Raw genomic sequence first — 230,281 nt, 5'->3', positions numbered from 1 at the left:
AATAAATGATGACACACAATTTCCTCAAACACAAGATGACATTCAAAATCTGGGAAAATGTCATTTTATGATAACATAAGACAAAGAAACGACTGATTTCTCATTTTATCTCAACAGCAGGAGGTCGTGATTTGTGATGTGCGGGATATGTGGACTCAGAACACTATCTGAATTGGTCGATGTGTCTAACCTAAATTTATGTGGAACCCACTGATGAGTCTGAAAATCACTGTTGATATGATGTGACGTTCGACTCCACTTCCTACTGCAACATCACCTGTAATGAAACAACATGTTCTCGTCACCGTTTTAAAAGTAGGACACTTTAGTATACCAGTGACGACCTTCGAGACTGCAGTTGTACGCTGAAGCCCACTGTACGCCGTTCCTCCTGTAGAAGGCAACTAAAGCTTTGTCTTGCTCTTCCCTGTCTTGTGTGATATCCATTCTCAAATTTAGACTCTTTGAATATCTGTGCCTGTAGATAAGACGTTGAGAAAATAGCCATCGAGCTTGCTTCGTATCTGAGACTGTTCTCCAATCTGAGCACCAAAAAGAGCAAAGCGATTAAAATACGAACAGTTTGAAAGGCGTATTCTACAAATGAAAGACGAATGCAACGTGTACCAGCTGTGGTAATTGTTTCTTCTTCTTCTTCAGTTTCAGGAAGTGACTTTATCATAATGGGTACTTTGTTCCAACAACCTAGGGGAAAAAGGTTTATGGAAAGGTGTATTATGAGAAGTATGTACATTCCTGTTTACTAGGAATGTGGAATTATAGGGCTGCTGCTTGACAAGTATGCTGTTTTACTGTGTTTCTTGTGAATGACCCTCAGGTGTCAGACACAATACGTCACCCGCCTCAAATGTTTCGCTCTTTTGTTGCTTTTATACATGAAAACCTTGTCAAAGCAAAAGCAAATTGAAGGACTTGTGTGCTTGCTTAAATTGTCCTGTGACTGGGCAAGAAGAAGAAGAGTGGGGAGGCAAGTTAAAAGCTTTGGTGGCTCTGATGGGACAGACTGTGACAAACTGTGTCAGACTGTGTCATTTCTGGAAAAAGCTCATAAGAAATCTTTCCTAGAATTCACCTGAAGGCATGTTGGAGACTCCAATGTCAATTGGAAAATTCTTTGGTCTGATGACAAAAATTGTGATTTTTGTCCATCAGACTAGATGCTATGATTGGGAAATGGCAAATAATTAAATAAATACACAAATAAACACCATCTTCACCGTGAAGCATGACGGCATCCAATCTAATCTGGGACTGAGCCGTCCTGATGGAGACATACCCACAAAGTGACTGCTGTCACTGCAGCCACAGGTGCATCTGCTAAGCACTGACCTGAAAGTAGTGAATACTCATGCAATCACAATTACATTGACCTATATCTTTTTAATTGACATTAATTTGTAAATGTCAATTGAAAAAAGTCTGTTTTTGCTTCGATATAAATAAAATATTTTTTTCTTTTGACAAATTGTCATCAAAACAAGATAAATTATATTGACCAAGATTTCACATATTAAAGCAACAAAAGGGTGAAACATCCAAAGATGGTCAGGACATTTTGCAGGCTTTGTAGTATGCTACTCTTGAGATCTATGTTTTTAAAACAAATTGTAATACAAATCTTATAACTCTGCTTTGTAAAAGTTTCTCAGTAAAATCTTATGGTAAAATAATCCGGATCACTGCAGCGAATTTCACACAAAACTATTTGGAAACTATCTTTTTTTTTCTTTTTCTTTTTCTATGCAAATTCTTTCGTTATGCACTGAAGTATCAGCACAATGAAGTCACACCTAATGATTAAAATAGTGTCTCTTCACCAGGGACATATTTTTGAAATCACCTGAAAAACCAAAAATATATGCTGGCTTTTTAGGATATCACCAGTTTATTGTAAGATAAACAAAAAGCAAAATTATCATACGTTTTGTTACATAGAATTTTTGATACCCGCCTCAAACACATTGTTAAGTTCATCTAACAACACAAAAAAAATTCTGTCAAGCAGGTTTCATGCTTGACAGAAAAACAAAGACTCAAAGTACGTTTGAGAAGGAGGCTGTTGTTGTGCTCACCCGTGAAGATCTGTGACGGTCTGGTGTCTTCTTGTGTGTTTGCTGTCAGTAGTGTTTTTGGGTGTGGGTGGGAATTGAAATTGCCACTCATCAGAGCAGGTTTAACTTGTCAGTACAGGTATTGAAAAAGCAGAAAATGTCTGACATAGCCCCAGGCAAGAAGATCATATGCATGGTATGTTCTGAAGGTCCCAATTGGCTCTCTGTGCATGTAACAGTCCACAGTTGTGTCTGGTTCAAGTGTTTCAAATCAATATTTCAAAACAGATCAAACTAAGCTTTGAATCATGAATTGATCATATTCATTTATCCACCTGCATTAATCAAAAACATTTTATCCTCCATGTTAAACATATTTTACAGCTGGTTAATCATTCATGTGACCAGATTTTTTTTTTTTTTACTAGTTCATTGAATGCTATTTCTTTCATATCAAAATCAAGAATTTCCCATCAACAATTTGTTGATCACATGTATTCAGCTGCTCGGGGAGGGACAGAGAACTTGCTTTTCTTTTTCTTCTTGAATTTTTAGATTTTTAGAAATGTTTCTACAATTTGCAGCTGAGGCGGTGAGAAATAAAGGATGTACAGAAAAGATGGAGAATGAAATACAGAAAAGATGGAATGGAAATTCAGGGAAAAAATGACATCTGGGTGCAAAGTGCAAAGAAGAGGAAAGAAAAATGAAACTACTAGAAAAAAAATATATGGAGGATGCTGACATTATGCAACTTGAAATTCACATTTTATCAGGTGAGAGAGGAACCCAGTCCATCCTCTTTTTCAGGTGTTGACCTGACCTTTGTCGTGACCTGACCTTGAGTGTTTCAAGCTTCAAGCTCCAAAGCACTCCTGTTTGGACAGATTCAAATGCGTACTTCAAATTTCTTGGGCACTGAATGTTAAAAGCTTTAGTAAAAATACCATTGACAGATCAGGCAGATCCTGGAGGGTGATTCCTTCATCTAAAATGACAGCTACGTTATGTTTTTGAGTCTAGAATGATCTGATCTGGAATAATAATCCACTACAGAGTGTTGGTCTTCTCCTCTTAGGAGAGGAAAAACTAGGTTAAATTATTGTAACAGCCTTTTGACCCACTAAAACAAAGAAATCCTCATATATTGGTACTATAACCACTGGCAAAATTTATGGAAATCCAACCTCAGCAGATGTTCGTTCATTATAGTCATTTCAAATTAACTTTCTGGCTTTAAGAAACACTAAGGGAAATCAAGACACAGAATTGTGATAGTAACAGAATGACCCTGTTCATTGAAATGAAATTAATTTAAATTAATTTAGTTTTGTGTCACGTATGTGATCTGTTGCTTCTGTTTTCTGTTTTTCACAAATTCAAACAACTGCATGAACATCCTCTGAGAGTGGTGATTCCATCATTTTTGCCAGCGGTTGTATAAGCGCCTGTGTGTCCTGAGGTCCTCAAGCAGAGGCCCTCTGTGTGCAGTCGGGGCCCCGAGGCTCTGGAATCTGCCTGGGGAGGTCAGTTCAAGTGCCTTTAGAGTGACAGTTACGTAATATAGTCGTTCTAGCATCATACCTTGCGTGCCGATAGTGCAAAGCAGCTTACTCCATATGCATTGAGCCTTCAAAGACGAAAGGTATCTATGAAATGAAAAAGAATAACTCTCAATGGAAGAGAAAACTTTTTATCACCTCCGAATGTAATGACCTCTAGAGAATATGTCATATTTCCTCCACGTAAGGCAATTTTTTGCTTCCTTTGGACACATTGTCTATTTCATATTTTTTGCAAAGGTTTTATCCATCGTCTAAGTTTATTCATAAAATCTGTAAATGGATGAAATGAATGTGAAAATGCATTTTTTAAAAATAAATTTGAGCCAAAAAGCAAAATTAGAAAAAACCTGATAAGTTATGTTTATATTAATGACTTGTGCTTCTTCAACATTTCACGATGAATTTTTACGACAACATGGACACGACACCCTAAGGATCGTGGGTCCATCTCATTAGCATGATCAGCTAGCATTAGCTGATTAACCCAGTTACAGCCATGACAACAGTTGCAGTCAGGCGGGTTCGGGGAAGTTGAAGACCCACACATTTTATTTTATTTTTTGTACATATTTTTGTATATATTTAGTGTATATGTTCTTCTTAATTTAACTACTGCTTAATTTTTATTCTTTTCTATTTATTCTTGTTTTTTTTTAATTTTATTCTTCTTAACTTTATTTTTATGTCGGTCGATCTGTCTTTCTGGGTTTCTCCTCTTGCCTTTTTCATGCACTAATAAATACATTTCTCTCCAGAATTTAAACTTTCTCGACACCAGAGAGCAGCATTATCCATCAACGTCTCTGAGATCGAGACGTGGAGCTTCTTTGTGTTCGATCACACCTTTAACAATCTGGCTCCATCGCGTGTTAACAGCATTTTCACTTCAGATGCACTGTGACACAGAAACACACTGAGCAGCAGTGAGGTTTCACAAACCTGAATGTCACAGGAAATGAGTTGTTTAATTCAGCTACATTAACGTGTTTGTGTTTATTCTGTCTTTTGTGGGGGGGTTTTTTGCATCTTTGAGGCCCCATCATCCAGACTGCCAGCGTGTTATCCTCCCTCATCTCTGGGGATGCCCCCTCGGGGAGGTGGTGACACAAGTGTCCCATTGTCTCATACAAGAGCGTCTGGGGATGGGGGGAGGGGGGGCATGCCCTGGGGTAAATCAGAAGATTAGCGGTGACATCAACCCCCATAACACAACTGACCCACACACACACACACACACACACGATTGCTCTTTTCACAGATGCTTGAACACTCCTACCCATAATCCCTCTGTTGTATGTCACTTCCCATTTCATGAGCGACTGAGACAAAGCAGCGCATCGATCATGTGAGTGTTACTTGTGTTACTTTGTGTTACTTTGTGTTACTCTGTGTTACTTTGTGTTACTTTGTGCTTCTGGTTGACTTTGGAACGACTGTCTTTCATTTCTGTCTTTGGACTTGAGCCATGCAGTGACGGATCTGCAGCAGGAAGTGCAGACTGTACTGTTATGTACATGTGGACCGAAGAGGGAGGGGGGGGATCCATGTGTACAGTGTGCATGTGTTCTGGATCCGTGGGGGAGGGGCCGTACTTGTTAGACCATGTGCTGTTTCCTGATAGTATTTATCCATGTTTCATGGTGAGTAGAACTGTTTGGGTATTGTATTGTGTTTGTATGTTGTGTTGCCACCTGACATGTTTTCCTTTATTTATGTATCTCTTCAGCGCAAACTTATCGGCAATGCCTGATCAATTTGTGGTCAGAAAGCCCCCCTCCGGCTGCAAGAACTATAAAGGCCTTCACAGGCCATGTGGTCTAATGAATTATTAATGGAAAAATAGTAAATAATCCCACAAATACAACTTCAACTAATATTTAAACTGTCAAATCTAGCAAAAAAGGGATGATTACAGACATGTTTTGCAGGTCTATTCTGTCTTCATGAATTATTCACCGTTGTCCTTTATGTCAGTTAGTCAAACTGTAAGCCAGCACAGCAGAAATGTGAGAACTCCAAGTGAGAAAAGAGGGAGAAATGAAGCGGGTGAGACCTGGAGTCACAAAGAAGGGGTGAGAACTAGGTTTGAAAAGTGAAAAAAGCAAAAATAAATCAGAGTTATCATCTCCTTTTCTGTTAAACATCAAATAAACTCGGGAAAATCTGTTGTCCAGTAATCAGATTACTAAATATAAAAAACATCTCTGGAGCCTTGTCACTCGGCTTTTATGGCACGAATGATGAAATCAGACACTTCTGTTTGGGGAGATGAACCTTCTCTTCTGTTTTGTAAATTGGATCAGATGTTTCAAGCTTTCTGGTTTCATGTGGTGGGATTTGTAACGTCTTTGGTAAATGAAGGTAGATAGATAGATTGGAGAAATCGAGTTCAAGGTCAGATCCAAGGCGGACCGGTATCTCATTACTCTACCGGGAAAAAGACGTCAATAAAGGGTTTACGCTGCTCATTTTGATTCCCTCATCCCTCCCTCCTGGTTCCAGACTCTCTCCTCTTTTCTATCTCCTTTCTTTTCTATTTGTCACTCCTCTTTTGTTAGAGATGTGGAATGAATGAGACGAGTGATGGATGCATGTGGCATGTGCACTGAGTGGACATCAGGTGTGTGTGTGTGTGTGTGTGTGTGTGTGTGTGTGTGTGTGTGTGTGTGTGTGTGTGTGTGTGTGTGTGTGTGTGTGTGTGTGTGTGTGTGTGTGTGTGTGTGTGTGTGTGTGTGTGTGTGATTGTGTGTCTTTTTCAATCTGCTGTCCTTGACCCCATTTAAGATTTCTGGATTTGTAATTTTCTCAATTGTTGTTTTGTCGTCCATTTATCTTTTAATTGTTATTAATCACAGTGTACAGACCAACTCTCCCCCCCCCCCTCACACACACACACACACACACACACAGACACACACACACACACATACACACATTCATCCAGCTAATGGACCAGCCCATCTCTGCTGCTGCTGGACTTATATTTCATCTTAAAGAGGGAGGGAGCACAGCCAACAAGTCAATTACTGAGAGAGAGAGAGAGAAAGAGGGGGAGTCTGTGGCGAGGGGCGGGCGTATGGCTGCAGGCGTACTGCGGCAGCAGCAGAGCGGCATGACGTTATAGAGGGAGTGAAATGACTGACGCGAACACAAATGCACATGTTTTCAGCTCGGAGGCCTGCCAGGCAAAAGTAGAGAGGAGCAAAGGCAGAGACTGAACCAGATCCACTCAGCAGCTCCCGATAGGACACAAACCTGCTGATGCTTTCTCAGGGTGAGTGTGTCCTCACGGTCATCCTTTTAACGTTTTAACATTTTGCATTTTCAGTGTGTTTTGTTAATGTCAGTCTTTTTCCTCTATCTTCCATGTTTGTGTGAGTCCATGTTTTCTTCTGTTCGTGTGAGTGTCGATGAATGGAAAGAGCGTTTTTTAAATGATGACATCGGTGATCACAGTGATGTCACAGATAACACTCTAACAGAAGGCTGTTGATACAGTGGAGGAGAGAGGTTAACAGAACGAGAGGCAGAGCTCTAGTGGGATGGATGGGACACAGGTGCGGGTGTAACGTAAGAGCTGACTTGATGTGATGAGCTTTTGTCAGCTTCACACAGGCTGTATCACTCAGAGCAGATGGAAAAGTGTGTGTGTGTGTGTGTGTGTGTGTGTGTGTGTGTGTGTGTGTGTGTGTGTGTGTGTGTGTGTGTGTGTGTGTGTGATCTAAGGCCGAGACTTCTTTTTTTTTCTTTTTTTTTTTGTAAAGTTTATTGTTTTTTAGTCCTGTTGTTGTCCACAATGGATGCAACACTTCACGTCTTTTTCAACATTAAAAGCACACTGTGATGAGTTTCTATAACATTATAGTAGCATATTGTGTTATGTTACAGTGTTTTGTTACAGCACTGCTTATCTTCGTCATCCATCTGTGTCATGAAGATGACGTAGTCATGATGGGTCCAAATGGGGTTCTGACTCATGACAGCATAAAAATATTTCCAGTTCATTGCTCAGTGTGTGTGTGTGTGTGTGTGTGTGTGTGTGTGTGTGTGTGTGTGTGTGTGTGTGTAGGTTTGCATGAAATGATGATGATTTCATTGCAAAGAAAAAGAAAAAGCGACTTTGAAAATGAGTCACTTTGGAATGTCACCCCCTGATTGGCCGCTTTGTTTTGTCACAGCTTCCTGTCCGAATGAATGGTGAGGCGCTGCCGACCAATGGGAGGGCAGTGGTAAGGATGCAACGGTGATCCAGGAAAAAACATTCCATTGTTCTGGGATGTCGGAGAAGTGTGACCTCCCACTAGCCGGCTGTCTTCTCGGCCTAACGGCGCATTGAAGGACCGAACATCCAACTGACAGGTAGGACATTCACAGGAGACCTGCCATGTGACGTTTAATGACAAGAAGTTTATCTGGTTCAGATGTCATTGGTTTCATTCTGTTGTGCGTTTCCAGGCATCATAACAGCGCGATCAAGAGCTTTGCTGCACGTTATTATATATTTGTACGTTGTGTGTTTGCTGTTTGTATCATAAAACTGTTCAGACTCGGTGACACCCTGAAACCCACAGACGCCCACTAATGTCCTTCACTTCACAGAGTGAGGCCTGTGAAGCCACCACGTTTATTGATTTTGTGATGAGTCAGAGGGATTTCATCATGGGAGAGGGAGCTTTGTCTGTGAGAACAAGTGTGGAAGTTTCTGCTGTCCAAAGTGCAGTAATTCAACATCACGTTGTTTCTCATGGGGCAGAAGAGCTAAAATGTTGTTAGGAGAAATTGAAGTTGGATGCTAACATCTCACAGCTGCTTCGCTTCTGTTTGTCTCTTTTTTAAAAGGACTGATCTGATCTGATTTTATGACTGTGGTTAAAGTATTTAAAATCAATTCATGTAGCTGATTCCTGACTTTTATGACGATACACAGGAAATTAGAGTGAAATGTTTGATGACAGAAATCCATGCTGCTGCTGTTACTTGTTTTATCCAGCAGAGGGCAGCATCACTCTTGTAAAATTGATTCAGAGAGTCGGCTTATGATGACAATTTTTGCATTCACTTTGGATAAAATAGGGATAGGTACGAAATCTATCACCTATAACCAATTCATAATATATGATTAACCAAAGAGGCTCAAATACATTAATAAATGAGAGCAACTATAATCATTAGTTAAAGATTTTACTAATTTATCAATAAATAAATTTGAGGATTTCCTGCTTTATTTTCTAAAAATCTTACTGGTAATTTAAAAAAAAATCAATTTAAAGTCATCAGAATCCAAATTATTATTGCGATTTTCTAATTATGTAGACTTAACAGTCATTTCATCCACATATAATTGACCGATCAAATGATATAACTTAAGTGCATCACTAACTACTGACTAATTCTAACATCTATTTTTGCCTTATGACCAAAAACCTTCAAGCCTCCAGATTACAGGTATAGAAATCAAACTTCTTTCTTGCACGCTAATTTGTTCTGTATAAGTTTAATACAGAGCATTCAAACAGTAATTTTACTTACACATACTTACAATATTTGAAAGCAGTCTTTGTAATGATGCAAATCACAAACAACTAGCCCTACCCGTGAACACTGACAAACCAAATATCCCACTATTACACTTGGTACAGAAGTCTTTGAAACGTGTATAAGGTGTGATCACAGACAAAAGAGAACAGATACTACTCACTTAACAAACATCACCATATGTGTGAGAAAACCAGACCCTTAAATGACTTACCAGAGTTCCCCTTGTTTACAGCTGTTGGTGTCAATAAGAAAATTATGATCTCTTTTTTTTCTATTAAAACTTTCTGCATATTTATACACACAGATTCCACCAGCTGTCTTCATTTGGCTGCAGTGAGACCAGAATGACCCCATAGTATCTCTAGGGAATAGCCAATTTACATACAAATAGACTATAGCCAGAGAACACCTGTGCTCCTGGAAATCCAAGGTGAAATTCTACCAGACAGACAAAAATTCTGATGGCTATTAGTGACTCAGTCTCCCAAGAGGCAGAGTGAGAGGAGAAACACATAGAGGATACGGAGAGGAGGAAAGGGGGGAAGAAATAAGGTGGAAGCAGGATGGATGATAACATCCGTCTCTGTTTACCGACTGCTTCATCACTGCTGCTGTGTGGCTGTGCAGGTATTCATCAGAGCTGAGTCACCCATGAGAGAGAACCGGTCTTTGACCAACATGTTAAAATGTCAGTCAAACAATCTGTCAGTTTGGTGGTATCAGACACAGGAGAGAAACAGACAATTCCCTATTGGAAAATAAAAGTTTTTAATGTGTTAATTTTTGGGGTGGGGGGTGGGATTTGAGCCTCAATCCCCTGCAGGATTTTTGAATTTCACAGAACATTTTCTCAAAATTCAGGGAAAATATGTCCATGTAATCCACATTACTGTGTGTGCAATTCTGCAATGTGATGTACTGTCAAATGATAAAACTTTTTATTGTCCTATTTAAATGACTGTCCTTTGCTAACTCTGACTGGTCTGTGAATTGCTAGAATTTTGTTGTATTTACAAAAGCTCAAAAAGGACTCGCTGTGTCTAATTCTAATAATGACATGTTTTAGTGATGTTGTGTTCAATGGGCCGGACCCAAAAGCAGGACTCAGACAAAGAGAGCTTTGTAGCAGTTCAGTGTGGCTTTATTGGAAAGATGTGAGGTGAGGTCATGATTTGAAAAGTTGACCCAGGATTTTAGTGAAACTGGGCAGTTTGTTGAAGAACAGACTGACCCGATGCAGAGTGAGGACAGAGACCTGCTAATGGAGGGAAAAAACTGACGAGAAGAATCCTGAACATTAATAAGAGTATAACAAAACTGATCGCCCAGGAGGGCAGCACAGTGGAGAAATGGGTAGCAGGGCTTTGAACCAGAGTTTTGCCAGTTGGTACATTCCGAACAAAAACAGGATTATGTTTTTGGTTTTATGTTCCACCCAAGAATTGACGTTCCTGAACCGGTTAGAACAAAAAAAAAATATAGTTCCCAAACCGATTAATAACGATTCTTGTAAATATAAATAGGTAGGTATCTTTTTGACAATTAAGGAAATTAGTTTACATGCAAATCATTATATAAATAAAAGTTGAATGATTGATTGATTGATACAGTAGATATGTCCCTACAGTAAACAGGACAACAGCACTGATCCAGTTGCAGAACAGAGGATGGAGAATGAGAGGCAGAACAAGAAGTTGTGGCAGCTTCTGATGCAACAAAGCATCAAAGTTTCAGAGCAGAGTCCGGGGAACTCAGCATTGGGTGAATGACAGGAAGTGAAACAACAGATCAGATTGTTTTTTTCAAGAAAGAAAAACAAAACATTATTAACCAGTTACTATTATATTGAATAACCAAATCTTTTCCAGAAATGTAAAAAAAATATAAAGTTTTTGTTTTTGTTTTTGTTCCTGGCAAAATACAAAAAATTTCTGGTTTTCGTTTTGGTTCCAAGAACCGGTTCAAAGCCCTGATGGGGGTAGCGCTGTTGCCTCAAACCAAGATGGTTCTTGATTTGATAAAACCTGGAGCTTTTCTGTGCAGAGTTAGAAAGTTCTCCCCATATCTGTGTGGATTCTCTTCAGGTTCTTTCCACCTCCAAAAACATACAGTTTAGGTGATGAGGTTGCTCTGCAATTATCCGTAAATGTTCATGTGAGTGAGAATGGTTGTCTGTCTATGTAATGAGCTGGCGTGTCATCTGGAGTGTACCCTACCTCTCACTCATAGCCGGCTGTGATAGGCTCCATCAGAACCCGTGACCCCGTAACTTTGGGTAAGTGGCTGAAGACGAGACGATCACATCATCTCGTCTTCAAGAAGATGAATAGTCAGGATGTCCAGAGTGCAGGACCTTGATGAATGGACATCATTATTCACTGTAGGTGGAGATATTTTCACAAACTTTGAAATACAACTGTGAATTTTTTAATTTTATTTTTCACATTCAACTGAATAAAACTGATGTTCTTGAAAAACATCATGTGAAATTCTCACATTTTTTGAAGCGATAGCATCGTCTTTGGTACAGAGCAAGATGTCATCAAATTACACAACATTATATAATGTCTTACTCAACTAAAAATCACGAAGATTTGTGTAACAATCGTGGCTTTTAGAGAGTTCTTGGCACGATTGTGTGAAAATATGTGGAATCCAATGAAATCAGGTGAGAAGGACCCCCCCCCCAAATCCTCCTGCAGTGTTATTCAGACAGCCGTGTGTGTCCATGAGACTTTACGCCAGAGTGTATCCGAATCCATTAAGTGGAGAAAATCGGTTACTTGAGACCACTCCGCTGTAAAGGCAGCTGCTGGACGTCGCTGGGAGGATGTGTCTGTCTCTGGAGCTGTGTAGCTGTTTTTGTGTTTTGAACTCCCAGCAGGCAAATTTGATTGCGCAGATGCTCCGTGTCCCAACTCGTGGTCCGCCGTGACTCAGTTTGTCATGTGTGTTTCATTCACATGCTCACATACCAAGGATGTTTAATTTCCTCAGTGTTGAGAACAGCAAATTCTGGTTTAATTATTAGATTAGCTTTGAACACAATGGAGAGACCTTTATAACACATAACCCAACTTTTCATAGAGGTTATGTTGTTAAATTGGAGGCGCTAGCATCAGGGTTCTGACTTGATTTCCCTCTTTGTAGGTCAATATGAGTGGGGGAGTCAATGTGAAGTCAGCCCCCCAGGCTTCTCCATCATCTGGAATCCCCCTCCCACACAGCCTGTTACCTTCTCCATCCAAAGCAGGAACCCGTCGCCATGTTAGCGACCTACCCAGGCCCTCTAAACGCACTCCCACGCAAACACCCACACACTCACCGTCACCTTGCCGGCGGGACTCTAACCTCCCCACATCTTCCTCAAATGACCCAGCAAGAGAGCCCAGCCTGAAGAGCCAGCTCTTCAAGCGAAGGGCAGGTCTACCTGCCCCCCAGGTATCACGGTCTGCCTACAGCAGTCCGTTAAACCAACGTAGGGCGCTGCCACTGCACTCCAAAGACACGCTGGACCTGAGAAAACCAGCTCCTCCTCACACACGCTCACCGTTTCAACATGACGGTAACCACAACAGAAGCACCATCAGCAATAATAACCAGACATGGAGAACCAGCAACCAGCATCCGACACCCCGATTCGGTAGAGTCCACAACCCCAGGACTGGATCACATAAAACCAGGGAGGAAGAGCCTCCAAGAACCCCCCCGGCCCATTCGGACATGGTGACCAACAGGAACCTCCGCCCCTGTTTCACTCAGATGAGCCACAAGCGTTCCATCGGGAGCCGCAGTGGCTCCACCAGTCAATCAGATGAGGAGATGGGGACTCCGGAAGATAGTCCGGCCCCTTCTCCTGGTCCCCCGCCGCTACCGCTAATCACGTTCACCATGCCGGTAATGTCCAACATGGCCGTCCAAAGGCGGGATCAGGTCCGAGACAAGGAGTCTGCATCCGCAGAGACGCACACACACACAGTCAACATGGCAACTGTGGCTCCCTTCAGCTATAAGTAAGTCGTCTGTACACACACACACACACACACACACACACACACACCCGTAGGTAACTCATAATGTAAGACTTTGATTATGACCCCACCATTGTATTGGTGTCCACTGTAAAACCATTCTTCTGTCAGTTATTGCTTGACTGGTCTCTTTCCCTTCTTCCCCTTGCACTTTATGTTCCCTTCCCTAATTACATAGACACACACACACACACACACACACACACACACACACACACACACACACACACACACACACACACACACACACACACACACACACACACACACACACACACACACACACACACACACACTGTTTGAGTGCCACTCCACTAAAGAAAAGCCCCGGAGGCATGCTCTTGCCATTTTAGTCCAATTCCTCCACATCCTTTCCTGCAATACACTCGATGTTTTCTGGAGCAGAGTTGATTGTTTAAGTGTCCTTTGAGTTGATTCAATTTATTGCTTTCTCTCTCTCCCTCACACACACACACACACACACACACACACACACACACACACACACACACACACACACAAACACACTTAGTTTTGGATGATGTGAGATTAAAAACACAAGGAGAGTGAATCTAATGAAAGGGGAAAAAAATGGTGTGTTACTGCGTCTGATGTGTGGTGTCGTGTATTTCAGTTCATCCACGAAGAAGAATCTGTGAAAGCGAGAGAAACAATCATCGGCGCCGTGATGTACGAGAATTACAAAAAGCATCGACAAGAAATTAAATTCTTCCCGTCAATTTCACTATGATTACATTACCAACGCTGTTTATGCAAATCACTGTAACACGCACCGCGGGGAATGTCATTGCTTTACTCTGCTGTCATGCTTAGTAGCTTCTGTGTTTGAGTGCAATCAATGACTCTGGATTGATTTGCATGCTCAGTAACAGGTGCTGCTTCTTCTTTTTTCTTTTTTATGTATTTATTTAATTTCAGACAGCAAGTGCAGGAGAACGATCTTTCGCTGGATGAACTGAGTGACTGCTCGTCTGGATCCATAGAAATCTGCTGCGATGACCTCACACCAGGTTAGACACACACACACACACACACACACACACACACACACACGGCAAACACATATGCAACATGATTTTACTGTCTTTCCATCTCTTCTGCTAACAAAACTTCAGACAGGTAGGATCAGGGTATAAAGAGGCCCAGAGCCCTGTTGGATGGTATGGATGTCTATTTTATGGCAACCGTATATATTTAATGCAATACATTAATAAATGATGCCAGATATGACATGTCAGCACCCAAACTTAAAGTCTCCTGCAGAACCCTAATTGACTCACAGACTGACAACAGTTTATCTGTCTAAATATAATGTATGTCTATCATTCTTGTAATCACCAAACCACTAGAGCTATGCCTGAAATTAGGTGGTGGTGTTTTCTGAGTGTGTCAGCCCAGGCTTCTGCTGACTACAGTTGTTCCTGGATAAAGAGATGGGAAAGAGTGATGTGCTCAGAAGGTTAGGATGAAGGGAGATGGCAGAGGGATGTGAGTCGATCATGGGTTGAAATGGGACTCTCACAGCCAGGGAATATTTTATGCACAGTGATTTCAGCTCATCTCAGCATTGTTGGGAAGTTTGAACCCTCTCACTTCTTCCTTTACAGTTCATTGACCTAAAAAGCTGCAGCCCCAGCAAGACCCTCCCCACCACCCCGCCACCCCCTTATCCTTCTGAATAATGGCAGCACCCACAGTATAGTCATGCATTGTTGTGGTCAGTCTGAGTTGAGGGATGGTGTGACTTCATCAGTGGCTTAGTGATTTAGTCTTTTTTGATGTGGTGTCAGCTGGACAGCAGGGGATCAACTGCGTGGCTTTGAAATGTGCAGCGCAGAGTTAGCTTGGATTAAACTAATGCCTATCTATTCAGTACATGTTTGACAGATTACGTTCAGTGTCATCAGCATACGTCAGAACATTTTTTTTTTATTGTAATAATAATTTTATTGCAGTAATAATGCACATGAATAAATCAACAACGTTGTGGTGCACATTTCTGCTCATCCAGACTGGAAATCATGCTCCTTTTTATAAACAGTCCCTCATTTTGTGACATATAAACAACTGTATTCCAGAACAGGCTTGCCAATAAAATATTCCATAAATAAATCTTTAAAACTATAAAATATATAGAATTTTATTTATTTTAATTCCTACGCTGTGAATCTATTGTGGATGTACATTTTTGGTCATGCTGAGGGGTTTGGTATAAATAAGCAGTTTATAGGTATTTGGTGGTTATTAACATATGAATCTGAATTAAAATCCCTCCTTTACCGTCACATGAAACATTAAATATACAAATTAATCCAATACAGTTACCGTAAAAAATAAAATTACTTCTTCCCGCAGTAAGATTATGTATTTAACAATTTACCGTCACCCATTAACTTGTTTTTCTAATTTTTATGCATTTTTATTGAATCGGATGAGAGGGTGTGCTCAAAGTGTCTTGGCCTTTAATGTCAGACTCTCAGCTTGGACAGAAGAAAGGATGGGGAGTCACAGAAACAAATATCGATGCGGACAATAAAAATTGTGACACGGCGTATTTGAGATTCATGATGTTGACATCAGTTTTTCTCCACAGCCAGCTGAAGAGACTTTAAGAAAAGAAAAATTCAGCCATCTAAGCTATTAGTTTAGCTATTAGATTTTCTCTTATATTAAGTTGGCCTGTCTGACACTGAGCCCAAATAGAGCTGTCTGCATATTAAACTTTTAAAGCCTTTTTGTGGGGGGGTTTCAACCCGCTGGTGGTGGAAAAAGGGGGTTGGCATCTCATGGTCGACTAGTCCCGGTCTTTTCAGGGTGCTGGTTGTCTTGGGACTGTGATTGTGGCCTTTTAATTGGTCCCTAGAAAGCGTTAAAAACAGAACCAATGTGTCTTAGACTCCCGTGAAGCTGCATTTACATGGGGGGGGGAGGCTGACACTATAATAACTGTAATTTAGGGAGCAGAGGAAGGGAGGAGAACTAGCAGGAAGGCAAAGTTTGAAGGCAAGGATGTGAGCGAGTGGGGTTAGTAGGAAAAGAGGAGCCCCGGTGTGTCAATGGATTTAAATGAAAGAGAACAGAAAGTAAATGTGTTCAGTCTGATATGATGACAGTGTTTAACATTTCCAACCTGGGGCTGTGGTGGAATCGCAACACCAGAATCACGACTCGGTGATAGTTATCTAGTGATTACGGTAAAAAGCGAATTGAATGTCTTCCATATGCTTGCATTCACTTAGCATCAGTAGTAACGTAATCAGCTCTTACGTCTAGACCGTAATGAAGACCTGAGCCCTTAATGTGAGTGGAGCACCAGGTGGTTTCTCAATCACGCCGCAGACCTCCTGACCTCGCCGCTCTCAGGAGAGGTGCATTTGATCGTGCCCTCGTGTTAGTGTACGCCTGCGTGTGTGCTGATGTACGCGTGTGTGTGTGTGTGTGTGTGTGTGTGTGTGTGTGTGTGTGTGTGTGTGTGTGTGTGTGTGTGTGTGTGTGTGTGTGTGTGACAGCGTGCAGATGGAGTTTGAAAGATAATGTGATGCGGGCGGCATATCGGGTTTCATCTCTGAGGAAGAGTACGGCCTGGTACTCCCCACGGACACGCAAAGTCCATCAGCTGCACCCCATCCCCCCTTACACACACACACACACACACACACACACACACACACATACACACACACAAACATGCACACACCGGAGAGTTCATGTTTTTCTTGAGGTGAAAAATCAAATTCAGTGGCCATGCACCATTGTGTGCACTACTTTATAGCATTATGGCCTCATTTCTCTAAATTTATTTTTACTGTATATACTGACGACACTTTCCCAAGCAGACTTCAGTTTAATATGAAATCCTCCTTTTGAGTGTATGATGTTTAAGATTTGTTAAAACTATTTACAGGAATTAATCTTTAAAGCCATTATAGAGGCTGTATCAAAGCAACACAGACATCTTTCTGTATAATGTTTTAAATTCAACCAACAACCTACCTCATAAAACATTTGCGTACTTTACCCCCCTTTACTTCCTGTGCTGTAATAAGAGTCAGATGCACTTCTTATTTATTTAAGTTGACTATAAAAAACTGATGCGATCGATCTCGAAATTACTGAAAGCTTAATTGTTTACTTTGCTCGTATTGACAGAATAATCTGAATTCATGTATTATTTATTCGCAACGGCCGTATTCTTAGTCCAATTGTTTGTCCTGTTGTCAGTTAGATCGCATTATAAGTACATCAGAATGCCTTTAAATAGGACTGTGAATTTCATAGGCGGCTATCGATCGGTCACTGATGGCACCGATATGAGGGGAAAGGCAGCGGAAATTGCTGTGCTGTGAAAATTTAAAAAAAATAATCAATTAGTTGACAGTTGCAGACAGTACTTTGGAGAGCCCTAAAATAGAGAATTACATTTTGAAATCTTAATTAATGCTAAAATCAGCTCAGTTTTTTAGCTTTCCGTTCACTCTTCCTTGGTTGTCTCTGGATCAGCGATCAGAACGGCGTTCTGATCGCTCAGGTTACACATGCTACTAGACAGTGTGTAATCCTCTTTGGCCAATCTAATCAGAGAGACTTATCCCGAGTTGGCTTTGGACAATCATGAGTGGTTTAGTAGATTTGGAAAGATGATCAGACATATGCCTGAACCAGATTATGTCTTGGCTCAAGAGTAAAGCAGTAATCACTATTTAGAGTTCAAGTCATGTCCTGCTATAGATCTGACCCTACCTTTGACCTGTAAAGGGGTTTGTGGCCCACTGCCAGGAAGACTGATGGGACGGCGGATTTAATATGTTTGAGTCACGTTATGGTGACTTTTTTTTTTTTTTTTTTTAACACCCTTACAATTTATGAAGCGCGCACAATAATTTTCTAATTAGGGAGAGCAGAAGATATGGAGGAAGGAGAATGAACACACGTGCTTAAGATGCTTTTTGACCTCTGGGGTGACTCCCAGCCGCGGGAGGCGAATTGTGGAGTCAATCATGTGAGAAACCTCCCCGTGTCTCTGTGGGACCACACAAACACAAAGACATCAACCTATCATCTAGACCTCCCAGAGAAATCATGTGACCTGCTGACGTTCACTGCATTCATGACGTCCTCATTAATTTGTCTTTATATTTTAAATTAGTATTCACATAGCTGACTTAAAGCGGAGCAGCTCTTGAAGCACGATCACACACTGATGATACGTGTCGCTGCTGCTTGTAACGCCACGCTGTAACTAGGCAACCAGCCTCCGTCGCACAGCATTGTGGGATACCCCTGGGAAGTGTGCTGAGAATGTCAACAGCGAGGTGAGCTTGAGGGACCGTCTACCAGGAGCAATACATTTTTAAAACACACAAATTAATTCCTTTCACGTACTTAAGTCAACCCCCCCTACCCCCCCCCCCCCCCCAGGATGGAAATGGTGTTTTTTCAGCTCTCAGCTGGGGGTGGCATGATTCACAATGAGAGAATGATGTTTTTTGTTAGCTTAACATTTGTGTCTCCAGATTGTGGCGTTATTAAAAGCGATACACTCACACTATCATCACTGATAGCCTTTCAGCATCTAAATGCCCAAATGCCCAAGTGAGTGACTCATGCTATTCATCATGAGCACAGAGAAAGACCACCATATAGTCAGTGTGAAAAGACTTCACTCATACTGACTCATACTAGGAAGTGACACATTCTATGTATCAGCTTGAAGTCTGATTATTTTGGGGGTAAACAGGACATATGTGGCTGTGTGTATTATACTGCTGCAGCACCAGTGTACATATGTGTGACTGTACATTGGTGTGTCACGGTCTGCTATTCATGGCCGCGTCCTGTGGACCCGCTGCATTAGCGTGTTAGCGGACATTAGTGAGCGTAGAAGGATTGTCGAGGCAGCGGTGCAGGATATCCCCTCTCTTTCTTGCAGGCTTCCTCTGATGCTCTGACACACATACAGAGACCCTTCCTCACCCCATCCTCTTCCTCTCACTTTCCTCATTACTTTGTTTTCTGTCTTATAATTTCTCTAATAGTTATTTTTCTCTTTTAATCCGGTGGGATTTCTTTCACGGCGCTGGATCTTTCCTTTTCTGATTCACTCGTTCTCCGTTTATTGTCATTCACACTCACTCTTGTCACTTTCATCTCACTTCTCTGCCCCGTTTATGCTCATCTAATCTTTTATAGATCTTCTATTTTGATATAAAACAAGAGGAACTAAGTGAATGTGGGTGAAAGTGAGAAAGCGTGCCATCTGCTTATTTGACTGGGATCCGTTTTTCTTTATTTTAGCTTCAGTTTTAGGCGCAATAATTTTAATTTGGTTACAACCAAAGCAGTAAAGTTTCCCCTCTCCTCTCTCTTTTCATTTCCATATATAATCTCAAAAGCATGCATATAATGCACCACACAGTGTCTCTATGTGTGTGTCCTACGTTCCACTTCACATGACACATGCCCCCTAGAAATACAGTGGTGAATCTGTTCATAACTCTTCAGAGGCGCGAGGGCAAATATACTCAGGCAAAGTACAGAGAAACACTGCTTCGCTCTTGCCGTCTGTCCGTCTCTACTTCTCTTTCAGTCTAACCATTCATTCCCGTATTTCCCTCAAACTGTCTCTCCTTCACTGACCTTTTCCTATCTTTAGGTGTGTGTGGAACTGTTTTCCCCCGTCATCGTTGCAAATTTCCCATGGCTCTGGCCTCTGTGGTCATCCCAGAAACGTGTTGACATACACAGAAGAAAGAAGGTGACAGAATATATGTTTACATCAGCCATATATTAAAGTGATTAGAGTGTGGAGCCAGAGAGACGAGTATTGGAACAAACAAGCGGTTGTGTGCTGCCAACACACACTTTACCTGTGTGCATACGTGCTTTTAAGAGCACTGACGCGTGTCTTCGCCCCACATGCGTTTGTGCACCACACAGACCTGCCTTGTGCGTGGTCACTCTCGTTTGACTAACCCTAAGCCCTCATCAGGGAGGTATAAGAGCTGACATACAGCACCCATTAGCCTTAAATTACATCTCTCACCCCCCTGCTGGTTTGCTACCAGCCCCAAAGCCCCCATAACTGTCACCAAAAAAGCTCTGGCCCCAATATAGCATAGCCTTTTCAAAAGTGGCCTTTTGTTAAAGCTTTTTTTTTTTTCTAATCAAAGAATAAAACAGTCAATGCAAGATTATGGGGTTTTTTTGTCTGCTGCTAAATTCCCATATTACACACACTCCAGCAAAGCCAGACATGTGATCGTTTGTTGACTAGCTGTGCGTCTACCTTAATACATGATATTGTGTTTGTTGGATTCAACTGGTGCCAACTTGAATACTGTTGAAAAATTAGTCAACGTATTTACGCACCTCTAAAATTGAGCGTGGAATGTGAGCAAACAGGACTTTTGTTTGTTTTTGAGCCAGTTTAGCATAAACCAATTTATGCAAATGTAACGGAAAACTGGCTTTAACCCCATTGGCTCCCTGTTTTTAACCCTTCGTCCTAACGGAAACCTGATTATATCACAGCTCCAGGCATTGCTGCACGCATGCAAGAGAAAGTGAAGTGCACTAACGGTAATATACCCAGAGGATAAATACTGCACCGGTTAAACTTGAAGACAAAATGCATTAATGCACAAAAAGAAGTTTAACTGTAATATTGATTGCTAATGAACAATGATGGACTTAAAGCTGGTTTTTAAGCCTCCTCCTTATTAGTAGCTGTAATGGAAACACAGATGGAAAATGATGACATCGTACTCTGTCTCTGTTAATGTCCTTCTCTTATCCACGCTGCTCTGAGTGTGAGCAGGGATCACAGATTCTGAAGTAAAGGATACGGGTCAAACGGGGACATTATAATAGAGTGATACAAGGAAATAATAAAAGATGATGCTGAAGAAAGAGTTACTCCTGTAGCCGGTGTTGATCGACAGAAATCTAATGACGTAGTTGAACGTTTCAGAGTTAACCGAGTCCCTGGACGGTAGCTTTGGCTTCTCTGAGCCTGTCTCATCAATGTGACACTCTGTCACAGATAGATACACACACACACACACACACACACACACACATGCAAGAGACTAAAATACAGGCACTCACTTCCGCGCTCACTCGTCCACATGTGTGCTTGTTAATCTGAGGCATCACGACGTTTGATCTGAGGGGGGGGGGGGGTGATGAATCTATCTCTGCCCTACAGACTTAATGGCCTGTGTCTCTGTAGTAACCGCAAGGGAGGATGGGTGACAGACTCCTGGTCTGGAGCATGTAAAGAAAGGAAAAGAGGAAAGAACAATAGGCGTGAGCGGAGAGGTCGTTTGGAGCATGTGGGCGGGGCGTGCGGATGATCATTTGAGGTCTGTCGGCTGCTAATTGAAACCTAATTGGTGACTGACCTGTCTCATTGTGCAGCGGAGATGGTGAATGTGTATCCTGTTGGCTAATCGCGCTGTCACGGCGCATGGTTTGAATCCGTTTAATCACGGGTGGGCCTCTCTGATTAGGACGCATAAGAAAATGTGGACGTGAATGGATGAATGGAGCAGCTAATGTGATTATGACTGATTGGATGAGCAGTGGTGTGCTCAGGGGCTCTTAATTCTAACTCCAATATTTGATGTCTAGGATCTTCGCATTTCTTTGTCTGTTTTTTTGTTTTTAGTTTTTTTGTCTCCCTTCCTTTTTTCTATCTACGCTGATGTGCCACATAACACACACACACACACACACACACACACACACACACACACACACACACACACACACACACACACACACACACACACACACAGAGTGTGTAAGAGAGAGGGATGGAGATGGAGGGGGTGAGCTGGTGAATCAGCTAGTGGGAGGAGAGAGAGACAACAAGGAGGGATGAAAGGATAGAGGAAGAAAGAGAGGGAGCCGGGGAGGGTAGAGCGAGCAAACCAGTGAGTAAGAGGGAGTTAGAGGGGAGGAGAGAAAGACCAGTGGGGGGGGGGCGTGGGATGTTGCTGCTGCTGCTGCCTCTGCGACTGTTTCTCCTGTCAGTCGGCTGCTGCTTGTCCGGCGAGCGGGAGGGAATACAGAGACAGAGAGGAGACAGAGAAAGCAGCTCATCAGAGATATTGTACCACAGGGAGCCGGAGATATATTGGATTCAGATCTGCTCTATGGATTACCAATAGCAAGTGAGGGGGGAACTGCTACCGCCACTCTACTAATACACTTCTTTTCAGTGGAAGGGACAAATCCACAATCTCCCCCAGTGGGGAGTCTGGCTCATTCTGGATCCACTGGAGAGACAGAGGCAGACAGGAAGAAAGCAGACACAGTCTTTGGCATTTTTACACCTTTCCGTCTCCCATTTTCGCCTTGTGTTTCTGCCTCTCTGCTCGTGTGTGTGTCGGTGTGTGTCAATGATGCTGTTGCTTGGTTCTCTGCAGGAGGGATGTTGGAGGCTAGTGTTGCTAACATTAGCATGACAGCTAATCGCAGAGAGCTGGACCTCAGGTCTGCTGTCTCCTGCCAGGAATCTTCAGTCCAGGCCATGGCTTCCAGGACCCCCACGGCGGCCAAGCCCTCCGCTCTCCCCCAAGGACCTCCTCGTCCCTCTGGGTCGGAGCTCAAGGTCTACCGACCCTCGTCTGGATCCATCCCAATCCCCAATCCATCAAGTCTACGCAAGCAGCGATCTCTCAACAACTTGTCTGTCCTCACGGATGCAGAGAAGAAGTTGCACCTTTACCAGTCGCCACGCTGGAATGATGATATAAGCAGACACAACACCGGTACCAACAAATCAGGCCAGGCTAAAACTGGCCAGGCTGGTGGTGGCAAACCTCCACTTTCCCGGATCCTTTCAAAGTCTGAGCAGTCTCTTTTTCAAGGGAAGCCCAAACCTTTCTGCTCTCCATCTGTGACTTCTAACATGAGCAAGCCAAGTCGGATTCCTGGCCCTGGTAAACCACGGGGACCTTATGCTGAGGTCAAACCCATCAGCAAGAGTCCGGAGACCAGCCAGAAAGCCGACACAGACCCTGTAGACCACACAACTAAGGCTAACTCTAACGTAACCGGGACTACAGGCACTAATGGCAAGAAACTAGTGGAGAAAGGGAGATCATCATCGTTGTCAACGGAGGAGAAGAAAGAGAGGAAGGATTTAGAGGGAGAAGATAATAAGGGCTTTCTGAAGGTGGACCCAGAGTTAGTGGTGACGGTTCTGGGAGACCTGGAGCAGCTTCTCTTCAGCCAAATACTTGGTGAGTCTGCTGTTTTATCCCTGCTTCGCAAGCGTGACACCTAAATCACAGAGGACAGGCTCCATTCATGTCGACACGTTAACGGTTACTTATTGACTCAGTGGATAATAAATAACTCCTCTCTCCTCTCCTCTCCTCTCCTCTCCTCTCCTCTCCTCTCCTCTCCTCTCCTCTCCTCTCCTCTCCACACCCAAACATTTCCCTCCATCTCCTGGCTTTAGCTCCAGCATCAATTGTGAATTTTAAATGAGTTCAGTCTCTGTTGCAGCAGACCATAATGTCAGCTTGTTTTTTTACAATACAATGGGGAGCGGTGGCTCTCTGTAGCTGATGACATTCCCTGTTTACATCGCTATAGCGGTCAAATATGGTATGTTTACTTCTATAGAATTGACATATCTTGTGTGTTTCTGTCTGGATGCATGCATTATGCGCTGAAGTAAGCAGTTCCGTAGCGCTGGCGTGGTTTTGTTGTTGATTCATTAGCTAGCTCAGTGTTTTGTCCTCATCTCATCTGACCCACTGCCACAGTGAGCTATATACAAATATTCCCTGACACCCCCCCCCTGCTTCTCTCAGCTTATTTCTCAGTTATGTCACACCTCATATTCTACAACTGTGTTTTTATGGCAGCATGTTATAACATGCATAAAATTCCAAATTATATAGGCATGTGTGTGTGTGTGTGTGTGTGTGTGTGTAGTTAAATCGTGGACTACATGTTCCATGTCGCCCCAGTGTGTCCTGGCTCACATTGGAATCAGCCATTCGTGAATAAAAGGCGTGTGAGTAGAGGGACCAGCAGAGTGTGTGTCGTCAGGTGGTAAATAAAACATGTGCATATTGAGTCAGGCTCTGGTCACACTGGGCCACGTATTTGGCCTTGCACCACTCCCTCCTCCTTCCCTTCTTCCCCTCCGGCTCCATTGATCTCTGGGCCACTGACAGATGGTCACCCTCCATCCATCCCCTGCCCCCATACCCGTCTTCCCCCTCCCAGTTACCGGGGGCAACGTGTGGGAGGAGACAGGTAGTAGTGTGCATACATACCAGGACATAAACTTCTGAAGTTTGAGCCACAATAAATATGATTGTTACTCAAAGGTCAAACCGGGGTCCAAATCCACACATATCATTTATTATTCATTCATATTCCCATACATTGTCCCTTTTTCCGGTAGTGGTAAGGTGGACTGGGAGAAAACAATGGACTGATTTAACACACCACTTTGCTTTTTATCACAATATATTGAAGGAGAATTCAGTTCACTTGTGAGTTCACGTCCCTTCTCTCTTTATTTCCTCTTCATCTCTTCACCAGCTTGACTCTTCTAGCCCAGCCAGAAATCACAGCCTGTGTGACCTTGCCCCTGCAGCCGGGCGCATGTGTTGCGTGTGTATGTGTGTGTTTGTGTGTGTGTGTGTGTGTGTGTGTGTGACGTGCATCCGTCTGACCTTGTTCCTCCTGTCGGCCTTTGTTGTTATGTTGCTAACCACACCTAAGCCAAGCAGCCAGGTAGGGAGGAGGGAGATGGAAAGGGAATAAGAAGGGATGGAGGCCGGAATGGAGATTTATGGGAGAGGAGCATCAGACTAAACACACACTCTGGAGTTAAATGATGGTAAATGATGATGAAGTAAATTTCTGACCAACATTCCAAGTGTCTGAGTGTTGTTCTGGGTTATTATAGTTTACCACAACCTGCCTGAAGTACGTGTGCATGTGTGTGTATGCATGTGTGTGTGTGTGATAGACAGAGGTTAATTGTAACCCACAGCTTGCGGCTGTTGGCTCATCTTTTATCGTATCTGCTCCTCCATTTCCGATGGGACATCCAGCTAATTGGTTTCTGCTCTGTGTGCTCTGTCATAGGAAGACGGATTATGGATGTTCAATAGATCTTTCCTTGTTATCACTCTTTCTCTCACCATATACAACCCTGCGTTCTTTTCGCACAGCTGTTGTACACGACAAAAGTGATGTATGCTTCTAATATATGATATTGTAATCACGCTAACTTGACCCATAGTCATAAGGAAAAGATTAGAGACACCTTCCCTCAAAAGCACACGCACACACACACACACACACACACACACACACACACACACACACACACACACACACACACACACACAGTCATACATAAACATTAGATTTAGAGAATGACTTGTGTGTCAAGTGGCAGCATCTTTTGGAATTGTTGTTGTAATAGTCCCTTTTATTAGATTTCCTGTCAAAAATATTACCGGCCCTTATAGAGACGTACAAGAGCAGTAAATTCTTAAAAGTCATTTTGAATTGCAACTTGTCAAGCTAATGCTGCATAGTCGGTAAGGGTCATGTGAAGCACTGAACCTCAGATGTGTGCTCCTAATGACAGCCTCCCATCCCGCTTACATTCAGCGCCCATAATGAGGTGTATGTGAGAGGGTAAACCCCCTAAAGCAAAGGCCTTTCCCAGCATGGGGTAGGCATGATTTGGGAAGGATCTGGTGTAAAGACACCAGCAAAGCATCCAGATTAGGCTTTGTATAAAGATAATGACAAGATTCCATTCCACTAATCGCAAATCTATCACTCTAGAAAAGGCCAGCAATCAAAACCAGAATAAATTACAGATTACAGACCAGAGGACATCTGTTTAGAAAGAGATTTTGGTATTTGGTGGAATTTTACTTCATGAAGGACTTGGATTGAGAAAACAGATTTAGGTTGGATATTGGAGATGCTGATCAGAGAAACTAGAGGGTTGCGTCTTTTTAGATGTCACAGCAAAGGATGAGCTTTGCTGATCCTTAACCGCACATGAATGCTCATAGCAGCGAGACGCATTTTAGAATATCATCACTTGGTGTGTGTGTGAGGGCATATTTTTGCGAGCGATGGTTTATCCTGCATCCTTGACAGCTGTCGGTGGAACGACACACACCCTTCAGAGGAATGGCGAAAAAGGAATATGCTCACATGGGTTCAAAACACACCGTCCTGTTCCAGAGAACTGAACAGGAAGAAACAAAGCAGCGCAGCTTTTGTCACTACAAAGCTCGAATAAGCTCACACACATTCAGCATGTGCCAAATCCTCTCCAGTCTATATTCTATATTCATCACTGTAGCCATGACAGGGTGTTTTTCATTGTGATCACAGCGCTGAGTCTCTAACATGATGCAGGTGTAGTCAGACCGGCTGGCCCCACCCCGGTCCTCGATGACTGAGGGATTTAGGTTAGTCTTCCTCCCTTTTATGAGGTAGTGACAAACCAAACTTTTGAGAAACATGTAGAAGGAAGCATCCCTCTGATTCCCCCCTCTCCCTGTCTTCCTCTTCCTCTCTTTCAACTCTGATATGAGTTGATGGGTAGCAGCATTTTTGTCGCCAGGCAGACAGTTAGTGAGGATATTTCTGGTTGGAGTTTTGTAGGAGGACAGAGGACATCTTTTTGCTGTGACAGAGATTTTTGTCTCTCCGGGAGAATTCAAAGAGATTTTCTACATATAGGTGTCAGTTTTTGTCTCTATTGCTGTATGTCTGTGTTCACCATGCTTTGTGATCAGTCTCCAAGGATTTAAAGCAGGGAGCCATCACATTAGTGACGTCTACTTCCTGCCATCTTTCTGCGAAATTGTATTAGCTCACTCTGTGTTTTTGTCTCTCAAGCTCTTATGCAGCAACCAAACACGCAAAAGATGCTTGTCACTAAAAAAGGATTTTTTCTTTTTTTAAATGTAAAAGATTCAAGTGATTCTTGATGCTAATGGCTCATGCCTTTATACAGATGAAAACACACACTGCTAGTTTACACTTCCACACATGTGCTTTGCTAAGATGCCACAATAATATCCTGTAGATAAGGTGAATAAAAAATAACCCTAACCCGTTTTAACCTGCTTTTCTCCTTAATACATGAATTCATTTTCCCCTTAATACACGTCTCCTTTTTTTAAGTTGAAAACAAAAACCTGGTTCATAATTTATTCATTAAAAATTGTCATTTACAAGCTGTAGAATATCAAGCTGAGTGACAGATATGTTTAGTTTTTTAGTACATAATGCTTCCCACTGTTTTCATGTTTGTTAGAGAGGGAGAAGACGACAGAAGGAGAGTTGTGCTGCCTGCCTTGTGATCAGGAATATTTAGCATTCATACATTTCTGTTGTAGTTGTGCATCTCAGATGAACGTGTTCATTGTTGGTGATGTAGCTTTCTGTAGCTGATTAGGTTTTTTTTCCCCCAGTGCATTGTGGTTAGTTTCACCTGTGACAGCGCGACTGTAAAATAAGTTGTGTAGAATGAAAATCTATGGCATGGGCCATCTCCAAGTACATGGTTTCATTTTTTTTTTTTTTTAATTCTGGATTTTATCACCTAATTATAATTAATATTAACTCACATAAATGCAGGTATAAAATGTGCATTATGCATAGAGTTTAGTCTTAACTGGATTATAGCTGTGTAGATGCAATGCATAAATAAAACTAACTGAATAAGAAAGTGAGAATTGAAAACTTGCCGGTACAGATGTTGGTGTCAATTCTTATTCAGCTACAGATGTTCCGTAGACAAACATGTTATTCTTAAATTTTCACGTGTGACAAATTCACCAGAGTACAGTAGCTGTGGAGACATGTATGCATAGACATTTATCAGTGTTAAGAGGAGAGTATAGAGGAGGTCAAGAACCTTAAATGATAGTGAACTAAACATCTTTAGGTTTGAAGTGGATAAAATGATGTAACATTGAGATGATTTTTCTCTGAATTTTAGGAATTAACTGAGTAAATGCTGCATTTTTGTAAAATATTAATGGAAATAATTGCTGACTTTGTGACATTTCCAGCATCTCAACCATCAGTTTATTAACAGTGCGAGCGCTTCACTCAAAGGCTGGCCGTCTGTCTAACATGTGCAGCAGTTACATTTAAGCACATCGTAAAAAACATACAGTTCCCCTGGAAACAACTCTCTGGAACAAAAAATCGACACCAACATTGCCACACGTTACGGTCTGCTTTGGCTGGCCGTTGGTCTTATTTAAGATGTTTGTGAATGTCTGTGTGCTTGCATGACTTTTTGTTCTGATAAGTCAGTATTTAGACGACTTCTAGTTTAGAAACCAGCTGCAAGATCTTGAAGTATTTTTGAAAACTAATTGTTTGACATTTCTTGCAACACACATGCAAACACATCTGGATGAATATTTTCCTAACAGTGACAACCTCATGCTGAGCATGTTTTTGTGTGATTTAAACTGTGCTTTACTTAAAACACTCCACACACATCCTCCTCTGGTGCATGCCACATCTAAACACAGACATGTACACAATCGATCCCTCTTTGTGTTCAAACGTGTAATCTAGAGGGCCAGACGTAGGATTTCCTTTTGGTGTCACCTCAAGGAAATCCCACGTGTCACTTTAATAGAGTAGATTTCTCTCGTGTCACCTAAAGCTTCCTTATCTTCCCTTATAAGCAGATGCACTTCAACCTATTCTGTGTTTATCTGTGTATGTTAGTGTAAAGGTCAACGTCCAGAGAACTGAGATCTGGACTGAGAGGACAAAAGAGTGAGGTTTGAAAATCTGATTTCTGACCTAGACGTTCCACAGAAGATTCAATTGTTTCCATCTGTCTTTCCACATGTGGGCATTGGTGTTTCAGCGTGTTGTTTGTCTCATTCTCTTTCATAGAACCTAGTCTTTCCTAATTTTAAGTGGCTTCCATCACATTTAGTTGCCCCACACCCCAAATCTCAATATGTGGTTTCTCACACATGAACACTGACACGCCAGTGGAAAGATTGCTGCAGTATATTCGGCGCACAAAGATCCAAAATTTCATCTGACTGGCTTTTTGACAATTCATGTCTGGTATCGGTTCAAGATCTTCAACTGCTGAAATATCCTGTTGCAACATCCTGGTGAAGCGGTACATTGATGCATGTGTGTTTGTGTTTGTGTGCATTTGTGTTAATGTGCATTTGGGTGCATTAGCGTGTGTTTGTTGGCTCTGTCCAGATGTGCAGGAATGGATGCGTGTTGTAATGCTTCCTGTTTTGCAAACTGTCGGAGGTCAGCAGAGGGCCGCGATGCTGAGCTGAGTGAATAGAGGGAGGAAGGAGAGAGATGACAAATAATAACTGAGTTGTCATTTCAAAGAAAATACAAGAAAAGGAACAATATTACTAGCTTAGCAGGTTCATAAACACGTCACAACTGCTTCTACCTAGGCCTCACTGAAAAACTTTTTTTTTAAAATACCATGGCATGTAAACATAAATAATAATAAAATGTGCAGATGTTTTACTAGCATCTTGACATCCTTGGTTGTCACTTGTCAGGAATGCTTTAATGACTATCTTTGTTGTAGAAAAACAACATATTACTGTTAGTCATAGTGGTTAGTTTGTAGTGTTAGTTTTGTCACCTTTTTTTTTTTTTTCTTCAAATGTCCCTATTAACTTTCATGACATTGGCCTGTTTTGTTTAGAGGATTTTTTGTCTTTTGACAACTTTAGTCAACTTTCATTGATTGTGCTCTTTAAGACCATCAGTATTTAACTTTTTTTTAGTCAATAAAAAGTATTGACATATTAGTCTTTTAATAAACACAAGGTCATTATTATATTGTAGATATTCTTGATCTTGCTGCCCTTATTACTCTTTTGTTAAAGTGTTCTCACCCCTTTATGAAATAAAAACTGGTTGGATGATGAGACTGCTGCTGTACAGAAGGTGTCTTGTCTGACGATATCAGCAGAGGGATTTTGAACAAAGTTCGGCTCAAAGCCAGCAAGCTGGGAATATTGTCCATTTAAAACTTCAGAACAGATGATCTCGTTTCAACCACGTGACTGCTAATGACTCACTTTATTTTACAACTGAGACTCATGGGCCAGATATCCTGTGGGAAACAGGTTACAAGATAATTTCATCATCTTTACCACCTAAACCTGAGTCAGGTGTAATTAGATAATACATAAGAAATTAAATAATGTTTGGGGGACTTTTGGAATGAATATTTCTGAAGCACAATCAAACCACTAATGTTGGACCCTTAGAGCTTTCAATAATACTGGAGCCATAATACTCAGGCCTACACATCAGTTATATGATAATCGAATTGTAGCCTGAGGAGTAGTGCAAAGACACTAACATATGTGCACACACGTGGACCAGACAGGGACAAATGTAGTCCGGAAGGCAGGAAGGAAAGAATAGAACCAGGAGCCATTACTCAAACCTTCATTCATATTCTGCAGCACTGAAGCTCTTGCTAATAAAAGCACACTCATGTGTGGGCAGATGAATAAGTACGCATTTATAGTCACCATACAGACACATGGTCAAAGAAGGATGCACAAGCACACACAAACCCATACATACATAGTAGAGAATTAATCCTGCAAGAACAAACTCATTTGATTTTTTTAGAGAGTGTTTTGTTTCTATGTTTTTGTTGTATTTGGTGTGTTTTTTAATGTCTAGACGAAGAGTCACGTGACTGAAAGAGAAAACTAATGTCTGTTATTCCCGTAGCTGTAATCCATCCACACCGTTCTTCTTCTGCCCCTCAATTTGTAAGAGACAAGGCTGAAACTATATTTTACATGTTTCCTGTTGTCAACAAATCCCATCAAAAGACAATTACAAAGCTGCAAACAACTTTGAAAGCACCAGTGTACCTCTATGACCATCAATCAATTTGCCAACCATTGACACTGCTATGAATTTATTATAGACACAGTCATGTCTCTTTTGGATTTGTGACATTACTTCCTTCCTGTTACCACCAGGTAATGCTATCACTGGCTGCATTCGTGGCAGCCGCTTTTTTTTTTGTTTTTTTGTTTTTTTGTTTTTTAGATGAATGGATGGATGGACTTTCTTTTTATTTTGCTAGTGTTTATGCAGATATCCATTGTTGTAGAATTATTAAAAATGCATGAATTAATCCATTTTGATTTTGGATGGATTTAGTCATTGGATGGATTTAGTCATTTTACCATACATACATACATGCCATCTGGAAACTTGAGACCCAATAATGAGGCGAAGTGTGAAAGAATTGAGATCCTGATTATTTTTTTACTGGTTTTAAAATTGTCAAATAATTCATATTCATAAAGAAAATATTTGTGAAATGCAGTAGATTTCAGAAGACAATTCTAAATATATGAAAGAATTTTTAGCTTTTCTTATATGTGTGTAAGCCTCAGCCTTGAGCACCATGTGAACATCTGCTTAAGCTTAAATCTTTTTACAATTCAAAGACAAACCCTGAAAGGAAGCTGCTAATTCTGTTTAATGGTCTTGTGACGTGACCACATATACAAGAGAGTCTTTCTTGCTATTGTTCGTTTATGTTATACTCTTTTTCTGTGGTATAGTCGGCAGGATATGCCAAAACAAAAATAAAATGCCCTGTTTTTCACCATTTACTCTTCCAAACTCCCATTTCTTGTGTTACTTTGTTGGATTGTCTCTGTTGTCTGAGACCAGACCCGCATTAGGATGCAGACGTTATCCTGCATTCATGCACTTACAATAACACTCACTCCAACTTGCTGACTCTCATTTTAAGAGTCTATGTGGGCAATTATGAAAGGTTCCTCCGCTGCTTTCATTGCCTCTTCAGAGCTGGAGTGTCTTTTCACGAGTGTGTAGAGAGGACGCAGGTGGGGTGTATCATCCCACCATAGACGTTCACACAAGCACTTCTACACAAACACACACGACACACACACACACTCAGTTTATACTAATAGATCAGTGTAATTCATCTGCACCCCTTGGGATCTGACAGAGCTGACAACGATATTTGCATCTCTAAATCCCCCACCACCCCTGCTCCCGCTCCCTCTTCTCATGCCAGCTGGGACCACCGGGACCAGGGCAGCAGAGGGACTGGAAGTCTTTTCACACAAGCTCTCTCTCTCTCACACACACACACACACACACACACACACACACACACACACACACACACACACACACACACACACACACACACACACAGGGCATACACAATCATGCAGACCGTATCTAATCAATTTGACACCGATGTTAAACAAAGCTTACATTTAGTGTAATAAAATCTCCCAATTAACGTTTGCATGTGGTTTAAGTGTGCCCGAGTATGTGTCACACTTTGTCTGTGTTTGCACATTCATGGAGTTCTTTGTTCCCCACCAAAAAATTTCCATGAAAAATCACAAAAACTGGGAAAAAAAATCTAAAAACCTTGAATCTCTATACTCTACTTTGCTTCCTTTGTGTGTGTGTGCTTGTGTGTGTGTGTGTGTGTGTGCGTGTGCGTGTGTGTGTGTGTGTGTGTGTGTGTGTGTGTGTGTGTGTGTGTGTGTGTGTGTTAGAGAGTGACAGAAGGTAGAATCACAATAATTTTCTCATCGCTCCCTGGAGCTGCCTGTCTCCAGGGCCACCTAATCAATTGACTATGTGGCTTTTCTCCGAGAAAAATCAATCCTTCTTCATATCTGGTTTAAGCATTTATTCAGTGTGCTACTGACCGATGTGCATATGATTCAACCCCCTGTGCATATACACAGCTACATACTGTTTAGCTGATTTTGACATTGACACCCTGGCACAAATGATGCACCACCCTCAGCTTTCACAATGAGATCTCCTCCTCCACCTCCTCACCTGCCAGCTGGAGTCACAGCAGCAGTGGCTTTGGGTGGCTTGAGTTTGTGTGTTTAATGGGGATACTATATGTTATTTGTAATTATTTTGAATATGATCTACATCAAGTCTTTCTAGCACAGAATAAACACTGATTGTTCTCAGGTATAATGTTTATCATAAACTAATCAAGATTTAGCATTTTAGGATTTACAATGTGAACCTTATAGACAAATCTAGAGATTGCCAAAGTCATTTGCAATTATTGAACCATGAATGTAATAAAGAATAACTAAGCGTTAGGTTATGGTTAGGTTGGGATTAGGGTTAAGGGTTACAGTTGGGGTTAGGATTAAGGTTAAGGGTTACAGTCAGGGTTAGGGTTAAGGGTAAGGATTAGTTTTAGGGTTTGGATACCAAGCAAAGACATATTGACGAGGTTATTAGGTCTGGAGTTAGGTTAGGGTTAAGGGTTAAAGTTAGGATTCAGGTTCTGTTAAATTAGGGTTAGAATGAAGTTTGGTTTGGATAAAGGGTTGAGGTTGGGTTTGTCTGAGTAGGACAGCGTTAATCTTTGTGGATTCATCTGATCAGATTTTATCATATATGAAAAAAAATATCAGACCTCATGTTTCACTCTGTTCTGAAACTTTGAATCTTTGATACTTTGAAACTTTGTTGTATCAGAAGCTGCCGTAACCTATCCGTCTCCTTCTGATTCTCCATCCTCTGTTCTGTAACTGGATCAGTGCTGTTGTCCTGTTAACTGTAGGGACAAATCTACAGTATGTAAACTAATTGCCTTAATTCCCAATTTAAAAGTCCTAAAGCTACATACCTTTTTATATTTACAAGGAACGTTATTAACCAGTTCAGAAACTATATTTTTTTTTGTTCAGGAACAGTTCAGGAACGTCAATTCTTGGGTGGAAAGTAAAACCGGAAACGTTGTAATACTGTTTCTGTTCGGAACCAACCAATTGGCAAAATAAATTCTGGTTCAAAGCCCTGGTCTAACATGTTAGCCTGTTTCCCGGTTGAATATTTCTGTTTCATTCTTTGTTAGAATGACTAATGCTGAATGTTGTCAGTCAGCAAACGAAGACTCAACAGAAGAAACAAAAAGGGAGATTCAACTTGTTTTTGGTTGTGCTGTATGTTTCCATCATTGTTGACTTGGATAAATATTTATCAGTGTTTGAACAAGCCGTCAGTGATTATTTCTTCATATTTACTTTAGACGCAATATAACATTTAATTTCTAACAGTAGTCCATTGTGTCTTTTCTGTTTCTGCCTGCATGTGGGCACCTCCGGCAGACCCAGAGTCCCAGAGGAAGAGGACGGTGCAAAATGTCCTGGACCTTCGACAGAACCTAGAAGAAACCATGACCAGCCTCAGAGGAGTGCAGCTCAGCCACAGGTCAGCTACACACACGCACACACACACACACATGCATACACACACACACCCGACATATAGGACTGAAGTCTAGACACAGAAAAAGAAAGAAAAACAAACAAGTTAGAAAGAGCGGTTGAGATTAACAAATGCTTATTGACACTGCTAACAGTATGTTGGGGTGTGGTGGTGAAATTCCTTGAGGGCATTCAAATCGATGAATGAATGCATGAATGAAGAATAATTAACTACTTTAATATGCCCAAAGGGAAATTATCCAGCTCTGTTAAGTACGCATACAGTCATAAAACATATGTTACACAAGAATACATTTACCTCAGACGACACAGGATTCACCGCCTAACAGCATAAATAGAGGTTAGAAACTGCCCAACAGGTCCCAGATCCCAATGGATCCCAAGTTTGATGCATGTCTATCATAACATAAGATAACATAAGACGCAAGAAATAGGTGCCCACTGGTAGAAGAAGAGTATTCCTCATAGACCAGTATCCATCAATGTCTTCACACGCGCTGCTCTCCCGCTGCTTGTGTTAATATGGAGCTGAAGGAGGATTAGCTCGAGGCTGACTTCAAAGAAGACCCAGTCGATGCGCACTCATGACTCTCATTCATTCACACAACAATCCATGTAATAATGCTATGATGGAATGCATGCATGTGTGTTCAAGTGTTTCCCTTCCTCTACTTCCTGCCTTTCATTGGCCGATTTTGATTGCATTCTGTGCGTCTTTAGGTTTTGTCCTTGAGAGCTTCCTGATTTTCCACACGTCTCCCACCAAGTATCCTCTCCCTCTGTCCCTCACTAGATGCAAATCAACAGATGAGCCACTGCTGGAATAAATTTCCTTTGCGGTTCATACTTTTATCACGTTGTAATAACCTTCAATTGCTTCGCTGCAATTCCTGAAGACACAACCAGCTCTGTGTGTGGAAGACTCTTGTACAAACAACATGTCATATTTCCTGTGAAAAATTGGTGTTTAGAATTTGAGGTTTGCTGAATTAAACAAATGGATTGTGAGGACGCAAAATGTTTGGTATACGCATATTTTATGCATGGAGACTGTGAAACATGGCAGCATCTTCTCTTATCCGCTTGGTTTCCTGCCTGTTTTCTCTCAGTTCTCATGTATTCACGGTGAAATATCCCCATTGATGAGTTTTTTTTGGTTATGGTTCTTTATTCTGCAGGCAGGATTCACTTCAGTGTAGCAGGCAAAGACACATATTGTCAAGCACTGTAAGAGCCGCTAACTTTAATATGCTAATACTCATCATTTCCACTGTCAGCGTTAAGCAGAGATGTGCTGCGCTGCTTTAGCACAGTGAATGCATGATATTGTGATGTCAGCTGAGCTGATATACGGTATATGGACTAGGCCATGTAGTTCTGAGTAGAGCACAGAGGAACATACGTGTTGTCAGGAAAAAAAACGTGCACACTTACTGCTGGTGCATGTGTTGAAATATACAAGGGCACACTACATATTCAGACACCTGGAACTAATCCCTAAGCTCTTGTAAAATCAGTATAGAGCTTTTTTATACTGATGTCCCTCTGAGAGACGAAGAGTCTGGTTAGGGAGAGGAGGAAAGATAATTACATGGTGGAAACATCCAGAGATCTTTTAAGGAAAACAGAGGAAATGACAAAGATACTCACTTCCTGTCTGTTTAAACAAACTCTATTTAAATATTTCTCATGGAACTTCTAAAACATACTCCTTTTTTTTTTACCTCCTTCCATAGCTGTGTGGAGGGGAACGTGTGCTATGACAGCGATGAAGCTGCTGCATTCTCAATTTCCAGCCTATCAAATCGATCCTCTCCGTTGTCGTGGCACCAGGGTCAAGCCAGCCCGCGTCTGCAGGCTGGTGAAGCTCCGTCCACGGGTAACGCCCACTCCGAAGTGCCCCTCCGGATCAATCACACCTCCCGCATCCAACTCATCGAATCGCTGGATGACGCGGATCCTTCCCTCCTGAAAGGAGATTACCTTAAAAGCAGCAACCTCGGCGGAAAGAGCCCAGATGAGGTTGAGGATGAGGATGAGGATGAAGATGACGATATTGATGATCTGGGGAATGGGTGAGTTTATGAATACTTTATTAACTTGAGTGGCTTAAAAGATATTCTTTGCCCAAATGGTGTCTGCATGGACTACACGTGTGTCATTAATGATAAACATTGCTTGCGAAGTGAATTTTGCCACCTGCCAACTATTACAGCCCTCCAGCTGCAGCCAGGCCTGTAGTTAGTGGTTTAGCAGCACACCAAAGCCTTGGATCAGCCCTTCTGCAATGTATCCAAGCCCCTCTAGTGCCCCCCCACCCACCCACCCTTTTGCAGCTGGTTCTACCCTGGCAGAACTGGTGTATGACGTCACAATTCTCAAGGCCCCTAGCAGAGGTCGTCCTGTCAAATTAAGCTACAAGGACCCCCAAGGAGAACTAACATACATGTCTTTAAAAATGCGGCCTCTCTTTCTTTCTCACCTAATCTTTAGAGATTAGAATGAAGTTAGTTTGAAAGCAGCCTTTGATTCCTCGGATCAAAAAGATTAAATGCTGACATCACATCGGAAACCCAAGTGTGAATTATTCCAGCTCGGTTTTCCCAGCACCGTCGTCTGTGATGTTTAGTGGTTATTACCCAGGTGGTGAATGTGTTCGGAACTTTGTTCTCTTTAATAATTGAGACGTCTAAGACTTTATTTCTCACATCACACATGTACACCTATCTGTTCAGCTGGTTGTGGCAGCAGGATGGAAAGACTCACAGGCAAACACTGTTTATTATCAGTGAGAAAAGAATAACGCCAGTCATGTTAATTATCGTGTTTGTGTGTCTGGGTTTCATCAGTGTTAATAACCCAATGACAAAAACAGAGCATATGTGTTGTCGTTGTGAACACTGTTTTTGTTGGACAACTGAATCAGACAGGTGGGTCATAAGGCAATAGTCAAGTGTCTGCAATTATTTTCCAAATTGTTATTTAGATGCCTGAGTTTCAGCAAGACAACACATCCTGTGACCTCAGGACCAGTCAACAATAGCATAAGGTTTCATTGTTGTTGTTAATGATGATATTTTGAGGTATTTCGTGGCTGTTCTGACTAATCAAAGGGAGGTATGACACAACGAATTTAAGTCACTGCACACCGAACAAAACCACATTATCTCATTCTGTGTGTGTGTGTATGTGTGTGTGTGTGTGTGTGTGTGTGTGTGTGTGTGTGTGTGTGTGTGTGTGTGTGTGTGTGTGTGTGTGTGTGTGTGTGTGTGTGTGTGTGTGTGTGTGTGTGTGTGTAAAGCTTTAGAGCTCATCCCACCAGACTAAAAAAAGACATCCATGGCAACTAAAAAAAATGCACCCCCCCCCCCACCAGTCATTATTTGGAAATAAGTTGAATCACAGTGGAGGTCCCTGCTGTGTTCCTGTTTATCTGGTCTCATTAGTGGTCATACAGGTTTGTATTGTGGATTATTTGTTTCTATGATAAAACAGAAACATTGAGAAAGAAATGAAAGATGTGTGCAATAATGTAAGGAAAACATTTTGTCTCCATTTTTGTCTCCATTGCTTTAAATCAAATATATTATCTGAAATATTTGGGTGAATGCTCAAACCTGTTTCAAAAGATGATAACATTACGTTTCAATGATGCTGTGCTTACTGACAACAGATCAGCCAAGTGTTACAGAGCTGATGCAGTAAAATCCTTTATATGGTCACACACGGGGCAGCAGTTGTGCAGTGGGTAGCAAGAAGTAATACCTTCAACTTATTTGTTTTATCTTACCTATTCTCCAAAGCCTAATATTTTTTTATATTAAAATACAAAGCAGCAAATCCGCACTTTAGAGAAACATGAATGTTTAGTACTTTTCCATGACAACTGATAAGCGATTAATTTATTACAAAAACTGATTAAAGTTCTTATTTCTTTCATTTTTTCAATCCTTTATATGGTCATTTATGCAGAGGTTATGGGTCGGTGTCTGCTGCATCACCAGGCTGATATGTTTTTACCACTTGGGGGCAGACTAGTGCTGCTGTCCCCTCTTTCTTTGCCACCTCCCCCATTAAAAAAAAAAACCAAGACATACTGGATTATTTTCCTTCGTGTCATAATTTATTAGCTCATCCATCAAATACAGAGGCACCACCAATGAGATTATAATGACATTACAGTGCCCTACCGTATAACCCCAACATATAATATAATAATAGGATTTCCCCCACATGCATTATGCATCACAGACTCACACACACATGTTCTTTGTGTGTCTGTGACATTGACCTGGTCTGTTTGTTCTGTTTAACTGTGAGGAAAACGAGTCAGAGTGAGCCCGTAAACATAGGTGGGTGAGCATGACTTGACTCATCCTATGTCTCGTGACTCACTTCAGTTATGCATGACTCACATTCACATACATACATGGTGACTGCACTGTGACCTGTCTGACCCCACCGCACACACACACACACACACACACACACACACACACACACACACACACACACACACACACACACACACACACACACACACACACACACACACTCATACATATACAAGACCTTTTATGCCAGTAATCCATTTCCTGTCCTTTTTAGGGGCCATGTCTAATCTGTTGAGTACAATTTACATCTGGAAACGGGCCCCTGCCCAACCACCCCCCCCCCCACTCCAACACTTTCACTCACGCATGTAATTCTTGCCGTGAAGCAGCGGGATGAGGGACACGACAAGGGCATTCCCTGGGTGTGTGTGCATTTAAGCCGTAATGAGGTGTGGTCCGATTGAAGTTTCACACTTTTAGAAGTTTGGAACTCTATATTAACCCTTTGGGGTCAGAAGTCACGCCTGCACAGAACCCAGTCCTGAAACATACAGAGTTAGGGGTTCCCTCTAACGCTATAAGTCCCTTTCAAACCTTTGGTGGGTTTTTTTTATGACTTAGAATACAGACCAGTTTGTCTCATTAATCCTGACCCCAGCAAGCAAACTGATTATGTTATTTGCCTAGAATTTGTTTTAGAATTTGAAATCTAGCAATCTTACGGTAACTTCAGAGACACAACTCGGACATGTAATACTGTTACTTCATACCTGTTAGATGCAGTGGAACACAGGTGAGAAGTGTATACAGGTTAATGGTAGGCCCTATGAGCCTAAATTCTGAATAGTTGAACCCAAAGAAAAAAATAATTTAGTAAACTAGACAACACTCGGAGAGCTCAACCCTCTGCAATTCAGTTTCCACATTATGTCACTGCCCTTAAAACATCAGTCCCATGATATTTTGATGATCTGAATGTGACTCAGTGATCCCACACTCAGATATTGCTAAGTATAGAGCTAAGGAGGAAAATATACATGGGTAAAATTCTACTGAGAGCACAACATCTTCATATGTTATCTATCTGAGCCTCATCTGGGCTTAATAGGCGGTATTGATCTCTTTTGTTGTCTTTCAATCAGTGATAATGGCTTTTACATGCTCACACACACACACGTGTCGATGAAGAGATGAGCACGCGGCTTGTTTTCTGCCCCAGTGAGCACAGACGCTTTTGTTTGTCAATGTAGGAGCTCTTCAACTACCTCCCTTTAGTAAATGCACAGTCTCCATGGTTACGCCGCCAGACAAGCTGGTTCACTGCACTAAATGTCTGAATTATGGAGTCGTGTATTTGAAGCAGGACAAACACGCGAGAGGTCCCCGAAGCTTTTCACTGTCTGCTGGTTTCAGTCTTTTTTTTTCTTGTTTTATTTTTTTTGCCGTCTGCTTTCTAGAAAAGCAGAAGTGGACTTTTTGTTGTTGTTGTTATTTTCAATCCAACACAGGAACTAAAACCAGGAAGTGGAACATTTAAACCGAGAAGTAACCTTTTTAGATCCTCAAATACACCTGGAACCTTTGGTATAATCACGCCCTCACTTCAGCTTCACATCAGACACTAAGTTATTGTTGTTATATTAACGCTGGAGGTTACTGTCTGACCTTGAACTTTGGGCTATTTGACCTTGTCAGTGGGTGGCCACTTACTCACTGCAACTCCTAAACCCTGTCATTCCCTATAAACTCCATCTCCAGTGGGGTTTCCTCTCAGGTCTATGTTATGACCCCATCTACTGGCAGAATGCTAGAACCTTTCTCTAACACACGCACACACACACACACACACACACACACACACACACACACACGCACACACACACACACACACACACACACACATGCACACACACAGAACTTAATGCAGCCTGACAACTCCTCTTCCCACATCTGGATTTGATTTACGTTACAGGTGATGGATCTGCTCTCTCTCTCTCTCCCTTTCATACCCGGGGCTTCCCTCATGCTACGAGCCAGATCTTTTCAGAGTCTTTACATTATGATTCATCCTGTGCTCCAGTTACAGACCACTCCCCAAAAACAGCCCCCCCCCCCCCCCGCCACCTTTCGACTAGACTCCGGGGTAGTGGGCTGTGACGAGATGGTCTCTTGTGAAATACAGTGAGAGAAAGGGAGAGAAAACTGCAATCGTCACCCTTCGGAGTGTGAGATACAAGCACGGACGACACACATTTACTTTGCTCCCTCACATTTTGAATATACTCTTCCATGCTTTTATTCTCCTCTAGAGTACAGTATTACTATTGCGATAGTAAGGATCTGAGAAACGCGTTAGAGCCAAATTAAAGCCAATTGTAAAGAACTCAAGTTATGTGCTTTAAGAGTCGCCCCATTATTTTTTATCATATATATTTGATCATATACGAAAACGAGAAAAAAACAAGTTCAGGATCCAAGCTTTGACAGAAATGCTCAGTGGTTTGTTGTAACTCCAACACTAAAACATAAAGTGAATTTTTTTTTTAAAAAAAGCAATAATATAGCTGAGGTCTAAGATTTATGGATTAAAAGTATAAATAATTTTTTTTTTTAAAAAGCATATATTATCCATTAAAAGCTTCTCTTTGTCTGTGTAACATACGGTGTGACATGAATAGTTGATGAGAGTATTGAGGTGGGGCTCAGGAGGTTGATGGGGTGTGTGTGTGTGTGTGTGTGTGTGTGTGTGTTATCCCAATCCACTACCTGCCCTGTACTGTAATGATGTGCAGCACTCGATTAGCTCTGTCTGCTCAGCGAGGCGTGTAATCAATTACTTTTTCTGTCATTATGACGGGAACTTGACTGAACAGAGGAGTGTGCTCTCTTCCTTTGTTTCTGCACATGTGTGCAAAACAATAGAGGGAACACCCACGGTGAACGCCGTCACAAACAGGCAGCCGTTCACTATGATTACACGAGCTTTATGCAGATTAGCTTGTCACTCTGCATCAAGAGGCTTTTTCCAGTTTTGCTTTGGGCTAACAAAATGTGTGAAGCTCCACTTTTTTTTAACGACAGAATGATTACATTTCATTCACACCTAGTTTCTAAACTTTCATTATGTCGTCCAGCAGCCTGCCTGGTTTTTTTTTGTTATTTTTCTCAGCGATGATGTAACTGGCTCCAGCTGTAACAGCAGGACGCCGCTGACAAACAATATACCACATTAATCTCGTTTATCTGCTAAAACGTGGAACAAATACACACTTGCTCACACGTGCTGCTCATTTACACACACACACGGAAGGCATGTGCACACGGATACACATTAAACACATTAAAAGATTTAACAGAGAATAGCATATGGGGCTGCGAGGGGATTTGCAGTCTTTGAAAGCCCCTGACACCTCCTGTTTGAGAGAGAACAATGGTCTTGTGTATACCTTCTTCTTTTTTTTAATTCTTGTGTGTTTGCTCAGTCATGTGGTTTCATTATTAACCTTCTTCATTCATCATTACAATAGTTTTGGCCAGACAAACTTGGAAAAGTGAATGAGGCTGAATGAGGCCGTAATTGTCAGTTAATCTCTGGTGACTTTCACTGTTGCTAGAGAAAACATTATCTGTACTCCATTATTCATCAATCTTTTCTTTTCTGTCTGTGCCTGTCTGTTCTCACACACACACACACACACACACACACACACACACACACACGTGTTAATCTCTGAACTGACTGCAGTTGTTAGACGAACGCTTGATTTATGTCAAGAATATGTTTAGGTTGACTAGAGGCCATTCCATTATTGTGAAACACATCGATATTGAGCAACAAACACATGTTTTGGATCGGAGCTTGGGAACTATGCTGACTTCCTTCAGACAGATTTTCCATCATCCTGCTTTGGAATGACAAGAAAGTTTGGGAAAAGTCTGAAAAGTTTCCTTCATTTTTTCTTTTTTTTTTGCTGTCTTTTCTTTTTACATAATATATTTTAAGCATATAGCCTAAAAAAGACTACTTCATTAAATTTAATGCATCCAAATGCAAAGCCAGCCCAGCTCGTGAGGTCTGGTAAATCTCTATGGAGACGCTATGGCACAATCCCCGCTAATCCCTGGCTCTTATGGTTGAAACAGAATAAGAGAACATAGGGACTTAGTCAGCAGTGTGTGTGGGTGTGTGTGTGGGTGTGTGTGTGGGTGTGTGTGTGTGTCTGTGTGTGCGTGTGCGTGTGTGTGTGTGTGTGGAAGACCCCCACAAAGATCAGAGGGATGTGTTACCATGTCAACAATATAGACGTGCAAAAGAAATAAATTTTGCGTGTGTGTGAAGGGACTCGGCTTCTTAATTTAACAAAGGTCAAAATGTCATAACTTCTGCCAGATGACCAATTTCTGCCCATTTCCTTTAAGGAAAGAGACAGATCCCGCTCTTCCTGGAGATGTTTAGAGAATCCAGTTTATTTTTTTTCTGATGATATAATCACACCTGACCTGTGGGTGGGATAAAAAAGAAGGAAATGACCCGAAAACAACAACTGATGGTGAACATGATGCTAAAGCAACAAGCGCTGATCTAAACCATATAGACTGACATCACTGGGTCGACAAACACTCAAGTAAGACTCTGGATCAAGGGTTTCAATTCAGTTTCTGAATTTATATTAAAGACTGAAATTAAGAAAAATGGATACATGAAGAATATGAATTAATATAAACAAATGTGTTACAATTGATGTTACAATCAAAAAATATTGCCTCAGCTATCAGATAGAAAAAAGGATGAAGGAAGAAAAGAATCCTCTGATGACCTTTTTCCACCGGCAGGTCAAGTGAAGTATCTGACTGACTTTAAAATACACAGTGATTTCTTTTCAGACGATGATGATGATCATGATCATTTACTGATCTTTGCATTCAAGTCCCAATTAGAGGAGGCTGTCATGCAAAGATCCTCAACTTAGCACCTAAGATCTAAACAGCATGAAAGGATTAAAGCAACAATGACATTAGCATTTACCTCAGGTCACATAGAGTCACTAGTTTAGTGACATTATAAAAGCATCCATCCCTCTGCAGTCGGGGATAAGAGGAGACGAGACAATTGCGGTTTTTTGAGAGGTGGGGTACACCCCGGATGAGATACCAGGTCATCGCTGGGCCAAATGAAAGACAAACATCCACTCATGCTCACAATCACACACCAATGCATGCATTCGGAGGTGGGAGGTTGGCAGAGAATCCCCTTAGACACAAGGAGAACATACATTCCACACAGACAGAAATTGAACTCGAAATTTTCTTGCTGTCAGGCAACACCATGAAATATATATATGCCCCACATAGCTAGATACCAAAAATGATTCATAAAAAATGTTCTTGTTTATCTGAAATTAAGATGAACAAATCATATGTGTTTTGCAAAACATTTTTGTGGTTTTGTAATTCTATGCAAAACTGATATTGTGAGGTGTGTGTATATGCAGAACATAGCAAAGGTATTCAAAATATCTAATTATGACCAGGATCATGGTGTGATTCTTTTTCTTGGCATTAAAAAAGAGTTTGAGGACATAATCGGGTTCATTCCTGAAGGTTAGTTCCCACACACACACACACACACACACACACACACGGAACGAATAACCTCACTTCCACTCATTCATATCCTCCCTCTACATACGGGCTTTAGAGTACATCCTTAGTCCCTCTGCAGGGGGTAAATGAAACTGCACGGCTAAGGACGAGCTTTTGGGGGAACTTTGGAAGGAATCCATAGACATGCACGCAAATTCACTCACAACTCACACTCACACACACACACACACACACACACACACACACAATATGAACAGTAGAGCTGAGACTTGGTGAGTTAACAGTGGGGTGTGATGGGGGTTTGGTAATACGCATAAGAATGAACCTTTCTTCCCTTTTACCGACACCCACCGTGTCATTATCTGAGGTTATTTTGACATTAGTCACACACTTCTCTTTGTAGCCTCCCTCCATCATTGTCCCTTCCTGTTCACCATTACCACATCTCTTAATCTCACCCTCTCCAGTATTTCCCTAGTGCTCCCAATAATGAACATACTGTCATTATTTTCCCATGAGATTTGAGTTACACTGGCTGCAAAAACCTTAAAAACCTATCGAGCTGTACTTTAATTCCCTGAAGCAGTTTCCATCCTGGTCCTGCTGTGTCTCTTTAAATCCTTCTTTGAAGTAAAGAATCATTTCCACTTAACATTGTCCTCGGCAGAATGAACCTCAAGAACAGCATCCTGTCCAGGCAAGAGCCCAATTAGATGCTTATGACGGTCATCGCTTCGAGAAGTCCCTCAATTAACCACAAGAGCAAACTTGGACAAACCCCTTTAGATGACTGAACACGCATTTGTCTCTGTGAGGTCATGCTTTCAGCATTTAATTAAAAGAAGAGGAATTAAAAGTTAATAAAGTTAATATACATCAGTCTGATACCCGTGTGTGTGTGTGCGTGTGTGTGGGGGGGGCGTGTGTTCCTACAGTAAGTGGTTTAGTCGCTGCTGTGCCTCAGAGCTGTGTGTGTCTCTGTGATCCTGCTCTGATAAGGGGGATGAGCTTTCCCAGGTCACTCGACTCTTTCATCAGCAGAGGAGTGACAGGTTCCCAGGGTCATACGGGTGACCCTGCCTGTATGGTGTCATTACACAGTTGCATCACTACCTAATTATACTGGTACACACAGACACACACACACACACACATTGAAAACAAACAGTGCGGTCTTGATACTGAGTGAAAAGGAGGGTGGGAAGGGAAAAAGATGGAGTAAATAGAGAGAGGACAGAGGGCCTGTCTGGACACGAGTCAGTGGTCAAAGTAAGAGCGGTCAGGAAAACCTTACACAGAAAGTCTGACAAAGAAATAAAGAGAGGTTCAAGGTGATTTAAGGATGCTTGCAAGTGTGTGTGTTTTCATGTTGGTGAGGGGAGTGTGTGTGTGTATGTGTGGAGATAGAAACTGTTTGCTTTCTCTTTATTAGTAATGCTAGGCAACAATGGCAGCAACTCCACACACCTGCAGTTCAGCATACCAATGTGCCAATCAGACGTCCCAACAAAAACACACACAAATACACACACACACACACACACACACACGCTTCATGTGCCCACATCGGCCTCCATGGTACGGGTGATCAGTGTCCCGAAGAATTCTGTTTTTGTTCCCCTCAGAACTGAAACAGTTTTTTTTCTTGCTCCAAGACTGTATTTTAAAACTCTATCCATTGTTGTTTTCTACCACATAAAGACAGCAGTGATTATTTCTGACCCCCCACCCCCCGCTCGCCCGCTGTCTGTCTGTCTGTCTGTCTGTCTGTCTGTCTTTCACTCTGTCTCTTCCTCGCTCTTAATCTATTTATTAAATGATCCCAACAAACAGGCATATCTATTCACTGGGGTCCACTCAGTATTGAAAGTGTTGAAACACCACTGGATGTTGCATTGAGGCAGATTTTTTTTTTTTATTATTATTGGGGGGGAGGGATACATGATACCCACTCTATTCTCCTGCAAATCCCCAATAGATGATACATACTCTGCTGAGATAGAAACACTGGAGTCATTTACCCTCACTGATTCATTGCAGCTCGATTAAGGTGTAGTTATACCCCACTGGTTTGGCTGCTGGCCAGACCTACTTTAAACAGGAAGTCACTGTTGAAACAGATTTTTATGCACGATAAATAATAAGTTCACTTCCTTATTTGAGAGATAAAGCTCTGTGTTTTAGGATCTTGGTGAAAAAATATTCATTTACATAAATATCGCGTAGAAATTTCAACCTACTTTACTCACCTATTACTCATTGCCAGTATACCGGTAACTATACCTAAATTTCAAAGTAAAACCATATTGTGTTCAAATCTGACAAAAACCAGCTAAAAAAGTTTGTATTACAGCCAAACCTCTCACACCTCGACAACCCAAAATGTGTCAGTAATAATGTTGTAACAATATTAAGTATTTGTAATGTACAGTAGATGCCAGTTATGTTCAATATATCTGGCTGGCATGTGTTTCATATATAGTACTTTCAGTACTATAAGGCGCACTGGATTATAAGGCGCACTTTCAATGAATGGCCTATCTATTAAAAAAAAATTCTGACATAAGGCGCACTGGATTATCAAGCGCATCTGAGAACTCATCTTCAATGAATGGTGTATTTTTTCATTTGAAAGGCACATTGGATTACAAGAAATCGTGAAAATCTAAGGCTTTTAGGTGCACCTTATAGTGCGTAATATATATATATATATATATATATATATATATATATATATATGTGTGTGTGTGTGTGTGTGTGTGTGTGTGTGTACATACACATCCATATGTATATACATATATACCTGTACATATGGATGTGTGTGTACACACAGACACACACGCACAACGCTGACGCAGCTGATCCTGAATAATGAGAGCAGCAGTTTAAAGATCACCTACATTTTGCAGTTCTGTCAAATGTGATATAAAATGAATTCACTTCCATTGTGGTAATTTAATGGACATCGTTTGTCATGATCTAATTGATTCATTTAGTGCCAGCGTCCACTTCCCATCGGAGGGTTGAATCCGGGGTGAATCTTTGTGTGTGTGTGTGTGTGTGTGTGTGTGTGTGTGTGTGTGTGTGTGTGTGTGTGTGTGTGTGTGTGTGTGTGTGTGTGTGTGTGTGTGTGTGTGTGTGTGTGTGTGTGTGTGTGTGTGTGTGTGTGTGTGTGTTGATTGCTGATAGCTGAAAAAAATGCCTCGGACGCGTCGCTTTGGCCTGACTGCGGTTTTATCATGCGGATGAATGCGCGTTAAAGCCTCTTTAGAAAAAAAAAGCACAGCTGGTCGCGATCAGGGGGCCGGAGGAGAAGGAATTCGGGGTGTTGCCTTGCTATCCATGCCTCCCTTTCTTGCTCATCGCCTCCCACCCTCACCAGAGTGTCTGAGAGAGAGAGAGAGGGTGTGCGCTTCAGAGGGAAAGCACTGCGGGAGTGGGTCAGTCGGTTAACGCTGCTGACTCTTACAGGCGGTTCTCCGGTCATCAGTGGCGGAAAGCAACGGGTGGATCGGTTTAAGCTGACTTCCAAGCCGTAGCAGCGGGATATGCCCAACAGGAACAAAGACGCGTAAAAGCTGGACGGTTGAAGAATGAGCGGACGCGTCCTGAACGGGAAAATGCTGCAGCTCCCGGCGCCGCGGCGCACGGGGAGGACAATGCACTTTCTGTCAAGGTAACGGATGAAACCGGAGATGCAAGTGACTGAGAATATCAGATGCGGATCTCGTTAACGTACTGGTGAACTTGCTTTGAATTGAAGTGAGGATATCTGATAGTGGTGGACGGGGTTTGTATGGCCGAGCCAGTGCGTAAAACGCAGCAGCGTGTCTCATTGATAAAACTCCCAACAGCTGCAGTCTGGCAGGTTTCAGGGCTGTAACTGTCATTCTAGCGGATCCGGCTGTTCTAGGATATTGCAACAATATCGTTCTTGTCTAGACAATGAGAAAAATGTGGGCTTTAGGTGAATGTAAAGATGGAGCCATAGCGTGTGGGGCTCAGATCTCAATGCGGAAAGTCATATGTTGAATCAGCATTGTTCATAAAAAAAATTAAAAATTTAAAAAAAAAGGCACATGCAGTCTCTGCATGAAAGGAATCATATTTCCACAAATCATTTCATGCGAGTTATTAGTGACAATGGTTGGGATTAAAATGTGCGCGCGTAACGTGCGTGCGCACGGTGCGCCCATTGTTTCAAGCTGCGTCCTATGACAGCTGATTCCGCTGGTCAGTCAGCAGAGGCAGGTATGCGCTGGTGGGGAGTGGGTGTGTTCGCATCGATCTGCTGCGGGGGACCGTATTCCGTTAAACTGGATGACCTACATTTTGAACGACGCCTTCGCCCGGTAAATCTGCTGTGATTGGTTGAACTGCAGCAAGCCTCCTTGCGTATCATCTCCATGCCCACCCTCGTGAAAATTATCTAACTGTATGTCTTAATGATAATAAGTAGGGCTAATGTAGGCCCGCTGGTGTGAGTAGGATGGAAGAGAATGCATATAAGACAAGAGGCGCGTTATGTTCAAGAATAAGTCGCTTGCTGTTCTAGATGCATTAAGGCAATATGGATAGCTATGCTCTTATTGTGTGTGTGTGTGTGTGTGTGTGTGTGTGTGTGTGTGTGTGTGTGTGTGTGTGTGTGTGTGTGTGTGTGTGTGTGTGTGTGTGTGTGTGTGTGTGTGTGTGTGTGTGTGTGTAAGGGGCGTTGCGGGATATTTTTTTTTGCTCTGTGCAGCCCCCTGTTGCATCCCTTGTGCCTTTATGTGAAAATATGAACCCATTAGAGCAGACTGCCCTGAAAATTAATGCATTATAGACACACATTCAGCAGACATCTAACCAGTTTTTATTTAAGACCCCCCCACACACACACACAGTCCCTGTGGATCAGCTCTTGTCTTTTTAGGTGTTTTACTTACACATGTTTGCTTGTGAAATCCATCTGATAAAGGAGATGATCAAAACCAGAGACCTTCTTAGTAGGAGTGTGAGCACATTATGGAACATTAAACATGCATCACTGCCCAGCCAACATAAAGATCTGATCACCTCTGTTAGTCATATTGAAAGCATTCCAACATCAACTAAGTGTCTCCCCCTGTGTGTGTGTGAGTGTTGTCATCTGTACAATCTACAGAAAGCCTGCTTTGCGTGACCTGCCTCAATATCATAGATCCACTCCTGGTTAAGAGCACAACTTTGTCCAAATATCTGACTTGCGAGCTGGTGATGTTTAACATTAATGTGTGTTGCAACCAAATCCTCTCTAGTTCCTGTTAATGAAATAAAAACAGAGCTTTTGTGATGCAGACCAGGCTCGTATGAGGTCATTTAGCTGTTCGTGGGAAGTGTTGGTCAGCAGCTCTTATTGGTTGTTTGCTTTGCTTCCTGCCGTTAGCTTCGTCATGAAACCCCGTTTTTTAACTGATGCTGAAATCCCGAGTGAAGTCACAATTATCCCAATTAGAATGGTGGAGAACAGCAAAAGTGTGCTCTCACCTTTCGTGTCAGGTGGCACCAGTCAATCACCTTTCAGTGTGAACATCCCCCAGTAGCCAAAGTGTTATTCTTCTCAGCAGGGGAGCTGAATTTTACTGCAAACCAATGCATTCTTAAATGGAACAGCACCTTAACTGTAGTCTGTTAATGTGGACAGCTCAAGATTACAAACACACAAATGTTATATACTGTGTGGAGGGATCCGGCATACATAAAGCTGCTTTGGAAACACATTTTGCTGACTTAGGCACAGGGTGAGTTAGAGAGGTCAGCGACCTGTTGACTATGTAATCACACCCTCATGATTCACTAATGATCTTCTGTGAACAAACATGTCAACACGAGAGCAGATAAACTTGGAGGAAAAAGAAATCAAATCGGGTACTGATAGCTTTTATTGATCTCTAAATGTTTTAGAAAGATTACTTTCAGAACCCAAATGTTCATTTCAGTCAGCTGATCCTTTTTAATAATTAAAGCGTCATGAAATTTCACAAGAGCATGTGTCACGGAAATTGAGATGACACTGCAGAAAGATGAACAAGATGGAGCTGCAGTGTTGAGGCTGTCCGAGGGTTCATCTGGGTTTTGATTTTTATCTTGAGTAACTCTTCCACTGTATTTGTAATGAACAGACATATTTACTGATATTACCAATGCTACTATTACTGCTATTCTATTACTAGGCAAAGAATTTGATAAGAAAATTAACTTCTGATTTATTCAAAAGTTTTTTTCAGTGTCGAAATGTCACCAAGTCATATTTGTCCAATTACGTGAACAAACTCATTAGAGAGACCTGAGAGTGAAACAACAGATGCTTGTAACCTGTGCTTGTAGGACACATGCACGTTTTTATTATACACACAGGAGCCTGCTTTCACAAACAAGGCTTATATTTTCACGAGGTGGGGCGTCCTGTGGTTTAGTGAGTTTTTCTGTTGCATCAAAGAGAAATAACACACAAGCTGGACAACAGTCCACTTCAACAGGCTCACCGGGGTCAAGAAGGGAAGCTTTAAACCTGCCCTCAATGGCTGCAGGGAACGTAAACTCATGTCATTTTCACCTGACGTGCATAAAAATATCAAGAATTTGCGACGCAATTCCTCCAGTTTATGTTTAAATGAACTCGAGGAATGAGGATTCTATATTTGCTAACTCTGTGTCTGTCATTTTATTTTTGTGCATCCATCGTCTCGTACGATGGCATGCATATATGTGTCTGCATATGTTGGAGGATCAGGGAGTGGAACCCCAGAATACACTCACTGGCATGTGAAATGTGTGTTTGGAGCAGTCCGAGGCTGAGGAATGTCTCCCAAACCCACGATAACGACTTTCAGTAGCACGACCAGAATGTGTGTGTATTATAAGTGACAGCAGGTGATGGTGAATGCTCACGCAGGGTGCGCCTCCAGGCCTTTTGGTCATCACCACATGTGTTCACATATATAATGGTCCCACGAAAACATACATCCAGCGACCTGTCTGTCCCATCCATCGCATGGGAGTTAGGTATGTTTTAATAGGTGTCTGCTTTATCTCAGCCAGGAGAAGTGAAAGAGAATCTCTGCTGCGGTCAATGGGCCTTTCATTCTTTTTTTGTTGAGGTGGTGTTTGGACAACCCTTGGCAGGTGCTCGGTGGTGTTCAGCTCAGATCTGTAGCCTCTTTGTGGAGCTTGATTTGATTTAAACAAAAAGTATGGAAACACGTAATTCACATGTTCTCATCTAGCACTTTTTCTTTCATCGTTTTGTGTCTGTCTAAATATATCTGGACTTTACTCGCCTCCCGAAATGACTTAAGAGTTGTTGTTTTTTCTGTTGGCTTCTTAAGTACCATCAGCCCTCAATCCACTGATCCGCTCCAGTCAGCACATTGATTATCTCCCAGCAATGTGGAACCAACTGTATTAATCTAGAAGATTAACACATAATTAAGTAGAAGCTCTCCTCATCAAAAAAAAGTGACCACAAGACGAGTTCCGTGTATTGGGAGATGATGTTGTTATTCACTGTCTTGAAACCGCGACTGTTCTCCAGACGAGCGGTGTCTCACTTCCTGCTGACTCCGTAGTTCCTCGGATACTGTATGTGTGTATGAGTGTGTGTGTGTGTGTGTGTGTGTGTGTGGGTGGGTGGGTGGGTGGGTGGGTGGGTGGGTGATGCATTTAATGCTGCTGCAAGATACAGACAATGTGAATAATATCGTGTCACTGTTAGATTTTTTCGGTTGATGTCGCTGGTTTAACCTGATTTTCCAGTTCATAAACTCAACAGTTCTTACTCTGTTTTGTTGTCACTGACGTATCTGAAGGGAGGCCAGAGGAAATTCTACTCCAGGACCCCACCCTTGTCGTGGGCCCCCGTGTTTTGGGGTTCCCCCTTGTGAACTCCTCCCCAGTTCTTAGCCCTTGATTTGGGGCTGGAAAGCACTCCACATTGCGCAGTGTGCAGCAGACTGAACTACTTATGGAGGTGATTTAACTGGCCGTTCCACCTTGTCCCATGAGTGCTGTCCCTCTTCTGCTTCCTGGTCTCTTGTAGAGAAGAAAGACACTTAAGAAGAAACTCGAGTTTGTGTGTGTGTGTGTGTGTGTGTGTGTGTGTGTGTTTGGGGGGGGTTAAGGGTTATTGGGTCATACTAAAACTCTGCTGGTGGCCACCTAACTCACTGAGGCATTTTAACATCCTTAGAAATGTAACACTCTTCGACCCAATTTGTTGTGCTCTTTTGAGCTCTTTGAGAATGAAAACATCACTTCATGGACAAATTGTTGAACAATTTTTTTTACATTCTGATTTATTCCAAAGAAGTGCCTTTGAGCCTGCATTTAAAACCTTACATTGGCCTTATTTATACAGGAGCAGTGACCTTAAAACCTTTTCTCTGTCCAACTTATGATGAGAGGAGCATAAACTCAGGGAGGAGGAACAAGAGTTTGAGTAATTGCGCGCCTCTCCCAGCTTCTTTTCCGTTCCTTTTATGAGAAGATCAAAATGACCCCGTTGGTATCGGAGAGTATTTCACCAGTCAGAGTTTCTTACATGAAGACCTGAACCTTCTGCTGTTTTGAATGTCCTGCTTAATTTTATGGGGATGAAGTATTGTCAGAGATAAGTTGTCTCTGTGTTGAACTCGGAACAAAACCTCATCTGTCCACCCTGGGGAGGTCAAGAGGAATGAGATTCGGAGATACATTTTCTACCTGGGGAGTATTTTTTAAAGCAAAAACTGTCCACCACCTGTCCACCACCTCCTCTACCCAGGAAAAGACATTTTCATGATCAGGAATCTTAATACACATTAGTGCTATTTATGTGATTTAAATTTCCACCCAGGAAGCCCAGAGCATTTGTTCCCATCTTTACGGGAAAAAGTCTGGAAGAATGATATACCTTAAAATCTCTACAGCTTAGAGCCAGGATTACTCACCCATGCATGGCTTAGTATAACCATTCTCACCACATCACTGACAACTGATTAAAGTTACACTCTTGGGGACAATTGAGCAATTGAGTACACTTGATGTGTATGTTTGTGTGTGTGTTAGTGGGTTTTTGTGTCTTAAACCCTCAGGCTATTGCTGTCAGGGATATTCCTGTCAAAGGCACAACAGGATCTCGCCATTATGATGTCCATTTAGGGACGTGACCTCCTAGTTCCTCTGTGGAGTCCCGCAGACACACATGAAGAGCATCTCTAGCTGATGGTCCAGGCTCTAATCCCAGTGGCAGATGGAATTAGCAGTAATTATGAGCTCATTAACTCCGGCCTGTCCTGTAATCCCCTGTAATGCCCAAATACGGCTGTTCCTGGAGTGTGTGTGTGTGTGTGTGTGTGTGTGTGTGTGTGTGTGTGCATGTATGTACAGAGGAGTGTCCGAGCAGCTACAGCGCATTAATATAAATGCCACTGAAGAGGAAATTAATTTCTTTGTGTTTACCCAAAGGCCGCTTTCACAGGCAGTTTATTTGGGTCTTGTTAATGATTCACTGTAAGTGGACAATAAAATACAGCAACACAGGACCCCTGGATTGGGTAGCTAATTAAAAGCTGGTTTTAGGGATGGATTTGTTTGTCAAGTCAGCGACACGATCAGCCAGACAAACAACACAACGCCTTTAAAAAGGGGTTGAAAAAGTCATTTTGAAACTAGAAAGATCCCTTTAGTGTTTATATCTTTACAGTTTGCAGTGTTTCGTCTTATCTGCACCTTGTGTGTCAGAGTTTGAGGCTTTCAAGGTATAATAAGGACTAGGTCTTCCCAGGGCATTCTTTCATGGCCCTATATGGTGCTGCAGTGATGCGTAATCCTACACAGAAGCTTCTTAAAAATCAATGTGACCTACCGAATATGTTAAATGATCATCCACCCAGAAAGTTTCATTGAGAGCTCCCTTTTTCTACCCTCCAGTGGATTGGAAAATATTCTGGTGGAAGCCACAGTCTCTCTCTCTTTCTCTCTCTCTCACCCCCCCCCCCCCCCATCTCTCTCTGCGTGAGTTTGTTTCCTGGTGATAAAATCCTGAAGTGGTCCAGAGAACCATATTGTCAGCCATCTGTACACACAGATTCCTCTCCTCTTTTGAACTGACCAGGTGAATGCCCATCCTCACATGTTCTGATGTATCTGACGTGAGCTCATGCACATGGTCAGCATCATTATTATTAGAACATTTCTAATGCGTAAATCAACTGTACCACGTTTTTTAAAACTGTCTCCCAGATGGTCAGTCCAGCCACAACTGTGTCGAAGAGAAAAAAAAGCTGACGCTGGGGTGTGGCTGGTCCCCTGTGTGTGTGTGTGTGTGTGTGTGTGTGTGTGTGTGTGTGTGTGTGTGTGTGTGTGTGTGTGTGTGTGTGTGTGTGTGTGTGTGTGTGTGTGTGTGAGTGTGTGTGTGTATTTGTGATCTCAGAAAGTTATCCCTGTTGGTTTTACATCCTGTTTGATGTGACCAGACACAAACCAGTAGAGGACGTTGAACCAGAGAGCGAATCATGAAATTGCTGCTGTATTTCCTTTTTCTCTTTGTCATTCCATTTTCATACTGGACAGACTAAATATCATTATCTAAGCATCCTCACTTCTGCTCTATGGTGACACGTCTGCGCTGGGATGGCTGAGTCTGTTTTTTTTTTTAGTGTGTCCCTCACTCATGATTTAAAGGCCACAACTCTTACTGTTTTTCCTCTTGAAGCAGATCGGAGATCTGTCCTTAAATGCTTGAGAGTAGAAGCAGATGAGCAGCCAACCTTATTATCTTTAGCACCAGTCAAAGTATTTAGTCAAAGACAGATTTAGACTTTAAAGAATCTAATGACTTCAGCAGCCCTTTAACGTTTGCCCCCACTGTTTTTCGAGCTGACTGTCCACTGCCAGTCTGACACTGCCCTACTTTCCATTTGCCTAAAAGGCATCTCTACAACCAGTAACTGGTCTGATTTATCCATTTTGGGTCCTGTCATGTGACAGTGTGTATTTTAATAGTAATGGAAAGTTCATCTAGGACTGCCAAAACACTTTCCATGCTTTTACACAAATGGGAGAGACGGTGTCAAAATGTCACCTCGACTAAAGGGCGTTTGATCCCATGAGGTACGAAGAATTTAACTATATAGTGACATAGACAGATTTTCACATCATTACGAGACCCACAGCTTTTGACAGCTCTTATCTTTTATCAGTGCATGCATTCTACATGCGTGTCTTCCATTCTCTCTTATTTGCCGCAACTGTAGTCCGACAGGTTTAACGGTATTTCCACCTTAGCTCCTGCCTGATTAGCTGCTATGACTGTTTGCATCCTTAAGACCTAACAAGTGCATTTTTGTGCTTCACAAAACATTTGCACATTTATTTTTTACATTTATTGGTTTACATGGTTTTGCAAGGTCTTAATTTTTGTGGCCTTTTGGAGTTTATCTTTTGTTGTTACCCATAACTGTTACCCCTAACTGGCTGTTAGGGGTAACAGTCCGGTATACAAGCCTGACATACTGTATACTAGACAGAGGTTAACTCATATTAACAATGCCACATCACTGGGATGACTCACTTTGCCTTTGCAGCATCACAAACTTTTAGAATCATTTCACATTTTCACTCCGGTGTAGTCTTCTTATGTTGCTGCAAAGTCATTTACAATTAGATGACTAGACTTTGCTAAAGTGCACCAACATTCTCAATAATATACATTCATTATTGATCAGCTAATTACCAGGTATTATTAATTTTTTATGTGTTGACGGTAAGATTATCTCATCCACAATCCTTCGCCATCTTCTCGCAATGCAGCAAATACATGTTTCACTGGCTCTATAAGGTAAGTTCGACTTCCTTCGACACAGACGAGGTTCATCATCAAATGGCTTTCATGCAATTTGAAACTTTTCTATTTTTTTGGGATAACTTATCAACCATTACTTTTAAGTCTTCTGTCTGAGGCTGCCAAGACTTCAACTCCCAGCAAAACTGCTTCACAGGTAAGGAGAGGAGAGTGGAGTGGAGTGATCTCATAATGAGCAGCAATAAAGACCATCCACAATGAGATCAGAGCAATTAGGTCCAAAGTCTGAATAGGGGAAGATTACAGAAGCCTGATAATAACGACTGTCTGTTAAGCTCAGCGGCAGCCATTCAACAATTCTCTCTACAGTTTGTGAGGATCGTGTTCGTGTGGGCGTGAAGGGCTTCACCGCAGACCACGAAAAGCAAAGAAATCATGTCTCTGTAAAAGACGGATGTGTTTATTCAGACTCTTCATGACCTTTATAAGACTAGAGAATAATAATGAAATATTCAAACCATTTGAAATATTCCGATGCTCAGACAAAACAATTTCAATCATGACGGATGCTGAATTTCGCTCTGACGGAAACCGGTTGTGTGGTGCCGGCTCAGGTCGAGTGCAGTGTTGTCTGGATGTTGCATTTTGCACATGATGTGTAGAATAAAAAAAGACATCAGGGAGCTGGAGGTGAAGAATGAGTTTAATCAAGCGCATCCCAGATTAATTGACATTTATTGCATCCTAAATTGAATCAACATAGATTTTCATTTTGTTTATGGAATTACAGTCACAGGGCGCCATTTTTTCCTCCAGCTGTTTTCCCTTGAGTTTTGAAGTAAGGGGTGATGGAGAATTTCAGGCCATGCAGGTAGTAAATGAAAAAAAGCAAACGGAGAGAGATTATAACAGCAGATTTTAGAAACCTCTTTTAAAGGGAGGAAGGACTCAGTAGTTAGAGATGGAGGATGCAATTGCAACTTATCTCTCTCTCGAAAGTGCATCATGTCCTCGGATGTTTTTCTATGCATCATAAAGAACTCTTCTTTCCCCAGCAGAGCTCTCTCTTTCTCATGCTTGCCACTTCGTTTCCTTCCTCTCGGCCCACGCGCTGCTTCACCCTCGTCTCTTGAGTATCCTCACCCACTTCTCTTGCATTTTTTTGCCCTCTTTTTATTCTCAAACTTCCTTTCATCTCAGCCAATGGAGTTAACAGAGAACTATGGGGGGGCAAAGATGAACTGGGTGTGTTGGCAGTGGATGCGGTATTGTTTTTTTATCAGACAGTAAAGTTACATGGACTGTGATTTTAAAAAAATCCCACATGGAGCCTGAAGCCTTATGTTGGTTCTTTTTTGCAGATCAAGATTTCCTGCTCACAGAACTGAGAAAGTGGTCACCAGGTCTGATCAAATGTGATTTCTTTATATTAAAGCTGAAGGAAGTCAAATTTATTGCGTAGAGAAGCACAGTTAAATTCACAAATGGGACTGCAGCATTCTTCCTCTTCCTCTTCCTCTGTTCCTCTTGCCACCCCCATTGTCTCCACATTGCAATTACTTTCTGAATCTCTGAGGCTTCTTCAGGTCTTATGTAAGCAGGCTTTAATGAAATTTCTCAACTGAATTATATTTAATAGTTTGAGAGTTTTATTTTATAGAGTTCACTCTTCAGAAGAAGGAAAAAACCATTTAAATAATGATTTAAAATGCTGAGCTTTGTTTTTCCCCCAATAACTACTATAGAAATAAAACACTGATAAATCGTTTTACATCTTATTCACACACTAAGCTGCTGATATCAGTGATCTCTGACCCCCAGCCTCTCCTCTGTGGGTTCCTGTGTTCACGTCAGTGAGCAGAGTAACCTCACATCCAACAGAAACGTTTGATCTGTTTTATACAAGGTCTGAATTATTGATCAGAGCGAGTGTTATGTCTCAGAAAAGCTTCAGTCTGGTGGATACCCAGACGGCTGCGAAGTGAACAACAGGATACAGAGGGAAGGTGTTGCTTCAGAGACGCTAATGACAAAACACAGCTGTGTATCCTGAGAGGAAGTTTATTTCCCTAGTTTGTTGAATGAAAATAAATGGCACACCAACACCCACACAAACACACACACATATACACACACCTTTATTGTATACATATAAATCTGCTCTCAATGAGTTCAAATGTATAATTCTTCTTCTTTTATCACGCATGCATCAGTACATATAATATTTAAATTTGTAAAAAATGTAACTGAAATTTGTGAAATATTGTGGATGATAGATTATATTTTGAAATGTAGGTTAAAGAACACATTTAAGTGAATTGTGTTGAATCCTACGATATGATTTTACAAATTTTTATTTTATTTTTTTTAGTGTTTTGCATGAACACAGGAAGTGTACACATTCAACTCTCCGGACGGGTCTGGTCCGATCTTAAAGCTGTCCTTTAATACGACTTTGGCATTCGAGGCCACATGACGACCGCTTCAGATGTAAAATCTGTCTGCTCTTTTTGTGTCAATATATCCACAGGCGAGACAGGGAGGGCTTTCCCTTCGCCACTCTCCCCCTGATCCCCACCATCGAGTCCCTCAGGGTAGAGCGTGACCCACACAGGCACCCAACTGGAAGGCCCGCAACGCCATCCTCCCCCCATCACACAGTATTCATGACCTCATTAGGCTAACCACACCCTCTTTATGGTATAGTACGATATCAATGCAACCTATTGACCCCAATAAGCTAACATTTACACCCCCAACTTCCTAAACATGACCTACTTTATGTTTACAAGCACATGTGGATGTAGACCGACATGCCCAAACACGCCTCTGAGAACGCGCCACCCCAACCTCATTCAGGTCATCTGTTGAGCAGATGTCATTCATTTCAAACTCATTTGTAATATATACAGTACATGTCTAATTGAAGAGTAAAACAAGTACAATTGAACGAACAAAATGAAAGGGCACAAAATAATCATAAATATAAATGTAAAAATGACAAATGGAGAGAGAGGGGTAACAGAAAAAAGTTATATTTAACAATGTGTCTGAACAAATTCTTGTTAAAAGCCACAAGTGTATAAATAGCTTTAAGCCTGAGAGAATTCAACATATGACCCCGAAACAGACCAGTTTGTTAGAATGATTAGAAAATACTGACAGAGCAAAAGATTGGGAAGTACAGCCACTGAAGGTGGAATGATACAGTCTGTCCTGGTTTGTGTTATGGCATTAAACAATGTAATGTAGTCAACAGGGTTCCTGCATGGACTGTTATCCAGTCGAGTTAACACATGTACGCGTTTGTGGCTCTCAAATATCAGCTATAAATAATGGTGACACAACCTGATAACACAGCTTAGGGTAAAGAGGTAAGAATACGTTTTTGGATAAACAGTGGTAACCAATATTGAAGGGCCCCCACCCTGTTTACCTGTGGGCAGCACGATGGCGCAGTGGGTAACGCTGTCGCCTCACAGCCAGGAGGTCCTGGTGCCCAGTGCACCTCCCACATGATGCCAACTGAGATAAGATAGTTCTTGGGAAAAAAGAGGGTTTGAATCCGATTGGAGAAAGCCTTGGCACAGATCCCCCTCCTACACTCGTGGGCGTGAGCTTCGCTGTATGTGTTCTTAGGGTGCTATTTTTACGTGTGGGCTGAGATGATGTTGAGAGAGCTCCAATTTTCAGTTTGCCAAGTGAGAAAGTTGGGAATGTAGAGCAGCTTGACTGATGTCTGTGTGTAGATATGTAATAAAATCCAAAGTGGACGACATGGAGACACGCAAGCCAACCTGTGTTGTACTTAAGACTTGATACGTAATGCAGTGAATTAGAACAACGTCAGTTATTCCCAGGGATGAGAGCACATGTTTGAAGATGATATTCAATCAATCTTTGTAGAGAAACGGGAATTAGTGTCTCAATCTAGGACAGATGTATTCGGGTTCAATAGTTCAAGCTGCTCAAACGTTCTCGATTCACCAAAAATCGTCACAGACCTCTACCTCCAGTGTGGATTCAACCTGATTACTCCAATGTTCTACAGCTTCAGCACAAACAAGCTGACTGAAGTCTGATGAAACACTCTTACTCAGAGGAGAGCACATGTGTTCCAGAGAAGACGTGACTCTTGAAGCGCTGGTTCCCAGGCTTTTTTTTTTTTTTTTTTGTGGCACACCCACAGACTAAGTCAAGCATCCTTTCACTGAAATCATCATCCAACTTGAAATGTGTAATGATTGAATTATACTAAACTTGAAGTAGTGAAGTGGATATTGTTAAATCTGATGATGTGTGGTTGGGTCTGTTTTAGTGTACATTTCTAATATTTGTGACATAAATCATACTTATTAACATGTTTAGACTTTTCATCTTGCTTCCTGATTATCATATACACTCACTATATTACGACTTAATATGACTGGATTTATTTAGTAATCAAAATCCATATATTACGGCTATTTTAATTAGCTGAGCACTGCAGTTTCATCCCCACGACGTGTACCTCTAGTGATGAATCGCTGCTTTATGCGTGAATATCATCTGATGCCTCTGGTTTGTCCTTGTTTCCTGCAGTTGGGATGAGAGCAGCTCCATCAGCAGCGGTTTGAGCGATGGCTCAGATAACCTCAGCTCTGAAGAGTTCAACACGAGTCCCACTCTCACCTCCCTTCCTACCACTCCCATCAGCTCCAGGAGAAACTCCACCGTCGTGGTAAGCAATGCGCACATCGGAATTCACTGACATGCACAAACAAAGCCGTCTGATACACAGTTGATGGATTAACGCTTTATGTTGGTTACAGTGATATCGATTCCGATGTTAATCCTGTGAGGTATTAATGAGGTTTGAGTGATGTATCACTTGCAACAGGCAGCAGGACACTGCTGTCAGAGACAAAGGCTCATTACGTATTCTGTGCACACTCATGTTTATCACATCTGCAGCGATCGATGCTCACCACAACTCACACACTGCATGCACTACAGATGGGTTGGTCCGTAACACTTCCTGTGGATCTTTTATGGAGTTTTATCGAGCCATGTTAAGAGAAAGAACATAGACACAAATTGTGTTGTTACAAAAATCTTGACAGGTACCTGTATGTCATTGTTGCTGTAGAAGTTTGAATGAAATTATTAAGATTATAATTATATCTTTAGGTTTGGCCCGGGTTATAGAAATATCTTGATTGACAAGCCACAGTCCTAATTATATTTGGTCAGCACAGGAAGACAGATATTTATTTAGTTTTTATTTAACCAGGTTACATAAAGGTTAGCTCTTACAAAAAAAGAGATCTGACTGAGCAGAGCACGTAAAATCACCCAGATTAAAAATAACAATGACAAAAGCACATAAAACACTCATACTCGTCTTAAAATATGCTGTGAGGATGTGAGGATTTGGGATTTGTGAGCTCAGTGCTTCTGAAATCCTTTCCACAGCTCTGCTTGAGGTTCTTTCAGATCCGTCTGTAGCTGCTTGGTTTCAGCAGTGTGTGTGTGTGTGTGTGTGTGTGTGTGTGTGTGTGTGTGTGTGTGTGTGTGTGTGTGTGTGTGTGTGTGTGTGTGTGTGTGTGTGTGTGTGTGTGTGTGTGTGTGTGTGTGTGTGTGTGTGTGTGTGTGTGTGTGTGTGTGTGTGTGTGTGTGTGTGTGTGTGTGATGTACTGTAGGTCACACCTCCATAATGTGGTTTATATGATGGATGCATTGGGATTTTAGATACAGTATAACCATAGCAACCAAAGTGCAGGGATGTTGGGTCTTTGTGTTTTCCTCTATATTACAGGACAGGTCTGCAGGACGGCCATCTGCACACACACCCACGCCCACACACACACCCACACCCACACACACACACCCACGTACACACACTGGGCCATCTGTAGTCCTGCACACAGTCCAGTGAGCTACAAGGGCGCTTCCCTCTATTCCTGCTTGGTTGTGGGAGTCATGGTAACCATTACCCCCCCCATGGCATAATTACCATGGTAACCAACCATCACATCACTGTACACTCCAAATTGCCTGATACACATGGATCCCTCTTGCCATGTGCCGCTGATGTTCTTCGTATCAGCTACTCCTTTCACCCTCAACCCGTTTCTTAGTCACTACGTCACACAAACCTACAAACATTTGTTTTAATTTCCTGAAAATACTTTTCACTCCACAACCTTTCCCTTTTGCTTGTTAAATAATTTATTCATCAAGGATAAAGAGTGCAGGAAAGGTGTTGCAAAGAAGACGTGATTAATAGAGACTAAAAAACAAATCTGTGCCTGTAATACTTTTCAAAAATTCTCACCATTAATTAGTGTTTTATTATCCCAAACCTTTTGTGTGTGTCCTTGTTTATATAAGCCCTCTATGTGTGTGTGTGTGTGTGTGTGTGTGTGTGTGTGTGTGTGTGTGTGTGTACATTTTTTGTTAGTAATGTGTTGCAATAACAACATGGATAGATAAATATCATACCACTCCCTGGTTCAATAATAAAGGAATGTGTATGAAGAAATGTTGATGTTTTATCAACAAGGTCTGGGTAAGGAACACACACACACACACACACACACACACACACACACACACACACACACACACACACACACACACACACACACTACCGCCTCATGTGATGTTAACCTGCCCATGGGGTCTATTGCTTTTAATAAAAAAGGAATTCATCATATGAGTCCTCTTTGGAAACACGAGGTGCAATGTCGTGAAGTGAGGCACACACAGACACACACACACACACACACACACACACACACACACGCACACACACACACACACACACACGCACCTTTGCTGCATTTTTTTTAACTGTCGGTCTCCTACAGAGGGAAGAGTAACCTTCATGTCCCAAACACAGACAGGGATTGTGTGTTGCATTTATCCATCATCTCGGGGGCCCTTTGTATGGGTTAATGTAAAAAGTCTCTCAAATGGAGGATGTATCTTCTCAAACAAACCTAATAGTTGATTGTATTTATTTGTAGACCCTTATTAATTATTATTGGGTCTATATTCATCCTGTCTTATCAGGTTAATCAGAAATGTGCCTCTTTCTCTTTATCTAGATGCGTACAGATGCAGAGAAGCGATCCCTCGTGGAGAGCGGTCTTTCTTGGGACAATGAAGAAGCCAAACCCAACCGCAAGAGTCAGGGCAGCAACATCTACGACACAGGAAGTCTCAAGTCTGAATCAGCCAATAAATGGAAAAAGACTCATGTCCACCGTGAGGAAGGAGGGAAAGGTGAACTGAGGAAACCTCACACTCTGGGTCACGGAAATATGTTGAAGAAAGGACGAAACCCACCTGTGGGAGTCACCTCCCCGATCACACACACCTCTCAGAGCGGGCTCAAAGTGGCAGGTGAGTGTAGGAATACACACTGTGGGGTTTGTTATATATAGTCGCATTGGAAATGGTTGCATAAGCAGAGCAGACAGACACATTTCTGTGGCTGTCTTTTAATATTCTCTTCTTTCTGGCAGTCTCACACCCACTGGCAGTCACAGACACACTCCGTCTTTGTCCCACACATTCATCCACAGCTGCAGCCCACCCTCTGGGCCTATAGAAAGTGGTGCCATGTATCAAACACCCATCACCACCCACTCCCTTCCTGCCAGCCAACCACACACACACACACACACACACACACACACAAGGACACAGAAACACACACTGACCAACAGTGTGTTTTTTTTTCTTCCTATTAGTTCAGCCTTTCCAATCCAATCTTTACTTTTGAGACAGAGACAATTTGTAGCAGTTACTAAAGGCCTTGTCCAGAGACACTCGACTGCACGGGAGGCCATGCATGTATGTGTATGTGTGTGTGCGTGTATATGTGTGTGTGTGTGTGTGTGTGTGTATGCCTGAGCAGCCATCACACATCTAACACTAGCACTACACAATAGTGGTGACTGTGCAGCTGCCTTTAAACACACCATCTGTGCACACACACACACACACACACACACACACACACACACACACACACACACACACACACACACACACACACACACACACACACACACACACACACATAACAGGATACTGCTGGATGTGTTGTGTTCCAGTCTAGATAGGTTGCGTCTGTGTCAATAGTCCTCTTTCTGTGGGACCGTCCTGTGTTTGCATTGCCAGCTGTTGTAATGACAGATACACCAAACAAGTGTGTCGAGCCAATCTGTGATGTGTGTGCCAGGCGGTTATTGTTGTTGATGTTAACGGATGAATTTTTTCGATCAAGGCCGCTCAGAATTGGAGACTAATGAGTGAGATGATGAAGTCAAGTGAAATCCGAATGGAAGAGGTTCATCAGTGTGGAGGAGCTTTGGAATTTAGTTCTAATGAGGATCAGACATTCAGAGATAATTACAGACATCTTTGCTTCTTTAGTTGAGCTCATCGTTGAGCTTTGGCAACATTTTGCATGTGTGTGTGTGTGTGTGTGTCATTTGTCATCAGGAAACACGTAGAGTGTGAGGGACCAATGTAGCCAGAGATGAGCCCTTCCATCTTGTATTCATTAGTATATGTGCAGTTTTCTGTATACTGTAGTACCAACAGGGAAAAGGGTTTTTGTAGCTACTGTTTAAGATGAATTTGTTTGATTAAAAGACGCAGCACCAATTATTTCCATGATCATTAAATCAGTATGACTGTTAAAAATAAATATGTAAGAAAATTCTGACTCAGCTCATGAAACCTAGAAGACGAATGTCAAGTTTCTTGTTTTTTATGGCAAAAAAAATCAAGAAATTAAATATATTCCATTTATGATTATGCAAAACCAAAAAGAGCAGCCAGACATCATATTTGAAAATGAGGAACACTAACAATTTTTTTTTTCCTGAACCACAATGAGTACAATTAACAACGATTAAAACATATTTTTGTTCTTCAAATGGGGGTTATGATGTTTCAGGATATTTCTGAATTTGATTTGAATACCAACAGTTCAAATAACAAAGGAATTTAAATATTTAATGGAGAATTAATACTTTATTTGTTTGTTCACTGAGATTTTCATGAGTCTTGGAGCCGATGTCTTTAATTTATTTGATTTTTTTTTTTTCCAAGTGTGAGCATTGCTTCTCCTTCCACTTTAAGAAAACTGATTTTTTTTTTTTGTCGCTTTTTGTCAGCAAATGTTGATATTCCCTCACAATCACATGTCTCCACTGTCCGTTCACACTCCAAACTTTTTGGTCCACATGGGCCTTGAACCGGCCACCCTCCGGTCCCCCAGCCGAAGACCTAGTGGACTGAGCTGCTGCCAATTAGCCATAGGTTCACAGCATTCAGACATTGTACAGCATGCAAAGAATCTTTCTGACTACATACATTTTCAGATCTTCTCTTAGACTTTATGTGTGGAGACATGTTTTGCTCACACCCCAGCTGTGTCTCTGCAGGCATTGTCAATACATCATTCATTCCGGCCCAATTCAACATGTACACCTGGATTTTGTCAGCATGGTTTTGCTTCTTGACTACACGTGTTGTTAAAACACTGTTGGAATGTACAATATCACATTTATATGATGAATCGAGTTTACGACTTTATATGAAAACACAATTTTCACATTTACAAAACACGGAGTGTGATGTTCTATCAATGTCACATTCCTGTAAGATCAGATCACGGAGAACTGTGTGTGTGGTATATATAAGCTTGTGCGTGTGTGTGTGTCCCCTGTATGTGCCTTTCGTGGGTTTATAAATTTCCATAAGTGACTCCAGATGTCCCAAGGCAGCATGCCGGTGGGTCTCATTTAACAGCAGCTCTTTGACTCTATTAATGTCTTGTATATAAACCTCCCATAACAACTCCCATTAGAAACAAATTAAGAGGGTGAGTGGTGTTGGCTCGCACCCGTAAGAGTGCTTCACATACCACACATGTGTCAGTGCACTGTTGTTACTCATAATAACTTTCAAACAAGTCAAATTAATTTGCCACTGGGAAATATACCGATTTAGACAAAGTTGTTTGATTTTCCTTCAGCCTTTGTTCCACCAGGTTATCCTTCACTCTGACCTATTTCCCAAAAGAGTGGAGAAACCCAGCTAAACTGGGTGTTTCATACAGTTTTGTGCCCGCAGACACGCGTTGTGAATGCGAACACCAGGTTTCCACAGACACACCGCACAAGTTATTGTCAGCACTCTCCAGCTGTGACACACAGACCGGCACTAAATGGAAAGTTGGAGAAAACTGTTTTAGTTCTTCCGGATGGAAAAGAGGAGTAACTGTGTGATAATAGTGTGTGTGTGAGGGTGATTATGGGTGAGACTCTGGTCTTACACACTGTCTGCTCAGACAGGGATTTCTTTTTTATCAGCAGACAGCCAGACCCTGTAGGTGTTCAGATAAGATATCATGTCCTAATATGGCATGGTTAGTCTCACTCACCACCAGAGATTGTTCAGCCTTAAGCGTTTGAGCTACTCATCACTGTTTTTTTTCCCCCCTCCTCTTCCTCTAGGTACAGTTAAGTCAGATGGGAAACCAATGGATAAGTCTCGGTTAGCAGTGAAGACATCCGGTCTTCAACGCTCCTCTTCTGATGCTGGTAAAGACCACAGAAATGGCACCAGTGTTGGGGAGCAACGAAAACCTCCATCTGGCCTGGTCAGACCATCAACAGGTGGAAACTTTGGCTTCAAAAAGCCCACCACCACTACCAGTAATGGCACAGGCAATTCCAGCATGTCCACTGTGATGAGTACGGGTGTCAGCGCCATACCCTGTGGCTCTGCACCAGTGGGGAAGATTACCAAAACATCCGGTATTCCTGTCAAACCAGGGGCTGGAGGAAGTGGAGGACGTAAGACAAGTCTAGATGTTTCAAACAGCGACCAAAGTGGCTTTCTAGCTCCAAATGCCAGAACGTCTCTCCAGTACCGCTCTCTGCCTCGCCCAGCAAAGACAAGCACCTTGACTCTAACCCGGCCGAGCTCGGCTCGCCCAGTGAGTACTACAATGGACACAGCCTCTGGGCTGATGAAACCTTCCACCACAGCGCCCCAGAGCTCAAGGCTCAAAGAACCCGTCTCAGGGATTGGTTCTGTAACAGGTGTGAGTAAAGCCGGAGGTCGGGGGATCCCAAGTCCCGGTCCTGTCAATCAGACTGACAGAGAAAAAGAGAAAGAGAGAGCCAAAGCTAAAGCTGTGGTATCTGATTCAGAGTGCGGGGGTGGATCTTTAAAGGGTAGTTCTGCTCAGACCCCCTCAGAAAATGGAGGGAAGCTGCAGGGTCTGAGACCTCCTTGTAGTGGCAAGGGTTTGGAAATGCCTTCAGCCAATGCGCCAAGGTAAGGCAGCTCATACACTACCAGTATGTTTTCAAAATCCAGTCTTTCACATGCAAATTGAAGTAGGAATTTAATATTTTTTCAAACGCTTGCCTTTGTCTTCAGATTATCTGGGGTTCCCAGTCTGGCAAAACCCCCATCAATGACTCAGCTTGACAAGTTGACCACCAGTAGCTTAGACGTACGAGTTCATGCCTCACTGCCACCTAAAATCCCTCCCTACTCCAAACTCCAGGACCTGACCAACTCAGGCTCAGGAGGAGGCAGCTCTACTGGGTCCTGCCTGACACCAAGCCTTGCCCCATCACTCAATGTGAACTCTTCTTCCCGCTTCTCAAGCTCAGGGACTGGGTTGGGGCCCAGGCAAGTCTCTTCACTTGGGGTTGAAAGGAGTGGAGGAAGTACCTCTCCTCTGCTACAACCTCGTATGTCTGGGCTTCATCGCAGCATGGAGTCACTGCCACTCCAGATGAGTCTGGCGCCAGAGCTCCTGGAGAGAGAGAGGAGGAATATAGCGAGAGGCTACACCACTATGGAGTCCCAAGCCAAAGATAGACCAGACGACAGAGTTCCTCCTGCCAGCTGGAGCTCTGGAAGTAAAATCTCCTTGTCTCACATAGACAGGTAAGACTGAATTCTGGGAAAAAATTATTTTACCCTATGCATAAATACAGTGCTCATTCTCCTCATACTTGTCAGGACTAGACATTTGTGGTGCACAGGTACACATGTAATCAAAATAGACGATGCGTGCATGTATTAGAAGAAGTGCCTTTGTGTACCATCATTTGGTCCATTGTGGCTAGCACGACAGGAGATAATGAAAAAGGTTCTTCAAATATTCAACCATACTAAACCGTTACGTACAGAAAAGGGTGCAAAAATAGCACCAACAATTCGTTAAATATGGATGTTTCATAATATCAGGTGGTCTGCATGGAGACAAGAGACTTGAAAATATCAATATATTCAATATCAAGTGGCTCCATTTTATAAAGATCAAAAACATTTCTTCTTCATTCAGTCAAATAGATAGGCACAGACCAACCTGGTCAGGTACTTTTTTGAAAACCAGACTAAAAACGTTGTCTACCCCTGGTTAATAGTCGTTTAGTCTAATTATTTGTGATGCTGCTGTATGTCACCACTCACTGGTCACCCAAGGAACTACACCAATATTACTCATTCAGGACAAATACTGTGGGTCTCTGATAGCTTTTCCACTTAGCTTTACTCCATGATCCTGCATCCTGGAGAGTCGATAGCAGAATGCTGCATTTACTGGAAAGGCATGGAACCATATTGTGACAGCAGCAGTAACATTTATAAAAAGCTAGAATCAACGTCTTCTGTACCAAAGACAAGATCTTCTTCTTCTTCGTACCAAAATCAAGATCATAACCCCCCCCAAAAAATCCAAATACACAGTTTGACAAATACGTTTATGTTCTGCAGGATAAAAATAATTATCACAATATGCTTTTGTTTCAAAAGTGCTGATGCTCATAAATATGTTAAATTAAACCTTTTTGGATATGTTAGTTGCAGCTGTTACTAAAATTTAAGGTGAAGGAAAGATCATTATCATATTGTTATAAAAAATCTATAGCATATTTACATTATGAGCGCAAACAACGCGTGAAGTCAACCAGAGCCGAGCTCATCCATCCACACACCCAGAGGTTTTTAAGTTAATATTACCACAGCTTTATTATCAGGGTCGCACCAGCTCCCGTGACTGAAGTCATAATTACTGGCTGACACCAGCTGTCTGCCATTTTCTCTGTGCTTCTTTGTATCTGCTGTCTGTTCACAAGACTTTAATAACTGCCTGCACCAGTGGTTTAATAATGACATTGTTTAATCTCTGCAGTTCTCAGAGAGACAGAAACACGCTGCCAAAGAAAGGTTTAAGGTAAGTGGACACACATCCAGCTGGATTCACATGGCATCAGTCTGTCAAACACTGACAGCCGTACACAGTTTAATCACAGTTTTCACTGCACACACACACACACACACACACACACACACTGATCCCATTGATAAGATCATCAGTGAATGACAGACTTTTCTTAGTCATCATCCTTCCTGTCATTGTGAGAAGAATTCTGCTTTTAGTTGTAGATTATTGTATTTCATTGTGTGGGTTTACTCATTAATAACCCACCTCCTTTAGTATATAAATATTTATCATTTAAAATGTATATAAACTGATATTAAAAAAAACACACTAAAATAAAATACAATGTCGGCTACATTGCAAATCCAAAAATTATAATCATTAGATGAAATAAAGTCCAGATACTGTAGTTTGCACTGTGTTACACAGTGTGTTAAACAATTCTGCTTTTTGTGTGTGTTTGTGTTTGTGCGTGTCTGTGTGTGTGTATGTGGTGTGTAGTTTCAGTGGTGCCTCCCAGGTTGAGGAGGAATCGAAGGAGAAAGGAGAAAGGAGGCACTCCCATACTATTTTGAATATGAGTGATTCACTCACTCTTCCACTGCTGTCCTCACCCACGTCCCTGCCTCGTACCTCTAAGACCAGTATGGATCAATGCATATGTATTATTATTATTGTAGTATGTATTTTATGTAGTATTATTGTCCAGTTTTATGTGTACAGTCAGTGACTCTTCCTTCAATCTCCCACCAGTACCCAGTCCTGTCAGCGGGCCTCCGAGGATGACTCGATCCAACAGCATTCAAACGCATGAAGCCTCCCTGGAGCTCTATGGATCATCGACACTGGGCAGCACGCTGTCACTGTCTGAACGCCCCCGCAGCATGGGAATGGTTCGCTCCGGGTCCTTCAGGGAGAAGGATTCTGACGAGGGTGAGCCCTTTGATTTTAATTTAAAATTCTGTCGCAAGAATTTTACAAACCCGCTGTGATGTTGTACAATAAGCGGGTTTGTAAGTGAGTTATTTTGCTACTCTTCTCAGTTCATGGGTCTGTGCTGTCCCTGGCATCCAACGCTTCATCAAGCTACTCATCGGTGAGTGTGAATGTGCAGCCTCAGGTAGCAGTGTGTGATGCGGTGGTTGGTGCACGTACATGTGAGTGTGTGTGGATGTTTGTGCTTATAAGAACGCTTTCCTCTCATACACAAACAATGCACACCAAGAAACAAGTTTTCCCCTCCACTTTGTAAGTCTCCTCTCCTCTTGTCTCATCTAACATCTTTGACTTTATTCCTCTTCCTTCCGAAGGCTGAGGAAAGGATTCAAGGAGAGGTAAGTGTGCTCTCGTCTCCCCTTTCTCCTCCTCTGCTTCATCGCTGTCTTTTCACCCATCGCTTTTCTCCCTCTTGTCCGTTAGAGAATGACCCTGTAGATCCTTACATGACCAAACATCCACTCAACTTATCGTTTGTGCAGTACTATTTCTTTTTATCATTGTTCTTTTGTATAGAGAACAACAAATCTGCTTTTCCTCACAGCAAATCCGTAAGCTGAGGAGGGAGTTGGAATCTTCTCAGGAGAAAGTGTCGAGTCTGACAACACAGCTCACGGCAAACGTATGTACTGTAAGGACTTTCATTCTTTAAAAAAAAATCTCTTAAAGTTCATTTTCTAATTTCCGTGAGTGCAACTATTGTCAGCTTTGACTTTTTTTACAAAACCAAAAAAGTAAAGGTCAGTGCTTTGACATTGGCAGGAATCCGATACATATTCATACGTGAGTTAATACCACGTATGGAAGGGCTGAAATCAGATTTGAAAAGACCAGATTCCACTGCTCACAGTACCGTCAATAAAAACACATGTGAGCAAAAACATCATATTGAGGCCTGATCTAATCAAATAATTTGTTCAAAATATATTTGCATATCAGCAAGATGTTTAGTCAGACTCTATCTGAAATATATTAATATTTCATGAACTGTATCCATTAGAAGGATAAAAGGAACAATCTATACATCTGACTGACAGATATGTAATGTGTGTGTTGTGTATGTGTGCATAAATATAGGAGCTAATGAGCCTTTACTGCCAGCCACACACAGGGCAGCAAGGGTGATATATATTGAGTGACAGACTAATTGCTGGTGTTGCTCTTGCCCGTTTGATTTCTTCACAATGACAAAAAAAGAAATGCCAACCAATCCAATCCTCTCTTTGTTCTCCTTCATCCCCTGGAGAGAGATTTATAAAAGCTGTGATGTGGCGTGTCAGGCAGAGATCATTTCTGTTCAGTCTCGTCATATTTCTCATCCACGCGAGGCCTCGATAATTCTAATTCCCCTCCCAGAAATTTAGCTTCATCACACATGTAGTACATCCATATGTACATATATATGGTGCCTCCCTCCTCTTTGAAAGGTCATTTCTCTGTGACCACCATGTCAGCATATTCTTTAGCCCAAGTGCAGTAATAGAGCAAAGACATAAAATGTGGCTTCCTGCAGCACACATCAATCAGCTGCTGGTGTATGTTATACTGTTTGACCTTATTATGCAAATGCAGCACTGGCTAGGAAAAACGAGATGCACAATCACAACATGATGTGCTGGATTAATGACTGGGCTGCAGCCATTATTTTACTGTATTAATGCCTGCTTTGAATCAGAAGGAAAAGTAATTTTCTCCTGCTGCTCAGGGCTAAAGATGAAATCAAAAGATTAAGGTAGAGGTGAACTTTTCCTCAGGAGACATCCTGTTCATCCTTTGTGTGTTCTTCATCTCTCTAGCGCCTTGTGCACGAGCAGAAAAAAAAAGGACAGAGGGAAATCTTTGGAATCTGATTCTGTATTAGTGTGATTTTATAGTTTTGTAACCCCATGCTATGAACTATTTTAATTAAGGGGAAAAAAAATATTGTTGTTTTTGTTTTCCATACAGGCAAATCTGGTGGCCGCCTTTGAGCAAAGTTTGGAAATGATGACAACTCGGCTACAAAGTCTGTCAGTATCCCAGGAACAGAAGGTAACATCACAACAAGCACAAACACACACAAGGCTGAATACCAGCCACATTCCACCATTGAGCCTGTCTTATGAGCAGCCAGCTAAGAGCGGGCAACCTTGTGCTAACACGGAGCGAGACGACTTTGATCACAGCCTGAGGCGAGGAACAAAATGTAGGTTAGAAGCCGAGGATGTAGACGCACGGGGTGACATGAACAGCAGACATCGCATTCCTGCATTCTTCAGCCTTTGTATATGCTTTAGCAGGAATGGATTGATTAGCGCTCGAGGCAGTATCCTCTGTGTGTGTATTCGTGTGTGCCTGTGTGTGTGTGTGCCTGTGTGTGTGTTTCAGTGTCAGGAGTCTCACTTAAGGCTTCACGCCTTGCTGCACCCACCAAAAGGCCTTTCTAGGCTGCTCCAGAAGGGTTCTTTGTTGTTGGAGCCAACGCACCGACCTGTGCAGCTCCGCCCGGAGCACACACTCTGCAACCTTGAAGAACCAGGCAGCTTTATTTCAATTGGAGTTGGATCAAATTTAGTGCACAATAAGCAGTACTGAGAGGCTCTCTTGTTCGACTTGTTCTTTCAAACTGTTAAACATTGTGAGACAGATCAACTCCAGCAGGTGTATCTGCTCATTCTGCTTAGTTTGCAGTGTTTGACTAAAACATTAGATAACCCCTCCATAAAAAAATGTGAAAATAAAAAAATAAAAAAATATATATATATATATATATATATATATATATATATATATATATATATATATATAAAAATGTTTATTTGAATTTACAATAAGGGAAATCGACGTTTGAGATTCACATACCTGAAAAACCATTTTGATTTCTACCATATTAAGTGGAAATTTGTCATGGAAAAATGACATCAGAGCCTTGAATTAGTTATTTACGTCGTAAAATACTTTGATACTAACTCTGTGTTTCTTAAATCTCATTTTGGGTGTCTACTTGTAATGTGTTTTCATTGGGATGTTCGGAATTTACAAAAAAAATATTGTTTAATACATAATGTATATATTGGATTTATGTCATTTTAAATTAATAAAAATACAAATAAAGATTCAAATATTAACAGGAGTGAAACAAAAAATATATTTTTTATGCGGTGATAGCTGTTGAGCAATAATCAGTGAATCATTTGCTCCACATTGTTTCTTTTATTTCCTGTCATACAAATCCTAAGCCTCCATAGTTTTATGTATGTAAAGACTTTGGAGTTTTGCAAGTAATCTAAATCTCTAACATCCATTCATGTTTCTTAAGGACTCAGAGCTGAATGATCTGAGGGAGACTATCGAGGTGCTGAGAACCAGGAATGAAGAAGCCCAGGCTGAAATTCAGGGAGCTCTGAACAACCCAGAAAACATGAAAGGTCTGGAGATCCTTCTGCTATTCTTCAGTCTCTTCTCCACACGTCTGCTCGCACCCCTGCGTTTTTGTCTCAATTCACCTTTTCCTCTTCGCCAGACATTCAAATTCGACGTCAGAACTCGTGTGAGAGCATTTCCAGTCTCAACAGCCTGACAAGTATGTCCAGCATGGGCAGCCTGAAAGACCAAGACGCGAAGAAGAAGAAGAAAAAGAGCTGGGTGAGAAAACATCTGTTATAATTTGCTCAATTCAGCCTCTGCAACGATAATGACACGGTAGCGTGAACGTGTTGACAGCAAGTGTGTCCGGTCTCTCCCTCCTCTGTGTGTTATTATTCCTCTGGTTTAGGTATTTGAGGTGAGTGCAGTCATTGTGTCCCTAAAGACTCAGCATGATGGTCCATCCAGAACTGCTGCACAAATACCCCTCAACACATCTCTGCTCATTGACATCCTAGACCACTGATTGGCTGCCTGTTCTGTGACTATTAAATATGAATGAATTGGCTGTAACTCAGTGTCAATCAGCAGATATGATATTTCATGAAGTTTACTTATAAAAGTTTATTAGAAGTGTCTTCTTGCCATTTTATACCATGCTTATTATGTGTATTGTTTATCGCTAAAATATTCTGCTGCTTTGTTAATTTACTTATTAGATTTGGGATAGTTACTGTTACTGACGCTACAGCTGGGTGGTAAAAGATGCACCAACTTTGACCTCTTTGTGAAAAGTGACGTAGTTGAATGGAATTGTTTGTCCCTTTGGGAAAAAAGACTCTCTTATTTCTGGCTTTTAAATATGAAGAAATTATCAAAAGTCAGAGAGGTTAGCCCAGCAGAGAAACACCTGGTTTTTAATGAAAATAAAGTTAGTAAAAAAATGTCTCCAAAAATCTCAACATCACATGATATTTAAATTTATCAGACAAATATGAGATGAGTATCAAGCTTCTCATCTCTCTCATGTTCAGGAGCTGAATAAATGCTTTCCTAGATAGTCAAACAATTCCTTTCTTGTTTGTCATAATCAAACTATCAGTCTTCACACTTTGTTCTGTTTTACATATAATAAATACAGTAAAAACAATTTGTTTCCTTCCTCCTTGTAGCTGAGGAGTTCTTTCAACAAGGCTTTCAGCATAAAGAAAGGCTCCAAAACTTATTCAGACATTGAGGAAATTGCCACCCCTGACTCCTCAGCGCCAAACTCCCCCAAAATGCTGCACGAGGGTGTAGACGGAGGAGAAAACCAGTCCTCGACCCTCACGGCCTCAGCCTCGGCCACCTCCTCTGTGTGAGTATCCACAGCCCTGATCCTGGTCTCGGCTCGTGAAGGAGATCGACGTCCACTTAAGCCTCTGTGAATCGTGTCCGCTTCAGGATCATGGAGACGACAGAAGAGGGAGACAGTGAGGAAACGACGGTGTCGGAGCTACGATCAGAGCTCTGGCTAAAAGAGAGAGAACTGACAGAAATCCGATTGGAGGCCTTAAGCTCCGCACATCAGCTGGAGCAGCTCAGAGAGGCTATGAACAACATGCAGGTGTGTTTTCCATCTCTCTGCATGTCCAGTCAGGCACATCCCCGTCAGGTATAAGTACTACTGATATTGCATTTGTGTGTTGACAGTCAACAGTAGAAAACCTGAAAGAGGAGAACGACCATTTGAAAACAGGAAGTCAGACCAATCTCCCCGTCCCCGGCCCCACCTCCTCCACATCGCAGCCGTCAGGCCTTGGCTCCATGCTGGGGCCCTCACTGAGGCAGCCAATGAGCATGTCCCTCACCAAGTCCTTCAGTCTCAGTCTGAATGACTGCAAACATCCAGGTCAGAGAAAAAGCTTTTTATCATTTTTACAACCATACAATTTATAAAAGTGTTTGTTTTTTTTTCATTAATCCTGTCTTTCCCCTCACCATTCCAGACACGTCCACACTCGATACCGTCAGCGCATCGTCCCAACAGGATGAGGTGTGTGCACGAGTGCTGGTACGCATCGGAGACCAGGCAGAGGTAAACACACTACGCCAGTAGACATAATATCCGCTGATATCAGCTGATTTATTGTGCAGCTGTGACATTGTGCACTATTGCCCTGTTTGCCTCTGTAGGACAGGAAGCAGGAGTATTACCTGGGCTCGGTGACGGTCAGTGTGAGAACAGACTGGGCCTGTCTAGACTCTCTCATAGAGAAGACCTTCAAGGTAAAACACATCCTGTCGTCCTTCATCGTCCACAGAGGTCCAAACAAATAATAAAACTGATTTGACGCGTTGGTCCTTATTTATATTCTTTGTGCTCATCAGGATTACCTTGCAAAAGTGGACCCGACCGCCAGCCTGGGTTTATCTAGTGATTCGCTGCTCCTGTACCAGCTGCCCCAGGGGGGCCAGAGATTAATAGGAGGGGACAAACCAAAAGCCCCTCCTTATCGTTTTCTGAGCAATGGCGCAGCTCAAATACTCGTCACTTTGAAAGGTCAGTGAACGTCCTCAGGTGATTGTAGAAAAACCACATTAGTGGCTCCCAAAAAGGTAAAAATCAGTTTTACTTGCAGGCAGCATTTTGTCGCAGTTTGTTATTAGACTGTAAAATACAAATTTCTTGTTCCTTATTTATAAATGAATTAAAGATGCTCTGAATGTTTCTGTATGAGGAACATGATTCAACATAAGAATATTTTAAATGTCTTTTCCACGTGTTCTATTTACAAATCTCCAATCATAATCGTGGCCTCTCGTCTGTTTTTCCTTCGTCTGCCTTGATCTAGGTCTTCGGGAAAAAAGCGTTGACTCGCTGGTATTCGAAACTATGATTCCGAAGCCGATGTCACTGCACTACATCGGCTTGCTGCTGAAGCACAGACGACTGGTTCTGTCTGGCCCCAGCGGGACAGGAAAGACTTACCTGGCTCAGCACCTGGCCCACTACCTCCTGGAGCGCAGCCGGACCGACTCATCCGAGGACAACCATGACGCTTCCATTGCGGGTCACAGTGCTGCAGTCACCTTCAATATGCATCGCCAGTCACAGAAGGTAACACCAACCTCGAGATTTCTTTTTTTCTTTGTTCTTCATCAAATATTAATATCTAAACACACAGACAATATTTAAATTCACTTTTTTTTCCTCTCTCAGGAGCTGCAGTTGTATCTGTCTGATCTAGCAAACCAGATTGACAGGGAAAATGGAAGACAGGCGCCTTTGGTTGTTATTATAGATGACATTAGCGACCCGGCAGCCATCTCTGAACTTGTTAACGGAGCGCTGACCTGCAAGTATCACAAATGGTGAGTCATTTCAAACAGACGCTGCTTCTTCACTGAAGAGCTTTAATATTATTCCGTTTATTAAAATATGCCAAATCTTGCGTTTATGTTTCAGTCCTTACATAATTGGAACAACCAACCAGCCTATGAAGATGACATCGAACCATGGGCTGCACCTCAGCTTCAGGTCAATACCTCCTCTTACTTTGACACACTATATAACTGGATTTTTTTAAGTGCACTGAATAAAACTAATAATTTTCGAATATCATCTCAGAATGGTGACATTCTCCAACAATGTGGAACCAGCCAATGGGTTCCTGCTGAGGTACCTGCATCGCAAAGCTGTGGAAGCGTACCAGGAAAGGGAGCAGGACTTGCAACGCCACCAGGCGCTCCTTCGGGTACTAGATTGGGTCCCTCAGCTGTGGTACCACCTCCACGCGTTCCTGGAAAAGCACAGTACTTCAGACTTCCTCATAGGTAAGACACGGTTCACACAAGGTGAGTAAATAGTGACGATAACCGGCGCATGAGCAGTAAACCAGTTCTGCCTCCATCAGGTCCCTGCTTCTTCCTGTCATGTCCGGTGTCAGTAGCAGAGTTCAGACAGTGGTTCATTGACTTGTGGAACCATTCCATCATTCCGTACCTGCAGGAGGGGGCCAAAGATGGCATCAAGGTGTGTTCGCTGAAACCGACTTAGACGTTTGTGCCTTTATGTCTTCATGCGTTGTGTGACAAAATATTCCCCTTTGTTCTCTCAGGTGCACGGGCAGAAGGCAGTATGGGAGGACCCCGTGGAGTGGGTGAGAGGGACTCTCCCTTGGCCCAATGCACAGCAGGACCAGTCCAGGCTCTTTCACCTTCCTCCCCCTACTATAGGTCCACACAATGAGGAGAAGAAGCCACCCAAAGAAAGCTCTCCTCCCAGCACACTGGAGTCAGACCCACTGGTGAGACTGGAGGTTTCTGCTGACATAACCAAATCTGAACTGAAAAGTGAGACTAGAGTGACTTAAAATAAAACCTTCTTTGATATTTCAACATTCGGCTTCATAAAATTTCTTAAATCTTAAATCCTAAACCAGTTGCAGTATTTATCACACCAGGAGGAATTCTTATTCAAACTCAAACTGAAAATGGACAAAGTCAACAACTACATTTTTTTTTTATTAATTTTTTTATTTCAATTTTTAATTTAATATATCAATAATGAACAAGCACAGTCACTTTATCAATTTAAATTTATATTTTTATTCTTTTAGACCTATTCTTTTTCTATTTTGTTGCATCTGTTTTGGACACTAAAGCCAATGCTTACATTTTTGCTTCGGTGTCTGGAAAATAATGAAGCATTATTTTAATAAATGTCAAATAAATCCTGTCTCTTCATCTCCAGTTAAACTCACTTGTGTCTTCCTGTCTCATCCTGATATCCAGATGGCCATGCTGCTAAAGCTACAGGAATCTGCCAACTACATTGAGTCTCCAGAACGGGAGGGCTGTCTGGATCCCACTCTGCAGGCCACACTCTGAGAATGGCGTGATCAAGCTATCAGACTTTTTATTAAGGTTGATGCAGCAGGTGCATACCCAATGAGACTTAAAAGAATTAATAATTAACATTACTGTGTGCTCAGTGAGCAGATATAAAATGAATTGTTTTAAGGATCTACAGAGATTATGGACAAAGGGTTTGCTCTGCCCTGCCGTCAGGATATTGGAAAGACAACCTGCTTTAATAGGAAGCTGTCGAGATCGTGTCCGGGAATGACTTGTCCCTATATATCTTAAGATTGTTCCAAATGGGTTATTGTTGAATCTGAACGTGCATGGTAACCAGAATAATATGATGCAAAATATTACCTATAATCTTAATGATCAAGACCCTTTTTTTATTTTTTATTTTTGCTGCAACCGCAACTATTGGTGCTTACTCCTTCTGGTTTTCGTTGAAGGTGCATGCTTCAGTTCACGAAGACGTTAAGTTCAGAAGAATCTCTTTTTTTTCGTTCTTTTTTCAAAACTAGGATCGGAACTCGACCACAGCAAAATATGCACTTTATTTTCTACTTGTGGTAACTGAATCTTATGCAGCTACATCATCATCAGTTTGATCAAAACATGCGGATCATTATTAATTCCTCTAGGTGGCAGCATCTACTTTTTCCTTCCTCTTTGCTCCTGGTTAGTTTCATGATTTATGAGGCGCTCAGCACATAATAAAAGACACACTCTATATCACAGCAATGAAGATAGACATGGATGTTTTTCTGTCTGTTCAAACCACATCAATCATTGATTGACTATCAGAAGTTGTGAAGCTCTAACAGGAACTTGCCTGAGTGAATATCGAACTGGGTGAGAAACTAAAGAAATCCTGTCATCGTGGGTTCAGTTGCTGCTGGTTTACTCCAGTTATACACGGATATAACCTCAGAAACAGTTAACGCTTAATGTACTGCATTGTAAACACACAGGAAAAAGTGCCAATGTGGCCCGCTGTTTCTGGCTTTACTTACACATATTCTGTAATTAGCTATCAGTTTTAAAACACAAAAATCCTCTTGTGGTAGATGAGGATACAACTTTGAAATCTTGATTTTGTAGGATTTTATACTAAGTCATGTTCACAAATCTGTCTGTATGCAGCGACTCCCACCCATGTACACCTAACACACCATCATCAGATAACAGGAAGATAGTACATGACTCACATTTATCATCCTGTAAGGGGAAAGTGGAGAACTTCAGTAAAACTGCCATCGAGAGATAAAAATCTGTACAAAGGTTTCCTTCCTATTTATATTTGCTCTTAATATTTTTGATAGCATATTTTCTTCCAAACTTTTGGAATCAGTTTCCCTCTCGCGTTGTTTTAAGGGTTGTTATATGAGAGAGAGCGCTGGGCATAAAAACCTTTAAAAAATGATTTATAAGTGGTTTCCTGCTGTTACGTTTCCTTAATTTGTTTGCACATAATATATTAGAGACCTGCATTACAGAGAGTATTTATTGCTCATAGCTTGACTCCTCTTGTGGTGCAGGAATGGAGCCTAAAGTGGAACTGTAGGTATATTTTCAGACCTCTTAGTGATGTGCCCCTCGACCCTCAAGTACCTCAAACTGCTATACTCTGTCCAGATCTTCCTCTGCTTTCCACGGCGTGTTGCTGATGTAAAGTAGAGACTTGATGCCTAAGTCTATTTGTGCCTGAAACACAATTTGGCCTGAAGTTGCTTTGGAGCCGCTTGAACCGACCACTCGGAGGCCTCGATTTTAGAGGGAATACCATTTCTTCCTCTCACCTATACTCTGAGGCCACTTTAATGTTGATGCAAAGATTGAGGTGGAGAATTGATGATCAGTTTGGACCTGTGATTCGTAGTCATGGTGACAAGCTGTTAGTTAAGACAAGGTGTGTGTCAGTTAGCTCTGCAATAGATGAGAATGTAATTGATGACCAGGCTGCTTGTGTAACACAACTTGAACAACTTAAAAGTGTGAAAAAGTTGACATCCTCATGGAGTTGCCTAAGAGTTAAAAGCAGTGTAAGAACAAATGTTAGCCTGGAAATGTAACGCTGATGCATGTGTCCTTGCTGCATTTCCCAAACTTTTGTTTCATTGGACCTACTACGCTTATCCTTATCACGGGAGGGATTTTTTAAATAACTGGATATCTTCCTTTTTTTTTCCCACATTGTTTTAAGAAGCAGACATTTGGGTTTTCTTATGGAAATATTTGTAAAGGTTTATTTCTCTTTTGTACATGATGTCATTCTTGTAAACACTGTAAATAATCTGTGCATCTGCGACAACAATCACTCATCTGTGCATTGATCTAAGAGAAGGTCTGGCCCCTGTATGCAGAAAACAGGCATCCTCTGTGGTTTTATTGTCTTCCTCCAGTAGGAACGAGCACTTAGCTTAAAAAGGGGGGGCCTGATAACAGCTGTTTGGCATGTCTCTATAACCACATCAAATCCCATATGTCTAACATTGAGTAATGGACACAATAAAGTCATGCCATTCTTTACATCATCGCTTGTCTCAACTGGTAATATTTTTTTCTCTAGAGCCCATTAGCACATCCAAATAGGATCATATTCATTTGAAAACAAAAACTATTTCTTTAATGCATTGCGTTTATTGGCAAAATATGCTATTTATCAGCTCTGCAATGACCATACTACACAAGAACTGTTTTAATAGCGGTATGCAGCAGAAGTTTATGTTTCCACATTCAACATGAAATGCTGGAAGTTTAGTTTATTTAGCTTCTAAATCACATTTTGGGACTAAACCTAGTACAGTTTCTACCAGCTTCCGAGGACGTAGGTTTATTTTCTATAGATGTGTTTTGATGAGGTCAATTCTTTATGGCATTGTGTTAAATTATCTTTTAAAATCTAAAAATAAAAATGTGTAAAAGTTGGATGTTTCCCTCCCAGAAGAGATTACTGGACTGTGTACAGAGAGGATTTAAGTGAAGGGGCCGTGGGGTGAAAAACGTGGGAGGGGTGAATTCAGAGAATGGGTGGGGTTAACTTCAGGTCCAACCCTCAGACTATATATATCACCTGAACTCATCGTGGTCCTGCGACGGAGGATCTGTTGTGTGTCAGTAAGATGCCTGGAAAACCTGCCCCCATCAAGAAGTCCCCAGCTAAGAAGGCTGCGGTGAAGGCGTCTGAGGCCCCCCCGGAGCCTCCACCTGTACCGGTGGAGGCTGCACCTGTGGAAGCCGCTCCTACTGAGGCTGCTCCAGCGGAGGGGGAGGCCGCCCCCGTCGCTCCATCAGAGGGTACCCCCAGTGCTGAAGGAAGCGCTCCAGGTACCGGTCCTGAAGGAACCCCCCCAAACCCGGTCTATGATAGGACAGCTTTGGGTTCAGACTGTAGCTGTGGGCCTATAATCTTAAATCCTCAATTCTAATTTCTAATTTAAGAAATGCTTGTATAGATTATTATTTATATATCATGTATTATAAGTGTTTTTTTATTATTCTGCCTATTGCTAGGCTTACATTAACAGAAGTAACTGTCAGTATAATATAATACATCTAAATCACACCACAAATAGAAGTTTCTGAAATAACATTCAATTTGTAAAATGTCCCAAACAGAATTTTGTCATTTCATGACTGATGAAGTAGACATTTCAGTTGTTTTCTAGGTTTTCTTATTTTACCGGTAAACGTGGTCATTTTTCAGTACTTCTGCTTTACAATAGCTATTTTTTTTGCACCATGTGAAATTCATCTGATGATGAAAAGCGGCAGATATTGTGATTCAAAGGATGGAACAACGTTCTGCTTACTGCAACCTTCACTACTAAACTGTGCACGCTGTCACTTGTTCACATAACTGGATCAATTCTTGGATGGGTTGGTGGTTGGGAGGGTTGCATGCTGTTGACGTGTCGTTCATATGCAGGTAACACTCTGTTTTTCCTTAGAAACGTCATTATTTTGACACGCTGAAAAAATTAAACCGAAAGCTTTTGCACTCTAAATTTGTCCGGCAACACAGCTGGATTTGCATGTCATGTTACACGATCTGGAAGCAGTGCCCCTCATTGTTGTCCTGGGCACAGGCCTGGTATGAGTGTCGATGGTCTGTGGTCTGTTTCTGGGGTGCAGCGGGTAAAGGCCCATCCTGATTCTGGGTCATTACCCGATGTTGACCAGTCTTCTGGCCACATATCTTGGCATGGTCACACTGCTGTGGTATGGTGAGAATTCACCCCCCCTCCCAGGAACTCATCTGATGGACTGCCCCACCTCCAGCATGCCAACGGCATGATCCCACTTATGTTGCCCCAGCTGTGGCATCCTTGCAGATATAATTTTCTGCTCATTCTTAGTATCTTTTTTTTTTTTTTTTGTCGGTGAGAGTGGTTTCATCAGTGTCCATTCAATAGAAAGTCTTCTAGTTTCCTTTTGTCATTTAAGGGTTTCGTTTCACTGCGTCTCGTTTAAGTGCATTCATGGGGGGGGTACACTTGTGTGACTGGATTTTTATCTGTTGTAACATATAGTTTATATATTAAGACATGAAACACCTGATGGATGCCCCATTCACTGAAGAGGCAGCTGACGCCACATTTACTACTGAGCATAAAGAGTGCAGCACTCCACACACACACACACACACACACACACACACACACACACACACACACACACACACACATACACATATGCAACAATGTGTGAAGTGTGTGTTTGTATCTGACCTTGCACCACTCATGGTGTGTATGTCTGGCTTGTGATCTTTTGCGTTTTACTGGTACTTCTGGCAGTAAACTTTAAAACCTCAGGAGTCAGAATCATCTGTTGCCATAGTTATAACAGAAAACATTAACCATTCCCCTCCGTCGTCCTGCTTGCTCCTTGGGACTCGCCCACTGATCAATTGTGTCAAGACCGATTGAGTTCCAATATGACTAATGTCATGATGTAAGCAATTGGTAGCTTGGCTTTCCTACTGGCATTTCAGTGCTAGCTGCTGCCCCTGCAGATGCTCCTGCTTCAGATGCTCCTGCTACAGATGCTCCTGCTACAGATGCTCCTGCTACAGATGCTCCTGCTGCTGATGCTGCTGCTCCTGGTGCTGATGCAGATGCTCCCCCTGCAGATGCTCCGACAGACGGTACACATAAAACACCACACATTCAACAAAATTGGTACCCAGCTGCAAAATAGACTTGATCCAGCTTTGTAGCTTTCCTCCAGCTTGGAACACCAGTGGGAGAAAATTTGATCCTCCTGATTCAATGTCTGTGGAAGGTTTCAGTATCGTGACGTGGGAAATACACTCATCCTCAAGCCCTTTTATTGTTGTAAATGATGTCATTTGATTCTTTAAACCTCAGTAACCTGTTGCATATGTGTTGTTAGCCGCTCCAGCAGAAGTTGCGGTAGTTGAAGAACCACCAAAGGCCCCCACACCCCCACCTCCTGCAGGTACTGCCATCATTTCCACCTTCCTGTTAAAAAAAACCCATTAAATTATTAAATTAGATTGATTCATCTTTGCAGCGAAATAATTTTCAAATCAGAAATAGAATTATTATAAATGATGTATTCCTCATCTTACCGTCATCCACTTCAACACCATTTTAAACTGCCCTGTTTGAACCCCCGTCAGTCCCCACCAGCGCCCCTCTGGATGTGTCTGTGGAAGACGTGAACGATTCCAGCCTCACAATTACATGGAAGCCGCCGGCGATCATAGGAGACTCTGGCCTGGATGGATACGCAGTGGAGTACTGCAAAGATGGAAGTGAGTCACCGTGTGTGTGTGTGTGTGTGTGTGTGTGTGTGTGTGTGTGTGTGTGTGTGTGTGTGTGTGTGTGGCTGCACCTGTCTTCAGATTGTCAGATGGCGGATAGACTCATAGCTGGGTCCAGGTTTATTAAGGCAGGCTGTATTTCACCGGCTGTCACCGCTGACGCCACTTTTAGACTCGCTCATTTGCTCAGATGGCAGCATATCTTCTGACATTTCATCATGACAACCAAGTGTTCTCCTTTTGCAGCCGGTAGTTTGTAAACCAGTAAACCACTTATCATGCCCCATTATGGGATGTTTTACCTTTTAAAATGGAATGTGTATTTGGAAAAAGCACAGATAAAGGTTGTCCCTTGACGTGCTGTCATGCTTTATAATATAAATTGTACTACAAACACGAAACTGTGCTTCTCCGCAGCATCAGACTGGGTTGCAGCTCAAGAGGAGCTGACCCCAGCCAACCGTTGCTGCATCACGAAACTGACGGCCGGAGACCTGCTGCTGGTTCGCGTGGTGGCTGTGAACGCCGGTGGGCGTAGTGAACCCGGAACACTCGCCCGGCCTGTCCCGATCCGAGAGGTCGTTGGTGAGTAGCAGCCAGTAGCAAATGTCAACTGATCCCTTTAAAGTTGCCTATCAGAAATGGTAGGTTTGTATAAACCTTGAGTGGTAAAAATTCATTGTGTCCTTAACTGTGCAAATAGTCCAAACAAACATTTCCCACAAAAATAGCAGGTTTTAAAGCCTAATATGAAAGCTTCTAAAAACCTCTGTCTCCAACCTCTTTATCAAGAGCTCTAATCGTCGTAACTTACGACCTATCTTTAAAATGCTCAAGTTGCATCCAGGGAGGTAGAGGTAGTATTACCGCTCACATGTAAGATCATAAATCACAAAGGTGCTGACAAGACCTTTCATCGGCTCTAGAACACACTTTGACTTAAATGCACACGTAAAATCATTACTTTACTGGTGGTTTGACAAATTTAAAAAATATTTTTTTAAAAAGTGGAGTCTTCCAAACTTTCGATTTTTTTTAACCATAGCAAACTATCTAAAAGGACTCAAGTGTAAAGCAAATACGGATAATAAGTAATTAAAGTATATTTTAGCATTTATAAAAATCAGTGATTTATAGTCATGGAAAATAAAACAACTTGAAACAAGAAAAATTCAGTCACTATGGGAACATTTTGAATCAAATAACAAAGCAAATTTGAAAAAAGATGTTCAAACATAGATGTGTCCCCTGCAATTCTAACTTAAATCAACAGTTGCAGTAAACTAATTAAAATGGAGTTAAATGATTTTATTTAGGACAGAAACATTAGAAATTACCAAAGATAAATATAACCAGCCCAGGGTGAAAAAATATTGCATCTTCGATCTTTTTTTTTTTGTTTGCCGCCTCTGAGAAGCTTTAGCAGACGACTGACTCCAGAAAGGAAGGCGTTTGCGTCATGAGCCATCTGGCTGCAGCGCTTATTTTCAACCTTGTCACTGTCAGCTCATTGTCACTCACTTAAATGACTAACAGGGGCTCTCTAGTTGTTTTGCGGCGTTGCACAGTCGTCGCATTGTGGCTGTGCAATAAATAACCTGTCCATACATCCTCAGTAAACATTTGAGGAACACTTCTATTCCAAATGTTCCCTAAACACAAACGGACCAGCAGAGATCGCTGTAAATAATTCGAAAAATTAATTTTAATGCTGAATTAAAACAAATCAAAAAACAATATGATCAGAGAATAATTGAACAACACAACACATCTGGCGGTCAAATCTTCGAGTCTTCTCATTACATTGCCATTTTTAAAATCATTTTGATGAAATGTAAAAAATTATTTCTCCATTAAAATAAGTGCTTCAAAATACACACCGAACCTCTTTTCCTGATACCTTATTTTAATTTATTTTTTTACAAATAATTTAGCATTGGTTTCATTACTGAAGCCACGACGAGGTTGAAGCGTAATTTAGACCTGAGGTGAGGTGATGTACTGTACCCCAGTTATCCACTTTCAGAAGGACGGCTTACTGGCTCTGATGGTATTTCCTGGATGGGATTCAAACCGTTGACAACAAACAGGAAACTTTAGTGGAGAAAGGCAGTTATGCAACCAGAGCTGCTGCTCAGCTGAGGAAAGGGAAACATGAGGCTAATTGATGGATTCTAGGTGGCTCACTGGGGGTAAAATCAACTGACACTGTGTCCTGACCAGACACCCATCAACATGTACAAGCTTCTGATAGAGACACTTTGTCCTACATATGCTGAAAGCCCACAACAAAGACACTATATCCAGAGACAAAGGCTGATTAGAGATAGTTTGCAGGGTGGGGTGGGGGGGTACCTGCTGGCTGATGAACGCTGTAATGCCAGCAACCCTTCTGGGCATTGCTGGGAAGTGTGCTGATTATCAGGGATTAGTGTCGGAGCCAAATCTGGAGGCAGACCTGAGCCTCGTGGAAAGGGACGCTTCCAGCAGTCGGGTCCCAGCCTGTGCAACAGTTTAGTGGTGATGAATGTTAGAATGATGAGAACGACACACACCGAGCAATGTGAGCAAATATAACATGCCTCATTAGAGTATTATATTATTCACAGCTGGAGCTGTTACCACTTGATGTGGGTGTCTACAGGGTCCAGCCTCTTGTATATTGTGTACCGCGTGTTTTATGAATGTGGTGCTCGACCACTCCAGTCAGTTGAAAGTGATGACACCTTCCCACTGCCGCTCTGTGCATGACACCAAGGAACACGTGCTGGGCTTCATCCAAGTCTCATCAGCAGAGCTATTTTAAGAGCTGTTGGATGCAGGGTCTTCGTCTTCTTCTGCCTCCCTCTACCCAGATACTGAACTCACCTCACACAGAAAACTGTCTGCGCTTACATTCCCAATACAGCTGGTCGCCATCTGGGACTGGGACTGGTGTTATTTCAAATATTGTATCATGAAAATACCGTTAAAAATACTGAGATGAATGTAAATTTGGGTTCTCTTCAGGTTCTCTGGCTTTCTGTGTGTGTCTGTGTGGCTCAGCGGTGCACTGGGATAGGCTCCAGATATCTTTGTTGATCTAATGTTTAAATGTATATATACAAAACCAAAAGTCTTTCCTCGTTGTGAGTCTAGTTTGTTAGAGGTTAAACACAATTAGGCCTTAGTGTTAATGGATGTCTGAATGTACCCCGTGTTTTTCAGACCGTCCCAGGATCCGGATGCCCCGAGCCCTCAGGTCCCGTTGTGTCAAGCAGGTTGGAGAGCAGATCAACCTGGTCGTCCCTTTTCTTGTACGCCAGTAAACACACACATACTCACACACACACACACACACACACACACATACAAACACACATACACACATACATGCATGATCTTTACAGACATTGGGCTTTACTTTGTCTTTTTCCACTCTCATCTCTTTATTCTTTTTTTAACTCGTAAGGGAAAACCCGCACCTGTGGTGTCCTGGTTGAAGGACGGTCAGCCTTTGGATACAAAGAGGGTCAACATCAGGAACAGCGACAAAGACAGCATCCTGTTTATCCGCACTGGTCAGAGAGAAGACTCTGGCGTTTATGAGATGACTGTTAAAGTGGACAGCTTTGAAGACAAAGCTAGTCTGACCCTCCAGATTGTGGGTGAGTCGCACAAGCACACGTTCACATTCAAACAAACATGTGCATGCTTGCAACATCAGCTGTAAATGATGCCTTAATTTCAGACCTGCGAGCTCAGCTTAGATTCATGACTTACTCTGAGAGGAATTCAAAGTACTAGCCAGCATATATCACGCCTCTAACAATAATGCCCTTTGACCTCAGAGTGTGTGACACCGCTGTCAGCTGCTGCCGTTAAAATGTGTGGTGACATTGCTGTATGTTATAAACACGGTTCAGTGTGGATGTAATTCCTTTGGAGTGAACACCTTTGATGCTTAAAGGAACACGGGGATCCTGGTTTTAATGTGTCCCCAGAGCTGCCAGGGCCTCCATCCAGTGTGAAGCTGGTGGACGTCTGGGGCTTCAACGCCGCTCTGGAATGGACCCCGCCCAAGGATAATGGCAACACGGAGATCACAGGATACACCATCCAGAAGGCCGACAGGAAAACCGGGGTATGGAGGACATTCACATGCAAAACTGAGTCACGTCAGACCGTTTAAAGGCTTTAATCTAATGGAGTAAACCTGTGCACATCGCCCTATTGTAACTGTATTTACATTACTTAATTTACTTAAAGTGTAAGGTGTGATCAAAGTCTTTATAAGGTGTTAGGGTTAGGGTTAAAATGAAACTGAGAGAGGAAGATGAGACCTGTGTTGTGTTGCAGGAATGGTTCACGGTGCTGGAGAACTACCACAGGTTAACTGCCACCATCTCAGACCTCATCATGGGCAACTCGTACTGCTTCAGAGTGTTTGTCCAGAACCGGGTGGGCATGAGCGAGTGCAGCGCCGTCACCAAGGAGGTCGCCACTATCCAGAAGACAGGCAAGTCGCTCGTTTCGTTTCCGTGGGTCCGTTTGTCGATGTAATAAACGGTTTAAAGGTAGGGCTTAAACAAATTGGAGCTAGGTGGCTAAAACAGTCAAACTGTCGAAATGTTAATCTAATTTTCTTTTTTGAATAAAAATTATTTCAAATTCATAAGCAATAAAACAAAATATTTGCATCACTTTTCTAGTAGCACAAGTTGGTCGGATCTATATTTGCAAAGTCATTTTTTTGCTTACCCCAATAAAAGATATTAATATTAACACTCATGTTAACAGTCATGTTTAATGGCATCCACTTTACTGTTAACGCTGCAACAAGCTGAACATTACACGCTTGGAGTTTTGCCCACATCCTTTGACGCTACCCAACTGGACCTGCATCATGTTCCCAGGATAATTAAAATATTCACTCGTTCGTGCTTCACCTCCTAAACCTGCCACGCTAGATGATGTTGTAACAACGCCAACAGATGGAAGACGAAACCTCTCAAAGTTATCCTGAAGGACGAGTCGGTGTTGGAGAATCCTACATCGGAATTAGCTAATGTGTAGAAATAGCCCTTTTTTGAAAGAAAGGAATTTTGCTCCCACTGATCTTTCCTGATGTGTCTCCAATGACTCTAGAGTCAGTATCATCAGGCTGTAAGCCCTCGCTCCTTTAGAGGTCTTAACTTCACTCTTGTGTTCACAGGTATTGTCTACAAGCCACCTGAGTACCAGGAGCACAACTTCAGCGAGGCACCCAGGTTCACCACCCCCCTCAGTGATCGCGCTGCCACTGTGGGATACACCACCAAGCTGCTGTGTTCTGTTCGTGGATGTCCCAAGGTTAGACACACACTCTTAAATATATCTCATCGGTGTTGTGTTGATAACTGACACCAAATACCAGCTGCTAGTGTTTTAACCAGTTACTCCCAGTAAAAGCTCAATGGGAAAACACCTGGATGTTTGGATATTTTTCATACAGAAGAAAGTTTGATTCCAGTGTTCCAGTTTCAGCATTTATTATTGTACATTTTGTTTTGTTCGCACTGGAGAGTAGACAAACTAGACTGTGAAATACAGTCATGAAAGACCAAATTTGGTCTAATGGTGGAATCCATCAGAGGAATACAGACCTGGAATATATTACCAGTTTATGTTGGAGTGTGACCTTCAAACCATAGTTAGTAGCAAAACCAGACCTACTCCCATGCATTACTTTTATTGGTTGTATTTTTTGCATGGCATTTTAGTGAAAATTGTGACCTGGGTCTGGGTCTGGTGGTTTGTGCCGGTGGTTTTGTGTAAAACTCTTTTTATTTATTTGTATTTTGCTTGTATGTCTTTGATTTGCCTTGGGACAACAGATGTGAATTAGAAACTGTACAAAACAAAAGAAAGAAAGAGTGTGGTATACATCCTCAAATTAGGTATTAATGTCACTGCTATAAAGATTCACTGTGAGGCGGTAAACAGGGAGAACCCAAAAGCATGACAGTCGAAGTTAGTCCAAATCCATAGTTTTAAAGTGGAGCAGAGCCCAAAAACCAGGTAATCAAAGATTCAGGCAGACACATCAGACAGGGGGCAGGCAAACAGGCAGAATCGAAGAATCAAGCAAAAATCAGAAAACAGTTGACAAATGGTCAGGAACAATCTGGCCCAAAACTAGCAGCTGAACAGAGTTTATGTAGGGTGGTGTGTGATTGAAAGATGAGCAGCGGGTGTGTGAACAGCACGGGACAGGAATGAGCTGATTACAGGAGTCATGACATTCACTGTCTAAATGGGACGGGGGCTGCTCTGGTACGTCTTTGCAAAGTTTCAGCATGTCTCTCACTTTTCTTGGCCGCTGCCGCTCTGGTTAAACATATCTTTACAGTTGTCTGAATGACGCAGATGGCTTAAGTGCCGGTCCCTGATGGAAATGCAGTTGATTATGTGTCTTACCCGTCCTTGGCTTCTCTCACCAAGGACGGCCATGGCAGGACAGTCTTCAGATGCCAGTATGATTGAGACAACAACAAAAAAAAGGAGATTTAAGAGCAAACAGACAGTATATATTCCAACTGAGAAGATCCAGAATCATTTGTACTGCAATTGTTGGCATTCCTAAAGTTATTACCGTACAGCTGACAGTGTATTTATACAGCAAATTTCTGGTTTTGTAGTGGTGGATGGAGTGAATTCCTCTACATTGGAATATATATCCAGTGCCCTGAATTTCAAGCCTATCCCATTTAACCACAGTGTCTGAATTAATATGTCTTTCCTGTTGTTGGGGTCCCTGACAGGGGTGCAGTGCAATCAGAACAACCAGTAGCTCCGTAAAAGTCTATTGACGGCCAGGAACCAAAGAAATCTTTATAAAGAAGATCCACATACTCTGAACTTGTTCTTAACTCATGTTTTCCCCCAAATAATAATGAAACTGTGCTCTTATGATATTTCCATAATAAGCCTCATGTTTACGTGAAACTGCAATGAACAATACTCTTTGTCTCACCTACTCATGTGCACTGATACTCTCAAACTCTTTTAAATAACTGGGATAATATTTCACACATGAACACTAAGAATCTTGTAGCACTTGTTTATTTAGAGCCATTCACACTGGCGTCCAGAGCGGTCTGAGAGGTGTTGAGTAGGTCCAGCAGAAAGGCATGTAGCATGATAAATTATCCAGATATCTGTTAAAGTGCTGGTGCATATAGGGGCACCGACTCCTCCTCATCAGGCAGCTGTGAGGGAGAAAGGAGAGAAGAGAGATACGCAAGTGAAGACAAAGGTAACGATAAACTCCTGCCTGTTGCTCCGTCATGGCTAAGTGGACGTGTTTTGCAGAAGGCCTCATTTTAGCCACTTGTCTCGACTTAATCAGTGTAATCAGTGTGACTGTCATACACACACACACATAGACCTAAACAAAGAAATATGATGGGATAGAAAAGAGGGGAAGGTACATCCTGTGCCTAATTTCATGTAGTTGCAGGATGTACAGTATACTTTATATAGTTCCAAATCACAACCAAAGTTATGTTAAGCCGCACAAAAATGCTGATATGAATTCCCTTTCACAATAAACCCAAAATTCCTCTGCGAGCAAGCAATTGGTGACAGTGGCAGTTAAAAAAACAGAAGACTGCAGACCCCTTGAAGGCACTGTTCTGCATGGGCACTGTTCTGCATTATTATTATTATTATTATTATTATTATTATTATTATTATTATTATTATTATTATTATTATTATTATTATTATTATTATTATTATTATTATTATTATTATTATTATTATTATTATTATTACTATTATTATTATTAATAATAATAATAAAAATAATCTAATAATAATTAATGATAATAACAATAGTTATTATTAATAAAAATATTGTTATAAATTACTATAAATAATAATAATAATAATAATAATAATAATAATGTGATTTATTAGTGGTGCATATATAACAGGAAATCCTCCAGCAGTCCTAAACCTATTACATCATTAAAAGGTCTTGCTAAGCCTGACTAAGTTCTACAGGAAGGTTTTACAGTAGACAGGGTCTCTGCTCCCTGGGAGACGGTTCCACAGGAGAGGATTTGAAAGAGTCTGGATCTCAATTTACTTTTGGATATTCTAGGGACCGCAAGATCAGTGTGACTGATGCTTACTTCAGCTCGCTAAAGAATTTCTCCAACTGCCACAGGAAGGATTGGTGTGTGTTTAGATAAGTGTGCTGCAGTCTTGTATGTGCGTCTGTGTTCGAGTGTCGACTGCCACCTGCTCAGTAGAGATCGGCAGCACACTTCGTCACGCTGACCTGGGATTGCACAGACGTGGCTTGTTTTTTTGTTTTTTTGATCTGTGGGCTTTATTTGGAATGAACCTGCATGCCTTCAAGCCACAATTGTACCCACAGAAATTATTAAATTATGAGTAACAAATAACATTCTTTTGCAGTGTACATCCATACATGATACAACCATCTACTCATGTGCATATTTTCTTCATCATTCCTACAGTTTTTGCTACGGTCTAAATTCTAACGTATTTAGGCTGTAAACAATGAAAATGGTTCTTAATCTTTGAAGAAAAATCTAATTTTGTTTCTATGTGTTGTAGATGAACAGGCACGGCAGATAGGTCAAAATTATCATTTACAGTAGGGCTACAAATGCATTAATGAAGTAGAGCTACAAAGATGAATTGGGTTAAGCTATTTTGCAGTTTTGATTTCAACTTCATTTTGAAGCGAAGCTGTAAAATATTTTCAGGCTTCTGTCTTAATTTAAGGATTTGCTGCTGTTTTGTTTTTGTTTGTTTTTTGTTATATTAAATAGAGAATCTTCCTGTGACAAAACACTTCATTAAATACTCCTGAAAATGTTGGCATTAAACAGTAAAGTATATCGGTTTTGGTTATGGCCTTCTAAAAGAAATTCTTTTCCTTCAATGAATAAATTCTCCGCATTGATTTAGACTGATCTCATTTGAACCCAGATTTCGGACTCCCAACTTTTCCAGTCATATAAAACCTACAGATGTATCAGGATATCCAGCACTAGATGCATTACCACTTATTGATAGTGTTGGTCATTAACATCTGCAGGACTTCCTTCCTCCTGCCAGAGGGTCAACTAAACACTATTTAATCTACTGCCAAGGGTGAGGACACCCACCCCAGTGATCAGAAAGGGCGATGGAGTGGAAGAACTCCACAAAAAGTTTTTTTATTTTATTTTACAGCTCAGTTTGTCTTCAATTTTTCTAAACTGAAGAAAAACACGTTTAACTGTCAATGTCTGCCCTCATATATCTAAAATATCTATGATGTCAAAACTGTTTCACTGTAGCATGGCAGGTTTCTATTTAATTCCCTTTAATAATATTAATAGTAATTGGAAGACTAATGTTGTAGTAATTAATAATAGTTTTACCAAGGTATGTCAATTAATATTAAGAAATGCTGCTTCCAGCTGTTATTCTAATCGAGATTAACCTACATACTCACGAAATGTTTGACCTTTGCCTTCTAAAACTACACGTCACTGAACTCCCTAAAATGGAAGAAAGTTCTATTTTGAAAGCTTGTCGTCAGCAAGGATACGGAACAAAATATGCTTCTCAAATTAGTGAGGTAATATTTAAGCAAACTGTTCTGAAATGAATCAGCTGGGGTGAAATCCAATAACTGGAGTCACATCACATGATGTCTGACCATAAGGAAATCTACACACGAATGTCACTGAGACCCAGAGCAGCACATACCGGGGTTTAAGGAAAAGACTTGAGCTTCTCTAATTCCACGTAACTGTCACGCTCAGCACAGACTGACTGACCTCACTGGAAGACAAGCTGAAGACATGCTGAAAGTCCACTGTTTCCAATCCCCCCCCCCCAGTATACTTGCACAGCAGGTTTGATGTGTTAAAAAACACATGCAACACCATTGAATCAGTATTGATGAGCAGGATGGTGATGACGGAGATGATGATGACAGGATACAGTATTAGAATTCCTAGCAGTGTATAACTGGAAAGGGAGGAGGCATGACATGATATAAGAACATCTGTGGTTATTATAAATAAGACTTCTTTTACCTTTTTTATCACTTGATGGACTACAATGAAACTGGGGGGACGAATGGCCAGTTATGAATTGTTGAGTCGACGTATATGAGTAGATGGATTCATGCCTCTGCACATTACCAAAGATTACATGGAACCTGAAGGCAGCATTTTGAAAGTGTGTGTCTTGATTGTTAGGGCGTGGTATGTATTCTGCTGAGTGAATTTCTAGTTCTTTCATGTAACTAATGCACGTATGTGTGGAAGGTGATCTCATCTCAAAGTTCAAAATGTTGGCCAAAAGTTAAAGATTAGCATATTCCATATCTTTTCAGAACAATAGCATTTATTTGAGGTAGCTGTAGGAGTCTGAATGAGTTCATACGTGCCTCTCTGCCCCTCAGCCTAAGATCGAGTGGTTGAAGAATCAGATGATCATCGGTGACGACCCCAAGTTCCGCCAGATCTCAAACCAGGGTATTTGCTCCCTGGAGATCCGAAAGCCTTGCAGCTTTGACGGCGGCGTGTACACCTGTAGAGCAAAGAACGCAGAAGGAGAAGCTGCTGTCTCTTGCAAGCTGGAAGTTAAACGTATGTATCAACAAACAATGGGAACAAGCTCTCAATTCATGCCGTAGATCTTCAATCTGTTGAGATTTGTGGAGCAAAAACTATTCTAAGGAAATACTTCACTATTTTTTGTTGAGAATTTGATGAGAGTATTAGTCCCCTTTTCATAGCTGGTCTGCATCTGTACTAAGCCTAGCAGAAAAGGAATGCATTCATTGAATGAATTGCATATTTATTATTCTATATTTATTGTATTATATGATGCATTGCTGTACTGGAACTGCTTCTTCGCCTTTGTATACTTATATTTCAGCCAGAAGGGATAGGCTAACTGTTTCCCTCTGAACTCTGTCTTTATGCTAAGCTAAACTCACCAGTGTTTGGTTCAATATTTATATTTAACATACATGCATGAAAGTGGTGTCAATATTCTATGTTATGCTCATCAGGAAAATAAGATCATGCTGTTGCATTACTCAACTTTAAATTTTAAAAAAAACATTTGCCTAGTTCATGCTTATAGATTCCGTAAGTGTGAATTCTTACCAGTGAATAATATACCAAATGTTATTTATACCTTAAGACATGAGAAAACATATGTTTTTATATATTCTTCTCCCAACAGAAATTATTGTTCCAGAGTCTGACAAGCACAAGGGTAAATAAACCCAGAATATTCACAGGTATGTGAGAGAGAATCTGATCCTATGCGAAAGAGACAGGTTGTTCATGGTTTTAGAAACATGTCGCCATTGGCAGCACGTGTCTGTTATAAATGTCTTTGATAAAGTATATACATTTATAAATGATATATATCTGCTACAATCATCAATACTAAAGCACTAGATCAAACCAACTCTGTAAAAATGATTGATTCCTGTCCCTAATCAGTCATGAATTATCATGACATCAAATTGAACCAATAGCAACTCATTTGTCCCTCCCTCTTCCTCTCTTCTTCTTCATGTGCCAAACTACCTCTGCTCCCTTCTGTCTAACCCCGATACATCTCGTACATTTCAAGTCCTGCTTTTGGATGTGATAATGCGGCAAAGATTAATGTTCGTTCAATTAAAATACCAAATTTTGTGTTTTTCAGCTCTAACAAAGCTATTTATAGGCTTTCTATTAGGCAGCTGCATTCTGGTTCTGGTACAGGCTCTACTATTTAAGCTTTTAAATGCTCCAGTGGTGTAGGCTTTCAACGAGTGTCAGAAGGCTTTACTTCTGGTATTTCTGCTGCGGTCTAGAGAAGCATGAAGTAGAGAGAGAACACGGTAGGAAAGAAAAAGATGATGTTTGGTAATGAGGAAGTGCATATTTGAAGGCATTAAAGGAGGGAATGATAATGTTTTATCTTTATAGTACCATCAAAGTAACTGGATATAACGTAATGATGCTAACGGTAAATGGAAACCAAAATCATCTGCCCATCAGTTGTAGTATTTATGGGGTCCATACATGACTGTATGCACTCAAGAGAACATCTGGGCATGTTTCTGATGAGTCCTGATGATGTCCTCAGGGATCTCCTCCCAGACTGGATCAAGTCTCTGGAGGTATTTGGCATCAGACGCAACAAAACATAATGTTCCACAGGTGCTCAGTTGGATTTAAGTGAATGAGGGCCAGTCAATGGTATCAATGCCTTCATCATCCAGGAACTGCCTACTCACTCTGGTCATATTGACCTACGCAACAGGAAGAACACAGGGTCCACTGCACCAGTGTAAGGTCTGACAATCGCTCTGAGGATAGAAACACCAGGTCACCAGTGGCAGACCTTCATGTTCTCTAGGGAATGCCGATCAGGCTGCATGGTGTTGGGCTGTGAGTACATGTCCCACCAGATGACAGTCTCTCGTACCACATTTGTGGAGTCTGTTACTGATGGTTTGGGCAGATAAATGCTCACAGGTAGCCCGCCTGAGGTCATTTTGTAGGGCAGCGAATGAAATCCTGTTCCTCCTCACACAAAGGAGTAGTTGTCACTTAAATTTGTACCAATGTGACTGAATAATTTACAATCACTTGTGCTTTTTTAACACTCTGGTACCCTAGGGATTATACTCGGTGTAACACCCTGATGATGAGGCGTTCTCTTCAACGTTTCGAGCAGTGTTCTATGTCTCCATATGCTGCTGTGAGTGTGCATTCCATAGTGTGGGTGTAGTTTGGTAATAATACTTTTTCTAATGAGTATTTTTACATGAGATGGATGTTGTATGCGTGTTTGAGGTACGATAAACTATATTGTCATTGTCATTGTCATTGAAAAATTATGTCTCACGTAGCATTGTAATGGACGATAGTAGTGGTAGATCGCACAGAGGAAGTAGACTGTTCTTGTTTCGGGAAGCTCTTCTTCACTTTATTGATTCCATGAACTTTGTTGACAGAAAAAAGGACTTAACTTAATGTTGATTAAATGTTTACACCCACTACCACTGAATTGTGACAACTTTGCTTCACACCTCATCATCGTCATCACAATCTATCACATCCTGCTGATTGCTCGTAATCACATTTATGTTGTCTGTTTACCACGAGCACATAGACTGGATGCAGTTGTGTGATGTTACATGTGTAATATCCTGACCTTCAGTGTGGTCGTCTGAGGTTGAGTTCAGAACACATTTGTTCACACTAAAAACTGGGTCACATGATTGACACACAACCAGTTGGCTCAAATAGTGAGATCTCAGTGTATCATTGATTTGTTTTGATCAATCCACACCTGAATGTACAGCTGTGATCAGATTACTAGACAGGCTTGTCCTGCTAAGCGTAAAGTGCTCCCTATCGTGCTTGTGGTTTTCAAGGCATTAGGATCTGGTCCCGAAAGGCATCGCCATAGATGGGAGGGCTACTGGAGGGGGGGGAAATGAGGGATTAGACAGGGAACGCCTTTAGGTGGAGGGGTAGAAGTGATGTCAGGGTGGCACTCCACAGCTTCTAAAAATAACTCTGGATGATCTAACACAGTCTAACTCTTCACATTACCATGAGTCAACAGGCTGAGAAGTGCTGTGAGAAGAAGGGAGAATTGGCTAAGAGGGCAGAAACCGAGCCAGATAATCCTTGATGGAAAAATACCCCTCTAACATATCCACACGCAGGTTCTCCTAAAAGATTCCTGGCTGAAGTGATTATTAACATATCCTCATGATGACCGCCTCTAACACTTGTCTTGTGTCTTGATTACGTTTCCCACAGTGCCTTGAAAAAGTCAGCCGAGGTCAGGTCTTATGTTTTGAGGTGAGTTCATTTGATGCTGTTTGTTTGTGTCCATGTGTTCTTATTTTTTATAAATTCCTCTAACTGTTCCCCTCTTATTTTGTCTAGACTGTTTGACGAGGTGTTAGAAATTGTGGGTGGCTGTGCAGCAGTGTGTACATAATTTAAAAGGAGCAGAACAACATACCAACATCTCCATATCCATCTTCGACTCTCCTGCTCCTCCAAGTATGGAAGGACTGTTTGCCAAATGTTTACTGTTATATTGACAGAGCTATATTTACATTTTTTCCTGCCTGTGTCTAAGTGTTATAGTATATATAGTGTATGTGCTAACTAATAAAGCAGAGTGATTGGACATGCTTTTGCAATGACTGTATGGATGTACAATGAAATAAATTATTTTAAAATGGAATAAGCGGATGTCTCTGTGAATTTGAGAGACTGTATGGTTCAAATAAACATTATACAGATAGTCCTCAATTTATGAACATTCGACTTACAAACAACTGGAGATAAGAACAAGCATGCCTGGCCATGTCCAACTATTGTCCTGCAGTTCTGCTTTCTGCCACAACCTCCATGGGGGCAGCACTGCTGCATTCAAGTAGCTCTAACACCTGTCACCCCCTCTCGTTGTTGTTTGTTGTCTCTGTCAGCATCTCAGAGTGTCAACCTTTGACCTTTAAGTACTTTACTGTTTATCATGGCTGACCCTGACAACATAAATACAGGTAAACATAAACATAAACATTCAGGTTAGGTTTCCGGCCAGAAACAATAACAGACGCTGAACACTGAACTCTGAATGTTAACTATTGGTCAACTGAGAAACTAAATGGAAATATAAGAAAGTAATGAAGTCAATAAATTGTGTTTGTTCCCTGCTCAGACATTCACAGAGAGGAGAATAAAAGAAGTACAACTTCCACATCAAAGCTGGAACAGAAAATATAGTATTTCATGTATTTTTTAATTCATATTAATTGTGAATGTTCAGCTGATCAGAATTTAGGTTCATTGGGCCTACCAAGAATTAAGCCTACTTATTTTTTTAAGATAAAAAAAAATCTCCCCTTGTTTTGTTTTTTGTATATACTTCTATACAGAGAGAGAGATTTATAGAAAATCTTGATCCTGCCCCTAAACTCTGTTTTTATTCAAATGAATTGTAAATACAGATACAGTAATGCCAGCCTGTAAAATAAAATAAAAAATAAAAACCAACAAACGTGATGTGGTTTCAATGTTCACACTCACTGGAGATATTTCCTGTGTTATACTGACATCTTATGGTGCGAATGAAGGATGAAAAATGTCACGGTTGAATAGAGTAGTACCTTGAGGTAGGAGTTCAATTTATTTTTTGATTTAGTTTATAAGTCTATATATTTGTATCTCAGAAGAGTTTCCCCCATCTGAAATAACTGAAATAATTTTTATCCAAAAAAAATTCCTCTAAATTATAAAACACTTTTTTTTTAACCAATAGACATGCACCTTCTAATTTTATATTTATTTTATTTTAAATTTTATATTTTAAAACTTTGGCAAATAATCACATTTGCGTGTATAGAGGGTGATTTCCTGCTGAAGATGAAAGGATGTGGTATTTGTGTTCACAAAGATGGTCTAAAAGAAGCTGTGGCTTCCGCTCAGGTTCCCGACATGATGTCACACCCACAGGTCGAGAAGAATATTGTGTGATTCTGCTCACTGGAAAGTTTTGGCTTCTCTTCTGCTGAAGATGTTTACTTTTTAAAAATCTGTAGAGACTGTATTCATTTTTTTTTAAACAAATAAATATGAATTGAAGCAGGTGTATCTTTCTTCCACATTTGTTACGAGACACTTTTTTTAGTCCTCTTGATAAAATTTTAAAATTAGTTTCAATATCCTAAATCTCGCAACATGTTTTAGCACAAATCAGCAATTCCTTCTCATGCTGAGAACACAAACATCTGCTATTGGCCAACACATTTCCGGTTGCTTCAACAACAAAAAAAAGAAAAAAAAAAGAATTGTCAGAGAAACAGGAAAGCAACTGCCTGGGAGAGTTTAAAAATGAATGTCAAACACACCCAACAGTGGTACTTATTTCCGAGGGAGCGTTATTCCACAGCAGTCGTCTGATGCTCAGTGACCCAACCTCCAGATGTGTAACTCCATGGAAAATGTCTTTAATCAAGATCTTCAGTGCAATATGTAAGTCCTTAAGCTCTGGCATTGTCTGTAATTTTTTCAATGTGCAAAGAATATTGTCACAGGCATTCTCACTAAATTCTCATCTTTTATTTGCCAGATTTTATTACTGTCTGTGCTGCACAGGGTCCCAGAAATGGTAAGAAATTTGTCTGACTGGCAAGACGTTATAATATTTTTTTAAAAACAAAACAATAGACTGGTTTTCAAATATTAGAGTAAAGCTCACACTGACTTTTTTTTTTGTAAGTGTGAACCATTGTATTATAAACATCATATAACATTTTATAGTTTTCAGTGATATATTAGACGGAAATAATATTTAGGAAGTAGGAACACAATGTAGTTTGTTATCACAAGACTGCCAGTTCCTTCTAATTGATGCCTACCAGTGGAAGTTCCTATTTCACGTCTCTGTTCCAACTTCATGGCACGGTTTTCTAAGCTGGTGGAAAGTAATCCAATATAATAGCAGTAGATATCACAAAAATAAGAGCAATGTGTGAAAAATTTGTCTCTGGAAATGTCTGAGATGTGTCTGCCTTACACCATCCACCCCTTTTGGCACCATGCTGTGTTGTATAATAACTGTTTGGTATAAATTCATCTTTTGGATCATTTCATACAGGATCACAGCACCTCATGATTTGATAATTACATGATTGATTCAAACCCAGATATATTCAGTTATTGCTTTAATGCATCATTAAAGTGAAATGAAATCAAGCAGTGGCTGCAATGATGACATTTTCAGAAAATTTTCAAGGAAAGATTTTGTTAGATTTGTGTTTGTGTTTAAATCTACACATAGATGATAAATACTGACAGTTTTAATGTGAACTGTATTCTCCATCTCTCTTTAGTCACAGGGGTTTCTACAACCATTCCTCCACCGTCACCAGCAGCAATTCCAACCGTCTACGGTGAGATTTTAACCTCCGCTGTGCAGCAGAAATGTTGGACTACATTTACTTATAATTGTAATAAAAAAATTATTTGTCTGAAGAAGCAAAACGAAATGAAATGACATTAAGAGCTGTAAATCAAGTAAATGTCACTTGTGAATTCACAAAGGATTTTTCGTCAGAAGGTGTGATCAGGTTTATGTTTATCCACCACCGCAATTTATCTCTTTGGAAAGTGAATAATATTGAACAGCAGTATTTTTTTAATTACCTTAATTTATAAAATTTCTGTAATAATCTTCCAGATGCTCCTGTACCAGCTCTGGAGATACAGTCGATATTTTTGGATGTGTTCCCATCTGAAAAAGTGGAGTTCAGCTGCAGCATCGCTGGAAGCTCTGACTGGACCTTCACCTGGTCTAGAGACGGACAGGAAGTACAGGAGTCAGATCCAAATGTATCGTTGTTTGCAGAGGGATCGATACTGAAATTAAGTGCGGCCACTCAAACATATTCTGGGAGCTACAACTGTAAAGGTCATCACAAAACAAAAAATGTCATCACTGCTGCCAGTAATTCTCTGGGACTGACAGTTAATGGTAAACTTGATTGTGTTCAAACAACCATATTTTTGCTGAATATCCAAACATCTTTTAATATAAATTAATCTTATTGGTTTTTACTAGCCTATACACCCAAGCCTACTCTGAGTCGGACTTCAAACTTTAACAAGATGTACCCTGGAGAGTCCATCACCTTCACATGCGTGGTCCATGGTTCCTCTGGATGGGAATATATGTGGTACCATGATGGAAATTTAATTCAAGGAAAAGATAGTACTTATTTCATACGTTCCATAGATCATTCTAACAGTGGACAGTATCACTGTAAAGCTTCAAGAGGCAAAGCAGATTTCTACACAGATAATAGTCCAACAACGACGCTGCAGGTCTCTGGTAAGTCCAATGAAATCACTTTGAAATCATTACTTTGCCAGCTGCACAAATAATATGACGATTGTATTGAAAAATGTAGGTGATGTACTTTATTCTGTCCTTCTCTGATACAATAACTCATTAAAATCATGTTTAGCGTTCAAATCTGGTGTGTTTTGATCTGTATGTTACATATTTTGCATGAAATAATGACAATTACATGACAATACTTTAATTTTTAAGTTATATTCTTTGTGTTACATCTTTTCAGACCCACCTAAACCATCCCTGAGGCTTCTGACTCCCTGGACAAACGTGTTTGAAAATGAGACAGTGGGGTTCAGCTGTGACATTGACAGCTCTGGCTGGACGATCACCTGGTACAAAGATCAAGAGCAGGTCCTGGAGGACTATGTCCTGGTCCTTGATATGGAAGACTCCCTGTTGAACGTCACCGAAATGACTGAAGAATATGAAGGGATCTATGCCTGCAGAGCTCAGCTTGAATCTAGGAGTGTTAGCTCGGAATTCAGCAACACAATTAATATCTCAATTTATGGTGAGCATTCACGCTCCACTTCTTTATTCGTTTATTTATTGCAAAGGGTCATTGAGGCTGTGTTGAATGTGAAGGTAGCAGTCAGTTAGCTAAGCTTAGCACAAAAGCTGGAATCAAAGGGAAACACCTTGCTTTGCTTTGCTAATATCTCTTCTATTATATTGTTCTGTTTTAGAGAACCTACCAAAACCAACAGTGACTGTAACTCCTGGAATTAACCAGATGTATGTTGGAGAAATAGTGAACTTCACCTGCAATGTGGATGTGGCCTCTGGATGGACGTATCAGTGGTACAAAGATGGAGAGTTCCTTCCTCAATCCAGCAAAACCAACAGCATCACGCTTAATCTTTCTGCAGTGGGGATGTATGGATGCTCCGCTACTAGAGGCGAAGTAACATCAACTGAGATCAGTGAAGAAATACGGCAAGATGTTATTGGTAGGTCAACTCAGCAAAGTAAATGTGTTATAGAAAAAGTGTCTAGTAGGAGGAAATGGGGGCAAAAGTACAACTGTTATAAATTATTAATAATTTATTACAGTTTTATTGTCATTATAACCTGAAAAAACAGCAACAGCTATACGCTGCCCACAAATTCAGTGAAACATTTTCAGAGCGTCTGGCTTCCGTTATTTTTGCATTTTCAGTTGAAACAGGATGCTGTGGTGCAGCAAAGCACAGAGGGATGGAACAGAAGAGTGTTTACAGTATTTATGTTGCATCCGTGTTTCACTGACTAAAAAAAAGGAGAACTAAACACAATTTTATGCTTTAAGGAAATAATTGAATAAGTTTGTATTTTACTATCATTTCGTCTTCAATCTTAGAATATTACGGTCAATGTCATCAATATCATTGGAACTTATGATGGCAAGCATATTTTAACTTTTTTTTTTAATATATGAGCTCTGCTACCTTCTACAGTGTGTGAGTTTATGTATCTAACTAGATCTGGTTGTATTTATTTGTTTTAGTAATTATGGTATCGAATTTGTTATGGCAAAATGTATACATGTATGTTGTTGTTCATGAGACAAATTCAGTCTGTTTTTAAAATGAATTATTATGTGTTTTAGTAGATGATGCCATAAAACCCCTGAACAAAAAATACCCTGAGGTCTAAGTTTTTACTTTGTTCCCTTTAAAGCAAGTTTTGCTGGTTGTTTAAAAATCATATCAGTTGTTCATGTACTGTTTTTATTTGCATCTAACCATATGATAAAATCAAATATTAAAGGGTATTAAAGGAGCTACTGATGTGTCTCTGTCTCTTCAGAAATTCCTGTTCCATCTTTGAAAGCAACTGAACATTGGCTGGATGTATTCCCTGGTGAGAGTGTGCAGCTAAGCTGTCTGATGGACAAAGAATCGGACTGGATTTACACCTGGTACAAAGATGGAAAGTTGATCCAGGCCAATAATGCCATATATTTAGGCTTGAATGGACCTACTCTTACTATCAAGTCTGCTTCAGCAGCACATGCAGGACGATATACCTGCAAGGGAGACCTCAAAGACAGGCCTGTCAGCAGCCACTCCAGTCCAGGATGTAATCTCACAGTATATGGTGAGTCTTCTTTCATCAAGACGTCAAAAACATAAGCATAAGTACTTATACACGCATTAGAATAAATTCTAATCTATTACTGTGAATATTGTGTTTTTAACATTCTGGGATTAGGTTTAGCTGGATGGAATGCATGACATGATTGAATGACTGACGATTAACTTGTTTTTACTCACACACCTTTAGATTCCAAACCAACTGTCACATTGAATCAGGATCCTGACTTTGAGGTGATGTTCCTTGGGGAGTCGCTCTCCTTTAGTTGCCACATTAATATTTCCTCTGGGTGGGAGTACCTTTGGTACAAAGATGAAGTAGAACTAAACATATCTCAAAACAAGCATATGATTACCAGTGTTGGAACAGCAAATCAGGGCTCATATAAGTGCCAGGCAAGAAGGGGAACAAATCAAAGTCCTTACTTTGCCACTAGTCGGACAAAACAACTTGAAGTTCAAGGTAAGTTGATGTTAGACTTCTAGAAATATTTTATTTAGTATGCAGTATTCAGTTGTCTGGATTTCTGTTTATATTTGATCTTATCAGATAATTTAATGAATTTCTGAAATATATTTCTTAATGTGTACAGAAAACAAGCCTAAACCTTCAATTACTCAGCAGCCAGATGTCAACAAGGTGTACGTTGGCGAGTCAGTGTCCATGAATTGTAAAGTTCAAGTGTCATCTGGTTGGGAGTACATGTGGTACAAAGATGGAACACAAGTCTCCACCAACAGCAGCAGGTTATCCATTGATGCTGCCTATTTAACAAACAGTGGTACTTATACATGCATGGCCAGAAGAAACAAAAACACCTTCAATACAGCAGTCAGTGATGGACGGATCTTACACGTATCTGGTGAGTCACTGGATGCCACTTTGAGTTGACTGTTGTGTAGAAGAGTCATGCAGGCTTCATTAGTGGAAAAAGTTGGACACAGAGGAGGTATTTTAGCATTTTAGGAAAGGCCTAATGCATTTGCTCCCCTTTAGAGATTCCTACCCCATCTATAAAACTACTGACGCAATGGATGGATGTCTTTCCCATGGAGAGTGTGAAGCTGCATTGTGGGATGAGCGACATCTCTGAATGGACATATACATGGTGCATAGACGGAAAGAAGGTCCAGGCCAGTAATGCTGTATCTTTTGACTCGGATGCAACGACTCTTTCCATCCAATCTGCTTCATCCTTACACCATGGGAAATACAGCTGCTCAGCGAAACTGAAGAGCAGGTCCGTCACCAGCGGCCGCAGTTCTGGACTACCGCTTCATGTTCATGGTGAGATTTTCTAAAACGGTTCTTCAGAAAAGCCTCTGTATATTGATGATGGCAGACTGACTTAATGTATTTTGCAGAAATATTCAATTTAAAGCCTTAACTATTAAATAATTGCCAGAAAATTCAAATTTAAAAAGAAATAGGTTCAAAATGAGACCTTCTGACAAATGTGTCCCAAAAAAGTGTTTTTCTATGAATTTGTTTATGTGAGCTTTAATTTAATTTGATAATTTTGCTAAAAATGTTTTCACATGCAAAATGCAGCTGTATGCATCTGATTGCATAAATCAGGTTTTCTCAGAAAAAATATCCTGAAAGGCCAAGAGTATCAAATATGGCTTTAAAGGGTTAAAAGGACAGATCAGCAGGGGATGGGGGCAAAAAAAAAAATCTAATTTACATACAATTTTTTAACTCATACAAGAGACATAATGCAATAATTAGTGATGTTTTATTACCTTTTGACAGAACTGGGGTTCTTGTTTCACCCTGCTTAAATTGTTCATGCTAAGCTAACATTTCTTATAATTCTCAATTTGATAGAAAGCAAGTACCTTTTTTACGAACTACTAAGAAAGAATTTTTTAACTGTGGTGAAGAGGTTGTGTTTCAACATATCAAAATAATCATTTAAACCATCCCCTTGAAGCCCGGTTCTTTTTCATCCTTATGGCTGTCATGCACCCATGTTAAAATGGTGCTATACTAACAGAAATGATATTGCATCTTCCCTCAGGTTCTAAACCCAGAGTTACACTGATTCAGGAGCCCGGTCATGATGTGATGCACACAGGAGACCCAGTTTCATTCAGCTGTCACATTAATATCTCTACTGGATGGGAGTACCTGTGGTACAAAGATGACAATCAACTTGTTGAATCTGGAAACAATTATACCATCACTTCTCTTTTGACAAAAGACTCTGGATCATATAAATGTCAAACAAAGAGAGGGAGGAGTACAGTATTCTACTCAGACCAGAGTCAAACTGCAAGACTCAACGTTGAAGGTACATTTTTGTAGATTTCTGTCAAACATTTTTCTACATTGCATGTCCTGAACGTTCATCACAGTGTTGATGTTGTGTCTACAGAGCGTCCAAAAGCTGATATAATCCTGATGACTGGCTGGTCAGAGGCCTTTTCCACTGACAGCTTGGTGCTCAGTTGCAGCGTGCCTGAAAGCCAGCTCTCATGGAACTGGAACTACACATGGTATTAACACAAGTTTTACTCAGTGTCATCAGAAGTACTACGTGGATTTTTCTTTTTCTAAATGTAAAAACTGTACAGGTTCAAAGAGGACGAAATAATCGATGTCCCACCTTCTGAGAAATACATAGTGACACCCCAGAATGATCCTGACCAGAGCATGTACACGTGCAAAGGAATTCGCCACGGGAGACCATCCTATTCAAAAATCAGCGAGCAGTTCAAGACCAAGAATCTTCGTCAGTATATGCAATTTCTGGAATTTTTGAGCTGCAAACATTCTGCCTTACTTTAAGACTCACTGTTTTTATTTCCAATCCATAGTTTTGAAGAGGAGGGTGCTTCTCTCCATCTCTGGTTGTATCTTCTTTGGCATCATTCTCGTCTTCCTCGGATGCATTATCCTCAGAGTCGTCCGCAAGCCAGGTTTTGTTTTAATTTTTTTAACTTTTTGAGTGTATGAATTCCAAACATTAGCATTATTGAAGAAGATATGGTCGATATCAGTAATAAGCAGCTATTTGCTAACGTATTTACGGACATATGTGCTCACTTCTTCTTTCTGCTGAATCAACAATGTATTTAATCTCAGATTAAATTGACCTAACCGTCAATCGGTTCCCTTTTATCAATTCTCATCACACAGCTGAGCAGGAATATAAACCAGAGGAAGCAGAGCTGTTTCTCAGAATGGACCAGATAAAGGGCCTCGATGGTAAGTTGACAACGCCCTTCATGACTTATTGCTTTGGTTTCCGTTTCCTCATATGTTGCAGATACAACCGCGTCAACGCTTATTTTTGACAAGTTGTGAAACTAATCCAAGAAACATTACATTTTTAGTCCTGACTTTCATAATTCTCTGTTACAAGCTCTGCCCTTCCTCCCACAGACGAGCCCTGCCCACTGTTTCAGTTCATCACTGATGCAGAACTGAATTCTTCATCTAAAGGTAACCTGACACGAGTGAAGATTATACAAAAACTATTTCACTCTCCAAGAGTTTCTCATGTCTTTTCTTGGTTACTTTTCAACAAAGACAATCCTGCAGAAGGGGAGGAGAACACTCTGGCTGACGGTGAGACGACACCGCTACCCATCACCTCACAGGAGGACCTAGGTAATAAAGTCACATGACATGCATTTTCCCAATCAAGCATTATACAGGTAAACCTCGGCTTACGTTGTTAATTGGTTCCAACAAGATGTAAATTTCCAAAAAACGACATAAATCGAATTAACTTGTCTTCAGGTTAAACAGTTAACAACTATTCCCAGTTCTGTACTGTACTTTACTTATGAATGCATTTTCAATATTTGGTTAATATGCATCTATTTTAAGCTTGCAAAGAATTCAATTTCAATTTTTAATATAGTAGAGAAATAATATCTCGTCTTCAGCCACTTCCTCCATCATTGCATGTTACAGGGGTTGCTATGGGCTAATAATATAACATTAAATATTTTCAATTCTTATTTATTGTACAGTACCATCATATGTGTTTTTAACGGTTTTCTATTGACTTTATGATTCTAATTCCTGTGCTAGACAGACGTAAAGTCAAGCAAAATGACCTAAACTTCATTTGTATTTTTCCATGTATTTTTTGAAAACCAGCGCATGATCAAAAATGACATAATTCAAAACGACGTATGCTGAGGTTTACCTGTAAATATATCCTACTCATTTATTATTATCTGACACACGTTCTACATCTCATCCTTCATGTCTTCGCAGCTGAGACGACGGAGAGCCATGGTACAAGTGAAAATGGTGGGCTAGTTTCATTTAAGCAATGAATCACGTGAAGCTGCATTTAGTTTCATGTAGAAAAGGACAAATCTGGCCAACGAGTTGCATCAGTGGAGAGGCCAAGCTTGTGTGCTGCGTGCCAGATCTGCATGTTCAGACTTTCAGCCTCAGCTGTCCTTTGAGCTAAATGGTCGGTCAAATAAATGTACAGTACTTAGATTTGTTGGAAATTTCAATTTCTTAGAACAAAAACACCAAATGTCAGTAGATAAACCAAAGCTTATTTAATAGGATTTCATAACTCAGATATTAATGATACAGTCAGGTCGTTGGATATTGTATACTTCTATATTTATCTACTGTGAGCAATGCTACACAAATGCCATCTCATGTCTCCTAATGAAATTGTCAAAATAAAAAATGTGAAACGTCACGGGTGTTCGTTCAAACAAATTCAGATGTGTGTACTCCCATCATAAGAGCCTGTAACAGAGATTAAACAGACAAATTGAAACGGTTAATTGAGAACTTTCAAATTAAAAACACTTCTATTGACCCAGAAGAATCATAGACAATACTTACTGACTCTACTTGAGGATATCAGCCAATTTCTCCATGTAGAAATTGCTGTTATCCTGACAATCTTCCCAGGGTGTGAAGCTTTCACCCTCCTTCTCCACATACGTTTCCCAAACATGCACAAAGTCAGACGGCTTCATCATCTCCAGTTTGCATCCGGCGCTCACCAGAGCCCGGAGCCCATCCGCCACCTCCGGCTCTTCCCAATCAAAGAGACGGGAGCAGAGGATGCGGAGACGGACCTTTCTGCGCTGCTTGAGAATGGTGGCCAACTTGGTGGCACAAGAAACACATGGACTGGATGACACGAACCATGTGACTTCATGCTCTTGGGAAGAATTTGGCAACACCTGGAACGGACAGAGCGGGGATTTATGAAAGCATGGAGGAAAAAAGCAATCATGGTATGACTTTATAACATTGTCATAAGAGAAATGCTTGTGAGCTAATGGAAATGACCCCATGGGATTTTCACATGGGGGAACACGACATGCCAGTATAAAAAGTAAGACTCTTTATTGCCTGTTGAAAGAAAGCCTCTTCAGCGTGAGCTGTGGCATGTTCATCCTCCATATAACCTTTCAGCTGATCCGTGCTGCCGCCTGGTGTGTCCACTCTGAAACACAGCAGAGTCTTGTTCCTCCCGGATGAATACTCCACGTTCCGGAACTGAAACTTGAAGTAGAATGGACTCATCTGTTCCCTGGTGAAGATTGAAATGGAGTCTCCATAAATCTGATATTATCTGTTTTATATATGTATATGTGTGTGTGTGTAATATATATATATATATTAGTAAGTAGCAAAGTGAGATTTGGTTTGACGGAACATTATGTCATAAACACTGGAAATCTCTAATGGCTAACACATTAGTATAAAGGTGGATGGAAATAATTAGCATCAACAGTGCTTTAAAAGCAATTTGTCACCTTTAAATCATGCAAAGTCCATTCCAGGTGTCAGTAACACTCACTAAGAGTCACTCACTTTTGAAGGATACCGTATGAGTCACAACAGTGAGTCTTCCCTAGAGATTGACAATGAGTTTCAAACTGAGTAAACTTATTTTCTTTAAATATATTCTTTTTTTTTTTTTCTTTTTTTTTTTAATTCCACATCAGGATCGTAAAATGTAGCAACACCTGGCGCTTCAAATTCAGCAACTACATAAAAAAGATGCGTCTTTCTTTCAAAATCAAATCATTGCACATATGTACATAAATAAAGAGATGGATTACATAAATGTATCTGAACCTATTATAGTCCTGAGACTGAGGGAAGAGCTGCTGGGTAGTGTGATGAAGCAGAGTCTGGTGCCTATTTGTTTTGTGACTCATCCCTATTCTTACTGCCTGGTTACTGAGTCTGACAGATGCAGTCTGACAGTCATTAGTCTCCTACCAGGATATACAGAACATAAACAAGGTGAATGAATTAAAATGTAATGCTATGAGTGTATAACTTTGGTGCGCGCATTAAATCTCACCCACCCCGTGACAATCTCAAACGGTGGCAGCTCTATGGGCTGAAACTCCCCATTTCCTTCGCTGGTTTTGGCCTCTGCTCCTGTCACCCCTCCACTTTCCTCAGGCTTCTTCTCACCCTGCTTTGGTTGATCTGGCTTCATCACTTGTTTCTCAGGCTTTTTCAGATTCTTCTCTTTCCCCTTCTCCTTCTCATCGTTCGTTTTGTTTTCCACCTTCTTCTCTTTCTTCTTAACACTGAACCGGTTGTTTCGGTCGGCCATGATTTTGTGCCACTGTGCGAGAGTGATAGAAATAGAGAGGGGGGAGAGAGAGAGGGAGGGAGAGTTCAGCGTTTAAGTGGAGAGATAACCCTTGTGCATTTACTGAAATAGATCCTATTGTGTGCTATAGTTGGACTCACAGAATGCGCATGTCTGTCTGAAGCAGGGTTAGGAGGCTCAACTCTCCAGCCCCCTCTTTCCATGCCCTGGTTGGCCCTAGAAGAACCCAAAAGTGAGTACATATTTGTCCTAAGAAGAAGTTAGACCAACACTGGACTTGAGTCTCTTATAAGTTTCACTCTTACCAAATTGAGAAAAGAAATTACTGCATTCTTTGCAGAATTTTCAACTTCAATCACAAATTAGAGGTAGGTCCTTAATCCATAAGGCTTTGACATTCACCAAGCCAGCTGCAGGCAGGTTATTAATAACAATACTTGGCTGTGTGTGTGTCTGTGTGTATGTGGTAACCAGGGCTCTCTTGATACTAAACACCGTTTTTGTTTGTGCCAACTCCAATATCCTGCACCTCATTGGATCCTGGGATTGTGACAGCTAAAGGCCACCCTAAAGTAAGGGGGTTTGGGGTAGCAGTACAGTAGAGACAAATATAAACACTGGTTAAGAGAGTATTAACTGTTACTGATCGCCTCTGTGAGCAGTCAGTCTTTGAAATCACCCTCCCCCATTGTCTTTGTTGCTTTTGTAAAAGTGCATTCCCTTTTCTGGGCGTACACATCCATGAGCATAAAATGACTCTCTGCACTTCAGATGTAATAACCTGAGGCATCGGGAAGAGGGCAGGAGGGAGGAGACAGTTCAATTACAATTTACTCCCCTCCTTCGGTCTCCGTTGCTGCCAAGTAATTCATTTCAGAAGCAATTACCAATAGGACTGCAGCCCAGCCTGCTCGTCTAAGTAATATGGATGAGCTGTCACATCAAGGAGGAAGAGAGGGCAGGGGAGACACTTCAAGCCTCTCAACTTACACTCACCAACAGCAACAACGACAACACAACCTCTAGGAATGATCAAAATCTTGATTCCAAGATTGAACATACTGTAATATAATATTCAGCGATATCTAGCAAAGCATCTAAATCCTCAAAGACATCCTGGAGTCATTCTCTGCAATCATAGTGATCTTTGATAACTATGATCCATATGAGAGAAATCCTATCTGAGACAGGTAAGTATGCGTCTAATAGAACAGCTATAGTAGGTCTGTACCCCGACCTACGTGGCACCAGACATCACAATCACAGCACGATATTGTTTCGTTAGATTTAGATTTGAGTGTGTTGGTGTTCAGTTTGTGAGTATAGCGAGCTTTAGGAAAAAAGGATTATGAAGGATGTGGCTGCTGCTGTCCTGCTGACTCAGACGTAACTGTAATGGAATTACACGCAATTACCTTGCCTCCCTGTCAGCCTAGCTCCAGAGCATCAGAGTCCCTGAACAAAGACAAACACACACACACTGCAACATTCAGTTCCTGGTTCAATGCTAAGCCCTGCAAAGTGGATTTAAAATACTCCAGTGAGGTCAGACAAAGACTTCATGCGCACATCTGCATCGAATTTTTAAAGGAATTCTAATTCAGAAATGTTCTACAGCAGAACTGACCACGAAATTGAAAAAAAAAGGGGGGGGAACACTGTTAAAGAAAATAAAATAGAACAGACCACTCAAAAAGAACATGGGTGATATTTTTAAAGTCACACATTAGATGTTAGGAAGCAGATTTGAATACAGTAGTCCTTCATTACTCGCGGTCACAAATTTCCCCACTGTGGGACAATAAAGGTCTTTTATCTTTATCTTTAATGCGTTACAGGAACCGCCCCGCAAAAACAAAATTCCGCAATATAGCGACAAACTATTTATTTTATTATTAACGATAATTTAAATGTTTATGAACTTTCCCAATACTACTATTAAACCACCTTGAATCGATTTTACCTTTCCCCCCCCACACTCTTTTACTGTTATACCCTAGTTCTCTATTGCCAAGAATAAAGTGATACATACACATATGCATGACTGCCCTGACATCTGCATATTGTACACACACACACACACACACACCTGTGTGTCTGGAAGTGAAACTCATTTATTATAATGTCCCACAAATGAGTCATAACACACATAGGAGAGAGAAGAACACCAGTGAGCGATGCATTGACACGGACTGTTAGCAGCTGATGCCTTCCTTCAGATACAACATACCATGAGATCACTGTACAACCTATAAGGTTATTGTAAAATTAATGAAAATAAATCATTTGCTGCAGCATGGAATAACTGACCATTTGGTTATTGTTAGTGTGTCACTGTCGGCTGGTACAGACAAAGAGATATCCTTAAGGGTCAAACGAGAGCGGGTGGGGGCTTTGTGAGGCTGTAGTTCTCTGGAAACCCTGATCAGACAAGTAAATGTCAAAGTAATTGCTTTAGTATCAGTCTGATTCTGATCCCCTCAGCCTAGAATGAGCATGTGGTGTGACAGTCTGCATACAGGCCACGTGGTAAACAAAAAAAAACAGTCCACCCATAATGCATCCTGGAAACCCCTTCCAAGAAAAATTATAAATTATAGCTAATTCATTCCATTTGATGTCAAATATTCTACAGTATGAGGAAAGTTATGTTGCTCTGTTCCCATAAAGAGGAATAGGGTATGACGTGGGTATCTAATACGTAACTTATTTACTGCAAGTGTAAAGCCTTGAAGTCTCAGCATTAACTCCATAATAATCTGTAGTTGGCTTTGAGGTAGATGAGTGTCTCCAGATTCTTTGGTAAGATGTGACCTCTATCTGGCTGCAGTCGCTGTCCAGCAGTGGTGAAAATGCTCTCCACCACAGTACCACAAGCAGGAATGGTGAACGCCCTCTTGGCCACCTGGGCCAGCAGAGGAAAGTCAATGGCTTTACGGCGCCAGTAATGCAAAGCCTCCTCATCTGTGGGTTCCTCTCGCAGGTAGATGGCCAACTCCTGCTCCAGGCTCTTCGCCTGTGATGTTGGTCTCTGCTTGATGAAAGAGAACAGCTTGCAGGGCCGAGTGAGTGAGGAGACCGGCGACGGGGCTGTCGCGTCAGGAGTCTGAGATTGAGGGTGTAGGTCTGTGGGACTGGAGGCTGGAGAGGTTTTTGATAATTCCTCGATAAGAACTTGCCTATGCCAATCCGGATTGCTGCTCCAAGTCAGCTTGAACTGGGGGTCCAGGGTGGTGGCAGTGATGTAGAGAGGGTCCTCCAGGATGGGAGCCAGCTGGGTCTCCAAAGCCTGGGTAATGCCCACCAGCAGAGACGGGCAGTGTGGGGTTGACGTCTCACAGAGATGCTTACGGAGGCCCAGGACACAAGGCAGAGCCAGGCTAATGGACACGTGTCTGTCTGTCTGCACGTCTGTCTGTGCGTACCCGTGCACCATGTCCCAGGCCTCAGTGAAGGGCTCCAGGATGTCGGTGAGCTCCTTCAGCTGGGCTCTCTCTGAGGCGCACAGCACCAGCTCCCCAGGGGCGCTCATCTCCTCCAGAAACTCCACGGAGTCCAGGAGTCGCCGAAGCACCTGCACCAAAACCGTAAGTATCACTGAAAACTATGGAAATACTTTCCTGACTGCTTATAGATGCTAAATGAATGTATTAAAAAGGGTTAACAAACATAACTGAGGAGTACTACATACCTTAAGCTGAGCAGCCCAGTCTCTTACTACAGTCAGAGTACTTCCTGATCCCCCTGTGATCGATCCTGGACCCTCAAACACCTGAGTGAGTTTCTCAGGTGGGACAGCGGAGGTAATGTAGTTGTAGAAACAGGAAGCTTTGGCCAGGGTTGAGGAGAGCTGTGGGCACGCTCGCAGCCCCTCACTGATACAGTGTTCAAGAGAACGAGAGAAACAGTCCACCCGACAAACACCCAGACCCTGCTCCCACGAGTCATCGCACTCTATTTCCTCTCCATCCTCACCGTGACCGTTCCTTATCCCTTCCTCCACACGGATACCATTGCGCACCTCCTCTTCGTCCTCTTCATTTTGCTTGTTTGGAGATGAAACAAGGAAACCCAGAAGACAACTTTGCTTTTCCGTTGTTGTTGCAAGGAAAGAGTCTGCAACGACACGAAACGCCCTCCCCGACACGCCATGAGAGTGACATATCTCATCAAAGTCGGACAGCACGCGGTTTCCAGAGCTGCGCCCAGTCAGAGGTAGACACGCCAGGAGAGCTGAACGTATCTGCCAATCAGATGAAAGATAATGGCAGGTGACGCCGAGGTAACTACAAAAACAGAGAGAGAGAGAGAGAGAGAGAGAGGTGGACACATCAGAGAAGGGGGGGATCACGGCAAGCAGGGATATTATAGTCTTGGGTTTCATTTTACCTCCTTACCCTGAAGAGGTTCCAGCTAACCCCCTCCAGAGATCCAGGCTGAGGCTGAGGGCGTGCGTTGAGGCCAGGGCCTGGCGGGTTGCTAGCTGGGCCTGGTAGGCGTAGGCTGGGAGGAGCTGGGTCTGGATGTAATGCTGGCGTTCAAGGGTGTAACGCGGCTCGAGGAGCTGCAGCAGCTCTCTGAAGCCTTGATTTTCCACTATGGACACCGGCTGAAGATCGCGCACAATCATCTTAGCGATAGCTTCTGAGATCAGAACCTGATTGGACAAAAACAAACGTCAAGACTACCTCAAGAACATCAACGTTCATTGATTTCATTGTTGGGTAGTTTGGTTAGAAGCGATGATCGAACAGCGATCCTCACCTGACGTGGGTCATGCCGATCAAACTTGGTCACTCCTCCTGCTCCAGAGCCTCCACCCACTCCTCCCTCAAGAGTTCCCATTCCTCCAGCACCTCCTGGAGCGTAGCGGGTATTCCCTCCATTGGTGGCGAGCGTGTGGAGGGAACTAGAGGAATAACCCTCTCTCTTCATATCCTTCCTTTTCACAAAGTCATCATACATCGCCTGGTGCTTCCTCTGAATGGGAGAGATGGCGTGACACACAAAAATGGATTAGATGACAGGCGGATTCATCGATTCAGCATATTTGATTATGGAGAAACAACAGATAGGTTGATTTTGCTTAGCTGGCACTTATGAGGGACGGAAGAAAACCAGTTGCTTCTGCCGATCCTAACAGAAATTCATCAGGGGGATATATTTTTTGTCTCTACATGTTAATAAGGACACACATGTGATTTTGAAACTATTACCTTAAGGTGGGTTACGAAGTTGGACGTGACGCTCCTCTTCGCCTGGATTCTGGTGCCACAAGCTTTGCAGTTGGACTCGATTTTGCCATTTTCACCTTCAAACACAATATTAAAGTAGTCCAGAATAGACACCTTCGAAACTGACGCCATTGGAGCCAGTCCCTCTGCTCCAAAGTGAAATCAAGAACAATGTGAGTGTGAGGTATCGGTAATACCCTCGCCTGTGATCAGGAGCGCAGGCCGGCGTGTTTACTTCCCGATCCCTGATCGCACATCGCAAATGTTGCCGCCGGTAGGGCCAAACAAAAGAAAACGGTTGTTGCAATCAGGTGTTGCGTCGCCTGCACATCCGAAAGCGGCCGCAATCTGGTTTACGACGGCTTCTGCTGCGGATGTCTGGGAATATCAATAAAACGATCGAGGAGAAGCATCCGCTGCTCCTGCGCGACCATCCGTCATCCGGACGCAGCCAAGAAGGAGGTAGAGCGGTGTGCGTGTGTGTGTGTGCGTGTGTGTGTGTGCGTGTGTGTGTGTGTGCGTGTAGGAAAATGAACAGTACTGTATTTGCAGCAGGAAGCGCACGCAATAAGACGGGAGTTTCGTCTTCCGATTCGGCAGTTTCCGGTAATCTTCGGTTGTCCCCAGTCGTGAACGCCAGGGTGGAGGCGTTTGAAGCCATGATGAAGTCAGATGAGACGCGGCTCCTGGACTAAATTAATGGAGACTCCCCCAATTTTTTTTTTATTATATATTTTTTTTTCTTGTTGCGATATGATGGTGATTTTAACGTGGCAATGAACAATGGTAGAAAATACATTACAAACAGCAGTCAGAGCTAAATTGATTTTAATTAAAACAAATTCCAACAAGAAAAGTGCGCCATCAAGATGGTGTTTGAACTAAAAAAAAAACAAAACGCAATAAAATACCTTTATTTCAGCTGCCTTTTCAACTTTTTTGATATATCATGCTTTATGATTATGAAGTTGAAAGTGGGGTTTTTTTTTAAACCACGCCATTAACCAATAATTTAGACATCAGTTTTCAGGTATTAAGATGAAGGTTTGGGTTTACAGACTGTGATAAATACCATTTCTTCATCCACCACTTCTTATAAATATTATGATGTGGTTTACATAATACATATAAGAAAATTAACAGAAAAAAACAACAAAAAAAATTAAGACAAATACAAGGTGCACTATATATTGAGATGATAGCCATTTGAAGCAACATAAACCACTTTTTATTTTCTGTAAAACTGATGGATGCAGAGCACAATATCACAAAATTAAGAACTACAGTACCACAAATCAAAGAAATGTTATAAATGTATTGACCTACAACTGGTTCTATTTACAGCTTGGTGATAATAGTTATTAGCAACATGCTTACACAAATTAATTGTAACTTTTTTCACACTGATTATTGGGACACATTGACAATTTATTGAACACATTCAAACATAGAGTTTATATTCAACAATCATAAGTTACCTAAAACCTTCTTACTGGCATCACAAACAGGCTACATATTTATCAGTGACACTGTCAAAGTGGCTCAAACTTCAACACTTATTATTTTAATAATTAATAATCTCTTAGGAACTAGTTCATCAGTAAAGTACACCCAGGGTCCATTGAAAAGTTCAGCTGGCCTTGACGCATCATCTCGTGACTTAGTTCGACTCCGCTGAAGCTGTCTGCTGGAGATTGTGTTTGTCTGTCATAGCGAGCTTCAGTTCCTGTCTGGTGTTCAACACTGCAGTCTGGAGGGCTGCGATCTCAGCAGACAGCTCTATTACTGCAACATTACATGAAATAGAAAAGGAAATGAGGGGCAGTGAAAAACCACAACTGGGTCAACGATTTCATTGCCCACAAATCATTAAAGTGTAATTCCCAATGACGGATTTGTCTTACATGCCTTGTCATGAGCATGCTGTGTTTTTGTACTGCGAAAGAGGTGATTATACACAAAGTCATATTCATATTTAAGTTTTAATAGTAATGTAGGTTTGACTTCAACTGGAATTCAATCTTCAATAATTCTACCCTTTAACTATTGAACACATTCCTTAATTTAGCCAAATATAAATCAAATGTTCGATATATATGTATGTATGCATGTATGTAGACAGACATGGATAAATACATAAATACATACATGGATAGACGAACGGACGGACAGACAAATCTATATATAAACAGAATTCCAAAAGCCGACAATACAACCAAACACAGAATGACATTCTTAATACGTTGATCCTTTGGACCACGTACAGACTCATGGTACCTTATGTTAAAAAAATGTTTTATTTATTCTTTGCTGTAGTTCTAGGTTTGGTAGTTTTGTGCTCCATTGCATTTTCAGTCTTTTCTCCCCAAACCATGTGTTGATTGTTAACAGAAAAATAAAGTTTGTGTACCTTAATTTTATAGACCTTTTTAGATGTGGCATCAACAGTTTTATCACATATGGTTTTGTTATATTTCACTGTAATGTAATGTTATTGTAATACTGGATAGAAATATAACATTCTAGACAACCTTAGCATTAATTATCTACTCAATCACAGCTAAATTCACAGGTGATCAAATATTACCAGAATAAATCAATGAGTGCTCAGAACCAAAACAATGCAGAGCCCATCCTACCTTGCTTGAACGATGACTGTGCTTGTTTCAGAGACTGTGGCACCAGAATCCCAAACCACTTCAGGGGATCCTGATATGGACACCGGTCACATCTATTTACCGGAGTAACTCCAGGAGCTTTCTGACTACTTGTTTCTTCATTTGTCTCGGTCTGTGGCAGCTCATTTTTGGGTTTGATTCGTCTCCTCACTCCACCTGAAAGCACATGATTCGATTGTATTAGTTAAATGGTGGATGTGAACAACATTGTTCTCCCAATCACACATCAACTAATGCAGACTCACTCTCTTCTTGAGGTCCAATATCTTCTATTGATCCTGAATCTTTCCCATCTTCACCGCTATACTTTTCTTTAACCCGTTCCGTGCAGAAACTCACCTCGCCATTGTCCAGTGTTCTGTAAGAAATAAAATGAAGCCCAACACTTCAAATTGACAACTGCTCAAAACCAGTGGATAACAATTAACCTGGGGTCATTTATTTGTGTGATATTATAATTTACTCACCTGGCATGAACACAAACCAGTGGCTCCGTCTCACTTGCATACTGAAGTGCAGATACATGTTTGTTTCCCATGGAATATCGAGCCTTGGACATGGAAAACCAGCCCTGTGTGGAACATGAAATTGTAATTTCATATTACATCGAGGTGCTTAAGTGGGAAAAAGAGGATAAATGACATGTACTCGACAAGATGAGGAAAAACAAGCCCAAATAATCAGAGATAAATGGCTAAAGGTGGTAAGACTGCTAAAAATAAATTATAGATAAACTGTGTGACTTTCTGTGCTACCTGCTCAATGAGAGAATTGAGAGTGGCTCGTTTCTCTTCCAGTACTTCCAGCTGGTCCATGAACCGAAGCAGTTTTTCGTCCAGTAACAGAGAAGATGTGTCCGCTTCTGGTGCAGGCATGTCGCTTCTTTCGGGCTAGCTCGACTACTTTGTCACATAGACCACCGTCTTTAGGTAAAAACGCGATTCAAAGAGAACAAAGTGCACTGCTTCCGTATACCGTCACGTGACACTTGTTGGCTTGAACACGTGACACGTGTTGTCGCATGATTGACACAACCGTTGAGTCCAGTGTTCGACGTGAAATCGGTTTCTGGCAACATTTGTTCACACATTTAAAGTGCAATGTTGTTTACAGCGTAAATAATCACCGATAATTCTGTGTTTCAGTTTGTATTATTTGAAGATATTTTAAATAATCTAGGCTAATGTTACGTGTATTAAAATAGTGCCGATTACGGTATTGTTTTCTCATAACTGCAGTGATAATCGAAAATGAATCTATAAAATATATTATAATCTTCGTTTGTCTGTTATGCATAACTACACCTTTGTTTTCTGCAAAACGCTTGTTCCCATACCGGGAGTCGAACCCGGGCCGCCTGGGTGAAAACCAGGAATCCTAACCGCTAGACCATATGGGATCAATGTAACCATGTGTTTGTTCAGGCGATTGTTAAAGATGAACAGTAGACGGGAGCCAGGAACATTGATTGTTTGATTGGACATGTTATCCGAATGTTCGATGCTTGATGAAGCACAAAACTGAGCTGTACGTCAAAATGTAACGATTAAAATTGTTCACTAAAACTAGGAAAAACAGGCACAAAACTCACGTCAAAAGATAACCACAGCCATCAGTACGATTCACGTCAGACAAAAAATTGTGTTGTTAGTTATATGTCTCAGAGATTCACACGTCTTTTCCGTCCATCAAAACTGCATCTTCCACCTCCGTAGATTGTATTCCTTAATTAAACCAGTTGCACACGTATAGTTGCTATCTATTTATAAAGGAATCCGCATGAATCAACGCTATCCCTCAGTAGCTCGCCGTGATCGTATAGTGGTTAGTACTCTGCGTTGTGGCCGCAGCAACCCCGGTTCGAATCCGGGTCACGGCAGGGAAAAAAGTCCCTATCACGGCAAGAGGGAAAATTTTTTGCGTGTCATTAAAATAATCATATAATACGGAATAAATTGAAGTTTTGAAATCCTACATCTATTTAGTTTATTTTTTTCGGACATGTTACTATAACAGAATTCACACCTTCATCACATTTACACTATCAACAACAACATCCAAAAAAAAGGACTAACGAGTAGAAGCCAATAGGCTTGAGACATTCCCGGCCCCCAGAATCAACAAACATCTCTCTTATTACAATATGTAATCAACAAACTCAGACATTAAAAGTTTTAACCAGTTCATACATTGAATTTTGACAGACGTTCATACTCTTATCCACTTCCAGGTATTAGCCTTTTAACCTAGACTCTAGGTGGTTATGCTCTAGGTCCTAGATCATAACCATGTCTACATTCCTCCTAGGATCACAAGGTTTGTTAACATCATAGATAGTCAAAACAAGAAGCTGACCTTGCCAGTCTTCTCAACAAGAATATAATGATCACATTTGTTTTGTTTTTGAATGTTCTCATTCATTCTCACAAATTTCCCCACTGTGGGACAATAATGGATTATTATTTTATTATTATTCTAGATCATCCATAGGGGTTCAACTCAATCTGGGACCCACTGTGGGACAATAAGGGATTATTATTTTATTATTCTTCTAGATCATCCATAGGGGTTCAACTCAATCTGGGAGTACAGATGGTTTGAGAGAAATTCAAGACGCAGTCCATGTCAAAGTGGAGAAGCCATCTCTGAAAAAGGTGTCCGCAATATTACCTATCTTTAGAACCACTCAGCAGATTTACTCAGTTTAAGTGTCTCAAGGCCTTTAGATGCATTTGTTTTGTCACAGAAATGCTAAATAAAGAATAATTTGTAGTTTAAAAACCCAGTTGGTGAAATTTGAACACCTCTGGATAGTGGAATGACGATCGCACATTCATGAAAATAAAGTAGAACCAGTTTAACACATTTTACAATTACATTAAAAAGACGTCTAGCTACAGTACAATTTGTACTTTCACAATCTAGGGCTCGTTTTACCGCTATATACTGGGTCAGAACAAAATGCCGAAACCCGGGATCGAACCAGGGACCTTTAGATCTTCAGTCTAACGCTCTCCCAACTGAGCTATTTCGGCGTGTTTGAGCCAATTAGTATTAATAGTAGTGATTTGGTGATGCCACCGATGTGTTGAGTGATGGAGACATTTTTTTTTTAATAGTTCATTATTTTTCTGACTGACTGACTCGGTCGATTTCTCTTGGTCCTCTTTGACTTGTGCTGTCTGTGACGATCCACAGCACAGTCATGAAAATAAAGTAAAACTTGTTTGAAACAATTTTAATTATAATTAAATAAAATAAAAATCTTATAAACACAGAGTAATCTGTAGTTTTACAATCCAGTAGTTGTTTCATCGCTGAAACGCCGGGCCTGGATGGTAACAAAATGCCGAAACCCGGGATCGAACCAGGGACCTTTAGATCTTCAGTCTAACGCTCTCCCAACTGAGCTATTTCGGCTGCCGTCGTTTTTACATGCCAAGCGGTGTTATAACGTTTCCGATTTTACGTTCCAACCATGAATTTGTGCTAACCTGATCCGGTTAGCACAAAGAATTATCGTTCCCGAACCGGTTAATATCGTTCCTTCTAAATATGAATTGGCAGGTAGTTTTTGTACTCTTTAAATTGGCAATTAAGGCAATTGGTTTAAATACTGTAGATTTGTCCCTACAATAATCAGAATAACAGCACTGATCCGGTATGGAGTATGGAGAATCAGAAGAAGACGAAGAAGTTTTAGAAAAGAAAGAAAAGACAGAAAAATGTCCGGAGAGTAGTAGAAGAGAGATCCGAACATAGACATAGACAGGCATACATAGTTAGAAATACAATTTAAAATTGCACAAACGATACAGACGTGAGTTTTTTCTTTTAAAACAAAGTTTATTATTGCTTCAGACAGACTGACTGAGTCAGTTTCATTTGGACTTTTTTGACTTGGCGCTATCCGTGCGCGTCTGGGCCGCAGACAGTTGTCTCCACGAATCCACGATGAGCATCAGTGGGATGACGATCCACAGCGTATTCATGAAAATAAAGTAGAACCAGAAGTACACTGGGTGTCCAAATTCACTGTGAGCATAACCATCTCTGTGCTCCGTGAAGAAATAAAGCACTGCTCCATACATCTGACCTAGAAACAAATTATATCATATGAACCATCAGGTAAAAATTTATTTTTTTTTTAAATTGATTTCGAGTCATGCTTACCTAATGATATGATGAGCTGCAGCACAAATCTATAAGACTTGTTTGTTAAAAAGGCAAACACCACCCAAAAGCTGCAAGGTCCCCATAACCAAGCAGTAACACTCTCCATACACACGGTGAAGTTATCTGCTCTATATAGAGAAAATATACACAGAGTACAATTACTTACTCATTTTTTCACGCTGAAGTCAAGGTTGTTTTGTTGAGGTTACACATAATCTTTTGTAATGATTAACTTACATCACATATCTACTGTCTCCTTTGGAGTATTCTTTCCCTGAGAGAGAAAACAAGTAAATCAGTTTTCAAGCCATTCCAGACAAAATTGTTATTTTCTCAATAGTTTTTTTTTTGTTTTGTTTTTTCTTGTATACTCACAGAGCTGTGACAGGAAGCTCTGGTCACCAGGAATAATATCATAATACAACGAGAACCAGCCTTCAATGACACAGTGGATGAAGCCACACACGGCAAACCAGCACACAGCCAGACGTCTCCATGTCCCCAACCTGCCAGGGGCCCCCCTCCAGCCAGTGATGAGCCAAGTCACGAGAACCAGCAGGCCAGAGACAGAAAACAAGAACCCCACTATCTCTGACATAGATCGGTCATTGGCGACATAGTTGGGAATCAGAAGGTCCCGAGGCCAGAAGGGATGAATAATTTTAGTTTGTGATGGAGCACCCATTCTCTGTCTGAAGAAAATACAGTAAATACCTGTCAGAAACAGACTTCAACCACTACCACATCGATTATTTTAAAATTTATGATTATTATGATTATGATTATTTAAAAATATCCAAAACAATGTGATATTATCAATAATAACTGCAGAGGTAACTGACAAGTGAGAATTCGCACTGCGCTGAGTTACAGCGGTAATGACATTATTAAGGTAAGATTTAACGGGGAGGAAAAATCCTAAATGAAAGTCTTTTGTCTTCTCACCTCAAATTCGGTGTCCAGCTGCAAAAAAAAAGTTATATAAATATTAATAACCTCTGGCTCCAAGAGCCAACTGCTGCGTCCAGTAACACAGGTAAAGACAAACGCGGAAGTCCATAAAATATTGGACAACTACGTGAGATTGCAGGAACCAATCAGATGACCTTCCACGGACAGAGCTAGAAACACGTGATCGACGACTCCGTTAATTGGCTCGTCCTCTCGGAACATGTACGTCATCATGGCTATCCCCCAATAGCTACGCCTCTCGTTCCAAAGGTCCACCCTCGTTATCATGGGCGCTAAAATCATTCAGCGCCTCGACAAGTGTGTTTTATGGCGCTGGACGTAAAAAAAAAACAACAATTTATGCTTGAAGATTACAAACTAGTATTGAATTTGGAACATATAGTTTGATGGTGTTTGTTGTATGCTACATAGATGTCAATGTCCGCTCATCAGCGGACTGAGGATTTTCATTCATTTTCCGCGAACAGGAAAACTGGATACTGTTCCTTTTGTTAATTATTTTGGTGATTGAATTAGTATAAAATGCACCAACCGAACTGTAAATACTGAACATATAAATACAGCGCATAGATTGTAGGATTGGCGGTTGATTCCTGCTCCTGCTCCCCCTAATCATTTGTTGTGTCCTTGAGCAAGACACATTGGCACAGATTGGCTGCCACATATCCGTCAGTCTGCCCCAGAGCAGCTGTGGCTACACACATATTTCACCATCATCAAGTATAAATGATGGGTAAATGAATAATAGATCCACCATTAAGCATCTTTGAGTGTCTAGAAAAGCACTATATAAATTAATAAATTATTATCATAGATTACTGAAAGGTCTCTGAAATAAGTATCTGAAATGTTCATAGCTTCTTTTCCTTTCAGCTTTTCCCTTCAGGGGTCGCAGCTTTGAGCCGTTTAACTTTGGATCACTTCTTTGTTGTCAGAGCAACACTTTGTGGTTTACCGCAATAAAAGCAATATCATTTTTCATTATTTCCTCATGTGTATCACCTGGAGGATGACATGGACACATTTCACAAATGCATGAGTGCCTTAAATTCTTAAAAATTATTATCACATGTACTTTTTTTGTCATAAATTACATTCAGTAAAGAATCACAAAATCAACAGAGCTAAGAGGAGAACATTCTCATTTAAGCTGATGCTTTCGCCCATCAACACATTCGTGAAACATCAGAAGACAACAGCATTTTAAAGTTAATATCCATCCATTTTTTACAACCACTTATCATGGGTCTGCGGCAGCCTATCCCAGCTGGCTACAAGCAAGAGGTAGGGTACACCCCGGACAAGATGCCAGCTTATCATGGGGCCTCAAGATAACATCTCATACAAATTGTCAATGATCTTTCAGTTGAACATTTTGCTGAGTCTCTGTCCCAGTTGTGCGTTTGTCTCTTTCTCTCTACTTGCTATTTCTTTAAGTGCCTTCAAAGCAGCAGGTGATTCAGGCTGTATCTCCAGGACTTTCTTGAACGCCTGCTTGGCCTCCTCCAGTTCATTCACCATCTGGCAGGCCTGTCCGAGCCGATACCAGGCTTTTGTCCCACCGGGATCCAGCTGAGCAGCTTTAGCTGCACTGGCCTTAGCACGCTTTGGTTGATTCAGTCTGAGCTGACATAACGACAGGTTTGAGTGCAGCTCTGCTTTAGTGGTTTTTAACTCGTCGACAGAGGGAAGACACCGGATATTATCAGTAGTATTTGTGTCTCTCGGCTCTTCCACTTCCTGTTGATGTCGTTTTTCTTTCACTTCTCCAACTTTACCAAGGAGAGTGATGAGAAGTTTGAGGGCACGACTGTAGCTGTCTGCTGCACCCCACACGTCGCAGCTCCTGAATCTCGCTCCACCCCTTTCCTTGTGTGACTTTACCCATTCCCACTTTTCACCTGGGGCCATTGTCCAGGGTTCCTGGCCTGGAGTGAAATGTTTCAGTTCAACTGTGGCACACAAAGGTTTATTTTCTTCAGCTGCATTGGGAACAGAGACATTTGATCCACTTTCCACTGGAGAGATCAGGATCTGTGAAGCAAAGCACAGTCATGAAACTGGACATATTTAAAATGCTTCCAAAAAAAAAAAAAAGACAACAAGAACAAACATTTCAATGATTTTCTGTTTGAGCATACCTTTTCAAATCGGAATCTTTTGTTTTAGACAGCTAAAACACTGCAATCATATATCAAAAGTTGAAGTTGTGGATATTATTTGAGTGGAATTTTATAAAAATATTTTAATTTTTTGTTTGAAACAGTTTAATCTGCTGTCCAAGAGCTTTCATTAGAGCTTTCACTTTTTACTTCAACCGCTTAACAGTCTTGTCTCTTACCTCACATTTCTCTCCTGCCCTCATCAGCTCCACACAAGCTTCTGTGATATCACACTGTCCCTCACCAAGCCTCAGCACTGTCCACTCACCCAGTGGGACCTGCAGCACAGATTTTTGACACCTTGGAAAGACTGTGGCAACTGCCTCTGTAAACTCAGTGACTGACTGCTCAGGTTGGATCGCCAGCTTCTGATTTCCTTTATCATATGTAAAAGTCTCTGCTTCATCCACGTCACCTTTGAGCTGCACTCGGACTTGACACAACGAACCCATTACTGGACGTAAGCTGGATGAATATGCTGGAAGTGGAAAGAGACATTGTGTGAAAACCATTATGAAATTTAATTCTGATGTAATATTAGAACTGAAAATGTTTTATTTCTGCTACGATTTAAAGTATTTAAATACAACATACACGCATCATTTCCAGAATAAGAAGTGGTCTGTGTCCCCCCTTCTCCTATTCGCGTTCGACGGACGTTGTAGAGGCCGGTGGGACACACAGACACCCAGGAGGTGACATCAACGCCATCGGGAGTTCCATTACTAGCAGGTGTCTGATTCATCGATTCATCCATCCCTGAATAAAACATTTCATCAAACGTTTTAATGTCGAAGATTAGTTTTTGTGAAGAAGCAAGTGAAAGCAATTAAAAAACACGGAAGTCTAACACCCACAATGTTATCAAAAGGACGAAACTAACAGGCGACAGTAAGATGAATTGTGTGAATTGTTATTTATCTTATTATTATTTATCACGGATAAATAAAGCAGTGGTGTGAAGCAGCATTAGCTTACCGAGCTATACGGACGGCTATGGCGACAATCCAAACCCAATGAAAGTCATTATTCTACACGATTGCAGCAGTAATTACAGTTTTAAGCAACTAAAAGTTAAATATTCTACCTCACACACAAATCTCACAACATGCATCACCATGGATATCAATCTATGACTCAAAACTCTTCTCAGACGGCGAAATCGTAAACAAACGCTGAACCACCAATTTCTTCTTCGTCTGAATTTTCTTCTTCGTGTTCAACTGAAAATACTCTGCGGCACACTAGCGCCACCTCCTGTACAGAAATATTAAGTGTAATTGTAACCGTAGCCATCTGACAGCCCGGCTAGCTCAGTCGGTAGAGCATGAGACTCTTAATCTCAGGGTCGTGGGTTCGAGCCCCACGTTGGGCGCAAAGTTTTACGGGGATGCAGCTCGACGGTACAGTGCACACTCTGCAAATCCCGGCATCCGCAGCCCCACGGGGGCACAAACCAACGTCATCCGTAGGCCGGTCGAAAGCCCGCATAAATGTAAAGGGTTTCGGCCAGAAGGGTATCCTAACGGAACAAGCCGTTCATCGTTATCTGGCATTCTTAATACCCAATTTTTATGCACAAGCAAAATTCCGTCACCCATGTTGTTTCATTTGTCCCTCACTTGTAGTTTAATTTTATTACATTTTACTCATCCATAAATATTAATCTGCAAACTATTGTTTTTCTCTTCCAGCGTGCGGCAACAGAGGATTGCGCGTCTGTAACTAAAGTGACAAAATCTATACACTAGTAATTGCAGTGTAATTCATAAATTAAAAATGAAGTGCTTTTTTGAACCATACTATTTTGCGTCATTGTGGTATACATTTTTTTATGCAGGAATTAATTTTGTCATTCATTTATTGCTACAACTAATTAGCCATATTGTGACATGCACTATTTTAGCAAATACATCAGATATTGAAAGGGCTTTGAAGGATTTAAACCATCTGAGGGCTCGCCATGAACCTACACAGACGAGTGAATCCATGATGATTTAATACATTCTTTTAAATTATGAGAATTCATTGAGTCAGCAACTGAACTCGACATTGCGAACAGATCTTCACGCATCAGATTCGGGGAAAGACTCAGGATCGTTGGAGATTTGCAGCCTGAATGCAATTTTTTTTTTAATATTCCTATTGTGATTATATATGTTAGTTATCAATACAGTAGCAACACGTGACCTATTGATCTGAATCTATTTCTGTCTTCTTATGGTCAACAGGTCATCAACGCTTGTACATAATAGATGAGCTAAGGCTTCGTGTTTAGACCATTAGGTCTATCAGATAAATACCAAAGTGAAAGAGACGCCAGTGCGGTTGTTGGCGTATTTTGTCCAGTAGGTGGCAGCATTGGATCTAAAGTCTCTCTTCCTGGCTAGAAAACGGTTGCTTCAGAGAACACCGCATTCTCTCACCGCGGCTAACTAATTATGAAAGACCATCAGGGAATACAGTCCTCAGCAAAGTGCGTGAGAGAACATTTGCTGTTTTATAGTTATCTTTTTTATTCAAATAAAAATGCAGTCATATTTCTCAGGAATATCTTTTTGTTTTGTTTTTTTCAGTTTTGTTTCACTTCTTTGTTTCCCTCTATTGATCGATCTATAGATCGATAGATAGACAGATACTGGCTGGCTGTACATTGAGAGAAAACATTCATGGTAACAATTCAAAAATAGAAGACCACATTAGTCTAGTAAATACAGGGGTATTATAATGGTCATCCAGCTCACACAGGGGAATCAATCCAACATTGGTGTAAATATCAGAGGTAATCATCCTGTTTGTGAAATGTATATTTATCTTAATAAATAAAATATCTTGTCTGTCAGAGATTATAACAGGTTACAATAAAATGGTTACAATAAAATGATGCAGAAGTGTTTTCCACCTCTAAGGGATCATAACATGTCATCCTTATCATTAATAGATCATCCTTATCATTAATAGATTATCCTTATCATTAATAGATCATCCTTATCATTAACAGATCATCCTTATCATTAATAGATCATTTAATAAATCCACTCTTTCAACTTTCTTGCGTTTTCTTAACGACTTTTTGAGAATTTAACAAAAAAAGTTAAAACATCCAAAGGAAAGAAAGTGAGTGTTTCTCATAGATATTCTTCTGATGAGGGTCCTCCTCTGCTGTTCCACCACAAACCAGAATCTTCACTTCTTCAATTCATCTCCATGTGTTATCAATATCATCTCTTTATCCTCTACTCCTGTCGATTATCTCTCTCCAATCCCCACATCTTCCTCTTGGCTCCGTCCGACTTCCCAGCTGGCCTCTTATGAAACATCCCAGTAGGTAAGTTCACAAGCATGCATCCCAGGATTTGTGGGTTGCTTGATGTCCACCAGAAAACCTGCCAGTAGTTGGGTCCAGGGAACAGCTGCACCACAGCAGCAGGGGTCCGCACCGCTGGGGGGGCTGGTCCCACTTGTGATACCCTCTCTGAGGGGTTTGACCTCCGTCACTCTGGGAAAAGGTGAAGGAAGATAGGTCAAGAATTGTTCCAGATGGACAGAGAGAGGAAAAATCAGAATACGACAGACAGACAGACAGACAGACAGACAGACAGACAGGCAGGCAGACAGACAGACAGACAGACAGACAGACAGACAGACAGACAGACAGACAGACAGACAGACAGACAGACAGACAGACAGGCAGGCAGACAGACAGGCAGACAGACAGACAGACAGACAGACAGGCAGACAGACAGACAGACAGACAGACAGACAGACAGACAGACAGACAGACAGACAGACAGACAGACAGGCAGGCAGACAGACAGGCAGACAGACAGACAGGCAGACAGACAGACAGATAAAGCGACAGCCTGTGTAGCTCAATATCAAACTTCTTCCCTGGACAAACGCTGTAAACATGGAGCTTGTCTAACATTCTGCTTGTGTTAGTGTTTGTTTTCTCCTTATGAAAGCGGTGGCCAACTTGCCTGTAACACAAACATACACACACACACACACACACACACACACACACACACACACACACACACACACACACACAGTCCACGACCCCCAGCCGGCCAGAGGCAAACACATCGGGCCACACGACGGGGTGTTTATCTCCCTCGGAGAGAACAACCCCTGTATAGGGTGTTGTCTGAGCACGTACGTGAGCGGGCCATGAGCGCTGTAATCGTAGCTGCTTTGACTCCCTCTGGGCTGTTTGTTGTTTAGAGTGAGACACTGACAACAGACACAGACTTCAGTATATAAACTCAGTGTGAAGGCTTAAGTGTTATTGCAAGTGGTTCCCACACTCAGCATTAGTAGATTAGACAAACTAGATAAACTGAAGGATCATCATACCTCATTAAGACTCCTCCGCTGGCCTGTCTTCAGAAAATAAATGTCACATTTGAGCTTCTTTGGCTCAAGTGCAGTCCTGAAACAACAGCATTAAAACCTTGAGAAAAGATGTTGAAATCCATCCATCTATCTGTTTTCTGTAGCTGCTGATGCTATAACTGCAGGGGGGCGGGGGGGGCGGGGGTCGGTGTGTATCCATCGCAGCTGAGGGCCGACCATCAGTTCACCACAGGGACACACAGATTTTAGACTGAAGCAATAGCATCAGGAGAGACAGGAAGTGATACCACTCTGTGATGTACGTGGGATATTGCATCCATAAATTTCATAAGGGATGCATCATGACCGATCGATCAATAAAAACAAATCGTGCTCTGGTGCACTGCCTTTAATTCAGACTGATGGTGAGCTGCACAAGTAGTGAAGTATGTCTCCTCCCCTCCATTAGCGGCCATGAAGAAGACTCTGCTATTCGTCTACATTATGGTGTCCGAATGAGATTACCTCAACTGCAAGCAGAAATACATAAATACAGTCAAACCATGCTTATTTTTATAGATGATGACACAAAATGTTGCATAAAATGTGCTCTGAACATACGACTGTTGAATATGTGTGTATAAAAAAAACAACTTTTTGTGTTTGCTGTGGCTGTCGGTGTTAAATTTACACTTTTCATCAATAGAAAAAATTTTCTGACACGGTATTTGTGGCATAAAGCACAGATACCTTTTTCTTCTGCAGTGTGACAATCTTTAGTTTAAATCTACTCTCTCTCAACAGACCTACAAATGCACAGTGTATGTCACTATTTCACCATCATTTGAAACATAGCATGCTAATATGTGATTGCCCACCAGCAGTGTGGGGAATCTGGCATTAAGTAAGAGTAAATTTGTTTTATCTGGAACATAAACAGAGTTAACTCCATTATGTTGTTTCTCTGGGGGCCAGTTATACAGTCAGATCTGTGCAGCCTGTGTAGGAACCCGCTGAGGGGAGGAGATGGCTATCAGGAGCCCGGAGGGCAGATAGGGGGACCGTTTTTATCAGCGCGCAGGCTGTAATGGGGTCTTCCTGTGAGGAGAGCCGGAGGAGTTTCTTTTCACACAGCCTCCATGAGTTTTTATGCTGCGTTTTGTGAGTTTGTGTTGCGTGATCAGAGAAAGCCACTGTGAGCCATTAGACCTCTGCACGCACGCAGGCTAACACACATCTGGATATATTTTTCCTTGAAGAGTCCTACCTACATACAGTCAGGCAGTCCAAGTGACCTTTCAATACCATCTAAGTACTTTTAGATAACGCCAGTTAGACCTTTTAGCGCGCACACACACACACACACACACACACACACACCTGCTTATGTCATGGCGCACCACTTGCACGCCATTATATCCATGATTTCCAGCAGAAGATAAATCTGAGTTTCCATCCCTGTCAGATATCTGCAGAATAATATCAGAGCATCAGTCAGTAATCTCTTTACAGCTGATATACTGTCAGAGTAAACACTAAAAGCAGTATCTATGTCATTCTAAGCTTTGACTGGATTTGAAGAGAGCGTTTGGTTGACATATCCATAAAGATTTTACAGCTGTGTTTAGGAGAGACCTGTCTTGTTCTACCTGGAGGCTTAACTTAGTCGTGTATCAGCTGCTCCGCATTAAACCCGGTGCAGGTGAAGCACGTTGGCTTGCAGCTCTACTTGAAAAGCGAGTTTACCCCTTGGTGGGTTTCAGGAGAGTAAGAGAGTAAAGCAGAAGAGATAAGAATGAGTTTGCACGTGTAAAGAAAACAAACGTCAGGATTTTTGAAATCACCTGGCCGACTGCGATTGACAGGATTACTTTGGATCGGATCTGAGGTCCACAGCGAGGGCGAGGGGACTCTAATTCAGAACAGTCTCCAGTCAAAGTAACAGTTAGCAACTCGGCGGTCTGTTAGCTGTCATGTGTGTCTGTCGGTTAGGCCTACGTTTGGTGGTTTCACGCAGTGTTCTCAACAAGCTGTCTGCGGTGGGACTGTGTCAATCAGACAAGGCCTGGATTTCAGGTGGTGGAAAGTTGCCTACTTGCCAATGGCTCAGGGAAAGAGCATACCAGCACTGGAATAACAAGAAGGATACTGGTTTTTATTATATCATGTGGAAATTGTTGCCCATCATAACCCGATGACGTGGCTTTTTTTTTTTTTTTGCACATTTCAATAATTTACCTGGTTGTTTTGCAAACCCTAGTTTCTCTACAACAAGACTAGATGACTGTTTTTACAGGTGGTTGCATGTGGAGTTGATGAATTGGCTCATTTAGAATGGCGTTCATTATTATTGTCTTTTCTCACCAGGAATCAGTTTCTGCATGTTGCTCTGAATGATGGATGTCATCTCTGTGATGTAGATTCACTTGAACTTGCTCCTAATGTTCTGAACCTCAAACACACGCCAGCCTGCTTTGACCCGTGTAAGTCCAGCATTCTTAATACATGGCCCATCCAGCTGAGTTTAATGATGGTGGAAGTGCTGTAATATGAATGAGCACAGAGATCCTCCACTTTCTGGGAAAACTGTCACCCAATCCTAAAGAAACTTACACAATATTTTTTTTGAATGACTTCACTGGATAACATTTTTTTTGTTCCTTATGGTGAACAAATTGTTGAAGGGAAACAATATCTGCCTTGAAATTGTCATTTTGGTTCCAGCATATCTGTCTGGACTTGTCTGTACCCTGGAGAAAGATGCAGTTCCGTCTGAAGAGAGGGCAAGAGAGCCCACCCATTGGAGTCCAACATGCGGGGGGCAGATGTACAGGCATGCACACAGGGCTCCTTACAAAGCACAAAAGACTGACCTAAATAAGACCCAGCTGATGTTGCCATTTCCATCTCAGAACAGTCCTCTCGTCCTCTCCCCCTCCACCTCTCACTCATCTCTGCAGACCTATTTCACTAATCTTCTTGCTTCATTTGACCTTTGACTCTGTGCCCATACTTTTTCATATCTCTCCCCCCCTTCTTTTGTTCTGCTTGGTGCGGGTGTATGTGTGGCGTGGTCTCATGGGAGCAGGTAAAATATAAATCTGCGGTAGTTCTGACAACTCAAAGTCTCTGGTTCTCATTTGAGGTCCGATGCCCTGCAATCGGTCACTCCTTGACTCTCCTCTTCCCTTTCTTTCCCGTTCATCGCTCTCATTCCAGAGACGTTTGCAAATCCCTGGCGATGTCTTTTGCATTCAGAACTGAATAAAACGTTGTGTGGTACACGAGCACCCTTATCCAAAATCAATGACACCTGCCTTGATCATCTCTCTCTTTTACTTATTGTGCCTTCTGATGAATCCACATTCATTTTCATTGATTTCATGAACAGGCCCAGTGAGTATTGTTGCTGACAGTTCGCAGCAGCAGCATCGGGGGGGTGGGGGGGTTCCTGCACTGTTCTTTCATCTCCAGTCACATCAGCTTGATCAGTGAAACCACTTAGTGTGGACATATGTTTCCCCTGCTACAGGGCACAAATGTACACTGAATGAGCAACTGAGTCTGTTTCAGATCCCAAAGAGAGCAGCCTGATAAGGCGTTCTGACCTCTCATTTGTCACCCATGTGAAGCCACAATCTGTCTTCTTTTAATAGCCAATCAGATTGGAAGAAAACACACAAAAATTAAAAGGAAAGCTTTAAAAACAGTTCATTAGGAATTCCAGAAATTATTCCTGAAGAGACTTTTTTTTTTTTTCATATTGTTCAAACTGAGACCAAGTATTCAACTTTTAACAAGCCATATGTGAATATTTTGATATATCAGGTGCAAGAATTGATTCTGATATTCTTTTTGTCTATGACATTCTGGGAAATTTACTTTCTTTCCAAGGGTTTATATGTGAAGACTGATGAAGTCTCACATCTGTCTGTAAAAACTGAAGCTGGAGACGGGACACAGCATAAAGAATGAAAGCAGGCAAACGTTACAAAACCCACATACTAGCACCTCTAAAGCTCAGTTTTTCATTTCAGTCCGGTCATCCAGGTTGACCAGACGCCACAGAGTTGCTCCAAAATGTTTGAACAGCTTTCAAAATGTTTGAAGACAATCACTGAAGTAGACTGTAAAGTCATTTTCTTTATGTTTAAATGTCTTTAATGGGACTTGTTTAGAAGTATTAGTTGATCCTATGGTACAAAATAATGAAAATTATTGCTAAAGATTAAATAATTTAAAAAGATGCCGAACCAGATAACAAGCATCAGCCATATTATACCCGGATGAATTAACATGGGGTGTCGTACGTGTGTTGGGATCAGGCTTTGATGAACGATGGATGGTTTGGGATAGTGGTAGAGGCGTCGGACGTATTGGTTTCTGGTTATATAACAAAATGCATGATGTTAACGGAGTCTGAATGACAGTGCTTTGTTTCGGAGAACAGTAAGATAGACGACCACCAAAGAGGACTTTTGGACTTAAGATTAGAAGCACATGGTGAGGCTTCCAAGTGTTACAACACTGGTATGTGAGAATAAGAGCTGGTATAGTAAGTCAGATGTGCATTTATGCACTCCCAGGAATTGGAGGGCTTGGATATTTCCTGCAGAAATGACAGGGGCGGCGGCTCATAGAGCTAAAATCAAAATGTCAAAAATCCAGACAAGAGAGAACAAAACTCATCAAGATGAAAACTATTTAAACAACATCTTGTTATTTATATCTATTTCATAATATTTTATACTTTTACTTCACTACATTTTTTTGTTCGGTTAAATTTATATGGCAGATTTATCTATTAGTTGCGTGTCATATTGAGATTGTAAACATATGGAAATCAAATGGAAATACCATGCAATTTAATGCTAAATTTGCCATGCTCAGTGTGTAATAAATTCAAATTTGTTCTTGGATTGTATTTAGCATTGCATCATTATTTAGTAGAGAGTTATAAATTTGTGAGTTTACTTGCACTGTAAAATACAACCAAGTGTGTATGGTTAGTAGAGCTTTTGGTTTGTAACTCTTTACAAGAAGACACCAGATTTAAAAGAACAAAAAAAACACCAACTATGAGTATTAAGAGCGTACATAATGTGGTACCAGATTAGCCACAGAATGTATTTGACCTCCAAAAGTAATTATTTTACTGTAGACATCATTATTCTGTGACTTTACTCACGACACCCCTACAGCTTCACCATAGTTGGAGTTTAAATGCAAGACTTTTACATCCATATATACCTTCTTAAATGAAGGATCCCCTCCACCACCGTATTACACTTCAGGCAAAAAAGCTAAAACTTTCTGATCCTCATCCACCTCATGGTGCGAACAAACCAGCTGCTCCCAGGCTCCAAAAGCAGTCCAGAGGCTGATCTAAGCCTCGGCGTATCTCACGGTGAGTCAGACCTCCAGAGAGCAGGAGAGGTCCCATCACAGTCAGAGATAGCACAGTTTACTGAGGCCTGACACGAGGGCAACATTTCACTCTGACAGTCCATGACCAGTGCCAGCCTGCTGCCAAAGATATGACACAACCCGACTACGGTTTTCATTTTCACGCTGACAGTCTCTTGGAGCTTTTTATATAGCTTGGCAAACACATTGGCTTGAATAGGGCATCATTATTTCACACAACCCGACGAGAACAACGAAGGTTTTAGATAATGTCAGTGCTCAAACATGCGTGACAACGCCACGCACCAAACTTCTTTTGTCTTTAAAATTGTACGTTTACATACCGGTGATGTTGCTATGACACTACATGCAAAAATCAGTAACACAAAGGTTATTGAAGCACTGTCCCACCCAAGCTGAAATAAAGATGTTTTGTCCAGGATTTGAAATGGCAGGAAATTGAAAGTCAGAGACTCACAGAGACAGACATGCCTGCTGGGGCTTGGAGGAACACACAGGATGAGCTTTGACCTCAGTGCCATGTGGACAAGAAGCTCAGAAGACTGTAGCAACTATTTTCAATTAAGTTCAGTCTGCGGAGAGATCAAATTAGCAATTAACGTACTAATACAAACATTATAATGGTTTTGGGTTTTTTTGCAAGTTATTTGCACACCAGAGCCCACGCTTCAAGATTGTGTGAGTGATCTCACTGTGATGCACGACAATAACGATGATGACTGAAGCATTGTGCAGCCGTGTGTCACTGAGTGTGTGCTGATTTGTTTGGACGTCAGGGACGTGGCTGTAGTCTGGTCACTTGCTTGTCCTTGAGTGTGTGTTTATGTTGGATAAACTCTCTTACATCCTGTTGATGAACTCATCCTCCTCTTGTACAGTAGCATGAACTCTGGTTATAATGTGTTTTGTAGAGTCACGGCGAAGCACACAATACAGTTTCAACCACTTGAAGCAAAATACACTCGATGGATTTCAACGCTGTTGGTCTTAATCTAACTAATCCGAAATTATGACTCTCATGATAAACTAACAGACACTATAAAAAGACATGAATATTAATTACTGTTAGAATCATTACTGATGGGGAGACACACAAATTACTGATTGTAAAATTTGTTGTGCCACCTGAAAAAAGTACGACATCCATGTTTTTGGGGTTGTTTCTAAATTTTATTAGGAGAAAAATATAGATTATTTTGTGTCAAAATACAACAATATAAATCTGTCATTGTGAGTTTCGAAACTCGATGGGAAATTCAATAATTTTGCAATGCATTTTTCCAACGTCTAATTTTTTTGTTTTATTTGAAATTTAGTTGCAATGTTGTTGGTGGTGCTTTTTTCCTTTTTACAAAACCCATACATATAATTTTATTATCATTTCTAAAAACAATAAATTCTCACATTGTAAAAGCAATAACAAGAAAATATTGCAAAATTTTATTTTTGAAGTGCTACAACTGTCAGAGGAATTTTGCCTATACTATAATATTTATGTTAGTAAATCAATTGAAAATTCTATCTCTCCTTCGCGGACTGAATTTCTTTGGAAAATAGTTGCTACAGTCTTCTGAAGTTTTTGTCCACATGGTAATGAGGTCGAAGCTCATTTTTTGTTTTATTTGAAATTTAGTTGCAATGCTGTTGTTTTTTAATTATTATTTTTGAAAAACCGAAACATATTTTTGTTATCATTTATGAAAATGATCATTTCTCCCATTGTAAAAGTAGGAACAAGAACACTTTGTTAAAGTTTATATCTGAAGTGCCATAACTGTCAGACGACTTTTGCCTATATGCCCATCATCTCATCAAAATGCTATTGTATCCAGTTCATTCTATTGACTCAAGTTCAGTAACAGAGAACCTGTCAAAGCGAATAACTTCACATCAGCATGTGAGCATTATCAATATGAGCATGATACCCACCTCATTTAGCAATGAGCTCAATTATTAGCAGGTTTATCATCATGACTTTCAAAACATTTAGTGAAATTATTCCATAATAATCAAGTAGTTTCCCAGTTCGTATTGGGGAAAGTATCTCCGTACTCCATAATTATCAAAGTTTATTATCAGACTGCAGTTATAACTAAAGGATGTAATAAAAAAGTCAACATTCTTATTTTGTTATATCAATACAACTACCTGATACCTGGATCAGATACAGTTATCTGAATAAAAAAAAACTATACATAACCAAAAATATTATTTAAATGAATATGAAAGTACATTTTACTGTCCACAGACAGTGCCATGATGTTCTCTTTCTACTACTGACACCCCCCACTCTCACTCAGACATATTACCAGAGGCCCAGTAGACAGGTATCCAGTAGGTTTTACAGGTTTGATATTTTGTGTGGAGGTAATATGCGTTGCTGTTACTGTCTCTGAAAACTAGTCTCTGTCTGAGCCTCTTGATGTCTGCTGAGTTCACCCGGGTTGGTACTGGGGAGACTGGGACTGGTGGGGGTGACCACCATGCTGGAGTCCTACCTCCCAGTGTGTGTCTGTAGCATAGAATGCCTGGGACTAAACCGCATTTGATTTTTATACGCTTGTGGCTAACAGGAGCCAGATGTAGCTGCCTCCAGGGAGATTACCATCGAAACAACCATGTATTTCTCTTTTTCACTCCTTTTAATGAGATGTGTGCATGCATGCTTAAAAAAACTTGTGCGTCTAAGTGTTGCTCAAATAAAGGCAGCCAATGAGCCACATCAAGTATTTGCAATATTCTCGATCAATTTCAGATGAGAGGGAATGAGAATGAGGAGACAAATGGTTTCGTCACGAGGATAAATGAAAAATACATTCGGGTGTCTGAGCTCTGAAGACTCGCGATTCTCTGGACTTTCAGCTTACAGCCATGAGACATGAAGTTTGAGTGAGGGTTCACGCACACATGCAGACGCACAAACACACACAGTGGAAGTAATCCTGGCATTGTGACTGTGGTGAATTTGTCAGTTTACTGATGCGACATTAAATCATTGTGGTACCAGCTGCTCTTTATTGAACATATACACACTACGTATTAAAAAAAAAAAAAAAAAAAAAAAAAGGAAAGCAGAAAACAAAAGAGCAATGATCGGGAAAGAAGGGAGTGTTAATCGAAAGCGAATGTGTCTGTGTTGGCTGCTGGTCAGAGATGGGCCGGGGTCCCAGTTGGCCGTTACTTCAAAGTCCCTACCCGCCTGTCTCGAGCGCACCTGCTCTCTGTTAAACCCTGCTCTCATCACTCAGGGCGTGGAAGGACCTCTGCTACAACTTAGAGCCCACACCACGAGGCCTGTTGCCAAAGGGCTGTAATGGCCCACACTCAAGAATTCAGCCTAAAACACCAAGTAGCCCATGCAACGTTCACTGCAGAACTGAGCGTCAATCAAACGGTTTGAGAGCCCAGAACTTCTGCCCCCACCTCCAGGTTTATGCTACCTCATCACACCATCAGGTCTGTTGGCGCTCTTATTTCCTCTTGAATCTACATGTTTTATTTTTTATATTATTATTTTTATAGGGGTGGTTTAATTTAACACAATGATCACTTGGAATGACTCGGACAAAATAATCATGACCATTGTTTTTTAGATTGTTTTCACATTCAGTGCTACCGACAAAGTCAGTCAAGTGTGACTAAACTTCCTATGTTGAGGATTATTGGGAAACAGGACCCACATTTGAAGCTCTACTGTAAGGTCAGCAAACTAGGCTAAACCTTTGTACATTCTATCAGCTGATACCTATCCAACAACACAACATCCGTCTATCATCTTGTCCTCGATTTTTTTTTTTTAATATGACTCTATAATTCTTTAGTGCTTCTGTTTTTGAGCCCCCTCCACCACCACACCACCCAGTCTTAGCAGGTTTTCCAGGCTCATCAGCCACCACCACCTGTGTCTGGACTGCTGCTCAGGACCTGCGAGCTTCAATTTAAATATCCCTGAAGCCTAAGCACCAAAATCTTTGGACACCAAAGATTTTCTGACACAAAAATAACAAAATATTACTTAAAATAATCAACACTTCAATTATTTAAACCACTGGTCTCCCCTGAATGAAATAATTCTTAAGAAAATAAATAGTGGAAAGATTTTAGCAAAATGAGTCAAAAAATGAGTTTTGTTTTTACTATGAGAATAAAGAGAATACAGGCTGCTGTACAAAACATTTAAATTAAGAGTTTATGATCCAAAAACAGAAATATAGATGCGAAAGTAATTTTTACAAAGGGACAAATTGGGCTACAAAATGAGGGATTACGGTTTTGGTGTTAACCTGGAATAAATAACTGGGAAATAGTCCGATTGTTGATTTTGGATTCTAATTCATCTCAAAGGTGTTCTGTCAGGTTTAAGTCTTATTCTGTGCAGTGGTCTGCAGTTTGCAGTGGTCCAAACTGATGCCTGCAGCATTAACCTTTTATGCTGCAGCATAAAAGGTTAATTCCTCTGGATCTGTGTCCACATTCAGCCACAATAAGTCAATTAATAAATAAATCTCAATCCCATTAATGACGATAATGTGAACATAAGATCATTTTGTTCAGGTTAAACAGCTTTGCACTGACTTTTTGTCATTGTGCTGTGAGGAAAATTTTGCTTTGCATACTGTATGAACACATGACCAACAACTACACGGATCAGTACTATGACATGTTTTTTAAGGTTTGTGAAAGTTTAGATCCTTTTTTGGGGGTTTTTTTTAATGTTCTTGTGTCTTTAGTGGAACAAACAAGCAGAGGACCTGTACGAAAAGTGGACAACTCATGATATTGTGTTTTAGTGGAAACACAGTTGATACTTATAATAATATCATTGAATTGTTACATTCACTTCCTTTGAAAAATAAATTTTAAAAAAACACAAGCTCCCTCCATTAAAACATAACTGACTCATTAGTAATTAATTTGCCTTTCCTTAGAGCTAACTTACTCATCATCCTGTGTAAAAAAAAAAAAAAAGAGATGGAAGAGGACTCAGTGTGTCAGATGTCAGCTCTGATTCATCGGTAACTACCTCATCCAGCCACCATGTGAGCATCTGCCCATGACCTGCAGCGGTACGTCACACAGACAGTTCCCTATTGAAACAGGAAACCAGTCAGCACAACTAAGTTGTACCCAGAGGGCGCAAGGAGACGTTGTATTTTAAATATGACCAACATCCACGAAGGTAAATTTTCATTTGGCTTGTTAATGTTTGCCTCTTTAAAACATAAGCCTTGTAAATTGAAAAGGGAATCAAAGCGGTCGTATTATCCCCACCTGTCCTTTGTACCGTGGATGATGTATAGCTGCTTATTTCTGTCTGCGTCATAGAATGTTTTCTCCTGAGAAGAGTCAGAGATGTTTTGGATATCAAAGATACCTCGCTGCCCTGTATATCCCTCGCACAAAAAAACAAAAATAAAAAGTACTGTATATGTGTGTGTGTGTGTGTGTGCCTTCATTTGTGTGCATGACAGCATCCTTCAGTTATCTAGTAAACATGCTATTAGAGTTATCGCTTTTATATCTATGGACACTTAGAGTGTTCACAGGTGCCATAAAATCTATTAATGACAGGCTTTCCTCAGGATAAAGAAAGAAAGAAAAGAAAGAAAGGGTATGTGGGGCTTGGCCCTGTGGAGACAGACCTTGTTCGAGCATAAGGGCATACACAGTTATGGATGTCTGTGAGCAATTTTGCACCTGCGTAAGCTCAAACCTCTCGATGTACGTGCCTCACATTGCACCCTTGCATCGATGGGGGCGGGGGCGGGGGGAGATGGTAGACAACAGGCCCTGACACCTTTTGCGAGAGCTGGCCAAAGTTTTCAGAAGCTTCTCAAGTTCCAGCTGTGTTTGTCCAAGGCAGTTCGTCTCTATTGGCAGATCTAAATTTACAGGACAATAAATTATCACCGATCTGCTTCTCTGGCTTGCACCTATGCGTGTACGCAGACACACACACACACACACACGCTCGTCTGACCCCGGGGGACGGGGTATTTTTAGGGTGCGTGCTGTAATCCTTACTTTGGCTTCCTAGATGCTACTGGATCTTCAGCTGATCATCAGCTAAATGTTCACTCAGGTCCGGCTATTTTTTGTCCTCGCAGCTACTTAACGTTTAAGAATGATGGCAGCATCAATCCACCTGCATGAAGTCATCCTGCAAGACTTTTAATGAAATACTTTAAATCGAAAATTACATCATTATGCATTTTGTACAAACAAAAACCATTGATGAAAGATTTCTGAAATTTCCTGTTTCTTTTTTTTTTTTTTTTTAGTTTCCTTTGTCTTGATGCTTGTATCAGATCATCAAAACTTGTCTCCTTGTTGTAATATTATTCATTTAATTTTGTGGTTTTCTTGTGTCCTTTTGTTACTGGCTTGTATCAGACATGAGCTGGATGCTTATTTTAAAACACTAACAACTTTTTAATTTGTTTTTTTTTAAAAAGTAAATTTTTTAATGTCTTTGTTTGACCATGACCCTAGTTTCTGTTTGTTTGAATTGACTTAACAAGCTTCCTTTACTCTGATTAAACAGAGTAAAGGAAGCTGAATTTGCGTTAGCTTGATAAATAACTTTACTTGCAAATTACTTGCAAAAAAGTTTTTTAAAAACGGTGAGATGAAACACAGACAGCTGAAATCAAGTTCTGAAGTGCTGCAAGTGCATGGTAAGAATAGACTGACGAAACACAGTAGCCTATACCTGCCAATTCACTACAAATTACAACAAAGGAATGTTTGGAGGAAGGATTTCAAACACGACAAAGATTAGAAAGCTATTTAGGGCAAGGTCATTTAAAGCTTATTAAAGAATAAAGTTTATTATAAAAAAATAAAACATCCAGTGCAGTCTGGAATCATAAGTTCAACGCAAAGATAAACAGCATAAAATTACATTACGCTCTTTACAGAGTCATCTACCAGGAGTATGTGGTTGCATTTATGAGTCTTGCCAGATGATCTCCATTGTGGCAAAAGTTGATCTTGGAGCATTTGTTACCAGATGCCCCCGCAATTATTTGCTGGAGATGTTAGCTTTTTCACCGACTCGCTCTAATAAATTTGAGGTTGAAATATTTTCTATGGAGAGCAGGAAATACAACGTCTCAGTGAATGATGGATATGGCTCCGTGTGCTGAGCTTGAGTCGGTTCAAATGCAGCCTTAACCTTAACCATACATGGCACAATCATTTTTTTTGTCGCTGTAGTTGAAGGCCATTGGAACATTTCTGTTCTGCCGATAAAGGAAATATCAGAAAATACTCTCATGGGCCATTTTTGTTTAAGGAAATAAATGAGTAACATAAGTTTGTTCTTTAGACGAGAGCACTCATTATATAATATTATAGAATATTATAGAAGTGAAATCAATTTTGTTCACAAAGTGTCACAAATCACAAAATGCCTCCTGCTTTATCCTGACATCTTTCAGTGAATTTTGTTTCTCCATCTCTCTGACTTTGCTCTGTTGAATTCAGATCCATTCAGATCTGTGCCTGTCCTCACTGCAACTTTCCTCTCAGAAATAATCCTGAGTGATTACAACGTGTCAACACAGAAATCAGTTGGATTAAGCCAAAACCACTGCCTCTGTAAATCTCACCTTTATCCCTCCTTCAGTCTAGTGCAGCATTTAAACACAGCAACTCCTATCAGTACTTTTCCTCTAAGGAGACAGCTGCCAGACTGAATCTTGTACATCAGGCCAAACTTTTCCTCCAACTGACAACAAGGCACTTTACTTAATTCTGTTGTTGTTTATGAGGAGAGAGAGAGAGACAGGGTCAAGTTCACAGGCTGGGGTGGGGGGGGGAGAGAGAGGCTGTTCCAACTCCAGCCCCACGAGGGAGAGCATAATTCAGCCGTGTTTGTGCTTCTCTTAATTCCTTTTGATTTAGCAGAAAATTGTGAGCAGAGCTGCGGCGCACCAATACTCACCAGCGCTCACCTCGCGGCCTCTCACAGACCTGTGCGCTCCCGGTTTGTGTGTGTGTTTGTGTGTGTCCGAAAAAGGGTTTGTGTGTCCCACGCTGACAGAAGCCTAAAGCAGAAATACAAATGTCTCCAAAAAGGAGCTTAGCTTTAACAGCAGCTTTGGCCCGAACACTAGAGCTGTTTTCTCAATCTTTTGATGTAATAGCAGTTTGCGACAGCTATAGCTCAATTCCAACAAGGATTTGCCTCATTTGTTTACTTGTTTTCTAGTATTTATGGGTCAGCTGAATGAACTGTGGCATTCTTGATCCAGTATTACAAACTCCCCACAAAAGTTCACGTCTAGCAGTGAAATAGAGTGTCTGTGGAAAAAAATTAATCATTTTATGAGATTAGGAGGTATTTAAATGTACGTTTTAATCTAACAGGAGCCCTTGGAGGACAAATGAAGGAATAAGAGATTGCATGTTGGGTGATAGTGCGCTGCATAGGTAAAGCCAGTCCTTCTCCTCATGGTGTGTGTATGTGTGTGTGCATGTGTGTGTGCATGAATGTTTTACTCAAAGCACTCAAGCACTGTCTTAGCACTCACTCTCCTACACATGTGGTTCATATTTAAGCCATAGTGCTGTTCCACTGGACAATTTTGGCTCTGTTCTCCCAGTCCCACATTCCCTGCTTTTTTCTCTGACTTTCATTTTTCTGTTGTGATTTGGGTGGTGTATGGCACAATGGCAAATATTTATGAAAGTATTTGTTAATAATAAGAACTTAAACAATGTGAGTGATTTTTGAAAATTGTTTATATCTTTATTCTGGAGAGCATTAATCAATATTAATATGATATTAGTGCACCAGATGGCCACTTCGTTTTTTTGTTTTTCCATTCGTGTACAACTGAAGGATTAATGTGTGAAAAGTGATTGTGAGGGACAGAATGAAGAGCGCCGAATGAAGAGCGGAAGTGCAATCCAGTGAGTAACACGATCCCACTTATTAATAACCAACAATAATAACAGATGTTAGATAAAATAATATTTGAAAATTTAAAACTGCTGTTCCAAATTGGTGCGAGTGAGATATACTGAACAAATAGGATTGTCCGTTTTTGTTTTGTTTTGTTTTTGTCCGCTGGGAATTATTTGAAATGAAAAATTGTAACATAAAAAAATATAAAATATTATACATGCTTTAATTATTTCTGTCTGGGGTCACTCAGGAACGCCTCAAAATAGGACCATCTCCACCATGACAGCATCATCATCACCCCACAAGAACACACCTCTCTCCCTCTCTCTCCCTCTCCATCCATCCCTCTTTAATATCTCCTTCCTAGTCAAACTCTGTAACCCCTGCGTCTGCCCAATGGGCGAGACGAGCTGTCAGCAGGGAGCCCTCCCTCATCTCTCTCCCTCTTTCTCTCCCTCCCTTCCTCTCGTCCACAGCACCGACTGTCCGCAGCGCACTGATAAAGGAGAGGTCCAGTGTGCGCATCCGAGCCAGCCAAGAGTCACACACCCGACGCAACTGGACGCACAAGTTTTTACTCCAGCTGTGATTCGGATTCTACTTCTGCTTACCGAGGATAGGTGTTTGGAGAGCGAACTGGAGCGGCGACGCACCCCACACTTGTTGCTTGTGTCGTCAGGTAAACCCTTTTGTCTGCAGCCAGACGCGTTTCGTCGGGATCCTGGTGCGCACATGGCATCGAGACCGCGCTTCTCCCTCTCCTGACAGTTATAATATGGAGTCACATATTGGATAATGAGGCCTACCTTTTGACCGGTTGCGTAATCAACTTCAAACAAAGCTTGTCAGTTAAAGTTTGGGATTTTTTTTTTCTGAAATCTTTTGGGGGCTAAAAAAAAAAAAAAAAAAAAACAAGACGCAAAGCCATGCTGGGTTTAAACAAGATTCTGAGCATCCGGACAGGGAAGAGTCGGAGCTGTGGTCCGTCAGCCAGACTCGCATCCCGGAACCCTTCATGCCAAAACCCGGGTGCCAGTTCGAGGATTTACTGTGCGTGTCTCTTGCTGCTCTTGCTGGTGACGCCTCGGGTGGACTCTTCATGGTGGTGAGTGTCTGCATCCATCACACCTACACGCCTACCTGTCTGCCAGCGAGATTAATGAGAGGTGAATGAGCACGTCCTTTAGAAATAAAGTGATTAGAAACAACCAGAGCAATAAAAATATTAATACTAATAGTAAAATCAATAATGAAATTATTATTATTTTATTGTTTTTAATTATGATTTGTATTATTATTATTATTATTATTATTATTATTATTATTATTATTATTATTATTATTATTATTATTATTATTCAATGAAAAAATTGATCTGGAAGTAAATATCAAAAGGAAGCGCTGCACATTTTGAACATGCATCACTGATTTTAATCATTGGAATCGGTTCTGGAGCTGTTTCGGATCTTTAACTTCAGCGATTCAAACTGTCAAAGAATTAATCTGATGATGACTATTTGGACAAAAAAATTTCCAAAAGAAAAAAAAAATCCTGTTCCAGTTAATTCAGGTTGGTGATTTCCCAACAGACAGACAAGGCCATAACATCATGAAAGTAAAGGAGTTGTGTCGGATAATTTATATTGGATAATTTGTTCGCTATATGGCTGCTCAGAGCTGCATTTATCAACTTCATCTTTCTTGCTCTTAATTGTGCATCCATGCTACAAATAACATGAACGCACCGGGGTTTATTGGAAACAGTTTCAATGGATATTATTTGCATTGCCTCGTAGTTTATACGGGGAAATGAAAGCAAAACTCTACATATGTTTTTCTGTCATCGCTTAATTTAAGTTAAAATGTTCTACTCTTGACAAACAGAGCAAGAAAAGTTATGGGGCATTAATAGTAAAAATAACCTAAATTATGAGCTGGCGAATTTTATTTAAACTACTTTAGGATTTTGTTTCTGAAACGCATTTTCTTCGTGTCATATTGTTGGCCTGCCATATTGAGCAATAATAATAGAGCGATAAATGTAATTTATGCGCTGTTGGCTGAGCGCATGTTCAGCTCAGCTGGAGCACGTATTCAACGAGGCAGGCCGGTCATTAATTCACCAGGTACCATACACGCACACTCACTCTCTCTCTCTCTCTCTCACACACACACACACACACACACACACACACACACACACACACACACACACACACACACACACACACGGGAATGACTTTTGTAAAATACCACAGAAGATCCATCTACATCATGAGCCAGGGGTGAAAAAAAAAAAAATCTCTTGCTTGCGCAACAACGTGCGCAAAATTGTCCGTGTGTGTGAATGTGTTTATAGGAGAAGTGTCTGCGTGTGGGCGGGTGCAGCGCGGATGGCATGCCTAATAGTTTGTGTAGATTAAAAGCAGTTATGGGGAGTCGAGGGAAGAGAGTGTGTTGAGGCTTAAGCTGGGCATTATTGGCTTTCAGGGGAATTTAGTGTAGGAGATCGAGTATTAAAATGTTTATCAGATTTCTATGAAGGGGCGATTTGGAATAATCTGGTGCTAGGATACCCCGCTGGATGACACACGTTATTGCGGTATGTGGATCTCACAATACATGCACTTTATGGTGATGAATATGAAAAGCAATTTTCTGTTTGTTTGTGTTTTTTTTTTAAACTAATGGTCCAGAAATTCTTGACATATCCAGTTTAATATATGTTTGTAATGATTTTTGTCTCCCTGGCATATAAGCTTGATTTAAGTATCGCTCTGTTCATCTGTCTATAGATGATTTTTATCTCAGGCATAACTCAAATAAGGGTCCAACATTTTTTTCTGAAGTTTGGCTACCATATCAGCCACATGCTTTGGTGGTGCCTTTTGCTATTTGGAATTTTCATACCATTATACTTTCAGACGTATTTAACATTTTTTAGTGAAAGCTTCCCATTCAAGCAAAATGCTCAGAAATCCACAACTGTCATAGCTTTCAGTAATAAGTTATACATTCAGTTAGAAAATATGTTTAAATTTTAAAATTGTTTTCTTAATAAACAACCTTTGTGCACATTATTCAAACCTTTAGCTTGTCTGACTTCATGAAATCTTCATGAAATAGTCAGGATGATTTCATCATTAGGGTGGAGAGGAGCTGGAAAAATATTCTAAAAATTTTTTTTCTTTTCAGGCATAATTTTTCATACAATTTTCTGAATGTTGTGCTGATCTCTTCATGTAAGTTAGGGAAGTAACCAGTCTTAAAAAGACCTGGATCACCTGAAATACCAACAACCTGCCCATGAGGTCCCATTACAGTTGATAGAGAACATTTTTAAAAAGGAGAAAAGTCGATTTATTATATTAAAATTAACCTTATTACCTGCACCCAGTCATATTATAAAGGCATTTGTCCAGCAACCTCCTCGGAAGCCCAAAGATATCGTTTCTATGATGTGATCAACTTTGTTCTCACCACCAAGGTTCTGCTTCCCTCTCAATCTGAGAGACAAGCATCAGTTTCTGTCACCATGGCAACCTTAAATAGAGTTGAAGACACACAGTTGATTCATATGAGCTAATTAGAAGGGCTATACAGTGTGAATTTCCCAGTTTGGGATCAATAAAGTGAATCAATCAATCGTCTATCTATCCACCATCTGCTGATGATTGCTATTATTGATTATATAATAGTAAAATCATTTTGATTCTGCAATTAGATATCAGTTATATTTTCAATAAAGCTGTCTCAGACCAAAGTGAAAAGTAGTTGATAACCCCAGTGAAAATAATTTTTAATCAACTGAGGTACCAAACAATATTTCACACACTCCCTGGCAATCGCAGATGAACTTTGGTAGAAATGAACCAGTCTTGGAAACACAAAATGAATTTAAGAATGAAACCACAGATTAATATAACCAAGCTGTGTCCTCTGTCATCAATAGGAGTCTCACCGCTGTGTCTCCCATTCGTCCTTCATCAACGTTCTGATCTATGTGATATAAGTTATGGAGCTTTACAGCATGTTGCCTTAGACCTGTGGATAATGATTTATTATCCAATAAAATCCACAAGTCCACAAGAAAGAGAATGGAGTGTGAACGGCTGCTCTGGCTCTTTCCCCTGACGAGCACTTTGTTCTTCGCTCTCCTCTCTAATCCCACTCTGGAGAGTCGAGAGCCTCCATCCTCTTACCCCACCTCATAAAACCTGACCACACAGCTACATGCTCCCTGACCCCCACCCCCACCCCCACCCCCGCCCCATCAGTGACCCAGCAAACCTCTGCAGCCACCAAACTGCAGGACGGGCTCCTCCACACACACAGATATGAAAGTGAACATCATGATTGGACTTAAGTTTTGGCCAGCTCAACACAGCATTTATTATAATAGGATACTGCGCGAGTCTGTTTTATTTGGACTAAAGAGGCTGGAAGAAGGAAGCAGGAGACCCGTGAGTAAGATGGGAATGAGAGCGAACAGACGGAACACAGAGGAGTACGGAGAGTAAACGGGGTCTCAGCTTGACAGGGTTATTGGAGGCCCTGAGACTTTGTGCTCTGATTTGTGACAATGTGATTTCATCCATTCCTTTGGGAAACATTTAAACACACAATCACACGCAGGTCTTGTGGAGAGGTTAAGTGCTTATTTATTTGGAGAGCAGAGTAAATGGTCCCCCCCCCCTCCCCTCCTTCTTGCAAACCTTAAACTGTTAAGTGTAGTGAACTCTGACTCACAGAGGACTGTTACTACAGTTCCTCCTCATGCCACTCACCGCCGATGAAAGTGTGTGTGGCCACATGTGTGTGTGTGTGTGTGTGTGTGTGTGTCAACCTGCTGCACCAGAGAAGCACCAATCGGCTGCGTGATGCCCTTTGTGACACAAATGGACCCGGATTTTTTATGAAATCTTAACGTGTTTTGTGTTTTGTTTCCTGTGATCATCAGGTACATCGGCGCCCTGGGGGCCCGTGTGATTTGCGACAACATCCCCGGTTTGGTGAATAAGCAACGACAACTCTGTCAGCGCCATCCGGATATCATGCAGGCCATCGGCGAGGGCACCAAAGAGTGGATCAGAGAATGCCAGCACCAGTTCAGACACCATCGATGGAACTGCAGCACTCTAGACCGCGACCACACCGTGTTTGGACGCGTCTTACTACGGAGTGAGTCCATGTCTGCGTCTGCGTCTGCGTCTGCGTGTTCGGCCGTCCGATTGCCGACTGTGTGGCCAAAGAGTACGGATACCGAGCCTGAACCCGAGCCCCCATCTGCTTCTCATTCTCACTCCTCTTCACTTTTACTGCCTTATCTCTCCCTTCTCCCGTCTGTCCTTCTCCCCTCGCTCTGTTCTTTCTCCAGTCTCTCCTTCTCATACTCATATATGCTGGTGCTCCGTGTTTATAGTCGCTAATGGACTGTTGCAATGCCTTAAGCCTCGTCAATAAACATACAGGCTTCGAGGCAAGGACTTGTCGTCATCTTGTTCTTCGCCCTGCCAGACAACTCTGTTTTGTAATAGATGCATACTTGTTACAGATGCACAAAGATGTACATAAATGTTAGCATACATGTTTGTTTGTTTATAAATCCAATGCATGTATGAATCCTTTCTGATTTGCATTCTGATTTCAAAAAGAGTCACAAAATAATAAAGTGTGAGCTCTTTAGTCAGAAACAAAAGCAAAGAGAAATTTTTCTAGACATTTTTAATGCTTTTTCGTTGCGTATGAAGCTTTAAATGCATAACAAATCACTTGATAATGCATCAACCAGTGCAATGCATTACCACATTTGTGCTCTGAATGCAGTGGATGTATGCACTGATGCACCCATGGGTCACTGGTGCAAGCAGCGCAACCGGCAAAAAGACTTTTATTCTGAGTCAGGCACAGAGTAAATGCTTCATTTAGTTCACTGATGTGAACTCGGGTTGCACCGACACTGGATGCCTGTCTGAACAGACTTTTTTATCTGTCGTCACCGACTCTCCTTTGCTTGTAACTATCCCTCTCACAGCCATCCTAAGCATGTGAGGTCCAACGATGCATGGAAAAAGTAGCAGATATGGAGATAGAAACTGTGTGTGTGTGCGTGTGTGTGTGTGTGTGTGTGTGTGTGTGTGTGTGTGTGTGTGTGTGTGTGTGTGTGTGTGTGTGTGTGTGTGTGTGTGTGTGTGTGTGTGTGTGTGGTGGAAGGAATAAACAGTAATGTAGATGTAAATATTTAGAGAGATATTCTCACTATCAGACAAACAACACAGGTTTGAATGATGACCAGCAATGCCCTCCCTCCATCCTCCCCCACACGCACCCCCACCAAAAGCACCCACTACCCCCTTCTCCTCACCCCAGACTAGGAATGGGACATTCCAGTGAATACAGAGGGAGCAGGTAGGATCATACGAGCTCTTCCAGGCAGAGCTGGGTCAGAGAGAATTGCAGAGAATTGCATCTGGTTTTCCCACCAATAGTCATTGATAATCAGTAATACTTTAGTTTTAATACATTATTTTGAAAGTCTGGCAATTGGATGTTAGTGTTTCATTCAAAATGTGTCCTATATGTAAACCTGAATTCATAAATGTAATGCATCAATGCAATATTTCATGAAATTGTTGCAGCTTTGAAGCATATAGATCTTCAGGTTGAGTTGAATGTAAAACAGTAATATCTATAGGCACAGATTAAAAAAAAAAAAAAAAAAGGGACAGTTCAACAAACCCAAGAAACAAATGTCTTGCGCGCATTTCGTTAACATGCAACTGGGAGGCAAACTAATATAAAACAAGATTTAAAGTCCAACATCCTGTTTACACAGACTTCATGGCGAAAGCAGCGAAGCATTTTCAGTCTTCCGTCAGTGTCTGCAGAGGACCGAAGCAGAAGCGTTCAGTCACAGCGCTGCCGGGGTCATCCGTGTTTTGGCTGTGCCAAAACAATACGTAAACGCTTGAAGTCAGTTACTCATGCGGCGCAAAAGTGAAACATGTGTTTATAATGGTATTGATTAAAATAGAGGTCAAAGCTGATTCATGTGGCCTAAAAATGAGACGGGGCCTGGAGTCGTTTGGACGCGTCTCAACGTTCGGTGACTGGAAAAGGCAGCAGAAACACATCATGCGTTGGCAGCTTCTAAAATAAGGTTTATCCTCTTGGGAGTTGAAGGTTCTTGGAAAATTCCTCAGCAACCTGCGTTTTAAAAATGAGATAGTTTGGATGGAGAGTTGACGTTAGAGCAGGGGTTCTGAACGGGTTTAGTCTCTGGCGAGCATGAATATTCAACAGTAAAACTAGAGCGTTGGTTCTAAATGCTCATCAGTTAGCCAGTGAGAGAACAAAATCATTAAAAACCTGTTCTCCACCACTGGAGATATAACGTTAATAACAACCCATCAGAGGGGGGAGGGGGGCACACAATACATGAGTCATATTCTAAGAAACTACAGAGCACAAAAGCACGGCAATGATAGAAAATGTCATGACATCACCCTGGCGCTGATTAATGGGGTATCACTGTGTCTGTATTTAAACAATTTATGTGAGCAGAGGAGAGTCCCACAGCTAGGATTATTTCCATGATAATATTTAAACAGAGCTGTCCTATACACCACATCAGGCCTGATATGCACCCGTCAGCTGCTGCCTTCATGTTCCTGATGGCTCACACCCAGGCCTGGTCATGGCATGATCCGTATCTGTGTATGCTTGTTAACATTTGGGCTGCACACTTTCCAGTTTTTAAGTCATACACAAAAACCGTATTGTCTGACGAGTAACTGTTTTTTCTGCCTTTTTTTTGCCGTCTGTCTCCGTTGCTCAGGCAGCCGTGAGGCAGCGTTCGTCTACGCCATCTCCTCGGCGGGAGTGGTGTACGCGCTCACGCGAGCGTGTAGCCAGGGGGAGCTGAAGACGTGCAACTGCGACCCGCACAAGCGCGGAAGGTCGAGCGACGACCGGGGAGAGTTTGACTGGGGCGGCTGCAGCGACAACATCAACTACGGGATAAAGTTCGCCAAAGCCTTCATAGACGCCAAAGAGAGGACCGTCAGAGACGCGCGGGCCCTCATGAATATACACAACAACCGCTGTGGCAGAACAGTAAGTGTGTGGTTTTAACAAACACTCTGGAATTGCATGTCCAAGTTTTGATTCGCGGGTAAACCTCGACTTAGGTCGTTATTTGGTTCCGGGAGCCGCGACGTAAGTCGAAAAATGACGCAAGTTGAATGAACTTGTCCTCCAAGATAAACCGAGTTCTGTTCTCTATTTATTTTCAATAATATTTGGTAAATACAAATCTATTTTAAGTTTACAAACATTTAAATCTTTTTTTTTTAAATTAAAGTATAGAACAACGTCGCTGTCTCGTCTTCAGCCGTTTCTTCCGCATCGCGGGTCACGGGGGTTACTACAGGCTGATAGCATATTATATTTTTTTATTCTTATTTATTTTACAGTAACATGATATTATGTTATTTAAAAGTTTATTGGTGATTTTACGATTCAAATATTTGTGATTGACAGACGTCAAGTCGAGTAAGATGTCACATAAACTTGACTTTTACTTTTCCGTGGTTTTTTTATTTTTATTTTTTTTAAGATCCCACGTATAATTGAGAACGATGTTACTCGAAACAACATAAGCCGTGGTTTACTTGTACCTGTGTCCTGATTTTTATTTACACCTGGATTAATGAGTGTTAGTGAGTGTATAGAGACCTATAGAAGAAAAGCTTCTGAATTATGCACCACTTTTAATGGAGTGAATTGAACTTGTTTTAAACGATGACAGCACAGTTTACTTTAAAGAGTTGAGGAGATATTTCACAAGAAATTCAAATCATTAAATAAACTTGATAAAAAACTTGTATAACATTTAGGATAACCTTTAACCTGTAACAAGGTGTTTCAATCATTTTGCTCCAAAATGTTGGATCCAGACCACCTGCGGAGGACATCTGGTCGCTTCAATGCATTCAGTACATTATTCATTATTCATTTATTGCGTGTTAACCATAAGTGTAAATGGGTCTGACATTACAGACGCCAACCTGCTGGAGGTAAATTGTATTTTCTTTGTTCTTGTGGCACTTGCAGCAATAAAAAATACATTTAGAGAATTTACTGGCAAAATATATTCCCAGAAATAATACCCCTGTATGTCTGGATAATTCAGACTTCACTGTATAATGTTTTTATGGGGACTGATTCTTTTGCAATGAGGCTGTAGCGTGGATGAAAATTGCTCACAGATTTTTTTTCAAAGAAATGCTTTAAAAGCCTTTCAGAAAAATCTTTTCATTACTCAACTGATGTGATAATCTGAACGATACAGGTGATATTTGATGAAACCAACTCTCGCATTAGTGCTGCTTCATTTCGAACATATAAATCAAATTTAGAGACGGCTAAAACACGCAACCTCCACCTCTCTTTTTATGCGTTTAGGCAGTGAAGCGATTCATGAAGCTGGAGTGTAAATGTCACGGCGTGAGCGGCTCTTGCACCCTGAGGACATGTTGGATGGCCATGGCGGACCTCAGGAAGACTGGCGACTACCTGAGGAGGAAATACAACGGGGCCATCGAGGTGACGATGAACCAGGATGGGACGGGTTTCGCCGTGGCGAACAAAGCCTTCAGGAAGGCCACCAAGAACGACCTGGTCTACTTCGAGAACTCGCCAGATTACTGTCTTCAAGACAAATCAGCAGGTGAGACGGAATCCAAGAGGCAGATTCTCACGGATGTTGATGGATTGCCCCGACTGTGTTGTGTTTTAGGCGTGTTATGTGTATGTTGTTTATATGTTCATGCATGACTAGTGTGTTTGTGTGTGTGTTTGTGTATGTGTAATGGCAGCCAGATAACACAGCAGGCCTCCTGTGTGATGTCTGTGCAAGCTAATATCCCTGTACCCTGGGGATATGGTCGTTTTGTGACCACCTGACCTCTATCAGTCTCTGTCAACACACACACACACACACACACCTCCACGGAGGGAAGAAGCGTTGATCGGCCCTCACACAATTCACCCCATCGATTCGATCTGCTCCTGTTGACTGATGGGTAAAATGTTGCCGGATGCTCTTCTACAATTTTAGATGTTGACACTTCCATCACTCTGAAGACCAGATCTTCCCCTTTCTTTGTCTTTTCTTCATCTCCTTATCCATCCTCCCCCTCTTTCTCACCTTCCCAGAGGAATCCACACCCTAGGGACACAAGCATCTAATTTAAAAAAAAAAAAAAAAATCACCTCTTTCTGTCTGTCACAGTCTCTCCCTCTCTCCCTGTCTGAACTAAGCATAGCTGGAGGGCAGAATGGGCCTCAGAGTATGAGAGCCTGTCTGTCACGCTCCACTGTCCATTTAACCCCCGTGCACAGACACACACACACACAAACATACACACATGCGCACACACAAAAGTGGCTTCAAAGGGAGCAGTGGCTTGGGAAAGGCAGTGTAACTACAGGCCACTCTACCAACACTGCATAGTTGTGTTTGTGGGTCTGTTGTTCTATGAAAAGCTTGTTGTGATAGGTAGCAGTTCAAACAGGGAACTTCTCACACAACACACTAGCACTAATCTCTGTGGGGATGACATTCACATAAGACAACATGCCACAGCATTAGGTAATAGCTCGACCACTAAAACACTCTGATACACTCAAGGACTCGCCTGCTTCTTTATGTCAAATATGGAATTCAAGAGACGGCTGAAGGAGCGCTGAGATGTCTGGGATCTTAATCTAAAGCAGATATTTATAATGAAGCTAATGACCTTAGGTCCAACCTTGAAGTTTTTATTGTTTTGCGTGACGTATATTTGCGTGGACAGAGATGGAAAATTTAGGAAGCACAGTGCGCCCTCGCGCATTCGTGCATCAATGCTCGCGACTTCACCTCATCGCGGATTTTTGGTAGGCAGTCACCTGATACCGTATGCACATTCTATTGGCTGACGGCATCCGGAAGTGCGCTCCGTTCAGTGAGTGTCGGGCTTACGTGAGACACAAAAATGCTTTAAACAGTCGATAAGAGTGTGGGAAAAGGTAATACAGATAGAAGGTGGTTTAATATCAGTATGGGGAGGGTTCATAAACGTTTAAATTACCGTAAATAATAAGATAAATAGTCTGTCGCTCTATTGCAAAATTTGCAATGCGTCCAGGGTGTAACCCTATGACCCGCAAGGAGCATAAGCAGTCGTCTAGACTACAAGAAAAGGGATGGATGCACACGATGCTGGAGGAAGAACCTGCACAGTTTGATGTATAAACTTGACTGAAAACAGCGAAAACTAACAGTCTGTTGAAATACAAGCTGACATAGATCATTTCATCCAGCAACCAACAGCTAATATTTTGAAAATACGAGTAAATCTATTCACAGATTTGGGAAAGAGTTCATTCATTTTCATTTGATCAAGTTACTGATTTGTCAAGTAATCATCGCAACTCTCTTATGAACGCCATCTCTCTACAGGCACGACCCGGCCCACTACTTGTTTTGTGATTCCAAAACAGAAGGAAAACCTTAAAGATGAGTCCGGGGAACTGTTTCCCCTTCACCCGCTAACTGTTTTGTGCTCCTTTCCAGGCTCCCTGGGGACAGCTGGGCGGATCTGCAATAAGACGTCCCGAGGCACGGACGGCTGTGAGGTCATGTGCTGTGGGCGGGGCTACGACACCACGAGAGTCAAACAAATCACCAAGTGCGAGTGCAAGTTCAAATGGTGCTGCGCCGTGGAGTGTAAGGACTGCGAGGAAGCCGTGGACATCCATACGTGCAAAGCTCCCAAACGAGCTGAATGGTTGGAAAAGACCTGAAGACCCGTCTTTTACCAATCCAACCCCACCCCTTTTGCCCTTTGCAGGACAGCCTGTAGAACATTGCATTCTGGGAAAGTTTGTCCAAAAGTACTGTTCGTCTCCGCCCCCACCTGTCCCTACTTCAGTTCTTCATTGCATGGCTTTTCTACCCGTCTCTGTTAAAGCACTAGAGTTCAGTAACAATCGAAATGCATTAGTACCTTTAACCCCTTGTGAATGACCCTGTGTCTGAAATGGAATATGAGAATCGGCAGTGATGATCGGCAGGAATGAGCTTTTGATCAAAGGTTCGGTCCAGGTGGACTTTTTTTCTTGCGTGTGGTTCTGGTTTAAAATGTTTGCTGCTTTCATGATGCTTTTAAAGACACGTTTTTACATTACCTGAGCCTTCAAACGTATCCAGTATTATTACAACAACATCATATACTCACAAGTTTCTTTCTCGGTGAGGGAAAATACACCTTTATGTACCACAAAAAAAAACAAAAAAACACTTGGTTGGACATTGGGAAGTAGCTTGACAAAGTGCACTTTGAGAAGCCGACATCTTTGGCTCGCTTTCTGGCCAAACTGAAGTCCAGGCAGAGGACGACAAGGAAGGACAGGGAGATGGACATCAAACGAATACATGGGCGGATGCGTTAATGAAACTTTGAATGCAACTGAAAAAAAGAAAAAAGCTGTTGAAATGGATTTATTTAAATTGTAAAGTGTTGTTTCATTTCTCATCTGCGGATGAGACTGCACTACATGGTTGACATAAGGAGAGAGAAGAGCGCTCCCATTATCCTAAATATGCAGTGTGCTCTAGTTTTCGACGAATATGATGAGAAACTGATGCGGACAAGAAGATAAAGACGAGAGGAAAAAAAAAAGACAAAAAAAGAAGGCCTGGATGGTCACTCATTCACACATAACCAAAAATATCTGACAATGTGACTTCTCTGCTCTCCAGCTTGCTTGTATAACATTGTGTATATTGCTTTATCCAAACAGATGTTCATATGAAATATACAGTTTATTAGTATGATTCTGGCATCTTTGTTTTTTGTTCAGGCAGCTCAAACGTACCGGTTGAAGGTAAGATTATAGCCCCCAACAGAGAAGATTAAATCAGCGCAAAGTATTGAGAAAGTTCAGAAACAACTCCACCCCGCTGCTGCCCATCATTTCCATTGGTGTTGTTGAGTTGAATAAAGGTTTTGCACCATAAAAATACTCATGTGACCAAGAGACAAGGCACCTAGTCACGAAAGGAAGACAGAAGGAAGTGAAACTAATAGTGTTTCTTATTCAACCCTCATTGTGAGCTACATTTACTGACAGAATACAGCGGTACCTCAAGATGCCTGTTTTATCCATTCCGTGACTGAGCTCGTAACTCAAACAACATTCCTCCATTTAGAGAAGTAAAATAATTTCAATTCATTCCAGACTTGTAAAAAAGCAAAAAAACTAGCGTTGTTGTCAGGAAGCACAGCTTGTATCTTGGTATATGGTATGTCAAGAGCTCGTATCTCCAGGTAAAACTGTAAATCCAAATGATAATATACCTGTCTTCAAAATACAACATAGAATATAACTTTTCTTTAGTCAGCCTCTTCATGACAAACATCTGTAGTAATTTACTATTACCTACCGCAATTATGATGCAAAGGAAAGGTGTACAAAACTGTGGTGAGACCAGCGATGTTGTTTGGTCTAGAGACAGTGTCACTGAGGAAAAGACAGGAGACAGAGCTGGAGGTAGCAGAGATGAAGATGCTGAGGTTCTCTCTGGGAGTGACCAGGATGGATAGGATCAGGAATGAGTACATCAGAGGGACAGCACATGTTAGAGGTTTTGGGAGATAAAGTCAGAGAGGCCAGACTGAGATGGTTTGGACATGTCCAGAGGAGAGATAGTGAATATATCGGTAGAAGGATGCTGAGTTCTGACCTGCAAGGCAGGAGGCCTAGAGGAAGACCAAAGAGGAGGTTTATGGATGTAGTGAAAGAGGACATGAAGGTAGTTGGTGTGAGAGAAGAGGATGCAGAAGACAGGGTTAGATGGAGGCAATTGATTCGCTGTGGCGACCCCTGAAGGGAAAAGCCCAAAGGAGAAGAAGAAGATCCAGACACCAGCTCCCAGCAGCATCCCTGAGGAATCTTATCCCATTCCTCATGAGTAAACCATCGCTGGTTCATCAAGCAGTACCAAAGAGTCTCAGTGCAGCAGTCCTTCATTCCTTCTTCTCCTGACTTACAACTTATAGAACCAAAAGTTTTATTTATTCAAAACAGCCAGAGCTTACTGAGATGGTTTTGAGTATTGGAGTTCAGTCTTCTATTGGTATACATGTCAGTTTTTTATTATGGAGTATATTTAAGTCTAGTTTGGGAGTTTACTGCCATAGGAAGTCTATGAAGATTGGATTTTCAAATGTCTTCCCTTAGGAGGGATGCTATTCAGGGGAGTAACGGTCAGATTTCTCCTACCACCGTATGTGGGGGTGGCACTCAGATGATGGCGTTTCTTAGCAGTCTTCATTCTAACACAAATCATTGAGTGAAATAAACACAAACCCCTCAGTTTCTCAGCTACCACAACAACACAGACACCCTCCAGCATTCAGTCCAGACGTGTCCATCGAGTCTCCAGCATCATCCTACAGACGTTTTCAAAATGTACAGGCAGACTCAACCGTCCTGATCCGACATGCTGCAATATGAGCGAGAGAGCCAACAGATTAATTTAACATACTTGGAATAATGAGCTTTCACTCCCTCACACCATTCCCTGAACCATCCCCACTGTCTCTCAGATGTTAACCAAACCCACACCGACACAAAGAGACTGAGGATTGAAAGTGGTGGAATAATAATTTACAAAAATTGTTTTTGTGTGATTTGAGTGTTGCAAACAGCTGATAGGATATTTTAAAGGCTATCATGATAAATTATGTTTCTTCATTTCTGGCAACAACAAAATAAAATGACAGACCCTAACCAGACATTTTGAAAATGAGACCAGCTAAGATGAGTGCTATCAAACCCATTACACACACACACACACACACACACACACACACACACACACACACACACACACACACACACACACACACACACACACACACACACACACACACACACACACACACACACACACCAGTAAATAGGAGGGCATTGTTTGATTAAAGACCCAACTAAAATCCTAACCCCTGCTGGCCTAATCCCACCCCCTCACTATGTGGAATTCCAGGTGGGTCCCAGGCTAATGACTAGATGGCTGTAATTACCCGAGGCTGTTGATAGCTGGTGATTGGACATGGTCGTGCCACAGAGGATCTAGTGTGGGCTCCTGTTTTGACCACATTTAATCAAAGGCTTCTTGGCCGGTTTATCAAAGAGAATACTTTCCAGCAATCTTCTCTGTCTCAGCCCCCTCTTGCTCCCCCCCCAGGTTCTCAGTCCAGTGCGATCTCTGCAGCGTTACAGTTCAGCATTACTATAGATGGAAATTAAAAGGCAGACTTTGCACACAAGAGCAAATTTAAAAAAAGACACATCACCCAAATTACAGCAATTTAATTCCCTTTACTTCAGTTTAACACTGACACCCTTCCTGTTTTTCCAGGTTTCCTTTTTTTTTTAACTTGTGCATCACGTCGGTCATTGAAACCTGATGATATGGACAGCTCTCTTTCCCCAGGCTGGGGGAGAAGGTAGCCATGTCCAGACCTGACTGGACATGCTAAGTCCATTGGGGATTCCTTATTTCTCGTCATTCAGTAAGATCATTTTCTTTGCAATAACTTCTTGAAGGACCAACGTCAGGCCGCTCGTGATTAGTCTTTCATTCTGCTTACTTCATCGGCTACAAATAGAGCCCTCCACATCTTAGAAGTGGTCTTTTAATATCCACTGGAGGGCCCATATCATTAGATAAGCTTTATTATCCCTCAGGGTAACATTATCAAGCAATTCTAGTCAGAGGCCATCCTAGTGCCAGCTTCCTGTGGCAGATCTATCTGCATCCTGGATGCCAAGCTGAGAGGATTCATGTGCTTGTTGAGTATCACAAGCAAAAACCCATTAGTCTTCACAGCTGGCAGCCAGATCTGTGGGTGAGGGAAAGAAACGTCACCCAAGGTACAGAAACGGCATCAAGTAACAATGGAGGTATAAGGGGTTAATGTCAGATTATAATAACTCATGTACTCTTCATAGGATTCATAATATTATTTGTAAAAACAATATACTTAAATTGTTAATATGTTACATCTGGTTATTTGAACGGTAACATCACTAAACAGACATCAAGAAGGGTTATAAATACAAGAGAATATAAAGAGAGGTTTTAACAAGAAGGGTTATAAAGAAGAGGAATTACAGGCAAACAGTAAAGTAATTGGTTGTTAAATGTTTCATACTTGCTTTGTATTTGTTTTTTTTACCTGCAGTATTTGTCGTGCTCATATGAAAACACTTCCCCAATGAAATAAGGAATTACTGTAAAATGAGGGCAGTAGTATTTATTACTATAACTTGTTTTTTCCTCCCAGTTAAGTGCTTTAGACAGTGTAGTATCACTCAACCTCTCTGAACATCCCCAATGCGACAAATTTTATAAATGTTTTGGATTCCCGTAATTGACTTGGTTTATATTATCAGCAACAATGACCAAGCTTCAGTTCCAAATTGTAATAAATTAGAATTGTCTGACTATAACCCTTCGTAATAATTCTTTCTGAGTCTTTTAAACATCTGATTACCGCTAACAGTTCCTTGTGGTAACAGAAATACAGCTGACTCCTGGTAACACTTTGTACAGGCTGCTGCTAAATTTGGGGAAAATTAACTTCAAACTCTTTTCAGGTTTTAATTTTTTTTTTATTTCAGGCCTAGCTCCACTACTGAAATTTACTTTGAAAACAACCAAGGTACTATAAATTTAGTGCAGATCTTACCAAACTTCTCCCCATTGTTTTTTAAGTATGTAGGCGGTTTCATCCCAGCGATAGTCATGTCGATTTTTTTTCCACGCATTTTAGAATCTATGGCTTGATCTATTGAAATCCTTGCCTTTTCCATTAGTCATTCCCTTGTAGCGCTGACTCTTTTGAATTGGATTCCCCACATCACTTTTCCAAAAACCTTTTTAATAGCCTATCAATCATTCACAATTAAATTAAAAAAATACCTTCTAAAGACTAAATAATCACAAAATAAACCACTTCTATCCTGCTCCTGGCCACCTAGATAGACTTTTGTTGGTGGTAAATAACCACCAACAGGGCACCACCAATGGCTCAACATTCATTTTGAGGTGCGCCGGGTGTCGGCCATACAATCTGTTTTGCACACATATTCACATGTACACACCCGCAGGCCAGGAAAGGACCTCCTCGGTGCCCCCTGAGCTCACCTATCACCCGTATGGTTAAACCCAAAGTATGTTAGCGAGCCTTTTTCTCTCTGTCACTCACCATTTGCATTCACACATATAAGTGTGTGTGCGCGTGCGTGTGATGGAATGAGTTTACCCTTAAGCGCCAGTGGAGCCTGAGTACTTTATTTCCAGAGGTTGGAAGGGGAGTCTGGTGAGGTCAAGGGGTCATAAAGTTTAGATGTATCAACAGGGGAACCGTCAGTGCTATGAACGACCACCACTGATCTGTCGCCTGTTGACACCTCAGAAACATTAACGGCTTACTTGTGTAACTAAGCTCTTCTCTGGCCGGCCAGAGAAAAGACGTGATCTTACTCAGAAGAACACCTGCTCTGCTGGATTAAATCCTGGCCTACAGTGGAGCTGTCTACAGTGTCACCTCCTCAATTAATCTTTCATCCTTTCGCTCTGCCTCTATCTGATGAGGGGGGGGGGGTGTCAGCCATTAGGTATTTGGTGTAGCTTTGTTGGGAACAGGTCTGCGTGGGGAGAGTGTGGGAGTAGCAGGAGGTGTAGATTTATTAGGGAGCTCAAACTAATATTTACATGACCTGCCAGGACCCTCGGGGTGTGGAGACAGAGAGGGAGAGAAAATGTGGGTATGAATTGCAGCACGGGGGGGGGGGGAATGACGACACAAAACACTTACCTCCTCAGACCTACAGTGAAAAATGTCCCCTCACTAACTGTCCAATTTCTTCCGTCCTTTTCTATAATGGTTCACATTTGGATAGCCGTATCAATAATACCCTTTTAACATCACAACAACAACTGCAGTTCTTCTTTTCTATCAGTTCAACTGACGTCTGGCAGCCACATGATTTCTTCTGCTAAACAAAACACTAAATTTGGAGGAGCGGTATTTGATTATCATTGCTTGTATAACCCAACTACTGACACACAACCATACGCAGGTTGACCCTAATGAATTTTCTGTGAGTAGAGAGCCACTGTGACCTGAAAGAGCACCAATTTGTCACCCTTAATTTATCTTTGATGTAACTCACCCTCTTCTAGCTCAGCATCGGACAGCGGACTATCCTGCAGGTGCAGCTTCCAGCCTCCATGGGTTAAGGTGTGAGCCTCCACATGATGAGGTTTGTATATTCATAGAGGCGGTGGCTGTTGTGTTTATCTCGCTTCCTGTATGGGAATGTACCGACACACCTCACAAGGCACAAACAACAGTGACCTGACAAAATAGTCGGAATTCCAACCAACATACCAGGGAATCTGGGGGTTTTGTCTAACAATCCACACTGACACACACAGACAAGAGCAGGAGGTGTGGGAAACAGGACAGATACAGGGTCAGGGTCAAATTGTATAGGCCTCACAGACATTGATACCAGAGAGTGATACCAGCTGACACACACCAACGCTGACACTAACAGTGATAGTACGACTACCTGAGTGACACTGACAGATGGTGCTGAGCAAAACTCGAACCTCAGCTCATCTTTTTATTTGGCATTCAAAGCCGCAAGAAAATCTCTTCCCAAATGTCCAACAGATGAAAAATCTGATCTTTAAAATGTTTGAAACAAAAAAATAAAAATAAAACAAGGCTATAAAGAAGTAGGTGAGCCAACCTGCACTCGAACACTTTCACAACCAATGTGCTTATTGTTGCTTAGACTGAGCTCAATGTGTTTACCTCATGACTGGAAGCAGTGTCCCATTCCCAGCCTCTAAGTCTCCTCACCTTTAAAAACACAAATTTCATAAGATACACAAAAATTCCACTCTTAAGACAAATCCCAAACCGAGAAAACAGAGACAAACAAGTCGGAGTGGAATGCAAAGGATGATTTTGTTTGTGTTTTGAGGTGCAGCTTTCCTCAATTTGCATTTTTCTGTCCATTTTCCTGGAATATGGTGTATAATCTTGTTGGCACTTTTGGTTGGTCTGGACATAGAATTAAAGAAACTTGTGCTTATCTTTGTCTTTGGGTGTATATTTTCCCTGATTGGTGCTGATGCCTGCAGACCAGTGCAGAATCAACAAACCCACACTTTTCACAACTGGGATTCACCTTTTACCAGCACTGAGGCAGCTGATGGAGAGCAAGGACACGGTACAGTAGCCTGAGTTGCTCAGTAAACAGTGGTAAACAGAGCAAGCGCTCGGTATGAAATGGACGAATACTCCGTGCAAAACATTTACACAGAGCTGCCACGGGAACAATATCATTTCAGTTTTACAATAAAGTGCTGCTGTAACAAAAACAACAGAGGGAAACTCATCTGTCCCTTTCTCCATTCAGGATTGTTTATGCTTCAGCCTCCCACTCTGTGGAAGGAGATAATTCAATCAAGTGCTGTATAATGAAGCTTTTGCACAGGCTTAACCCAGCTTTAATTAGTTATGCTACAAATCTGAAGCCTGATCTCATATATCTAGAATTTTATTTTATTCCCACAGCAACAGATGTTGCATGTCGACGTAGATTCAGTGTTTTATTTATAATAGAAGATAATTAACAACATTACAATATAACAGAATAATTATCAGCAATAGTAAAAGTAAAACTGCCATGAATAAATATATTATGTGGTAGCAGAAGTCATTAGTAGACCAAAAAAGAAAGATGAGAACTGGGCACATCACATCAATGCCAAAAGGAACTGTCCACTGTCAGCCACAAAGGTTAGGACAAAATTAATTTTTGCAGTGCCATATATAATATATATATATCATCGATCTCTAGTTGTGACAGCAGTTTTCGGTTACGGATGGTGGAACACTGGGCTAACAGCTCCCATTTTTGTACAAATGATACACATAGAGGCAATCATAGTGTATGTGATTAAAGTGTGTGTGTGTGTGTGTGTGTGTGTGTGTGTGTGTGTGTGTGTGTGTGTGTGTGTGTGTGTGTGTGTGTGTGTGTGTGTGTGTGTGTGTGTGTGTGTGTGTCTGTGTCTGTGTCTGTGTGTGTGTGTGTACAGATGTATAGCACGTAATGGTACCGATTTTTATTTTTCAGTACCATTACGATGCTCACATCTCCATCATTGGCTTAGAGCTCCAATATCAAGTGTTTGAACTGGGAGAGTTTAGGGGAGAGTAAACAGCAGTCTAATGTGTTTATTAAACACTAAAGCACACACCAACAGCTGTTTACCACACCAAGAGCCAAGTAAGATACAACAACAACACAAGGAACATGTAATCTGACGGATTTGCATGCTGCATGGGAAGGTGACGCTGACGGGGCTCCTGCGATCACGCTGCACTCCTGACCCTGGAGTTTACGGTCAGAGAGTGAGAGTGACAGAGAAAAAAAATTCTGTTTATGCAGGAAAAGCTTAACCAATGTCCACCATGTGGATGCTTCACACACATCTTCAACCCAGTAGCGCTGTAGATCTGTACAATCCCTACAGTTTAACCTTGAGTTCAAGTGCCAGATGTAATAAAAATCTCTACAGGACGTCTGAGACATGGTGTTCATGAGAATGGGATGAGAATGAAAGATCATTTCCAGGGTTCACACCTTACATGAGGATAAACACATCATCAAATGTAATTTAATATGTAGTTTTTCCACATTAGTGTTCTAAGAATTTGGGAATTTCTTTACTGTTGTGACCAGAAAAGACTAGAAAAAAAGAATTTAAAAAAACAGGCATTGCACAGCTGCCCAATGGTAACACAATCCTCCTTCCAGATCCTATAACGCTCACTCATTAACCCATTAACCTATAGGGTTTCCCTGCTTTGATTTTTTCACTTAGATTCAATAAACAAGCTGAAACAACATCTAATGTGTGATTTAATCCTGTTTGTTTAATCTGACGTGCTTGTTGCAGTGTTTGTATATAGTGTTTGTGTGTGTGTGTGTGTGTGTGTGTGTGTGTGTGTGTGTGTGTGTGTGTGTGTGTGTGTGTGTGTGTGTGTGTGTGTGTGTGTGTGTGTGTGTGTGTGTGTGTGTGTGTGTGTGTGTGTGCGCGCGTTTACATGGAGGAGCTGGTTAGTAATAGTATTTCAAACATCTACTTGTGTTTGTCCTGGACCTCACACATTGTTACTTGCAAGAATGCGAGTTTTCATTGTTGTTTTCATCCTCGCAAAAAGACAAAGTTAAAAATAATAAATCCTGCAAACGAGCTCTCATTTTTACTTTAAAAAAGATTCTAATATTTAATAAATCCCCAATCTTTGAGCAGAGAACGTGGGAACGTATTGTAGAACTGACCAATGAGCTTTTTTTTTTTTTTCTACATTTGCGTCACATCACGTCGACATTTGTGCTTCTCTGCGTAATTGAAACTGTTTGTGTTGTTCCAGACCAGTTATAACACCCACGAGGAAGAGGATGTGATACTTTACATCACACTTTTATTGCCAATTAGACTGAAAAAGGCAGTTCTGTGACAGCGTGCAACCGCAAGCTGTGAGTAAAGCTGCTCTGTCTGGCTGTTGTGGCTAAGGCAGTGACTGGATATGGCTAATAACTGGTCTATGGTGGCGTCATAGATATGGTTTTGGTAGCAGTGAAGAAGATTTGTGTCTGATCCTGCACATCTGAGGAAGACCACTTACTCTACAGATGTTGACAAGAACTTCCTGCAGACGGTTTGCACTTGTCTGAAATAAAGGCATGACAAATTCACTACTCACTCGTGTCATTTTAATTGTTTTTGATGCAAACCGTTATCTGAAATCACAATTTTAGTCTGGTTGGTAGCTGTATGTTAAGGGGTGGCGTCAATTTCCCCGTGAAAATCATCACCATCATTCACAACTGTCTGGTCCTGGTGCACCAGATGATTTCCTACAGCAGCACCGCTCATCAAGCAGCACTCTGCCAAACCTGAGGAGGATGTGTTGCTGAGGGGATCTAAAGTGTGGGACTGAGCCATGAAGAGAGAGAGAGAGGCCTGACGAGTGTGAGGAGGGCAGGATGAGTGTGGCGCTCAGCCCTGTCTGGATCCAGGAAGGAGAAAGATATAGGATATAAGTCCACTTCAGCAGAGTCAATGGGACACTTCAGTCCAGGCACAGCGCTACACGAGAGCATCCTCCGTCTGACCGTCTGTCCAGACGGAGAGACGCAAACGCAGATGGAAATACAAGCTGATCCAACCAAAAACATCCACCCACACTTCTGTCATGTTTGGTCCGGCTCGTACAAAGTAAAAATGAACGCAGCATGGGTGCAATATCAGCATCCATCTATTGTGACATCACTCTGGGCATGCATGTGTGTGTGTGTGTGTGTGTGTGTGTGTGTGTGTGTGTGTGTGTGTGTGTGTGTGTGTGTGTGTGTGTGTGTGTGTGTGTGTGTGTTTGCAGGCTGCAAGCACAGTGACAGAGACAGATTGGGTGTCTGAGAGGGACAGATAGCCTCACAGCCAACCTCCACTCACTCATTGAGTGAGATAAAGAGGTTCACACACACACACACACACACACACACACACACACACACACACACACACACACACACACACACACACACACACACACACACATACACACACACCTCCATTGGCATCCAACCAATGGTGTTGAGAAATAACTCAACCCTTAACATGGACTAATAGGTGTGGATAAGGCCCGCTTTGGGTCGGCAGAAAATTACAGATTTATCACAAGTTTCAAACAAACAGATTAGAAGAAGACTGTTGTGGTATTCAAATGGACTTATAGGATTTATCCGTATATACAGCTGTGTGAGAGTCAGGAGGGTAAGCAAGTATCAGGCTGTGTGAGAGTGCCAAAACGGTGACAGGCCATTCTTCCATTCTTTTGCACACAGGTTTTCAACAAGCTCTTATCTCCTTTCTCTTCTTTCCCCGTTCTACTCCCTTGTTTCTTTCTCTTCTGGAAGAAATACAACTTCCATGGTGATCAGACTCATTTCACACAGCCTCTTCAACAGAAAGACAGAGTTATGATTAACCATTAACAGATTAAGTGCATCCACAGAAAAAGTGAATCAGTTTGGAGAGGGACAAACAGGGTTGCGGGTTCGAGCTTCGGTGTGGCGGTGTGTGGAAGGAGCGGTCATGTGCTTCTGAGTGACCTCGGTGGCCCACGCTGCTTTTCTATTAGAGCTAAGGCTATTAAACCATCTGAAAGTGGGAGCATCCCCTCTCGCCACTGTGATAAGATCAAGGCATTCCGCCGGCCAGAGCGGTCATTACCCTGCTCTCTAGCCCATAATATCCCCTCCATTAAAACACCAAGTTGCAATGGAAGTGCAGCTGTGGCCGTTTAAGTCCTTTCTTGGCTCTGATGTCTCTCTGGGTCAGTGACACACGCACAAAAACACACAATGCATTGACATGCTGTCTGATAAAACAGTTACACATGCACACTGCAATCAGGGACACCCTTTCTATCTCCCCCCTCAAATACACACTTCCAGAAAACACACTAACTTTGCTGTGGGGGTGTGATTCCGGCTCATGCGGGGTCACAGCCACCGGGACAGTGAGACAATCTCTGGTTCACTTGCAGCAGGGCTGATGACAGATTATACAGTAAAACAATTTGGAGTCATCACACAGACTCACAGAATTGAGTTTCAAACACAAACACGGTCAGACAGACAGACAGACAGACAGACAGACAGACAGATCGGAGGCTGACGGACTCATGAACAACACTAACACTGATACCGGATCAACAAACACCTCTGCCTGGTGAGAAGATTTTGTGTCAAACAAACCCAACCCCCGCTATTCCTCTAATCCTCATTTGGTCACTTTCTTCAGTCACCAATAAACACCACCTACACAAGGAGATAGACACACACACACACACACACACACACACACACATACAGAAAAATTCCAGCTCCTAAACTCCAAACTTCACTACAAGCATTAGGACCAAACACTCATCCATTTGTTTTTTACCTCCTTTCCGTCTCTTCTATTGATTTTAAATCCCGACATGCACCTGCTTTTATATTTTTGCACATCTCATCTAACTTGCTCCACTGACAAAAATAATCATTGAAACATCAAGAATGAGATAAACCTACGCAAAGAAATACATTCAAAAACTTATCAACGAAATTAATTCTATCTCATTGGGTCAACCTTGTACCCCACCTGCTGCCTGTAGGCAGCTGGGATAGGCTCCAGGCAGACCTGTGACCAGGATTAAGGAGATGATCGGATGACTGGATCAACCTTTATTGCAAATATAAAACACAACTAATTTCATCGGACAGCGCTGTGTCTATTTCTCTGTCTGTGTATTTTGTGTGATCTATTTCTGAAGGTGTTATTGTGGTTTGCACAAAGTTAGAAGGTTCTGAGACAGATGTAGGTAGTTCTCCAGGTGTCTGCCTGGATTCTGTTTGGGTGCTCTGGCTTTCTATCACACTCCATATGTCAGAATCAGAATTGCCCATAGATCTGAATATGAGCGTGAAGGTTTGTTGACAAGCATGTTTTGTTAAATCTAAAAAAAAAAAGGCAAAAAGATGTCAGATTTCCGGCAATCACAAGGTTCCGGATGGAATGAAATGCATAACCGCAGCAGGGTTCTTAGATTCAGACTTACCTAAAATTAGTTCAACATCAAAGAACCAAGAACAAGTCGATTACACACTTTTTTGTTCATTAACTTACGCGTCGTCGCAAGCAGATTATAGTAAGTTCTCAGTGAGAAAATAGATTAGAGAAGGGATCAAATAAACCTTTCAAAACGGTAAATACATTTAAGATAGTAAAATAGATAGAAAATAGATCATACCAACTTCATACATTAACCACAGGTATGTCAAATGAACCATGGAAATAGGCTCTGTGGTAAAAGAAAGCTGTGCTGCCCTCTAGTGGTCAACGTTCAAAAGTAAAATTGGTGAAACGAACACCTGTTTAAGATAGACTATTGAACCAAGAGCTAACACAGTGTATATTATTTAATGATTAAAGCATGAAAAAAAAAATTCTTATGAGATTTCACAATAATTTTCTGCCTTTTCTTTGACTATTACACACCTCAGGGGCATTTCTCACGCACATCACCACAAAATTCACTTTTATACAAAGTAAATATTCATGGTACTTGCGGCCAGTCTTCCTTTACCAAATAAATATGCAAATAAAACAGATAAATAAAAGAAAAACTTTCCTGTTCGAATTTGTCTCTTATTGAGTGGGGCTCTGTGATTTTCACACTACTCATTGCAGTTGTTCTGTGTGAAATACTGTAAACCTTAGATATTTGTGTGCTCTTAAACATTGCATGCACAAATTACCCAGACATCCATTCTTCCACAGGAGAGGTCAAACATGACCGCAGGGATTGCTTTTCTTCAACAGCTTTAACACATTCATATTTGTGGTATTTGTAATAAAAAAATGTTTGTGACACAAAACCATTTGAATTATTTATGTATTTATTTACTGAAAGAATTTTCAGTATTTCTGCACACACAAGCTCCGTTGAGAGCTCTGTGAATAAGCGTCGTGGGTGATGTCTGTGTAAACTTAAGGTTGCTGAGCCCTGTAAAGTGTATAGGCATTCAGAGCGGCGACATCAATCATGTTATACCAGAGCACCGCGGGCCATCCCTGTGTGCGGCGTTTGCAGGTGTAGTTACCAACCATCTGATCCATTACATCCACGCCTCCTTTCCTCTAATGGTAGAAGAGGATCGCTTCTGGTTTTTTCTTTGAGCTGGTTTCATCTACCGTCCTGCTGTGATGCATTGTGCTAAGCAGCAGAACAGCCTTTCCCTTCTTTCTTACATAGCTGATCAGGGTCATGTCGCCATTGAACCCAAATTCGGTGCTGGGGACCTCTTTGGACCTGGAAGCTTTCATGAGTGGAGGAATGTCCGGCTTGTTCTGTCGCAAAGTTCCCACAATAGTCAGACCCTCCTCCAGGAGATGCTCTGCAGGAGACACGCTGGCGAAGAGGTTGTCAGTGGTGATATTTCGACCTGCGTGTGTCTGAATCCACTGCACAACTGACATAGTGTAAATACAGCTTAGTTGAACATCTGGCAGCTCAATCACATTCATTTTTTACAAAAGCATAAAATGGGACCTTTAGCTACTTTTTCAGTTCGATGTGTGACTTTTTTTTTTTTTGCCACCTGCTGATGCAGTAGCTTGTTGGTCTGATCTGTATCATAAATTGAGTTCCTTTGTCTGGACTCCTGACAGTTTTCCTCCAACTCTCTGCCGCCATCATCTGATCACACGTCCTCCTCAATGCTCGACATCATGCTGTCCGTTGTGTTGGACATGCCACCCTCTGATGCAGTGGCGTGCTGGATGGTGGAGGATGTTGTGACCGGAGGAATTCTGCCCCAGCATACGGTATTCATCCCGAAGGCCTGTTCGTCGTCGTCCTCCGTCTCTTCCATAGAACTCTGCTGTTTGGGCTCTGTGATGTAAATTGGGTACCTTGGTCCACATTGCTTTTCTGGACTGGAGTCCTGACACTTGTGTTTCAACTCTCTGCCATAATTGGAGCACACGTCCTCCTCAGTGCTCGACATCATGCTGTCCGTTGTGTTGGTCAAGTCACCCTCTAGCGCAGCGGCCAGCTGGATGGTGGAGGATGCTGAAACAGGTCTGCCTGAGCACACCATGTATTTCCCAAAGGACTGGTCATTCTCCTCCTCCTCCTCCTCCATGGACGTCTGCAGCTTGAATTCCTCATCTGTTTCGTAAATCGGGCTCCTGAAGATTATGGACAGGTTTTTACTGATCAGCAACATTCATCCCAAACCAGAATAAGACAAGAACCAATGCAGTCAGAGACTGTAACATCCCCGGGACACCCCTGAATTCAAAATTTTACCCCTGACCTACTTGCATAGGTCAAAGATCAAAGCTAGTGCTCTGACCTACTTTCGTAGATCTTAGATTTAACTTGCATCATCAAACATCTGTTAATGGTGTGAACAATCTAATGTTTATGTATTTTATATTTATGTCTTACTTACAGCATGAACCTAACCATGGAAGGCTTGGGGGTGAGCTTTGCCTTTTTGGCTCGAGTTGTGGTCTCGGTCTTTGGTGCTGGCTCAGGGGTCTTGGGAAGGGTAGTCAGAGGAGGTAAGTTCTCAGCCTTTGCAAACAAACAAGCAGAATTCACGGATCAGTCATCGACAATAAAAAAGGAGAAAACTAGCCGACATCTGCATGAGTTGCACGTGTCAACAATGAAATAATGAAATGAGGTGCCGTAGTTAATCTGAGGAGTGCCTCAGATTAGGCAGGGGTGGGGGTGACAATAGGGACGGCGGGAAAGTTTGGGAACTGAGGATCTTGACTTTGATGACTCACTGTTGATTTCTTTGTTGTATGACCACATTTGATGCTCTTCCTCATTTTATCCATCCTCCGCTGCACACCTTTTTCTATAATGGCACACTGCTGCCGGTGGAAAAACTTTCGCTCTGGTAAGCTTGCAAATCTTGAACGTAACTTTGACAAGGCTGCAACAAATTCTACCTTCGTCAGACGAGTCTGACCCTGAGAAGAGGTTGAGGAAACGGAGGTACATTACCGAATTAGCAGCGCATTGAGAATTAACTGTCCTTTTACTCTGTGTTTTATTTATGTCCCCAAACCTTTTAGAATGTGAATGTAAGAATGTGAACTTACAGGCTTGATTCCCAACTTCTCCATCTCCATCAAAAGAACGTCCTCTATTTTTTGCCGAGTGGTCTTTGCCTTTTCCTGCAGAGAAGTGGGAAAAAATTCTAACTTGTTTAAACACATAATAAAATTTGAGTAGCTGGAAATTGATTTTGCAATTTTTTTTAAAAAAATTTTATTCAAATGTATTTAACATATTTTCAATCTATTTCCCTCTTTTTTCATTCAGCATTTGGTTCAGAAATTGTCTGGTTGTCCTACCTGTGGTGCAGTCTTCTCCTTTTTATTGGACTCTTTGAGAGTCCCAGTCTTGGACACATTGAGAGTCCCAGTCTTGGACACATTGAGAGTCCCATTCTTGGACACATTGACAGTTCCAGTCTTGGACACATTGACAGTCGAAGTCTTAGATTTCTTTTTAACAGCCGAATCCCTGACTCCTTTTTTATTTTGCAGAGACACAATCTGCTTCTTCAGATTCCAGTTCTCCAATTTGAGACTTTCATTCTCTTTCAGGAGATCCTCAGTTTTATTGACCTCTATTTCCATTTCCTGCACCCGCAGCTTCCAGCCCTCAAGAACCTTTTCAGCTTTTTGCAGTTGTTGCCGTTTCCTCCTCCGCTCCTTCTTCTCCTCCTCCATACAGCTGTTTGTCACTTCAAGCTCTTTTAAGGCTGATGCCAGCTTCTGCCGCTCCTCCTTCAGATTTTTGATGATATTATCTCGGCAATAGACGAGCCACTCTATTAAGAGTTGGGCCATCTGAAAGAGCTTTATCAGACTCTTTTTGGACAGGAGACACCCCTGGTGACCGTCCACTACCTCCACACTGGTGTAGGTGACAGCGTTGATGTGCTCCTGAAGAGCATCGACATTAACGTGACGCATCACCAGATCTATGTCCACGTCCTCTATTTTACGCAAATCATACCTTTCAGTACGAGGACGGAAATAAAAAGGAACGATGCCTGGTGCTGAAGTAGAAGTGATGTGGTTTGGTAAATAACTGAAACAAAGACCAAAGAGGATAGAAATCATTTAAAATAGACATAGGCCTATTTAGATATGTGTGCCGTCTAAAAACAACAGTAGTCAACCCTAACCCTAACCCTAACTAATGGACAGACGAGCACACAAACACTGTCAATCACAATAAATCAGCCCTTTATAGTGGGATGTAAAAAACTACAAATGACAGATGACAGAACTACAAATGTCAGCACCTGGCAGTTGTGGCTAGTGCGTCAAATCTGAAGCATTTAATGTTTGATGCTGATGTTTAATGGAACATTTTAGATAGGATCCGGTGCCAGTTTGGAGTTTGGGGTGCATCTACTAGCAGCTAGCATTTAGCACAGAAGGGGGAATGCGTGGACACACGTTCGGGGGAAGGAGGATTGCAGGAGGGAGAGAGGGGAAGGGGAATATATGAATGGGAATATATTTTATTTATTTGTGTACAAGTTATGGTCCACATCCCCTCCTGGGGACAAATCCCTATTTAATATTACTACTTAACTCTGAATATCAGCTCACTGATGATCAACCACAAAGTAAAACACAAGCGATACATCCTTTTTGTGTTTCAAAAGTTCAGACTCACCATGACATGGTCATGAGCACAACACTGGTATAATCTATTCAGTCAACAAGTGCCTGTAAAATTGAAGAAAACACGTGCTTTGATTATGTTGACATAAAAGCCTGCACTTTGATGTCAACTGATGACATCTACCGGATTAGGATTACAAGGACTGGTCAAATGGATCAAAGAAACAATGATCAAAAGGAAAAATAAATCCACTTTGACATTGGACTTAATAAAACCGGTGAAATTATGTTGCATCATTTCGAGTTCAGTCGTTCTCGATTATACGTCTGTTTAAAAAATAAATAAATGATAAAATCAACTTTATGTAATTTTACTCGACTTTGTCTCTTTGCCACAAATATTAGAATTGTAAAATCACTAGAAAACCATTATAAGCACATATCATGTTAAATAAGTATAAAAATATATAACGTAAATCTATCTATCTGCCCATCTGCCCATCTACCCATCTATCTACCTATCTATGTGTATGTATATAGATGCCTGTTTGTGTGTATTTGTGTGTATATATACAGTATATACTAGCTGGAACACATGGAAATTCCACAATAAAACAATAATATCAGGCTTCATACCAAACATTTGAAAAATGTATTGGTATTATAAACCAAGTGCACCCATCACAGAGTTCTCCTATAATCAGAGTCAATGAACAACAGATATAGAAAATAGATAAATAAATAAGATAAATGATTTTTTTTTAAATTTAAAAAAATAAAAAGAAACTACGTATTTTTGTATACTGTTTTGAAATTTGCAATTTACAAATTTACACTGGCACAGATGTTGATATTGCACATATTCAGCAGTTTCTGATTTAATTAAGATATTCATCAAATGAATGAGTGATGATGAAATGCAGATAAGTTTGAAACAACACAAAGTACACACGTAACTGATGACACTGACAAAATCATTGTGCCACGTTCATTTGCCACCTGTTTCCACACGTCCTGTGTTAGCAGGTTCTGTCCACCGGAGGGCAGTGAAGAGTCGGACATTCCACCAGCGGCGGTGGGTGAGGAAGTGACTGAATGAAGGGAGGTGGTTCATGGTGGAGGTCATGGAGGTCTCCATCCACCTGTCTCCATCCTGACAGGTGGATGGAGAGTTTTGTCTTTCTACTTTTTTTACTCCTGTGTTTTTGGAAGTCACATCCACAGACATTCAGAGTTCTTTTTTAAAATAAAATTTTTTTCTTAAGTTGTTTTCTTTCTTTTTTTTGCTTGAAATTTTCTATGACATGATTACTGAATGATGAACTGTCTGTAAGGCTTCCTGCTACCTGCTCCTCAGGCAATTGTGAACCACGATGACGTGAACAGCCCATGAAGCAGGTGTGTGTGTGTGTGTGTGTGTGTGTGTGTGTGTGTTTGTGTGTGTGTGTGTGTGTGTGTGTGTGTGTGTGTGTGTGTGGAGGAGGCCGTGTAAACAACACTTATGATTTGTGTCAAGACGAGACGGTGACTCACGATTATTCACACAAATGATGACGGTTGACGTCCATCGACTGCTGATCTGTTAAAAGGTCAAGTGTATTGACAGATTAGTACTGCAGGGTATTATCATGGAATCATAAATGTGTGTGTGTGGGGGGGGGGGGGGGCAGGAAAAAACAAACAAACAAACAGGAGCAAGAAACATGTTAGATTCTAACTTAAGAACCTGACTTAAGATATTACCTAATTCTTCTTCTAGTTCTTTTCTTCTTCTTCTGCTCTGGGTTGCATCAGTTGCATGAGTCACATCCTCTGAAGCGTGAGGAAGTGGGTCGTCTGATGGAGCTCAGTAAGCTTCCAGGAATCCAGCGTGACTCCCCCCCCCCCACTCCTTCCTCTCCCAACTCCCTCCTCTTCCTCCTCCGTGTGGTTGGACACCAGCCTTCGGGATTTCCCACTCGTCCCTTCTGCTTCAGATTGCCACGCGCTCTCAACGCGCTGATTGGACGGTGGAGGACAGAGGTTACCTGTCAGGTTTACCTGTCAGGTGCGGGAGTCTTCTGCTTGATGATTGGCTGGCAGGAGTTAAATGGGCGTGGCGGAGCTCCTCCTTTCCCCCTTTCTGCTCTAAAGCTGCAGCCGAGGCGTGAAAGCAGGACCGTGGAGGTGGAGGTGTGAACCACGCTGGACGTTCGGATCTCCAGCCTCAGGTAGGAGTGGAGTTTAAATGTCTTCTCCTTTTTGAATGGAGCTTCTTCTACGCTTTTCACCGCAGTTTTAAACGAGCATTCCTTCCCAAAACCCACCATCTGCTTTCTGTCTCCGGGAGGTTCTCTTTGCATGAGATTTGCATGCTGCTTGGTTTGTGACCCAAACCTTGTGACACAGATCCGAAGCAATAAGAGACAATTGAACACGCTGGTGACGTCATTTTGAGATTTTCGACAAAGAACCGACTGTAAAATATTCGTAACTCCAGATATTCGAACTTTTTATCCACCCCCCACCCCCCAAAAGACAAAGATAAGCAGCTCGGAAATAATGTTTTCTTCTGCAGGTGTCGTTTATTATCTGGATCTGCCTCAGGCAAATCTCATTCAAATAAACAGAAACATAAATACGCATAACTATTCTTGTACTTGACAATTTATGGATCATTTCCTAAGAATTTAGGGGAAATAATCTAAAGGAAAATTTTTAGATCCATCTGAGCTCAAATTCTATTAATGCTTGCTCCATCTCTCCAGAGTTTTGGGGAAATTGATAAAATAATTAGATTTAATAGTGAGGAAAGTTCCACAAAAAAAAAAACCCTCACAAACATGTCACTGTGAATGAAAATGATTTTTTTTTCCATCCGGATCCGCACCAAACTTAAACGGGTTCTTTCCTGAAACATGACACTCATAGAGGTCATAAAAATAATTTATTCCAGCCTACAGCATAAAAAAAAACAGGCTTTTCTCAATGGGAGAGCAAACCCCATGTGTTAAAGATAATTGTCAAACAAAATAATATTTTAGTTTTGGCTTCTCTTGTGAAATTTTACTGCATTTCTTAAAAAGTGATGAATGTGAAGATTCTTGATATTTTATGGATTCTAAGTTGAGTTTTCTGATATTCTCTAAAACTAAAAGATGAACTCATGAATCCAAAAACTATCAGGAGGTTATATAATACAGGAGGTTATATAATTATGCTGAAAAGCTTAAAAACTCCAGAAATGTCCATGAATTGATAACCATTATTATTCCAAACTAACTGTTGAAGTTGATGAGTCCCAACGGGGGGGCCAACATCCCCACAGGTCGGTCCAGCTGATAGTCGACCTCGTTCCATCCGTCCGTCCGGACGGCGTGTGGCTAACAGAGGGCTGTTACATAGCTGTGTGGTGTGTTCCCTCGCCCCCGGGCTGTGTACCTGTGTGGTGTGTTCCCTTGCCCCCGGGCTGTGTAACTGTTCCCTCGCCCCCGGGCTGTGGAGTTGCAGAAGAGGCGGGCAGGTGGACGCAGGCAGGATGTGTTAAAGTGGGGTTTTTTTGTGCGATGCTGGCCTGTTGGTTGTCTCGTCTGATGGTCGCCACCCTGGGGGTTCATTTAAGGTCACGCAGGGAGCAGATGGTCGATGGTGGCTTGATGTGCTCTATTGACTTGGTGCTGCAGCTAAATGTGCTGTCTGGTTTCAGCTATTGATTTCTTGGAGGGGGGAGTTACTGGTAGGATGTTAATGGGATGGCTGATGATCGAAAGCCTGTGTTTTAACTGCGCATATGTGGGGGGAAAAAAGTGGGATTAGTGCTGGAGCAACTTTACTGGAAGGGCGACTTTTTTTTAGGGCAGCAGGGAAGAAGTGAAATCCAGTTTACAACCGACACTCATTTGCCTGAGCTTTGTTTGCACCTCCTCTCTCAGATCCTCTCACCAGTAAAGATGGCCTCCGCCGCTCCCTTCCGCCGTCAGCACTGGGCCTCCCAGTCGCTGAGGGTCACCGCCAAGGAGCTGTCTATCGTCTCTACCCGAGGGAAAAACAACGCCATCGCCGAGCGCTTCTCCAAGTACGTCTCTCTGCCTCTGGTTTCCACACCAGTTAAATAATTTACCAGCTGCAGCTCGGCAGATAAGTTCCTCTTTATCCGTCTCCTGTACGCCGGATCAGGAATGAGGTCATGGACCGTCTTCACATCACTCAGCTGTTTCAACCTTTTTCTGTAAAAATGTGATCATGACACCCTTTTAAAAAAAATAATAAAGAAAAAAACTATTGACGTGTGCCACTATCCACGGCTTACCTCTTTATCTATGAAACAACCAATGACTATTTGGAAGTTTGTCGCTGCAGTTTCCATGAACGGCCACTAGGGGGTGATGCAGCCCTGCGTATAAGTAGTTATTAGTCTATGGCGTAATTTTATAAATGGTTTTCACATGGGAAATAACACGTTAGGAAACAGACTGTCTCTTATTCAAGTGTGTATGATGAGAATTTAGCAACGTGCTACCTTGAGGTTTAATTTACGGATGCATCACTTCTCTGCTCTGTGTCCTGATGCATTCTGGGACAGGAGCCTCACGGTGCCTTCAGGGACAGGGACCTCCTAAACTGAAAAACTTTTACATATTTTAGGACACAAATTTGTACATTACCGTTAAAATAATGCAAACTTTCATCTCAAACATTAAAACCAGTCAATAAAATCGATTCTCTTCTTTATGAAAAGTGAGACTTCTCAGTTTCAGGTGCGAATCTCAGGTGCATCTAACCTTCTGAGAAGAACAGTAACATTTCGTATAAAATCTCTAGGTTTTCCTCTGCTCTTTAGTCACAGTTTTAGGTGATGCGACCATAAATGTTCTCTGTTCCTGACTTGACTTCCTCTTCTTCCTCCTCAGGTACCAGATGGCAGCAGAAGAAGGTAGTGCAGAGAAGCAGAAAATGGTTGGTACCATCAGTGTGAAATATGTCTGGCATGTGGTCGTGGGTTCACTCCTTTCGCAGGGTGGAAGAAACGTTCCCATCCTGCACTCAAAAGGAAACCTAGATTTGAAAAGTTAGCTGTACGGCCCAAATATTCTTTTGGGATTTTATTACCTGAGCTTTAGAAATGGCTGTGTTTTTAATGAGGTTCTACTTCAGGAACAGTTGTGCCTCACCCTGCTGGTGTTTTAACCTAACGGATAGGAGGGATGGTTTCGCCTCGGGGCTGTTTGGGCATGCAACGCTCCACTGACGTCATCGCTTAATGTTAGTTTTTGGCCAGGCAAGTTATAACATTTTCAACCTGTACCTGCAGACACCCAATAAAACCCAGTGTGGTTTTATTGGCTCTGATTATGAGGCATAAAAAAATTCAAAACAACCACGTAAAATACCTTATAATTGCATTTATAGGAAAAATTCAGCTAAAATGATGAAAAACGGAATTTCTGAAGTTTCCAATACTAACCATAAACCATGTAATTAGAATTGATGTAAAAAAAAAAATTTTGTCACCCTCTTTATGCTGAAATTTTTAAGTATTTTTGAGACGTCACACAGCTTAAAAACATTTATCTTTATGGGTGTAACACTTTTAATTAGTTTGCGTTTTTTGTTGAATAAACATCCATATTTTTTGGCGTAATTTAGTTAAACAGCATTAAATCTTCACCACAGGCTGACAACTGTGTTTTAATTATAGGATGCAGTGTTTATTCAGACCGTACCACTTATTCGAGGTGGAGTTCATAACTGTAACTCGTGTTGGTCCGCATGTTAAAGCGAAAACAAACTGATTAGAGACAGACATCTTGGATATCATCTCTACAGCAGCCAAAATAGTCGAGTCCTATTAGCGTGTGCTGTCATGCATCGGCGGTAACTGGAAGCCTCAGTCCCACCTGATCCGGGGAGGAGGGCTTGTTGGGACGGGATAGAGCGCAGCGGGGAATGTGCAGGTCAGAATGTTTCCTTCCAGTTCCAGGTAGGTGCGTTCTTCTTCTCCTTGAAGGTTATCATTGCAGATGATGACCTTTTCATGCGTTAAATCTATACTATCGATATTCATGGTCCCCCGGGGATGGTTAGACTGCAGGTTGTGTTTGTGAATTTGAGTGAAATTGAATTATTGTGACAACACTTTTGTCATGACTGAAATGTTCAGATTTTTTGTTGGAAAAAAAAAAAACAATATCAGTAAATTTAATTTAAAAAAAAAAAAAACTTGATATAAACCAATTTTTAAAAAATGGCTGACAAAATGAACAGACGGAAAAAAGGATGGGGAGTCTCTCTCAGTATAAATATTATTGCTAAATGCCCAGTCGGGATGGCGACAAAGTCGACCACACCCATTTAGGAGACAGGAAGTGGATGTGTTTGTAACCATTGTAACATGAAGCTTATTTTACTGTTTGATTAGGGCTCTGGTTGGAGTTTAGCCTCTGGGGATGATGAACCATGTTGTGATAGGAGATCTTTTTCTACAGTTCCATATTTCACAATGAATTTTCTTTTTTTATTTGTTTTTCCACTGTGAATGAATTTGTTGTTGGTCCAGAAGTGAAAGTAAAGCGATTCGAGGTGAAGAAAGTTGGTTTTTCCTTCCTGAGAATAAACCCATTGGGGTGAAGTTAGTTCCAGGTTTAGTTTGTTCTTTCTCCTTTCACCTTCGCCTCATTTCCTGAACTTTTTCCTCCCTCTTTCCTCACTGACCGTCTCTGTTTCTGATTTTCTCTCCCTCCCCGCCCCTCACCCCCTTTCACTCCCCCTCGGTTTCCTTCCCTCCCTGTGTTAGGGGGTGGGCTGGTTACTTAATGCGGCTCTGATCGCTTCTCAAGACTCTCACATCTGGGACAGCTTGTAGGGTTTCCAGCCGGTCTGCAGACAGTTAGACACGGAACGCCAGCGGGACAGCCGGGTCTTCAGCCTCTCTCAGGTTTCCAACTCCTTACTTTTATACTTTCTTTCCGGATCGGACACTTTTTGTCCCGTATCCAGCAAATCCAGGTTTTTTAGACGTGCATGCTGAGCGTCTCTTTGTCTTTCCGTGCACTCGGTACCGTTTCCTGACATCAGTCCTTTCTCCACCTCGCTTAGCTGGAACAGTTTGTGTGTGTGTGTGGTCACTTCTTCTATATTTAGTGTTTCAGCATTATTCAGCAGACGTGGCGTCCGTCCAGAATAGATGGAATTCCCAATTTAAACTGATTTGAGAACGCGGCTAGCATCCCTCGGCGTCTTCTCCAGCAAAGCGTTAGGAGTAGTGAGTCATCATGTTCGTGTTGCGGTGGGCAGTTTGCCCTCCAGGCTGTCTTTATGTGCTGACACGCAGTTGGCGTGACGGACTGGAGTTTAGGCCATGAGTCAGCCGGGAGTTGATCAGAATTTCTTTTTTTGATTTTACACAAAACATTTTGTGTAAAAATTTCTCCCAAATGAGAATTTGATGTTTTGTCTCATCTTCACGCTGTCATTTCATTTTCACAAAAAGCAGTTTAAATATCGTGTTTCCGATTTTTATTTCTGTTTTCTTGCCTTTTTTTTTTAACTCAAGTTGTCGGCAGGATGACGTAAAAAAAAAAAGCTACTTGATGGATTTTGGTGAAATCTTCTGGGAGGGTTTGGGCTCCATAAATAAAGGATTTCATTTATGGAATGGCTCCAAATAATAAAAAGGAATTTTTCTTCCTGAGGGTAGCCGGTTCAGTCCTCGCATGTCTCAGAAGAGGCCTTTTATGAATGCCTGTGTGTTATAGACAATTGATTCCTCAAGAAAATGATCATTTGTATTAATCTCCATCTGAACCAAGGTCATTTTCTTTGCAGATTTGTATTGCATTGATTTTTATTTTTTTGCCTGGACACTTTTTTTCCTGAATGCTCGCTTCTCTCTGCAGGTTGCGGAACCTCTACCTTCCTCGCTGTGTGGTGGGAATCTTGGCCTTTTAAAGAAACTTTGGGAACAACAACAGCCGTCCGGTCTCAGAACCCGACCAAAACCCAGATCCCGCAGCCCCACCCTCCAATCAGCCAACCCCAGACCCGCACCTACAGCACCGATCGAAGACGCCCTGAAGACCCCCGCGCTCTCAGGAGACCAGGACATGGAGGTTCAGCCTGAGGTCGGCTCCAACCAGCTGCAATCGGATGGAGCGGAGGATCCGACCGACAAGGAGGCGACCACCGGCAGAGGTCCAGAGGAGCAGGTGGGGGCGGTACCCGACTCCGAGAAGCCCAGCGTTCCCCTCAACAGCCTCAAGATGATGTTCGAGACCGGAGAGAACCTGTTTGACAAGGCAAGTCCTTTCAGTTTGTCCTGCACCACAATGATCTGGCGTTTCCATGACAACAGGTGGTTGGGGGTTGTTTTTTTTAATCGAAGGACAGATGTGCTCAAAAAGTTTCTGACTGTTTAAATTAAAAATGTGATTTGTTCCAGTTGAAGTTAAAAAAAAATTTTTTTTAAAGTCTCCTTGTTCTCAAAGAGGTCAGATCCCTCCAGTGCTGTCATGCTGCAAGTCACATGGTTCGCGCACACACACACACACACACACACACACTCAGCTGACACAACCTCTTCACAATCATCTTGGACTCGAGTCGATTGCTTCGTTTTGCCAGGGGCGGCGGATTGTTTCTCTTCGGACCGTTAAAGTCGACGTTCAGTCATGAGGTGTGTAGAATGTAAAGCCCTCATCCCCGAGGTGTGACGCGTGAACAACGGCCGCGCTGTGTTCCGCCAACACAGCGTCCATTTATGACAGGAAAGGGAACGTCACACACAATTATGAAGCTGTAAGACGCGTCCGGATGCCTCTGTGCTAAAATTAGCAAACCTTATCGATCACGCGCTCTGCATTTTTTATTCTTTTTTTTTCCCCAGCCGTGAAATTGATTGATTATTGAATGCATATCGATGAAACACTCATAGCAGGGACTCCGTTTGTGGCAACATGAACAAAACTTCATGTCCCTGTCCACAGTCCTGAAGAAACCTTCCTTCCTTGAAGCACCTTTTCAGATTTGAGGCTGACAAGGATGTCATAGTAGGTTTAAGCCACGCCCACGTCTAGAAAGGGGCGTGGCTAGTTTAAATCTCTTGAACATAATACACCCAAGAGTTTAGGCAAGAAATTTCTAGGACTCATTTGAATTTATGACCTTAAGTAAGTTGTTTAAAAAGAATATATGTTATAATAGTGGCTTGTAAACAGTATTATAACAAATATCCACCATTCATTGGACTAAAACACAAATTTAACTGAGAAGTTTGGATTTTAGCAGGGGGGGGGTTTGTGTTTGACAGCCTTTATTCTAAGATCACCAGCAGCTGTGAAAGTCGATTTAAGCAAATACATGGGTTTTTTTTAAACATTTCTCTCTTGAGAAAAAGGAACTTTTGAAGAACCAGATCCTAATTTGTCAGATTGAATCATGGGATTTGTTTAGAAGCAGGGTTCTCCAGACGTGTCTGAAACAGACTGTTTTTTTGTTTTTGGTTTGGAGTGCTTCTTGGCAGAAATAAAACCTGTAGCCATAATTATAAAAATATGTTGCCCCATAAAGGCTTTTCTCTCCTCATTGGTGTTCCCGGTGACCTCTGACCTTTCCTGTGAGATCAAGGAGGACTTGTTTGGGGAAGTCCTGGAGCGTCTTATAAGGCTGATACAGTTCTGGAGTTGAGGGGCCTTCACAAAGGCATCCACTGTATAGCTGAGGGTGGGTCTTCTGCTTCTTTTGTTTAGCCCCCCCCCCCCCTTACGGGGCAGATGATGTAATGGTGCAGGCTGGTAGACAGCTGATCTGCCCTCTGAACCTCTTCAGAACGTCTCCCCTCAGGCCTTCAGAGCCACCCCCCACCCCCACCTCATCAATCACCCTGTTGTCCAGCGCTCCTCCTCTCTCCGTACAGTCACTTTTTTTTTTTCTTTTCTTTTAAAGTCACATTCTACTGTCGGTCTCAGCGGCACGGAATCCTCGTTTGTATAAAACAAAATAGGTTTTAGGGGGACGGCGCTAGATGGGTTAGCAGTTAGCATCGGGTAGCAGTCGACTCGCAGAAAATTAAAAAACGAAACCGTCTTCAAATTTGGGAGACGGCATGAAGGAGAGAAACTGACTGGTGAGCCTCAGTATTCTAACATAGCTGTACCCCCCGCCCCCCTCAACCACCCCCCACCACCCAGGGGGCGGGGGAGGCAGACCGTGAGTCATGAGGCGCTCTGAAATTAATTGACCCCCCCACCCTGCCAGCAGCCCGGCCTCTCCCTCCCACGCACTCGCGCCGCCCATCCCTCCCCCCTTTTTACTCCCGACATCAGCCCCCCCCCCCTTTTTTTTTTTTTTGCACCAGCTGCTCCTCCAGCACCCTCCTGTCCCGAAAGACTCCACCCCACATCTCTTAGACTGGAGGGGGTAAAAAAACACACACACACACACGAACAGATGGATTAGGGAGTAACACCACGGCACACTTTGCCTCCCCGTCTCCCATCATCCAACACCTGCTCCCTGTCGCCTCTCCTCCCCCCCCCCCTCACCGCCGCCGCCCCTAACCCATCTCCAGAGGCCCAACCCCACGTCTCCCCTGACAGAAGCCAGACACGGCTGCTCCTCGCTGGATCCGGTCACCTCCTCCGATCTGCCTCCCTTCTGCTCCTCCTTGCTGCTCCTTCTCTCCAGAGGTATCCCCGGCGTCTCCTTCGCTCCTCCGTCTGGTCCTCCTGGTTTTCTTTGTGGGCCTCTGGACTGAGACGCTGCCTACTTTCTGTCTGTTTTGTGTCGACTTGTGCGCCGGATTAACGGCGGCTGAAAGACGTCTTTTGATGCCCGGCGGCGTCTCTTTGTGGGATAACTTTTATCGACGGCGGGACGCAGGTTTGGTCTGTGATTTTGTTTAAAGGCTTTTAAATCATGCTGGGGGGGGGCTTCCTGCCTTGTTTCTTTGTGCTGGGGGTGATGAATGTAGGAACGAGTTGTCATGCTGCTTGTGAGGTGGAAAATCAGAACCATATCAGCTGTAAAATCTTTGTCTCGTCTGCTGATCCGGGTCCGTTTCACCCCCCCCCCGGTCGGTTCCTGAAATCCTCCTCACTGCTGACTGTTTACACCCCCCCCCTTACAAACCGGTCTCAGAAAACCCCATCCCCTCCAAATCTGCACCTCCTGTTCACCCACAGTAGGTCAGACCACTGCTGAGGGTAGATAATCCCCCCTCCACCACCACCAACACCCCCCCTGGGGTAGATCCGTCATTATCGGGATGGTTTCTTTTGTTGGGATTTTTCTGTTCCTCTAATTCCCGTCACAAACCCACTTCCTGTCTGAGTCACGGCCGCAAACGGGAACATGGGTCGTGTCATCAAACACATGTTTTAAATAAGAGTGAGTCAAAACTGATTCAGACTCGCTCTCTGATGACATCATCTGATCGTCCGATCAAAAAGTTTGGCGACATCAGGCGTTAACAATCTGCTTCATTCTAACAACGGTTTTAATCTGAATATTTTAACACAATCTTTAGTCTTTTTGGGAACGGACTGATTCAACCTGGGTGTGTTTCAGATTGAGTCCAGGTGAAATCTGTGTAATCCGTCCTCACAGGACCTGACAAAGGAAGGCCTTTTGTGGTTGGGCTGACCTGACTGTGAGTGGGGTGGGTGTTTTAGGGTGGGGGGGGGGTCTAACCGTGGAGAACGCAGCCAGTCAGTCAGGTTCTCCGATAGAGCTTCCAGGTGTGGAAAGGAAGGAAGTTTTACTGGAAAGCCGACAGACGATCAGTTTAGTTTTGGTTTGTCTGGCGGCTCCTGACAGACGGTCTGTCTGAGGCGCCGTCCCTCTGAGCTCATAAGGGGATTAAAGTGGTTTGGACGAACACACACACACACACACACACACACACACACACCTCCTTTACCTTTGTGACTCTCATCTCTGCATTGGACTCTCCAGCCCGTTGGGTTTGAGCATGTGAGCATCAGATGTCCAGTTTTCACGACTCGCTGAAGCTGCTTTTCATTCGTTGTTTTTGTCTTTGTTTTCTCCACGTCTGACCGTCTGTCTGATCTTTTTGGTTTTTGTTTTTTTTCTTCAGGCATCCAAAGAGCAAACGAGTCCAGGGAGTCCAGCCCACATGGAGCAGCTAGAAGGTACCGTTTATTACCTCATGTAAACACGTCGGTTTGGTTGTGCAAGAATGGTGTGAGATCTTTTAAATTTGATGCAAGATGTTCTCCCTGAGAGTTTCCACATCGGTCTTTAGTTGAATCAGAGGATTGGATTTCCAACTGATTGCGACGTCGTAAATAACACTCCTAAGTACGCCTCTTCAAACCAGATTAGCTTTGAGCGCTAAAGAAAATGACTTTCAGGAGTAAATATGGACACAACCTCGTATTTTTGGACTCTGGACGCCCGTTATTCTACACTGAAAAGCTAGAATCACACGTGTCGGTTTGAACTGCTTTTTTTTTTTTTTTTAAAGCTAAATGCTCAAATGTTTTGGAGATGACTCCTAGAACGCCGTCATGTGAATTCACCGATTCACTGGTGAATTGATTCGTGCTGCGTTTGGCTTTAAAAAATAATCCAAACCCGGTTTTGACGGAACCAAACTGATTTGATCGATGGGATCTGAGGTTTGATTTCTAATCTTGTCTCCCTGGTGTTTTGTTCAGATGGAACTCTGGCGGAGTCCACCCCCCTCCGGGACAGGATGGCTCTCTACCAAGCTGCCGTGTCCAAACAGGAAGTCACTCCCGCCTCGGGCAGCGTGAGTGTCAATCATCCTCCGGTGACTTCCTGTTGCTTCCGGTTCAACCAGTCAGCATTAAAGTGAACATAAAGGACCAAAACCAGGATCCATCACTCTGATTGGTCCAGATATGTTAATCCTATGATTGGCTGATGATTATTGATCCGTTATGAAACAGTTGGGACATTCAAACGTTTGCTGCTGCTGATGATGATGATTGGGTCATCATAAAGGAGCTCTGAGTTAATCCAGGTGTTTGTCTCTCAGGGCGATCAGCTGGACGGCTTCTGTGGGAAGCAGAAGGAGAACGTTCCTCCATGCTCTCTGGACATGGTGAGGACCAAACTGCTTCTTCATGCTGCGCATCATCAAAACTTCATTTAGATGAGATGATAAGCTATCTGATGCTTCGGGCGGCGGTGGAATTTTTTTGCTGTGTGGTTCATCTGTTCAGCCTGTCACAGATGTCACGCCTTCTCTTCTGTTTTTTGTTCCAGAGCCCAGAGTCCGAAACAAATGGAAGGAAGATTTTTATCCCAGAGAGCAACGGTAATTAAATTTCCAAATGTACAAACCAATGAAGAGACCATAGAAGTTCGTATTCTAGGGTCCTGAGCCTTTATGTCCATTTTCCATGGAAATGGCTCCATCTAGTCCAAAGATATTTAAATCAATCAGTTCCTTAAAGATGTTTCACTTTTCATCCAAGAGGCTTCTTCAGATAAACTTTCAAGTCCAGTGGATTAATTTAAACTTGGGATAACCATGACCTGTTTGACTGAGAACCTTAACAAGTGGCTCCATCTAGTGGTCATAAGGCGTCACTATCTTTTCTCTTCTCCACAGGTTCAGCCACCCCTCCATCCTCCAATCAGAGGGACTCCCAGTCCAGGACCCCCAGGGTGAGTTTTTTTTTTGCTTTCGGGTTCTTCTTTTATCTTCTTTTGTATAATCTTAATAAATTACCATTAGTTTCTTTATACAAATTTGTGGTTCTGTTTACAGGATCAATGGTATCATCTGTTTCTATCACTCTTTTTTGCGTCTCACCTCTTTAAATCCTGCCGTCTTGATTGGTTTCTGCTGCAGAACTTCCGGCTTCCCGTCAGGGAGACCTGTGTGTCGTGTCTGAAGACGGTGTATCCTCTGGAGAGGCTGGTGGCCAACCAGCAGGTCTACCACAGCTCCTGCTTCCGCTGCTCGCACTGCAGCACCAAACTGAGGTACCAACACACCGGGGTGGGGGTCGGGGGTGCTCCAGATCGACTCCCCCTGAGCGTCAGATATTTCTAACTTCACCTTCTCTGTTTGTCCTCCACCCAGTTTGGGGAACTACGCCTCCCTGCACAACAGCGTCTACTGCAAGCCTCACTTCTGCCAGCTCTTCAAGGCCAAGGGCAACTACGACGAGGGCTTCGGCCACCGCCCCCACAAAGAGCTGTGGGAGAGCAGAGGGGAAGGTGGGGAGACGCCCCCCCAGACGAAGCCAAAGGTCCAGAGCCCGGAGGGGAACAGCCCCACAGTGGAGGACTCCCCGTTGGCTAAAGTCAACGTCCTGATGGCCACCATGGAGGCTCTGGGTCAGGGGTCGTCGGAGAAGGCTGACAGACCCACCGAGACCCGCCGGCTGAAGATCTCCTGGCCGCCGCGAACAGAGCAGGAGGACACCAGCGTTCGCGGTGGAGCCACGACAGCCACAGACGGGGGCTCTGCCATCAAGCCCATCCGACCCAAGTGGCCCCCAGAGGACGACTCCCCCTCTTCGGCTCCTGAAGCCAGAGAGGCACCGTGCCTTCGCCGGAGCTCCTCGCTGAAGGAGCGCAGCTTGCCCTTCACCCTGTCAGAACCAGCCAGCGACACGCCCCCCGAGACCAGGAAACAGAGCCCGCCCCCTCCCGCCCAAGAGCAGGAGCTCAGCCCCGACCCCCCCAGCATGGAGCTGCAGCACCAGTCATCAGACGGCCAGTCACCCACTGAAGACAGCTGTGTGGACGTTCACACCAGCTCAGGAGAGGAGGAGGAGGAGGAGGAGATGAAGAGTGAAAACATCCTGGAGAAACCTCCCAGCCAGGAGAAAGATGACGCTCTGGATGAACCCAAACAGGAGGAAGAGGAAGAGGAGGAGAGGATGGAGGAGGAAGAGGTAGAGGGAGGTGCCTTGGAGGAGCAGACACCCAGCAACATGTCGTCCCATGAAGGAGACTTGGAAGCCAGCCGGTCGTCTCAGGATGTGGGCTTCTGGGACAGCGAGGAGGCGGATGAAAAGGAGGAGGAGGCGCTGTCGGTGGAGGAGATGATCAAACGAAACCGATATTACGAGGAGGAGGAGGAAGAGGAAGACTTGTAAACTGAGTTTGGCCAATCAGAGGACACTTTTGCAAACTTCTCGTCATTCCTTTTTCTTACTAGATATTTTCTTCTTCTGCTCTCGAGTTGCTGCGGCGGTCCGGAGTGGATCCGACTGGACCAAACTCTGTGCCTCTTTTGACCTTTAAAAGACTGTTAGAACGTTTTTAAATGCACCGTATTTGAAACGATGCCCTTTCTAATGCATATTTTTAGAACAAAGACGTCTGGAAGGTTACGACACCCAACAGGATCCATTTTTACATCTGTTCCTTCAACCTTCATTGAACTGTAATCTGGATTATGGTCACAACACCACGAATGTAGCTTTGATCACTTTTATCAAGATGTCTTTAGGTTTTAAAAATAATGGAGTCAGGATGGTTAGTTTGGATCTTTTTCAGTTGCCATTCTTTGTGCATTTTAGATGTTAATCACTTTTGTTTTATTTGTAATAAATGGATCTGGAAACTTTTTAAACCAGGGGACCAATTATCCTGTATTGCTACCGATTAAATAAATTTATGTAAAAAATTATCAATGTGGTTTTTATTTAAACTGAATCCCTGCATTAGACTGTTTGTGCTCTAATGATGCGTTCATGTACCGTTGGAAAACTCATGAATGCTGTCAAAATTAATCCAACTTGAAATATCAAATAGCGATCTTCTTGCCTCATCTGTCCATGCAGCATGACATACAATTGACAGGCATTTCCTCCTTTAGCAATAAATTTCTAAAACAAATAAACGACTTACATGAGTGAAACCTTTTTATTTATGATCATACATGTACTGGAACAAGGTCAGGTCGTTATAGTGCAAGTGAACAAGCCAGGAATCATTACAGGAGAGGCTATAAATGTTTTCAATCTGGTTTAGCTCTAATTTGGTTTAACGGTGAAACTTGGATGTAAACAGCTTTTAAGTAAACTTTTAAGAGTCTTTAAAACCCTGAACTTGAGATGTGTCCAAAAAGTCCACATCCGTGTGTCCCTAATCTTTGCTCTGCCTAGCGTTACATTTTTACACTTCAGGCTGCGACAACCTGAACAGAAAAAGTTTGTGGTCAAACTATTTGTAGAGCTTCTGCTGAAGAGGATGAAGAGTCCTTTTAAAAAGGGCTGCACGTCGACTCCAAAAACATTTACTCCTTTCTCCCCTCCACATGCTTGTGCTCCTTCATCACAAAGCCTGGAGCTCCACAAATGGTTTTAAGGGCTGAGAAAGTTCACCCAATTTTCCTTCAACATGGCGGTGAAGGGATTTTCTATCCAGCCCTGCAGAAGATTTAAAACTTTTTTATACATCAGTGGCTCTATAAAACAAATGCATGACAACAGCCTGAAACACACACAAAGTCCAGCAGATATGATTGAATATTTGACCCTGTTTAGTGACTTTACATCACGTTAGGTTTCCCCAAGCCGCTCACAGGAAGCTCTGCGGTGCTGCTGAGGTTGTAATGGATATAAATAGATGTGTGACGATGCAGAGGAACGACAAGAGGCTGTTAAACTGAATTAGCAGATACAGTAAAATACCATCTTCATCTTTCCCTTCAAACAGACACACAACAATAAACAGTTCTGAACCGTCTGTGTGGAAACCAGCCCCCCACCGACGGACAGAATACGACCAGCGGTGTCAGCGCCCGTTGATTGCAGCGCTGTGCACAAAAAATGTTTTGTTCTAAGGTGATCATCAATGTATTGATTATCTGAATATGCAGTAGAACGCTAATCATAATGCCAAAAAGAGAAAACTCTTTCCAGGTACAAAACCAGTTGAAACTGATTTGTCCCACGGGCCACAAACACATCACTAATATTTCTTTGAAAACATGCAGCGACTGGACGTCATTGTCTCCTCAAAACCCAGCAGTCACTTTTAAATTACACACAGCATCACGGAGAACGTCTTCGGACGACAAAAGAATAAAACCACGGATAATTTTTAAATGTCTTTCTCCTCTGTTGGCTCCTAAGAGTCTTTAAACGCATCACGACAAACAGAAAAGACGAGAAGAAAACCGGGAAAATTTGAATGTTGGAAACATTTTTAAAGAAAAACAAAACAAAAATAAAAGTCTTTCAGATATTTCAAAGTAGAAAATTTCTGTCTTACATGTTGAATGAAAATAACTTTCATAGTTTAAACGGCTTTGACCACGATATACCGCTGCATCCGGGTTCGCCCTAAACGTCTCCCCATCCTCTGATTAAACACAAGCATTCCCTGAACTCAGAAGACACGGATGTGTAGAAAACACCCGCCTAGCTTCCCTCTGTCCCAACAGGAAAACAGGAAGAGTCCACTTTTAAAAACCTCCTGATGAAACCTGTAATTCTCTGGAATCACTTCATTAAAAATAGGAATTGATGCTTTTAACCGAGGACCTACTTCCAGCCACTGGTGGGGGAGGGCAGCAAGTCCCTGACTGCTCACAAGAGGGCAGCCTCACCCTGAGAGAGGACAGGAAGAGATCGATTGGAGGGGGGGGGGTCTGTCCCCTGAAACTTTAACATAGAGCGAGGCCTGACTCAGCACTGCTGATGCTGGCCTCACTCTATTTAGCTCGGGGTCGTGACAGATAAAAGAAACTCACCAGAGCTACATGCAGGATGTGTGTGTGTGTGTGTGTGCGTGTGAGGGGGGGGGGGGGGGTGACGCGACAGCAGCACAGATTGCATAGAACCATTTCAATGTCTTCAGCTTGGAGGCGTGGCGTCGGATCAGTCACAGCACCCTGCTAAGCTCCGCCCAGGAGGACCGTGTGTGTTTCTGCGATGGACGTCTTATAAATTAAAGCCGAAGCGGTGTGTGGAAGACAACGGGGGTGTACAGCTGAACCGAGTCAGTTCCGGAGAGTGTTAGCTACAGCGCTAGGCTGTCGGAGGGGAGCTCTACAGCGCAGCCAGCTGTTTGCAGGGCGTCACCGATCCGGTCGGTCCTCTGAACTCAACCGCTGAGAGGATGGAGATCCACTTTCACCTTCTCCCCAGTGCTCAGCATCCCCACCGTGGGGTACAGACCCCCGGGAGGAAGTGCCATTTCCCTCCGGCCCATCAGCTTTCCGTTCCTTGTGAAGAACACCTGCAGGACCACAGGGGGGCGACAGTGAGTTAGAAATCCAGCCGACTAAATAAAAGATGTTAGTTACTCCTGAAATCCTTTTGTTTCCCGTCATTTTCCAAACAGACAATAAAAAAATAAAAAAAACAAGCATGAGATTCTCAGGCTGCAGCACCACAGACAGATTGTTCAATTCTGACAATTTTTTTTTTAAATTCTATTAATTTTTAGAGAAAAATCTGAGTGCACATTAAAATTTCAGAAATGTTGAGATGTAACGCACGAGCCAGTCGTCAATCGTGTGAAGCCAAATTTAAAAAATTTATCTTTGCACCGCACAACAAACGTCCAACAAAATTCAAGCCGTATCTTCTGAAAATATTCAGATTTATAGAATTAAATAATTGTTGTGTGTTAGGGTTGGGGTTAAAGTTAGGGCTAGGTATAGGTTAAAGTAAGGGTTAGGAATAGGTTAGGTTTGGCTGTATAAAAGGAATTCTGTGCAGGTAAGGAATATTGTTAAACATAGTGGAGCAACATCAATGCTGTCACGCCCGCTCAGAGACCCGCCCCCGGATGCTGCTTGTGCAACCGTGTGTGGGTAGGTGAGCCCCACCGCTACGGGTCGAGACAGAGAGGAAACCGCAAATAATTTAGAGACAAAAAACACGGAAACACAAAGCAGGTATGATGAGATCGTGACGGACGCAGCTGCTGAGTCTTTCGCAAAAAGAAGGTAAAGGTAAGCGTCAGAAGACGAGCAGTGCCAAAGCCACGTCTGGAGGTGACGTGAACGCTGCTACTTCCTGTTTGACACCTGCACACCTTACCTGTGGGGCAGCGGCTAACGCAGCTCTGCAGATGCTACTCACCGAGACCTTCCTGCCCTCCTGTTCCTGCTCTGCTTCTTCCCCATCTTCCTCGTCCTCCTCTTCGTCGTTGAGGTACAAAACGTTCTGGACGGCGGCGTGACCCGCATGGACCTCCAGCTGATCCCAGTCGTCCGCGTCACCTTAATTTAAAAAAAGCAAAAATCAGTGTGTTTGAGGCAAAGCACGCACGTGAAGGTCAAAGGTCAGCATCGATTAAACAGCAGGTGATGAAAGGCAGGATGTACCAGTTGGTCGGGATTTCTTCCTGAAGTGGCTGCTCTATTTTTTACCTTGGTTTGCTTCCAGCTTCTTTCCCACCAGCGACACCATTAAGAACAAGCTAGCTAATGCTAAACCACGGTTAGCATGCTAAAGAGCCACACCCCCCCACGGACGCTCCGGACACAAGAAGCGTCCGCGCTCACCATCACCATCCATGATGTAGTCTCGCGGGAACATGATGCCGCAGCCCATGATGTCGCCTTTGAAGCAGCGGGGGCCGAAAGCGTCTCCGACGCCGCTGCCGTGAAAGATCTTCCCGTCGTCTGTCGAAACACACAAATGTGAATAATTTTTAAAATTATACTCCCTTTGGTGAGAGGTGGACGTCTTTAAATTAGTTTACCGCAGAGTATGTGTGTACACACAACGGCGTCCTCGTATTCACAACATCCTGAAATTCCAGTCAGATAATGGTGTGTAAAAGCAGCACTAGTAAAAACACACACACACACACACACACTGTACACCAAAGGAAATTATCACAACAACACACTGCGATATACAACAACAATAAAAAAAAAAAGAAGTAAAGACAAACACGGCTGAGGCGCTGCAGATGAGCGCTCCTCAAGCGAAGCGGCGTACCTGCTGCGGGTAAATATTTGTGGAGTTGTCATGGGACCCGTCCCGGGCTCAGGGTACTGTTTAAACAATCTCTATCTGAGCAGCGGGGGGGAGACGGAGACTCTGTATCATTACGACTCGCATGTGGGCCCCTGTCTCAACAACCTGCACTGGGAAAACAGTGGAGTCACGCCGGCACAGGCGCAGCCGACTAAAAATAGCAAAGCGGGTCTTTGGAGGTGAAGGTGAGCCAAAGGATGGAGGATGGGGGTGAGGGTTCCAATGTGGATGTCGCCACAAAGAAAGCCAACCAGGGCGTTCAGTCCGTCTTCGACCCAACGGCAGATCGATAAAGAAGGATGACGTCGCTGACTGAGGATCAGCTCTGTTCTGCCCGCGTCACGGCATCAAAGTGGAACAGACTCTTGACCTTTTGAACATATTTTCATTGTTTATCTGACTTCACATCTGTGTTATCATATGTTCTATGACAAATTGAAGTTTTTCCAGATAAATGAAAAACCACATGAGAATTCTGTGAAGTTCCAAAGAAGGAAATCATGAATGGAAATGAACTTTAGTCCAGGTTTTCTTGCACCGACATGAGAAGTCTTCACCATCACTAGTTAGAACCGGTCCAACCAACAATCAAATGTGGTATTCTCATGTCAGTTCTCATTGGTGGAGAAGAAAGTAGATGTTAGTTGGCATATCTGAGATCCTTTAAAGTTTTAAAAGACGTTCCAAGGACCCCAGACGTTCTGTAATCACATCAAATGAACATCTGACCTTATTCTGAAGACCTCCCCAGGTCCGAGGTACAGACCACTGTTCGTGTTCAGCTGACTGGATGGTCACTTCCTCATTTTTTATTCTTATTCTCTTTGTTTATTTATTATCTGGTTCATCTTTTGGTTTTAAGAAACCCTCGTGATGGTGTAATAATTCTTTTGTGACAGGCCTAAACCTGAAGACGACGATGCCTGCAGTCACGGATGTCGCTGGTGTTGAGGAGTAAATAAAAGCGGTCCCTAACGTGATGATGGATGCTCTAGATTTGAAAACGTCCTGCGAGGCAGAATTATCTCCACAATAATAAGACAAATTTCGTGTGGCGGTTGCGAGACACATAATAATAATACGTTCTTGTGCTTTTCTTAAGTGTGTTATTGTGCTTAAAACGTTTGGAAATCGAGATAGAGGAAGCAGGCTCACTTTGGAGCCAGGCTGTGGCGGAAAATCTTAAAATTTATGTTGGAGACTAGAAAGACTTTAAAATTAGCTGAGGTGTTGACCAAGCGTTGGCTCTCAGACTGGTCAGCCTGTATGGAGGAGAATATGGGTGATGGCGTTCATGGAAGTGCCAAGGTCATAAATTGAGGCAGTTGTTGGTAGAGCCAGTGGTTTTAGCGACTGCGACCGCCACCAGTCGCTTAATCCAATGGTGATGGTCGCAGTGACAATAAGGCAAAAACTGGAGCCAGGGTTTAGGGTTCAGATCCAGACCAGCAGGAGGAGTGGCTACGAGAACCTGGCCGGCACCAGCTGGCACAAGAAAACAGTCTTTCTCGTAACAGAAACAATGACTTCACACACTCCTACAACAAGAAAAATTAAAAGAAAATATTTAGATTCTTCCATGATTTCATCTACACGCAGACAAACACACACGTTTGCACACGTTCCGATGGATTGAGTCTGAATTCCACGTCCGACGCCTCCTGGGTTTATCACCAAGTGTTGAGCTCTACTTCCTGGCCCCAGCGATCCATGACCAACAACCGGTTCTACTTTGGGACTGGTGGTGGTGCTGATGTGACGAAACATCCGATTCATCAACAACCAATCAGCAAATACTAAATGATACTTCGTCCAAATGTTTCACACAGCTCAGTTGAGTGTGTGAAGACATTTTTTTTCACAGGCTACATACATGTGTTAACAGTTTCTATAAACAATCACTTGTGCGACCTTTCGTCCGCGAAACAAGGAAAAGTGAACAAGTGTCCGGGACTGAATTAAATAAGGTTTTGTTCTGCTGTCACAGACCTGATGAAGATGATCCTGAAATTGAAATCAGGACCAATTTAAAGACGGATCAAGTAAAAAATAAAGAACTCTGGATGAACCTAAAGCGTTTTGACGCCACCTAAGATTCCCAAAGCTCCGCCCCAGCGCCTTCCAAGTCAAATACCCTAAAAACATAAAAAATGGGTAATTTAATGAGTTCAGAGACCATCAGGAGTTAAGAACACTTCTACAAGCCGTGTGACGACGTAGAGGACACACATTCAGAGAGACTTCATATCCTACAGGAGTCTCTCTGCATCTGTTGGGGGAGAAAACATCCCATTAGATAAGACGGTAATATAATCCCCCATCACAACATGTTGTTATTGAATATTTGTTTCTGCGGAACCTGAGCTGGAATCAGATTATACCCGGTCCACTGATATGGAGCAGAGGTCCTACCGAGCCCTATCGTTTCAGGTCGGCTCGGTGGTGATGGACAGATGGTGGTGGTGGCGGCGTCGGCGGTGGAGCACAACCTTCATCTGCGGGTGTTGAGTCATAGCACGAGAGTCACTGATAGGGGGTTCGGAGGGGGTGACAGGGTTAATGAGGCTTGCCATGGAGCACTCACTGGTTGGATGGCTGATTGCTTCTGATAGGGCACAAAGGGGCTTGCAGTTCCCTACGGCCCATAAACTTGCATAGCTGACCTGAGCCAAACACGGGATGGAGGGCCAATGCAAACACTTTGTGGTAACACAGGCCAGAGAACTCTCAAACTACACAAGCTGTACAAAGGAGCAGCGATATGGTTGGCAGACTCTGAGTATATGTAACTGGGACATATCTGGAACCTCTAAAGTCAATAACGCATCACAGGACGTACCTGAGTCACAACAAAGCTCGCCACATGGAACGCTCCATTAATCAGGGCGACAGAAATTGAGCAGAGGCGTCAAACTGCAAAATATAACTAAATAAAGGAAGGATGTTGCTCTGGATCATTATGTAATTTATGTACTTGACTCCAGGCTGCATAATAAAACTCAGCATAACAAACACTCCGAGTGCATTAAGTCACAGCATGAGGTATGATAACAACGCAACAATGAGCTTCTACTGTTTACACAAAGCTAAGGCCTGCCAAGAATATTCACTTAGCCCTTTAGACGGCGAGGTCAAACACAACGAGCCGTAAGAATTCATTAAACGGAGGCGCAGAGTGTCACAAAAAACATTTCTTCGCAAGCATTCTGGCCCCGCACCGAGCAAAAAAAGACACGACATACCATTTCTTCTTTGCGGTTATATGCATATACTGCCTGTACATGGAGTCTGTCACGCTGCCAAAGAGCGTCTGCCTGCAATTTTCAAGGCTCCTGAGCTGCTCGGAGAAAATCTTGGAAGCCTGGAGAAGCAGAGGTAAATCATGAAGAAGAGGCCATGGCTGTTGATTTTAAGTAGCTGGATCACAGCCTGCACATTAACCCAAGCATGGGAAGGCAAACCTCATACGCACAGCGTGGAAAACCGCATACATCATTTTAGTCTCTAACAAATAAGATTAATGGGAGCTGTGCTGGGGCGTGCACATTTCTGTGGTGTCCAAAGCTCGGTAGCCAAACCAAGTAGACCACAGCGCTAGACCTCTGGGACGGGCGCGATGAGCCCCCGTGAACGACTGGCCCAGTCCGTCACTCAGCGAAGAGGGATGTGCAGGATGCTCAGTCCTCGACTGTTGTTATTGTCAATGCGTTCAGAGGTAAAACGGAATCCGCACAGTGGAGTTTTGGTACAATAAACACCGACTGGAAGCATGAACGGAATGTGCGGCGTGAAGAGGAGAATGTGTTTTGATTGCTGATTGGAGGACAACTGGAAGAAAACCTGGAAAAGAAACTGTTCTCGAAAAAATAAAACACATTTCCTGGTTGGAAAAACATACGATATAAAAGCGACATCTGTGGTGTGTGAATCCCCTCAGAGCGAGAGCAGCTAAAATCCCCCCAGGAGAGAGATTAACAACGGGATGCTTCAGACCAAAATAAAGCAGATAAAAGCCAGCTAGCTCCAAGCTGCTTGGGTGCGATAAGGACTCACCAGATCTTAACTGTGAGAGTGAATTTTCAGATAAACCTACTGTAGCTCCTACAGTACAGCGTAACAACAACCACCTACCTAGCTTCCACCATTCTCAAATCACGGCGGCGGCGTTTGATAGCTAATCTCTTGGCACTGATAGCGAGGGGTGCTGAGGACTGGAATGGGAGCTGTGGGGGTTTTATGCAGATGCCTGTAAAGATAATGTTTGCAGGCCTGTCGTCGCAAACAACCAAGCCTGAACGTGTGTGTGTGTGTGTGTGTGTGTGTGTGCGAAAACACCAGCAGATAAAGATAACCAAGTTTCATAGCTGTGAGAGATATTTAGATGACAGAAAGAGACCGAGGGAGAAATGATGGAGATGGGGATATCATTCTTTCTGATGCTGTCACTGTTTTATCTGCTTTTGTCCCTTTTATCTACCCACAATCCTCCATCTGTGTTGTGCTAGGCACCTTAACATCCTGCTGAGACGATACCCTGTGATGGTTTGAATGTGAGCCTCAGAAGAAACAGTGGATGCTTTAAAAAGAAGCACATCACATTTATTTACTTCGGTGCAGCAAGACGATGAGGGAATATTCCACACTCACAGAGGGAATAACAGGCAACCTTCTTTTTAGAATGCAGAAGAAGAGATCGAAACATTAGAAGAAGAAGAAGAAGAAGAAAAAAGTACCTGCGTGGTATGCGACCGACCCTCTGCTCCACCCGGGGTGTCGGTTCCTGGGGTAGTCCTGCAATGACACAAAAACCCGTACGCAGGTCAAAACTTCAACAGTCATGAATACGTGACAGATATGGGGTGCTGCTTGTTTTATGGAATCACCAGCTGATTCTAAAAAATACAAACTGTCAAAGTTCTGCACCGGCGATGTCTGCACACATGATTGAAGGCCAAAACACCGAGGCCCAAGCGGTACGTCTCCGGTACGACTTCGGCACCTCACCAGCTGATCATCGGAACACAGAACTGCATTGTTCTTGTCTCACAGGGTAGACCAAGTTAACCCTAGTATAGGAAATTAAGTGAGTTTTTCTTGGTAAGACCCAACATACTCTTCCTCTGCCTGGGCTGCATTTGTTGGTTGGGTAAAGTTAGGTTTAGGAACGACGAGTGAAATTGATTAAGGTGAGGGTAAGAATATCATCAGAGTAAAGCAGGTGTTGCCAAGAACGACCACAATAACATTCCTTTCAAACATAACCCAGTTTGAATGTGTAGCTACTTTTACTAAAGAGAATGCCCAGGATGAGGACTAATGGATGAGATTGGGAAATGGAATGTTACAACCTCATTTCCAAGAACGTTGGGAAGCTGTGTCAAGAGACAGAATATGATGATTTCCAAAACCTTGAAATCCCAGATTTAATTGAAAATGGCACAAAAACACCAAAACAAGCATTAAATGAGAAATTTCATCATGTACTTTGAAGATTATTTTCCCATGTTGAAACAAAACAGTTGTAATAGTGAAAGAAAACCACCTGGTGTAACATCTCAGGACTGGCAACCGATCGGTAACACAACTGGGCATAAAAAGACCAGCCATGAGGAGCTTAATGAATCTTCCTGAAGTAACGATGGGAGGGGTTCACCCCCCTGAAAGGCAAACACTCCGACAATTTAAGAAAAAAGATTCTTACCGCAAAGTTGCTAAGATTTAGTAGATTTCATCATCTAAAGTCAGAATATAAGAGCATCTAATCACTATTAAAGTATTTATTATTCTCATGCAGTTTGGGGAGCAAAGTCCTTTTTACAATCAGTTTGTGTTATTTTCACCTATTCTTTTGTCCTGAGCTGTAAATTAAATCACCGAGTACTGTTTTTATTCACATTTTTACATACTTCAGCATCAACGTTTGAGGAAATGAGTTTGCATTTGAATCACTTCATGAAATAAACTTCTCCTCCTGTCCCTTTGTTTCAGAACACCACTTGGTTGAAGCGTTCGTGCTGAAATTTGGAAGACAAATCGGCTGTTAATATCATAATTACAACTGAAAAGTCACAATAACATTAAGGAAATCATGTGAACTCTCTATTGTGACATTAATCACAAACACCTTCAATCATAACAGTACAGGCTTCCTATGTGTCCCTCCGATCGTATGCTGGCTTCTAGAACAGGCGTACAGTCGTCCAACATCCGTGTACTCCTGGCGTAAACACACATTCCTTACATTTTACTCCTTTTGGTTTGGCAAAGGTAAAAAAAACAAGCCAAAAACAAAACAAAGACCACTCTCCGAACCCAGACCGAAGCCCCACGTGAAATGCTTCGACGTTCAGAGGAATGCAAAAGTCTCCATCAGTCAACTCTACTGAAGCAGAATGCCAGCAGCAGGTCTGCAGCGTTCCTCAGCGCACAAAGGTTTTAAATCATGCTGCTGTATTCCCTCTGAAATTTAAGATGTTAATGTAATTAATGAGTGTGAGGGCTCCTCTGTTTACCCCCCCCCCCCCCCAACAACAAATATCTGAGAATCAGCTGTACTATAAAAGCTGAGGATCTCTCTTTCTCTCTCCCTCTGTTGGCAGTATGTATGCCATTCTCCACTCGTCGCCATGCCAACAGAAATAAATAGAGCACCAACCTTTGGATAAAATCAGAGGATGAATAGACGTTATTGCTTTTTGCCAGTCTGTGTCTGTTAGCAGGATTACTCAAACTTATGAATGGATGTTGATGACATGTTTTGTAGAGGTCAGGGTCTGGGGATCGGGGAACAATCCGTTAGATTTTAGTTCCGATCATCATCTCAGTGTAGATTGTTAGCCATCGTGGGATAAGGGCAATTACAACAGTTATTGCATTTAACGTCATGGTTAATGCTGAGTATCTAACTGGGGTTCCAAATATATTTGGAATTATAGGGATCATGGAGAATTCAGTACGATTATATAACAAAAAAATAATGCTAGGAGCGTGCAACTGATTGTAGCTTAAACTGAGCTGCTTTAGTGTCTCAAACAGATCTTCTAGACCCTGTAGATATATAATTTAATTTATGATCTTTCTTGACTGCCTATCAAACTAATAATTATACAGATGTGATTTCAAAACAGCAGTAGGTTTTAATGGTCAAAGAGTTATGAAACTCTAAAGTGAGACTATCTGTCCTCCTGTGTTCAATTCCATTAATGTAGAAACACAGTTCTGCGGAAGAGAGGGAGGAGGTATGCAGAGACATCATGGTCCTTTCTCACTTCTCAACTTCTAAATGGAGATTATGTTTTAGCCGGTGTTTGATCGTACATCTGTCTCTTAGCAGGATTACTCAAAAAGCTATGAAGAGATTTTGATGCATTTGGAGAGGCAGGGCATGGCCCAAGGAACAATCCATTACATTTTGGTGGGAATCTGGATCCAAACGGAGCTGCTTTGGCAGATGGATTCACTCTGAGCGCCGTCCAGTTCTCTCTCATTTTCTTTTAGTTGGTACTAAGAGACAGAAAGCCAACCCAGAAACTTATTTTCATCAAGCCTCAGGTGAAAGAAATTCAAAATATGGCCAGAATGACATCCAAGAAGAAGAAAAAAAAACCTCTTCCTTGGCAAGACACGGTAAAGGGAAATGTTCTCTTATGCAAACAAAAGAACAAACAGAGATAAAAAAGGCAAAACAAACTACAAAATGACTATTATACGCTCCGTGTGGAGCAGATAAATGAACAATAGGGACACCATAGAAAGGGTTTAGTCGGGCCAGGCAGACAAGAGTTTGAGGACAGGACATCAGGGAAACATTAACGACCCTGTCAGACAACCCCATTGGGGAATAGGAAATAGGAAATAGAGATGGATGGGGGAAAAGGAGGAGAGAGAAGGAGAGAGTGAGACATCAGTAGAGGAAGAAAGAGAGACATGGAGGAATGCAGCCTCTGCTCCAAGCCTGAAAAGCCTTGATCTGCCAAGTCTGCTTCTCTTCCCCCTTGTCTAAACCACAAGACGGAGGATTCCTCTGGCTGACTAGCATGTGGGCTGGATCTCCACAAGCAGAGGAGCGTCTGAGCGTTTGCTCCCTGATTGATGATCCACGCTGAGCCGATCAGAGATTTTGAGGAATCCTCTGAAATAAGACAACATTAGGAACGGCTAAACAAATAACAGATGGATTTATAGAGCCATAATGTAAACCGCAGACTTGTGTCTGATAAATGGATCAACTGCTAAATGCCTGTTTTCATAGCCGTCTTCTTGGTAATTGTTGTGTCCGTCATCTCCGATTCAAAACATCTACTCAGAATATTCTATTCAGCAAATAAATACAGCAAGATGGAGAGACAAGTCAAGCAGCCCTCTCTTCTCTGCAAACTGACATGGAGGCCTTTAGAATTTATCAGGTAGGATCTTGATGAAAACCTTGGTCCAAACTGGAGTAACCTCAGAAATTATTGAAATAAAATCTCGTAGACATTTGTGATCCTGTTAGATGGTTTACCATTGTCTTATAGCCACATTATTAAAAATTTCTATACATCCAATTCACTGGTTTATGACTAAGCAAACAACAAACAAATCACATTTAGGGTGAGCAACCTCTCAGTATGTCACTTCAGACAATTGCAGAACTATTTGTATAATAAGTTAGTTCTTACGGTGATGTGTGTAGAGTTGTTCTTCAAACTTAGTCGTTCAGAAGTTTGGTTTTAATCAGATGTTTTTAGAAATATGAAGGAAAATGTTGTGATTGAAAGCGGAGTTGGTTTTGGATGGAAGTGAGTTTAAATGGGATGTTCAGGTACCATAAGAGCAATCTGATATAAGATTTTAGTCTTCACTCTCCGTTATATGCCTCCACCCTCAACTTGCAATCCATTCTTAGCTTCCCTTCTGAAAACTGCATTGAAGAAGAGACAGCATGTAAACCAGTTGATCCACTAACACACAATAACCTCTCAAACAAGGTGACTCCCCCCAAGTTGACCTTCAAACAGCATCAGAGAAAGACAAACCACCTTCCAATAAGAACAAACGTGCATTGTGTCCACGGTATGGAAGAGGGAAGGTCTGCAATATCAGATCGACAGCTGCCATACCTTCATCAGGATGCGTTTCCACACAACGGCAGGGTAAACAAGTCTGAAATAATAAAGGAGGAAAGGTGCGGGCTGAGCAGGGAAGCCTGTGGAACCAGATACCCATCATCTGCAACTATCAGCGGTGTATCGCAGAGAGGTCTTACCATATAACTTAAGCCACGAATTACAACGGATGTGAGCGTATGGGTGAACGCAACTGTAGGGATGGAAAGCGGTGTGTTTGTTTGTTCGTGCCCACGCAACCCTCACCTATAGGGGTTGGGCAGAGGCCTGCGTAGGAAACTAAATGCAGGTCTGTTTGTCTAACCTTGTGTTTGTCGAGTTAAAACCTCGAGTTCCTCACACGATAACAACAGCGTTCTGACATCAGCTGATGATCTGTGTTTGGGCATGTCCATAAACTGTTATGGACGCAAATGAATCTACAAGCGATTACCCTGATACAAACATAAATTTGATAGATCGCTCGCCATGTTCTGCTGTAGAGTAGAAGAACCAAAGGACACACACTGTGTGGGGCTGAGACATGGCAGATTTCGGTTTGGGTATGTTCTGTAGTGGTCAGGTAAGCACCCTACACATCGACAACGCCTTCTTGTCCTCTCTACTCCTAAACGCCCCCTTTTTACCGACCCGTTGCTTTAAAATGAGAAATGAGTATCTACACCTGTACGAAAAGGTGTTCATTTAATAACAACGGCAACCTGTGCAATTCAGCAGCATAAAATAGCATCTAATGGAAGTTAGCAGCTAACTCAAAGAAAGAAAATTAGAACGAGGACCTTCATCATCCTATACATGAAGTCTTTACTATAGTGATTTCTAAATTTACTTTCAACTGACTACTGAACTGAAAGAGCTCGTGGACTCCAGTTTATTTGGCAGGGTGGGATGACACGCTGTCTCCTGGTGGCCCTGGATTATCTTTATCAGTCCAGTTTATACGATCACTCAGTATAAACTGATAAAAATGATAATGATAAAACACATTGTGGTTTTTGGTTATACCTGCGGACAAATATTCCAACACATCAGTGCTGATACTGACTTCCTGTAACTGACAGTTTCTGGGACTACCGCCTGAAACAGGACTTCAAATGATGTACTAATAACCTATCATTCTACACATGACTCCTAGTTAATGGAGACGAACGACAAACTTAATTCTTACATCTGAGAAGCTGGAAAGAGCAAACTATGACTAATACAATTACCTGTCAAACAATCAGCTAATGAAATTTTTGCTAATGTGTTCCACCAAGGATAAAGTTTTTGTGCTGGTGGAGTTTCATGTTCTTCAGCTTCCAGATCAGACGCAAAACAAGAAGGGTGTGTATGACTGCTGCATCACAGCAGGAAGAGGAGGAGAGCCTGGAGAGACCTGGGGCATAGCAGGACAAAGGAAACACAGGCATTCCAGTCTCATGAGCAGTTTGAGCTGGCGTATCCCTCGTTTCTGTGTCAGAGTGCATGCTGTCAGCTTTGTGCGTATGGTTTGAAGACTATATTTAAGTGCGTGAGCAGACAGTGAGTCAATAAAGTCATCAGAGACAGAGTGTCAGGAGTAATCTGAGAAAACCATCACTTACATTCTGACACTGACTGATAGCTGCTGAAATACATATCTGTCCCTTCAGCGCCTCGTGACGACACCCGACCATCCATACACAAGCCTTCATCCTCCCATCTGCTTCATCACTTTTCTATCCTCTCACAATGTTTTGATCTTATTTTTTGTGACCCCACCCTCTCAGTCCCAACACAATTTCATCATGGACGCAAGCGCTCCCAGTGCCGTAATTACATTTAGATCTGTCTCTTTGTTCCATAGCCTGGAAACCTGTGTGTACCGGATGGTAACACAACAATATAAATGCATAATATGTTCGTGGAGACGCAATACTTCAGAGGAATGACAGCTGAAGCCAGAGGTCACTGCAGGTCCAGGAACTACAGCGGGGTCACAAACAGATCGTAGATTACAAAACAACACATTTACCGTCCTTTCAAATTCATCATATGACATAATATCCTCTGACTTCTTTGTTGAATAGAAAATTGATTACAGTGGCTTAGGGGATTCAGGTATGTATTGTGACCATTTCCTAAACCATTTTTAATTTAGTTTTAATGTGCTCAACCTCACGTTCTCCTTTAACATCTTGTTAGGGGGAAGGATTCTTTTAAGATCTGGTGGGATGGACAGCTCAGAGTACAGTCGTGACAAAAGTGTTTTACTTTTAGTTCATTTGTTTGCCAACACTTGATAAAAACATCCAAGTTCTCCTGATTTACCCACCCAGATCCTGATTTTGAAAGCAAATACAATATTTAACTTTTTAATTTAAATTTCATGGTCATGATCACCTGTATTCTATTTTCATACTAATTCACCCAGTTTTTGTTGGAATATTCAGTCAGGACCAAAGCAGTTGACGAATGAGCATTCTGATCACAAAAGCCGTGCCACAAAAGAAAACTTCCATAAGGGTGACTGTAATGTAGAGAAAACCCTGCATGCAAACGTACCCAAGTTCTTTCTTGCCTCCACTGAAACTAAACTTCACATCTTAATAATGAAACCCAGATGCAGGGAAAAACAGTGGAGTTGTATTAACGGAGAGAACTCAGAGGAGGTAATGGGACTGAGGCATCACCAGTCTTCCTCCTCAACCATGAGAGCAATGTTTGCGTGTGTTAACTTGTGGGTATGTGTATGTGACCATGAACTCCTGCGGATATGTGCACATTTTTAGTAAAAGTGCCATGACCTTTAAGACCTTTCTCATACCTCTAAAATGAAAAAAATAATACTACTCTTGCAGCATAAGAAATTAGAGAAGATCATATCCACCACTGACAATCTGGGCGTCTTCAGGGTTGCTCAGGCACTCACAATGTCATCTCAGCACCTCTGAGTGTTGAGTGCTGGTGAGTAGATTGAAGCCAGGCTGACCTTTGATCTACTCTCCTTTGAACTATATGATGGATGGATGGATGGATGGATGGATGGACAGATATATAGGCAGATAGGTAGATAGATACACAGACAGATATACAGATATATAGAAATCAAGTTTGCATCATTTTATTCAACTTTAAAGGCGTTCATGCTATCATTCATTCATAAATAAGCGTCCCCAATGTATGGTAAACATCACAAAATTGTATTAATTTAGAATTCTTTTAATTTTTAAAAAAATAAAATTTGTTTGTAAGCTTAAAATAGGTTCCAATTGACCATATATTATTGAAGATGCACTCAAATAAAGTACAGTACAGAACTGGGAATGTTTATTTTCAGTTTACCCTGGAGTCAAATTGATTCGACATACAAAAGAACCTTGAGACACAAGCTACTAAACATGAGTTTTCTGAGATACGAGCCGTCACTCTGTCCATATTTTTTGTTCGGGGTATTCAGGATGGAGCTACCAGGCAAGAGGGCAAGAGGAAGACCAAAGAGAAGGTGGATGGATGTAGTGAGGAAAGACATGAGGGCAGTTGGTGTCAGTGAGGACAGAGGAGGATGAAGAAGATGGGCTGACATGGAAAGGGATGACGCGCTGTGGCGACCCCCTAACAAGCCCAAAGGCAAAGAGGAAGAAGATACAAGCGAAAATCTGAGATATGAGACGTGCTTTGGGACACAGCCACGAGTATCTAGTATTGTCTTAATATAATTCAACAACCGGTACATTCCTCGGTTCTTGCTTTAAATTCCCCTCAGATTTGAAAGACGTACAAGTTTCATCTTTTATTTTTGCTAGTAAAAAGGAGCAGAGGCTTGACCCTGGGAGAGACGGGGTTGGCAGCTGTCCACAGGCCTTGGTTTTGGCACTAATATTTCGCTCTCATAGCACATTCAAATCCAAACTTACAAATCATGCACTCTATACTGCCAGAGAAACTAACTTAAAGAGTTACACAACATAAAGCAATGTAAAGTAAATGAGAGAGAAACCATTAATGAGAAGGGACACATTTACGCAGGTTTAATCATGTATCTACACCCGTTGTAAAGAAAACAGACCTGGTGTAACTGCTACAAAATCCCAAACCATTGCTTTTATATCTTCATATATAAATCCTCGGTTGATTCGTTCTTTGTATGTTTTCGTGTATATGAGCCACACCTAGCGCACCAACATCAACAGGTTAGTCTATTGTTCAAAGCAGAGCTAAAGTGCTAATGCAGAAATGGGAACCGCATGTGCATTCTTTGGAAAAAGAAACAAGGGTTCAAATGAGAGTCGTTAAAATTTCTCTAATTGTATTTTCCTCTGGGGTGTTTCATCTACACAAAGAACGGCCGAGCTACCAGGTAACGGGACAGAAAAGGACATTTATGACAGTGCCTTTATGGGCCAGACATCATCTTTTCTTCTGAGACTAGGATGGACGGGTTTAACATTGTCGTTCATTACAAATATCAACAGGCGTCCACACCACAGTCTGAGGTACATTTTTCACACGTTAATTAACAGCCTAATTCCCAATTTATTTTTCCATCATTAGTATGTTGTGAGATCATTGCTGAACTATAGGCACGCGGGGAAAGTGGGTGGAGGAGGGCATAAGACAGCAGTATGGTAGACACAACCAGCAGATTTATCCTCTCTACATTCCTCAGTTCACTGAAATTCACTGTCTAATATATGTTTAAATGACTGTGGGAAAGCAGTGGGAAGTGCAAAAAGAATTAAATCATCATTTATAATGAATTTGTATTTAATATATAATGAAGTTGCATTTATAATGTGTCATATCCTCACAGTAATTGTCTGTGCATGTGCATCACCAGCATGCAGTCCAACAGCAGCCCACTGGTTTTTAAGGTGGTACTGAAGCATATCTTAGACAGTGTCGTGATATTTGCATTACCCTCTTCAACGATATCATGCCCCCCATACTGGACAATTTTTTCAGCTCACCCTTCTCGCCAGGCCCAGGGCGATATAGCATTTCTCCCCAGCATCTATGATCTCCAACTCAAAGTAGTGGCAGCGAGTGGTGAGTGGCTGGCGGGCCTGGGCCAAGCCCACGTCCATGATGCTCTTTCCCTTGCCGACATACTCCAAAACCTGGGGGGGGGACAAACAGGTTGTGAGACAAGAAGATCATGGAAATATGTCTCCAAGGACACAAATGATGTTGCTACTCAAACCTAATTTGTGCTGATGTGGATGTCATGCCTAAAAATGTTAAAACAAGCAAATTTGGAATAAAATCAAATGCTTAGATTCACGGTTTCTTGAACTGCATCCAACAGTTTTTGAAGAGTCACAACAGAAACCAAATGACACTGGTAAAAACGATCTTCAATTTGTTGGTAATAAACCCTTAAAAATACAATTGACGAATCAAATTAAAAAAAGCTAAAAGTTGTTACTTCAAGTCTGCGCAAAAAAGCACAACACAATGCATGCCCTTAAGGGGTGCATTAAGAGTGACCCCAGGAACCCCTTTGAGAGTTTCCATTCACAGCTGCAATAGTTTTACCTCTGCATGTGGAGGAACAGAGTTTACAAAATTGTTTGTGTCTACAGAATATTGAAGACATGACAGATCAAGTGTGGGCAGGATATTTGCACCAATGTTGTTCCACATAATGAGCTTTTGCAAGTGTGTCCCAAGTGAGTGGGCAACATGACAGATTGACAGTTCCCAACCCAGTCGAACCCGCCCTGAACCTCCCATTGTGACGATCCTACAAGTATCAACAGCTACTTGGTTGCATGTGCTGTACAGTGCCATATCAGAATGCAATTACAGTACCTTTAGGTTTATTTTGATTCTAAGCATCTAAACAGGTGAGGAAGGGTGTGTCCAGATAAGAAGGTGGGCAGCTAGGCAACCACAAAGCCTTTAGGCTGAGGGCTGTTTCCATGCCATGAAGGCATATGTGTGAATGTGTGAGGATGAGCAAACTGAGGAATACGCCTCCAGTTTGAAAGGCTAGGATGACAGACAAGCCGGGGGTGGACAGGAGTACTTTTTGTATTAAGCCTCGTGTTTGCACGTGTGCTTTCCACTAGCCAGCCACTTGAAGGACACACCTGAAAGTCAAGTGTCTCAATCAACCTATTACCATTTTTAGCATTTTGTTTTCTCCTGTTGCTTGGCAATACATCGAGATGGAAAGTACATACTCAGATGAAGTTTGTGTTTGAGTTTGATGGTGATTAAGATAGTTGCTGAGAATACTTGTTTATTCTAGATCAACTTCAATTTTGGTTATTCCAAGTTGATAAAAAAGTTGTTGATAATTCTATACAGCTTTCAAACCAAAAACAAATGTGATGAGCCAAATATCTTATTTTGTATAGTATTTTTTTTTCGTCAGAGTTTAGTCATCATAATCATCAATGAAGTTTACTAATTTCCTGATTAAAGAAGCATTTTTTCACTCACCTGCATCACATCTGCTATTCATCAACTCTGACTGGCACACCTTATTTAAATAGTGTCCGTGCTTTCCACAGATTTATCGTAGAGCCATGCAGAAACCCGAGCTGAGATGAACCTTCTAAATGTGGAATATAAATATCCAAATAATGCTCGTTAAATAATAGTGACATGTCCAATATGTCTGGATGATAAAACACTGCACTGGGAACATCCAAATGGAAAACCATATGCTGATAAAACTTGTATAAAAATTGGACCGTTGTCACAGTGGAACATAGTGTACATTTAAACATAGGCAATGTCCTGAACTTTCTGGAATCAGGGATTGAGATAACAATCTTCTCGCCATAGTTCAAACTTCTTTCAAATCAGAGGTGACCCCTGATTTTCTGTTCACCATTAGAAAAATTTGACAATTATTTTTATTTCTTCAGACATATACAGTACATTTCAGTTTTTAAAAATAGAGCAGTTTTCATCCGATATGAAATCCCTACTCAAACCTAATTCAAACAACTAATTAAGTATGCATAATTGAATTCTAGGCAGTGACAAAACACACCACAGTTTGAGAGTTCGGTTCGGCATCAAGCAGGCAAATGTACATTTGTGAGTGTGAAGCACTCGTACCAGAGTCCATGCTACTTTGGTAGAGCATCTGTTTTGTTTTCACCACAACCCTAAAACAGTCCTGTTCTAATCCAATTCAGACAAACCACAAGAAGACAGACGAATCAAAAGTTCTTCAGGATTTTACCACAGATCCCCAACAACCAGCTGCACCAAGCCCAGCAACTAAGGAGAAACTTTAATACTGTACATGCACACTGATGGGGTTGTTCTTCCTCCTGGCACAGACTCCAGAGAGGAGGCTTATGATTTACCACAAGCTAGTTACTGTGACTTTACAAAGTCATCTAATGCTGAGGCTATAGCTGGCATACTATATCTTCACTGACCAAATAAAATTGGTAAGATACTCAAATGCATGCAGAACTCACATGCCACTAAGTAGCAATGAGAGCTCCAGACTGAAGAACCCTTAAATCAAAGTCAGTTATATTATTTTTCATGGCTAATCTGCAAGAGAAGGCGATATGAGAACCATGAGAGTTTTCATTTGCATCAACCAGGGAAATAAGTTCTCTTCTCAGTTGTGCAGCGTCTGCTCAATGAGTCGTCAGTGTCTTGCTACTCAAGGAGCTACTGGTCAAGGCAATAATATGCACTTAACCCTAACCACACAGGCAACGCAGTATTACCCCGTATGCAGACGACATCTCAGTTTAGCATTAATCTTGTGGTTTATTCCACAAAGTCACTTTAATTGGTGAATTAATTTTCACCAATTTTTCCAATTTTCACAAAATTCCATCAGATAGATTGTTCTGTCTTGGACTGTTAGAATATAATCTGCCTCTACATCTAGATCCCCTTTAATCTTGTGGTCACGGGCCTTACAATCATCTCGCAATGTTTCATGGAACCCGGTCAAGTACATTTTGTGTCATGCTGCAAACAGAGCAGTAAGAACACAACGTCTGCGCCAGAGGTACCTGTAAATATTTTACTGGATTACTTGACACTTTAAAGACATTGCTTTTCTTGAAACATGGGGACATTTTATCCCTTACATTGGACTGGACCTTCACATCTCTATGAAGTACTTCTACATTTCTACGTAAAGATCTGCAGATTATACCTTTACATGACTACCCTGCCATTTGATCTCATGTTCCTAACCTGCTGCATGTTCATGTTTGGACAACTGCTGTTCCTCTTAGTAGAGTAAGAAACCGTTTTGGTGTAATGAACACTCAGTCACGCCTTTTATTGCTTCTTAATGCCGACTAATAAGAGGGGAGAGATGAGAGGACACAAATATTGATGTAGCCTTGAGCAAAGCATTCTTACTCTGATAGCTGCCAATCTCTCTCATTTGTTACTCACAGACTCCTATAGTGTTGAGTGGTGCGAATGACGATGGTGGTGTGCAAAACGGTGTTTTGTTGAGCTGCTGTCTGGGAAACATGTAACGCCCATAGACTGTTCCTGCCAAGTTCCTGTCACACCTAATAGGTATCTTGAAAAAAGGCAAAACTGAAATTAAAAGACCTTTTTTTGTATTACGTGACTCACACTTGCCAACATAACTCTGGTTAGACAGAGTTATTTGAGGTCTTCGATCTTTGTCACCCAGGCGTTTTCACTCTTTTCATTACGTGGTTTTGTTTCTTCGAGAATTTCTAATTGCTTTCCAATAGCCTGCTCACTTGTGGTTATCACAAATTTGTCTTTTTGAAGCAGTTTCTTTCATCCCCTGGGCCCTATATAATTCATAAGTTGTCTTTATCTGTAAACAAATTCAAAAAATGTATATGCCTTAAAATAACTTTGGAAGAGAACAAGGGGAAAGATATGGCGAATTCTGTACCATCTCATTTTCAGCTGTCCAGTCGGCAACGGCCAAAAAACGTACTTCCAGATGTAGGTAGAGCAGCGGGAAGCTTCTTTGTGGCGCACCCAATGAGCAGTTTGTAGGGCGACGATTTCTTGCTCAAGGACACCTCGACAGTACTTAGGAGGTGAACTGGCACCTCTTACTGCCAGTTTACACTCTAAAATTTTTGGTCCATGTGGGTCTTAAACCGGCCACCTACTGATTTATAGGCCAAGACCTGGTGGAAAAAGCTACTGCCGTCCTGAAGCTTAAGCTACCTGGTATTCCCAGGAGGTCTCCCATCTACGTACTAACCAGAGACTCTGCTTCACTTTAGAGACCGGACGAGATCAGGCGTGTTCAGAGTGGTATGGCCGTAAACTGATTTAGGATACTCAGTCCATTTATTCATAGTAAGGGAGGCTGAGTAAGGTGAATAACTATTTACTGGTGTTAGATAAACCAGTATTGGCATGGATGTACGCAGGTGTTACTAAAAACAAAGGAACGTAATTTGGCAGGAGAAGGGTGTTGCTTCAGGTGACACATGCCACAACTTTAACATTGCTGCAGTTCAAGTAAACCATCAAGAAACGGGATTCCCTTATGATTGTGAACCCTTCCAGGAGGATAATACATTCTGCCACAGAGCAAAAATGGCTGAGGAATGATTTGAGGAACACAAAAACAGATTCAGGGTGTTGCCTTGCCCTTTAAATTCCCCAGATCTTAATCCAAGTATGTGTGGGATGTGCTGGACAAGCAAGTCCAATCCATGCCTCAATGGGTCAGAGCTATTTTGGCAGCAAATGGTGGACCTACACCACATTGAGCAGGTGGTTATAATGTTATGGTTGATCAGGACTTAGCCGTTGCATATTTCAATAACCACCCATTTGACTGTAAATACACCTCATCACCTGCTGGCCGAGGGAAACTTTTCCTCGCCTATTGACATACTGCATTTGCAATCACCCTTACCACTACTGGGAAGATGCATCCTACATGAACTCCCTGCTCTAATTCTAACATGTACTTGACAGGCAGGTTGCCACAGACAGTCTATGTGTGAATGCACACATCATGTATTTTTGTCAAGACAGAGAAGTATATCCATCAGTTTTTCATGATGTCAAATTATGTCAGATGTGATGTGCAGCTGTTTTATCCAACAGTTCTCAAGGTTCCAGGTCCATCCACTATTGGACAGAAGTGAACATGTTTTTCTTTTCCTGAACATATTTCTAAAAGGTTCCAACATACAACACCCCTGTAAGCAGATCAGCCACCGGGTTCAAATTCAAAACCTTCTTGTTGTGAGGCCACGGAGTAAAATTTAAATATAAAAGCATGATTCACTATTACTTATGCTGGAATTATATTATATAAATTAACAAGAAGCTGAACAACAGAGACATGAATATCTTTTCCAAAATTCTGCCATGAGTGATCTACACATCCCTCAGCTGTTCCTTGAACTTCCTAATGCCCATTGCAAACGTTCTACTTACGGCGATTGACATTTTGTGCAAATAAATCTTTATCGCAGCAATTGCGCAATGGCTTTGTTCTATGTAAGTGAAAGAATGCAAACACAGCTGCTGTGGGGAACATAATTAAAGCATGAAACGGCCTGAGCTTGCACAGCGCAGGCATCTAGGCGGTGGTGATAGTGGGTGAAATGTGAACCAAATTATCGCAGTGGGACTCCTGTTAACCCATAAGTTGTTGTTTTGTTTTTTACTCTGGTAATCTTGAGCAACACAGGTCTATAACCAACAAGTCAGCCTACTACTTTGCTTAAGTAGTTTCCTCTTTTGTTCACGCTGGTCAGTTGATAGTAACGTTAACTGCTGTGATGAAGCTGATACTAGGCCTTTATGGGTGAGCTGGGGGGTCCAAAGTCACATTAAGTTTGGGACTGAAGAAGAGTTCATATTAAATGATGACGCATCTACAACACAAAAATGTTGAAGTCTAATCTCTGAATACGAGGGAGCACTGACACACTTGGGAAACTTGTCTGAGTAAACTTGGATGCATTCCACTTACAGTAATGGTCGACCCACTCATCTGTGAGTGACAGATTAGTTAGTGAACACAGCGACTGCTGTGACTAAAGAAAGCAGAGGATTTGGGGCTCGTGTTCGTGCTGGGCTGCACGTACACAGAAAGGCAGCCAAATGTCTGTATGGTGGCATAAAATATAAATCATGTTGTTTGCCTAAAGATAACTTCAAGGACAACAACGGTAAAGAACATTAACAACTCAATGAAGACACAATGATATTATTGTATAGAAACTAATAGGTCAGATCATTTCGGCAAAAGCACTAAATTTAAGTGAAAGGAAAATCGACTCTTTTTTATCACATTTAGTGGCATCATTAGAACTGATGTCAGTGTCTTGTGCTACAAATCATTTTCTTTCCTTTACTAAAAGAGTGAATTACTAACTAAACCTGACCTCTACTGGTTGATTGGTAAACGCCAGTTGAGGCTGGTTTCAGGTGAGGACTGCAACTGGTCTGGACAGCACACAAATGAAAGGTTGCGTTGCATTTTGCTGTCCTGCTTAAAAACGTGTTCCTTCTGATTGCTTTAAATCACTGGTGACCATGATGTCACAAAAACGTTCTCACATGCTTACAATGATATTAAAAACTAGAGGGAGGGGTTTATGAAGCTATTTTAATACGTGGACAGTGGACAGTGGAATCTTTAACTTTGTGTCCCCATCAGCATTTGCTTTGGTCACAGCCATGTGGAATTTAAATCCAACCATAATCAGTGCAAGGAAAGAACAACCTGTGAATCACTAGTGTGACAGATGTATTTGTTGTATATCTAATACAGTCATTGATCGGGGTGGAGACACTTACAGTTCCATCAAAATACATGTTAAAAATGTGGTGTTATGGTAAATCATGACATCTGTTAAACTCAGCAACAATTTGTAATTTTCAGAATAAAATAAAGTTTGTTCCTCCAGACAGTCGAAGGTATTTGTGGAGTTGAATTTAAAGGAGATGATGACTGACGAAGTTTTTTTCCCCACCACTTTAACAAGTGCAGCGCTCAACCCCTTACACAAACAAAGTCATATAAAAGCACACTTGATTCAGCTCTGATTCAACACAGCACAATCAGCACAATTATTTGGGACTGATAAATACAGTTTTTTTCAGGGGAGCTGATCAACAACAAATATTTTGAAACCTATACACATAAAAATTAACATATTTTGTGAGACTTTGGAGTAGCCAGTGAGTGACTTTATTCAAGTACTGCACAAATCTCAGGTGATTCATTTGTGGCTACATCAGAATCTAAGTATATTTTTAAATTAATGTATCTGCCAATGAAAAAAGATAATTCTCTAAAAGCTGGACTGTACAAGATATTCCATCAGCCTCAATCAACCACTGATATTCTTTTAACAGATTTTAAAAATTATACCACTGGGAGGCTCTGTCCTATTAAAGCAAATATTATTCATTTGGAATTCTTCCTCTGGAAGAACATTCACGTTCACATCATGAAAGGAGAGTTGGGAACAAAACACGAGTAATATAAGGAATTTGAATCATTCAAATTTAAACATGCTGGTTCAGCAGGTCCACAATATTATAGGGGTAAAGATCATCCCTAGGGGGTGTATTATTACACTATTATCAGTGATGTTCAACACAAACCTTGTACTTTGTCATATTCTGGAAAATTCTGGCTCCCAATGATGTGGATCAGCACCAAAATGTAACATTGTTGATATGTGAAATATCAAAATCTGTTCATAACTCTTGATTAGTCCTGCTAAGACGGAAACAAACAAAAACACGACAACACAATTATTCTGTAAAATTACCCAAAGATTGAAGAAATAAATGAAAATATAAGCCTCACATTTTTTCGAGATTAGTTCTGCATTTTTGTAGTAACTGCATATTTGACCCTCTGTTCTTAATTAACATTAATCAATTGCAGAGGCATTTGGGGTTTTTTTTAAAAAAGATACAAACACAGACTGGTTTCCAAGCTGAGAGGAAAATAATGGAGAGAGACAAATTTGTACTCCAAATCTCTCTGGGGGTTAAGGCACTGTGGATTTCTGCAGCTGTGTCAGGAACTACAAATGTAATTTTACATTTTGCATAATGACAAACGGGCTTTCATCGCAGATCAAGATGCCAGGATAAGGCTTTATAGGCAACATGGTGCCAACAAAGGTCCAGCCATTAAATTAAAACAGACTATTTACTTCTGCTTTTCATTCAGCAACCATGAGAGCAGAGAACTCATTACCCTGAACAAATGGCCTTCAGATGAGTGATTAAAAAGTTGAAGGGAACAACTAATAAAAGAAGGATGCCAGAGTGAAAACAAGAACCTCCCTGAAATAATCTTCAAAAGGTTTCTTTTATGCTAACTTTATCAGAACTGTTTCAAGGACAACCAAGATGAATGATGCAAACGCAACATTTGGTCACAAGAAACCCGAGGAGAGTGAAATAAATCAGACAAACGGGAATAAAGAGAATGTTTTCCTAAGGAGGTTTGATGCCGACAGGTAGAAGCTCAAATATCTTCCAATGTAAATAGGACTCCCCCCCATAGCATTGTAGTCTGTCACGTCTGAGGATTTGCACTTCTCAGTTTTGCCCCATCATAAACCAACCGACTAAGTCGTTTATTTTCCATCACTCTGTTCCCTCCCCCTGGACAATCAGCAAAGACGCCTATCGTCCAGAATAGCTATTATGTACACTTAGCAAATAGGAACATATAATAACCATTTCACTGTTTTGAGCAAAAATGTTTATGAGGTGCTGTGTTGGGTGAAACAAACTACTGAGGTGTAATTCATTAATAGCAACCCAACGATAAATCTGTATGTCATCAGAAACCACCACAACTGAAAATATTGGTTGCGTAGCCACATATATGAAAAAATAGGAAATACTTTCCATCCCCCTTTAAAATATAGCGCTCAGCTATGGGACAACTAGAACATTTTGGAAATCCATAGGAGTTTTGTTTGGATGGTGAAAACACTCATGATGGAGAGTCAAGAAGCCGAAGATGAAACCAAGAGAAGCATGAGGAGGTACGGTAAGTCATGGAGAGAGAAGATATTTCCTGGAGTGGAGAGAGTAAACAAGGAGATGAGTTGGGAAGGGAGAGGACAGAAAGGTAAAAAAAAAAAAAAAAAAACGGCAGAGAGACGAGTATTTAAAGAATCAAAGTTGGAAAACTTTCAACACCGCTTAAAACCTCACTTTGAAATGAATTAGAAGACAAAACCACCAGAGAATAAGCGAGACCACCTTGTGGCTGGCATGTTCATCCTGCAAAGCACACGCAATACTAATCCTGCTATCCAAAGATGCCTTCAAAACACATCCCGCCCCCGCCCCTTCTCTTCAACTTTCCCTTTTTCCTACCAGAATTAATTTTGATGCTCTACAAACAAAACTCTCTCAGGGATCAACTGCTGCCATCTCTTCATCCCAAACCATTCCGTGTCCTGAGAGTCTCATCTAAATCCACGTTCTTGTCAAAACGTGACAGCCTTATGACTCGTCCTTATTAAACCCTCACAATCAAGACAACATCGACAATCTTTAGGCTATTGGTAGCATAATCATGAGGGGGGAAAAAGCAGGAGCAAAGAAAAAAGAACCTAAATAGAGGAATCGGTGCTGGACTGCAGATCGGACCACGCAGCCGGGCACACCACATGAGAAAGAATAAAATATTCCTGGAAGGCCCGTTACTACACTTAGTGAATTTTTACAACCTGGTAGACTGCCAGGCATTTGGCTCCACCAACAGATTTTGTGCCATTGCCACTTCTCGGTCCAGAAAAACAGAAGGGAGAGACAGAGTGAAAGACAGAGAGCAAAACTTCTGGTTGAATCCTCCTCCTCAAGCCGTAGCGCCCTGCTTTTATGACTTTCAGAGAAGATGATGGCCACCGCGCTGAATGTGTGAGAGGCAAATGATTGCTCACCAACATGGATTGACATGTTGAAAACTGCAGCAGGAACCTACATCCAACCTCACCTCTCTTTGTCCAATGAGAAACCTGTCTGCAGACTTGTGGTTAACATTCTGAGGATAGATTGATGGGGCGGTGGGGGAGCGCGGGGGTGGTAGGGGGATGAGATCTCAGCCTTACCACAGAACAAAGGTGCTACGGTTCTCTGCTGTAAAGTGGTGGGAACGCTCCTGATAACGCAGGAGTTGCCAACAATGAATTCCACTGGAGTGGCTAACACAAACTAGTTGAATCATAGTTTAGTCTGAGTCTGAGGAAATGTCCTTGAACCTGAACCCTAACCCCAACACCAACAAGCCTAAATATCGGTCAGTATTAATCACTCTCACACAAAGAAAGCCTTTGAATCCATCTCTGGAGCTCTTAGCGAGCAAGGCATTGTGGGCAGGCCTGGCAGGCACCGGCCCACCTACCTACAGCTGGCTCTTCCTAATTGACTGAGGGAGCCTATACTGTCTAAACTTTTTCTTGTAATTACTAAAATTAATGTCTAAATAGCCCATAAAAAAAACAATTATTTTTTATAGGCTGCTGTGATGTGTGAAGTTTATTATAATAGTAGGACTCTTTACTTATGTAGGGAGTTGTTCAGTAGCCAATGTCATCTAGGAAAAGTTGATTCAAGCTACTCGCACTCATGCAAATGTTTGCTAAGAATACTAATTACCAATTCAGTTTATTGTGAGTGCATATTAACATCTGCATTCCAATTGGTGTTTTTTTTGCCCAGGAATATAGACTTGTCTTTCCTCCAACAAGAAAGCCTTGGAATTAAAGCTTGGATTCTACATCTTGCAGTGGCAAAATGTCCTAAAAAAGGCTCAGATAAATATTTCAAAACTAAATATCTGCTGTAATCATGACTGTTCTCCCAGAATCACCTAATTTTCCATTCCTTTTTTACACTCTACAAGAAGTACCAATTGGAGACAAACTTGAGAAATGTGAATGGGGAAGGTTATTAATAAAACTGAAAATATCCTGTCTTGAAAATATCCTCAAAAATATTAGTGACACTAAGTTAGAAAAAGGCTGTTCTAAAAGCTAATAGCTAGTGCAGCATGATTTTCAATAATGCACATTTTTCAAATGAGATTGAACACTTCTACTAAAAGTCATATCCAAAGTGATGTCATCTCTGACTGATGAGGGCAAGGAAACAATCCAGGTCTATCGCTGTGGTGGGTCAAGCCACAGACGCACCAGATTTGGAGCTGGATAGTAGTTTGGCATCTGATTACACAAAATGATTGCACCACTGTAAGGTGAGAAAGACATGTTGTACTTCATCTTGTCAAACCACAAATTAAGTAAATATCCTGAAGAGAATATCAGCAGCAGCTGACAGAAAGTTTGCAATTAAAATCCTTTTGATAACTCAAAACAGTGTGTTTTGAGGCAGCTGGATTAATGACATCATGTCATCCCACATTCTTATACTATTTACCAGTGGCCAAACCACAGTTGTTCAGACCAATTAATTTCCAGTGATGAATGACTGGCAACTGCGGGTATGATTTAGGTTTGATTACCAGCAGGAGAAGCAATGCCTTGTTTAGAAAAAAAAACAACAACTATGAACCCAGGAGAGGTCAGCACAAAAGCTGCTACAGCATCAGTTATATCATAAATGTATTTTACTTAGTGAAAAAAGAGAAAAAGAACAATGCTGAAGGCTATTCCTTGATCAAAAGATGTTTTCAGTCTTGACTGCTTTCAACCAAAGTTTGATTTGCCAACAGACTCAGCTGCCAGCGCTCTCCAACTTCCTTACATGGTTTGTTAGTCTGATACTGATGATTAGCCAATGACAAATGATGATAGATGAAATGAAATTAGTGCTACAAAAATGTTATGGCTTGTTAGCATAATTAAACAACCCATAGCACTGCAACAGAGACGAACCAACTGGATTTCAGGCACGGCCAAACTAATCCCATCTAGAAACGCTACATCAAGCTGTAATGAAATACGAGAAAGAACAGCAAATGCAAAATGAACATGAAAGCTTTTCTTAGAAGCAACAGAGAAAATCAAGATATAAGACAGAATTTTCCTACTCTCCAGAGACAAAAACTGCTGCATCAACTCCATCTCTTTTCTACATCTCCAGATACAAATGTCCTCTGATATGACACAGAACTATAAACCAGGTTAGATTGTGTCTAAGAAGGAACAGGAACTGAACTGTCACTCTCGTTCTCAAAATCCACCGACGTTCACACCAAGACAGTATTTGATCAGGAATCCACTCAGAAGCTGGTGTCTGGCTTTGAAAACTAGTGAGCACTGGAATCTCTACAAAGTACCAAAGACCTTTGTCATACTGGCTGAAACATTCACCAACAGCAGTGGTCAGGAAAAGATGCATTTTGTGTTACGAATATGACATAATATAATATTAGTATTTAAGCACTTGGTGTCTGCCGTTCATCTTGAACTAATATTGGTCAGAAAGTGGAGGAAAGTCCCTCAGCTGACGTGATAAAGAAATCTGCAAAAACCCTCAAACCGTGACTCAAATCCAGTCATGACAAGATCCTTCAACGACTAGGTAAAAATAATTGTTTCAAGCGATTGTGTCTAGAATGTTCTCTTCTTTTAGCGAGTATTAAGTACAGTTGTCAACAAAGTGGGATTTGCCAAAGAACAGGGAGTTGAAGGATCCTGTAAGCGCACAAAACAAACAAGGGGACATGGCAACGACCACCAAGAACTACGAGAAACACAAAACCGTCCTCCAATCTGTCAGTCATAAGACCTAATACATTAGACAATAAACAGTCTGTGTTTGTTTTCAACTATATTTTCTCTGTATTCACAACTTGAGGAAGAAAACAAACCAGTTAGCCCTTTCTGCATGGTACACATTCTCACTGTGTTCAACTTTTGACTTTTAAGTGATTGAATGAACTTCTCTCTTTAAAAAGTGCCACAAAGCATCTCATATTATAACTAATGTTTATGAAGCAACCCTACCTGAGACATAGATGACAAACAATGATACAGTAGGTCATCTTGGAAGAGGAGCTACAAAGACAAATGAATCAAGAGATGAACTTAAAATTCATCACAAACTGGATGCAGCACTCCTTAAAATAGTATCTGTCCATAAGCCAGCTCACACCGGCAACTGACAACTATTATGATAATGTGGCTGCTTTTACATTAATAACACAGGCCTGACATAATGCTAAGCTAGGTTATCAATGGAGAACAGTACATGACTGTTCCGGGTTCAGATGTTGAGTATAGAGAGTAGAGTAACCCTCGTTACTCATGGTTAATGCGTTCCAGGACCACCTGTGAAAAACAAAATTCCGCAATATAGCGACGAGCGATTTATTTTATTATTTACGGTAATTTAAACGTTTATGAACCTCCCCTCTTTCGATATTGAACAACCTTATGTCTGTATTACCTTTTCCCCACACTCTAATAGACAGTTTAAAGTACTTTTTTGTTTCACGGAAGTGAGCTGCGTTCTGTGAGTCTCAGAACGCAGCGCACTTCCAGATGCTGTCAGCCAATAACGTGGGCGTATGGCTTCACGTGACTACTTACTAAAAATCCGCAATGTAGTGAAGCCGTGCATCTTCAAGCGCGAACAAGTGAGGAATTACCGGACCAAAAACAATCGGTTTCTCTCTACTTCTTACCGTGCCGCTCACTCTGACATCATAAAGTCGTCCCCAGTCATCTTCATGGCTGTCCACCATCATCATACTCTCATCGTCATCAAGGAACCACTCAGCCTGCAGGTTGACCTTCACCTCCTCCCCCATGGAGTGCATTCCCACGGCGGGGAACATCCCCTCTGCAGAAACAGGAACCTCTACTGAACCAACCTAAAAAGTAAGAGGGATGTCAGGAACGATGACCACCGACAACACAGTACGACACTGCTGGTCCTGCTGCGTGTTAGGGTTTCAGTAGTCTTTATCAATACACCTACCTCTTTGCCATTTTTGGTGAAAAAGACTGTTGTGAGACCTGCTTCAATATTTTCAATCTGTATCCCACAACCAATCCGGTCCCCCCTGGCACACTTTGGCCCAAACTGCTGTCCCACAGGGTTGCCACTGTACAGCCTAGGAAGAGTGAAGGATTAGAAATCTTTATAAAATACCACTGAGTTAAAGATATAAAAATCCATCAGGATTTTTTTTTTTATAACAAAGACTTGAAATGAAGTAGCAGCGTGCCTCCAAGCTCTTCAAGTAACTCAAAAACCATATTTGATCGATTAAAAAGCCACATTTAAACCTGACATTAAATTCCAATCTTTTTCATCTGCAAAAGAAAAACTGCACAGGAATATTAAGTTTAAGTGAATGCAACATATACTAGAATCCTTACATACCAAACGGACACTTGCATTCAACAAACATGAAATATATGTCATGTATAGGCGAGGAAGATGGCTCTAATGACCGATCAGAGATATTTCTATACTGGGAAAGCGACAAAAGTTGCATCATTCAATCATAACATTCATTACACTTATCTGAGCAGCTTTTCTTATAATTTATAATTATTAATCTGGACAACAAAATTATTCTAATTACTTTTTCAAGATCTGAAGTTCCTTGAACAATAATTAGATGTGAAGGTAGAAAACCATAATGGCAATAACCCTATCTCTGCAACATTTCAAGCTGGTGAAACAATCAAAGTAAGAGCCAAGGAGAAAGATTGGAGGAATTATTCCTGCAGTTAAGCGTGGATGCAGCATCAGCAGGCCACAATCCATTTTCTCAAACCATGCAAGAAACCAGTGCCGAACTATAGAGCAGAGATGACTGTGGTTTCACTTACTTGCCGTTGTCAGCATGGTAAGCTACAGAGTGTGGCAGCCAGCCAGGCTGGTGGTCCAGCCTATAGAATCTAGGCACCAGGCCCACAGCGATGGTCCCCCTGACCCCTGCATCCACTATCGTCACCTACAGATGAGCAGAAACAAACACACAGAGGCAGACGGCACACTTTTAGCACTGGGTGACTGTCAGGTCCCCAGGGCTTTGGTCCCTCCGTGTCTGTTTGCTTTGTTTTGCAGGTCCACAGCTGAGCAGCATTACAATCAAGTAACAGAGAACACCTTGTTGGTGTTCCCAGGTTATTTAACCCCGCCTGCTGATTCACTGGGCGCGTCGCTTTCCCTGGCAGACGGTTTGGTTGAAGACATGGATGATGCCTGGATTGCTGATTGAAGCCATGCTGCTATTTGTGTTAATTTGCTTATATTAAATAAATGTTAACTTTCGGAGCCACCTGCCGTACATCTCCTTTATTTTGTTGCGAGCCGGCCGCAACAACTTTGGGGCTCATCCAATTCACGTACCCGGAGGAGTTGGTAATATTTTTGTTCTCTTCTGTTCTTTCATGGAGATGTACTTAGATGACATGGTGATTTTTTTTATTTTTTTATTTTTGGATGACTGGGATTTCCACCTTTACCGGATTGGGCAGCTGTTTGACCGTTTAGTTTATGCAAATTTAACCATCAATCTTGCTAAATATGAATATGAATGTAAAAGCAACCATCACATTTAAGTCGTGTGGTAGGGCAAGGCAGTGTTTGGCCTGTGTGCCCTACGGTGCAGGCTATTGATGAGTATGCCCCGCCACCAACTAAGAAGGCACTCATGTGGTCTTTGGGGTTGGTGGGGTGTTGGATACTGTTATGGCAACTCACAGATTTGGCGAAGGCAAAAGCAAAGTATGTGTGGTCTCCAGACTGTCAAAGGGCTTTTGAGACTGTCAAAGCATTGCTCTGTAAAGCTCCGGTTTTGGTTGCACCACAGTGGGATAAAGCATTCAAACTGGAAATCGATGCTAGTCATGTTGGGGTAGGCGCAGTGTTATTGCAGTCTGATAATTTGGGGGTGAATTGACCAGTATGTTCTCAAAGTTCAATAAACACCAGTTGAACTACTCGGCTATTGAAAGAAACCCTGTCCTTGATTCTAGCCTGACATTTTGTTATGTCAGCTCTGTGCCTTTCACCGTTTTGACTGATCAATCATTTGACCTTCCTCAGTTCATTGCAGAGTCCAAACTAAAGCCTTGTTCATTGGGCTTTCTCCAGTGATGCAGCTTAGACATTCGCCACCTTAAGGGGTGGGTCAATGTGGTGGCGGATGCCTTGTCTCGCCAGCCTTGTGGATGCCGAGTTGGTCTAGGTGTCCCATGCTCCCAGTTTCCCTCTTCTAGGTTCAGCTTGCTTTGTTTTGCAGGTCCACAGTGGAGCAGCATTACAATCAGTTATTCAACCCCGCCTGCCGATTCACTGGGCACCTCACTTTCCCTCGCAGACGGTTTGGTTTCTTTTTCTTTATTAACTATTAATCCCCAAAGGGAAATTAGGAATGCACTCTTCACACAGGTTAGTAGAAGTGCATATATATATACAGTGTATATGTGTATATATATAATTATATATAATTATATACACACACCATGCTGTTGTTTATGTTAAATAAACATTAACTTTCAGAGCCACCTGCTGTACATCCTTTATTTTGTTGCGGTCCATGGGCCAGCCGTAACAATGACTAATTAGCTTCTCTAACCAAATGAACTTGGTGTTTTATTAGCATTTACTGGGATAAACTGTCTGAGATACATTCTGTGGAAAGGATGAAAGGGCTTAAACACCACAAAACCTTCATATTTACCTTTTTTAGATTTTATATACAGTATTAACATTTTACATAACTGGGGAAAATGTTGAAATATGTTCACAATGTTAAGTTATGAAACCTTCTGGATTAAATACTTTAAATGTTGCCATATCCCCTAGATTTTTATGGACACTGATTATTATTTTTTTGGGTATAATCCTGCAAACAAAACATCACTTCATCGGCAAAGGTAACAATGTTGTTGCACTAGAGGAAACCTTAAGGATGTGGCCTCAATGACCCTAATCCAAAAAGCCTTAACTGAATCAGCAAAATGAAATTCAGATTAACACAAAGCTTTTATTGCAGTTGATACTTTACCAGCAGACGCCAAGCTGTAATGTTTTGGGCCATGAAAAGTATGAAACCATTTTGATGACAGCAGATGAAAACCATTGTCACCACCTCCTCTCAGTCTCAATAGAATGCTGCTAGCTTAGCTCACAGGACAGCAAATTGATGCAAATATTGAGAATTAGGCCAAAGTTAATGCAGCCCAACAGAAAACAATACCAGTAACCAGACTAGGGCGAGTCTCTTTGTTGGTGACCTCTAATGGTAATTTTTTTTATTTCTCTAGGTTTTTTCTTCCTCTTCATTGTTAGCCATTTATCTGACTACCAGATTCTCTACCTCCTTCAGCCGAAATGCCAAAATGCCAGCTATCAGTGTATGTGGAACAAAAGTTCTTGGTTTTCCGTTAATAAAAATCTAAGTTCTGAATCACTTCCATACTGGCAGTTAAGGAATAACACTCTATACCCCTGCTTTGGAATTCAACTCAAGTTTTGACATTGGCAGGTTATCGCTTACAAACTTAATACTGTCTGGAAGATACAATAAAAACGTGCAATGGCGTGTGAGAACAAAAATTTGTTGATATTAATTTTCTAACAGCTCTATTAAAAACAAGTGGAATTCTGTAGATGTTCAGCTGAGTTTGAAAAGGACAGATGATAAAAAGCTGGACAAAGTTCAGCAGTAAAGACAGGGACGAAATGGATTCCTTGTGGAAGTCGAACGAGGACAAACATGAGGAAAGCAGTGACGCATATGTCGCCAGAGACCTGACCTTTGTCAAAATAAAGGCTATGAAACTTTGGAGATATCTGGGAAACCGACAGCACGTGCGTCACAGAAAGAGCATAACGCAGCATAAAGCTAGCTACAATGGCCACACTAAAATCTATCCGATCTATCAGGCTCTCAATGTTATTTTCATTTAAACATAAACTTTGTTATGATGAAGCTTAGAGAGAGAGATCTGGAGGTCAGATGAGAGAAATGTCACATCTGGCCCAAATCTACAACACTTCACAGCCCTGATAAATATGTCCAAGTAGAATGTCTGCCTGAAATCTCAAATGTTCCATTATCCATCAAAAAAAATATGAAAAATACGTAGTGATAAAAGTAAACAAACTCCAGTACAGGTTGCTCCGGTTATGGGTCTCAGACGATGCGTGGATCCGGTCTGGCTTTATTTGTAGCTCAGCAGAATGACAAAGTTTCAGAAGATAATGTACAACCTGAGGTTTCCTCTTTTGAAGTCTACAAACCCAGAAAAAGATGACTGCCAATCTCACCTGCCGTCACTCAACTTTCCTTCTCTGCCAGATAGAATAACCTTTCTTCTCAAAGACACGCCATCACAAGGCCCGTTGTGACGTGCACGACCCACAAATAAGCCAACTCATAAATACCACATTGAAGCCCTCTGTATTCAATTTATGACTGAACTCTTCCAGTGTTCCTGTACTAAATCACTAATGTACTTTGCTCTTTATAATCCTCCATATGTATAAAATCTACTTGCTTTAGATACATAGGAGGAGCTCAGATTTGCCTGATAGTTTATCCTGCTGTCAGCCTGCCTGCCAGTATGCTGGAAAATACAGCAAGATAGACTCATCTCCGTCCTAAAGATACCACCTAACCCACTCCTTATGCCTAATTCCAATGCAGCTAGGACATTTCAGCAATAGTGGTTTTGCACTGTTGAACCGGGACTGTAGGAGGGCACAGAGAATTTAATATGAAGTTCAGAAAATCATCAGCAATGAGATTCCAGGGGATAAAATTGGCTGTATGGTAAAGCAATCTTGGGTACACACAGAGACGATGGTATGTGGAAATACTATCATATTATGAATAATCTCCCACCCCCAAGATTTCAAAATAGATGATTGTAAGAAAGACAGTGTACTTGTTTTATAAGCATTACCATATGTGGGTAGAAATGATCATGTCACCAATTCATAAACAATATAATGTAACCGCTGAGAACAAACAGAAGTCATTTATATCCTGCCAGAGACTGACTTGAAGCATCAGTATCATTGAGCCTTACCTCAAAGTAGCAATTTCTCTTTGATAAAGGATGGCCAGCCACATAGCAACCCACCTCTTCAGAGTTCCCTTGGTAACTACAGAGGAGAAATTACAAGTTGACTTCTATTTAGTCAGATTGCTGCATGTAGATCAGAAACACATCTACAAGAACAACTTCATCTTGTGATTGAAAACCTGTCGTCAAACAACCAGTATAATCACATTAACTAACAATTTGACAAAAATACATCTTCACTATAGAAAATGATAAGACAATGAAACCTATTGTACAGCAGCTGCTTCACCCAGATAATGAGGATTTGGCTCCCTGCAATAAAAATACTAAACCTCAGCTGGAACAGTAAAGATGTGCTTGAAACTAATGTCAGTGCATTTTATGTTATTTTGATTTTAAATAAAGCCTTTATTGACAACAATTTATTGTGAATGGGTGTTGCTGGGAAAATATGTAAACCTGTACATTTACATTAATGTAATACACTTTTTATTAATATAAAGGAAAGCAAACATACACTCATACTGTGTTCCTCGAACAATTTTCCCATCTTCTAACTACAGTATGTGTGTGAAATTTATCAACCACCCTTACCTGGAAAAACTTTTTAAGATTTGCGGAAACAGAAAAGGCTTAATAAACTAGCAATTGGCCTTATCTGTACAGAAACTGACCTTGTTAACTGGATCAGCTCTTTAATTACAGAAAAGAGGGCTGCTATGCCTTTGCTATCTCTTCTTCCACTGTATGGGGGTCAACATGTTAATGATAACCACATTCTAAATCTTAAGGATTATCTTTATGGCAAAAGATTTTTAGAAATTCCACATTAAAATAACTACCCACAAGATGATTAGAAAGAAGTTACACCTAGCCCCATTTGAAACATTTTAAAATGTGCTTTGTAGACATTTTTGCATTTTATTATAAAGCTCCATGGACACAAAGAAATCCAACCTAACTCAACACAATATATACCAAATGAAAACTACTGACTCACAAAATGTGACCACAAAAAAAAAATTATAAAAGGCTAACCTGAGTGTATCGCCGTCCTTCTGCAACCTCATATATCGCTCCTTTGCTGGACGCCCATCCTCAATATCTCTAATTCGACGCCTCAAATGTAGAAGGCATCTGTGCTGTAACACGTTGATGGGATCCATCTGACAGAGGGACAGTTGAATGTTTTATAAACAATAACTATAATGTACGTGATCATTTAGATGACATTCATAGGTGGTCAAGACTAATTCACCTGTGTGGCCATAAACGTGTCCTTGGCCAAACTGAGGGACCACCTCCTCTACTTAATTCATGCTTTGTTGTGAATTGATATTAAATGCAAAAAATGAGGTAGTTGCATGTCTTCAATCAATCAATTTATTTGTAAAGTGCTTAATCACGTCAACAGACACTTCAAAGTCTTGCTAAAAGTCTAATTTTGTTTACTCTGTGGCTGAAGTGCATTTTTCTTTTGGGAGCTGTTTGCAAAGTCTGTTTCCACTGACTTATCTCTTTACACTCACCTAATGAGTGGCAGCAGCATTTTATTGACAGTCAGCATGTCATATTGTACAAGACATTGAACCAATATGGACTGCTTTTGTCTTGATCATCCCAAGTCAGATATTAATACCAGATACAAACAGGCTATAACAGATAAATCGTGTTCACCAAACGCATGAACACAGCATGTCTCAGTTAATTTCATATGTGGTGGTTGAATAGGGTACATATGGGATTTGTGCATACGGTAACCATTCATTGCACATCATGACGACTCTTAAAACACAGGTAACTAACTAAGCTCAATTAAGTATCTCAGTAACACAGACTGATCATACAACAGCAAGCGAAATGAGGCGATAACCACACGATCAGTCACACATTTGCTTCCTGTTACGTTGGTGACGTTGTCTGATATGAGGTCATGACAAAAACACGAAACTCACATACTGTGTCCACAATTCTCCACCGATACTAGTCACCAAAACAGAAAACACGACAGGTCCCCGACGAGACAAAGTGGGCGTGTCAATGTTTACAACCAACGCTGTCATGTTTGAAAGCTAGCAACATGCTAACTACACAGCTATTTTAGAATAAGACAGTAATTACTTTCGGAAAGATATCTGTTGTCGTTTTAAATGGGAATTGGTTTCAGCTACGTTCTGATTAAATAACATTTACTAAATTGTAATTATCTTTCGTCAGTTCGTGACGAGGGGTGCATGTATTCTTGAAGATCGATTAGCGTGTTTAGCTAGCGGCTAATGCGATAGCTCAGGTTCCTGAAGCTGAGGCTCGGTGTTAAGACGATGACGAGAGACTGCTCCTCAAAGCAGAGGGAATAAACTATTTTTTATATGTATTATTTGTCGATGAGAGGTTAGTTTACCTGTTATCTAGGCAGCTAATAATACAGAAACTCACTTTTGTCCATCAGCTATCCATAGCTTCTATAAAACTTTGGAAAACTAGAGATCGGCGCTTTCAAATGACGTCATATCATCTTTCCCAGAATAACCAATCATATCAGGTATTGAAAAATGGTGATAAACGTTTAGCCAATCCTAACTCTCCAAATGTGTACGTGTTAGTGTTGGTCCTATATATTACTTGGGCTCAAATACTGAGAAATTTACCCATTTGGAAAATGACTGCATTACCCCTTTATGACACGCTTGTTTTAAGAAACCATGTTCAGTTTGCTTTATAATCCTGCTGTAACTGAAACAGCAATTCAACATAATGCAGGAGATGAGTGGACATCTGAAGGGGAGGTCACATGGATGCTCCTCAGCAGGTCAGAGCACCGGGTTTGTGTGGATTCTGGTCACTATGAGGAAATCA

The 230,281-nt window shown here is 41.7% G+C and overlaps 12 protein-coding genes and 5 non-coding genes across 28 annotated transcripts; 7 read left to right on the top strand and 10 right to left on the bottom strand.

The window, feature by feature from the left end:
* Positions 1-5,243: 5,243 nt before the first annotated feature.
* Positions 5,244-81,560, top strand: nav1a (neuron navigator 1a). Of its 3 annotated transcripts, XM_068329576.1 has the most exons (34): positions 5,244-5,277; positions 6,807-6,911; positions 7,816-7,996; positions 12,326-13,188; positions 14,146-14,237; positions 22,659-23,477; positions 34,443-34,545; positions 36,299-36,637; positions 60,882-61,020; positions 63,392-63,689; positions 66,821-67,649; positions 67,755-68,273; positions 69,523-69,564; positions 70,054-70,196; positions 70,306-70,485; positions 70,596-70,648; positions 70,863-70,886; positions 71,093-71,170; positions 72,496-72,579; positions 73,847-73,955; positions 74,051-74,172; positions 75,066-75,250; positions 75,337-75,499; positions 75,586-75,784; positions 75,882-75,970; positions 76,069-76,161; positions 76,264-76,435; positions 76,728-76,993; positions 77,096-77,247; positions 77,342-77,413; positions 77,504-77,709; positions 77,790-77,908; positions 77,994-78,182; positions 78,670-81,560. In XM_068329576.1, exons 4-34 carry the CDS (start codon positions 12,332-12,334, stop codon positions 78,763-78,765), a joined length of 6,831 nt encoding a protein of 2,276 aa, XP_068185677.1. In that variant the 5' UTR covers positions 5,244-5,277; positions 6,807-6,911; positions 7,816-7,996; positions 12,326-12,331; the 3' UTR covers positions 78,766-81,560. The 3 variants fall into 3 exon arrangements, with proteins under 3 accessions (XP_068185677.1, XP_068185688.1, XP_068185697.1); XM_068329587.1 differs by lacking the exon at positions 70,863-70,886 and having other exon boundaries at positions 5,251-5,277; XM_068329596.1 differs by lacking the exons at positions 5,244-5,277; positions 6,807-6,911; positions 7,816-7,996; positions 12,326-13,188; positions 14,146-14,237 and adding an exon at positions 22,279-22,403 and having other exon boundaries at positions 78,670-81,558.
* A 283-nt stretch (positions 81,561-81,843) lies between these two features.
* On the top strand, positions 81,844-98,824 carry mybpha (myosin binding protein Ha). Of its 2 annotated transcripts, XM_068324870.1 has the most exons (14): positions 81,844-82,065; positions 83,753-83,884; positions 84,133-84,198; positions 84,383-84,517; positions 84,944-85,111; positions 87,734-87,822; positions 87,978-88,173; positions 88,510-88,649; positions 88,865-89,024; positions 89,721-89,857; positions 94,986-95,172; positions 95,777-95,834; positions 98,368-98,409; positions 98,497-98,824. In XM_068324870.1, exons 1-12 carry the CDS (start codon positions 81,861-81,863, stop codon positions 95,815-95,817), a joined length of 1,656 nt encoding a protein of 551 aa, XP_068180971.1. In that variant the 5' UTR covers positions 81,844-81,860; the 3' UTR covers positions 95,818-95,834; positions 98,368-98,409; positions 98,497-98,824. The 2 variants fall into 2 exon arrangements, with proteins under 2 accessions (XP_068180971.1, XP_068180979.1); XM_068324878.1 differs by lacking the exon at positions 83,753-83,884 and having other exon boundaries at positions 98,497-98,823.
* Positions 98,825-100,450: 1,626 nt separating this feature from the next.
* On the top strand, positions 100,451-109,326 carry LOC137602181 (obscurin-like protein 1). Of its 3 annotated transcripts, XM_068324823.1 has the most exons (19): positions 100,451-100,593; positions 100,691-100,729; positions 101,454-101,513; positions 101,801-102,094; positions 102,182-102,451; positions 102,702-102,989; positions 103,165-103,428; positions 104,267-104,557; positions 104,744-105,016; positions 105,147-105,416; positions 105,551-105,841; positions 106,578-106,850; positions 106,935-107,055; positions 107,134-107,291; positions 107,377-107,478; positions 107,699-107,767; positions 107,945-108,004; positions 108,092-108,172; positions 108,791-109,326. In XM_068324823.1, exons 1-19 carry the CDS (start codon positions 100,521-100,523, stop codon positions 108,850-108,852), a joined length of 3,339 nt encoding a protein of 1,112 aa, XP_068180924.1. In that variant the 5' UTR covers positions 100,451-100,520; the 3' UTR covers positions 108,853-109,326. The 3 variants fall into 3 exon arrangements, with proteins under 3 accessions (XP_068180924.1, XP_068180933.1, XP_068180932.1); XM_068324831.1 differs by lacking the exon at positions 100,691-100,729 and having other exon boundaries at positions 100,506-100,593; XM_068324832.1 differs by lacking the exons at positions 107,945-108,004; positions 108,092-108,172; positions 108,791-109,326 and having other exon boundaries at positions 107,645-107,767.
* Positions 109,075-111,408, bottom strand: apobec2b (apolipoprotein B mRNA editing enzyme, catalytic polypeptide-like 2b). The gene is made up of 5 exons (XM_068324839.1): positions 111,272-111,408; positions 110,875-111,143; positions 109,907-110,087; positions 109,388-109,734; positions 109,075-109,288 (listed from the first exon to the last, which is right to left on the bottom strand). The coding sequence occupies exons 1-4, from the start codon at positions 111,371-111,373 to the stop codon at positions 109,393-109,395; spliced, it is 894 nt and encodes a 297-aa protein (XP_068180940.1). The 5' UTR covers positions 111,374-111,408; the 3' UTR covers positions 109,075-109,288; positions 109,388-109,392.
* A 1,504-nt stretch (positions 111,409-112,912) lies between these two features.
* On the bottom strand, positions 112,913-116,505 carry si:dkey-109j17.5 (zinc finger BED domain-containing protein 4). 2 transcript variants are annotated; one of them, XM_068324833.1, is made up of 5 exons: positions 116,348-116,505; positions 115,896-116,111; positions 115,529-115,788; positions 114,823-115,417; positions 112,913-114,705 (listed from the first exon to the last, which is right to left on the bottom strand). In XM_068324833.1, the coding sequence occupies exons 1-5, from the start codon at positions 116,495-116,497 to the stop codon at positions 113,875-113,877; spliced, it is 2,052 nt and encodes a 683-aa protein (XP_068180934.1). In that variant the 5' UTR covers positions 116,498-116,505; the 3' UTR covers positions 112,913-113,874. The 2 variants fall into 2 exon arrangements, with proteins under 2 accessions (XP_068180934.1, XP_068180935.1); XM_068324834.1 differs by having other exon boundaries at positions 115,896-116,267; positions 116,348-116,387.
* A 722-nt stretch (positions 116,506-117,227) lies between these two features.
* On the bottom strand, positions 117,228-120,012 carry ccdc115 (coiled-coil domain containing 115). The gene is made up of 5 exons (XM_068324858.1): positions 119,799-120,012; positions 119,511-119,614; positions 119,289-119,401; positions 119,005-119,199; positions 117,228-118,150 (listed from the first exon to the last, which is right to left on the bottom strand). The coding sequence occupies exons 1-5, from the start codon at positions 119,916-119,918 to the stop codon at positions 118,026-118,028; spliced, it is 657 nt and encodes a 218-aa protein (XP_068180959.1). The 5' UTR covers positions 119,919-120,012; the 3' UTR covers positions 117,228-118,025.
* Positions 120,013-120,370: 358 nt separating this feature from the next.
* Positions 120,371-120,442, bottom strand: trnae-uuc (transfer RNA glutamic acid (anticodon UUC)). Its single transcript has one exon. It is a non-coding gene; the product is annotated as a tRNA-Glu (tRNA).
* Positions 120,443-120,850: 408 nt separating this feature from the next.
* Positions 120,851-120,922, top strand: trnah-gug (transfer RNA histidin (anticodon GUG)). Its single transcript has one exon. It is a non-coding gene; the product is annotated as a tRNA-His (tRNA).
* Positions 120,923-122,005: 1,083 nt separating this feature from the next.
* On the bottom strand, positions 122,006-122,078 carry trnaf-gaa (transfer RNA phenylalanine (anticodon GAA)). Its single transcript has one exon. It is a non-coding gene; the product is annotated as a tRNA-Phe (tRNA).
* Positions 122,079-122,390: 312 nt separating this feature from the next.
* On the bottom strand, positions 122,391-122,463 carry trnaf-gaa (transfer RNA phenylalanine (anticodon GAA)). Its single transcript has one exon. It is a non-coding gene; the product is annotated as a tRNA-Phe (tRNA).
* A 437-nt stretch (positions 122,464-122,900) lies between these two features.
* On the bottom strand, positions 122,901-124,267 carry ebp (EBP cholestenol delta-isomerase). Its single transcript, XM_068324849.1, has 5 exons — positions 124,165-124,267; positions 123,595-123,911; positions 123,457-123,493; positions 123,217-123,347; positions 122,901-123,139 (listed from the first exon to the last, which is right to left on the bottom strand). Exons 2-5 carry the CDS (start codon positions 123,902-123,904, stop codon positions 122,925-122,927), a joined length of 693 nt encoding a protein of 230 aa, XP_068180950.1. The 5' UTR covers positions 123,905-123,911; positions 124,165-124,267; the 3' UTR covers positions 122,901-122,924.
* Positions 124,268-125,227: 960 nt separating this feature from the next.
* Positions 125,228-127,543, bottom strand: fkbpl (FKBP prolyl isomerase like). 3 transcript variants are annotated; one of them, XR_011037143.1, is made up of 5 exons: positions 127,332-127,541; positions 126,948-127,112; positions 126,769-126,831; positions 126,533-126,631; positions 125,228-126,225 (listed from the first exon to the last, which is right to left on the bottom strand). XR_011037143.1 is itself a non-coding variant. In XM_068324835.1 (5 exons), exons 3-5 carry the CDS (start codon positions 127,108-127,110, stop codon positions 125,554-125,556), a joined length of 1,134 nt encoding a protein of 377 aa, XP_068180936.1. In that variant the 5' UTR covers positions 127,111-127,112; positions 127,332-127,347; positions 127,441-127,518; the 3' UTR covers positions 125,228-125,553. The 3 variants fall into 3 exon arrangements, 2 of the variants coding, with proteins under 2 accessions (XP_068180936.1, XP_068180937.1); XM_068324835.1 differs by having other exon boundaries at positions 126,533-126,831; positions 127,332-127,347; positions 127,441-127,518; XM_068324836.1 differs by having other exon boundaries at positions 126,533-126,831; positions 127,471-127,543.
* Positions 127,544-127,655: 112 nt separating this feature from the next.
* On the top strand, positions 127,656-127,728 carry trnak-cuu (transfer RNA lysine (anticodon CUU)). The gene has a single exon. It is a non-coding gene; the product is annotated as a tRNA-Lys (tRNA).
* Positions 127,729-145,455: 17,727 nt separating this feature from the next.
* On the top strand, positions 145,456-157,912 carry LOC137610876 (protein Wnt-2b-A). The gene is made up of 5 exons (XM_068338773.1): positions 145,456-146,137; positions 149,993-150,213; positions 152,870-153,147; positions 154,498-154,762; positions 156,653-157,912. The coding sequence occupies exons 1-5, from the start codon at positions 145,959-145,961 to the stop codon at positions 156,880-156,882; spliced, it is 1,173 nt and encodes a 390-aa protein (XP_068194874.1). The 5' UTR covers positions 145,456-145,958; the 3' UTR covers positions 156,883-157,912.
* Positions 157,913-170,762: 12,850 nt separating this feature from the next.
* LOC137601894 (cilium assembly protein DZIP1-like) lies at positions 170,763-176,763 on the bottom strand. Its single transcript, XM_068324365.1, has 6 exons — positions 176,495-176,763; positions 173,165-173,834; positions 172,910-172,984; positions 172,589-172,777; positions 172,246-172,370; positions 170,763-171,979 (listed from the first exon to the last, which is right to left on the bottom strand). The coding sequence occupies exons 1-6, from the start codon at positions 176,761-176,763 to the stop codon at positions 171,490-171,492; spliced, it is 1,818 nt and encodes a 605-aa protein (XP_068180466.1). The 3' UTR covers positions 170,763-171,489.
* On the top strand, positions 176,453-190,067 carry lima1a (LIM domain and actin binding 1a). Of its 2 annotated transcripts, XM_068325536.1 has the most exons (11): positions 176,453-176,664; positions 178,366-178,508; positions 179,344-179,389; positions 182,329-182,727; positions 186,525-186,579; positions 187,108-187,202; positions 187,452-187,517; positions 187,682-187,733; positions 188,031-188,086; positions 188,274-188,407; positions 188,508-190,067. In XM_068325536.1, the coding sequence occupies exons 2-11, from the start codon at positions 178,384-178,386 to the stop codon at positions 189,529-189,531; spliced, it is 2,052 nt and encodes a 683-aa protein (XP_068181637.1). In that variant the 5' UTR covers positions 176,453-176,664; positions 178,366-178,383; the 3' UTR covers positions 189,532-190,067. The 2 variants fall into 2 exon arrangements, with proteins under 2 accessions (XP_068181637.1, XP_068181645.1); XM_068325544.1 differs by lacking the exons at positions 176,453-176,664; positions 178,366-178,508; positions 179,344-179,389 and adding an exon at positions 181,210-181,367.
* A 221-nt stretch (positions 190,068-190,288) lies between these two features.
* Positions 190,289-229,936, bottom strand: spryd3 (SPRY domain containing 3). 3 transcript variants are annotated; one of them, XM_068325564.1, is made up of 11 exons: positions 229,862-229,936; positions 228,464-228,591; positions 227,429-227,504; positions 223,214-223,338; positions 222,351-222,486; positions 222,055-222,243; positions 208,421-208,570; positions 199,116-199,173; positions 193,902-194,021; positions 193,477-193,616; positions 190,289-192,625 (listed from the first exon to the last, which is right to left on the bottom strand). In XM_068325564.1, exons 2-11 carry the CDS (start codon positions 228,589-228,591, stop codon positions 192,491-192,493), a joined length of 1,257 nt encoding a protein of 418 aa, XP_068181665.1. In that variant the 5' UTR covers positions 229,862-229,936; the 3' UTR covers positions 190,289-192,490. The 3 variants fall into 3 exon arrangements, with proteins under 3 accessions (XP_068181665.1, XP_068181673.1, XP_068181656.1); XM_068325572.1 differs by having other exon boundaries at positions 229,827-229,918; XM_068325555.1 differs by lacking the exon at positions 229,862-229,936 and adding an exon at positions 228,684-228,711.
* Between the last annotated feature and the right edge of the window lie 345 nt (positions 229,937-230,281).

The sequence above is a fragment of the Antennarius striatus genome, chromosome 2 (genome assembly GCF_040054535.1).
Source record: "Antennarius striatus isolate MH-2024 chromosome 2, ASM4005453v1, whole genome shotgun sequence".
NCBI classification, from domain to species: domain Eukaryota; kingdom Metazoa; phylum Chordata; class Actinopteri; order Lophiiformes; family Antennariidae; genus Antennarius; species Antennarius striatus.
The sequence above is the reverse complement of the archived record's forward strand: the minus strand, read 5'-3'. Positions and strand labels throughout refer to the sequence as shown.

Excerpts from the sequence above, each read along its gene's own strand:
- mybpha (XM_068324870.1), top strand. The coding sequence starts at position 81,861 with ATGCCTGGAAAACCTGCCCCCATCAAGAAGTCCCCAGCTAAGAAGGCT. Across the intron at positions 84,199-84,382 it reads CACACCCCCACCTCCTGCAG|TCCCCACCAGCGCCCCTCTG; the intron begins GTACTGCCATCA and ends AACCCCCGTCAG. Across the intron at positions 88,174-88,509 it reads TCTGACCCTCCAGATTGTGG|AGCTGCCAGGGCCTCCATCC; the intron begins GTGAGTCGCACA and ends ATGTGTCCCCAG.
- ebp (XM_068324849.1), bottom strand. The coding sequence starts at position 123,904 with ATGGGTGCTCCATCACAAACTAAAATTATTCATCCCTTCTGGCCTCGG. Across the intron at positions 123,494-123,594 it reads GAGCTTCCTGTCACAGCTCT|GGAAAGAATACTCCAAAGGA; the intron begins GTGAGTATACAA and ends TTTCTCTCTCAG. Across the intron at positions 123,348-123,456 it reads GGAGACAGTAGATATGTGAT|AGCAGATAACTTCACCGTGT; the intron begins GTAAGTTAATCA and ends TTCTCTATATAG.
- nav1a (XM_068329576.1), top strand. The coding sequence starts at position 12,332 with ATGAGTGGGGGAGTCAATGTGAAGTCAGCCCCCCAGGCTTCTCCATCA. Across the intron at positions 61,021-63,391 it reads GGAGAAACTCCACCGTCGTG|ATGCGTACAGATGCAGAGAA; the intron begins GTAAGCAATGCG and ends CTCTTTATCTAG. Across the intron at positions 75,251-75,336 it reads GCCTCGGCCACCTCCTCTGT|GATCATGGAGACGACAGAAG; the intron begins GTGAGTATCCAC and ends TGTCCGCTTCAG.
- si:dkey-109j17.5 (XM_068324833.1), bottom strand. The coding sequence starts at position 116,497 with ATGGCGTCAGTTTCGAAGGTGTCTATTCTGGACTACTTTAATATTGTG. Across the intron at positions 115,789-115,895 it reads ATCGGCATGACCCACGTCAG|GTTCTGATCTCAGAAGCTAT; the intron begins GTGAGGATCGCT and ends TTGTCCAATCAG. Across the intron at positions 115,418-115,528 it reads TTAGCTGGAACCTCTTCAGG|TTACCTCGGCGTCACCTGCC; the intron begins GTAAGGAGGTAA and ends CTGTTTTTGTAG.
- LOC137601894 (XM_068324365.1), bottom strand. The coding sequence starts at position 176,763 with ATGGTGGGTTTTGGGAAGGAATGCTCGTTTAAAACTGCGGTGAAAAGC. Across the intron at positions 172,985-173,164 it reads AGGAGAAGACTGCACCACAG|GAAAAGGCAAAGACCACTCG; the intron begins GTAGGACAACCA and ends ACTTCTCTGCAG. Across the intron at positions 172,371-172,588 it reads ATACAACAAAGAAATCAACA|GCTGAGAACTTACCTCCTCT; the intron begins GTGAGTCATCAA and ends TTGTTTGCAAAG.
- fkbpl (XM_068324836.1), bottom strand. The coding sequence starts at position 127,110 with ATGGATGAATCGATGAATCAGACACCTGCTAGTAATGGAACTCCCGAT. Across the intron at positions 126,832-126,947 it reads TTATTCTGGAAATGATGCGT|CATATTCATCCAGCTTACGT; the intron begins GTATGTTGTATT and ends TTCCACTTCCAG. Across the intron at positions 126,226-126,532 it reads GGGCAGGAGAGAAATGTGAG|ATCCTGATCTCTCCAGTGGA; the intron begins GTAAGAGACAAG and ends TTTGCTTCACAG.
- ccdc115 (XM_068324858.1), bottom strand. The coding sequence starts at position 119,918 with ATGCCTGCACCAGAAGCGGACACATCTTCTCTGTTACTGGACGAAAAA. Across the intron at positions 119,615-119,798 it reads TCAATTCTCTCATTGAGCAG|GGCTGGTTTTCCATGTCCAA; the intron begins GTAGCACAGAAA and ends TGTTCCACACAG. Across the intron at positions 118,151-119,004 it reads ACAGTCATCGTTCAAGCAAG|TAATAGAGCTGTCTGCTGAG; the intron begins GTAGGATGGGCT and ends GTAATGTTGCAG.
- apobec2b (XM_068324839.1), bottom strand. The coding sequence starts at position 111,373 with ATGTACTCACTTTTGGGTTCTTCTAGGGCCAACCAGGGCATGGAAAGA. Across the intron at positions 111,144-111,271 it reads CAGACAGACATGCGCATTCT|TGGCACAAAATCATGGCCGA; the intron begins GTGAGTCCAACT and ends ACTCTCGCACAG. Across the intron at positions 109,735-109,906 it reads AAGAGGCTTTCTTTCAACAG|GTGTTGCCAAATTCTTCCCA; the intron begins GCAATAAAGAGT and ends TGTCCGTTCCAG.
- spryd3 (XM_068325555.1), bottom strand. Across the intron at positions 208,571-222,054 it reads ATGTCAGAGTGAGCGGCACG|GTTTTGGAGTATGTCGGCAA; the intron begins GTAAGAAGTAGA and ends TCCCCCCCCCAG. Across the intron at positions 194,022-199,115 it reads GTCGGTCGCATACCACGCAG|ACGACGGGAAGATCTTTCAC; the intron begins GTACTTTTTTCT and ends GTGTTTCGACAG.
- lima1a (XM_068325536.1), top strand. The coding sequence starts at position 178,384 with ATGGCCTCCGCCGCTCCCTTCCGCCGTCAGCACTGGGCCTCCCAGTCG. Across the intron at positions 186,580-187,107 it reads CCACATGGAGCAGCTAGAAG|ATGGAACTCTGGCGGAGTCC; the intron begins GTACCGTTTATT and ends TGTTTTGTTCAG. Across the intron at positions 187,203-187,451 it reads TCACTCCCGCCTCGGGCAGC|GGCGATCAGCTGGACGGCTT; the intron begins GTGAGTGTCAAT and ends TTTGTCTCTCAG.
- LOC137610876 (XM_068338773.1), top strand. The coding sequence starts at position 145,959 with ATGCTGGGTTTAAACAAGATTCTGAGCATCCGGACAGGGAAGAGTCGG. Across the intron at positions 146,138-149,992 it reads CGGGTGGACTCTTCATGGTG|GTACATCGGCGCCCTGGGGG; the intron begins GTGAGTGTCTGC and ends TGTGATCATCAG. Across the intron at positions 154,763-156,652 it reads TCTTCAAGACAAATCAGCAG|GCTCCCTGGGGACAGCTGGG; the intron begins GTGAGACGGAAT and ends GCTCCTTTCCAG.
- LOC137602181 (XM_068324823.1), top strand. The coding sequence starts at position 100,521 with ATGCTCAGTGACCCAACCTCCAGATGTGTAACTCCATGGAAAATGTCT. Across the intron at positions 100,730-101,453 it reads TGCACAGGGTCCCAGAAATG|TCACAGGGGTTTCTACAACC; the intron begins GTAAGAAATTTG and ends ATCTCTCTTTAG. Across the intron at positions 107,056-107,133 it reads TGGAACTGGAACTACACATG|GTTCAAAGAGGACGAAATAA; the intron begins GTATTAACACAA and ends AAAACTGTACAG.